This window comes from Plecotus auritus (assembly GCF_963455305.1).
Source record: "Plecotus auritus genome assembly, chromosome: 2".
In the NCBI taxonomy this organism is placed as follows: Eukaryota; Metazoa; Chordata; class Mammalia; order Chiroptera; family Vespertilionidae; genus Plecotus; species Plecotus auritus.
The window spans coordinates 225,157,876-225,407,513 of record NC_137771.1 but is presented as its reverse complement, the minus strand read 5'-3'; the positions used below and the strand labels follow the sequence as shown (position 1 = coordinate 225,407,513).

At 49.8% G+C, this 249,638-nt stretch overlaps 1 protein-coding gene across 1 annotated transcript; it reads right to left on the bottom strand.

Moving 5' to 3' along the window:
- Positions 1–19,080: 19,080 nt before the first annotated feature.
- Positions 19,081–199,331, bottom strand: KCNJ6 (potassium inwardly rectifying channel subfamily J member 6). Its single transcript, XM_080651881.1, has 4 exons — positions 198,801–199,331; positions 130,882–130,933; positions 58,115–59,035; positions 19,081–20,956 (listed from the first exon to the last, which is right to left on the bottom strand). The coding sequence occupies exons 2-4, from the start codon at positions 130,904–130,906 to the stop codon at positions 20,631–20,633; spliced, it is 1,272 nt and encodes a 423-aa protein (XP_080508007.1). The 5' UTR covers positions 130,907–130,933; positions 198,801–199,331; the 3' UTR covers positions 19,081–20,630.
- Between the last annotated feature and the right edge of the window lie 50,307 nt (positions 199,332–249,638).

Sequence of the window (249,638 nt, the reverse complement as noted above, 5' to 3'; positions counted from 1 at the left end):
CTGCCCTGTGCCAGGCCTCGGTGGAGTGGAGGAGGAGGGAAGGCGAAGGATGGCCCATACCAAGATGTAAAAGGCCCTGAGAGTTCTGGGTGCACCGGCCCTCCATGTAGTTGGAAGTGGCATCTTTATTGGGGGTCAGTAGGGTTACTGGCTATCAGGAGAGGGTGACTTCTTCAGGGATCCACATCGGGTTGCTTCTGATCAGATCGCTAAGCACAGCTACTCCCTGAGCATTTGCTGCTGGTGGTGGTGGGCCCCGAGCATGGATTTAATTTCCTTTGGACCATATGCTTCATGTAGATGATAACATTTCTTAAAATTTATGGAGGTGCTCTTGCTCCCTAATATACACTATTTTTGGAAGGGTGAGGAAGAGGGGTCAGATCTCTTCCTCAGATGACAAATGACCAGCACCCCTTCTGCAATGTCCACACTCCCAACTCGGGGATTTTCTTTCCCATCAGCGGTAGTCTGAGAAGATGACGATATGAGTCAAAAGCATGTTCAAACATCATAAGTTTATCCATATTAATAATAATGTTTAATGCTTATGTCACCTTGGGGTGCTTGGCCTCTTCAGAGCCACGCACAGGTGATTAGTTGAATTGTTTTGTGTTTTGGTTTAATCTGAGGCTCTTTCTCATTATTTTCTGAACATGGCTTTGCTCTGCTTCCTGGAATGGGAAACAAATGGTTCCGATGAAGCCTGAGAGAGGCGGGGTTTTGAAATCTTGCTCTCGGAAGACATGGCTGCTCAGGTACATTTGGCCAGTGGAGAGAGCTCTGGGATTACTGTTTACCCGGAATATGGCCGCATTGGCTGTGAGCATTCAGTAGGCTCATGGGGCCTCAGAACCCCATGAAAGGCAGAAGAGCGCCCTTCTAAGGCTTGGGGAATAGTGGGTTGGACACACGGGTGTTATAACTTCCTGAGTGATGTGCACCAAGTGGAGAGATCCCTCTGAGGTTTCTCTCCAGAGCCCCTCCTGGGAGCGGAGCCCCTTCCCCACGTTTATGTTCTCTTCCCTCTCCCCAGGAGCCCCGCACTTTAGTTTACCTTCTGTCTTACCAGGATCCAGGGGTTTAGTACAGTTCAAATATTAACGAGTCTAGAGATGATTTTTAATGTCAGAGAATTGCCAATGGTGGCATTTCCGGCATTTCCATGGAGTGTTTTAAATGGGAGGGGGCCTTGACTCACCTGTAGGTGGCTGAAGATGATTGGTTTGGCTCTACCAAGGTATCACGTTGGGCCTGAGATATATATTCATACTAGAGGCCCCGGGCATGAAATTCATGCACGGGTAGGGTCCCTAGGCCTGGCCGGTGATCAGGGCCAATCGGGGGCTTTCTGGCTGCTAGCTGGGGCCTCCCTTCCCCAGCTGCCGGCCACCGGCTGGGGCCTCCCTTCCTTCTGCGCCACCCCCTGGTGGTCACTGCATGTCATAGCGAGCGATTGAACTTCAGGTCTCCCAAACTCCCGAGGGGACAATTTGCATACAGGCAGTCCTCGGGTTACATCGGACTTATGTTGTTACGTCGCCATCTCCCATTTATTTGTAAAAATAAAGTTCCGTCATTTCAACGTATGTACATATGTGCTTTATGTTTTTTATTATTTATTTACCACAAGTAAAGGTCAGGAATTATCTTTCTACTGTTTCACTTCATTACTGCAGTGTATGTGCTCCATGTGGGTGACGTAGGTGCTTATGTAGGTGGGTTCCGACTTATGGTGAAAATCGCGTTACATCGCGCCATGGGAACGGATCATGAGTGACTGTAAGTTGGGACAATTGTAGTATCCTCTTAGGAGTTCTCTCAGAGAAGGGTACCTGAGGGGCCCATTTTTCACTCCTGCCCAGCTCCCTGGCTAAGAAGTGGCCCCTTCCCGGCCTGAGCATTGCACCCAGGCAAGGCACGGGGCTCCCCGGCCAGAGGCTGCAGGGACTCTGCTCTGGGGTTACCGCTGACAGCCTGTCTTCTCCTGCGGCCTGGAGGCTGGGTCTGGCGGCTGCCACCTCCGGGACAGAGGCAGCGAGTGGGTGTTCTGGTTGGAGATGCCACGTGGCTGAGACACCAAGTCCGGCTCCGTGCCACCTTGGGCAAGTTCCTCAAGTCCGCCTGCGCCTGCACCACGAAGGCTGCCCTGCGGGGTGGGACATCTGGGGTGGAGCTGGAGCCTTGGGACACACAAACGCGAGGTGCTCGCACCCATCTCGGCTGAGGTCGACCCCGGATTCCTGCTGGGACGTTCTCGCGCAGTTTCCGGTGGTGGCGGCAGAGGTGACACAGAAACAGGCCCCCATGCCGCCCGTTAACCCAGCCAGGCAAGCGCATGTCCAGGGCCTGGGGGCTCCAGGGCGGACTGGATGGGACGCCCGAGCCCCTGCTCCGCGGGCGCCTCCCGCACTCTCTGCTGCAGCCACCGCACTTCTCAGCTCTTCCCAGGACGCTGTCCTACGTGTCCTACGGAGCGGAGACGCTGGCTGGGCTGCTCTCGCGAGAAGACCCTCGCGGGCCGGAGCCAGCGGCCTTGAGCCGCGTAGGGCGGAGCTACAAGGCGGAGCGTGGAAGAGCCTGTCTGCGGCGGGCGGCCACGTGACCAGGCGTCCGCGGCCCCAATTGGCCAGACGCCCCAGGACCACGCCCCGAGGCGGTGCTGCGAACGGAGACGTGTCCTCACGCGCCCTTGAGGGGGCCGCCGGGGGCATCTTGGCGCCTGGCACCCAGTCGCGGTGCGCACCCCGTCCCTCGGTCCTCAGCAACGTGCGGGGAATGGACGTTCCCGAGAATGCCCGGCGAGGATGCGCCCGTGTCGTGGAGCCTGAGGCAGGCTCTCGCCGCTTGGGGGCACCTTTCCAGGAAGGTGCGTGCAGAGGCCCTCCTCCCCTGCCCGCAGTGTCCAGGCCCAGCCCCAACTTGCTTTTTACTCTGGGTCCCTCAGGACAACCCCGCCTCCCACTCGACCCCTCCCAACGCCGGGCTCCCCGTGGCGGATCTGCAGTGAAGCCTCGACAGTGACTCACAGCTGCAGACGGTTCTTTCCTGGCGGAAGGTGGCAGGCTGCTGCTGGCTCATTCCCGGGTCTGAAAAGTCAGAGTTGTGACTCCTGAGTGAATTCATAGGGCAGCCTGCTCAGGATCCCCACCAGCCCCGCCTGAATAGACGCCTTTCCTTCTTCCCCCTCCTCCAGCTCTCTGCAGCTCCCAGCACAGTGTGAGCACCGACTCAGAGATCTGCAGAACACAGGGAGCCCTGCCCACTGGGACTCACAGTCTAGAAGGGGAGAGAACAGGCCCTGCAGGTACCATAGTGCAGCGTGCACAGCTCCCACCAGCCAAGTGGCCTCAGGCGTGTGTGTGAGTGTGTGTGTGTGTGTGTGTGTGTGTGTGTGTCATACAGTGACCCTATGTGTTGGAAATTATCTCCATGTCACCCAGGAAGACTGGGACTCAAGGGGCTGTGAATTACGTGGGTCACACAGCTGGTATGTGGCAGAGCTGGGATTTGAATCCAGATCATCTGATCCCAGAATTCTTTCCCAGTCCAGTCTTCCCACTCTGCCCGATGAGCACAGGAACATGCTAGGGGCCAAAGCTCTTTACTTGGCCTGCAGGGCTCCAGCACGGCTTTGGGGGGCACCTGAGATGGTCTTTTAGCCAAAGCAGACTCGGGAGATGTGGAGGAGGGGAAAGGTATTTCAGGCAAGTGGAACAGCATCTGCAAAGGCACTCAGCACAGAAGAGTGAGGCGCATTCCGGTGGACGCTGAGACCCACGTGTTGTCCCAGTGTCCTTTCTGTGCTTGCCTCTCCCATTCCCAACCACGCTTGGAATCACTGGTGTTGTCCTGTGCGTCTAGCGCTCAGAATTTCCCAGGCTGCCACACCTGGCCTATCCTTCTGAGTGGGTCTCTCTAGTTAATGACCCCACCCCCCTCCATCCCCACAATCCAATATTCTTGCAAGAACCCAGGCTTCAAAGACCAGGCTGTCTTATGGAGCTCCTTCTCGCATCTATTGGTTTGCCAAACACGAGCAATTTCCAACCAGAGGGAGAAAAACAGCAAATGAGTTTTTTTTTTTTTTAATATATTTTATTGATTTTTTACAGAGAGGAAGGGAGAGGGAGAGAGAGTTAGAAACATCGATGAGAGAGAAACATCGATCAGCTGCCTCCTGCACACCTCCTACTGGGGATGTGCCCGCAACCAAGGTACATGCCCTTGACCGGAATCGAACCTGGGACCCTTGAGTCCGCAGGCCGACGCTCTATCCACTGAGCCAAACCGGTTAGGGCCAGCAAATGAGTTTTGATAACAATTTCAGGAGAGGAGCAGGAAGAATCCTCTCTATTTTGTCCTATTTATGGAAGAGTTGCAAAGGGTTTCTTTCCGTGAAAAACACAAAACCTTCCTAGGTCCTCTGCAATGTATGCCTCTCCTCTCTGAGCCAGTCTGACTCCTCTTAGAATGTGAGTCCCGTACCTGGGTCCCACCTTTCTCCTCTTGCCTCCAAAGCACCTTGCTCACACTTGCCCAGCACCAGCATCTATGACCCACCTGCTGGTGGCTTCCTGAATCTCTTCCATTGGTGCTTCTTTATTTCTCCCTTCATTTTGATCTGCGCCCTGTCGGTTGCAAGGGCTTCTTTGAAGCATGTCAGTCTCCTGTTCTGAATGCCATTTGGTAGTTCCTTCGTATGTTGTTGGGAAGCTCACTGAGATTCTTTCGTTTGGAAAACACACCCTGTTCCAAAGTATATTAACAAAGCATGCCTGAGCCCGGGTGCTGTCATGGATGTCAAACAGTGTTGTAGATTCACTCACTCACACGGATACAGGTGGTGGGCCACTGGCTTGGTCTCAGCAGTTCCATGCATCATTGAGTTAAATCCAACTTTGGGACATACTAGTGAGATATGGAGAGTGTAGGATGGTTTTGTGGGGAGACAGGAAATGACAAATTGTAAAACAAAATGGTACAAAAACTAGTATCTGGTCCCACTTCAGGACCCCTCCCAGAATCCTCCTCTCCACTCTCTGTCTGCCTCTTTCCTGAGCAGATCCTGATCGGTTGAAACCCTGTCTCGGGAGCAAGCTCTCCACCCCATCCTCCCCAGCTTGGGTGCTCAGCTGATCAAAGCTCCCAGTGCTCCTGGCTTCCGAAAAGGCTCGGTGATCACAAGTCACAGAGGGCTCTTTCCCTTGGTCAGCCACACATGTAGGATGTGAACGTCATGTGTACCCTGGGCTGAGAGTCTGAGCAGTTGACATCCTGTGATCCCAACTCTACCTGCTGAGTCACATGCGTTCTCTCTTCCCAGGAGTCCCGAGCCTCTCTGGAAATGGAGCTTGTGTCCACAATTCACCACCCCTTACCCACAGGCCTAAGACCCAGGAGGCTCTAAAAGCAGAAGGCAGCAGACTCGTTTGGCCCCAAGCCCTTGGCCTGAACCGAGGCTCTGAACTGAGGCTCTGTGTGGTCTCTCTTGGCCTGTGTGCTTGACCGCAGGTGCTGCTGTGGACTCCGCCAGGCCTGCTGTGCAATGCCAGGGCTGCGCACCGTCTTCTCTTTTGGAAACTGAGACATTCTGAGTTGCAAAGCATCCCAGGAGTTGGGGTAAGGGGTTTTGGACCATTCAACGTCTATGTCTGTGGATGCACGGAGCACAGCAACTGCTCAGTGTGAGACCAGCACTGTGCCTGAGTCCATACAGGTCCCCGTGGAGATCCCCCGAGTGACTGAATGGGGGTTTGTAAATCCACACAACTGCTCAGGTTTTCACGTGCCTAAATAACTTGCTCATCAGTTAAGACTGAGTTCCTAAATGTCCTTTGATCAGTTTAGCCCAGGGGTCGGCAAACTCGTTAGTCAACAGAGCCCAATATCAACAGGACAACGATGGAAATTTCCTTTGAGAGCCAAATTTTTTAAACTTAAACTTCTAACGCCACTTCTTCAACATAGACTCGCCCAGGCCGTGGTATTTTGTGGAAGAGCCACACTCAAGGGGCCAAAGAGCCGCATGGGGCTCGCGAGCCGCAGTTTGCCGACCACGGGTTTAGCCCATGCCCTGAGAATTCTGTTGTTATTGTGATGTTCTCAGATATTTTTGCCTGAGAGTTTTCCCATCTAAGGACCTTTCTTATCTGGAGGAGTGTCTTTTCGTTCTCTCTGTTGAAATTGCTCTCAAATCTTTTCTGACATGCCGACAACCCCCACGATCTGATGGGGATCCTCAGTGGGCGGGGAGGCGGCCTCCAGCCGCAGCGCGCCCTGCCGATTGCGGTTCCGTGTCAGAAACCCGGGTGGGCGGGTGTCTGACAGGATCCGCGGTGAGCTGAGGATGACTTCGCAGCTCTTTCACACATTTGCAGGTATTTTAAGATGCAAACTTCACAAATACAATATCGTGGGTCCTCCAATACGTATCGAGAGGAGAGCTCCATCACGTTTATACTGAACTTGGGGTGTGTTCTAGGGTCTCCCAGACCCCTGGCCCACCCACTTCTCAAGCTCTGGTCCTCAAACCCCACTCCCCTGGAACCGCTGAGGCAGATGACAGACTGGTGACCTTGGGCTTCACCTCCAGGACCCATTCCTCCCCCTGGGTCTTGGCCAGGGTCTTTCTTCTGCTGAGCCACCTCCTTTGCCTGCTGCTCATTGTGGGGTGGGGTGAGCCCCTGAGGACTCCACGCCCGGGCTTCCTCTTGGTGACGGTGCAGTGCTGCCCTGTCTTGAAGGATGGGCTTGGGGGGACACGAGGTACAGCTGGAATTTGCTCCCGGCACAGATCCGACACCAATGCTGGTTCCATGTTTCTCCCACCCACAGTTAGCCAGAAAACACACGCACAGCAACTTCTCTAGCAGCGCCGAGCACGGGCCTCTGCAGCGCGGCTGCGAGCTGCGGTCCCACCTAGTGGTCAGCGGGAGGTAGCCCATCTGGCGAGCTGCGGTCCCACCTAGTGGTCAGCGGGAGGTAGCCCATCTGGCGAGCTGCGGTCCCACCTAGTGGTCAGGTGGAGGTAGCCCATCTCAAAGGGAGGGGCGGGCACTTCCTGTTATCTCCTGCTGGGCAGAAGCCTGGGAATCTTACCTGGTCATCCCTTTTCCTAATTCGCAGAGGCCCGGGCAGTGTCAAGGCCAAGGTGTGAGACAGGCAGGGGACGTGGCATGTGCGTGGGGGGGTGCGTGTGCAGGGTGTGAGACGCTCGGGGCCGTGGCACGTGCGTGTGGGGGGTGTGAGACCCTTGGGGCCGTGGCACGTGTGTGGGGGTGTGTGAGACATGCGGGGGGCGTGGCACGTGTGTGGGGGGGTGCGTGTGCGGGGTGTGAGACCCTTGGGGCCGTGGCACGTGCGTGTGCGGGGTGTGAGACGCTCGGGGCCGTGGCACGTGCGTGGGGGTGTGTGAGACCCTTGGGGCCGTGGCACGTGCGTGTGCGGGGTGTGAGACGCTCGGGGCCGTGGCACGTGCGTGTGGGGGGGTGTGAGACCCTTGGGGCCGTGGCACGTGTGTGGGGGGGTGTGAGACACGCGGGGGGCGTGGCACGTGCGTGGGGGTGTGTGTGTGAGATGATCAGTGCCGTGGCACATGCGTGTGCCCGGGGCAGTGGTGGGGCTGAGAGAGGAGGAGACCCTTAGATCCCCACGCATACCTTGGAACGGTTTTCTTAAAATGCGGAGTAAGTATTTCAGGTACACGGAGAAGTTCCCCTCAAACTGAACGGGGCGCACGCAGCTCTGCTGAGCTCTCACCGGTGTCACACTTGCTTCCTGTTTCTTTAAGGAGCGAAACCACACCACGCTGGCAGAGCCCCGGTACCCTGGCACCAAGGTCAGCCTCTTTCCTTGCAGGTCCTTAGGGGGGTGCCACGCGGCGTTGCAAGGTGCCAGGGTGTGGAGGTTGGGGGCGTGCGTGGGGAGCCGTCACTCTTGTCCGTGCACAGCTGGGCCCAGTGCTCTGAGAACTCTCCAGAAGCTGAGGGTTGCTTATTTCCGTAAGCTTCTCAGTCCTTTTTAGCCTGATATGCATAAACTTCCAATTTTAGGGGCTGGATTAGCTAACGTGAGAGCGACTTTAGGGAGGAAATGGTGACTTTGAAAATGCCCAGAATATTCGCCTCGGTGATGATGGGCAGGAAGCTGCTAATGAAATAAGTGGAAGTGGCCGCTCCAAGTGTCCCCAGTCAATGCCGCGGACATTCTTAATTCGGGGTGACAGCTGGGCTCCCCAGGCATCTTGACAGGCAGACCTACCGGAAACAATTATTTTACAGCGAAACGATTTCCATGCAGGCCTTCAAAGCTTCCAGAAACTTCTGTTAGCTAACAGGCTCTGGGTGTACGGAAATCTTGGTTTCCGACATCTGAAGGGTCTGAACGCGTTTGGGGCGCGCAGCCAGGTTGCTCTGTGCAGACATTTGGTCAGAATGTGGACTAGAATGTTGGCTCCTCAGCTTGTTGGCTGGGGGGGGGTAGGGCAGCTTCTGAAGCTCCATGAGCCTCGGTGTCCTGGTCTCTAAAATGGGCGTAATGAGACCTAGCTCAGCAGGTGCCATGGGAGTGTTGATGTGATGAGGCTCTGTTTCTGTTGCTGTTTTTGGTGTGAACTATGGGGAGGAAGTCGAGGAGGGCCTCCGTGGGGGTTGCCCACCTGGAGAAAAGGCTGCCTTCTTTGAGCGCGCACACACACACACACACACACACACACACACAGAAGAAGCCAAAGGCATGTCACTTTTTTCATTGTTCCAGTCATAAAAAGGAGGAACACCTCAATATGTAAACAGTTTCCCTAACACAGCAAGTTCTTAAAGATACAGGTTGTATTCTAAACAACGGTGGCATTGTAATGATTTCTCCGTACATAGCGGTGCTTTCGCATGTAGCATGCTTTCCTCTCCTCGGCCGTGCACAGACGAGACGTACTAAGAGTTGAGCAAAGGGAGGTACAAAAGGACCGAAAGGTGGGTCAGGAGCCAAACCCGTACGGGAGCCCTGCCTGGCTTTCCTCCTCTAAGAGCGCGGTGGGAAGGGTGTTGGGAAGGGCAGCGGGAAGGGGGGCCGACTTCAGAGCAACCTCAGTCACCGCGCGAGAAGGAGGCCAGAGCCAGGGCCGGTGTGTGCACGCTCTCCCTCCTTCCTTTCGGCTCATCTCTAAAGGAGCACTGCCCCTCGGCTGAAGCTTTGTTTCGCCATCGTGTTGGTTAACATCTGTAAGTCTCCCCTGTGTGACCCTCGTTTTATGGTTTTGCTGGGCATGGTGTCTATACTACTCAATGCTGTAGAAATTCCACCGTTTTTCTCAGATTCGCCGAATCATTTCAACTTACTTGACAGTTTTGTCAAGGAGACTTGGCTCTCTTTCCACTGAAAGATTATTATTATTATTACTAGAGGCCCAGTGCACGAAATTTGTGCACAGGTAGGGTCCCTAGGCCTGGCCGGTGATCAGGGCTGATCTGTGGGGCGACTGGTGGGGCGATCGGGGGGCCCCAGCTGGCACCTGCCTTGGCTGGCCTGGGGCCTGCGGGCTGGGGGCAGCTCCTGCATTGAGCATCTGCCCCCTGGTGGTCAGTGCGCATCATAGCGACCAGTCATTCTGCCGTTTGGCCGATTTGCATATTAGGCTTTTATTACATCGGGTTATTTTTAAAGATCAGTCCTGAAGACCCATGAGCCTTTAAGCACTTGGGTGGGCTTGTGAATGCATCTGCTGTGCCTCTCCTGCCCGGCCGGTTCCTTAGCCCGGAGCCTGAGTCCCCTACAATCTCACACCAGTTTTCAAAATGCACATTTTATTGAATTCTCCGATTAGCCACCCCACCCCACCCCACCCAGGCTGGCCTCGGCACCACCCAGACTCGCTTTGTGTGTGTCTATCTTTGGACCCTCTCCCTGGCTGGCCCCTCAGACGGAAAGGAAGGCCCTCTGTCTTGGATCTCCATCCCCCAATCCCACCCAGCCTTGAGGAACATCAGGAAACACCCCTTCCTTCCCCAGGAAACCCTTCGTGATGGCTTATGTGGAGGCTGACCGGCTGTCTTTAAATTTCACAACAGTTGTCATGGCCTCTTAATTCGGTCGCCTTATTTCTGAGACTGGAGTCAGTTAACTTCCCCGGGACCCCTCAGGGTCTCCCTCGGAGTTTGCTCACAGGGCTTTGGTGTGGCTTGAGGCCCTCTGCACAGAGCTGCCACGTGGGGAGAGCTGGCAGCCAGGAGGCTGGCGAGGAAGATGCCACTGCTCCTTGGAGCCCTCCCAACAACCTGCCCAGGACATCAATGTGTGCAGGTGTGTGGGGACCAGCACGCAGCGCAGCCAGTGCAGGTGGAGAACAGTAAGCCAGGCATCAGCCAGCTCTCCGAGCGCTGAGTGGCGTTCTGTGCGCGTCTAGTTTTCCTGGCTGCTTGGATCCCCGAGAACAGAAGTACCAGTGCGCGCCTGCTCCCAGCTTTGGCGAGCTTCATGCTCCTTGAAAACAAAACATTTCACTTCTCTAGGCTGCGAGCATTTTATCAAAAACTCGAGTTCCTAGAAGAATTTCTGGGCACAGGGCGGAAGAGCAAGTGTGTGTGCCTTGTCTCTTTTTAGGAGATGTGCATGGGAATGGGCACGGGGATGGGGACACCAGCGCGCACCCCAGAGGCACCCGCTTGCTGAGCCAGGCCTGGGAGAGGCTTCAAAAGTTCCTGACGGTTCCGTGTGGTGGTGAGAAAGGAACTTCCAGGTCAATGGAAACATGAATGTCTACACACATGCAACCCTCAAACTAGATTCAGACTCATCTTCTTTAATGCAGACCCAGCATTAAAAAAGACGTTACAGCTGAAACCGGTTTGGCTCAGTGGAGAGAGCGTCGGCCTGCGGACTGAAGGGTCCCGGGATCGATTCCGGTCAAGGGCATGTACCTTGGTTGCAGGCACATCCCAGTGGGAGGTGTGCAGGAGGCAGCTGATCGATGTCTCTCTCTCATCGATGTTTCTAGCTCTCTATCCCTCTCCCTTCCTCTCTGTAAAATATCAATAAAATATACTAAAAAAAAAAAGACGTTACAGTTTAGGCATCCTGTGGACTTTAACCTAGGGGGTAACTTTTCAGAATAATTTTCATTCTGTCTCAGGAAACGGCTCACAGAACAACCTCGTATTTTACTTATGGTGCATAGTAAATATTTCAGCCTTAGTATTGTGCTAGTTTATTAGGAGAAATACAATGATTTGTCTTTCAGTTATGAGTGGAAAAGAGAGATATGGCTGAAAAACATTGAATTAAAGTGTTCCGATGGTTTAAGGTTTTGGCCTTCCTGGCTATGTTCTGCTTGGGTGAGTGTGACTTTGTTTCGCCTGGGGCCTAGAGGTTTGCTTAGGGAAGGTGGAGCTGGATTCGGGGGAAGGTGGAGCTGGATTCGGGGAAGGTGGAGCTGGATTGGGGGAAGGTGGAGCTGGATTCGGGGAAGGTGGAGCTGGATTGGGGGAAGGTGGAGCTGGATTGGGGGAAGGTGGAGCTGGATTCGGGGAAGGTGGAGCTGGATTGGGGGAAGGTGGAGCTGGATTGGGGGGGGAAGGTGGAGCTGGATTGGGGGGAAGGTGGAGCTGGATTCAGGGGAAGGTGGAGCTGGTTGGGGGAAGGTGGAGCTGGATTCGGGGAAGGTGGAGCTGGATTCGGGGAAGGTGGAGCTGGATTGGGGGAAGGTGGAGCTGGATTCGGGGAAGGTGGAGCTGGATTCGGGGAAGGTGGAGCTGGATTCGGGGGAAGGTGGAGCTGGATTGGGGGAAGGTGGAGCTGGATTCGGGGAAGGTGGAGCTGGATTCGGGGAAGGTGGAGCTGGTTGGGGGAAGGTGGAGCTGGATTCGGGGAAGGTGGAGCTGGATTCGGGGAAGGTGGAGCTGGATTCGGGGGAAGGTGGAGCTGGATTGGGGGAAGGTGGAGCTGGATTGGGGGGAAGGTGGAGCTAGATTCGGGGAAGGTGGAGCTGGATTCGGGGGAAGGTGGAGCTGGATTCGGGGAAGGTGGAGCTGGATTGGGGGAAGGTGGAGCTGGATTGGGGGAAGGTGGAGCTGGATTGGGGAAGGTGGAGCTGGATTGGGGGAAGGTGGAGCTGGATTCGGGGAAGGTGGAGCTGGATTCGGGGAAGGTGGAGCTGGATTGGGGGAAGGTGGAGCTGGTTGGGGGAAGGTGGAGCTGGATTCAGGGGAAGGTGGAGCTGGATTGGGGGAAGGTGGAGCTGGATTGGGGGAAGGTGGAGCTGGATTCGGGGGAAGGTGGAGCTGGATTCAGGGGAAGGTGGAGCTGGATTCAGGGGAAGGTGGAGTTGGATTCGGGGGAAAGGAGTTGCCAACCACCTGCTGGAGCTGACTGAGCTGTTCATGGTGGCCGGCGAGAGGTGGCCACAGCCTTGGCCGGAATCCTGGGAGGTGTGGGAGCTTACCGTTGTCCCTGGTGCTCTCTTAGATATGGACCCCCTGGATGAAGAAAGAAACTCAGGGCCATCTTCGGCAAGCCCCTCGCCTACTCTGATGTCTCAAGGGACAAGAAGATTCCTCTGCAGAAGTCCAGCTGGCCTTTGGCACAAGACCTCCCTGGCCCTCTGCTGAGCTATGGGCTGGCATCATCATGCCCAACCGTCACTCGTGGGCTCTCCGGGTGTCTCTGGGGCAGGAACAAACTCTTTTACATTTTTGATCTCGGGTGGTCAGACTGCGAACATAGTACATGCTCAGTTAAATCTGGCGGTGGACGAGAAAACGGCAAGAGATAGGAGTAGCCCCAGGAACAGGTTCTTGGCTGCTGCTCAAGGTTGGCATGGGCACTCAGAAGAAGGTGCCAGGAAAGACAACTCCTGGTGGTGAGCTGAGGGAGGGGGCTCAGAAGGAGGAGCTGGGCCTGCTTGGGGGACAACCTGCGGTGGGCTGAAGCGGTGGGCTCCTTGGGACACAACCAGCTGCGTCTCCAAGTGCGGCCGCCCAGAGCTCCTTGCAAATCCGGAGAGACTTGGCCTTGCTGTCCTAGTTGGGTGGCTGCCAGAGGAAAGGGAGGGGTGCGACATTGCTTGCCCAGGGCGGCACTCATTTTGGTGGTGGCGTGGGATTGAACAGATTGAGCCCCCGTTCTTAAAAGGAGCGAGTGGGGTCAGACCGCCTGGGGAGATGGCTGGGGTTGCCCAATGAGCCAGCTGAGTTTGTGCGCAGGGCATCATGAGACCCAAAAGTGGAGATTCCTAGAGTTTCAAGAATGAGACATGCGAAGGGGAGCAAAAGGCTACAAGAATCACTGATGGGAAAATGAGAACTTTTTTGGATTTTCTTGCCCTTACTCCATTTATGCGTCAGTGTTGTTTGACTCGAACTTAGTATGGGAGGGGCAGCCCTGTGCACAGGGGACTCAAAGGGTCTACTTTAGTTCCTTTAGAGAGAGGTGTCTCCCTGACCCAGGTGGGTGTTCTGTGGGGTCAAGAGTTCTGGCCAAGGTCAGCTTCAAAGACGCAGGGTTCCCGGAAGACATTTCTGGGGGGTGGCGGGGGGGTGGTGGTGTCATTGTTTAGAGGGGCAGGAACCAGGCCTGGAAGGAGAGGCTCACCCAGAGAAGTGGGCATGGCCAAGCTCTGGACGACCCAAGGCTGAGCCAAGGGAGGGCACTGTTCCTTCCCCGTCTCACGGGCAGCTGTGCCAGAGCTGATGGCAGAACGGCACCTGCTGGGCGCACCTGAGGACAGTGCTCCCCCTTCTCTGAGAATGCTGGCCCAGGACCGGAGGCTCTGCTCACGCACAGCGGGGGCGGCCCAGCTCTGGCTCCAGCTGACCCAGCTCTGTAGCTGTGTGTAGCGGTGAGACGCCCCACATGGACATTCTCCAAAGGGCTGTCAGTCAGACCTGGGTGTCGGTGGTGAACGAGGTCTGAGCTTAGGCTCCTGGGCCATCTTGTGCCTTTGGACGGATGTTTTATGATTTCTTAGAAATGACGACGAGTTCTACATCTCTTTCCCCAGTGTCTGCTCTCTACAGCCTTCCTATGTTTATGAAGAGTGGCTGGGTGATATCAGTATTCACGACCAGTGTGAGCACAGGGCTTTATTCTGAAAATGCTCCGTTCCATCTGTCAGTAGAAACATGTCATTCTCTGAAATCAAGACCTGTGGCCTATGTGGTCACACCTCTCTGGCCAGCCACAGAGCACGTTAGGATTCGGGCCTCTGGGGAGGGGTGGGGGAGCGTCTAAAAAGTCTGCAAGTCCCATGTGCACTGGTGCTCAGTCTCCGTCACTTAGTCACGTTGGGACCTCCGTGAACCCATCTGGTGTCTTAAAGTATTTTCTCCCCCTGCCCCAGGACTCTGAATTAGGTGGGTGCAGGAAGCTTCCTTTTACCAAGGCAATGAGGCCAAGTAAAAGTTTGACTCCTTTTGCATTGATCTGAGTTTCAGGGGGTGAACTCTGAGAGTTCCCCTCCCACTTAGTTCCGTGCGGCTCCATGCCGTTGCAGGCCTCCAACTTTCTGCGAGAGCCATCCTGCAGACGCATCCCCTGTTTCCCCCACCAGGATCAAGTCCATCTCCGTTTCCACCACATATGTCTTGGCAATACAGCATCTCAATGATTTGTTACAGATATTTCCTCTCTTACGTGATTTCTAGGAAAGCACTCACAAGGAAACTCGGTCTTTTTCAGTAGGACTGAAGAGGGAGGCCACCTGGCTTGGCTGACCCTTTGGCTTTGGAAATGCTTCTTAGAACCCCAGAGGTTCAGCTCAGTGGCCCTAAAGAGCACGTTTCCTCTTGACGCATCGCAAAGCCCCGCTGTCTGGCTCCCTTCCATCCAACACTCGGCCATCACCCATCTCTCCTGCCCGGACTCACCCCATAACCACCCTTTCCTGCTCCCGTTTCTCCTGCGGCGCTTTCCAAAGGACCTGGTGGGTTTCCAAGAGAAGCATGTACTTCCTTATCTGCACGTTAAGCTTTTTGCTGAGCTACTGGAGGGGCCAGAACTAGTGCGCGAAACCCCAGCAGTAGCTCAGGGTTCACCTATCACCTGGCCACTGCGGGGGGGAGGGGGGTGGGGGGGGGCTGGGGGGGGAGGGACACACCAGCAGGGACCCAGCAGCAGCTCAGGGGTGAGTGCTGTCCTCCTGCCAGAGAGCGGAAGAGAGAAGGCTGGCGGGGGGGTGGGGGGTGGGGGTGGCAGCTGGGGCTGCGTGCTCCCCTGCAAGCCCAGCTCACCCCGCTGAGCAGAGCTGGGGCCCAACCACACAGTAAAATGCCTGTGGGTCCCCGCGAAGCTCTGGCCCGGGAACTGCCATTTCTGTGCTCTTCAGTAATGGGTAGGCCGCTGGGTCCCCAACCTTGGCGGGGGGGGTGTCCCGAGAAGGAAGAAGTCTTTCTTTGAGACCTGACTGTGACTGGGCTACCACAGTCCTGTGAAGCAGGTGGCCTCTTTCCAAAAAATGTGTTATTTTCCCCTTTGAACAGACCTGTGGGTGATGTAACAGATTTGTCCTGGGCAAGAGCGTTATTGCTCTAAGCTGTCCAGGCATCTCTTAATCCTGCAGCATAATGCTTACTAACTAATAGTAGTTAATGGTACTAATAGCATTTAGTAGTATGTGCAGGGGCCAGCAAACTTTCCCTGTAAAGGGCCAGATACTACATATTGCAGCCTCTGGCCGCATGGCCTCAACTCTGCTAGCGTGTGTGAGTAATAATAATGGATAGGGTGCCCGTGTTCCGATAAAACTTTGTGACACTGAAGTGCGAATTTCATATAATTTTCACATGTCCCAAAATAGTCTTCTTTTGTTTACTTTCCCCCCAACAACTTAAACATGGAAAGTAATTCCTAGCTTGCAAGGCTCCCCAAAACAGGCAGCGGCCAGATGCTGGGAGCAGATTTGCTTTGGGGAACGTTTTTGTAGTAAAAAGAGCCCAGGGCTTAGGCCTTGGCACCTGGACTGGACCAGGGTGTGTGGTTTGCAGGCCTGGTGACCGGGGCGAGGCTGTGATTTGCCTACCTCCTGGATTTCCATTTGTGAGCTGGAAATTATAGCACGCAGCCCCCTGATGGGTTAGAACGAAATGGAGTAGTTTGAGTAAGTGCTCAGGCACCGAGCATAGTAGGGCATAATGTCGCTTGTTATTGCACACACTGTGCTTCGTCAACCTCTCCAGTGGCCTGAGCGAGCTCTACTTCTGGATGCCACGCTGCGTCTGCAGCTCTCCGAGACAGCAGGGCCAGAGATGGCAGGAAGAGGCGTGTGTTACTCCATTTTCATTAAAGGATAACATCTCCGTAAGTGTAGGTTGGCCATAAAGTCTAGAAACGAGATGATATTATCAAGGAATTGTCTGTGCTGCCTGTTTTCCGACTTCACAGCCATCCACCGAAAGGAACTCCTGGGAGAGAAGATCTGTTGTGTCTGCGGGACATTTTATTTCCAACTACCCTGGTGTGAGCCACAGAGCGCCGCCGGGCCAAGGAAAGGAAGACTGAAGACCTGTCTGCCTACCGGTGAGCTGTCTGGGAAGAGACTACGGATATTTAAAATTCCTAAAAAATCTTGAATTGCTGCCGAAACCGGTTTGGCTCAGTGGATAGAGCGTCAGACTGCGGACTGAAGGGTCCCAGGTTCGATTCCGGTCAAGGGCATGTACCTTGGTTGCAGGCACATCCCCAGTGGGAGGTGTGCAGGAGGCAGCTGATCGATGTTTCTCTCTCATCGATGTTTCTAACTCTCTATCCCTCTCCCTTCCTCTCTGTAAAAAATCAATAAAATATATTTAAAAAAAAATCTTGAATTGCTCAGCTAACAAATGATTTCACATTCTTGTGGCGAGTTCAAGTATAGTTTCTGACAGCATTTTTCTAGCCTTCTTCTCTGTCTACCCACCTTTCCAAATAGTTTCTGAACCCCCCTAAGATACTTGCTGAAATCTCAATTAAAAAAAAGCCAAGGGGGAGAACAGGAAGAAACCCGAAGTATAAGAAAGTGGAGGGAGGGAAAGCATTTGGAGACTTCAACATTTGGGCTTCATAGGAAGTCACAGATAATTTTGAAATTAGGGTGTCATGGAAAACAGACATTAGAGCCCTCACCTGGTGCAACCCAGAAGCGGAAACTGTGCTTGAAGGACAGGCTGACACTTCTAGGGACAGTGGCTGATTTCTGAGCGGAACATGAGTTACTGAACTGCGGGAACAGATCTGGAACGGGAGGAGAGAGCGCGGGAGAGGGATGGATGGAGGAGGGGGTGGGCAGGTGGGCACAGGGCACCTCCTCCTGGACCGGTGGCTGGAATGCCGTGTTTCCGAGGAACAGCGAAGCGATGACCTGGCATTGCCACAGATGTGCCCATGGCCCAGGGGATGCCAAGGACATCAACAGCTGTGGTAGCTACATGAAGCGGACATAGGTGAAGAGGCGCGCTGTCAGGGGGAAAGCCCGCTGGGGTGGGTGGGAGTGAGAATCTGAGGGACCCAGCGCCCTGGGGGTGCTGCTTGCAGGTGAATCTGCCCTTTTCTCCAGATGGGGGTCAACGGGAGCAAACAGCAACCTTCAGTGCAAAGTGCTTATCCAGCGAATGGACCCCACCGTGGTTTTAGGGAAAAGAGACTCCAATACACCAAGCAGACACCAAAAGACCAAGCTGAGAGTGATTCTCATTCGTCATGGGTGCTGTTGCATTAAAATAGGCTTATTTATTGTCATCGCACTTGGTTTGCTAACAAAGTGGCTGAGGGAAGGGGGTCTGGATACGGGCTGGGGGCTGGAAATCGTGGGGGCATCTTTGTGGAACTGTCTTAACGGGAAAACACCATTCAGTACTTGCTGCTTAGAAAATTCAGTCTTAATGAGCTTCTTTCCGTTCCAAATTTTAACAGTTGACACAAAATACACCGTTAAACTGTTATCAATAATTGTAGAAAAATAGACATGTGTGCGCGGGACATTCTAGTAAAAGGGTCTTCTGGAACATCCTCGTTGAAAGACTCAGAGGCTCACGTTACAAAAACGAGATTTGGTTCATGTCCTGTCTCCAACTACATGGACACCAAAGACAGTGGGAATAGGGGGGCCTCACCCCGGGTGCCCTGTCACCGCTACAGAACCGACCGCCATGTGCGTGACCAAGGGCTTCAGGCTCTATGTTCAGTTGTGCTAACGGGCCCCGAGCTGCTGTTCCCACCGGACAACAGGGCGTGTGTGGTCCTTTAAGCCTTAGTACATGCTTTGAAAAGGCCCCATGCGTCTTCAAGAGCTAAATTAGCAGACTTTTTGCAACCCCTGCTCGATTTCGCTTTGTGCTACCAGGCCATGCCCTGCAGCTCTGGGGATGCTGCAGGGTTAGCGCCCACGAGTCAAGAGCGCCCTGTATAAGGCTACATACGTATGTGGAGGAAAGGCCACAGTACCTCCCACAGCCTGGCAGGAAGTGTACGAGGCTCCCTCGTCCTCTTTGACTGCAACCTCCTCCTTAGAGTGTGGAATGAATAAACGATCCAACAGATATTCAACGCAGAGTGAGATGTTGGCAAACAGGTAGGGGCCATGGCCAACAGGTTTGTTCTCCAGAAAGTCAGTGCCAAGAAGCAGCTGTCCTGATGCAAAGTCTTGGAGGTGGGAGAAGAGAGGCCCCGTGTTAGACCGAGGAACCCCTTTCCTTATCCCCCACACAGGCTTTTTAGTAGACAAGGTCCCTCAACTACGGCGAAGGCCTGAGTGATCTGGTGCGGGAGAGCAAGGTCAACAGGGAGGGACAGCTAGTTTGAGTTCTTGGACCTCACGGTGGGTGCGGAGCCTCAAACTGAGCACAGCTGTGGGAGCTGACAATGAACTTGCATCCAGTCAGTGGATTTTGATGATGGGCGACTGCGTTAGGGAACAAACAGTTTAAAATAGTAAAATTAATGTGAAAGATCTTCACAGTGCAAAATTTCCACCTGCCCTTGACGTTTTCATATAAGATTCTCTTTTTTTTTATTTGAAAACATTTTTTATATTAAAATTTACATTTTCAGTACAAAATACCACCCTCCCTCTTGGCTCTCCCTCCATTCTTTCCTTCCTTCTCTTTTTTTTTTCTTCCTCTCTCTGTCTATATTTATCTTTGCAGATTTAAATGAATTAAGGCTGCAGTTTTTTTGTTTTCTTTTGATTGAGAGACACTTTGGATTTGATTTCTAACCTGTGGCATACTTTTGAGAGATTTCGTAGTCACCAAGATTGTTGGTGTAATATCTGAATGTTGAACTCTGGTCATTTCATAATAAGAGAATAGAATAAATAACAATGCAAGAAGCCGATGGATAAGCCCCCGGGTCAGGAAGAGTGCGGGATAAAGTCAGTGTGTGAGGTCAGTGACACTATGAGCCTTTATGAAGTTCATGACTCCAGACTCAACCATCTCCTGCTCACCTGCCATGTCTCCTTGTAATAGTCTGTAGTTTCTCGTGATTACGGAATGGGGACAGCTGGAGAATCAGCGTTTTTGCAGAAGAGTTTCCTGAACTACAAAGGGTGAGCGCTCATGTGAAAAGCATACACATGGCATTGGTGACAAGCTCGAGAATGTCCTCTTGGAATTCCTCCCCAGGCTAGTCAGTGAGGCCCTGCTTGTCTTAAACGAGAGGCCTCGGTTTGTAAACATTTCACAGTATATCAGTGTATTGGTGGTGCGTTTTGCCATCTGCTGGACCTCCCAACTCCTCCCAGACCTATGGCTTATTAGATTCAATGAAAGGATCAGCGAGGGAACAGTGAGGTACCTGAACGGGCTGCCAGTCTGGGACACAGAACAAAGGCCATGCACTAAAGGGCCAGCAGTCAATGGGGACAAAGCAATTCAGAAAACAAAGACATCAGAACGGAAATGCCTACTGTATAGTGAGAATCTTTTTTCTTTTACTTTTTTAAAAATCTTATTTCTAAAGTTATATATCTAAACCTACACTAGTTATATATCTATGTACATTATTTAGAAGTTGTGTTCTACAGTACTTTTGTACATGCTGGGTTTTATGAATAACTGACAAAGAAAATTATTACATAAGGCATATCTATGTACAGTGTTTTGTCTTTGCCTCACCTGGGTCCTACACCTGTGATGCCCATGGGGGCAAGCACCTGCCCTGGAGATGGAATGTGTGGGGATCTAGGGAAGTGAGGGCTACACTCTGTCTCACTGCAGGAATGAACAGGCACTGGACCTAATGTGCATCCAGGTCACGTGTTCGCCACACTCTTGTGAGTGATCTGGTCTTGGACAGCACATGCAGGTAAGTAGCTTAAATCTCTAGGAGTTGGGTGTGTGGAATTTAGGGAGGAGACAGGCTTGGGCCACCAATGAGGGCACCTTACACCTTAACCAAATCCGTGTCTACCTCTCCAATCTGAGTAACCGAGGAAGGGCAGGTAGAGATTTTACACCTTGAAGATTTGTTTTCTGGTAATGCCAAAATTAAATACAAATAAAGGAAGAACAAAGTAAGAGAGACAGAAAGCAGGAGGATGAGAGACAAGGAGAGGTAGGGGGGACAGGGGAAGGGGTGGCCTGGCCAGGGGAAAGGTTGGGGGGGACAGGAGAAGGGGTGACTGGCCTGGGGAAAGGTTGGGGAGTAGAGGCCCGGCCAGGGGACTACACTTTGGACTCGTTCTCGAGGTTGGCCACATCACCATTCCTTTCCGTCTGCTCCTCGAGGTTCTTTTCTTCCTCTTCGGTCTCCAGTTCCGCATGTTGGTTGAGTTTGCTGGACACAGACCAACTGAGGGGCAGCTCTGCCCTGCTGGCCAGCTCCGCCAGCTCTTTGGCACTGAGGGAGGGGGTGCTGGTCTCATAGGTCTCATGGAAGCTGTTGTAGTCGACTTCGTAGAACCCGTCCTCCAGCGTCAGGACCGGGGTGAACCGGTACCCCCACAGGATCTCGCTGGTGATGTAGGAGCTCCGAGCCTGGCACGTCATCCCTGCAGAGAGAAGAGCAGAGGCTTTAGTGTGAGTGTGGGCTTTCTGGCCCCAAGGGCCCTCTGTGAACTGGCGGGGCTGCTGCCTGCGGCTGTTCCGACTGGGACCTGCACAGGGTGTCACAGCTAAGGAGGTGCTGTCCATGTTGTAGACGTACGCTAGCATGCACGGGAGCATGTGCTGGGGAGTCCAAGCCTCCCAGGGGAGCTCAGGGGAGCAACGTGAGAATTCTGGCTCTCATCAAGCTAACCTTGCCCGCCAGGCCACGCGCACACACACTGGTCCAGGTGCCCGTGTGCAAGGGGCCCATGCACACATATGTTCATACACACAGAGGCCCATGCACACAGGTGTTCATACACACAGGGGCCCGTGCACACAGGTGTTCATACACACAGGGCCCATGCACACAGGTGTTCATACACACAGGGCCCATGCACACAGGTGTTCATACACACAGGGCCCATGCACACAGGTGTTCATACACACAGGGGCCATGCACACAGGTGTTCATACACAGGGCCCATGCACACAGGTGTTCATACACACAGGGCCCATGCACACAGGTGTTCATACACACAGGGGCCCGTGCACACAGGTGTTCACACACAGGGGCCATGCACACAGGTGTTCATACACACAGGGGCCATGCACACAAGTGTTCATACACACAGGGCCCATGCACACAGGTGTTTATACACACAGGGGCCATGCACACAGGTGTTCATACACACAAGGGCCCATGCACACAGGTGTTCACACACAGGGGCCATGCACACAGGTGTTTATACACACAGGGGCCCGTGCACACAGGTGTTCATACACACAGGGGCCAGCACACAGGTGTTCATACACACAGGGGCCCATGCACACAGGTGTTCATACACACAGGGGCCCGTGCACACAGGTGTTCATACACACAGGGCCCATGCACACAGGTGTTCATACACACAGGGCCCATGCACACAGGTGTTCATACACACAGGGCCCATGCACACAGGTGTTTATACACACAGGGCCCATGCACACAGGTGTTCATACACACAGGGGCCCGTGCACACAGGTGTTCATACACACAGGGGCCAGCACACAGGTGTTCATACACACAGGGGCCCGTGCACACTGGTGTTCATACACACAGGGGCCCGTGCACACAGGTGTTCATACACACAGGGGCCCGTGCACACAGGTGTTCATACACACAGGAGCCCGTGCACACAGGTGTTCATACACACAGGGGCCATGCACACAGGTGTTCATACACACAGGGGCCCGTGCACACAGGTGTTCATACACACAGGGGCCAGCACACAGGTGTTCATACACACAGGGGCCCATGCACACAGGTGTTCATACACACAGGAGCCATGCACACAGGTGTTCATACACAGGGGCCCATGCACACAGGTGTTCATACACACAGGGGCCCGTGCACACAGGTGTTCATACACACAGGGCCCATGCACACAGGTGTTCATACACACAAGGGCCCATGCACACAGGTGTTCATACATACAGGGGCCCGTGCACACAGGTGTTCATACACACAAGGGCCCATGCACACAGGTGTTCACACACAGGGCCCATGCACACAGGTGTTCATACATACAGGGGCCCATGCACACAGGTGTTCATACACAAGGGGCCCATGCACACAGGTGTTCATACACACAGGGCCCATGCACACAGGTGTTCATACACAAGGGGCCCATGCACACAGGTGTTCATACACACAAGGGCCCATGCACACAGGTGTTCATACACAGGGGCCCATGCACACAGGTGTTCATACACACAGGGGCCCGTGCACACAGGTGTTCATACACACAGGGCCCATGCACACAGGTGTTCATACACACAAGGGCCCATGCACACAGGTGTTCATACACACAAGGGCCCATGCACACAGGTGTTCATACATACAGGGGCCCGTGCACACAGGTGTTCATACACACAAGGGCCCATGCACACAGGTGTTCATACATACAGGGGCCCATGCACACAGGTGTTCATACACAAGGGGCCCATGCACACAGGTGTTCATACACACAGGGCCCATGCACACAGGTGTTCATACACACAGGGGCCTGTGCACACAGGTGTTCATACACAAGGGGCCCATGCACACAGGTGTTCATACACACAGGGGCCCATGTACACAGGTGTTCATACACACAGGGGCCCATGCACAGGTGTTCATACACACAGGGGCCCATGCACACAGGTGTTCATACACACAGGAGCCATGCACACAGGTGTTCATACACACAGGGGCCCATGCACACAGGTGTTCATACACACAGGGGCCCATGCACACAGGTGTTCATACACACAGGGGCCCATGCACACAGGTGCGCACTCCTGTGCTCTGGGAGAGCCCTGAGGTCATGACTCTGGCCTCCTTGACCCCCGCTGTGCCTAAGTCCTATTGGGACCTGAGCCAGGAGTAGCTTCCTTTTAAATGTGAAATGACAGATGGGGGAAACGCCAGCCGTCTCCCGAGAAAAGACTAGCCCACAGCTTGGTGTGGAAGACAGGGAATGCAGTGGGTGCGCTTTCCCCGCGACCTCTGCAAAGCTACTCGGGACACGGAGGCGTCCACCCGTCATTCCTTCCGGGCCGACTTCTCCATTAGCTGCACCAGCCCAGCTCCCACGGCCCCACCGGGAAGCCAGGAAAGCCCACGGAGGCAGCGAAGGGATCTGGAACAGGCACTGAGCGGCCTCGGGCCCGGCCTGCACCCCAGGGACTCAGCAGGCAGAGCCCACGTTTAGATTCACAGCAGCACATCAGATGGGAGACGTTTTGTGCCGAACACCAGCACCATGGACGCTTCCTCGGGAGAGCGTCCCCCTCCCCCTTGCAAAGGCCGGAGGAGTTGCTCAGCAGGTAGATAATGGATCAACATTTCCGAGAATCTGACTCCAGCAAAGTGGGGCCCTCCCCGCTTAGCGTCCTGTGAAATTAATCTGTTGCCAGTATTCAGACCCCTGGACTGCACTGGAGATGCTCTGGGCTTATTTTTTATTATTTTTTATTTTTATAATGTTTTTTTACTTTTAATTATTTACTTACTAGAGGCCCAGTGCACGAAATTCGTGCAAGAGTAGGCCTTCCTTCCCCCAGCTGCTGGCACTGGCTTCCCTCTGGTACCTGGGACCTGGGCTTCCCTCTGGCACCCGGGACCCGGACTTCCCTCATAGCCCTGGCTTCGTCCGGAAGGTCATCCAGAAGGCCATCTGGTCTAATTAGCATACTACGCTTTTGTTACTATAGATTTTTTTAGAGAGAGTAGAAGAGAGAGGGAAAGACAGAGAAACATTGATGTGAGAGAAACACATCGATTGGTTGCCTCCTGCACGAGCCCAACCAGGTCCCAGGCTGGGGAGGAGCCCTTGACCGGAGTGGAACCCGGGATGCTCTGGTCCGCAGGCCGATGCTCTACCCACCTAGCCACACCGGCCAGGGCGAGGGTTTTTACTTCAAACGCCAGGCTGCAGGATGCGACCCTCTCCTTCACTCTTCGTCCGCACGCTCAGGAAGAGCAGCCCTGGGCGAGCGGTTAGAAAGTGCCACGCACTGCTTAGGAGTCTCCGTGTGGGAGAACCCGGGGTGGCCCGCCACAGGGAGGGGCGGTGCTGCCATCTCTGCCCTCCTGGAAGGACGCTCCCCTCCAGCAGGTCAGTTCAGCCCGTGCTCCTCACTCACACCCAAGAGCCTCCTTGGGCGCAGGTTCATGATGCCTCGGTGAGCGCCGGCGCTCCTTCTGTGGCCCAGACACGGGCGGGCCAGTGGGACTCACCGCCAGCTTCGCAAGAGCAAGCTGAGATGTCTAAAAAAGGCATCCACATGCGAGCTCCTAATTCTCCTCTCACCAAGTAGAGGACGAATGCACAAATGAGGCATTGAATTGAGTCACAAACACCGTTTACTGAGTGTGCATTGTATGCCAGGTGCTAAGTGCTTTATGTGCCTCGGCCGCTGAATCCTTACAGCAGCCCTCTCTGGTGGTGCTGATGTATCCATTTACACAGGCCCAGAGAGGTTAGTTAACCATCCTGGGTCACACAGGGTTATGGACCGAGCTGTGTGCCTTCAACATTCATATGTTTAAGCCCCAACCCCCTAACGTGGCTGTATGTGCGAACAGGAACTTTGGGGAGGTAAGTAAGGTTAAATGAAGTCAGAGGGTGGAGCCCTAATCCAATAGGACCGGTGTCCTTGTAAGAGGAGGCGACACCGAGAGCTCTGTCCTGTGTGCACAGGTGAGGCCGGGCGAGGGCACAGCGAGAAGGCGGCTGTCGGCAAGCCAAGCAGAGAGGCCCCACCAGACACCAACCCTGCCGGCACCTTGACCTGGGAACCTCTGGCCTCAAGAACGGTGAGAAAATACATTTCTGTGGGTTAAGCCACCCAGGCTGTGGGACGTGATGCCAGCGCTTGCCGACTGACCCCAGCGAGAGTGGACCCAGGCTCCAGCGTGGGGAGTCGGGCTCCACCCTCAGCCGGGGCCCTCCATCAGCACACTCTTAGGTTTCCTTTGGAAGACAGGCACCGTGTGCCAATGATGAGCTTCATAACGCCTGTCAGTGCCTCCCACGTACATTCTACGAAATAAAACGGGGTGCGGACGAAGCAGCGTGGCCCAAGCAGCTGCCTCTGGCCTTGGATCTTTGCTGCCCACCACACCCTCCCACCATTGCCTAACCCCAGCCCCCCGCTCTCCCACCCGCCCTGAGTTTTTCTACCAGCTCTCCTTCTAAGCCTGTGCATTTTTTCTTGTCTTCTGCACAAGAGTGTTTATTCCTGACCAAATCCGGGGCACTGCTCTTTGGGAAGTTGCCTGGAGACACCAAGCCGCCTCCATCCCTTTTTTTAAAAAAATATATTTTATTGATTTTTTACAGAGAGGAAGGGAGAGGGATAGAGAGTCAGAAACATCGATGAGAGAGAAACATCCATCAGCTGCCTCCTGCACACCTCCTACTGGGGATGTGCCCGCAACCAAGGTACGTGCCCTTGACCGGAATCGAACCCGGGACCCTTCAGTCCGCAGGCCGACGCTCTATCCACTGAGCCAAACCGGTTTCGGCTGCCTCCATCCCTTTTCAGCGAAACCGCAGATAGTCTCAGATCCAATGGCAAGCCCCGGGACTCTTCTCGGCTCCCCACACCCCGTGGATGCATCGCTGGCTCTCCCCTGCAAGCACGCAAAACGGGTTGGGAATGACCACGTCCAATACTCCACTGGGGACTTGTTTATGCCAGACGGAGGCCTCACAGGAAGGGGCAGATGTTGCTTAGGCTGACACAGGGCAACCCATGTGACCCTCCCTAGCCCGGAAGGCCCGGAGCGGCCAGGACAGCGCGGACCAACCAGGGACTGTCAGATGCACTTGAGAGCCAATCAGGAAGCTCCCGCTTCCGAAAATTCTCTGACAGAACGCCCACCAGTCAAAGGCTGTCTGAGGATTTCTTCCTTTTGGTCCATAAAAGCCACTTTCCTTTGCAAGTCCTCTGAGTTTCTCCCGGGAGGAGAGCCACAGCGGCCGGCCCTCTGCTCTGATCTGCAGGAACCGCCTTTGACAGATCAGCCGCCGGCCTCTGAGGTCAAATCCAAAATGCCTGATCTTAGCACAGTCCCCGGAGGTGGGGTCCCCAGGGCCCCCGTCCAAGTTCCTTCACTCCTGTTCTTTCAAAGTGGCCGTGTTTCCTGTCCTATACCTAGCTAGGGTCATTGGCCCTGTTTGTATGTCCCTGGAGGGTTTAACGGTTCAAAGACGAAGTCAGCATAACCAGGCGCATCCAGGGAAGTCCCATCCCCACCTCTGCCCCTCCCGCCCCACTTCCGCCACCTCCTCTCTGGCCATCATCGCTCTGCTCGCTCCTTCACGGACACATTGCTGTGGGGACCTGGGCTCAGCGGTCTACACTGCAGACCCAGCTAGCTGATCTCACAGCGGCCACGCATGACCGACACCCGCATGTCAGGGATGAAGTGGAACATACAAGTGAGGCCAGAGCAGCGTGCACACATGGCAGGAGCCCCAGTGAGGGAGCAGGAGGAGCGGCGTGGGGCCCTGGAGACAAGCAGGGCACTGCTGTCAGTTTGGAGGAGAAAACCGCCATCTCCCGCAAACGCCTTCACACGTGGGCGGTCCCTGCGGGCTGTGCGGCCCCGACAGGGGCGCTGACCTCTGAGAAGAGCTCTCCATCTGCTAGGATGCGCAGGGGGAGGGGGAGGCGGCGAGAGATGTTTTTGCTTTGCCTGCAGAATGGATGGAAAGAGAAAACGCACTTGCCAAAACCGGTTTGGCTCAGTGGATAGAGCGTCAGCCTGTGGACTAAAAGGTCCCGGGTTCGATTCCGGTCAAGGGCATGTACTTTGGTTGTGGGCACATCCCCAGCAGGAGGTGTGCAGGAGGCAGCTGATGGATGTTTCTCTCTCATCGATGTTTCTAACTCTCTATCCCTCTTCCTTCCTCTCTGTAAAAAATCAATAAAATATATTAAAAAAAAAAAAGAAAAAAAAAAAGAAAACGCACACGAATACTGTGCTCATTCACGGGGCACCCCGGTGACGCGTGATGCGAACCTGAGATGCCGAGGCCAAAACATTCTCGCTGGCTCAGGATCCCGCCTCCTCGGGTGGCAGGGACTTCGGAGGCCACCCCTCCTGTTACAGGTGGGGAAACAGAGGCAGCGTCCGCCTGCCCAGACCGCCCACCAGCCAGCGAGGGCCCGAGGCTCAGGTAGACCCTGCGGTCCCCAGGCTGGCCCTCTCTCCCCGCTGCCCCCCAAAGCATTCCGTTCCTATCCAGAACTGTCGCTCCCACGCTTCAAACACCAAACTCCTCATTCTCGCGCCCCACATGAGTGAGCAGGGAATGCACCAAACTCACTTTTCCAATGAGTTGTGTTTCCCTGGAGGTCCCTGCTCCCCCCCCCCCCCCTTTCTGGGTTTACCTTGGCTGGAAGTCACCGACCTTCCCAGCCCCACTTGGGACAGGTCCTATGAGACCCCAAGTGCTGGCTAGCCGGGAGCCAATTCCAGCATGTCAGCAGGGCTGAATCATCTGGGAATGGCTAAAGGCATTTCCCCAAACCTGAAAGGGATGCATTAAATGATTGCTTGCTGCCAGACAGCTCAGGGCATCTTAATCTGCATGTTATTGCCTCCTCCTGGCCAAACACCTGAACAGCCAAAGGCAAATTCTTCCATTCTGACAATGGACTTTGTGTATATAAACCCTACCCTTTGATGTGGATATCTCCACCTTCCTTGCGTTAGGACAATTTGTGTTAATAAATAGCAAGGGGTCCTGAGACAAGGGGAACTTAGTTCCTTTAGCTATGTCTTCTCTGACTCCCATGATGCCTTTCAAAATTATGTTTCATCTCTGGACTCTTATTTAATTTATGCACAGCACCTTCTCCAGATTTCTGAACCCTTCTAGATGCCGGATCAAGACCACCGGCATTACTGGCGACGCTATAGTGGTGAACAGGTAGGAGTGTATGTGGCTGAGAAAGGGAAGCATGAGGAGGAGAAAGAGGCAGGAACAGGAGGGAAAGAGCGGAGGAGGGGCTGGGAATGCCGAAGCCTCAGTTTCCCCACTGTGACGGGACTCGCGTGAGCCAGCCTCCTCCAGCCTCCAGCACCAGGTGGCTCTGAGGAAGCCGCAGCTGAGGGCCCTGGGGACTGGCTCCAGGGGGATCAGAGCCCACATGCTGTGGCCGACCCCTGCGGAGGGGCGCTGGGCTCCAGCATCCTGAAAGCACAGTGAGCACCTCCTGTGAAGACCCCGAGGCCAGGATGTCACCACACATCCCGGTCCTCTCCCGCTGTTAACAGGACCCAGCGCCCAGTTTCCACCCCGGATCCACCGCTCACCAGTCACCCTTAGCGGCTGCCCATAAAGCCGCCCGAATCCCGGATCTGGGAGAAGGCCTGAGCCTGCCTCCTGTCTCCGTGCCAGGGACTCGCCAATGAAAGCCTTTTCTTTCCCTTTCATTTATTTTCTCTTCTCTTCCTCTTCTTTTTCCTTTTCTTTTCTTTCCTTTTCTTTCCTTTTCTTTCCTTTTCTTTTCTTTTCTTTTCTTTTCTCAAAAGCCAGTGCCAGGGTGCTGTCTCCATGCGCAGCGGGTGCCCTGACTGGGTAACAGGAGGGTGTTGAGCTGGCTGCCGCCTCCTCCTCCTCCCGCCCTGCTCCTTCCCAGGGCGCGGCTCCTGGAGCTCACCCATCCTCCCTCCCTTTCTCTCAGGCACAGGACTCCCCAGCCTCGGACACGAGGCGTTCCTCAGCTGCCCTCCGGCCCAGCGCCAGGGCCTGTGTGTCTGTGGTTGGTCCCACACACTCATGGCACACCTGCTGTGGGCTGGGTGCTGTTCTGGGCGCCGGGGCAGATGTGAGGACACAGACACGGATGTGCGTGGCACGGCAGCAGAGAGACGGCGTGTTTAGTGGTGGAGGCTGTTGAGGGCTAGAGAGGGCAGAGAGCAGGGAGGGGCCGCTGGGCGGAGTGATGCAGGAAAGACGGCAGGAAAGACGGGCGGGGCGCAGAAGGATGGATAGGCGTTTGCCAGGTGGTCAGGGGAGGCACGAAGAGGAAGAGGCTGTGCTGGGACCTGTCCCCGCTGCCCATGGAGGCTCCGGGGAAGCCTTGGGCGAGAAGGGGACGGAAGAGCAGGGCTTACCAGTCCCGCTCAGGGTGTGACTGCCAGCCTGCGGTTTCCCTCTGGTGATTATAACACATCCCACCCACGTGGTGGCTCCCTCCCTCCTCGCCAGGGGCCCCGGAGAACGTGAGAAGACAGGCCGTTCTGGAGCGTGGCCCAGGGGAGCCCACCAGCCCCTGTACCTGCCCAGGTGCGGCTGTGGGGCTCCCTGCCTCTGTCCCAACTCCGGCCCCGCCTGCGCAGCCCGCCTCCCCGCTGCGGTCCACAGGCTGACCGGCTCCTCCAAGCGGCCGGGGTTCAGTGCCAGGTTTGGGACGGAATGTCCCACCACACGGGGAACTCCTCGGTCCCAGGCACACCCGGACATAGGTCCTCCTAGTCCATATGTCAGCCAGATGATCCTTTAAAGCTGCACATCACAGCTCACCACTCCCTGCTTCACCCCCTCTGCAGCCCCCGCTCAGAGCAAAATCCGCCGTCCTTACAGAGGCCCAGAGCCTCAGGCAGCCTCCCCGCGGCTCAGACAGGCCGGCTGGGCGCTGCCAGGGCCCTGGGCTAACGCAGCCACACCCTTTCCGCCCCGTTCCGAGTGTCTCCCTTGCACTGAGCTCTTGACCAGGAGCTGCGGGCCACGTGCTGCGTCCCACAATAGTAGGTGCTCAGTCAACTTTTGAACTTCGGTCAGTGAAACCCCAAAGTCCCTTCCCTTTCCCTGACTTTCAGAGGTGCTGGCTAACCTGGAGACACAAATGCCACTCAGATGAAACCCCGGAACGGAGTAAAGTTGGGGGGTTTTGCAGTCAGTGACCACACTGGTTTAGAAACTGTCTGGCTCAGGCACCCCCAGTGCGCGGCCGGCTCGGGCGTGCTGTGTGGCCGCGGCACCACCAGGTGGCGCTCGCGCTCGCCTGGTTTCAGGGACCCGACCGCCCAGCGGCCTCCTGGTCGCTGCGGACCCCGCTGGGAAGAGCACAGGCGGTCACCCGGGATGTCCTCGCGAGCGAGCGGCTGGAGGAAAGGGGCCCTCAGTGGCGCCTCCGCTGCCTCGCGGGTCCTCGGTCCCGGCACCTCGGGGAGGGGCTGCTCCTCCTTTTTTTCCTGGGACCTGGATTTGGGAGCGGAGGCTGCCTGAGACCCCGGGAGAGGGTCTGGGGCAAGAGGGGACATCTCCCTGGCCACCGCTGGGGCTGCCACGGGGGCCTAGCCTTTGCTGATCCCCGAGGCAGTTACAAGCCAGGAAGCAGACACCCATGCGTTTGGGAAAGAGGATTTGGAGGTTTGCCCTAAAACAGTGTGTCACTGAGCCCGCAAACCCCAAATTCGTGTGCTAGTCATCCTCAGGGCGAATGTGCCAAGTACCATCTCTGTGGGAGGCTGGTGCATCTGTGTGTTCTCCCTAACCCTAACCTTAACGCTAACCCTAACCCAACCCTAACCCTAACCTTAACGCTAACCCTAACCCAACCCTAACCCTAACTCTAACCTTAACTCTAATACTAACCCTAACCCTAACCCTAACCCTAACTTTAACTCTAACCTTAACTCTAACCTTAACCCTAACCCTAACCCAACCCTAACCCTAACCTTAACTCTAACCCTAACCCAACCCTAACCCTAACCTTAACTCTAATACTAACTCTAATACTAACCCTAACCCAACCCTAACCCTAACCTTAACGCTAACCCTAACCCAACCCTAACCCTAACCTTAACTCTAATACTAACCCTAACCCTAACCCTAACCTTAATGCTAACCCTAACCCAACCCTAACCCTAACCTTAACTCTAATACTAACCCTAACCCTAACCCTAACTCTAACCTTAACTCTAACCTTAACCCTAATCCTAACTCTAACCCTAACCCTAACCTTAACTCTAACCTTAACCCTACCCCTAACGCTAACCTTAACCCTAACCTTAAACCTAACCTTAACCCTACCCCTAACGCTAACCTTAACCCTAACCTTAAACCTAACCCTTAACCCTATCACTAAGTCTAACCCTACCCCTAACCCTAATTCTAACCTTAACCCTAACCCTAACCTTAACCTGAACCCTAACCCTATTCCTAACTTTAACCCTATCACTAAGTCTAACCCTACCCCTACCCCTACCCCTAAATCTAAGTCTAACCCTATCCCTACCCCTAACCCTAACCCTAACCCTAACACTGACCCTAACCCTAACCCTAAACCTAACTCTAACCTTAACCCTAACCCTATCCCTACCCTTACCCCTACCCCTACCCCTAACCCTATCCCTACCCCTAATCCTATCCCTAACCCTAGTCCTAATCCATCACTAAGCATAACCCTAGCCCTAACCCTGCTCCTAATCCTAACCCTAACCCTAACCCTATCCCTACCCCTACCCCTAACCCTACCCCTACCCCTATCCCTAACCCTATCCCTACCCCTATCCCTACCCTTAATCCTATCCCTAACCCTAGTCCTAATCCATCACTAAGCATAACCCCAGCCCTAACCCTGCCCCTAATCCTAACCCTATCCCTAACCCTAACCCTATCCCTATCCCTAACCCTACCCCTAACCCTAACCCTATCCCTAACTCTGCACCCAGCGTGGTCCCCAGGCCAGCAGGGGCAGCCCCTGGAGCTGGTGGGAAATGCAGAACCTAGACTCCCCAAACCTGCATCCCCAGCGGAGCGTGGGCACCTGAAGACTTGGCAGGAGGGGTGGGGGCGCCCGGCCTGAGGGAGCAGCGAGGCTGATGGGGTCCACGCCCGGGAAACTGCCTGCGGGTCAGCAGCGGAGAAGTGCCCTGGGTCAGGTGTGTGTGCTGTGACTTTGGGGAGCACCCGGTCAAGTGGGCAAGGCGGGCGCTAGGCTCCGGAGGGCAGGCCCTGCGCGCTGCTCACCATCGTACCCTGAAGCCAGCCCATAGCGGCACCGATACATCATGTGGGATGAAGCCTGAGCGGGGACAGAGTGCGCCATGGAAGGCCACAGGGGGAGCACCCAGGGTTGTGGACACGTGCTGCGGGTGCTGGGGTCTGGGGGCGCTGGCACATTCAAAGGGGCTGAATGAACAAATAAGGCAAAGCAGAGAGGTGGACGCCCCTCCAGAGCAGGGGTCCTCCGTGGGGTAACTGTGCCCACCTGGCCACACTGGCCATGTCCGGTGACACTTTAGAGTGTCACAGCTGGGGCAGGAGGAGGGCGTTCCTGGCATCTAGAGGGCAGAGGCCAGAGATACCGCAGAACACTCTTCGCTGCCGAGGATGCCCCGCAACGAAGAAGCCGCGTGCCAGCTGTGCCCGGCGGAGCAGCGACAGAAAGCAGAGGGGCTCAGTGTTGTTGACTTCTGGTCTCTCAGTGGCTCTGCTGTGCCCCGTGCTGGGACCTGAGACCTCGGCTGGCTGTGGGGACAGGGCACCGGCCAGGCTGACGCTGTGCGGGGAGCCCTCACTGTCCGGGGGCAGACATCCATAACTGGTTCAAGTCCCTCTTCCCAGATGCCGGTGCCCACGGCCCTGCTGGCCTCGGCCTGTTGCCTCTGCCAGAGGACCCGTCCCTGTCCCTCCTGTGGCTGGAGGAGGTTCCCACTGGCTGCAGGAGGCAGCCTGGGGGCGGGGAGAGAGAGGGCTCCCGGAAACGCAGCTCAGAGACAATGGCCTTTCCATGGCAACAGCTCGCGCTGGGAGACCAGCTCCTGCCCACTCGTCCTATCCCTCCTGCTGCCACTGAGCATGTGCAGCCTCCGTGTCCCACCCAGAGAGCAAGTTGGCCAGGAGAGTTCGTTTCCAATCCTCGGGAGGGAAATCATGGGAAGCCATCCTAAAGAGCTCGGCTTTGCTCAAGCAAACCAACGCCTTGGGTTTGCAAGATACTGGTGCCTTTTCCTTTCTTCTCCGGTCTCTCCCTCCTTCCTGCTCCCCTGTTGTTGTTGTTGTATTAAAAATGTACGCTCTGTTTTTCATCTGGTTTTATCCCGATTAGGCTATTTTCCATAACCGTTTTCCTTAGTAAATTTCTCCAGAATATATAATCTTGTTTTTATTGGACTGTTGTAAGCTCCATGAGATCAGAAGCTGTGTCTCTCCATCTATCCATCCACCTACCTATATACCAACCCACCCAACCATTATCCATCCATCCATCCATCCAACTGTCTGTTCATATACTCACCCACCCACCTATTCATCAACCTATTCACCTACTTACTCATCCATCCATCCATTCACTCATCCAGCCAACAATCCATCCACGTCTCTGTCCATCCATCTACTCATCAGCAAACATTTGGAGTGCCTGCTGTCCACTTGGCCTGCAGGTCTTACTCTCAAAGAGACCTCCTTCTCGTGGGGACTAGACATTCACAATACAAAGTGTTAGAGGCAGGTTGAATGGTATGTACAAAGTCCTGTGGGACCAGAGAGAAGCTGCTGGCTAACTTGGGGGGTCGTCAGGAAGATCTCAAAGTGGAGGGGGCTCATCAAGAGAGCCTTGGGGGATAAGTGCAGGGCAGTGGGACCAGCATCTATCTAGAGGGAACAGCTGGTGAGGGGTTTATTGGGACTGAGACATGGGTTACTGAAGTGAAGTGGGGGCACAGGTGTGTGGGTCTGCATTGAGAAGGGCCTCCAGTGACGCCCTGGGAATGTGCATTGACTCTGTCAAGAACGGGGAGCTGCTGAAGAGCTGAGGGGGTGAATGATGTGGTCAGCACTGAGTTTATTTTAGTTAAATTCCCCTGGGAGCAGGAATAGGAGGCTGAGAACTGTGGCTTCTCCAACAGCAAAACCACAGACACGTGGCGATGCTCTCCTGAGTGTTTTAAAATTCTCCGTGAGGTTTAGAAACCTCTGTCTGGGGTCATGCACTTGTTGCACAATTCCCAGCAACACTCAGGAAGCCTCCGTGTAGGCAGGGTGGTGCGCTCGGCCCCCCTACTAGCTCTGGAGTTTTGCACACGTGGTTGAGAGACCCCTGTTATCCAGCAAGCTCATCCTGATGAAGCACGTGGCCTTCGGAGCCAGACTGAATGGTCCAAACCCCAGCTCCTCCATTTGCATGCTGGGATATCCACCCTTCAAGAGGTGGAGCCTAATTTGCCCCGCCCCTCACCCCCCTCCCCCTGGTGTGGACTGGCCTTAGTGACTTATTGTACTGAAGAAGCAGAAGCTTGTGTGGCTTCAGAGATGAGGTCATTAGAGGCCCCGTGGCTCTCTCTCTGTTTCTCCGATCACTTGCTTTGGGGAAAAGGATCTGCCATCTTGTGAGGACACTCAAGCAGCTGAGAGAGAGGCCCATGTGACAAGGAACCAAGGCCTCCAGCCAACAGTGAGGGGGCCACGTTGGAAGGGGCCCCTCCAGCCCCAGTCCAGCCCCAGCCTTCAGAAGCCCGCAGGCCTGGCTGTATCTGCAACCTGGTCAGAGGCCCTGAGCCGGAACCACCCAGCCAGCAGCGCCTGGTTTGTTTACAGCCACCAAAGTTGCGCTGCGATTGATAATTAACACAGAAGCTGTGTGCCTGGGGCCTGTCCTATCACCCACATCATCCGGGATAAGAACGTTACCGACATTGTGTAGAACCGATGTACGACGTTCTCTACGTCACGGAGGATCAGCAAGCATTGTGTGAGCTAATTCTCATAAAGTACTTGGTGCCTGGCGCAGGAAGTGCCGGCGACTGTTAGTTTTAAGGTTACTAGTGGGAAGTAGTTGAATTCGGGCAGAGGTAGAAGAGTGGGGAAGAGCTCTTGGTGAGTGAATGGAGGTGGAAACAACACTGCAAACTCAGCCAAGGAGTGGGCTGTTCACGGCCAACGAGGGAAGGGGGGAAGGACGGACCTGCACGGGCGGGGCGGGGGCGGGGGGAGGGGGGCAGCCCGTGCCCTGGAAGTGCCCTTGCCCAGCACCCCATGCCTCTCAGGAATTCTCATCCACTGTCCTGTTGGGTCCTTAACTCCACAAATATTGTTTAGATTGTCTCTAAATTACCACAGACCGCGTGGCCTCAAGCAACAGGAAGTTACTGTCTCACACATCTGAGAGTCAGAAGTGTGAACCAAGGTGTCTGAAGGCTCCAGGGAGGGTCCTTCCTGCCTCTTCCAGCTTCTGGCGGCTCCCAGCATTCCTTGGCTTGTGGCTGCATCACTCCATCGCTGCGTCCATCGTCACGTGGCCTTTTCCTCTGTCTTCTCTTCTGTCTCTTATGAGAACACTGGTTATAGGGTGTAGGGGCCTCTATAGCGATCTCAACTTGAAACTATGAATTATATCTGCAAAGACCCTTTTCCCAATAAGGTCACACTCAGAGGTACCGCATATTTTTGGGGGCCACCCATCCACCGCCTACAGATAGGCTGGTGCCAGAGCGGTGGCCGGCCTGCCGGGAAGGTGATGCGTTTCCAGGGCTGGGCGGTGGGGGTGGGGAGGCAGGGCTCCGGCATTTGCGTTCACCAGCTCTCTCTCGAGCCCCCAGCTCTCTCCGCTAGGGAAGCGTTCTCCGACTCACACCACCACCCTGATTTCCATCATAACCTCTCCAGCTGTGTATTCTCAGAGGAGGACGTCAGCCACAGAACGTCACCAGAATGCACACCGCAGCGCCCAGCCAGCCCCACAGAGAAGCCAGATGTGCAGGAAAAGGTGGAGCCGGGCTGCAAAGGTGGTTTCCCGGCGACAGAATGCCCGTGGATACCCAGGCGACGGGCGGTGGGTGGAGAAACCTCCCTTGTCAAGATTCCCATGTCTGAGTGCCCATTCCCCTCAATGAGGACAGCACCCCATTGGATGGCGCCCACCCACCACAGTGTCACTCGGCTAACCACATCTGAGGGACCCCTTTTCCAAACCAGGCCACATTCTTGGGTAGCGGGGCTTAGGACTTCACCATAAGAATCCAGGGGCCACAGGTCAACCATCATAAGCGTGACCACCGTGTGGCACCGGCGCTGAGGGTAGCGGAGGCCGATAGGGGGTGCCGTCTCCATCGCCCGGAGCTCAGGAGTGTTCATGGACTTTGGTTTTCTTTTGCAGAAGAGGGTGGGAGCGCAAAGCTGAAGACCATTCAAGTCAGAGGAGAGGAGTGGGTTAATGAGTGACCAGTGTCGGACAATCAGCCCGCCATTCAGAGCACAGTGCGGGCTCAGGCCGAGCCCAGCTGGACACAGACCTCGGGCTGGGAGTTCACTTGCTGGGGGTGGGACGGGGGCCAAGCGTATGGTGACGGGAGATGCCGTGACTGCGGGTGGTGGCACACAGTGCGATATACAGATCATGCATCCTAGAAACGCACACCTGGAACCTACATGATCTTTTTAACCATGTCACCCCAAAAGATTTAATACGAGAAGTTCGACTGTTAAAAGACATGTCCTTCATGTAAAACAAACCTTTCCAAATCGATATGGAAAAACTAAAACCCAGGAGCAAAAACGGGTCCAGGACGATGAGGGCCGGAAAAGCAACACCAGTAAAGATCTTACAAGGTGCTCTGCACTCTGGGTCGTCCGTGCCCCATGTGGACGCAAACGTGTTTCCGCAGGCGCCGCCCCCCCCCCGGGGGAGGATGGCACACCAACACAACCTGTGGGGGCAGCTGGCAACACCTGTATCAGCATAATATGCAGACCCACTTTTATCCCACGAATCTCACGTCCTAGGATCTGGCCGATGGAAATCAAATGCCTTGTAGTGCCTTTGGTTATAGCGAAAATGTAGGAGGCTATCTAAATATCCATCAATAGAATAAAGTACGTCCATAAAATGGAATATTATTTTGCAGTTTAAATATGTTCATGTGCTAAAAAGATTTATAGCATACGTTACATCTTTCAAAAAGCATTAGCCAGGGGCTAATAAAATGGAAATATGTATCCGTGCGTGTGGACATATGCTCGCCTGGGTCTGGAAGGCAGACAAGCGACCGTGCGTGGTGGTTCTCTCGGGGGAGGGACGGGGAGCAGGGGTGGGAGCGGATGTGCTTTTCACTATATGTTCTTTTTTTTTTCCTTTTATTTTTTTTATTAAGGTATTATATGTGTACATATCTTACCATTGCCCCCCCCACCCCACTCCCATACATGCCCTCACCCCCCAATGTTTTGCATCCATTGGTTACTCTTATATGCATGCATATAAGTCCTTCGGTTGATCTCTTATTCCCCCTCCCCCCAACCTTCCCGCTGTAATTTGACAGTCTGTTTGATGCTTTACTGCCTCTGTATCTATCTTTTTGTTCATCAGTTTATAATGTTTTTTATTATCCACAAATGAGTGAGATCATGTGGTATTTTTCATCATTGACTGGCTTATTTCACTTAGCATAATGCTCTCTAATTCCATCCAGGTTGCTACAAATGGTAAGAATTCCTTCTTTATTAAGGCAGCATAGTATTCCATTTTGTAGATGTACCATAGTTTTCTGATCCAGTCATCTGCTGATGGGCACGTAGGCTGTTTCCAAATCTTAGCTATTGTAAATTGTGCTGCTATGAACATAGGGGTGCATATATCCTTTCTGATTGGTGTTTCTGGTTTCTTAGGATATATTCCTAGGAGTGGGATTACTGGGTCAAATGGGAGTTCCATTTTCAGTTTTTTGAGGAAACTCCATACTGTTCTCCACAGTGGCTGCACCAGTCCGCATTCCCACCAGCAGTGCACGAGGGTTCCTTTTTCTCCGCATCCTCGCCAACACTTGTCGTTTGTTGATTTGTTGATGATAGCCATTCTGACAGGTGTGAGATGGTACTGCATTGTTGTTTTGATTTGCATCTCTCGGATAATTAGTGACTTTGAGCATGTTTTCATGTGTCTCTTGACCTTCCTCCTGTCTTCTTTCGAAAAGATTCTATTTAGGTCCGTTGCCCATTTTTATATTGGATCATTTATCTTCCTTTTATTAAGTTGTATAAGCTGCCTGTAGATGTTGGAGATTAAACCTTTATCAGTGATAACATTTGCAAATACGTTCTCCCATACAGTGGGCTTTCTTGTTGTTTTGTTGATGGTTTCTTTTGCTGTGAAAAAGCTTTTTATTTTGATGTAGTCCCATTTGTTTATTTTCTCTTTGGCTTCCATTGCCCTAGGGGCAGCATCAGTGAAGAAGTTCTTTCAGCATATGTCTGAGATTTTGCTGTCTGTGGATTCCTCTAGTTTATGCTTTTTGCATTTTCTACCGTGTGCAAGCGTTACTTTTAATGTCAAGGCATTAAAGTTACAATTAAAGAAATGAGGAACAAGAAGCTGATTCTCCCCAGCCATAAACAGGGTTTGCTCTGCGCTGCTCTGAGAAGCTCCCCATTAATACACAGTTGAGCTCGGCGGCCGGCAAAATCAGGGGTCCTCAAACTACGGCCCGCGGGCCACATGCGGCCCGCCGAGGACATGTATCCGGCCCGCCGGGTGCCGCTGCCTGTCCTGCTTAGCAGCCGACTCGTCCCGGGCCCGCAGTGCGCATAGGAATTTGTTCATAGTTTTTTTTTAAACTATAGTCCGGCCCTCCAGTGGTCTGAGGGACAGTGAACTGGCCCCCTGTTTAAAAAGTTTGAGGACCCCTGGGCAAAATTAACTGCTTTAGACGGAAGCGGAGAAAGCGGGATCCATCACCCAAGTCACACTGGCTCCGCAGTTGGCAGACGAGGGGGCTCTCATGTGGGAAGGCAAGAGCTGCCACGATTTAGAGAATATGCATCGGGTCTGGTGTTTGCAGCGTGCCACCTGCACACGCCCCCCTCGTTCGCTGCTCATCAGGACGCAAGTGCAGACAGGGGCCTTCGCACTTGACAAAGGCCGCAGCTGCCGTGCCCCCGGTGCCTGGCCACAGACTGGACGGGTCGGAGAGGGAGAGTGTGAAGTGAGAGCTGGGGCAGGCGGGGCCCAGCCCGGCGTGTGTGCCATCCCTAAAGGCGTGCGGGTCCAAGCTCCCCAGAAAGGCGCTGCCACAGAAGGTCCCTTCTGAGGGAAGGGGCCCAGGGGACTCATGGGGGTGCCATGCTGGCCGGTCAGGAGCTCCATCCTCCAGGCCACACTGGCCTCTCACTGAGCCCGCAGGAGCCGGGAGTGCTGGCGGCCAGTAGGACGGTCACTGCCCACTCACTCCGGGTGCCCGCACCCACGGGCCCTAGAAGGACAGGGTGCCAGGAGCACCCTTCCAGGACAGGGAGGCCCCGAGGGCTGAGGGATCTGGCACCCACACAGCCCCAGGCCCTGAGCGGTGGTCCCGGTGCTGGCTTGGTTAGCGTGGCAGGCGTGCCTGGCCTGGCACAGCCGGGCTGGGGCAATTGGCTGCCGGGAGCCGGGAAGGCTGAGTGGGCCCAGCCAGCAGCTCAGCCACGCGGGATCCTAGGCCACAGGACGGGTTTTCCAGGCGACCACGGCTTCCCCCTCAAACATCTATGTACACGAACGGCTTCCCAGGGAGGCCAGGCATCGAGCTAAACGGGGGGGGGGGGGGGGGGGCCGCCTCCTTCCTTCCCGGGAGCACACCGAGGGAGGGCCCTGCAGGGACCCGTGTGTCTCCACGCACCTCCGAAGCCCTCGGGGACCATCTGTGCGGGCCTCCGGAGATGGCACGGGGACCTGCACCGCTGCCCTCTCTCAGATGTGGTTCCAGACAGCCACGCGTTGGGCTTTTTGGCCTTTAAGTCACAGCTCCGGGCTTCTCCGCTCAGCGCCACACCCCTCTGTCGCAGCTTCCACACCAGCTTCCAGCAAAGCCATCTCCTCTGCCCATGGGCTGCTTCTAGTCTTCTCTGGGCTGGGAACCCAGTCAACCGGGCGCGCCGGGATCTCTTATTAGGAAGGAAAGAAGCAGGCTCTGCGGTCCTCACACGAGTCCGTTACCGGCTGGGATGCTCCACGCTGGATGAATGGACACGCGAGGTCTCCCGTGGTTGCACTTCTCTCCTCCCTGCTGGGGCCTCAGCCGTATTCTGGACTCTGGATGGAGCACGTTGCCAGATACACAAGTGCCAGATGAGCCAAAAGATTTTATGTCCTACTTATAGCATCTTCAACGATTCTGGATGATTTAAAATGTTTTTGTTCACTGAGTCCTACCAACCAAGATGGAAGGCGTCCCTCCTGCCTGACCTGTTTCAGGTATAAAACACCGGAGTGGGAAGTGGAACTTCTTCATGCTTTCGTATACCTGACTCTTGTAGGGGCTTGGGAGACAGGTGCTGCTTCCCTGGTGAAGATAATTTTAGAGCCAAAATGTTCCTGCTTGAATTACATGCGATGGGATTCCCAGCTCATCGTGTTGAGATTCAACCTGAGGGAGAGCTGCCAGCTGAGGGGAGGAGGAGCACCATTTGTAACGTGACATTCTTAGAAGTTCGAACCATCTGTCATTGCACAGGTGAGCAGAACTTCCGAGCACCGGGGATATACCAGTATTTTAAAAGCAGCCTTTGTGCCCTGATTGGTTTGGCTCAGTGGATAGAGCATCGGCCTGCGGACTGAAAGGTCAAGGTCAAGGGCATGTACCTTGGTTGCAGGCACATCCCCAGTAGGAGGTGTGCAAGAGGCAGCTGATTGATGTTTCTCTCCCATCAATGTTTCTAACCCTCTATCCCTCTCCCTTCCTCTCTGTAAAAAATCAATAAAATATCTAAAAATAAAATAAAAAAATAAAAGCAGCCTTTTTTTTTTTTTTTTTCCAGTCATCTACTACATTTCAGGATCTAAGCTATGTTCTTTTATTTATTTACTAGTGGCCCGGTGCATGAATTCATGCACATTGAAAGGAAATTAATTAGAAGAAATGTTTTAATATCGCTATTCAACCAAATTCACAATCAACAGTGACAGATCGAAACACACGCATGCGATTGGTGCCAGCGAGAGCTTTATATGTATCGTGCATGCACAAGTCAACTTAGCCTTTTATAGATATAGAATAAACTTGCTTAATTAGACCTGCTTTCTGATGTAGCTAAACTTTTTCCAGCCCAGTGAAGCACCCCAACTTCTCTTTCCGGTAATTGTCAGCAACACAGCAGTGATATCAACATGAAGCAGATTATTATTGTAGATCACGCAGGGAGAACAAGGGATAAAATATTTAACTGCAGCAGTGTTTGACTATATTCTGCGTAGTGAGAAAACCTGAAGTCATTTTCAAGGTCCACCATTTCTTACTTCTTTTCAGTCGGGTCAAGTTTCTAAGCTTTCTAAATCTCCATTTTCCAGCTAATGAAAAGAAAATGGGATTCCACCAAGTCTCCTATCTACCTACTCCAGGACTTCTGTGAGGATCAAATGAGATGAGGCACAGGAAAACGCTTCACAGACATTAGGTTACAGTGCTAAATGTTTCCACCTGGCTATAAAGCAAGTCATGTTCCTGGGCTGAAGAAACTGCAAGGAGGCTAGTTGCTAGGGAGAGGAAACTGGGCATTGCTATGTGATGTCATTACCCAGACTGTTGGACACTTAGCATATTAGCCATATATATATATTTTAAATTATATTTTTTGGAGAGGAAGGGAGACAGAGAGAAAGATAGAAACATCAATGATGAGAGAAAATTATTGATTGGCTGCTTCCTGCACACCCCCTACTGAGGATTGAGCCCACAACCTGGGCATATGCCCTGACAGGGAATCAAACCATGACCTCCTGGTTTATAGTTTGACACTCAACCATTGAGCCACAATGGCCAGGCTTATGCTACATTCTTTTATATCCTTCGTTGAATAATCACCCAAACCAAGCTGGGCAGGTACTATGCCTCCTCCTCTGGTAAAGGATCTGGGCTCCAGGTACACCAGATGTCTTGGTCAAGGACAAGGGCAGCAGGGTCAAGGCATGAACATGTCTTGTGATCCCAGGTCCAGAGCTTTCCCTGGCGAACCTCACACTCATTTCTCAGCCCAATGGAGCTGGTAACGTCACCCACTGCGGGTGACAAACCCTCTCCCTGACCCAACTTTAGTCAGCCCCCCTACGAGCCCTCTTCCCAACTAGTTCTTGACCTTCCATGTCTTTGCATCACCCAATTTTATCAAAAGTCCTGCTAAGTCGGTGCAGCCAGAACCCCACACCCTCAATATCACCATCAATACTTGATTGGGTTCCTCATCCTCCTCCATCCCCCAGATGATGGCGGGTCACCCCAGCCCACCTTCCCCAAGGATCCTACTAGGTCAGTTTAGGATAACACTTAATAAATCCCTCCAATCCCTGATGTTTCCTCTTAGTATTTTTTCATTCACTGGCACCCTCCACCGACAAGTGGGTTATAAGTCCCCGCTCGCCTGCGCCGTATTTGGAATTGAGCCCAGCTCTGTACTGAGCTATTGCAATAGTTCCTGATTAAAATCTGCTTTTACTGCTTTGACTACTGTCGGGCTCCGTTTTTCCCCTAACACTGGCAGGGTTTGCTCTGCGATGTTGAATTTTAATGGCCAGGAAGATGGGCAAGACTGAATGCGGTAGAGGAATGCGGTGTCAGATGAGATCCCTGACGTTATTCATGAAGAAGACCTGTCTGTGCAGATACTTGGCTGGAAACCAGATACTTGGTTGCCTAGTAAGTATTTTCTCTTCTAGTGTTTTAGAAAAGGTGTTTAATAAACACAGTGACATTAGGGATGGAAGTGTTGGCTAAAGTATCAGATCCAAAGAGAGCATCGTAGAGGTTGTGTGGAGAAGTCTTTGCATATACATTGAACTAATAGAATTCAACTGTAGTGAAGATATCATTAAATATGTGTCAAGGACATACACAAATGTGTATATTTGCATGTATATATGCATATAATGTCCATATATGCATGTATATGTACACATATATAATATGCTACTGTATCCTTAGGGAACTTAATTTTGGATGGATGCCTTGGAAAGATGAAAGACAGTCACTGCAATCAACGTGAGGTTGCCCTCATAAAAACCCTTTCCTTTGCAGTATAGTATTATGCAATGAAAATGGAGTTTAGTCAACATGTTATCCATTACTTTAAAATACCCATGTATATGAAAAAATTACCAATGACTGTGATTTTTTTGTCGTCATTATGAACTATTCCATGTCTAGAGGTTTATCATTTCCCATTAGGTTTTTTTTATATCAAGGCTTTCCCCTCTCCAGCAGGTCCCTGACCTTGGAAAAGCTGGCTCACTGATGAGTGGCTGCTCTGCTGACATCCTGAGGAAGTTCCCAGTGAAAACCCATTCTAGGGGAAGGGACGCTCATTAAGGAAAGTGCTGTGTGCCACTGTGACTGGAGAGTTTGTTACAATACCTCTGAGCCAGCGTCCCGGGGTGGGAAGAAGTACAGTCCGAGCACGTGCGGGCCTGTGGGAGGTCTTCCCACTAGCACATTGGGTGGGGGCAGTGCCTGGAAGGGTTGAGCACTGTCCCGTTGGGAACCGCGTGGACAGCAAGCTGCCTGAGGAGTCTGTAAGGACACCTTTCAGGGTAGACTGAATCCCATAACTGCCAGAGAGAGAGGCAGGTTGTGTTGTGTGCCTGTGTGATTTAGAGCCAGCCTCGAGTGTTCTCCCTCATGCTAATTACTGTGTGCTCTGCTCAGCCTCCTAAGGACAAGGGGTGAGGGTACTGGCAGAGGGCAGCTGGGACAAAGAAAGGCTATTTTGGGTTGGAACAGAGATTAGGATCCTCAACCTCCAAATGCATTGACCTAAGAATAAATATTGTTGGGAGAACAGTTGGGACCCTTTAAGTAGTGGGTGTACTTTTTACCCCAAGAACAACAGAGCGAGCAGAAAAGGACACGGGAGAGTCAGTGCCAACACTCGTGGAACAAAAATGTTCCCAGTCTTGTATTCTTTTCCCTTAAAACACGGAGTTAATAATAGTGCTGTTTACTGATGAATCTTTGCTTTGAACAGAAGTTCAATTTTAGCTCTTCTCAAAGGTCAGGAAACCTCTGCTCCCTATTATATTCTCATTGGGGAATTGCAAATGCAAAGTGCATGCAAATGCGAAGTGCATGCAAATGAGTTCATCTCTGGGTGGATAGGCGGCTCTCCCTGCAGGGAGGTGCCCCTTGCTGCGGTGGGCAATGATGATGTGGGGGCATCTAGCCCGGAGTAGAGAGGAGAGCTCGCACACCGCTGGCCCACCTCCCCATTTAACATGTTCCCTTCCTGTCCACTTTGCATTGGGTAGTAATTTGTTTTATGTCAGTCCCTTCCACTAGAGCTGGGGAGAGCTTAAAGCGCCTTTGACATTTTGAAATGGCTGGGGAAAACACGCCGAAGAAGAATAATGTTTTATGACACGTGAAAGTGATATGTGTCCAGAAGTAAAATTTTATCGGGACACAGCACGCTCATTTCTAAACGTTTGCCTCTGGCCACTTGAGCGCGATGCTGGCAGAGTTGAGTAGTTGTGACAGGGACGTCACCAAGTCTGAAATATTTACTACCTGGCCTCTTACAGAAAACATTTTGCCAACCCACTGCTCTAACATGTGGGTTCCTTAAGGGCAGGACTGTTTTTCTGACTTTGCACAATGCCAGGCACATGGAATGTTCTGGAAAATCCTTGCCTGCAGATGGAATACATTTCAGTCTAAGACGCCTTGCCTGTTGTTTTACCTGCAGAAAGGCCTGGAGCAGGCTGTTTGCCCTCATCCTTCGTTACGGCAGCGGGCGAGGTACAGTGAGAGCCCTTCTTTATGGGGTAGAAGCTTGGGTCAAGGGGTCACCCTTCAACTCTGAGCTTCTGCAAGCCTTGGCAGAGGGGAGAGGATTTGTGAGTGGAACCGACACCATCACCCATGCACGGAGTGCGGTGGAATGGAAGCCACAAGGGACACTCGCTCCGGAGTCCAGTCTCCTGGCCCCAAGTGCGTGCAGGGGACCAGATCCGTCTTAAAAAGGGGCGCAGGGACCCTTCTACTGGGCACAGCCTCTTGTGTGATTGGAGACCAAGTTCTGGGACAAGTTTTCCTTTAGGATCCCTGCTTGGAACCATCTGTACTTCTATGGGTGGTGTTATAAGAAGCATGGTGAAGCCCTGACCGGTTTGGCTCAGTGGCTAGAGCGTCGGCCTGCGGACTGAAGGGTCCCGGGTTCGATTCCGGTCAAGGGCACGTACCTTGGTTGCGGGCACATCCCCAGTGGGGAGTGTGCAGGAGGCGGCTGATGGATGTTTCTCTCTCATCGATGTTTCTGACTCTCTATCCCTCCCCCTTCCTCTCTGTAAAAAATCAATAAAATATATTAAAAAAAACAAAGGAAGCATGGTGAAGATTGGATGGGAAAGGATCCTGAAGCATAAACAGGCTTTTTCAATAAAATGTGTCATTAATTTTTAAATTTAATGATGGAACAGCCTCCCAGGGAAGGCAGATGTAGCCCTGGGCTCCTGGTGGAGTTGAGGTAACATGAATGCTTCGGAGTCAGCGACACACTTAGAAAGGCCAGACCCTGCCTTTCAAACAGTCTCTTATGTACTCATCCCTTTTATTGAGCACGTACCAAGGGCCAGATTGTGCTGTAGGCTCTGCTGGGGACGTCCAGCCATGTGGCCCATCACCCACAGCGCGGTGAGACGCCGTGGAGATTTGTAGACATGCAGGGGAAGCAGAGGGGGAGGACCCTGACTTTGCCAGGCGGCCGGGAAGGTTCCACAGCGGGCAGTATTTGCCAGGAGATGGGTGGGCGAGTAGGAGTCATGGGGAGGGTAGGTGGGGGAGGGTATGCCTGGTGGAGACAATATCATAGCCCACATGCAGGCCAGAGGCAAAGTCACCCAGGTGTGCTCAGGAGCTGCAGCAGCACACACATGTGGAGAACCTGACAAGGACCACCCCCCCCCCCCCCCCGGGCAGTGGCATGGCTGTCACCTGCGAAGGAGATTGGTCTTTGCCTTCAGCTACTCAGAAGCTACTGAGAATGTTGGAGTGAGGGGAGGGGCTGTGTAGGTGACAAAGTTTATTTTGACAGCTGCGAGGAGGGGACATTGAGAAAGGAGAGCCTGCAGTTAGGGAAGCTGGCATGGAAGCCGTGGGGTAGTCCGGGGGCAAGGACTGGGGGGGTGGGGGAGGGAGCTGGTGCTGTGGCCCAGACGCTGGAGGGGAGAGGTCGTGTGGATGCTGGAGACAGGCATGAGTTGGAGCGGACAGACCTGGCCAGGGCCGCCACACAGCTGCGCAGGTCGGACACTGCACACCTCGTGACGTCGAAGAGGGTGTGGATTTGTATATTTATTACGCAGGTTCCCAGCAGATGTCAGTCCAGTGCCTGACAAAGGAGCGATATGGGCAGGCAGCAGTCCAGGACTTGGGAAAATGGATGGGAGTGAGAAGCCCGTTTGGGGTGGGAAGTGGAAAAGTGGCAATGGAGGTGACAGACAATTCCTTCTAGAGGTGATGTGGAAAGGAGAGCTGAGAAATGGGACATTCCACGATCCCAAGAGAAGTATAGTTCTATTTTTGTTTGTTCTTAAAGATGACAGATCTCAGGGAATGTTTTTGTGTTCATGGAAATAAACAATTAAGAAAGGGATTGACGATGGAGGGAAGAAAGAAGAGGGTGCTGTCTCAGTCTTTGAGTCGGGCGAAGGGATGGGGTCCAGAGTTGGCCTTGGGTGGCACAGGGCTGTACGCAACAGGAGGGAAGACCGACAGTGCTTAAAGGCCCAGGCGGCGATGGCGGGTAAGGTCCCGTGAGGATGCCAATGTTCCAGTCTGATTTTTTCTATTTTCTCAACTAAGTGGGAAGCCAGGTTGTTATCTAAGAGGAAGTGGTTTTGGAGGAGTGAAGAGAGATGAGAAAGTGAAAATCATGATTTTGGTGGATGGGAAAAAACCCCAGACTAAGTATTTAAATTTAAATGCATGCTTCCTGGATTCACCTATGGATTTTTTTTTAAAAAATATTTTATTGATTTTTTACAGAGAGGAAGGGAGAGGGATAGAGAGTTAGAAACATCGATGAGAGAGAAACATCGATCAGCTGCCTCTTGCACACCCCCCACTGGGGATGTGCCCACAACCTAGTTACGTGCCCTTGACCGGAATCGAACCTGGGACCCTTCAGTCCGCAGGCTGACGCTCTATCCATTGAGCCAAACCGGTTTTGGCTCACCTATGGATTTTGTTTCATCACAAGAGGAGACCCTAGGGCAGGCCACGTGAGAAGAACTGAAGACAGCGGCGCGGTTTTGTCTAACACCGTCTCTGCCCCCTGCCCACTGGGCCACCGCCTTTCCCGTTATGGATGCTCATTGTTCATGAGATGCCTTCTTCTGGTTGGGCAGGCATCAGACTGAACTCAAGGAGAGAAATGTGACCGTGTTGTCCTACCCTTCAGTGTGACAACGGAGGACACTTGGCTTTGCCGGCATGGGAACGCCGAGTGCCTGCTGCTAGCCGCTTCAGTGTCAGGGGTGTGCATTTCCAGCCCCAGGTGAGGCTCCAAGCACAAGGAGTGACTCAGATGCCTCCGCAGCAGAGGCTGTGACGTTGTATTGGACACGTCCCTGCCCTTCTTTGCTCTTGGCCTGGTTTGTTGATGGCCTGTCAGGCTGCCTGCCTCCTCACATGTAGTCAGGACCCATCTGTGTTGGTTTAATGCACGGACTCCCTTTCTTCCCTTAGCCCTGGGGGCTGACAAGGGGTCTGCAGGCCACGCTGAATGTGTGGAGGCCCCTCTGGGTGAACACAGAGGAATCATGCTGGGAAGACCCAGAGTTTGGAATCTTTCTTGTCTCAAGTTGGACCTTGTGGATTCTCAAGAGTTTCTGCGAGAATCATGGACCAGCATCATTTTTGTTTTCCTTAGGTTGTTTTCCTTTTCCAACTTTGTTTGGAGAGACAGATGATATATATATATATATATATATATATATATATATATATATATATATATATATATATCCAAGTATCTAAAGCAAATACATGACAATACTTTATTTCTACTTTAGCTTTCTGAGTTGTAAAAATATAGTTAATTTTGGTCCAATGAGAACATAGCATTAACCCATTTTAGATTCAACCTTTGGTCTTGTCTCCTTGGTCCTCCCTACTGTGTGTTCTTATGTCATTATCCACCACTCCCTCCTTGACCCATTAACTTCCATAGGTTTCTACTAATATTCACCCTGCACAAAATATGCTTGAGAAAATAAAAAAGAAAATATATTTACTTAGCAAATGTCTAAGTAAAGTCTTCTAAGGATGGTCTCAGTGACTAAGGAAAAATGATGATGATCATCAAAAGCCCCCAGAATGTCTTGCTGGATGTATTGTAGATGGGCTGGCCAAAGCCGGAATATTTGTATTATAGCGCTTCCTAGCAGAGCCAAATGGATTCTTCCCTCCAAATGCTGAACTTTATCTTTTCCTCCCCTATGCGCTTGTGAGCGGGCTGCTTGGTTGTCCTTGGGGTTATGCTTGGCATGGCCCGTGCTGTTTGGGATGGCCCAGAGCATCAGCTGGCACAGTCACCTTATAACAGTGAATTGGGCAGAGTCTGAGAGCATGAGCCAGTGGGTGCCCTTTCAAGAGACTCAGTGCCAACTGTGATGCAAGAGCAGGTTGCCCCCGCCTTCCTCCTGCGGTCTGGTGAGGTGAGCCCGATGGGGGAGCCAAGGCCGGGAATAGAAAGAGAGTCTATCATGGAGTCCTGATCATCAGTGCATTAACAGACTTCAATCAACAACTACTGCTCTAAGTGTGCCTTTGTGTGCTGTCCTCCTCTGGGCTGGCGGATTGGGAAGGTGGGCAGCCCTCAGATGGAATCCTGGCTTTACCACCTCACCAGCTTGGGGACCTTGGGCAAGGTACTCTCTCCCCTGACTCCCCACTTGAGAGTCAACCTCTTTACTTGTTAAATGTGGATGATGCCTACCTTTCAGAATTTCGAGTATTGAAAAAAATCTATATCAAGCATCTAAAAAAGTACAAGGTATCCAGGAGGCACCTAATGAGTGGTGGGTGAGAATAGTATGGCTCACAGGATCATTGACTCACTCTCTAAATTTATTGAACACTCACTGTGTTCCGGGTCCAAGGATGTATGACTTGCATGTATTATCTCATGGAATTCTCTTGTAAGTACCATTCCTATTTTTTAAGTTTAATTTTTTTCAATTACAAGTTGACATTCAATATTATATTAGTTTCAAGTTTAAAACATAGTGGTTAGGCATTTCTATAACTTACTAAGTGGTCCCCTGGATAAGTCTAGCACCCACCTGGCACCATACGTAGTTATTACAATATTATTGACTGTATTCCCTTTGTTGTACTTTACATCCCTGTGTCCGTTTTGTAGCTACCAATGTGTACTTCTCAATCCCTTTACCATTTTAGCCCAGACCCCCAACCTCCCTCCCATCTGGCAGCCATCAGTTAGTTCTCCGTATGTTTCATTCCCATGTTTCGGAATGGAAGAAGAGGTTTGGTGATAGGAATGTGATATGTCCAGTCACGTGGATAGTCAAAGCGGGAGACAAAAATTGAATTCAGATCGTCTGACCTCAAAGTCTCAATGAGTGAAGATGGAATTTAAAGGAGGGAGGAATTCTCAAAACAGCTAGCCACAAATTCATTTCACAGCCAGTCGGAAGCGAATAGCAGTGTGTATCTTGTCAAAATGTTAGCGTGACGTTCTGTATCAGGCAACTTATGCTAGATTTTACTGTGGCAACAAACAACCCACATTTCAGTGGCTCAACCTAACACAGGGTTAGTTCTCAGTCATGTTACAAGACCCAGGTGACTTGGTGGGGGATCTACTATTCAAAGCCAGACAAGGATCCGGGATGATAGAGACCTGTGCTTCTGTGAGAACCATAAACGAGGGAAGGGAACATGTTATATGTCACCTTGTAATGTTTCCATGAGAGTGATAATCATGGCTATGCTTATAATGTTGGGGCAAATGTGAGTCACAAGACCATGGTCAAAAGGAACAGGAAAATGTGACCCTGACGAGTGCCTGGAAGGATGAAAGCCGGGCATATCTGGTGGACAACACTAATGGACACCCCATGTTTTAAACCCTAACTTGCACAGTGTTTTCAACTCAGTCTATTGGTTTTCAGAACCACGTGGGTGTCTGTGATTATATTATTTTTCTCAATTATTTATTTCCAGTCCCTGTGAAAGAATGGTATTTGCCCATGCCATGGACATCAGGCACTGCCATATGACTTGCTGTGACTAATAGATGGTGAGTAGAAGTGAGGTGTTTTGCCATTTCCCTTCTTGCCATGAGAACGGCATGTTCTACACAGGGCTGCTTTTTCGGTCTGCAACCTGGAGTCGGCAGGACGTGAACAGAGCGCCAGCTGACATGTGCTGTGAATGAGAGATAACCCTTTGCGTTTTAAGCCCTTGGAGTTGTTTGTTACTGCAGCATGACTCAGCCGAAGCAGATTGCTACAGTATATTTATCATCCTTCGTAAAGAGAGAACAATGAAGTTGGCCAGGTAGAAATTAACTTCTACTAGTACAGTCTGCTTTGCTGAAGTACATTTATACTTTTAAGCAGAAGTGTCTATAAGGGCTTATTATGGAAGTAAATATTACTTAGTTGAGTTGAGCTAGCAACACAGAAATACATTTTCCAAATTGAGGTTTCAACTGATATCTCAGAGTACTTTTTGAAAAATCTGGGAGGGGAATTGGGATGATAGAAATGTTGCTTTCAAATGCAGACTATTGGTCCTGTTCTCACTGAGCAGTTGCCTTAGAAGACCTGAGAATAATCTATATTCATGTCCACTTTAGGCAGAAATGATAACGATGAAATGTTACTATTTATAGGAATGCGGAGTCTCTTCTGAGCCCAGTGATCCTCATTAATTCAGATCCACTGATTTGTAATTCATATCAGGTAACTGGGGCAGAGGCCAGGCTGGCATCTACTCTCACGTGGTGAGTGTGCGTTTCTCGTGCTGGCTGTCCCCACAGGTTAACATTTGCCATTTGACCATTCGGAGGGCCTTCAGAGGGAGGTGCTGGCCATTCTGTGGAGGTACCAGCTGCAAGCTTCCTGCAAACAGTGGGGCGGCTCCCTGGGATTGGCCCTCCTGACGGCCTGGCTTCCCATCCTCATCAAGCTCTGCCCTCTACTGCCTGTGCAGTCTATGGGGGAAGAAGGGACCTGATAGAATTTGGGATGCTGAAAGGTCACCAGTGAGGTAGGTACCACTTTTGTTCCCATTTTAGAGTGGCAAAACTGAGGCATAAGAGAGGTTGAGTAAGCCTGTGAGTGTAGGAACCATGGTTTGAACCCACGATGGTTCAAACCCAACACACTAAACAATACAAAGAAGTACAGATTAGATTGAGCTATAGCTGAGATTACTTTAAAAAAAGAGGCGTACTACATAATTAATAGAACAAACAAGATTTGTAAGTAGGTTGGTGTAGGATGAGGAACAAGGGCATACTTAACTGGGGAAGAAGCACCCCCCCCCCAGCTGTTTAGGTGTGTGTGTGTGTGTGTGTGTGTGTGTGTGTAATTTATGTGTTTCCCCCCAATAATTCTCTTCCGGTCATTAGAAATCGCTGGGTAAAACTGCTTCACTGGCACATGCTGTCGATACTCATATTACTGAATGCCCTAGGGAATAATAAAGCTCTATTTATTTAAGGAGACACTAATTGGAGACTTCCCACTATTTGATTGTCCTCTCTTAATTTGAATGTGCATTTTCTTTCTAACATGAGTGTTGACTTTAGAGTTTGATTCAGAACTAATGTTTAGGTGCTAGTTCATCCCCCCCCCCCCAAGTCTCCTTGGGTTTGAATTCTAAATTGTTTATATTATGTGATTGTCACTGACTTCTACTGAACTTCCATTTTAGCAGCTCCTCATGGCCCATTTGGAGAACGAAGAACAATGAATTTTCTGGACCTGGTGTTTTAATAATGAAAGCTTTTATAATTAGCCAGTATTTTGGTCTTTTCAACCACAATAATATTTGGTAACCTTGATGCACTACCTGTTATGCGCCACCCAACGCCTTTTAAATGATAGGAAATGTTTCCCAGAGTCATAAAGCTTGGCAGAGTTGCAGTGTTCTTCCTTTTGGAGGGACGGTGGAAAACTTTAAAACTCCATGTGTGCCCTACAGCATCCAACCTCAGGTTGTTAGGACATTTGATGAACCAGAACACAGTGTCCCCAAACTGGGGAGGATCACAAAAAGTTCACCGTATCTGGGGAGCAGGAGTTATCAGTTTTCATCCAGCTAATGACACTACCCGGGTGTATTACACCGAGGTGGACATTTTGAAAGGAGGTCCTGAATAGATCACTTAAACCTAATGCCCAAAAAAGGGACTGTTGCATTTCTTGATGTTGATAAACGGTAGATTTCTACTTAGGAAAAATGCATTCACGTCTTTGAATGTTTAAAAACATTACTCCTCATAGAGATATACCAGGTGATTTTTACCCAAGTGCTTACCATTTCAGGTCTCATCAACGAAGTGTTTTCCCAAGCGAGGCAGGTAGTTGGGGTTATAAACTCTTAAGAGGAAAACAGTAAATCTGGAGAAAATGGCTTGCCACTTGAGGGATTAGCAGTAACTTATCGGAAGGAGGAAATAAGGGCTGTGGAAGGTAATGGCTATGAAACATCACTACTAGAAACAGCTTAAGGGGACTGAGATGCTAAGCCCCAACCGCCTTATCGAGCAACGCCACTTTCCAGCTCCCTGAGCGCAGGGTCTCCCCTATCACAGGAAGTGGCTTCTTGATTACAGAACAGGAAGATGGCACTCGGAAATCAGATCGGACAGAGCAAGTATTCTCCCAGGCGTATTTTTGTAGACATTGCGCACCTAATTTCAATTTCAGAACTTTCTTGGCAGCTTTATCTCTTTTTAATATACGGCTCTTAAAAACTCATGGGAACATATAAAAAATTTTAAAACGAATCAATAACCTGGGAGACCAACAGAGAAACCTTAAAGGAAAAGAGGAACTAAGGGTGGAGGCAAAGAGAAGAAAGCCTGTCTGCACATTAAACACCAGCTGTCTCTCTCGGGAGCGTTTCTCTACCGAGTCTTCATGAACCAGCAGCACTCGTGTTGCAAAAGGCACTAAACCCGGAGGCTGAGCCACCGTCTGGGGGCGTGGGTGTCCACTTCCGGCTGCCAGCGGCCATTTGGCCTTAGCCAAGCCTCCATTTCCTCAGCTTAGTAAGAATACACCAAGGACTCCTTCCATTTAAAAAATGCTATGACCTGTGAGGTGACTTTCTTCATGTGGATAGTTTTATTCTAGCAATGGAACTGAGCTTTCCTGTGGCGAAGAACTGTTTGCTGACACCCACTTCCTGTTTGCCACCACCAACTTCCGGTTCACTACCACCAACTTCCGGTTCACTATCACCTACTTCCACTTTGCCACCACCCACTTCCGGTTTGCCATCACCCACTTCCACTTCCCCCAGTTTTTCATGCGGTACTTAAATCTTCCAGAAGTTTTCTTCTTTGAGGAAAAAGTAAATGGATAAAAAAACAGCGATGGAAGGGGAAGTCATAGATTAAGAAGCTAAAAAGAGACGCAACCAACCAGTGTGTTAACTTCATTTGCATCCCGAGTCAAACAAGCAGATTAAAAAAATATTTTTAAAAGACATTTATGAGAAAATTGGAAATTGGAACACTTAGATATTAGATCTTAAGAGATGATCATTAATTATTTTTGGGGTCATAATGGTGTTATAGTTATGTTTTTATTTATTTTATTTATTTATTTTTAAATATATTTTATTGCTATTTTACAGAGAGGAAGGGAGAGGGATAGAGAGCTAGAAACATCGATGAGAGAGAAACATTGATCAGCTGCCTCCTGCACACCCCCCACTGGGGATGTGCCCGCAACCAAGGTACATGCCCTTGACCGGAATCGAACCCGGGACCCTTCAGTCCGCAGGCCAACGCACTGAGCCAAACCGGTTTCGGCTATAGTTATGTTTTTAAAAGGGTCCTTATCTTTTAAGATACATACTGAAATTTTTGCAGATAAAATACGATGCTGGGAGCAGTTAGTGAGTGATGATATAGATGGGACAAGTTTTGGCCATAAATTGACAATTATAGTAATTAAATGATGGGTACATGGGAGTGGATTATACTATTTGGCCTATTCTTGTATACGTTTTATAGTTTACATAATAAAAAGTGTAAAAAAACCAGATGGATGGGATTTATCTAAGGAGCACATTGGCAGAGGTGTTGGTAAGGGCTGCTTGTCATAGTTGCATAATCGCTGGGGGTAAATATGGAAGTTCATCAACCAGAAAGGCTATGGTGAGGAGCTGGCTGGCAACGGGCCCAGCTCTGTGTGGCTGTCATCTAGCCTCTAGGCCAATTTACCCTCCATAAATAACAGTCTATATGAATGCTTTACTATTTAAATGCACATTCGCGCAGCTGCTGAGCGTGTTTGTTTACGTAGCTACGAACCCTTCTGTAAACATCACTATCTCAAAATCGCCCATGTGTCAGGAACATAAAGGGCTCCCTTAAAAAATATATTTGTGGGATGAGACACGGCCAGTTCCCAGATGTCTGGGTGGGGGGGGGGGTGTCAGAATTTTGCAGGGTTTGATTCATTTCAAAAATAGAATCACATGACTGGAAGGTTCTTAGAGGTCACTGTACACATCTCTCCGAGTCTGGACAGAACTAGACTGAAGCCAACCACTGAGGATGTGGGTCTGTCTTTTGTGGATGCGATTCTGCCTTTTATGAGGCCAGAGAACTCACTGAGTGAAGGCCTGGGGCCTGGACCTGCAGGGCACCGGGGTTGGGCAATATGCACACCCTACCCTCAAGGATCTTACTTTCATTTTCTAAAAATGAGCCTGACTCTCAGTGCTGGGCAAAGGCTTGCTGCAGTGCTGCTGGCGTTGGCATCGTCTGCCAGATGTTCTGTGCTGAGCCTGAGACCCAGCTGACGGAAGGACCGGGTGGCCAGCCTCCCCAGGGCAGCTCAGCTCTCCAGAAATACCATGTCGCGGTCCACGTGTGCCCACACGTGGGTGACAGGAGGAGGGCACTGCATCAAGGTTGCAACGTGGGGCTTGTCCTTGAAATAGGCCCGCGAACTGAGATCACAGATAGTAGTTTAAGGTCAACTAAGACATTTTTGAAAGGAGAAATGAGTAGAGCGGAAGCCGTTTTGTGCCAGCTCGCTGTTGTCAAGGCTCTTGGTGTCCCATCCAGCCCTCCAATGAGTAATCAGGCCCTTGTGAATTTGTTTTTTCCCTCAGTGTGCATTTGGTCCACATTAATTTTTTCCTGTGACTTTGACTCATTGAAGCATTTCTTCCCCCAAGGGTCTGTTTAATGCTCACAAATACCAACTGTGTTTTTCATTCACAAAGAGAAGCATCCCTCTGAAGCTTAAGAGATCAGATGGGCTGTAAGCACTGAATTGTATGAATCCCACCAGGGAAGGAACAAGACATGTCCAGCTTCCAGACAAGCCCAGGACTTTCTAGAACACTCTTCCCTTCACTTTCCAGAAGTTAGAAAACATTTTTTGTTTAAATAGAAAATTAATAGGGGTTGCCTTTTTCCAGGAACAAAGGCAAGTGTTTTGAATCTTTTCTTTTTTGCTGGCACCTACCCCCTTTCCTCCAAGAAAGCAGTAGAAAGGCTGTGGATGCTCAGAGGCAAGCATCACTGTGAATTATCAAGAAGACGACGCCCCTCTCTTTAGAAAGGTTCAGTCATTACAAACTGTCCTCAGAAAGACAGGGCCAGCCCCAGGGAGAATGCCAACTCAGGGAAATCACAGGATAATTTGCTTATTCCGGATTCATGTATTTTTTTTGAGATTGAGCTTTGGGTGGAGTGAGCATGAAGCTCAGCTCCTACAGTTTGAAGCTCAGATGAACACCACTAACCAGAAAGTACATATTTCCAGTGGCGTTTGCTTCTTGAGTTCAGAGATGCAATGATAACAAGGCTTGTCCACTGCCCTCCCTCCGGTCCTATTGGGAGAGTTTATAGTGAGAAATCTAATATTAAAATTGCATCATGAGTGGTTGGTTTATGCTGCCAGAGGCTGTGTCTCAGGGGCCACCACTAGGGGGATCCAGAGTCCCTGCGCTCAGACCCGTGGGAGAAGTTTCTGGTCTGTGGGAAATGACTGGGCTCCCGGTTTAAATTGCTTCCTCCCCTCTCTCCTGCCGCTCCACTCCCCCAAACACACAACCATTGCTTCAGGAATACATCCAAAGTCAGGCTAAAGTAACAGATAGCCCTGTTCACATCTGTAGCAATCTTTTAGTAGTTCGCAATAGTTCTTTTGTTATTCTTTACAGCTGTTTTCGGATTAGGTCCATGTTCCTTTAGTTCTATAAACAGGAGCCCACTCAAATCACCAAGCTCCATGCAAAGCCCGCCACTCACATTTTCATTGCCGGTTGCATTTACACACTGATGGCAATGTTTCCACCAGGAGAGAAATTTGCTAGAGGTATGACCTTGCCTGCTGGGCACAGGCAGGCGGAGACACAGGACCAAGGACTTTCTTCTGAAGGGATGATGGAGATCAGCTTAGGGGTTGATGAAGAATCTGGGGCCAGTCTGTGGGCCATGTTTTCAGATGATATAAACCAACCCTGAGCCTCCAGTTGAAGACTTCAAAGCATAGAAGGGCAGATTGCATAACTAAACAGGATCCCAAGGCTGCTATCGATACTCAGAAGAACAGTAAAGAAATTGATGAATTAGGGTTCTGGTTTATATGTTTTCTGTGGGACACCATTGCTAGCTTAAGTCAGAGTTCACGGCTCTGCTTTGTGGACTGTGACAGATAAACATGGGCAGAACCGGTTTTGCTGTTGGGATGTATAACACGTGTAAAGTTCAGATACGGGTGAAGACTTCAATAAAAGCAGACCAGCGCTCTATTCTGAGAGCAGATGATCTTCCCTAAAGCGCACCAATGGAAGGTCAATGGGGTTACGACGAACGATCTTCGGCTTTTCGCTTTCCTGCTGGAGTTATTTACTGGGGCTGCAGGATTGTGGCTGCTGGGGGTTCAGCAGGTAGACTATGGAGATAGACACCAAGCACTCTCTCGACATAAAACAACACTATGGGCCTTGCAAATGGCTCTCAAAGAAGAGGGGAAATTGCATTTTTATTAAAGCAATTTGTCAGGCTTCCTCTGAACACCCTCCCGTCTTCCTCCTGGCGTGGCAATAAATAACCTCAAGTATTTAAATTGACCATGTTTCAGAGCCATGTAAAAGGTGCTTTAGCGAGAAATTTTAATTTACGTAAATATTTGGAAATTTAGCATCTGTTAAGCAGTGTTTTAAAAACACTTGTTTATTAATTTGTTTCCAAAGGCCTTTTAAAAAGCGAAGGCTAGCCTTCTGGGTGGGTAGACCGGAGGCGATAAGCTACGTGGACATACTACGCCATGAAGTGAGGGGGCGGTGTCACCAGTGAGTGAGGTGCAGCTTTCCCACAGATAAGAACATGAGACCCGGTCAGAAGGGGCGTGGGTCCCACAGAGACCCCGGGGGGAGCGCGCCTTACCTGTAGCTTCTACCATCCCTTCCAAGATGACCACGATCTCCAGCTCCTCTTTGGGCAGCTGGGCTTTGGAGATTTCCCAGAAAGGACTCTGTTGGTTGATTTCGTGGCTGATGATGAGAGGCGACACCAGAAACAGCCGGTCGTCCCCGGTGTAATACCCGACGTTGATGTCCGTCTGGTTCAAGGGGATGAACTCGCCCTCTGAGGTCTGTTTGGATTTGATCAGCTTGGCGCGGATGGAGGCCTCCACGATGTGGGAGTTCCTGAGGTCCCCGACGCGGAACATCAGGCACAGCTTCCCGTCCCGCATGGAGATCACCGCGTGGGTGGAGAACACCAGGGTCTCCGCCCTCTTCTTGGGCTGCGATATTTTTACAAACATGCATCCCACCATGAATGCATTGACAATGGACCCCAACACCGACTGGACTAAGAGGAGGATAATCCCCTCCGGGCACTTGTCCGTGATGACCCGGTAGCCATAACCGATGGTGGTTTCTGTCTCTATGGAGAATAAAAAAGCAGAGACGAACCCGTTGAGGTTGGTGACGCAGGGAGTCCACGATGGGTCCTCTATGTGGTCCATGTCTCCTCGAATATACGCTATTAGCCACCAGATCATCCCAAAAAAGAGCCACGTGACTGTGTAAACCATGACGAAGATCAACAGGTTGAACCTCCACTTGAGGTCGACTAAGGTGGTGAAGATGTCGGTCAGGTAGCGGTAGGTCTCCCTCACGTTGCCATGGTGCACGTTGCACTTTCCGTCCTTCCGCACGTACCTCTGGATTTTCCTTTTGGTCCGGTCTCGGCAGATGTGTCTCGGCAGGTCGTCCCTGGCCTGCTTAGGCAACTTTGGCTGGTGAATGGCCACGGGGCTCTCCACGTCCTGGTCCATGGAGTCGCCCTCCAGGACGTTAGCTGGTGGTTTGGAGAAAAGAAAAGAAAGACCAAATGAAATGCTGGCTCTTAGGGGATCATGGCAACCACACCGTGTGTGGGATATGAACATGAAACCAAACACCAGTTGTGTAGCTATGCGCAAAGCAGACAAAGTGAGTTTTATGTGGCATCGTCTGGACAGGCCCCGAGTTGACTTGGACTCCTGTGCTCTGCCGTCTGCCTTTGTGCAGGAGCGTCACCCCCTTCCCAGCAGACAGCTCCTGGCTGTGCAAGTGTCTCCTGGACAGCAAGTTCTGAGAGTCAGCGCTCAGCCAGGTGTCTCCTGCTCCACTTGAGACGCCATGGCAGGGAGCTGCACACTGCGGACAAAGAGATGTTAGGATTCAGACAGTCTCTGCTCTTCCACTTCGCAAATGTGGGCTCTTGGACATGCTATTTTTTATATCACTCCCCCGGCCCCCTCTCCCTGCCCCACAAATGTGGAGATGGGGCCTTTCAGGAGGTAAGTAAGGTGGAATGAGGTCATACGGTGGGTCCCTAGTTCTATAGGGGCTGGTGTCTCTATAAGAAGAGAAAGACACACCAGGATGTGTACCCAGAGGAAAGGACAGGTGAGGGCCGTGGGAAGGCGGCCACCTGTAAGCCAGGAGCAGAGGTCTCCCAGACCGACCAGAGTCACCAGAAAACAACCCTGCTTGTACCTCGATCTTCAATCTGCAGCCCTCAGAATCGTGAGAAAACAGATTTCTGTCATCTAAGCCTCCCAGTCTGTGGTACCCTGTTATGGAGCCCAGGTAGACTGACACACTGCCCGAATTCACCGCGCCTCAGTTTCCACACCTACAAAGTGGTGATCAAGATGCCCAATTCATGGGGTTGTCGTTGGATGAAACCACATACCTGCCTGGAACCGACATGTAATAGGTTTTCCTTTGTACTAAATTGTTCCTTTGCTACTTTCCTTAGGTTTAGGGCAAGATCTTTAAATGGTCACTCAGATTTCAGAGTTTAAGGAAAAGGTCTGTTTTTTGTTGGGGATTCAATGCCAAGGTTAAAAAGGTGTGGGGAAATCTCTCTTTGAGTGTTCACACATTTGCTTTGGTTTCTGCCTCCACGTTGGCTATGTGCAGTCCTGGCGTGTGGTTGTGTTTGCTGAAGGCCCTGGATGAGCGCATCGGCAGCATCGTCAGCTACTCCCGCGTTAGGAAACCTCTTCCAGAGTCTGCGTGCGAGGGGGAGTTTGGCCCTGCTGCGGGGACTACACACACAGAAACCGCGTGTGAAGCGGCTTGTTAGGCCAACACCTCCCAAGCTTCCTAAGGGGTTTCTCTCCTTCTGCGTCTGCTGACTCTGCCGTGCGTTCTGTCCACGGCAACCACGGCTTGTCCCCTTGGTCAAAGGAGAAAGGCAGCCGGTTGAGAAAATACGCATCTGGTTAAGGAAACAGCGGGGGATGGGACTCCAGTGGTACCCACTGGGCATCAGGGGCAAAAGTCTGCTCTTCTATTTCAGCCCCAGGAAGAAGCCGCATCTGGTCTGTGGGGCAGACTGTTGGGTTTGGCAACTTGGACTTTTAGATCCCGGCCCTCCATAGCCTTTCGTTTGTAAAGGAGACGCTTTCCTTCCTCCTCCTTCTCCTCTTATCCCCACTCTTCCCACTCTTCCTCCTCCTTCTCCTCCCTCTCCTCCTCCTCCTCTCCCTCTCCTCCTCTTCCTCCTTCTTGAAACAGATATCAGGACAGGAGTGAGAGGGGAGCAGCTGAGGCTGGGACAGGGTGGAGGAGAGTGGAGAATCTATTCTAGATGGATGTGAAGGTGACGTCCCTCTCCCTGCAACACCCCCCACAAGGCACGATGTTTACGGCCCCGAGTGGTCACAGCTGAGTTCTCACTGTTAATTTTGCCCCGAGTGGGAGTCTCAAAATACAGCTTCATGTGGGACAAGTTCTGGGCTCACTCCCTGGCAGGTGGCGGGGGTGGGGGGGGCCTTTGCTGGAGACCCGGCGAGTGTCTTGCTTTGACCCAGGTGCTAAGCTCCTGACGGTGCAAAGCCACCCGAGCCCTCGTCTCCCAGAGCCCTTCCGTGGAGAAGAGGGTTTGTCAGATTAGCTGCTTTTTAACAGCCTTCAGCGAGATCCAGACTTTAAATGTCAGGGAGGACGTCCACGCCCGCCCCCACCACCCAGGATGGAGCTGCTTTCCCCCTTTTCCTGGCTCGGCTGTCCCTTCAAGCTCCAGGAGGGCGTTCTGAGCTGGGGGACCTGTGTGAACAGTTAGAGCCAGTAGGGTGAGTGCCCTGGCCAGTCCTAGCTGCCAGTGATCCTCCAAACCTGTCCCCCGCTGCTAGCTCAGGACTGAGCCCATTTCCTGGCCTCCTCCGCATTGAGGGGTGGCCCCGGGCTGAATCCCCGCTTCTGCCCTTAAAGAGTGTATGTGCCCCTCCTGTGCCCCTGCCCTTCCACGGGGGGTGGAGGGGCCTGGGTCCCGTGCCCGCGGCAGAGCTGCCGTCCGACTAGAAACAAGAAGAAAAGTGAGTGTGTTTGTGCCATTTCCAGTTAGTGTCCGGTATGAACCTGAGCCTCAGCAGCACTGACCCCCGGACAGGCAGAGGGCACCGTGATGAGGGCGCTGCGTGGGAAGGAGCAGGGAGAGGGGACCGGAGGGGGACGGCGGTTTGCGTTTGGCATCTGTAACCAACCAGCCGGTGGGAAGTGTAAGTCATGTGGAACTTAAATACCTTTTAAAAGCAACCAAACGAAGAAAGCCAAAAGATTGTGGGAGCACGGTGGGAAGGTGGCCTCCGGGGTGGCCCGCGGCTGAGGCCAGGGTGCAGGCAAGGTGTGTCCCTGGGAAGATGGGGAAGGGGTTCAGAAGGTGCCACCCCAAACCTGCCGCTCGGCCTGCTGATTTTTTTGAATTAAAGGTACCCAAGAAGCAGCCGGTGCACGAACACAAACCCTCCCTCCCAAGAAGCAGCCGGTGCGAGAAGCACACGTGGACCCGCCTTGTCCTCCTGAAATCAGGAGCTAAGTCCCATGGCCGAGGCGGCCTCCCTGCTGTGGGAGAGACAGGGAAGGTAGGGCCGAGGAGGCTGCATAAACAAACCGCGTTAAACACACCCCTGCCGACCTGGTCACTCCTTCCCCACGCACAACCCGGAGCCCCAACCTCCCTGTCTTGCCAGTTCTTCCCCAATTTATTCTTTGACTAAGTAAGTGGCCTGAAGGCTTCCTGCTTCGTCACATCGTTGGGTCTCCTGTGAAGCTTCCCAGGTACATGGAAAAACTCAGTAACACGTGTCTGCTCTTCTCCTGCTAATCTGTCTTATGTTCCGTTTATTTCTTAGGCCCACGAGAGACCTGAGGGCCGAGGAGAATTTTGTTTGCTTTGCGATGGGGCGGGGAGGCCGGGCCTCTGGCCTGTAGGGGCTGGTGGGAAAACAGGCTCAGAGGCCAGAGAAACCAAAATTCTAGTGAGGTGGGGATATCCGGGGACTAGAAGAGGCTGAAGCAGGAGTGCAAGGGGCGGGGGCCAGGCCAGGGAGGGGTGTGGGGTGTGGAGGGGGGGCCCAGCTGGAGGCTGTGTCCAGGGCAATGGCAGGGGCCCTGGGCAGGGGAGAGAAGCCGCCTCAGTTCGGGGGTGCAGAGGCATACAGGGGGACCCAGAAGGGAATGCTCACCATGGCTCTCAACCTGTCTTTCTTCCCTGGAACCCCAGGGTGTGAATTGAGGGGTGATCTGAATTGCATTTGCAAGAGCGTTTGGAGCTGCTCAGCAGAGCGAGCTGCAGCTGCGGCTTGGAGAGCAGACATCCTCCCTGCATGCCTGCGCAGACCTGGGTGCCAACAACCGCTCACCACCTCGGCCGCAGCCCCCCATGGCCCCAGGGCCCCCTGGCTGTCCACGTAGACCCCCTCCCCCCTCCCTCAGCCTCTCCCCCGACCCGGCTGCATGTGCTCTAGCATCCTGCACGCAGGTTGAGCGGGGCTAACAGTGAAGTGTGCACAGGCACAAGAGGATCCGCGAGGGGCCCCGAGGGGCGGCCACGAGGCGCTTGGTGGTTCAGAAGTCGATGCTCAACCACTGAGCCACGCCGGCTGGGCCTTTGCTTATTTCTTATATCAAAACGAATTCCAAGTAAATTAAGGATTTAAATGCAAAGAAAAAAAAAAAAAACTACGGAGGGAGCGGAGATGTATTTTTATAATTCTGAAAGTTGGAAAAGCTGTTCTAACCATGATAGGAATCCAGAAATTATTTTAAAACACTGTTATTTTTGTCAATATGAAAATTTTAAATGTTTGTAAGGAAAGTAGGAGGACAAACCAGCAAACATATTGGCAACGCATAACGTATACATTCCCAATTTACAAACGCAGTCAGCGTCCCATAGAAAACTTGGCCACCGGAGACGGATAAGGGGCTTCGAAGAGAAGAAGCTCACCAAGATGCCAAGCACACGGAAAGACCGTCCAGCCACGGCAAAGTGAAAGCCGTGCACATACAACAACGCCCTCCCCCCAAAGGTAGCAAAATTAAAAAGAAACGCCAGATGGGGAGTGTGTGTGCTGGGAAGGCAGTGGACTTGGGAACTCAGATGTGTTTTTGTAGGTGTTGACTAGCAGTCTTCCTGAAGGGCAGGTGACAGGAAGTCTTATGATTTAGAAATGGTTAGATGGCTTGGATCAGGGGTTAGGCATTCCACCCAAGGGAATAATTACACAAATGGTCACCAGTTGCACACAGGGCTCTATTGCAGCCTCTCTGACAGCAGTGAAAAATTAGAAACGATCGAAGTATCTATCAACAGAGCACTGGTTAAACACATTTTTGCACTTATCATCAATGGCATACTATGCAGTCATGAAAAACGATTTTCCAGTGTTTGGGGCCTTCACCAAGATCACCTTCTTTTTTTTCTTTCTTTTTTTAAAAATATATTTTATTGATTTTTTTACAGAGAGGAAGGGAGAGAGATAGAGAGTTAGAAACATCGATCAGCTGCCTTCTGCACACCTCCCACTGGGGATGTGCCCGCAACCAAGGTACATGCCCTTGACCGGAATCGAACCTGGGACCCTTCAGTCTGCAGGCCGACGCTCTATCCACTGAGACACACCGGTCAGGGCCAAGATCACCTTCTTAATGGCCTCTTTAACCCCCTTTGGAACCAGAAATCTCAGCTGCCCGGTTCTCAGGAGCCCCTTCTGGACCTGCTGTGCAATTCTTCATAGCACTTGCTACCTTTCAGCCTGAGGGGTATTTACTCTTTTAATTTTCTGCTGCCTGTTGGCCCCTGTGGGAAGGGAAGTTCCCTGAGGGCAGGGATCTGTGTGTGTTTTATTCACAGATGAATCGCAGGCCCTGGAGCAAGTGCCCAGCACACAGCACCTATTATTGAATGAATGGGTATGTGTTCATTGACTTGGCTGGTTGCCCAGCCATAGCGCTAAGCGAAAAGGCAGAATAAGGAACATAGAATCCACTCTGCATATATCACCTTCTTGCAATAACGTGTGTGTGTTCATGACTGTGTGTGTGTGTGTGTGTGTGTGTGTGTATGTGTGTAGAAGAATGTTTTCCAAGATGTTCATTTTGATCCATCTCTGAGTTGTAAGTTTGTGGGTGTTTCTGCGTTCTCTTTGATTTTTCTATATTTAGCTTTCCCCTTAATGCACTTCTTTCACCTAAAGAATACGTAGGAAACATGAGGCCACTTCTGTGTTGAATAACTGGAACAGAAGCTGCAGAGACCCCTGGAAAATGTCCTTGGGCTTGGAAATTGGGACTCACTAGTGCACTGGGTTGAGTAGCGTCTCCCCACAGTCATGTCCACCCTGAACCTCAGATTGTAACCTTTTTTGGAAATAGGGTCTTTTCAGATGTAATGAATGAGGTCATACTGGACCCCAAATCCAATAGAGTAGTGGTCGGCAAACCGCGGCTCGCGAGCCACATGCGGCTCGTGAGCCGCGGTTTGCCGCTCTGTTGACTAATGAGTTTGCCGACCACTGCAATAGAGCATCCACATAAGAGACAGAAAAGAACATCCAGAGATACAGGGAGGGCACCTGAGCACAGAAGCAGGAGTTGGGGTGATGCTCTCAAACCAAAGATGCCTGGAGTCACCAGAAGCTGAGAGAGGCAGGAAGGACCCCCCCCCCCCAGAGCTGTCGGGAGGGAGGGGGACGAGCCTGCTGACACCTTGATTCTCTCCAGGACTGTGAGAGAATACACTTCCGTTGTCTTAAGCCACCACTTTGAGTTAGCTGTGGCAGCCACAGGAGACTAATACAACTGCTGACTCTGGTGAGAGTGGTGATGGCTGAGTGGTGGGTTGTACAGCCAGGATGCAGGTGGGGAGGGGTGATTGGTCTGGGAGAGGGTGTGAGAGAGGATTTGGAGAGGATGTGCTTAAAGACAGAGAGCTGGAAGGAGCTGACGGGGCCAGACTGTGTGCGTGTGTGTGAGTGTGTGTGTGTGTGTGTGTGTGTGTGAGTGTGTGCATGATGGGTGTTTATAGAGCACCTTTACATGCGGAGAGGAAGCCAAAGGGGAGAGGTTGCACTATAAGGAAGGGGCGGTGGCAGAGTGAGGTGTTGGAGGGAGTGGCAGTCAACAGGGAGCAGAGGTGGAGGGACAGGACATGTAGACGCAGGGATGAAACTTGCTCCCCAAGAGGCAGGCTGAGCTGGGGATGGATGCGGTGACGGCTGCACCACCGTGAGAATGTGCTCAATGCTACAGAAGCAAACACTTAAAGAAAGGTTAACATGGTAAAGGTTACGTTGTGTATATTTTACCACACTGAAAAGAAATTGTCTTAGGAAAAGGAAAGGCCAGACGGGAGTGGCAGGAAATATTCAAAGTGATGAATAGCAAGAACCTACAACCAAGAGTACTCTACCCAGCAAAGCTATCATTCAGAATGGAAGGGCAGATAAAGAGCTTCACAGATAAGAAAAAGCTAAAGGAGTTCCATATTTTCTAAATGAGGGAAGATTGGCTTCTAACCACTTTGGGGAAGGTGACCAGTGGCAGTGGATTCGGGCTACGATGCTGCAGACTGAGGGCAGGGCAGGGTTTTCCGAGATTGTCTTGTTGTGATGTGGACTCCCACATTACCCCTGAGACACTGAAGGACAACTCAGAGCTGTTGCTGCAAATGATGCCTGACGTGTGAAATTAGAAGTTTCCTTTTGGCCCTTTGCCCGATGCTTGTCTTCTTGTGTGAGTCCTTACCTGATGATTTTCCCTCCCTGGGGACCGGTGGGAACGTTTGTCATCTGTGTCCGATATGCCCTGGGGAGGTGAGCTGTTTTGTGCTGTGCTGAGCTGCTGGGACTATGAGAGGCGATCACAATCAGAAATCCAGGCAGACTGGAGGTGTAATGTCACAGACGTGAGGAGAACAGTGCCTCCACCCGCTGGGAACTCCTCACGGCTACGAAAGGGCCAAGGGTCCTATTAACATTAGCTGGGGGGCCTCACCCTGTGATCCTGAACTTAGAATGTCTAGGAGCCACTGTGAGGTCAGAGGACTAACATTGGCTGCTCCGTGTGTGGGAGATGGCTTCGTAAAATGTGCCGTTTCATTGCTTAACAGAGAGAGATGCCAGGTCACTGTGGGCTGGAGGAAGGAGGCTGACATTCTATATCCTGATTGCTCTTTTAAAGGTGATTTCAAGATTTAGAAACATCGACAGTTAGAACCATCAGAACCTTTTGGGACCACTGCCACAGCTGGGTGGGTTGTCAACTGCACAGCGGCGTTCCGATGAGGGCAGCGAGGGGGCTGTGCTCTGCCGGCCACACCACCCCCCTTTCCCAGGCCCGCGTCTGCTCAGAGGACAGGCCACCGGCTGGGATTTGCTCAAGGCGCTGCCTGGCTAGAGCAGTCCTGCAACCTCGGGCATCTTCAGTTCCTTGTCCTCCACTTTTTTTTTTAATTTAATAAATCTTTATTGTTCAGATTATTACAATTGTTCCTCTCCCCCCCCCCCATAGCTCCCCTCCACCCAGTTCCTACCCCACTCTCTGCCCTTACTCCCCCCCACTGTCCTCATCCATAGGTGTATGATTTTTATCCAGTCTCTTCCTGCACCCCTCACACCCTTTTCCCCCCAAGAGTTGTCAGTCCACTCCATTTCTATGCCCCTGATTCTATTATATTCACCAGTTTATTCTGTTCATCAGATTTTTTATTCACTTGATTTTTAGATTCACTTGTTGATAGATATGTATTTGTTGTTCATAATTTTTATCTTTACCTTTTTCTTCTTCTTACTCTTCTTAAAGAATACATTTCAGCATTTCATATAATACTGGTTTGGTGGTGATGAACTCCTATAGTTTTTTCTTATCTGTGAAGCTCTTTATCTGACCTTTAATTCTGAATGATAGCTTTGCTGGGTAGAGTAATCTTGATTGTAGGTTCTTGCTATTCATCACTTTGAATATTTCTTGCCACTCCCGTCTGGCCTGCATAGTTTCTGTTGAGAAATCAGCTGACAGTCATATGGGTGCTCCCTTGTAGGTAACTAACTGTTTTTCTCTTGCTGATTTTAATATTCTCTCTTTGTCTTTTGCTCTTGGCATTTTAATTATGATGTGTCTTGGTGTGGTCCTCTTTGGATTCCTTTTGTTTGGGGTTCTCTGCACTTCCTGGATTTGTTAAGTCTATTTCTTTCATCAGGTGGGGGAAGTTTTCTGTTATTATTTCTTCAAATAGGTTTTCAGTATCTTGCTCTCTCTCTTCTTCTGGCGCCCCCATAATTCTGATGTTGGTACGCTTGAAGTTGTCCCAGAGGCTCCTTACACTATCTTCATATTTTTGGATTCTTTTTTCTTTTTGCTTTTCTGGTTGAGTGTTTTTTGCTTCTTTGTAATTCAGATCTTTGACTTGATTCTTGAGATCCTCTAGTCTTCTGTTAGATCTCTGTATAATATTATTTATTTCAGTCATTGTATGCTTAATTTCTAGTTGGTCCTTTTTCATATCCTCGAGGGTCTTGCTAAATTTATCGGTCTTTTCTAGAAAATTCTTAAAAAACCTTATAACCATGGTTTTGAACTCTATATCCAGTCATTTGCTTTCCTCCATTTCTTTCATTTGTGACCTGTTTCTTTGTCTCCGCATTTTGGCTGCTTCCCTGAGTTGATAGAGTGACTTTGTGTGCTAGGTGTCTTATGGGGCCCAGTGGCTCAGCCTCCCCAGTTACCTGAGGTGGACACTATTGGTGCACACCTTTGTGGGCTGTGTGCGCAGTGTTGTTCTAGTTAAGCCTTGATTGTTGTTGGTATCACTGGGAGGAATTGACCTCCAGGCCAATTGGCTGTGAGGATCAGCTGTGTCTATGCTGGGAGAACTTCTGTGCTGGAGACACCCTTATGAGACAGGACTTGCAAAAACCTCTGTGCTCAGCTTGGATGGGGTGGAGTCTCAGGGTGGAGCAGACAGCATTGGTTTCCCGTCAACCCTGCCCTAATAGGCCCCTGTGTCTCAGTCTCTGTGGTAATCGCTGCAGAGAAAGCCACCTTCGAGTTTCGCCTGCTGCCAGACAGTCCAGTTTCTCCCCAAATGAGTCTGGGTCCCCAGAGTCTCGCCCAGAACTGGAGTTCAGTGCAGTCAGGAGCTTTTGTTTCCCTCCTGCTTGAGAAAGCCAGCCGCATACTCAGTTGCCCATCCTCTTTGCACACGCGCCTCGGTACCTCTACCTTCCACAGTTCCTCTGAGTTTCAGTGTGCTTTTCTCTTTCCTGACAGTCCAGTTTCACCCCGTATGAGTCTGGGTCCCCAGAGTCTCGCCCAGAACTGGAGTTCAGTGCAGTTGAGAGCGTTTGTCTCCCTCCCACTTGAGAAAGCCAGCCACGCACTCAGTTGCCAGTCCTCTCCGCACGCGCGTCTCAGTACCTCTGCCTCCTGCAGCTCCTCTGAGTCTCAGTGTGCTTTTCTCTTTCCACTCAGCCAGCCTTCCTGTGGTTCTGGATGATGTCCGTTTTGTCTTTTAGTCGTAGTTTTGAAATTGTTGTGCGAGGCAGCAGTTTAGGTGTTCACTATGCCGCCATCTTGGTTTCTCGTCTATAAAATAATATCTGTCCTCCACTTTTTATTGTGCACAAAGAAAGGGAGGCCCAAAGAAGCCAACTGACGTGGCAGGAGGCAGAGCCAGAGTGTTTCTGTCCCTCAGGAAACTTGGACTTGATGGTCTCCCTCTGGAGCAAGAATCCCTTCTGCTCCTGGTTACTGCAGGGTGGGCCTGGGGTCAGCCAGACAGGGTCCCTGCTCTGCTGCCCACTCAGTGGGTCCTTCATTGGCAAACTGGGTGAATGCTACCCTAACGGGCTCATGGGAGAATTAGGGACATAAGTCTTATTGGCAGGTAGCCTGGTGACAGGGCCATGTGCTTTGGCGGTGGGCGGGTCTGAGTTGGAACTCTGCTGTTCCATCTGCAATCTGTGTGCATTTGTTCCGGCCGCATCACGTCTAAGTCTCAGTTTCCTCAATTGTTAAATGAGAATAATAAGACCTACCTTGCAGGGTTACTGGGAGAAATAAATAAATCTTGCGAGCATCGCACCTGCTCCAGAGCAGACATTGAACAAATGGTAGCAATTATGATAGTGTCTGGGTTGAAGAAGGCACACGATTTGTAGCTATAATAATCCCTGTTTTTATAAACCCACCATTGTCCTGGAAACAGTGGGAAATTCAGAAGCGATCTAAGACACAGATGGGCAGACCCATCTGGAAGCTCAGAGCCTGCTTGCTAACACAAGACCTGCACAGTGTCCCATATCAATGTGCAGTTGCCTGCAACACTGTGGACACAAGACTAAGACCCGTCTAGCATGACAGAGGCAGAGGTCAGCGGTGGCTGGACGGATTAGCCAAGGGAAGGAGCTGGGGAATGACTGTGGCCCCGAAGTGGGAAAGGAAGAAAGCCAACTCTTACCGAACAGCTATGTGTCAAGTACTGGGCCGGGCACCATAGTCACAGGGGAAATGTTGGCCCATCTTACAGAAGAGGCGATGGAGGCCCATAGGGCTGAGTCACTTGCTGAAGCTTACACGTCTGACATGTGGTGGAACTAGGACTCTCCGTCAGGTTCTGAAGCTCATTTTCTTTCTCTTCTGCCATTGCCGACAGATGAGAGGAAGTGTGTGCATGTGTGTGTGTGTGTGTGTGTGTGTGTGTGTGTACAATGTGAGGATAAGAGTGGCAATGAGAAGGATCTTGCTTCACTCTTGTTCCATGAATTATCCCATGGAGTGGAAGAAGTGAAAATAAAGGAGCAATGGCTTTGAGTGTCATGCCTGGGGCAAAGGTCAACATCAGAGTGGGGATGGTGGACACAGAGGACCAGCGGTAAGGTCAAAAAAAGGATTTAATGTGTCAGAAAGAAGTCTGGTAAGAGGGAAAATTCTGGTGTCTTTTATAAAATCTTATATTGAGGAGGGGATGGCAGTTGGAGGGTGAGATAAACGTTTGTTGAACCCTACCATGTGCCTGCACTGAGCTGCGTGGCTTCTCTGACATTTCAGTTGATCCTCATCCTTCCGGACTCTGTGGCGGGTTGCATCACTGGTGTGAGGCAGGCGGGACACCGTGACGAAGGCCACACAGCCAGAGCCGGTCCAGGGAGTTGGACTCTGAGTGGACAGCTCTTTCCAGGAACCAAACAGGATAGACATGCAAACACCCCAGTCCAGCAGTGCTGCGAGGATGGAGGAACAGTCCCAGAGAACGGGGGTGTGGAGTGTGCTCTTCTTTCTTCTTGTGTTACTGAAGAATGAAGAGCACATGTACCCTAGGGACATCCACAGTGAAGGGCCAGGAGGAGCAGGAAGTGAGAGGGAGGGGCAGGAAGTGAGAGGGAGGGGCAGGAAGTGAGAGGGAGGGGCAGGAAGTGGCCCAGAGGAGGCACAGGGACAGGGTGGGTCCAGGTCCAGGAGGCCAAGGCAGTGCATTCAACAGAAGAGGGGCTGTTGGGTCTGGCAGCCAGGAGACCACTGGCAACTCTGAAGAGAGTGGTCAGGATGAAAGTCCGGCTGCAGGGGTAGGGGGTGACTGTGGGCTGAAGGGACATTTTATCTGTAGGTGAGGAGGGAGGTGCAGGTGGTCCTTCCACATGAGGGAGGGGAGGAGGCCATAAAAAAGGAGCAATATAAAATTCTGGAAGGAAGTGAGCATGGTCTCCCTCAGGTGTGGGGAAGAAATGAAATGCAAGGCTATGCATTGACCTCAGAAAGAAGGCCAGACCCTTCCTGTCTGCGATGGCACCATGCAAGGAACAGCAGGGGTGACAAGACCCTGCCCAGCTCAGAAGAGAGAGCCACTCGGTCCTTTCTTCTTCCTGTCTGTGGGCTGTGGTCGTCCACCCTGCAGAGCCCACAGGATGGAGTGGATTTCCAGAGGAGGGTAAGGGGCGCAGGGAGAGGATAGAAACTGGGCTCTTGGCTCCTAGCAGGACTGAGACAGATCCCAGACCCCCACGTGCAGGTTCTAGAACAGGGGTGGGCAAACTTTTTGACTCGAGGGCCACAATGGGTTCTTAAACTGGACCGGAGGGCCGGAACAAAAGCATGGGTGGAGTGTTTGTGTGAACTAATATAAATTCAAAGTAAAGGAGTGGAGGGGAGAGCAAGAGAACCGGATAGAACAGCCGGATCTGGCCTGCGGGCCGTAGTTGGTCCAAGGCTGTTCTAGAACCTGGGCCACCAAGCCTCCCGAGAAGGGTGGCTCAGCTCCGAGTGAGGGCTGGGGAAGCCCTTTCAGAGCAACCGGCCCCTCCCTGCCCGGTAGGCGGGACATTTCCTTGTGTTTTCTGTGGCAAGACCGGTTGGGACCCGCTCAGATCACACACACGGTGGGATTTCACGGTAGAGGAGAGAGCAGTCAATCCGCGCCTCCCAGTAGCCAGAGCTCCAATTTTAGAGAAAAGTTTCAGCGCACTTCCCACGAACCCCCTTCTGTGAAGAATTCTAGCAAGTGGGAAGCTGCATGTCACTTCCTCTGCTGTCTACCTCCTGGGGCGCCAGTAACTGGGTTTGAGAAGGAGAAGCATCCTGGGTAATTCGCTTGAGCAGTGACCACGTAATTGAGGGTTCAGGATAACTGCACCCCACAACCAAACACCTGTTGGGCGACATCACCTGATACCAGCACAAAAGGGGGTGGGAGGCTTGAGAGCAGGCGGTCAGGGCTTTTCTCTGCTCTAATGAGGGCTGAGGTATGTTTAATTTCACAAGAAAACAGCGATTTCCCCGCCTCATTTCCCACCCCGTCTCCACCTTTAACGCGCACTCCGCGGGCCTCGTGCTGTTCAATCCTGCACTTGCAGCTGAGCTGGCGTTTTAAACAGACCAGCGCGGCCCCCTCTCTCCCCATGAAGACTCGCATCCTCCGAATGTGTCCAGCGGTCGCGCTAATTCCCGCATCAATAAAACAGGAATACCTCTACTGAGACGTGGTTTAAATTCCTGGCGAAACCTGATCGGAATGCAAAAGGCTTACAATGTGCACTTCATTAAGTCTGAATTTTTCTGGAAGAATCTGCAGTTGGCATTTCAGGGTCTTTTGAAGAGAAATGAGCTCACCCCCGCAGTCATTGCCTTCCTCTCAAAACATGGGCATTTCCCTGTGTGGGGTTTTGCGGAAGGAAAGGCTTTGGATTTGGGTTCGGAAGACCCAAGTCTTCAGATAGATAATCACTTGGCCTACCTTCCCCACATCTCGTGTCTCCCCTCCAAGGACTATTGGATGACACCCTAGCAGGCGTCCTCAAACTACGGCCCGCGGGCCACATGCGGCCCACCGAGGACATTGACCTGGCCCGCCGGGTGCCGCTGCCTGTCCAGCTTAGCAGCCGACGCGTCCCGGGCCCGCAGTGCGCATAGGAATTTGTTCATATATATTTTTTTAAACTATAGTCCGGCCCTCCAACGGTTTGAGGGACAGTGAACTGGCCCCCTGTTTAAAAAGTTTGAGAACCCCTGCTCTATGGACTTTCACCCCGATAAATGGTCACTACCAACAATTTGCTTTAGAACGATCTATGTCCAATGAGTGAATTGCTTCTTATTTTCTCTGGAAAGCAAATGAACTATCTCTTAGCCTTACACTCTGAAAGGCTCTGGCAGGTTTCAGCGGGTGTGAGAGTCTCCTGTCCCCTGACATGGAGGATTATATTCCGAGAGGCAAACATTTCCCAGGTTCCAGCGGAGAAGTGACTCCCCCTGCATCACTGTGTCTATTTTCTGGGCACCTCGGTTTCCTATGAGCCTGCACCTGCATTCTGGGTTCTCTTCCGAGTGACAGTGCCCAGCCTCGGGGCTTCGTTTGCAGCAGTCTCTTGCGTGTTAAGTGTTTTTCTCGTTGGCTTGAGTCATGGTGCGCTGCCCACCGAGGCTGGAGCGCTGACAAGCAGGGTCTGAGTCTTCAGGATCCAGAGGCGTGAGTTTCTGGTTCTCCATTTTGCCAGGGTCCAGGAATATCATTTTCCTTCTCAAAATTATTTCACTGGCTGAGGAAACCTGATAAACACCCAAGATGGGCTGAGAGTGAGGGGACGATCTCGGGGTGTCCCTTGGGGAGGAGTTGAGTAGCATGTGGGTCCATGCATGTATCTCCCCTTTTCCAGTGGGAGTGAGACATTGCTGAGGCCTCCACGGTCTCTACGAAGGGGAGCCCAGGCCAAGGCTTCTATGGAGGAGAGAGCAAGAATCTCTGACCCCCCAAGTCCCCTCTAAGTCCAGGAGACTATAATTGGGCTAAGTCCAGTGGCCTGCTGTTGGAGCTGCGCTACAAAAAAATTAAAACAAACAAACAAAAGCCCTTTTGAGCATTTGCCAATTTCTGTGGTATAAAAACTTTCCCTATGGCTGATCTCCATCTCTCAATACTTGACCAGCTTTCCAAATCCCAAATATTTAACAATCACCTCTCATGAGCTGGTATTAACTTCATATCCTTCTGGGTCAAGTCCTACATTCTTTTTTTTTTTTTTTTAAGGTATTATATATGTACATATCTTACCATTGCCCCCCCCACCCCACTCCCATACATGCCCTCACCCCCCAATGTTTTGCATCCATTGGTTCTTGACGTGGGGGTGAAGAAACCCTGTTTTGCTGGGAGGTGGTGGGGGTGACAGTGAAGTGGAAGGGAAATAAAGGACTGATAAGTTTAGGAAATGCTGTCTACTCTGTCAGCTTCTTTGAGAGTTCTAGAGAAAGTTAGCATATTAAGGATTCTGATTTATATATATACACTAGTGGCCCGGTGCACGGATTCATGCACATTGAAAGGAAATTAATTAGAAGAAAGATTCATGTGGTAATTATGTTATTGCAAAAATTACATGTCAAAATAGTATATATAATATAGTATTATACAATTAAAACATGCATGCGATTGGCACCAGTGAGAGCTTTGTATGTATCATGCATCGCGAGTCAACATTTACTTTTAAATTGCCAGTATGCGTCATATGTACCAGCTGGTTGGTTAGTCAGACAGATGTATGGTCAGTCACTTAGCCTTTTATATATATAGATAATATGCTTAAATTTATTTTCCTCAGAATTTCTCAAGCTTATTGAAGCTCAAGACAACCTATGCACAGTGAGGATCTGTTGAACATGCATTTGACCTACACAGAGTACCCCCTTATCCATGGTTCTGCTTTCTGAAGTTTTAGTTACCCACAGTCAACTGTGGTCTGAAAATATTAAACAGAAAGTTCCAGAAACACACAATCCATAAGTTTTAAATAGCATGCATTTCCGTAGTGTGATGCAAGCTCGTGCCATCAGTTTTTCTGTTGTGCAAAAATAAGGAGCTCTGGATGGAAAAATGCAGACATCCAACGTCCAGAAGGTCGTGCTCCCCCTCTGCCTAGTTGCCTGAGAACCAGGGCTGTGCCGCCCGGGTAGCTGACGACACACATGTTGGCACGCCTGCCCAGGGCTGTTGCCCCCATGGGGAGATGGAGAGAGGTGAGGGCACCAGGCAGGGGGACACTCTCCCAACCTGTTCCTGTACCACCCACCTTCTCAGTCTGTGGGGCCAACAGTGGCCCTGAAGCCAGGCTCCCACATCTGGTGAGTCATTAATAACCCGGGACTGTGATGAATGGCTACGGGCGTCAGCTCACTGGAGCATTTCATGGCCACTGGCCTGGCGGTGCCAAGCTTCACAATATTCTCATGCAAATTAGACCCTAGTTGCCGCCCTGGGCTGCTGCCACGGGCTGCTGCCACCGAGCTTTTCTCCTGCCATCACCATCTTAACAAATTGCATGGGGTGCACCATGGCTTTGCTTTCTGCTGCCTCCTGACCTTCCCTCTCCGTCCTCAACATTCTCTTGCCATGTGGGCACGTCATGGGGTGGGGGGTGGGGTGGGGATTGCAGCTTCCTTAGAAAGCACAGCCGGTTCTCTCCCTGGGGACTTCCCTCCAGGTCAGGGCCTGAAGTCAAGACAAGACCCAGTTCCCTTGGCCTCACTCTGGGTGGGTTTGCTGGAGGGGGAAGTCTCACTTGGGGTCACCATGGCCAGAAGTCAGCTGGACAAGTGCCGGTCATTCATTGGCTCCTGGAGGCGAGTCCCTCCTTCCGCCTGAGGGACGTGGGGATGCTCACCAGGCATCGGAAATACCTCTTCCCCCTCTTCTCCTGGCTCAGGCGGGTTCTCTGCCAGTGCTTTCTGGTGTCATCTCGCTCAAAGGAAGAAAGTGTTCCCAGCATCACCTTGCCTGTGGGAGGAACTCTGGGCAGCCCCTGACCATAACTGATCTCCACCTGAGTCTTCCGTGCGGGAGGGGACGGGTCTGGAAAAGGGACTGTTGGTTCCCTCCTGTCCATTCGCAGCTCAGTGAGGGTGAGGCCTGAGTGGGCTCTGGGGACACGGTCCGAGCCCTAGCAAAGGCTCCGGGCTGGTTCTCTGTCCACCAGGCCACGTGCCCCAGACCATTTCTGCACAGAGAGGGGCAAAGGACTCCTCAGCAGACCCGTGTAGCCCTACACTGGCCCTGGTGGAGACCCAGGCCATTCTGGTCCTGGTCGTTCAAGTCTCTGTTTGAAGATGCTTGTGGGGCTGATGCAGGGATCTGCGGCTGAGCTGTTCTCGTGGGCGATGCCTTTGGCAGAAAGGGAGAGCCCCCCCCTTCAGCACGAGGAACTGCTGCCTGGGCTCAGCTCTCGGGGAAGCCTGGGTAGAAAGATGGTCCCAGGACAGGGGCTTCCAGGGCGTTCTGAGTGTATTTGTTCAATGTTCACATCACGTTCCTTTTTTAAAAAAAAATATATTTTATTGATTTTTTACAGAGAGGAAGGGAGAGGGATAGAGTGTTAGAAACATCGATGAGAGAGAAACATCAATCAGCTGCCTCCTGCACGCCCCCTACTGGGGACATGCCCACAACCAAGGTACATGCCCTTGACCGGAATCGAACCCGGGACCCTTGAGTCTGCAGGCTGACGCTCTATCCACTGAGCCACACTGGTCAGGGCCGCGCTCCTTTTTTGACGATGAGACTGTGAGCTCTTTCTGATTCTCTGCTCACAGGACAACTGGCCGGGGCCTGGTGACAGGTGGCCTGGGGCACCCGTGAGTCTCCACATGGCGCGCTGTGTCTCCTGGGGCTGACTTATTAATAGCCCCGAGAGGACACGGGGCCTGTGCTTCCCGGCCCCTGCGGTCTGTCTGCTGCAATGCTGTTTGGGATCCGGGCACTCGGGATGTGGTCCTGTTAAAATTACATTTTCTGCTGCTTCTGCGCTCCTCCCCCGGGGCCCGCTGGCACGGCTGTGTGCTGCGCTCAGCCTCCCACTGAAGCATTCTGGCCTCTCCATTCTCCGGCAAAGGCTGATTCGATTTCTTTAAAAGCACTTGATTGAATTCTCAACACAAGTACACACACTGAAGTAATTACATCGGCTCTGTTGTTTTAAAAAGGAAAACAAGAAATCTGGGCTCTTCTCTCGACGAGGCCTTGGTATCGGCGCCCAGCGTCTGCGGGTGATGCGGCCTGCGCGCACGTGGGCAGGGCTGCTACTGACACAGAGGCCATGGGCTGTGTGTCAGCTACCTCTCCAGCACCACCCAGAAACTTCCTGATCCCAGCAAGAATGGGACTGATGGGCTCACTGTAGCTGGGAAAAATGAGTGACTTTTGCTGGAGAGAATCCTGCCGTGGTCACCAGAGGAGGGACGGGAAGTTCCCTGGTGTCTGTGATCTGTGCTGCCTAATACGGCGGCCGCTGGCCATGTGTGGCCTTTGAGCTTGATGTGAGCCTGATCCGAATGGAGATACACTGCAAGTCTGCAGCAAACAGGGGGTTCTGAAGACATGATGTGAAAAGTAATAATGCAAAACATCCCATCAGTGGTTGTCATACTGATTGCATTGCATGAACACGTTCTGTTTATATTGGGTGAAATCAAATACATCATTACGTTACTATCGTTTCTTTTTACTTAAATGTGCAGACTAGGAGATTTAAGGTACTACACGTAACTGGTATTGCATTTCCTCTGGACAGGGAGGTTACAGAACATTCAGAACTCGGCCACGCCCACCCCTCCCAGTGGCTGCAAGTGGACTTGCCGTAGAGGAGCAGCCGACCAGCTGGCCTCAGGCAGAAAGAAAGGGTTGTCTATGGAAGCAGCTAAGTTAAGGGCCCTGTAATTGGGGACAAAATTAATAGGAGTTTGGAACTGAGCACAGCTCATTGACAAGGTTGGGAGATTGCTGACACAGGTGTGCAGACAAGTTTCCATCTTGGTTTGGAAGCTGGGGCCATTTAGCCAGATCATTCAAACACGTTCTCCCCAACAAGGACCTGCCCACTGCCTGGCTGGAGAAACTGGACATCAGAAGCATCTTGTGTTGGCGCGTGCACAGCGGGTGTGGACACAGCGCCAGGACACAGCGCCTGCCAAGGGGAACAGGCCGGGGGGGAGGAGGTAGTGTGTCCTCTGGTCCAGGCACTGTGTGTCCCCTCTATTTACTTTGAACTTCCTTGTCCTTCAAAAACTCCCCAGGATGAAAAGAAATAACCAGGCCTTGGCGTCTAGTGCTGAAGGAAGGAGTCACGGGTCCAGCTTCTGGTGACACCGCCTGTGCTGACACTCTGTCACACAGTCTGTCACCCCGCTCCATCCCGCCAAGTCAATTCCTCTAGAGCAGCGGTCCTCAAACTACGGCCTGCGGGCCACATGCGGCCCGCCGAGGACATTGATCCGGCCCGCCGGGTGCCGCTGCCTGTCCTGCTTAGCAGCCGACGCGTCCCGGGCCCGCAGAGCGCATAGGAATTTGTTCATAGTTTTTTTTTTTAAACTATAGTCCGGCCCTCCATTGGTCTGAGGGACAGTGAACTGGCCCCCTGTTTAAAAAGTTTGAGGACCCCTGCTCTAGAGCGACTTGCCCAGGGTGCTTGCTGGGACCACTTTGAAAAGCGCGTTCCAGTAAGTGCAAGGCTGTGACCACGAGAGACTCTTCGCCCGTTGCCCTTCCCCAGGTGCCCACAAAGACCAGGAGCTTCAAGTGCTAGTGATGCTGGGTTTGGGGCTATAGCTTTGGTTTCGACCTTTGCCTGATCTGCTGGGAGACCTCAGCATGCGACCGAACATCTGATGAACGCTCTGGTCTTGCCTCGAGGTCTGCGATCAATTCTCCTTCTTGGTGACCTTCCCTGACCGCCTCTCCTGCTTTGCCACCTCAGTGCTGGGACCCCCCGGGGTTTGTCCACAGCCTGCTTCTCTTCTCATCCCGCACACCAGTTTTTTTTAAAAAAATATATTTTATTGATTTTTTACAGAGAGGAAGGAAGAAGGATAGATAATCAGAAACATCGATGAGAGAGAAACATCGATCAGCTGCCTCTTGCACACCTCCTACTGGGGATGTGCCCGCAACCAAGTTACATGCCCTTGACCGGAATCGAACCCGGGACCTTTCAGTCCACAGGCCGACGCTCTATCCACTGAGCCAAACCGGTTTCGGCCCAGTTTTTTTTTTTAATTTTTTTATTAAAAAAAAAGATATGTGTACATATCTTACCATTGCCCCCCCACCCCACTCCCATACATGCCCTCACCCCCCCAATGTTTTGCATCCGTTGGTTACTCTTACATGCATGCATGTAAGTCCTTCGGTTGATCTCTTATTTCCCCCACCTCTCCCTAACCTTCCCGCTGTAATTTGACAGTCTTTTTGATGCTTTACTGCCTCCGTATCTATCTTTTTGTTCATCACTTTATACTGTTTTTCATTATCCCCAAATGAGTGAGATCCTGTGGTATTTTTCTTTCATTGACTGGCTTATTTCACTTAGCATAATGTTCTCTAATTCCATCCAGGTGCCTACAAATGGTAGTAATTCCTTCTTTTTTATGGCAGCGTAGTATTCCATTGTGTAGATGTACCATAGTTTTCTGATCCAGTCATCTGCTGACGGGCACCTAGGCTGTTTCCAAATCTTAGCTATTGTAAATTGTGCTGCTATGAACACAGGGGTGCATATATCCTTTCTGATTGGTGTTTCTGGTTTCTTAGGATACCGCACACCAGTTTTTATCTGGATTACTGCCTGGGTCTCCAAGTCTTTCCTACCCACCTCCTTTTTTCAGAGTTTCAGAGCGGGCTGTCTCCTGTTGCTTCCATCATGTCCCTGTCCTGCTTCAAATCATTCAGTGGTCCCAGTGATGCCCAAGGGCCTTATCACGGCTCCCCAGGCCACTGGTCCCGTGACCTTGGCTTCCCTCTGCCGGCAGCATCTCTCCTCTTCACACGGTGCAGCGCGCAGGGTTCTCTCAGGCACCGGCCCTTCATGCATATGTCCTTTCACATGACGCTTCCGTGCTCTGCCTCACCCCCCACAACTCACCTGAGTCCTCAGGACTCAGCTCACATCCCCCCCCCCCCCCAGAGAGCTCCCGACCTGGTTGGCTCCTGTCCCCACCACCCAGGGCCTGCCCCAAGGACAGCGCTCAGCACATCCTATGGCTGTGGCTGGCTTCCATGCTGGTCTGCCCTGGGAGACCTTGAACTCTCAAGGGAAGCCTGAATCCAGACAAATGGGATGCAACTCTTCTGAGGCTGCCCCCAGTGCATCGCATCTTACTGCTGAGCCCCACTACCCGATGGCGTCAAGAATGTGGGACCCGCGTCTCCATCCCGGTGTGAAAGAAGGGACGTAGTAAGATTCACATTACTTTGTCCTCACCCCAGAGAAATGCCAGGTGTGTGTCATGATTTGTGTGCCCAGATTGGCTTTCAAATCTACGAATGACAACACAGGATGGGGTAGGAGGGTCAAAGAGAGTAGAATTGTGGTCTGTAAGATCTGCAAGGGACCATGGAATCTTCTAGTTCAAATGCCACTCTTCACAGAGAAGGAAGCAAGCAGAGACGATTAGTGACCTACTTGGGGGAGAGGCTGCCCCCCCCGCCCCCCACTTTCCAGCCAAGAGGAGAAGGGTGGGGAGAGGGCAGGAAAGTTAGAAACGCAGATGAAAGAGATGGTGGTCAAAGGTTTGTTCTTCCTTTTCCTTTCCAAATCCTGAAGTTGCCTTTTAAAAAAACTCTAAGATGAGATTTTAAGTTTAATTTTCATGTTTCCACTAAAAGAGTGAAGTGGTTCGATTTCAGCTTACATTGGTGTTTGTATTTTTTGCACCAAACTTGTAAAAGGATCTGAACTTAGAGGGAGACGCAGAAGTCTGGAGGTCTGTGGAATCGTATGTGAGAACTGAAAACCTTTTTAGATATGTGGGCTTGCATGACAATTATATTTGCAAGGGACTTGGGTAGAATTTTTAAATTAAAATACCGTAGGTGGCTGTGTGTGGATTTTTTATTTTCAAGTGTCTGTATGAGTCATCGAGAGTTGTCTGACTTTTTCTTCTCAGCCATATGTCAGCCTGTGTGTCCTGCCTGAGCTGCCTGGTTAGTAGGGTTAATTCTTGGAGGCCCACTGCCCCGTCCGCCTCTCCCCCACCCCACCATGCAGGTCACGGTGACATGGCCGACGGAAACAACTACTGTGCGATGTGTCAAACAGGGACATCTCCATGTGGCGGGGCAGTCAGGGACACCTGGGAGATTCGGGGAACCTCTGAGGGACCATGTGCTTTTATTATGGCTGAATTCACACATTAATAATAACATATCAGGAAGACTTCTAAGTAGTTAGGAGTTACTGCACTTGTATCTCAAATTTCTGGCAGCCTCTCTTTTTTTTTTTTATATATTTTATTGATATTTTACAGAGAGGAAGGGAGAGGGATAGAGAGCTAGAAACATCGATGAGAGAGAAACATCGATCAGCTGCCTCCTGCACATCCCCCACTGGGGATGTGCCCACAACCAAGGTACATGCCCTTGACCGGAATCGAACCCAGGACCCTTGAGTCCGCAGGCTGACGCTCTATCCACTGAGCCAAACCGGTTTCAGCATCAGCCTCTCTTTTTTAAAAAATTTAAACAAATTAAAAAATTTTAATTTATTTTTTCCTTTATTGTTGTAAGTATTACAGGTGTCCCCTTTGTTTGATGTTTTTTTTTTTTTTTTCCCATTGACCCCCTCCACCCCGCACCTGTCCCTCCCAGGTCTTCACCACTCTATTGTCTGTGTCCATACATGCATCTAAGTTTCCCTGTTAATCACTCCCCAACACCATGCCCCACACCTCCGCCTTCCTCCTGAAATTCACTGGTCTGTTCGTGGTTCTATGTCTCTGGACCTATTTTGTTCATCAGTTTATTCTGTTCATTGGATTCCACATATGAGTGAGATCCTGTGATACTTGTCTTTCTGACTGGCTTATTTTGCTTAGCATTATACTCTCCAGGTCCATCCATGCTCTGACAAATGGTAAAAGCTTTTTCTTTTTTTACAGCTGCATAGTATTCCAGTGTGTAAATGTACCACAGCTTTTTTATCCACTCATCTGCTGATGGGCACTGGGGCTGTTTCCAAATCTTAGCTATTGTAAATTGCGCTGCTATGAACATAGGGATGCATACATTCTTTCTGATTGGTGTTTCTGGCTTCTTAGGATATATTCCTAGAAGTGGGATCACTGGGTCAAATGGGAGTTCCATTTTTAATTTTTTGAGGAAATGCCATGCTGTTTTCCATGATGGTTACACCAGTCTGCATTCCCACCAGCAGTGCACTAGGGTTCCCTTTTCCCCACATTCTCGCCAACACTTGCTCATTTGTTTATTTGTTGATGATAGCCATTCTGACAGGTGTGAGATGGTATCTCACTGTCATTTTAATTTGCATCTCTCGGATGATCTGAGCATTTTTTCATATGTCTCTTGGCCTTCTGTGTGTCCTCTTTGGAGAAGTGTTTATTTAGGTCTTTTGCCCATGTTTAAATTGGGTTGTCTTCCTTTTGTTAAGTTGTATGAGTTCCTTATATATTTTGGAAATTAACCCCTTATCGGATGTATCATTGGCAAATAGGTTCTCCCATGCAGTGGGCTCTCTTTTCATTTGGTTGATGGTTTCTTTTGCTGTGCAGAAGCTTTTTATTTTGATGTAGTTCCACTTCTTTATATTCTCCTTATTTTCATTTGGCCTAAGAGATGTATTGGTAAACATATTGCTATGAGAGATTTCCGAGATTTAGCTGCCTATAGCTTCTTCTAAGATTTTTAGGGTTTCACGATTTACATTTAAGTCTTCTATCCATTTTGAGTTTATTCTTGTGTATGGTATAAGTTGGTGGTCTAGAACTACTAGATTTAATAAATGAATTCAGCAACATAGCAGGATACAAAATGAACACCCAGAAATTGATATCATTTTTATACACCAATAATGAACTCTCAGAAAAAGAAATGGAAAAAAAAATCTAACCCCATTTACCATTGCAACAAAAAATTTAAGATACTTAGGAATAAACTTGGCCAAGGAGGTAAAAGACCTATACTTGGAAAACTACAGGACATTGAAAAAAGAGATAGAGGAAGATATACACAAATGGAAGAATATACCGTGCTCATGGACTGGTAGAATCAACATCATTAAAATGTCCATACTACCCAAAGCAATCTATAGATTCAATGCACTCCCTATCAAAATACCAATGGCGTATGTCCTAGACCTAGAATAAACACTCCAAAAATTTATATGTAACCAAAAAAGACCCAAAATAGCCACAGCAATCTTGAGAAAGAAGAACAAAGTTGAAGGAATCAAAATACCAGATATCAAGCTATACTACAAAGCCACTGCAATCAAAACTGCCTGATACTAGCATAAGAACAGGCATATAGAGCAATGGAACAGAACAGAGAACCCAGAAATTGACCCAAGCCATTGTCAATTAATATTTGACAAAGAGGGAAAGAGCATACAATGGAATCAAGAAAGTCTCTCTAATATATGGTGTTGGGAAAATTGGACAGATACATGCAAAATAATGAAACTAGACCATCAACTTACACCATACACAAGAATAAACTCAAAATGGCAGTCTCTTCTTCTTACCAAATTGTCAAGCGAAAGAAAAAAGTAAGGAAGAAGACAAATGGGAAACTGAGCAATCAAGATAAAACAGCTGAATCTACAAGAGGGAAGGTGGTGCTGGAGTTACATAATACACAGCACCATGAGCCCTCTCAATTTTCCTGCTATTTGGAAAAGAAGGGAACAAACTGTGATGTGCCATGGACACTGTGTTATGAATTTGCCCCTCTTGATTTATTTAATGTGTATATGCTTTTTAAAAAAATATTTTTATTTATTTCAGAGAGGAAGGGAGAGGGAGAGAGAGACAGAAACATCAATGATAAGAGAGAATCATTGATTAGCTGCCTCCTGCATGACCCCTACTGGGGATCGAGATTGAAACCCTGGCATATGCCCTGACTGGAAATTGAACTGTATGTAACCTTCTGATTCATAGGTCAATGCTCAAACCATTGAGTCATGCTGGCTGGACATAATTTGCATATCCTCTTGGATGTAGGTGTTATTATCTCCAATAAACCCTTGAGGTGACCGGCTCAGGGCGGGGGGTTGTTCCTGTGCTTCTGGTGTGAAGCTGGCCCGGAATTCACACATAGGACTTTCCTCTATGCTATTTAGTTCCTCTGCCTCTTAGGACAAGGTGGGTGACACAGGGACAGGGCAAAGCACAATCAAATGGCAAGGGCACTTATCTTTGAGTTGGTGTGGAAACACGTTTTGGGGAAGTCCAGCTATTAGGCTGAGGTTAAGCTGCGCTGATGCTGTCAGTTTGCACAGCCCTGCATGTCCAAGTCATTTCCCCTAAGAGCTTGTCGAGATTAGAAGAGATGAAAAATGAACTCTCTAATCTTCCTGAAAGTGGAGGGTCACAGGCAAAAGGTGCTAATGTGTCTCTGACCTGCTCACTCACTCAGGTGGGGTAGCGGGGGCAACAGGACATGCCTTCCACCATGAGTGTGAGAAATAAATTGGTGCAAGGAACTCCAACATCCTTAAAGACTTCAGTGCACTCTCTTTTCTGTAGGGCAGACATGATAGTGCTAGCTGCTACTTTTGAATTTAAATCCCCATGTGTAATGAGAATAATTGGATCCCAGGGGACAGAAGCCAAGTGTTGGCACATAGTTACAAAATGTAAGGTGGTCGTGATTACTCTAATGGACAGAGGAGGCAAAGCAGTAGCCATTATAGTCTGACTCACAGAGAACCACATCATTGGCTAGTGATCATGGTGTCTTTAGAAAAGAAACAGATGAACACTCTGCTGAGTTTCTATTTGATTCATATACATGGAAGAGTTCTAGATCTAGTCCAAAACAGAGTTATGGATCCTCAAATAATTCCCAGCGTTGGGCCAGTTTCCAGACTCAGAACCTCTTTAATGAAGGGTAGCCCAGGTCCCCTTGAAGAAGGACCCCAGCACATTACCTAACTTTTATACTGTTAGTCCTTCTCCAGAGGGACCTACAGCCTTTGCCAGGGTTGTCATGCACTGGGGAAAGGAAATACTTGGACATGTCAGAGTTTATTGGACATTGGGTCTGAACTGACCCCTTTCTAGGAGACCGCAAACATCACTGCGGTTCACCAGTCAGAGTAATATCGATTCCTGGAGGGATTGCAGAGATTAGTGCCACCATTAAGGTCTTGAAGGATGCAGGGGTGATGATTCCCAAGACACCCCATTCAACTTGCCTTTGTACAGAAGACAGAGGTGTCTGGAGAAGGGCAGTGGCTTACCATGAGCTCAGTCAGAAGGTGGTTTCCGTAGCAGCTACTGTTCCAGCTGTGGCTTTGCTGCTGAACAAATTAACACATTTCTTGGTACCTAGCATGCAGCTACTGATTTGGAAAATGCTTTTTTTCTCTAGACCTATTAATCAAGAACACCAAGGACAGTTTGCTTTCAATTAGCAAGGCCAGCAATACACCGTCACTGTCCTACCTCAGGGGCATATAGACTCTAATACAGTCTTCAGGGACCTTCTATAGGACAACACACTGGTTCATTACGTTGATGACATGCTGATTGGGCAAGAAGTAGCGCCTATTCTAGTATTTTGGTGAGCCATCTGCATGCCAGAGGTTGGGGAATAAATCCCACAAAGGTTTAGGGAACTTGTACCCTAATGAAATACCTTGTGTCCAGGGGGACAGACATGTTGAGATATCCTTCCTAAGGTGAAGGATAAGTTGTTGAGTGTGGCCCCACTTACAACCAGAAATGAGGCACAATGCCTAGGGCGCCTCGTTCGCTTTTAGAGGCAGTGCATTCCCCAGTTGGGTGCACAGCTCTGGCTTATTTGCTGAGTGACCTGAAAAGCTGCTGGTGCTGAGTGGAGCCCGGAACAAGAGAAGGCTCTGCAACAGGTCCGGGGTGCCAGTCAAGCTGTTCTGCCACTTGGACCATATGATCCAGCATATCTGAAGCCACATGCTTCAAGTGTCAGTGGCAGATAGAGATGCCGTTTGAAGCTGTTGGCAGGCTTCTATGCTTGAATCACAGTGCAGATCATTACCGTTTGGTAGCAGAACCCTGCCATCCTCTGTGGATAACTACTCTCCTTTTGAACTTCTTTCTCTTTTTAAAAAATATATATTTTATTGATTTTTTACAGAGAGGAGGGGAGAGGGATAGAGAGTTAGAAACATTGATGAGAGAGAAACATCGATCAGCTGCCTCCTGCACGCCCCCTACTGGGGATGTGCCCGCAACCAAGGTACATTCCCTTGACTGGAATCGAACCTGGGACCCTTCAATCCACAGACTGATGCTCTATCCAGTGAGCCAAACCGGTTAGGGCAACTACTCTCCCTTTGGGAAAAAAAAATCTTTTGGCCTCCAACTTAGGAGAGACCAAATACTTAACCATGGGCTGCTGAGTTACCATGTGCACTTAGAGGCCCATGATGAATTGGTTATTGTCTGATCCACCAAGCCATAGCGTTGGGCACACACAGCAGAACTTCATTAACAAATGGAGGTGATATATATGAGATGGTTGTCTACAAATGGTATACACTTCAATCAGCACGCCTGGTTGTTCATTTTGTCTGGAACGAGAAATGGCCATATGTATGAGGCTATATGTATTATGGGCTTGGCAATAGTGTGCATGGATAGATGGAAACTTGGAAGGAATGTGATTAGAAAATTGGTGACAAGGAGATCTGGGAAAAGGCATGTGGATAGATCTCTCTGCATGGACAAAGATGTGAAATGATTTATGTCCCATGTAAATGATCATCAACAGATGACCTCAGGGGAGGAAGATTTTAATAATCAGGTGGACAGGAGGATCTATTCTGTAGATACCAGTCAGCCTCTTTCCCCAGCCACTACTGTCATTGTCCAATGGGCTCAAGAATAAAGTGGCCCCGGTGGCAGGGACAGAGGTTGTGCACCAATCCGAAACTCACAAGACCGACCTGCCTACAACTATGGCTGAATGCCCAGTCTACATGAAGCAGATTGGGTCAATGCCGATTTCCCAATATGGCACCACCGCATGGAGGTGACCAGTCCACTACCTGTAGGCAGATGGATTACCTTGGATCACGTCCACCATGGAAGGGCTGGACTTTGTTCTTATATGAATAGATGCAGAGTCTGGATTTGCCTTCCCCGCAAGCAATGCTTCTGCCCAAGCTGCAACCCATGGAATTTAGAGAATCTCTCATCTGCTGTCATGATCTTCTACGGCATTGCTTCTGATCACGGAATTTACTTCATAACAAATGAAGTGTGGTAGTGGGCCATGCTCACGGAATTCACTAGTTTTACCGTTTCCCCACCTAATCCTGAAACAGGTGGTGGCCTGATAAGATGGTGGGCTGGCCTTCTAAAGAGTACACCAGGTAGAAATACCTTGCAGGGTCAGGGCAGCGTGCTCTGGGATGCGGTATACGGTGCGGATTCCCCCATAGCCAGGACTCACAGATTCACTCACTATGACCCCTAGTTAACCACTAGACAAATGTTTGCCTCCCATCTCTCAACCTGAGGTTCTGCTGGTCTAGAGGTCTCACTCCTAGAGGAAGTAATGCTTCCACCAGGAGACACAACAAATCCATTGCCCTGGAAGTTGTGACGGCTACTGGCCACTTTGGGCACCTCATGCCTCTGAATCAACAGGTAAAGGAAGGGGTTAATGTATCGATAGGGGGGAGATTGATCCTGATTACCAAGGGGAAATTGGATTGCTACTACGCCATGGAGGTAATAAAGAGTATGTTTGGAATACAGGAGATCTTCTCAAGCATCTCCTAGTACTATGTGCCCTGTGATTAAAGTCAATGGAAAGTTGTAAAACCCAATTCTCGCAGGACTGGTAATGGTCCAGACTCTTCAAGAATGAAGATTTGGCAAAGATGGTGATCTTTTACATCTATCAACATGGCTAAGATACAGCCCCCGTTACTTACTCAAATATTAATCTCAAAGTTACCATGAAAGTATTTTGTAGATGTAATTACATTTCATAATCAGTTGGCTTTAAGTAAAAAAGATTCACCTAGATCTGTGGTCGGCAAACTGAGGCTCGCGAGCCACATGCGGCTCTTTGGCCCCTTGAGTGTGGCTCTTCCACAAAATACCACGGCCTGGGCGAGTCTATTTTGAAGAAGTGGAGTTAGAAGAAGTTTAAGTTTAAAAAATTTGGCTCTCCAAAGAAATTTCAATCGTTGTCCTGTTGCTATTTGGCTCTGTGGACTAATGAGTTTGCTGACCACTAACCTAGATAATCTGGAGGAGTCTGATCCAATCAGTTGTCAGTCCTTAAAAGCAGAGCTGATACTTCATTCTGTGTGTGGACAGAGGCTGGAGCTCGAGCCTGAGAATTCGAGCTTATTGTTCCTGAGACACCCTGTGCATTTCAGACTCGCCTCTGCAATGACCTTCCCTAATTCCTCGCAGGAAATATCTGCTTCTCTGGAAAACCTTGACGGATGCACTTGATCTAAACTTCTGGTGGGTGTGAAATTGGTATCTTCTCATCAATCCCAGAAGAGGGGCTCAGGACCCAGGAGACTTTTCAGATGGTCAATTAAAAAATATTTTTATTGATTTCAAAGAGGGAGGGAGGGGGAGAGAGAGAGAGAGAGAGAGACATCAATGATGAGAGAGAACCATTGGTTGGCTGCCACCTACATGCCCTACACTGGGATTGAGCCTGCAACCCAGGCTTAGTTCCCTGACCGGGAATCGAACTGTGACCTCTTAGTTCATAGCTCGACGCTCACCCACTGAGCCATGCCGACTGGGCTCAGATGGTCAGTTTAGATGATAGTAATTAATGTTGTAATGACCACCTGTATTATAATTAATGTTTTTCTGATTGACGTAGGTATGGCTCTATATACAAATATGCTATTTTGCCTTCTCTGGCTAAATACATTTGAGAAATTATGCTAAAGTGATTTGTCTATTTTGGGAGTTCTCATAGCCTTTACAACGCTACTGGACCTGCGAGGTCTAAAAGTGAACATAATATGAGATGTATTTGAATATGTAACAATTATTTCCAACCCCCACACGTGGGTATTGCAACACTAGAATTGCATGAGAAATAGTTAGGAAACTCTTATCCACACAGCTCCAGTCCATAAATAAAATTCTGAATGGGAAGCATCTTATCCCATTAGTTTGCCTATTATTTCACCCATGGTAAGTTATAATTAGACGATGATCCTATTCTTAAAGATATTTTATAGTAAAAACAAATAATAAAAAACTAAAAAAAAGATCCAAAATCATATTTGAAAAAATAATTTTCATACCCTCATCTCCAAAGGATGCCCAGTGGAGACAGAGCAGGCTGAGAATTTATTGGTTGCAGATATTATTGTATTTACAGCCATTTGGTGAAGCAGAAACCTTCTAGTTTACACATTCAGGATTCCTTGGTAGAAACACACACACACACACACACACACCACATTTTACAGTAGAAATCCAACCAATTTACAGGTTACAGAAGATGGAAATTACCTGTTTTCATTTTTAAATTCAGGCACTTAGTACTTATTTTTAAATCATCATATCCTTAAATTCTATTCTCCGATCTTTCCAGCAGTGCAAAAAGAAACAAGCAATGTTGCAAAATTAAATATTCTAAATGGGTTTAATTTTAAAAGACTAAATTATAAATCTCCAGAGATTTGGGTGGAATGTCTGTGATTACGCTGCCACCTTAGTATTTTTCAATTTTCATCTGCAGAGCATATGTTTCTTTTGCTCTTTACTATCTTCCAGCCAAAACTTTCAGGGAGTTTATTTGGCTTTCTTATCATCTTTTACTTTTATGGTGTTTTTTTTACATCTTTTACTTTATATCATAAAAATTTGTATTCTTTACTAAATCTGATAAAGTACATTTAAAACAATATAAATGGATAATTTACATATTTCAGTAGTATAAAGACATCTGCCTTCGTTTCTTAATGTTATACTCTATATGCTGTATATATGCTAGGCCACAGCATTAGCTCAACAAGGATACTGCGAAATGATTGCATCTTCTGAGGAAAAATAATGAAAGTTCATTTGAAAGATCTTTTTCATCCAGAAAGAAAATCATAGTTAGTGAGGAAACCTATCTTTTCTGGTGCCCATCTGTTGCCCTGCAAAGCTACTGGCCACTCCAGGCAGTCTCAGGGCCTGTGGGTTTCTGAGTCCCTGGGCTGTTGTTACACAGTGGATTGTATACAGTAGGCGCTCAGTAACTATTTGTGGATGATGATCGCTCTCCTTCATCCTACCCCCTTCACCGTGCCCCTCCCTCTCCTGTTGACACAGGATGGTGCATCCACATGGAGTGGGTTCTTCCCCCACCCCAATTATTATTATTACTAGAGGCCCAGTGCACGAAATTCGTGCACAGGGGTGTGTGTCCCTCAGCCCAGCCTGCACCCTCTCCAATCTGGGACCCCTCGAGGGATGTCCGACTGCCCATTTAGGCCCGATCCCAGTCAAACATCCCTCTCACAATCCAGGACTGCTGGCTCCCAACTGCTCACCTGCCTGCCTTCCTGATTGCCCCTAACTGCTTCTGCCTGCCAGCCTGATCACCCCCTAACCACTCCCCTGCCAGCCTGATTGATGCCTAACTGCTCCCCTGCCAGCCTGTTTGCCCCTAACTGCCCTCCCCTGCAGGCCTGGTCACCCCTAACTGCTATCCCATGCAGGCCTGTTCACCCCTAACTGCCCTCCCCTGCAGGCCTGGCCCCCCGCAACTGCTCTCCCCTGCAGGCCTGGGTTCCTCTCAACTGCCTTTCCCTGCAGGCCTGGTTGCCCCCAACTTCCCTCCTCTGCCGGCTTGGTCACCCCTAACTGCCCTCCCCTGCAGGCTTGATCGCCCCCAACTTCCCTCCCTTGCAGGCCTGGTCCCTCCCAACTGCCCTCCCCTGCTGGCCATCTTGTGGTGGCCATCTTGTGTCCACATGGGGGCAGGATCTTTGACCACATGGGGGCAGCCATTTTGTGTGTTGGAGTGATGGTCAATCTGCATATTACTCTTTTATTAGATAGGATAGAGGCCTGGTGCATGGGTGGGGGCCAGCTGGTTTGCCCTGAAGGGTGTCCCGGATCAGGGTGGGGGTTCCCTTGGGGCGTCGGGCGGCCTGGGCGAGAGGCCTGTGGTGGTTTGCAGGCTGGCCACGCCCTCTGGCGACCCAAGCGGAGGCCCTGGTATCTGGGGTTTATTTATCTTCTACAATTGAAGCTTTGTAGCCTGGAGTGGAGCCAAGCCTTCTGCTCGCTCCGTGGCGGCAGCCTTTTTTTTGGGGATTTATGTATCTTCTATAATTGAAACTTTGTAGCCTTAAGCAAGGCCTGGGCTGGCCAGGGTGTGCGGAAAGCTTGGCTTCCTCCATCGCTGGGGGCAACCCTAGCCTCCTGCTCTTTCCAGCTCTGTGGCTGCCGCCATTTCTGTTTGGGTTTATTTATCTTCTATCATTGAAACTTTGTAGCCTTGAGTGGAGGCCTGGGCCAGCAAGGGCAGGCGGAAAGCTTGGCTTCCTCCATTGCTGGGGAAACCCAAGCCTCCCTCCTGCTTTCTGTGGCCGTAGCCATCTTGGTTGGGTTTATGTGCATATTGGCTCCTGATTGGCTGGTGGGCGTGGCTTGTGGGTGTAGCAGAGTGATGGTTAATTTGCATATTACTCTTTTATTAGATAGGATTTTTAATTGAGGTAACATTGGTTAATAACATTATATAAATTTCAGACGTACAACGTTATCATTCAGTATCTCAATGCTTTATTGCATGCTCACCACCAACCATCTCATGTAGTCCGATTCCCTTTTTTTCTCCGTCCACCCCTTTCCCTGTGGTAACCACCAAGCTGCTGTCTGTATCTATAAGTTTGTTTTTATTTTGTTATATCTGTTCATTTGTCTCTTTTTTTGTTTTCTATTTCACATGAGTGAAATCATACAGTTTCTGTCCCTTTCCATCTGACTTATTTCACTTAGCCTAACCCCTCAAGGTCCACCTGTGTCCGAATGGCAATATTTCAACTTTATTTTACGGCTGAGTAACCCCATGCTCATTGGAGCACAGTCTACAGTAGCTGAGATCTGGAAACAACCTAAGTGTCCCGCCACGGATGAATGGAGAGGACGTGGTAGATGCACACGCAATGGAGGTGGGTTCTTTGGAGGGGAGGGGGGATTGCTGACTTTTCTTTGAAACTGCATCCTTCACCTGGAACCTGGCATTTCACAGGCCGCACATTGTAGTCATTGTCTCCACTCCCCTCTGGCCACCCCATGTGGCACCAATGCCTGCATCAGGGGGAACAGCCCTGGACCATTGCCCCCTCATCATCCTGGGCTACTGTGCTCCCTCCCTCCCGCATTCCCTACGCTGGTCTTGGGGCTCTGAGCACCCTCTCTGTAGCTCCAGCCAGAAGCAGTCCCTGCAGACGGCCTTCTTTCCCCCAGCGTTACACCTGCTCTATTGCTCACTAGAGCTCCCCACTTCCCTGTCCCGTCTCCCACACGGTTCTGAGCTGTGTAGGTCACTCCTGTCTGTAGCGAACACTCTCCTCGCCTTCCCAGGTACCACGCTGAGGTGCCTGTTGATGAATTTACTCCAGGTGAAGCAATGTGAAGGGCAGAAGTTGGGTATTCAGCCACGAGGGGACCATGAACTTGTGAAAAGTCCCGTTATTGCCCCTGACCTGTCTGCTTGTAGACCCCACGGCACACGGGAGTGAATTTTCTCTGCTTCATAAGTTCAGCGCTTCTGTGATGGGAGCGTCCCGGAGGCTGTGTGGGAGAGAAGAATTGGTTGGAGAAAACACCCACTCAGGGGCCGGAGGAAGGTCAGAGAGGGGTGGGGTCCCTGGGGCTTCTGTCTCAGGCAGGAAGGCTCTCCTACAAGAAGCTGTTTCTGTAAAAGAACACGAGCCATTGATTCTCCGAAGACAGGAGTCTTTGAAGGTTTGCATGCGGCACTGAGATGAACACGTTGGAGTCACAAATAAAACCGTGCATATGTAGCATCTCCTCCTCTTGCAATAAACATGCAGCGTGTAAGCCTTTGAATGTGGTTCTGTTGGACTCTGTGATTCAGGCTGGCTCACAGCTGGATTCTTCACCTTCCAGGTTATGGAGACCTCTGGTGCCATCTCCCTGCACAGATGTGTGAGTGTGTGTGTGTGTGTGTATGTGTGTGTGTGTGTATATGTGCGTGCGTGCGCACACACACGCAGGGGGTTGGGTTAGGGAGGAATGGGGGCAGGGGTCCCTGACTACCTGCTGGTCCTCTGTTGGTCTGGGGTCATTCAGCCTGTTGAGGGTTGGAGATGGAGCTTGGATCAGAATCATTACCGAGAGAGAATAGGATAGAGCAGTGGTCGGCAAACTCATTAGTCAACAGAGCCAAATATCAACAGGACAACGATTGAAATTTCTTTGGAGAGCCAAATTTTTTAAACTTAAACTTCTTCTAACGCCACTTCTTCAAAATAGACTCACCCAGGCCGTGGTATTTTGTGGAAGAGCCACACTCAAGGGGCCAAAGAGTTGCATGTGGCTCGCGAGCCGCAGTTTGCCGACCACGGGGATAGAGAAACAATGTGAATGTCCCCAGGCAATGAATGAGCTCTCAAGCCACAGAAAGACACGGGGTAGACTTAAACGCCTGCTACTCAGTGGAAGAAGCCAATCTGGAAAGGCTACACACTGTGTGATTCCAAACAGGTGACCTGCTGGAAAAGGCGAAGCTATGGAGACAGGACAGAGATCAGCGGCTGCCGGGGCCGTTAGGGGCATGCGTAGGTGGCGCGCAGAGGAACGTTAGGGCAGTGCAGTTACTCATATGATCCAGCATGTTTTACACGTGGCGGACATGTCAGTACACATTCGTCAAAACCACGGAAGGTACACCACCAGGTGTGCACTTCGGTTGATAATCATGTATCAATATTGGTTCATCAATATTGCTCCCGTTGTAACAAATACACCGCTCTGATACAAGGTGTTAATAACAGGGAGACTGTGATGGGGAGGGGCTTGAGGGAATGACCTGTACTTTATGCTCCATGGAGATCTGAAAGTATTCTAAAAGATAAAGCCTCACAATTAAAAAGACAGACAGGAGGAGAGAAGCCGGTCTCACCTTCCAACAAAGGGCCTTCGCTCTGAAAACCGTTAGGGAGGGAAGTGTGGTGGGGAAGGGCTGAGGCACAGCTCCATCACGTGTGGGGTCTGTCATGTGGTGCACGTCACACGTTTGTTCCTGTCAACCAGGCTGAGAACAGCCCACTTCCCTTTTCCAACCCGCCACCCATCTTGCTCTTAGTCACACAGAGTTTTTGATACTGTGGGTTGTGACGGAAGCTTCTAGACGTGGCAAATGTTCCCCTGGGGCTGTCAGGTGTGATCTCTCTCATTTGTAGAGAAGCTGAGCTGCCTTGATTATGTGACAAACATGTTCACACATGAGTGTGATCCAAACCTTGGCAGCGGCTGGCGTGAGGAGGCAGGCGGGGCGGTGTTCCCGGAGCCCCCGGTGTGGAGTCCAGACAGAAGCGGTGCGCTCACATCCTGGGCACAGCAGCCCTGGAGCTTGGTCTCCCCGCCACGGTCAGACCCGAATGTACCGCTGAGAGAAAGAGGTGACTGACACTCACAGAGGGGTGCATGGCGCGCTAGCAAAAATGAGGGGGAACCTGAGCATCTGCCAGGCTTCCTGGGAGCCGGGCACCAGCTGGAGGACTGCTGTGTCTGCAGACTTCCCACCCTCCGCCAGACCCACCCCTCTGCCTCCGATGCCCCGGGAGTCTGGGCTTCACGTGGAGGGGAATGAGTAGTGCCCCCCAAATCCATGTCCACCCAAAACTTCAGAATGTGACCCTGTGGGGCAGGGTCTTTGCAGATATAATCATTTAAGGACCTTGAGATGAGCTCATGCTGGACTTAGTTAGGGTGGCCCCTAAGTTCTCCTTCTCAGAAGAGGAAGGAACACAGCGAGGGAAGAAGCCTCGTGGAGACAGAGGCGGAGATCGGATGATGGATGCGGCCACAAGCCAAGGAGCAGCAGGAGCCACCAGAGACTGGAAGAGGCGGGAGGAGCGCTCCCCCAGAGATCTAGGAGGGAGTGCGACCCTGTGGGCAGCTTCAGTTTAGAGTTCTGGCGTCCAGAACTGTGAGGGAGCACATTTCTCTTGTTTTGGGCCGCCTCGTCGGTGAGGTTTACTATGGAGCCCAGGACACTGGTCTTCCCTGTGGCACAGGTATTGGATTTCACACTTGCCCTAAAGGACTCCTCCTAGTTAGCACGGGGCCTCCCCAGCATCTCGACACCCAGTGAGCTTGCAGACTATTCCTGTGCTGTCCCGGATGTCCCGGGGCTGCTGTCTGTCACTCACTCTGCTGCCCGAGGTCGAGGGCTTGTTTCTCAGCCCGGAGTGTGGGCCTGCCAGGCTCCAGGATGTGTGGGTTTCTGGCAGACCCGGATGTTAAAATCCGCCCCCGCCAAGTTCCTCCACCTGCTTGTGTCTTAGAAATGCTCTCAGGATTCTCATAAAATGGTTCTTCTAGGCAATTTTCATATTTTCCTCTAGAAACTCCTCTATGTTTCTTAGCTCGTCTCAGTCCCAGCCATGGAGGGGATATGTGATTCTGAGCACAGTTTGGGGCTGTCTGGCAGCCGTGGGCAAACTACGGCCCGCGGGCCGGATCCGGCTGTTCTATCCGGTTCTCTTGCTCTCCCCTCCGCTCCTTTACTTTGAATTTATATTAGTTCACACAAACACTCCATCCATGCTTTTGTTCCGGCCCTCCGGTCCAGTTTAAGAACCCATGGTGGCCCTCGAGTCAAAAAGTTTGCCCGCCCCTGGTCTAGGGCCATATTGCCGAAGAGCCCACATGCTCCTGACTCCCCCGTTTTAGAGCAGGTGTTTTAGTGAAATTAGAGGAGCAAAGGAGGCGCCTCCTGAGACCTCAGAGCCCGCCTGAGTTCTCCATGGTCTCCAGGAGGGCCCGAGGGCACGGATGGAGGCTGTGATCCAGGAGGGCGACCTGCAGTGAGAAGTCAGGTTCTCACAGTTAACAACCGAGAGAGAAAGGGGACCAGGAAAACACAGGCCTAGAAATGCTCAAAATTCCCTTAAAAGGAGGTTTTAGACCCGCACAGTGCGGGCCACGGGAGACCACCCGGTTCATGTAAACCACTGTGCCGGAAACCAATCATTGTCTCACTAATAGAAAGAGGCTGGTCAACCCTGAAGCTCTGAAAGGTCAGAGCCAACCACTCCCTATCTAATTGAGACAATGGTAACTGAGGCAACTTCCCCATCTTGTAATCATGTAAATCCTTACTGATATGATAATCCGCTTATTACCTGCTTAAGGGCTATGGGTGTTTCCCAAAGCTGCTTAAGGGTAATGGGTGTATCCCACAGCCTCAATAAAAGGGATAGCAAGGCCAGAGCCTAGGGTAGTCTTCCCACTAGAGGTTGACTCCCGCTTGGCCCCCCATTTTCCCAAATTAACTCTTTTCTAGTCTCTCTCTCTTCATTTTAGTGTGCGGCCTCCTCCAGAAACCGGACCCTGAGTGGGCCCTGAACCACGCGGGTCGTGTTAAGGGATCCCACACCACTGCACTCCCATCGGCAACGGGCTTCCGCGTCAGCCTCCAGCACAGGGCCCAGCCCAGGGTCCTGGGCTTTCGCCGTCGTCACATTCAGTTTACATGTTGTTAACACAGGACACCGTGCGTTTGTCAGGACGCACCGCTACCCAATCGGAACGGCACCATCGCTGCTGAAGCTCACACAGAGAGCGGGAAGGCCAATGCCAAAGAGTGTCCAGCAAGGCATCTTCTCGCGGAGGAGATGGAGCCTGGCAGCCTTGGGAATTCCACGGGACATGGGCAAGAGGAAGGACATGGTGGGCTGGTCGGCCTTCGTGGGCTGGTCGGCCTTCCCCCCGCCAACACATGAACATATCTTGGGAACGTGCAGGGAATTTCAATGGATACAGTCATGCTGGGAATAAAACAGAAAAGGTGGTGCCGTCGCCCGTGGGCATCTGATACTGATCATTTTTGAAAGCATCAGGGGACTGGCCTACAAAAACAATCAGCAGAGTGTCTGGAATGGAATTAGAAAGCACGGGCAGGAGAGCTCGGAGGAATATTCCGCACAGTTACACGTGGGCTGCCTTCCTTGGGGTCACGAGTCTCTCAACAGTGACTTGAATTAAGAATCTCGGGGTTGGGCGACCTCTGCCCTCCCGGTGTCATCGCCATCCCATGTGGAGAGACCTCTTCTTTCGGGCCAGGGACAGAAAGCTGATGTGATTCCGGCCTGGCTCTCCCATTTCTCAAGCACGGATCGTGCGCAGACACGAGAAGACGAGAGCAAAGAGCCGTATGCTCCAGGCACCGACTCCTGCGATGGAGCCCAGCCAGTGCCTGCGGATCAATCACGTAATGAGGCTGCTCACGGATTCCCGGATTTTCTCCCAAGTCCTGGGTGAATTTAGACAAATACTGTTCATCAAAGTGCTTGCTGTCTTTGCTCTGATGAAAGGTGAATACACGGAGATTTAACAGAGCTGGGGCCGCTTCCAGGAGCCAGCCGTGCAAGATGGAGCTTCTCTTTGATCTTTTGTTAGAGTGCAGAAGGCTCACGTCAGCTCGCACAACTTTCATTAATGCCACTTGATAAAACACCGGTTTGGAACATCCCTGTTCTTCCTGCCTCCGCATTTGGTCAGCGTACTTCCCATAATATGACCAACGTACCTGCGGATGTAAATATGGCCCCACATCCATATACAGGGTTTCTGCGACATGACGGTGCCTCTTTGTCCAGTGAAAGGTGGTGTCTGCTTCCCAGCGCCTTGAACCTGGCTGACCTGTGTTGTTCGCTTTGGCCCATGCGATGCGCAGAGGACAAGGTGCCTGCTCTCTCCCTCACCAGGAACCTGCCCAGGTTCCGTGTGTGCATGCCCAGGCTGGTCAGGGAGGAGGAGAGACCACATGGAGCAGAGACAAGCCCTCTCAGCAGCCTCAGCCAACTGGACGGAGGACCTCGGTGCATGGGTGAGCCCCACCAAGACTAAAGGAGGAGCCAGCTCAGACTGCCACCCACTGAACTGCTATCATTGAGTGGTTTGTTATGCAGCAAACGTGTCTAAGAGGGGTGCTTCTGCCCATCTATCAAGGACCCCTTAAAGAAAAAATGACCTCCATTGCAGAGTCATCATCAAAACGATCAGAGCTTCTTCTGGAAGCTTTATCACTTCACTGCTCTCAGGAAAATCATGGCAAACAGCTACGTCAACCTGGGCATACTGCGGACACAGCCAATGCCAGCCCCGTCCTCCCCAGCCACCTCCCCCTCACTTTCCCGTCTGCCTTACAGCCAGGAATGACCATAGGACACATGGGAAAGTCAAGGAGTTATTTCCTGAAAAAGGGACATCTATTTTTTGCACTTCTTTTTTCCTACCAAAAAATGCAATGCCTGGATTACGGTAGCCACTTTCCCACCCTGCTATGGACTGAATTATCCCCCGCCCCCCTGCCCCCCAATTCAAATGTCAAACTTCAAACCCTATATGTGACTGTATTTGGAGATAGGGCTTCTCGGAGGTAGTTAAGTTTACATGACTCACAAGGGTGGGCTCCTAATTTCATAGGATTAGTGGCCTTACAAGAACAAGAAGAGAGGCAGCTCTCTCTCCATGAGCACTCACTGAAGAAAGGCCATGGAAACACACGGCCAGAAGGCGGCTGTCTGTAAGCTAGGAAGAGAGTCCTTGCCAGAACCCAACCCTGCTGGCACCCTGACCTCAGACTTCCAGCTTCCGGAAACGTGAGAAAATGCACTTCTGTTTAAGCCCTCAGTCCCTGGTAATGATGCTATGGCAGCTGGAGCCCCCAGCGAGGACAAGCTTGAGAATGAAAGATTAGCTTGCTGAGACCGACAGACATGAAAGAAAGAGTCTCTACTCTAGATAGAGTCAATGCTAATCACTCCTGCCACCAGTTTTATATGATGTGAGAAAAGTGTGCCGCTCCCCATGGTTTAGTCCACTGTCCATGAGCTTCTCTGTTATTTGTAGCCCAAAGCATCCCTAAGCGATGCCGGTAGACATAGCTCTCCTCTGGCTCAGATCTGTGGGGTCTGGGGGCCCTTGGGACACATACCCATTGGTTTGTGGTCTGAATGGAAGACCACCGGCTCTGAAACTTGCACAGCACTGGTGATCTCCACGGCCATGCCAGTCCAGGTGTGTGCGTGACGGGCCGGGGAAGGGCAGGGGGTCAATGCAGGGTGGGGAAGGACCATCTTGGGGTTCTGGTGAGCTTTTCATGGACTGCAGTCTAGTCTCAACAGTGAACAGCCATTGCTGATCACTACATTGAAATCAGTGTCCCTCTTCCTGGCTTCCGGGGGGAGGGGGGGGACAGGGTTGTGACTTCTTGACTTGTGACTGGCAGGCATGGCTCCCTCAGCTTTGCCTCAGGGAGAAGATACCAATTCCCGAGATGTTCTCACCAAAGGCAGACGGAGGGCAATGGGGAAGCAGCAGGGAGGGAGTGGTGCCTGTCTGCCATTTATTTATTTATTTATTTATTTATTTATTTATTTATTTATTTATAAAAATATATGTTGATTGATTTCAGAGAGGAAGGGAGAAGGACAGAGAGATAGAAACATTAATGATGAGATAGAATCATGGATCGGCTGCCTCCTGCACGCCCCACACTGGGGGTCGAGCCCGCAACCCAGTCATGTGCCCTGACCGGGAATTGAACCGTGACCTCCTGGTTCATAGGTCAACGCTCAACCAGTGAGCCACGCCATGGGCCCTGTTTGCCCTTTAATGCCCAGGAACTGGAAATCCAACAATTAGCACTGAGTTTTTTGCACCGCCACTGACGATTTTACACGAATTCTCCTATTTCGTTCTCACAGTGGCCGTCTGCTCCAGGCACAGGTGTCCCCCATTTCATCGAGGAGGAGCCTGAGGCTTAGAGAGATTAGGCACCTTGCCCAGGTTGTGCAGACCACGCCGGGAGAGTCGGGTTCAACAGGTCTGGCAGCTTCTCGCCCCACAGGTTTGTATGACGACACCAAATGATTTAGAACCAATGTGGATTTCCACTAACTGTAGGTGACCTACATGTGACTGAGGGGATTGTGGTTCCGTAGCCGTGGGCAAACTACGGGCCGGATCCAGCTGTTCTATCCGTTTCTCTTGCTCTCCCCTCCACTCCTTTACTTTGAATTTATATTAGTTCACACAAACACTCCATCCATGCTTTTGTTCCGGCCCTCCGGTCCAGTTTTAGAACCCATTGTGGCCCTCGAGTCAAAAAGTTTGCCCACCCCTGTTAGTGTCTTCAAAACTCAAGAGTCCTATTTTGCTGGAGAACTTCTCCCCGTCCTCCCTTTTGCAAGCATTTGGAGAAAACCTTGTAAACGGACTGAAAGGGTAAGGCTAATCAAGTCAAAGTCACCCCCGCCCCCTCGAAGGCTCACCACGGTGCTTGCTGACGCGGATCCTTTCTGCTCAAAGCTTAATACCTCATCCAAGGCCGCACAATTACATTTCCATTACGTCCCACTGTTCATCGCGGTTGGATTGCAAAAGCCAATTTACGTGGTGATTTCTCCTTCGCTGGGTCCCTGCTGCCTATTTTTAGATTCGTCTCTCAATCCAATTGGGCGCCTCATCACACAGTGCTGGCTTCACGGTGATGCTGGAGCACCTGAGGGGGCCGTATCCTCGGCCACTCGCGTCCTGGGGACCAGCCGCGAGGCCACAGGAGGACTCTGTCCTTGAACACATCCCTAGTCCTTTTCCACGCCTCCAGGGCAGAGTCGATGAACCTTACGTTAAAAAAAAGAAAAAATGGGACATTTGCTTGTGCATCCCCAAATGAAGAGAAATGATGGTGTCACTCCCAGACAGCGTGCCTCTGATCTGGGCTCTGAACCCGGACTTGGGCACGGCCAGCTGGCTATCCTCTGGACCGCTCTTGTGTCCACACCGGAGTGACCAGGGCACGGAGCTGGAGGCCAGGCTCGCTAGGGCTCTGGGTGGGGGATGGGAACAATCACATCGTAATTGGACAAGAAGGAAGACAGGTTTTGAGAATACCTTCTGCGTTGGGCAGGCAGCCTGGGCCAGCAGTATTTTTCTTGGCATAAATTGCTTCTAATAAAAGCAAGAACCAGGGTATACGGAAGAATATATAATTCTAGAACTTTTGACCGTAGCTGTGTGACATTTGAAGAGGTTTTTTCCTTGATGGGAGGTCTTATCGCCCACCTTTCTTTGTTTTTTTCTTTTTTGTTCTCCAAGGCGACAGGCCAGTAAACAGGCCGATCAGCATTGCTTTTCTAATCTGTTGGCAAAGACTGAAGTTTTTATTTTTAGTCTGCTTCAAAAATGTCCGTTTCCTCCCACCTGATTTTTCTGCATAGGAACCAGGCAGGGCTTTTTACTGATAGCAGGGAGATGTGACCTTATCGCTCAGTGGCTCAGTTCTCTCTTGGTCTGTCTAACTGCCTGTGACTCCACGGTGTGGATCCTGCTGGGCCAGCGGGCTGCTCAGAAGGCGAAATAAAAGAGAGCAAGTGAGCGACACTCCAGTCCATGATCTGCGACGCCGGTGCATCCGCTGCCACCCGAACTTGCTGCTCCGTGGCTGGTGGTCTCCGGCACAGAGCCGGGTCTCCAGCGACTCCAGCCCGCCCACTCCAGGTGGTGCTCTGGCTCGGTGGCCTCAGCTCACACCCTGGCTGAGCCACCAGCTGCCCAGAGCCACCGCCAAGTTAATTATGTTTGTTTCCCTGGAGCTCAAGCCCCCTCTCTGCGTCTATCCTTGGCGCCTACTGTGAAATGCACAACAGTGTCTGTGTTTGCCCATCTCTCTTATAAAAAAGTGTTTTTATTGATTCCTAGAGAGAGAGGAAGGATGAGGGAGCGAGAAACATTGATGAGAGAGGAACATCGACCTGCTGCCTCTTGCAGACCCCCTACTGGGGATCGAGCCCAGAACCCGGGCATGTGTCCTGACTGGGAATGAAACCGGTGACCTGTCTTTCATGGGTCGATGCTCAACTACTGAGCCATGCCGGCCGGCCTTCGCCCATCTCTTTGAAGAGCACAGTGTTAAAAATGTGCAAGCAGCAAAGCAAACTTGGATGCAATATCATGGAAAGAGAGCTGATTCTGGAGCCCAGCCGTGTGGGGAGAGAAAACCAGAGGGAGTAAGTGCCCACGATTTATCGAGCATCTCCTATGTGCTAAGGGTTTTGTGCCTGTTATCTCATTTAATCCTCACAATAGGGTTAGCTCTTATACGTTTTGCAGAGAAGGAATGTGAGCCCCCCAGGGCAAGTAATTTCCTGCAAGTTACACAAGGCCTCCAACAGCCCTGCTCGCACGACTCCTCCTGCACCCCTGCCATCTTCTTAGCCACGAGCAGCTGTCCCCGTTAATCAAGGGGCGTCTTCCCGTTGAGGTTACATGAGACAAGGTGCCCTCGGACGTGCTCTACGGAAGCCGGCTGCTTCTCCATGTACGTTCTCTTGGTTCCTGGTTGTCTGGCCACTTCAACAAAGCAGGCCCATCGGGCTCCTGTGATGGGTGAGGCCTGGCCACAGGCAAGGTCATGAGGCCATGAGCCACTTCTCTGTCGCACAAGGGAAGGGTGTCCTGTGGGGAAAGTGGCTTGCTCCTTTCTGGGCCGCTAGTCACAGGGGTGGGCAAACTTTTTGACTCGAGGGCCACAATGGGTTCTTAAACTGGACCGGAGGGCCGGAACAAAAGCATGGATGGAGTGTTTGTGTGAACTAATATAAATTCAAAGTAAAGCAGCGGAGGGGAGAGCAAGAGAACCCTCCGCTCTTTCGGCTCCGCGGGCCGGATAGAACAGCCGAACGGGCCGGATTCGGCCCGCGGGCCGTAGTTTGCCCATGGCTGGTTTAAGCTCAGGTTAATCTGATTCCAGAGCCTCAGGTCTTAAGCATGTCACCACTCAGCTCAGGCCAGGGCTGGTGCCTAATTTGCCATTTGATGTGGACATTTGTTAAAATAAATAAATACCACCCCCCTTATCATCAATGGGAGGCAGGAAATCATACATGTGTGATACAACAAAAGGGCAATCCTCCATCAGAGAGAAATGTTTTATAGTTGAGTAGTTGAAGTTGAGTGCATTGTTATTTGGACAATACTTCACAATAAGAAATTTATTTTTCATTGCGACTCTGTGGATACACTCACGTACACGTGTGTGCATGGGTGTGTAAAGTCTGTGTGGGGGTATATAGATCCACCTCAAAAGTGTCCTGTTCTACCATGTGCCCTGCACTGAGAGATTTTCTGTTCCTGCTGACTCTGTCATTTTTTTCAGTGCTAGTTAAGTTCGCTGCGCTTCTCGATTTGTAGGCCGTGACCCTCGTCACAGACCCTGGTTAACGGGGCTGTGTCTCTGGGATGGCCTCTGAGTTGGTCAGATCTTCTCCTTCTTGGCCGATGAATTTTGAGAACATTCCTTAACCCCCCACACCTCAGTTTCCTCTGAAGTCTATGAAGTGAACATAGCAAAATAATACTCACCTCAAAGAATTGTTACAGCAATTCGGTGAAATGATGCAAATGAAGTGTTAACCCAAAGACCTCATTAATGTTGTTGTCATTTCCCAATTACTAACAGTGACGTTTGGACCATTTATTTATTTTCCTAAGTGGGGCACCCATATCTGCTGTTCAATGACCTTTAAACAATTAAGGCAGTGGGCATCCATAAGACGGATGGGATTCTGTCTGCGGGTGAGGTGATTGGGGCAGGGATTGCATACACCCCTCTCCCCTTTCCAGAGCTCAGAAGCAGCCATGGCTGAGATGAAGCTGGAAACAGCAAAACTAAAATTCAAACATAACTCTCTGTCTTAAAGTATGTTCATAACACAGACAGGAACTCATAGAGAGGAGGTTCAATTATACGTGGTCTCAACTCTGCTCAAAAAAGGTGTGGAAACATGGCACAGCTTTTAGAAAATTCCCATCAAGATCTTAACATGCAACCCCAGGTCGGCACCGTGCAGGGGTAAATTCTATTCTTGGGGAGGCTGAGTCACGGGGAGACCTTTCCCACGACGCTGTGGGAAGACGGAAGGTCGATGTATGGAATTCTCCCGAGTCATAGTCTGCACAGCCCGAGGCGCCGGGGAGAAGGAAGCTAGCAGAAGAGGCCATGTTCACCCTCGGGCAGGTCCCCCTTGTTCAGGAAAAGGGGGTTTCTTTGGGTTAGGTCCCCGAGAAGGTGAGATCCCCACATGAAAGTCAGCCACAGTTTTCTGGGGATTGGAAAAAGAAAAGAAAGAAAACGACATAATTTCTTTGGGTCTTAAATAATCTCCTGGCGTGAGTATGCTCTCATTCTGTCCATTTTATAGATGAGGAAACTGAGGCATGAGGAGTTAAGCAATTTCCCCAAAGCATTGAGTTACATCCCAGGTATCAAATGCCTGGGATTTCTTCTGTTTTGATGCCATATGATATGATATGATATGAGGAAATGCCCCTTGCATTTAAGATGTAGAACAATTCTAGGTTCTAGGGGAGATTGAGGTGGAGGAACCACCTGTGAAGACTAACGTGGGGAAGAGCGGGAATCTGCTGTGACGGGCCGAACTGCGGTTGGCCGTGCTGATGCTTTGGGGCAGACAGTGGGGCTCATGTTTGCCTCCACCCAGGGCTGCATCTAGATTTTATTCACTTTTTTTTTTTTTATTCACCTTTGGAGGTGAAAAGGCTAAAATGCTGCCAAGACAAATGAGCAAAAGTGATGTCATTTGCTTTTAGCTGGATCAATGCCTTTCTTTACCCTTTTTGAGGAGGTTGGTGTGTTGGAAACGAAGCAGAATTAAAGTGATATTAAAATGAATTAATCCATTTAAATGGACTGAGCCTGTGAACTCCAGGAATGATTGGCGTCAGTGTCAAGGGGCAAAACGCTGGCTACTTTGGAAGTTCAAGGTGGCAGGCTCAAGGCCCAAAGCCTGACTCGAGCAGCCATGGACAGACGAGCTTCATGTCATTGGGAAGAATTGGGTCTATTTCACTTTCCAGATTTAGTTCTTTCCTATACAAAGGGAAGTGCTTGAATGAGATGGTCTCTGAGACCTCTCCTGGTTGAATTCTCAGCTAAAGTCTCAGAAGAAATCAGAATGGAGCCTTTACCAAGAGCAGAAGGAAACACGGCTGGAAGACAGGGTGCCCAGTTTTGTTGGAGTAGAGACTTCCTCAGGGCTCGCTGGGCAGGGCTAGCTGGGCAGAGAGTGAGCTGGCAGCAGCCAAGGCACCCACTCATCCCCCGCTGGCTGGTGGGCAGGGAGGGCAGGTGTGGGAAGCCTCATGAGGCTGGGGAGAGGCCATGGACGAATCCACTTCAGTAAAATGGGAACTAAAGCTTCATGCCGAACAGGAGAAAAAGTATCGCTGTTGGAACTTTATCCTGAAAACTGCGACAATAACTATGAGATAAATTTATCATCCCCTGAACGTGCTTTTGGTTATAATTACAGGTAGGCAGGAGTTCCGAGAGAAAACGCAGGAACTCAGTGCTTCTTTTCATCCGGGAGAATTTTCTGGCAACAGTGAACATCAGTACAAGCGGACAACGCTTAGGTCACCCACGGAGCTTATCAGGAAGGTCACAAGAGGGCCAGCTCTCCAAAAACACGCAGGGCTTTGTTTCCCAAGGCCTCTGACAGCCCCCCATGCTCACGTCACGCTCTTTGAAGGCACGTCCTGTGTGCTACCTTCCCCATCACTTCCTCCTCTTTGGTTGGCAGGGGCCATCTCTGCCAGGTCATCGTCAGCCAACAACTTCCCCCAAGATGGAGGGACCTCAACCCCATCACTGTCAGTGACCTCATGAAACTGATCTACTGCCGGTTCCAGGTTTCACTCCGCAATCCACCTGCAATCGATGACGAGGCAGCATCTGTGACTCAGAGGGAGACTGATCCCCAGAGGAGGGAATGCCTTGGTGTGGGGTGGGGGGGAAAGGGGTGGAGGAGTTATAGGGAGGGAGGGCTATGCTTACGGGAGGACCAAGTGTTACAAGAAGGCCGTTCTTTTGGGGAGGACTCTGGTTTATGACAACCCCTACTGCCTACTCCACCTTCCAACTCCTCAGACTCAGATAACCCGGATCCACCTGCGTAGTCAGAATAATGGAACCTCACTCATTCGGCCCCAGTCTCCTGGATATAATGGATCAAAGCACACCCCCTTTTGCTGGAGCCATCTTGCAAACAGTTCTAATTTTGTGCTTCATGGAGTGTCTGAAGTGCGATACCCAATGAACATTTTTTTGAGCACCCATGGCGTAAAAAATGTAAGACAATTAGGATTCTACAAAGGCCCCGCCCACGTGCTTCCTCCTGGACACCTTCTAGAGAAATCCATCCAGGGATACTCAAAGCCGCACGTGGGGTGGCTTAGCTGTTGGTCACCTGGCCTTCTTTGTAAACTGGCCCTTTTCACAGGGCGCCCTGGCTTCTGTGACTGCAGCGTTCTTATGTGCAAATGTCCCTCCAGCTCATGAAAGGCTCGTCTCCACCCTGGTTCCCTAACTCTTGTGATTCTCTCACCCCTGACGTGGGGCCTCTGCCCTCACCCTAACTCATAGGGCTGCGATCAGGACAGAGGAGTTAATGTCTGACAGCCTCCACGTATTTGGCATTTTATTTCTAAAAGCTCCTTCAACGTAAGTTATTTTGAAATTACGCTTCCTGTCACCCTTTGTGGTGGGTGTGAAAGATATTGTCCCCTAAATGAGTTAATGAAACAGTAGCTGCAGTGACTATGCTCAGAGAAGGTGTGGTTTGCCGCAAAGCAACGTCCATCCCGTTTTGCTGAGTATCTTGCTTGCCGAATGAGGCCGCCTGTGAGTGGGGAGGCTGGAGTCCTCGGTTCCTTTCACAGACACAGAGCCTTTGCGGCTCTGACATCACTGTGCCTGTGGCAGGCTGAGTAATGGCCCCTCCAATACACCTCCACGTCCTGATCCCTAGAACATGTGGCTGTGCTACCCTATGGGCAAAAGGAACCTTCCAGATGGGATTCAGTGAGGAATCTGAAGGTGGGAGACTGTCCTGGATTATCTGGATGGGCCCAAGGTAACCACAAGGGTCCTTACAACAGGGAGGCAAGAGGGTCAGGAAAGGAAAAGGTGATATGATGACAGAAGCTCAGAGACAGAGAGAGAGAGAGAGAGAGAGAGAGAGAGAGAGTGGAAGATGTCCCCTGATGGTTTTAAAGATGAAGAGTTGGGGCTACGAGCCAAGGAGTGTGGGCGGCTCTGGAAGCTCGAAAAGGCAAGAAAGTGGATTCTTCCCCGAGCCTGCACAAGGCACTCAGCCAGGCCAACCCATCTTAGAGTTCTAACCACAGGAGCTGTAAGACAGTAAGCCTTCACCAGCTCTGCGTTGCTGCTGTAGCACGGTACCACAAACCTAGTGGCCTAAAACCGCACGCAGGCAGGTGTTCTGTAGCCCCCCTCTGGAAAAGGGTGTTCTGAGTCCGTGGGACCTCACGGACCACTGGTTGGCGACCGCTGTCCTAGGCAATCACTTGGAGCAGGGGTCCTCAAACTTTTTAAACGGGGGGCCAGTTCACTGTCCCTCAGACCGTGGGAGGGCCAGACTATAGTTTAAAAAAAAAACTATGAACAAATTCCTATGTGCACTGCGGGCCTGGGACGCGTCGGCTGCTAAGCAGGACAGGCTGCGGCACCGGGCGGGCCGGATCAATGTCCTCGGCGGGCCGCATGTGGCCCGCGGGCCATAGTTTGAGGACTCCTGGTCTTGGAGGCTCCTGAGAACAGCGCGGGAGAGACTCAGGAGCAAGTGCTCAGGGCGGGGAGGGTGTGTGACAGTTTCAGGACCAACTCGACACAACATAATCTGCACGTGGACACCGGAACCTTCCACCCAGAGGCCAGCGGGAGCCTGCGCCCCCAGCACCCTCACTCCGACCGTCACCCTGGGCTCGTTTGACCCAGGGGTCTCTGCAGGCTTCCCATCCTGTCAGACTCGGCAGAAACGTTGCAAACCTTTGAAGGCGGTGAGTTTGGCAGATGTAGGCGATTTTCTCAGCCCACAGCACAGGGACCCAGGAAAGCCTCCAGCCTTTGACAGTCACACCGAACATGACCGTTCCCTCCCCAGGGCCAGCTGGAGGAGCAGGCATGCGATGGCGAGCAAAAGGAAAACCAGCCCGTCCTTCGGCCGCAGTGGCCAAAGCACCGAGCGGGCCACGAAGCTCCACTCCCGCTTTCGGGGTCTCCTCCGGGGCAGCTCCGGCTGACCGCCTGTGACCTCAAGTCCACACGTCCCATGACACAGCATCGGAATGATCTCGAATGTGCTTCATAGGACAAGACGGACTCCACCACAGCAGTAAGTCGGTGGGCGCCGGGGCCCCAGGTGAGCCATCAGTTCACGGGTTGCAGTCAGCCTGCCTGGGTCACAGGGACGGCAGGCACCTGACTCCGCCTCTGATGGGCTCGCGTCCCTTCCTAGGACAGTGCCGCCCGGGAGGGCATCGTGGGACTTGGCTTTTCGAGGTGAGTTTGCAGCGGGAGCACCCCTGGGCGCTGACTGCTCCCCCACCCCTGTGACTTCTGCGCTTCCTCACGCCAGACGACAGACCAGAGGCAGCAAGACAAGAAACCGGTCCCCGTTTGCTTCAGATGAAAAAGAACAGACGACCCCCTACTTTGCACCCAAAGAAATGACAATATTCTACCCACGTCTGCTGCTCTCATCGCACCTGTGCGGGCTCGCCTTTGGGTGAGCTGGCTTCTCCATCTAACGCCTGGCTCCCTGGCAGCCAGGGGCATGCAGCAGGCGGGTGAGGCCTCAGGGAGTGAGTGGGCATCCTTCCGGGGCCAACACTGGCGAACGCTCCTCACGGCTCCTGCTCCTCACTTCTTTCCAAACCTTCCTCTTTGGATTTTATTTGAGCTCCCAATCCGGGTGAACAAGAATGCTCTGCAGCCCGGTTGAAAAGTGGGCAAGAATCTGGACAGTCGTTTCTCCAAAGAAGGTGTCGGAGTTGCCCAGAAGCGCATGGAAAGCTGCTCCACATGGCCAGGCGCTGGGGAAACGCACAGCAGCGCCGCAGTGAGGCACCGCGGCACACCCGCAGCGCTGCCTGCCGCCCGCCAGACGGACGATGGAGGTGTCGCTGAGGATGTGGGGACATCTTCATTGTTTGTAAAACGGGGCAGCTGCTTTGGAAAACATTTTAGCAGCTCCTCAAAAAGTGAAACGTAGAGTTACCATGTGACCCAGCAAGTCCACTCCCTGAGGCCTCACCAAGTACTTATCCAAGAGAATTGAAAACATGGGTTCTCACAAAAATTACCGTATGTGATAGAAGCATTTCATCATAGCCCCAAAGTCAAGAGAATCAAATGCCCATCAGTTGGTGAGAATATAAATGGAGTGGTATATGCACATGATAGACTATTATCCAGCGATAAAGAAGAATGAACACGGATGAACCTTGAAAACATTATGCCAAGTAAAAGGAGCTAGCCAGCCATGGGCAAACTACGGCCCGAGGGCCGGATCCGGCCCGTTCGGCTGTTCTATCCGGCCTGCGGAGCCGAAAGAGCGGAGGGTTCTCTTGCTCTCCCCTCCGCTCCTTTACTTTGAATTTATATTAGTTCACACAAACACTCCATCCATGCTTTTGTTCCGGCCCTCCGGTCCAGTTTAAGAACCCATTGTGGCCCTCGAGTCAAAAAGTTTGCCCACCCCTGAGCTAGACATTAAAGGCCATGCATCATGCCATTCAGTTTATTTATTTTTATTTCTTAAAAATTTAAATATATTTTTATTGATTTTAAAGAGGGAGGGAGAGGGAGAAAGAGATAGAAGTATCAATGATGAGAGACATCACTGATCGGCTGCCTCCTGCATGCCCCACACTGGGAATTGAGCCCGCAACCCAGGCATGTGCCCTGACTGGGAATTGAACCGTGACCTCCTGGTTCATAGGTTGACCCTCAGCCACGGAGCCACACCAGCCGGGCTCATGAAATTACTTTATAGCACCACCTGTCACAGGAGCTCTACAGAGACAGAAGGTGGCCTGTGGCTGCCGGGGGAGGGCCATGTGGACTGATGGACACACGGTTTCTCTGTGGGGTGAGGGAATGTCCCAGATCAGCAGGGGTGATGGTGCCGCTGCTTTGTGAATATATTAAAACCCACTCAATAGTACGCATTAGAAGTGTGAATTTTAGGGCACGTGAATTGTATTTCAATAAAAAATCACATGAGCAGACAGCCACCTCTGAGGAGGGTTCAAGGTGGCCCTATCCTCCTGCTTGAGTGTTGAGGATTGTGTTATTTTGAGAGAGATGCTGATGACGGCAAAAGGAAAGGCATGCTTCGCCCACGTCAGGGGCCACCTCCTTCCCCTGCTGGCTTCAGTGTCATCCAGAGAGCAGGAGCCCAGGCGCTCTGCCCTCCGCCGGATCCGACCCAGGTGCTGTCGGAGCCTCTGACCTGGAGCCCCCCAACCCCCGGGGCCTCTGTGATGCGGCATCCCCCTCTGTAGTAGCTTACATTGCGTCCCCCCAAAGACGTATTCAAGCCCTACTCCCCAGTCTCTGTGATCCTACTAGAAAACAGGGTCTTCGCAGAGGGTGCGGGTGGGGGTAATCCAGTCCCGGTGCCCCGAGGAGAGGGGCATTTGGACAGACACGCACAGAGGGAAAACGACGTGGAACTCCCAGAGAGGATCACCGGCCTGCAGGCAGGCACGGGGGCACTTGGCTACAGGACAAAGCGCCAGGGAGTCACAGCCACCACCGCTGGACAGGCCAGGAAGAGCCCGCCCAGCAGGGGACACCTGGCCCTGAACCTCTGGCCTCCAGAACCGTGAGGACTAACGTTCCACGTGGTAAGCCTCCCAGTCTGTGCTAAGTCACACGATTCACATTCCCCTCAGTGCGGCGCCCGGCATGCGAGACCCAAGCACGTTTGCTGAGCGAATCAATCGTCTGCTTCCAGCGAAAGGCTGGTGGACAGCTGAAATGCCGGTCCCCGGTGTCCCGGGTGAGGGGTCCAGAGAGAGAAGAAGTGGTTTACCCCAAGGAGGGAGCACAGCGGGGACCTGGGGTTCCATTAGGGTCTTTCAACCTTTAGTGAGAGAAAGAAGATGGGAAGAGAAGTAAGCTTAATCAAGACCCTGAGTCAGGCATGCATCGTTCTCGCCACAGCCTGGGGAGACCAGTGTTCGCACCCACACTTCTGAAAATGAGGCAACGGACATGGACACAGAGGGCAGAACACATGTCCCAGGTCACTTAGTAAAAGGCAGAATTCGGCCCTGGGTCTTCTGATTTCAAGGTCTTACTCCCCTCTTATCAAGGAGGTCTGTTTATCAATCAGACCCAGGGGCCTCTCGGGTTGCTTTGACAAATGATCAGGATCTACTCACCTTATAAACTGAAGTTTTCAATGAAAAATTCAATATCCTCATTTTCTAATCACTGACTATAACAATTTTGATCTAAATTCACAAATATAAAAAGTTTCTCTGATCAGTAGAACAAAAGTACTATTTTAATGTCTGCAACATATTCTTGCCTTCTTTTAGGGTAATAAATTGCCAATATGAATATGATGTCCAATTAATAAAACATGGATAATGAAGCTTTAAATGTAACTAGGGAGTTTTTGCAAGTGAGGTAGCTGGCCCACATTTCCTAAAGACATATAAAATATTTGTAGGTTACACTGTTTTATGATTTGGGGGTAGTAAATAGAAATAATTTTAATCCTATATAATAAAAGCCTAATATGCTAAGTGTCTGGTCGGCCGTTCAACCAATCAAAGTGTAATATGCTAATGATATGCTAAGACCACTCAACCGCTTGCTATGACGTGCACTGACCAGCAGGGGGCAGATGCTCTGACTGAGTGAGATGGGCCAGACATGTCCTGGAGCCCTCCTGCGGTCTCTCCCTGGCTGGTCAAACTCCCGGCCCCGATTGTGCACCAGTGGGGTCCCTTGGCCTGGCCTGTGCCCTCTCGCAATCCAGGACCCCTTGGGGGATGTCAGAGAGCCGGTTTCGGCCCGATCCCGCATGGCCAGGCTGAGGAACCCCACTGGTGCACGAATTCATGCACCAGTGGCCTCTAGTAGGATATAAAAGATGTTTTCTTTTGCAGCACACTTTCTTTAACAACATTCTGTAACAACTTAGAAAGATTGTTTTCCCATTTCTGTCCCCATTTTCCCAGGAAATCTTTGTGAGAATGGTATTCTTTTGCACTTGCTAATCTATCTGTGCATTTGGGGACAGCCTTTAACTTCTAATGACCTACACTTCCCTGGATGCCAGGAGCCTTGAGTGCAGTTAAACTAATGTTTTACAATCTTTGGAAAAATTACTTTCATTAGAGGAACTGCTAGTGTTGTTGGGGCTTTGAGAAAAATAAACAGAAACCTACATGCCATAATTAAATTAAAACAGTAAAAGGAATGCAGCCATCTCGCCCTGGAAGGAGGCTCTCAAGCCCCAAAGTCACAAATATGTGACCCTAAAGGTCAGGAATTGTGGGGGGTTCAGTGGTATACCCAGCATGCTTTGGTTCTGCAGGTCCAGAGCCCCTGTGAAGAACTGGATACCTTGGCCCCTTTTTTTCTGGCTGAGAAGCAGATGGGGCAGCCCTGGTTAGCTGGCTTGATGTCTCTGCAGAGCCTCGAGGCCTCGGACTAGAGGAACCACACCTGCCTGTGCAACAGCCTGCATCCCCAGGCAGTGGTGAGTGGGAACTAGCCAGGCGCAAAGGGCTACAGCGGAGGCTGTGTCCTGGGATGCTGGCGGCCTCTTAGGGAGATTTGTGACTCTCCCTTCTGCCAAAATCTTTCTCTGTAGAGTTCTAAGTGGTCACACATTTGCTACATAATAAGATTAGTGTGAAATGCATGGATTCTCTTATGAATTAAATAACAAACAGCAACGAGGTAGTGAGATGTCCTCAGAATACATTTTAACGGTGTGTCTCCTGGAATCTGTGGAGCTGAGCTACTGCAGGGCATGGGTGCCTTTTGTGGAGAGCGTTGATATAACTCTGTGTGTGACCTCAGCTGGGCTGATGATTTCGGTCAGGGGTTATCAGGTTAGCTTAGCCAGGTTATTCTGAACATGGAGCGAAAGGATCACAGTCTGCCTTAAGCAGAGATCATGAGCAAGAATAACAACTCCAAGATGGACTGTTGATACTTGAATGCAATCTTACTAAGCTTTCCCAGTGCTCTGGCCCAGAAATACACAAATCATTCATTTTAGGAGATTATGTCTGGCCTTGTGTGCACTTTTAAATAGATAGCAGCTAATCCCTAAACAATGCAGTGACTTATCCTTGTGTTAAAAATCAGATTGAGTAATGTCACCCTCCCTCATGCCTTAGAGATCCAAGATGTCAGAACAGAAAGATGAGCTTTCAAGAGCTAAGATCTCTGCACGCACTTGTTGACTGATGTTGAAGGTGAGAGCACGCAGATGAAGAGGGCACATGATCCTTGGGATAGGAAAGGCAGGTACACAGGTACACAGGCTCTGTGTGACTTAGAGCCCATGGGGAGTGGGCCTAAGCCGTCAGTCAGACATCCCCCGAGGGCTCCCGGACTGCGAGAGGGCACAGGCCGGGCTGAAGGACTCCCCCACTCCTGCCCCCCGAGTGCACAAATTTCATGCACTGTGCCTCTAGTATATAATAATACAAGAATAAACTGTTTAGTGTATTCAGGTCTCTCTTTGTGGGTGATGCCTATGCAGGTGAGGTTGGGCGCATACGCACCCATGCAAATGCAAACAATTTTTCCCTAGTAGGATCAGACTACACACAATACATTTCACTCAGCTGTTTCAGGTGCAGATATTTCCACAGACTGTGTTCATGAGTATATCTCACCCTTAGAAAGGTGTCATGCCATTCCATCGAATAACTACATCACAAATCATCTTTTTTTTTTTAAAGTATATTTTGATTGATTTCAGAGGGGAAGGGAGAGGGAGAGAAAGAAACATCCATGATGAGAGAGAATCATTGATTGGCTGCCTCCTGCATGCCCCACGTTAGGGACTGAGCTCCCAACTTGGGCATATGCTCTGCCCGGGAATCAAACCATGACTTCCTGGTTCATAGGTCAACGCTCAACCACTGAACCATGCCAGCCGGGCACAAATCATCTTTCAATGATACAAATCTGGTCTGTTTCCCTTTTTCATTATCACAAGCAGCTTTGAGATGAACACCCCCATGTCTGCTTCCCTGTGCACTTGTCCAATTGTAGCTTCAGGATAAAGCGTCGGCAGGAGACAGCGAGACAGGTGTGAGCCACATTGCCAGGCTGTCTCCCAGACTCGAGATCATCCACCTGTCAAGGAGCAGGCAGTGACAAGCACCTGTTCTCCCCACTTCCTCCCACCTGGCGTCGCCTCACTTCAGAATCTTGGCCCCTAGAGCAAAGGAGGAGGTGATAGTGGTGATTTCCTTTGCCTCTGTTTTATTACTTTTCATATTGATCTTCTTCTCACAGGTCTATTGACCCTCGCTCAAATTTGTGGTTCCTCTTTTGTGAATGATCTCTTTGTATCTTTGGACAATTTTTCTATTGGTGGTGGTGGTGGTGGGGGGGTTGCCTTGTTTCTACTCATCTGCAGGAGCTTGTCCTTCGTTTTCCATATTTGTGTTTGTTTTGTTTCCTAACCAGTGAAATGTGCTTTGAAACTGACATGATAACTAAGCATTGAACTGACGTGATCTTTCGGGGGGGGGGGGTCCCAGCTTGCGGATGCTGCCAGAGCATCCTCCCAACCTCAGACTCTCAGGGAGCGGCTTCGTGGTTAACGCGCAACAGCCTCTGGGGAGGGCTGAGAGGCAATTACGCAACGAAACCCAGGGGAGACGGGAAACTGGCCAAGAGACAATACTGCTGAAACACTGTGCAAACAGAAAGAGGTCCCCGAAGGATAAGCTGCAACACTGCCAACGCCGCGAGCAATGAAGTGACCGGGCTATTGACGTGGCCCAGGTGGAGAGGTGGGGACCGCCTCACACACGGGGACAGCTGAGCCACTGAAGGGACACGGCCCGTGAAATTGGAAAGAACGTGCAATCAACTTCTGAATTATGAATAGAAATGCTTTGGCCGTACAAAACTTTCTGATGACATCCTAGCAGGGCTGGTCACTGGCAGCAGAGGGATCCCCGTGGCCCGGCACCCCCCTTCGGCTGAGCTGGGGAGTCCCTGCCCTGGGCGCCCCTGGGAGCTGGGAGTGGTGAGCAAGCAGGCCCCCCTGATCTCCGTGGGTCCAGCTAAGCCATTCAACCTGGCACCAGAGCTGAGAGTTCAGCGGAGGGCCTCTTCCTCGGCCACTAAAGAAACGAAGGTGACAGTCCCTCGAGGCTGGCTGGCTCCATGCGATGTGACCACGGATCTTGCCTTCGCCAGCCCCACAAGCCGTAGGGGGCAGCGGACCGGGCTGAGAGTCCAGAGCAGGGCTCTGGTGAGTGGGTCCTCCAGGGGAGCTCGTGGGAAGCAGGCGCTCCAGGGAAAGGTCTGGTCCAATCGGCTTTGCCAGGACAGGGGGCAGAGCAGCCCCAGGTTGGCCAACACAGCTGCTGAGCATCCATTCTGCTCCCCATCAGGTTGAGCCCGGGCGGATGGGGAGGGAGTGATGACAGGGCTTAGGTGGGCCTGGGTAAAGGTGGGCGTCTGGTGGAGCACACAGAACCCCTGGCTGTGTCGGGCACTTCTCTGAAGGGCACGCAGAGCCCAGACTGGGGAGCAGGGGTCTTTGTTTGCTTTTGACATCCTTTCAGGTCCTCCATCCTGGCTTCTCGGGAGCCTGTGGCGTGAGTTCAGATCCCAGTCCCCTAGCTGTGTGGCTTTGGGCAAGTTATTTTACCTGTCCGTGCCTCAGTTTCCTTATCTAAAAGTCTGTGACCACCAACTTCATAGAACTGTCAAGATTAAATACGCATATACACACACATATAGCAGTTACACCAATTTGTCTAACTGAAAAGTGTGCATGGGTGCGAGCGTGTGTGTGTTTGAGTGTGTATATGACTGTGTGTGTGTGCACGCGCGTGTGGGAGTTTCTCTCCCTTCTGTAGGGTATACCAGCAACGCTGCTAACCGTCTCCATGGAAACCAGCCTCTGGGTCCCTGTGGCTTCTGCAGAGTGGAGCGCATCGTCTGCACGGTGGGTGGGGTCTGATAAGCCAACCAAACAGCATCGAGCAGCTTAGAGCGCCATGTCCCTTCCTGGGGCCCCCTAACTCCCAGCGGCATCCGCATGGTGCCAGTCCCATGTTTGCACCCTGTGGAAGGGTTACTGGGTGCGCGTTTTGTTTGCCAAGCAGCGTGTAGTGGGTTTGCTGTTAAAAGTCTCTATAGGAACCTGAATAGCACATTGGAAGACAACACATCACAATAGAACGCCCCTCTGCCAACCCAGTTGCTTCTAGGTCTCCTGCGTGCTCAGCATGCGTTTTCTCCTGTTCTTTGGTCACCGTGTATTTTCAATCCACTGAGAAATGGAGGTAATTTTAAGAGGAGTAGTCAGATTTAAATTTTTTTTAATTTTAAAGATTTTTAGAGAGAGCGGAAGGGAGTTGAGAGAGAGAAACATTGATGTCAGAGTGAAACAGCAATCGACTGCCTCCTGCACGCCTCCTAGTGGGGATCCAGCCCAAAACCCATCATGTGCCCTGACCAGGAGTGGACTGGCAACCTTTCAGTGCACGGGACAACGCTCAACCAACTTAGCCACACCGACCAGGGCAACAGTCTGATTTTTTAAAAAAATCTCACTCTCTTGTACCTTTTCTCCATTAGGGGATGGGTACCAAGGCTCTCGACAATACATATTAAATCTTTTTGCAGCTTGGACAGGGAGCAAATAGTTGTAAATACTTATAGCAAAAGGCATGAACAGTTAGATATTAGACTTACGTTTTTTTATAAACTTACACATATTGACAGGTGGGACAAAGCAGGTATTTCATGAGCTAAAAACCGTGAGGTCACAGGTGTTTCTCATAAGGTGATACTGTGCCCCTCCGTTACTATGACAGCACCTTCACTGTCACTGTCACTGTCTGGATCTTTGGACAGTTTTCCAATTTATTGGGCCTCACCCACACTGGACCAACTGGACATTCGCCTTCAGTGGTTACTGTCTTACTCTTTGTTTATAGTTTCTTTTGTTGTTTAGAGTTTTGGGGCAGCAAATAGGGAAATATGCCAAATCTCTTTCAGTCTGATTGACCATTTTGCCTGGAAAGCGCTAGGAAAATAAGATGTAGGATCAGGTCACTTGAGAACAAATTGTGCTATGTTGGCTGCGATTTTAGAATTGAAATCAGAATGTCATTGCCTCAAAACCTAAGGTTGCCCTTCTGTTGCATCTTAGACTCCTTCACTCCTGACGTCTGAACACCCCATCGTTCCTTATTAATATTAGTGAACATGGCAAGAGATCACTGTTTGAGAGTGTTTGGAAACTGAAACTCCATTTGACACATCTGAAAGGAAATTACATATTTAAAGAAAAAGAACCATACTCCCTCTCAAATCACACACCACTTATACAATTAGGTGGTTATTCTTTTTTAGTAAATCTGTCAGTCTCTTTCTTAAGATTTGGCCTTTTGTTATATTGTTATGCGGCTGATTCTGATGTAAGTACAGGCTCCTAAGAGGATGCAGGTACGCCTTTCAAAATGCCAAAAATTGGTGCATTTATGTGTGATGTTTGGCTGTCAGGAAAGCTAAGGCACCAAGAAGTCATTAATTGAATTCCAAGTAATTTTCCCACCAGAAAAACCTGAAAAGCTTGATGAGAGGAAAGACAGACTGAAAAAACCCACCTACAGTTCTGATTTCCTGTGAACAGAGGTGATATTTCTCCTGCTTGGAAAAAAGATAAGCCACAAGGACAGCCCTTGGAATATACCAGCTATCATCATTCCGAATAAAAACAATTGCATAGTTAAGTGCTGAAGGAGGTTTCCCTGTTTTGGCTCCCGAAGTTAAACTGTCAGAATCTCACCTGGTTCAGGGTGTTACTCATTGCCTGGTGAGGGAGAAATGGAAATGTATCCATAGCATCTGTTTCCACCCTCACGGGGTGTGCTGCAGGGCAATGCTGACGGCACCCCCTGGCAATGCTCCAGACCCACAGGGGAAGGGCGCAGTTCTCCACAACCCTGCCCCTGCTGCAGACACCGGGGGCCCCCTCGGGGTCCCCAGCCACCTGCACCGCTGGTCTCTATTTCTGACCATATAAAGTTGAGGTTCCCATGACCCTTTCAGGTTGAATAATTTGCTAGAATGACTCACAGAATTCAAGGAAGTGCTATACTGGTGAGCCGTTTTATTATAAAGATACACATAAGGGAGGGTCGGGAGGGGGCACAGAGCTTCGTGCCCTCTGCCTGTGGCTTCAGGGACGTCAACGGCTCATCCACCGGAAGCTCCACTGAGCTTCCTGCCCAGTTTCACTGGGGCTTCTTTATCTGGGATGATTCATTAAATCACTGGCCACAGGACTGGACTCAACCTCCAGCCCCACCCTCCCCACAGAGGTCAGGCATGGTAGTTCCGGCGACCAGCTCCCATCCTGTAGCTTCCTGGAGGCCACGTGCATCACCTCAGAACAGAGCACAGACGCTGGTCACTCAGGAAACTCCACGGGGCTTGAAGCTCTGTGCCCGGACCCAGGACAAAGACCGGAGCCAGCCAGGAGGTCCTACTCCATGCAGAGTCTCTAGCCTCCACTCTACTCTGCAAAAGGCACACACACCCAATACACGGATGTAGTCTCCACGCTACCACAAGCCCATATAACGACAAGACAAGTCACGTACAGCGTCTGCTCTTACTGCCCCCGTCTCGAGTGCAGGCTGCTCAGGGCGCATCGTTGTCAAATGTCTCATGTCCCTCCCAGCTCTGTTGTTAAGTGTACAGCCTTTCCCTGGCTATGTGTCCTGACTTCTGCCAAACGACATCAACATATAGGACACGTGAGCTCTGCCCACCCTCCAAGTTGCAGTTCTAATCATTTTTATTCTTTTCTCCACTCCTCTCCACCCTGACTTGCATGTAAAATATTGTTCCCTCAACACAGAAATTTGGAGGCTTGTACTTCAAGCTGGCTTCTTGCTTTTCCTTTCTTTCCCCCCATCTTGGGCCAACTAACGAACCAGTGGTTTACTCCTGGTTAACCATCGCCCCTTCCCTTTCCCATAAGTGTCTTCTCAACAAAGTGAGATTTTTCTCTTAGCAAAGGAGCTGCGGTGCCTAGGAAATCAAGGATGCCACCGTCTTTCCGTTCTGAGGACTCCGTATTCACGGGAAAGGCTTCGAGCAACCCAGACTCCGAAGTGAATATGATAATGTAGAAGGTTGAAAGGGCCAATGGACTTTTCTGGAAGTACTTACGTTTTCTCAAATAGTTGGTTAGAGTAAAGGCTCCTGGTAGACAGTGATTTATTGGGTTATAAACTTTTCAGCTTTTCAGGTAGCGGACCACTGTTGCATAGTTTTGTGACTACATTTGTTCTGTCCTCGGGACATCATAATGAAAGTAATAATTTTTAAAAATTGAGGTTAAATTCACAGAACATAAAAAGTGAACGATGCAGTGGTATTTAATATGTTCCCAATATGTTGTATAACCGCCACCCTTGTCTACTAGTAATTCTAAAACATATTTATTACCTCAAAAGGAAACCCGTACTCATTAAGCAATTCAGAGGGTAATTATTTTTAAGCCAAATCTCTGTTTTCAGTCCTCCACTTACCAAATATTAGGCCTACTGTGTTAGGGATGCACGCCGAGTGCTTTCTTCCTTGCCAGTTCCCTAAATGGATTGTATCTGGTCATAGGAAGATTCTGCCCAGCGGGGTCTGGTTAGTCAACTAGGAGGGTCTACTCCACACAGAGTCTCTATCCTCCACTTCATTCAGCAAAAGGCAGACACACAGCTAATACACGGGAAATGCTGAGCGATGAGCTTTACTGTCACAGGGTTAGAATGTATATGGTCAAACAGCTGCATCATTTGAACACTTTCCTTAGGCAAGTGGAAGTTAGGAGCAACCGGAAATGTGGTTTTATATCTGAGTTTTGAGTACATGATAGGGGAATGTGGCTATGCTAAATGGCTTACATGCATGTAAGATATTAAGAATATCCTAGAAAAGGCCGATAAATATAACGAGACCCTCGAAGATACGAAAAAGGACCAACTAGAAATTAAACATACACTGACTGAAATAAAAAATATTATACAGAGACCCAGAAACAGAATAGAGGAACACAAGAATCAAGTCAAAGAATTGAAATACAAAGAAGCAAAAAACACTCAAACGAAAAAGCAAAAAGCAAAAAAAAAAATCCAAAAAGTTGAAGATAATGTAAGAAGACTCTGGGACAACTTCAAGCGTACCAACATCAGAATTATGGGGGTGCCAGAAGAAGAGAGAGAGCAAGATACTGAAAACCTATTTGAAGAAATAATGACCGAAAACTTCCCCCACCTGGTGAAAGAAATAGACTTACAAGTCCAGGAAGCCCACAGAACCCCAAACAAAAGGAATCCAAAGAGGACCACACCAAGACACATCATAATTAAAATGCCAAGAGCAAAAGACAAAGAGAGAATATTAAAAGCAGCAAGAGAAAAACAGTTAATTACCTACAAGGGAGCACCCATACGACTGTCAGCTGACTTCTCAACAGAAACTATGCAGGCCAGACGGGAGTGGCAAGAAATTTTCAATGTGATGAATAGCAAGAACCTACAACCAAGATTACTCTACCCAGCAAAGCTATCATTCAGAATTGAAGGTCAGATAAAGAGCTTCACAGATAAGAAAAAGCTGAAGGAGTTCATCACCACCAAACCAGTACTATATGAAATGCTGAAAGGTATTCTTAAAGAAGAGGAAGAAGAAAAAAGTAAAGAGAAAAAATTATGAACAACAAATACATATCTATCAACAAGCCAACCTAAAAATCAAGTGAATTAAAAACCTGAGGAGCAGAATAATCTGGTGAATATAATAGAATCAGGGGCATAGAAAGGGAGTGGGCTGATAATTCTCAGGGGGAAAGGGGTATGGGGGGGTTCATGAAGAGAATGGACAAAAATCATACACCTATGGATGAGGACAGTGGGGGGGAGGTAAGGGCAGAAGGTGGGGTGGGAAAGGGGTGGAGGGGAGCTATGGGGTGAAAAAGGAGAAATAATTGTAATAATCTGAATAAAGATTTATTTAAAAAAAAAAAAAAAAAAAAGGAAATGGAGCCCTTTGCAATGGAGCTGGAGCTGCCATGTCAGGAGGACGGCCTGGCACGTCTTATGGCCCAAGCCCTGGAGTGTTAGCACAGGGCAAACCCACCTTTGTGCTGGGCCCACGCAACCCCGTGCCCCAAAGAACTGTTTGCAAGGATAACAAGAAAGCAGACATGCGGACCACCAGACTGAAGACTGAAAACATCACTGAGAGTTAGCGTCACTCTGTTACGTCACCTGCACCGATAGCAATGCCCTCCTTCTGTGGATGTCAATGTCCCTTCCCTTTCCCATAAGCGCCCGTCGCTTCTGTCTCCTCATCAGAACAGTTTCGGCTTCTGCCTGAATCAGTGCCTCCCGCACAGCTATTCTCTGATCTCAAATAACTGCTTGCTGCCTCTCACGTCAAAAAGTGTTAGGTTATCATCCTATATAATAAAAGGGTAATATGCAAATTGACCCTAACATTGGGAATGACCAGTTGCTATGATGGGCACTGACCACCAGGGGGCAGACGCTCAATGCAGGAGCTGCCCCCTGGTGGTCAGTGCACTCCCACAGGGAGCGCTCCACTCAGCCACAAGCTGGGCTGATGGCTGTGAGTGGGTCTAAGCCGTCAATCAGACATCCCCCGAGGGCTCCCAGGCTGCCAGAGGGATGTCTGACTGCCAGCTTAGGCCAGATCCCCTGGGGTCCAGGACTGCAAGAGGGCACAGGCTGGGGTGAGGGACCCCCTCGAGTGCATGAATTTTCATGCACTGGGCCTCTGGTGATTATATATTAGCTTTCAATATAGAATATATATATTCAATACACATATGTTAGCCTTCAATGTACCTATTAGCTTATTCCTGCATAGCCATATGAAAATGCAATTATTTACACACATAAACACACCTGTTAGCGTGTAGGTACCTATGCATGAGCTGTGCGTACATTATTCAAACCCTGCCAGGGAGCTGCTATGCTCAGATGCAGAGACTCAGACAAGAGGGTAAAGTCATTTGCATGCAGGCTCCAGCTTGGGGGGGTGGCTGGGCGGCATCAGAGGGGCTCTGTGCTTCCACAGATCACCCCGAGGGGCAGGTAAGGCTGCCTCACTGCGCCATGGCTGTTGTGCTAACTGCGCAGAAACCTTCGTGAATGCACTTGTGGGCTGCAGCACTGTTCTCTGAGTCAATATTTAAACTCCGAGATGCCTCCCCCTTGTAACGCCTTTGAGCCTGAAATTTAATATCTTGTGAGGGAGATTACATCAAAGCAGAAAACACAAGAAATGTAGGTCGCGCTGTTTTCCCTGCTGAACGCCCCCCTCCGTGCGCGAAGCCACAGCTCCGGGAAGTCTGGGAGGCGACTTCCTCCCACCAGGTGACACCTACCTCTGCCCGATTTTAACCTCCCCCCAGGGCCCCCCTTGCGTGCTTCCCCTCCCTGCACTCTGGGAGGCCCGGAGCCGCTGCCACAGCTCACACACCTGCCTCTGGGAGGGAGCGGGAGGGCACAGTGCCCTGTGCCAGGGAAGCCGGGTGATGCTAATGCCCTGGAGGGAGGTGCTCTCGGGCATGTAACTGAGGCAGAGGGTGCTGCACCGGGCAAGGAGCACCCTCCCCCCGGGGTCCACAGGGGCGCAGGCCTAGAGCTCGCTGTGTGGGGTGTGGGCGGCCCTCCCGCCTGTGGCTGAGCTCCGGAGTGGGAGCCTCAGAATCCCGTGTTCCCTGCTCTCCCTCCACCATCTGCTCCCTCACAGCCCCACTGTGTTCTCTCAGGCTCGGTGCTTCCTAAACACGCACACGGACGTGTTCCCCTGCCCTGGGCTGGCCACACGTGCTTGCCCCATTGGCCATCTGTCTCCTACGCTCTGGCCTGTCTCACCGCCATCCCTCCAGGCAGGGGACCCTACTTGCTGCAAGCTGAGGGCGCAGAATAAAGCTGGAGACCCTAAGTGCCGGCCCCCCAGCCAGCACCGGGCCTTCCCCAGCCCTGGGGACATGTCCTCTCACCCCCTGTCTTCCTCTATGACACCTGTTGTTCCCAAGGCCTGGAGGGGACCATCCTGACAGGGTGGCAGGTGGTGGAGGGTGGAGCAGGCTCTGGGAGGCAGGCAGCAGCCCGTGGAAGGAGGGAGGGGAGGGCAGTGAGCCGGGTGGCAGTTGGAGGAAGGCAGGGAAGGCGCATGGAGGAAGTGGGAGGCAAGAGAGTTTGAAATGTGTTTGTTTACTTCTTTGCTTTGGGCCAGAGCAAAGGCAAGTGGCACTGGGCGTGCTTCCCGTCCCTATGGGCCTGGGCCCCCAGCGTGGAGAGCTGGCTCCTTGAGAAAGAGCCGTGGCTCCTCCATAGTCCTGGGTGTCACCTGAGCACCCCCTGGCATGGCAGAGGGCCCCAGGAGCATGGGGACGTGTGGGGTTGGAGACAGACAGATGTTGGGAAGCTCATAGCCCCAGTGATGGTGGGGCAGCCTGATTTAAGGCATTGCCTCTGACCTGCCAAGCTGGGCGGGGATCATGTAACTCATGCATTGAATGTCTGCATTGTGTGTGATTACTTTCTACAAAAGGGGGGAAATGAGGGAGGACCCAAGTGCCTATGACCCTGAAGGAGAGAGGGAGACACTTCAGTAAAGTGTCAATGGCACCTGTGCCCTTGAGATTGGGTCCGAGAGGACGTGGCTGACCCACACGTGGGCTTCACCGCACCAGTGGCTCGAAAAGGCAAAGTGAGCGAGAAACATTACTATTGAGCGAGCCGAGGGGCAGGTCCTAAAAACTGCTGTTGTGGAAAGAATGACCCTCCTACTGGCTTCTGGAAGAAACGGGGTCTCCGCCTCCTCTCTCCACCCACTCCCCACCTCCCTATTTCTGCCAGTCCCAAGAACTGCTGGGTATTTCCGAGTTTCCTCTTAAACATCATCACATTGGAAAAATGGCTTCATCTTTCCATTGCATCATCAGTAAAACAGAAACACCCATGGCTTGGTTGTCTCCAAAATCAGGCGGCCAGGTGGCCTCCAGGATAGGTTCAGGTGAACTGTTCCTGCACTAAGCTAATGGAGGCAGAGCGGCAGATGGACAGATATTGGAGATAGAAGCCTGGGGTGGGGTTGCCACCCATTGGCACCTCCCACCACGGCTGCAGAGGAAGAGGATTGGTGTCTGCTCAGCCTTCCTTCTCCTGCCTGGCGTTATCTAGAGCAGTGGTCCCAGCCTCCCGACAGGGCACACTTAGGAATGCCTGAAGACCTTTGGTTGTCACAAAGGTGAGCTGAGGTCAAGGCTCCCTTAAAAAATCCTGCAACGCAACCACGCAAGTCCACAGGGAAGACTTGCCCAGTTCCCAATGTCCATGGTGCCCGAGCTCAGAAACCCCGATGCAGCCCTTCCTGGTGCCAGGGAGGAGGTGTGGGTGTCAGAAATGAGCTTCTCACCAACCATGTCAGGGGCATTCATCAGGAGGTGAGGGTCCAGGTGATGGCCAAGACCTTAGAAGGAAGGGGAATGAGTTTGAGAAAACAGACCTTGTCTCATTCCTATTTGCTCCAAGACCAGTAATAACCTGTACAAATGCCAGAAACCCTAGGCTGAGATTTACTTACTGTAGTGCCGTTCTGAACATGGTTGTGTGTTTCTACCAGTAAAATCCCTTAAACTGCATGTTGGATCCCAAGTTGGCAGGGGAGGAGATTGAGTTCTTCGGAGCTGGCCATAGGGTGAGGGACTTTGGCAGTGAGCGCAGGGGACAGCAGAGGGGGGTGACAGAAGCACCTGGAGGGACATGGAGGGGGAGAAGAGAGGATGTTCGCTTCCATGGAGACGTGGCTCGGGCCATTAAATTGCACGAGGATTACAGTCCGTTTCAGGGCCTCTGACCTCAGAGCTGGGATCTCCGATTCCAACCGAACATACTCATACTCTCAACCAGGAGCAAGTGTCCTTGAACCTGAAAGATGCTTTCCAGGAAGGTCAGCACATGCCTGATGGTGGAGAAAGTATCTGCTTTTCAGAGGAGCTCAGCCGGGAGCCCCTCCTGCCCTCTCCTGCTTCTGATCAAAGGGTGCTTGTCTGCCTAACGGTGGGACTGAAACGATAGATTGTGTGGGGACCAAGGTCAAATACGGTTGTCTGCATAGATCTGCATCCTGGGGCTCCGGCAAGGTGGCCCCTCTCGGCACCCACTCTGGTGCCTCCCTGCCCTCATCCTGGGCACAGGACCCCAGGAAGGAACACACAGAGGAGACTGTGTCAGCCAGAGTAGAGAGGACGGAGCCAGTCTGGTGAGTGGTGTGAGTGTGAGTGGGCGGGTGACGGAGGGATGGGACACCAGGGTCCTGGGAGAGCGAGAGAACCTGCCTCCAGGCTGGGCTTCCAGAACCCGTTCCGGAAGCACACGGCGGAACTTCCGGGTAAGGGAAGAGCCACTGCTGTAATCGGTGCAATTAGCTAGTTATTAATATCAACAAAGGGAAGAAGCAAAGGGAAGCCAGCCACTGCGGGCCTGGTCCCCTGGGAAGCTCACACACACGATGCTCAGGGGGATTGCCCCTCCCTTCCCCATCCCGTATTGGACTGCTTCGGGGAGACGGGGGAGAGGGGCACATGCGCAGTGAAGTCAGGGTGATGTGGGGAAGTGCTGGCCTGTCAGGCTAGCCTGGGGAACACTAGATTGGCCGGGCGGCGGGCCCCATCAGAAGCGTGTGAAATCTTGGAAAGTTAAAATCCCCAAGAGCTCCCTCTCTCTTGCTTGCTCTTGCTCTTGCTCTTGCTCTCTCTTGCTCCAGGACCCACACTCGCCTGAGCGCTCACCTGTTCCCTCTCCATAGCCCCGTGGCCTTAAACGGCCGCATGGCCATGGCCATGAGGACCCCGCAGGCAATGGGCTGCAGCTGGGAGCACACGCTGAGCCGGCCAGACGCTGGGCTGGCCTGTGCTTTCACAGGGAGCAGCCACTGCGGGCAGGGCCTTCATTCTGGCCCCGCCGAGGACACGGCTGGACTTTGTCCCTGGCAGAGATGGGACCCTCGGCATTTTTCATCATCAATAAAGCTTTCCACGAACCCCCATCCTCCCGCGGAGGCCTCAGGAAATTCATGTGGCTCAGGCAGCCACCACACTGCAGACACGTGACTGATGCAGACAGGAGTGGAAGTGGGGCTCCAGGAGGGCCAGCAGAACACGGGGTCAGGGCATTCAAAGGCAAGGGGCCCTGCAGTCTGGGGAAGGCATGGCAGCCAAGCCTCCCTCCCAGTCCCACTCACCTGCTGCCACGCACAAGACCAGGTATGTGATTAAAACCCACATTGCCAATGCACCCACGTGGTGAGACCTCCTTTGCTGGAGCTGACATGTTCCCAGGAGCTCGGGGTGTGGGGGAGATACATCAGCCGGCCATGACCACGCAGCAAATTATTACTGAAGTTTATGTAAGAACCTGCAGACATGATTCCAGGCTGATTGCATGCCTCTGGACACCTCTGATCGTCACCGCCTGACTTAGCTCTCAGCACCCGGGACAGACCTGCCCGCTCCATGTCACCGCTGATGACAGCACGGAGCAGGACTGGTGTCCTTGGCAGGGTCCCTGTCTGCCTATAGAGGCAGGGCTGGGGTCTTTACGAGCTGTCGGCTTCACTGTGGTTAGCGGCTGGGTAAGAAAGTGCTGGTCACTGACCGCACATTCACAGCAATCTCCTCCAATCTGGGGGTTTCGGCTGCACTATTTGGAGCAAGTCTACATGTGAAAATATCCATTTCCAAGATGCAAACCGAGGTTAAAATGTCAAAGGGCAGTGGTAAGACATCAGTGGCCTTTGGAAGGTTGGAAGGCCACAGAGAGTGAGTAGCGGCTCACTGAGGACCCCCTGGGCGTCCCAGTCACACCCCTCCCGCTCCCTCCCTTGCCGCCGGCTGCTCTTGGCTCCTATGAGTTGCCTCTTTCCTCCTTCACAGCTCCTCTCTGGGTCCTTTTCACATGTATGTTTTTTCTGTGTTCTTTTGTCATGTGTAATTTTGCTGTCTCTCTATTTCTCCCTCCACATCTGTTTTTCTATTTTTCTCTGTGGGTTTTCTTCCTTATCAGGCCCCCTCTTCATGTCAACAATGCAACATAAAAATATTTATTAAACTTGATTTTAATGAAACATTTAAAAACTTGTTAATATTTATGTCCCTTGTTTGCCCTTTTATTTTTTTAAAATATACTTTTATTGATTTCAGAGAGGAAAGGAGAGGGGGAGAGAAATAGAAACATCAATGATGAGAGAGAATGATTGATGGGCTGTCTCCTGCATGCCCTATACTGGGGATTGAGCCCGCAACCCAGGCGTGTGCCCTGGCTGGGAATCAAACCATGACCTTCTGGTTCATAGGTTGATGCTCAACCACTGAGCCACACCAACTGGGCTTGTTTACCTTTTAAAAAAATGACTAAAGTTGATTAATGGCACATGAGAGAAAGGAACGTTTCCCGTTACTGTTCTAGCAGATGAAGAGGTCACCCACCCCATTCCCGGCCTTGCCCAGCCATCCACAGCAGTCCATCCCTATGGTGATGGAAGACTCGGGCTCTCCCCCCAGTTCTGGTTAAACATGGAGATGTTCTAGGAACCAGATGGCTTCTGTTCCGCAGTTGAACAAGCAAAGTGTTTCCTGGCTCGAGAAAGCCATTCTGTGCACTGTGTCCTGGGCATTTGTGGTTCTGTTTATGTCCCTTTCCTCTGGTGGCCTTGGGCTTTACGTTCCCATCAAATTCAGTGTGTGGCAATTGTATGTTAATCCTTTGACTGGTCTACTGGCAGGTTTCCCCTACATAACTATGTATTTATTTCCTTGTAGATTTCCTATGTTGAATAAATGTGGAGCTGTATATAACATTATTCATGAGTTTAACTTTGATGAAATATTTATCAGTACTGACTGCCTGATGAACTCTTATAGCGTGAGCCTAAAAGAGTTAGAGCATGTCTTATGTATTTTATAATGTTTTCTATCTTTATAAGGATCAGTGAACTGGGATGTTAAGTAGAATTCCAAGGTCTGTTCTCAAATTTTGAATTTCCTTGTGTATTGAACACATCTGTGTGATTTTTTTTCTTTTTTGTTTGTTTGTTAATCCTCATCTGAGGATATGTTTTCATTGATTTTTAGAGGTCCTGGAAGGGATGGGGAGAGACAGAGAGAGAAACATCATTGATGTGAGAGAGATACATCAATGGGTTGCCTCCCACACGCACTCGGACCAGTGTTGGTGATCAAGCCTGCAACCGAGATGCATACCCTTGACCTAAATCAAACCTAGGATCCTTCGGTCTTCGTGTGGGCCAACACTCTATCCACTGAGCCAAACCGGCCAGGGCTGTGTGATTTTTTCTCATAAAGACAAAGCAACTTAGAAGAACGACTGTACCCTTTCATCTACCCAAGGCTTTGGAATTCAGTTTTGACAGAATTCCCTTAAGCCAATGGATTTATAGATCAGTCATTACAGTCATTGCAGAGGCAAACCTGAGACCTAAGCCAACCAACCAGCAGTCCAATGAGGGGCTCTCATTTAAATGCATTTGGATCCAACAGAGATATAAAAATTAATGTACTGTTACTGAAGATCCCAGCAGATCCCTTAGAGTGCCTTCAACGTTTCACAGTGTAGTTGGGCGGGTTAAAGCTAACATTCACTGAGTTTCTAACACGAGCCTCATTGTGAACCCAGCATCACAACTCCTGGGCTACACTAGCTTGACCCCCTTACACACTCAAAACTCCCTGCACTGCCAGTGACACCGGGCTCCAAGCTAGCCATCTTTCCAGCATTCAGAGGCTCTGTGGGTCTTTTGTGTTGGTCCTTGGACTTGGAGATTAGAACTGAGTCTGCTGAAGTGCTAACACTGTGAATTAGTTGGTGCTGTCCGCGGTCCCCCTCCATATTTTGACAACACAGGCTCGTCAGCTTTGCAGTGGTATAGGTAACCTCACTACGCATTTCATTCAGGCAGGAGAAGAGCTTTAGGGTCCTTTCCCCTCCAGAGAACCAATCTGGGGGTCTTTAAACGTCGTGGCAAATCCTTTGCACGTGTTTCTGGTAGAAAGAAGGGTGGAGCAGAGAGGGCAGGGGGTGATACAGAAGAGAGAGTGGAAGAGAGGCGGTGAATACCGCGGGAAGTTGGTCTTCACCAGGCCCTTCCAGTCACTGTGTAAATGGTGGAATTAGTGTGTGTTCAAGACCCTATGAAACTGGCAGGGGTTTGGGGTGAGGAATGAAAGACATGCAGTGTGAAGAACTTCTTAACATGATCTTTTCTAGGTGCGGGGCGGACCTTTGGGGATAAGGGCTCATTGACCAGCTACAAAAGGACACTTGTATTTTAATAGTTCCATGAACTGAGGAGTGGTAGGAGAGGAAGCAGGTGCCCCGTTAAATGTGGCAAGATTAACAGTGACTTTTGCAGGCCAACTTGAATAAGGTGTTCATGGCCCTAATGATAATGGAGAAGTGTTTGCAAGCTTCCCTTGAAACTTTAGAGATGAAATCTAGCACCAGGGACAGTGTTTATTTTCAAACAGAAATAGTCTGCACTGTCTGCTTATTTCATAGCCACATGGTCTTTTTTTGTTATTAATCCTCACCCGAGGATATTTTTTGCATTAATTTTTAGAGAGAGTGGAAGGGAGAGGGAGAGACAGAAAGAGAGAGACAGACATCCATGTGAGAGAGACACATATATTGGTTACCTCCCACACACACTCTGACTTGGGCCAGGGAATGGGCCTGCAACCAAGGTACATGCCCTTGACTGGAATCGAACCCATGACCCTTCAGTCCATAGGCAGACACTATCCCCGGAGCCAAACTGGTTAGGGCATCACATGGTCTTTAATAGTTAAACTTCAACATATAGAATTGCATTTCTCATGTTGTGGGAGGATTTATTTTAATTCTTCTTTCTTCTTAAAAAATATGTATTGTATTTATTTGGCTTAAGAGCTTAGAGAATGATAGCACTGATCCACACCAAAGCTAAATCATTCCAAGCTACTTACACCTGAAGCACTCCATTTTTAATAGTTCTCTTTGAAGTTTTGAAACACCACCTGAGAGGTTTAGTGATCATAAATAAACCATCGTTTCCTCTCTTTCCATTCTCCAGCCGACGCAATATCTGCCCATAAAACTTCAGCTGACCTGGTCTAACCCTGCCAAAGGTCAGGTTTAAATAACTCTGGGTCTTGAGCCCCAATGCAGTGCTGCAAAAAAAATCCATTTTGATTCATTCATTCATTCAGTAACCACTTCAGCGCAGAACTTGACCCCATGCAAGATGGGTTTCTGAATAATGCATCGCGTACCATCGACACGAGGCGATGTGTGTCAAACAGACCTTGGCTGTCGCAACAGTGAAAGGCAAGTCAGATCGTCACAAGGGGATGTGGTTTGTGTGAGTTTGCGGTTTCCCATGCAAAACCAGAAATCAAGAATAAATTCCAAGTTACTCACTCATGGATTCTGTCAGCTTGGCCATTGCTGCAGGTGCGTCTTTGTGCTTTTCCTGGAGGGGAGAAGAAAAGACAACCATGTAGGAAACACGTCTCGGATACGCATGAACACAATGGGTCTGTCTCTCTCCCTCCTTTTCCTACGTTAAAATGTGCTCGCCAATGATGAAAGGAATGAAAACAATCCCATACTACAGTTATACGATCAGTTAGCCACAGAGAAGAGATTTGGGGGACATTAAAGAACGTGCTCTGCTGTTGGAAGTACGTTTCAGTCGCAGTGATCTTGGATAAATATAATTGGTGATGCACGGCCGGCTTCCGGAACCTCTCTCTCTGACACTGGAGTTCTGACATCCATATGCCAGTCCTTTGCTCTCCATTTTCTCCTGTGGTAGCTTTTTGGTATTTTTGGAGCTGGTATTTTTGTAGTCATTTGGTTTCTTTTTTTTCCATAACAGCTAAATAGATTTTATACAATTTTCTTTGTCTTACCTTTTGGACTTCCTGAAATATTTTTTAAAAGTCGTCACTTTTTAAAAAAAAAAATCTTTATTGATTTCAGAGAGGAAGGGAGAGGGAAAGAGAGATAGAAACATCAATGATGAGAGAGAATCATTGTTTGGCTGCCTCCTGCACCTCCCCCATTGGGGATCAAGCCTGCAACCCAGGCATGTGCCCTGACTGGAATCGAACCTGGGACCTCTCAATCCGCAGGCTGAAGCTCTATCCACTGAGCCAAACCAGCTAGGGCAAAAGCTATCACTTTGGATGAGTTTATAAACTTTTATCTATTTTGGGTTACAAACATTTTGTTTCAACTGGGATAGAGGTGGCAGCCCACTGAGTGTGAGGGCCAAGGATGCGTGCAGAAATGGAGCCTGCCCCAGTGAAGAAGTCACAGAGGCGAGATTAAGAATGATGGTCATCTCTACTAAACAGTTCCCTTCACTGTCTTCATGCTTCTTTCATTTCCTGGGCTTCCTGACATGGATCGCAGGTGAAATATTGGCCACTATTATTTTACTTTTTTGAAGCATTATTCCTTTTCTGATTTGAAACGAATGCATGCCCAGTATTTAAAAACACAGAAGATATTGAAAAAATGATAAATTATAGTCATCGCATAATACCACCTGCAGAGGAAACCACTATTATCATTTGGTGAACACATTTCTGTTTTCATTTCAATACCTGTGAATATGTACAGACAGGGCAACGTGATCCCAGTTCTATAAATATAAATATGCATATTCTGCACACAATGTTGTAAGTTGCTTTTTCACTTAATACCCCACCCTCCATCTTTCTATGGCAATACTGTTAGAATGCATCAGCATTGTTTAAATGACTGCGAAGCATCTGTCATGGGTTATCCCACAATTTCCTTAACCAAGTTCCAGTTTATTTGCATATAGTTTTTCACTGTTTTACACAAGGCTGTGATGAAGCATCCTTGAGCTCACATCTTGTTGCACTTGCGACCCTGCTAGCGGTTCTCAACCTGTGGGTCCCGACCCCACAGGTTGAGAACCGCTGCTGTAGAGCCTAAGACCATCAGAAAACACAGATATTTACATTACGATTCATAACAGTAGCAAAATTACAGTTATGAAGTAGCAACGAAAATAACTTTATGGTTGGGTGTCACCACAACATGAGGAACTGTATTAAAGGGTCACGGCATTAGAAAGGTTGAGAACCACTGCTTTAGGGGATAATAAATCTTAGGGCTAGATATGGCTTGGCCAAAAGGTCTGACTGACTATTAAGAATTCTGACAATTGTCCCCACAAAGTTCAGGTCTGATAATGTATATAAGTGTTTGTTTCTTTGCATTCCTGTCACTTGCCAATGGCATTACTACATCTCCCCTCCCCGACTCTTTGCCAAAGTGATAGTAAAAAAGTGGGATCTTGCTATTTTATCTTGTCCTTTTTCTCTCTCTGACCCTTTTTATGGACAACCAGGCATTCTGTCCCAGCTAGTCTGTACATCGCCGGCACTCAGCTTCCTAGTGTGGTGCCCCAGCCCCCGTGGCATCAATAACGATGTCTGAGAAGCCAAAGGAGGCAGCTATCTTTGCCCACGGCCATAGCGTAGTGCTGAGCACACCACAGCTGCCTGGCCAGCACCTGAGTGACGTGTCACAGCTTGAGTATAGAAGGACAGCTACCAACCTCATTATTCACGGTCTGGTGTTACTATTCCCTAACTCAGTGGTCAGCAAACTGCGGCTCGCGAGCCACATGTGGCTCTTTGGCCCCTTGAGTGTGGCTCTTCCACAAAATACCACGGCCTGGGTGAGTCTATTTTGAAGAAGTGGCGTTAGAAGAAGTTTAAGTTTAAAAAATTTGGCTCTCAAAAGAAATTTCAATCATTTTACTGTTGATATTGGGCTCTGTTGACTAATAAGTTTGCCGACCACTGCCCTAACTAAAGAGTCTGCTTTGAGTGTCAAGAAATGACAGTGAACATCACAAGTCAATGCTTGATTTTCACAAGCCCTGCATTCATAGCAGTGAAATCAGGGCACCACCATCTCTTACTTAAACTAATCATGGAGAACAGAAGGAGCTAAGGACCCGTCATCCACATCCTGCCCGCCACGTAGTTTATATCGAGATGCAGAGAAGTAGCCGCTGTTGGGGAGGCTAAGAGTGCCGTGTAGCAGAGACAAACAAGGCGGGAGCAAGGAGCCTGTCAGCCACGCGGGTCCACAGGAGCGCACAGACTTCCTCAAGACAGGTGGACCCAGTGGCTCGTGAGAATTCATGCATAGAAGCAACTCCATGGTGAGAGCTCAGCGGACCTCATCCTTGACCTCTGGGACTTGTCCTGTCTCTGCCTGCTCCGCCCTGGATTCTCCACTCCCCCTCCCAGCCCTGCTGTGGTTCCCTTTCTCCTGTGTCCTGCTCTGTGACCTGCCCCTCACCCCCATTCTCTGGCTCCGTGCCCCATAGTCCTCACTCTGGGTCACTGACCGGCTCAGCTTGGCCCTCCTCGATGGCCCCAATGGTGAGACTCCCGAAACCACAGGCTCCCAGGTCCCTTCCATCCCATCCGTTTAAAGCCCTGCCCAGTCTGCCTGTCCTCTGGTGGCCACACTTTGCCTCTGGTGACCTAGGACCCTGCCACCTTTTGAACCCCAGTCTTCTGCTGGGTGGTCCTTGCAGCTATGTTTTTAAAATATTTTTATTGATTTCAGAGAGGAAGGGAGAGGGAATCATTGATCAGCTGCCTCCTGTAGGCCTCCCACTGGGAATGGAGCTTGCAACCCCAGGCATGTGCCCTGACCAGGAATCAAACAAAACATGACCTCCTGGTTCATAGGTCAACCCTCAACCACTGAGTTATGCCGGCCAGGCAATGCATTTAGTTCTATTCAGGTGTGTTGGATAGCCTAGTCCTGAGAAATCAGACACCACTGAGATCGGCACATTTCTCTTCCCTGGAGTTAAACAGAAACCACAGACATGGATGGGGTAGGGGGGCCTTTAAAAATCCTAAATTTCGCTCTCTGTTTGACTCATCTATATCATAACTTATGGTGGAAATCATGACATATGTTTCTGGGTGAGTCGTTTAGTCATTCTATGGGGTGTCTTCAAACTCCGTATGTCCTTCCCTCATTATCGGGAAGTTGAGGTTCGCAAGTGCCTGGCACGTGTCCCCATAAGGCATTGACATTTCATTCTCAATCCGAGGCAGATTCTCCTCCTTTTTTACAGCCAAGAGTTTCCTCCAAAGTACATTTGCTGGGCTTACAGCACTGGGAAGAGGTCTGAAATGGGAGCATATTAAATGTGGAAAGGAGTGTTTTAGAGATTGTCAAGTCCAACCCATGGGTGATGCAATTGGCAGAACTGACGTTTATGCCGAGAAAAGAATTTACATCAGGCTGGTCTCTTCCCCTTATCAACCTCCACTGCCCCAGAGACCTCGAGGTCCACCACACACAGACACGATTCCGTCTACAACAGCCCCGGGGCTGTGTTCGCCTTCTCTGTGTCCTTTGTTCAAGCAGCCTCATTCTCCACAGTACCCCTGATTTCCACCAGTGGATGATGACTTCGCATTCATTTATCCAGCTCTGACCTCCCATTGAACTCTGGCTCCCTCACTGGACAGCCCCACCCAGATGCTCAGTGGATGTTCTAAACCAACACGGCCAAAGCTACTGTCTATTCCCCAACACTCTCCCGCAGCACCCCTGTCCCTCATGCTCTTCAGCCCTCCCACCCAGGCAAATGTGACCCAGGGACCCCTACTCGAAACCTTTCAGTTCTTTAGCATCTAAGGATGCACTCCTCGCCTTTTAGCCAGGATGCTGTCTGGATGTTTCTTTCTTTATTCTCTGCCTTTGGTTGATGGGATCACCACCCACCTTGTGCCTAAGCCAGAAATGTGGAACACCCCGTCTCTCTTTCTAGGATATGAAATCTGACCTTCCTTAACTGCTGTATCTGAAAGGGACTGTGACTGTGGCTCCCACCCGCCTCCAGTCTTGCCTGCAACACTGAGGGATTGTCCAGAAACTGCCCCCAGAGACCTATCTAAAATACAGGTGCGACCCAGGCCCGAAATCTTTCCATTCTTCTCTAGCATCTAAGGTGCACTTCTTGCCTTTCAGCCAGGGCGCTGCCTGGATGATTCTGTCTTCCACACTCACACTGTAGTTAGAGGTTCCTCCCTGCCTTGGCAATCCCTGCTTCCTCTGCCTAGAACCCTCAATTTCCTTTTCCTCCTGTGCTCCCCAAACACGTCCTACAAACTCCACTGGACACCATTAACCTCCAGTTTTCCCCTACTCTTCCTGACCATCTTTCCGAATTTTATTTCTAAAAGTGTTTGTGCTCCAATGTGGCCGTGTATCACATTGTGTAATGTGTTTTGAGGCTAGGGGATCCCAGCACCTTTGGAGAAGCCAAGTCTTGCCTCCCAACAGCCCTTTGGGGGCCCCCACCAGCACAGCCATGGCTGGGAGGCAGTGCGTGGTAGACCAGAAGTCTCCACCACTGAAAGGCTGCCTGCCCACCAGGAGTTTACTCATCATGAGTGTCAACAGCTGGTGACCATGCACCCTGCCTGCCCATTTCCAACCTCCTCCATCAAAATAGCACCTTCCAGAACCTGGACGAGCCTCTGGGAAGAGCTGGGTGGGTCCTTTTGTTCTAGGAGGCAGTCTACTTACAACAGTGTTGTCATACATTTAATGGAAAAGCAGAATCATTTGAAGTTTTGGGGACTCATGATGACATGTTTGAGCAAAACAGGCCCACAGATGTGGAAAAAAAATCCTAAGCGTCTTGTTAAAATCATATGAAACACCTCGGAAGAGTACTGACCCTAAGTATGTCATTTTCATTTTGTCTGACTATTCTCTCCACCACACCTGGAAATGGAAATACAAGTTCAGTGGTTTGCTTGGTGTGTGTGTGTGTGTGTGTGTGTGTGTGTGTGTGAGATATTTATACCCGCACTTCTGTTTCAGCTAAGAAGAGTATGGCTTTCTACTGGAACCATGCCAGATACATACTTCTCTCTCACTGCCTGAAACAATACAGGGGTTTTTAATGAGGGCAATTATAGCAGAGTCTGACTGTAGCTCAGAGCTAAGACTAATACTGTGTGTGTGTGTCAGAGAGAGAGAGAGAGAGAGAGAGAGAGAGAGAGAGAGAGAGAGTCATGAATCATAGCTTCTGGGGTGGGGGGTGCTTTCCTGTGGACGGTGCACGCGCACGAACACACACACACACACACACACACCCATATATACACACACACAGCAGGAGTCGGTGACCGGAGTGAGGGCTGTGTGTTGGGCAGAGCCAGTGCCCTGTTTTCTGCTTCCCAGAAGCAGGCCTTTAAGGACGAAGAGAAAAGTCATCATAGTTGATATATTTCAAACCAGTCAGACTTGCATCTCAGATATTTTTATCTCTCTAAAATGTGTGCTTATATTCATCAGAAAACTGATTTTTTTCAAGTCACAACCATTTAAAGAAACAGTTCTATGAAGTGGGGAATAACAATGCTCTTTCATGACCTGGTACCCTCATTTGCAGCTCACCTCCAGGTTCAAACAGGGCCCTCAAATCTCCCACCTTGTTCTTAGGGTTCCCTGCAGCTGTGCCAGCTATGGCCCACTTCCTCTCTCCTGACATGATGCCATAGCAGGTCGCCGAAGGACTTATGTAAAAGGAAGACATCACACCCTCATATAGCCAATCAAATAAGTGTTCTTATAATATGGCACCTTATATGTTTTCTGGAGCTGCTGCTGCAAAATATAGGCCAGAATATCTAAGAACTATGAATTAGCTTTTTGTCTATGAAAAACTAAAGGAAATAAGTGGTCAGCATGCAACTATGGTTTGGAACAACAAAAGTAGTAATCCCTAACATTTATTTCCCATTGATCGTGGCCTGGCACTATACGTGCATTACTAGACTATTTCATTTAATTCTCACAAGGACCCTATGAAATTGGTACTGTCATTCCCACTTAGCAGAGGGAGAAGTTGAGGCTCAGAGAAGTTGAGCAAATTTCCCCAGGTCACACAGCTGGAAAGGAGAAACGTGGGGTATCTAACTCATGGAACCAGAGCAGGCTTCACGGAGAAAGAGTGTCAACGTGGGAAGAAGGTAAAGAGAACAATGGGGGAAGGAGAGGAGCAAGTGGGAAGCACAGCATGCGATGGGAACCTTGGTGTCTGAGGAACAGCAGGTGACAGGTGAACTGAGGCCAAGCATGAGAAGAGCAGCAGGGAACTAGCTTAAGAAATTAGGGAGTAAACTGTGGTGGGCCATGGCGCCAGGCTGTCGCTCAGGAGGCAGATGGGGGCTGGAACTGGGGGAAGTTTGAAGCGGTGGGAGGAGGAAGGGGGCCAAGGCCTGCACCTGTGTGAGCACTGTGGGGAAACCCAGACAGCGTGCTCCCTCCTGGAAGCCAAGGGACATGGCGGTGTGAAGAATTAAAAATGTGTCTATCAGAAAGTGGTACAATTTTATCCTTGATTTACTCAGTAAGAGGCTTCTAAGGTGACTTAAAGTTTTCACGATTTGGGGTAAAAAAATATCTGAAGGGGCGTGTTGGGAGGAGAAGGTAAAATTCTAACTGGGCAGCCCTGTCGGTGTGGCTCAGAGGTTGAGTGTCCACCTGTGAACCAGGAGGTCATGGTTTGATTCCCATTCAGGGCACATGCCCGCCTTGTGGGCACAATTCCCCCAGTAAGGGACGTGCAGGAGGCAGCCAATCAATAATTCTCTTTCATCATTGATGTTTCTATCTCTCTCGCCCTATCCTTCTTCTCTGAAATCAATAAAAAATATTTAAAAAGAATTCTTACTGAGCAGGCCATGCAGAATGCTCTTGGTAATAGAACCTTCTGTGCAAAAAGGCTGAGAGCCCTGCCTCACCCGGACACCCTTCCTAAAGTCCCTTAGGTACAGGTCACCCTGCTGGGTTCCCTGTGACGCCATCACTCTGGCCATGTTGACCAGACTAGGGAGGGTCCCAATATGCTGAGGCATGTAGACGTCTTACAAAGAGAAATTAAACATGACTCAAGGCTGTGCTTGTACTGACATCACCTCAATTCATCTTGCTTCACAGGGAGTCTTAGTGGGAGGAAAGGGTTGGTAGCCTCACCCTTGGTATTTCTGTGGAAGCATGCTGAGCACATTAACTTATCCAGCCAAGAGGGACAGGTTGTAGGACTAAGAGAGAACTGCTGGACCACACAGTGGACAGAATTTCTCAGAACCCCTATGCTGCATGTGACCCGCCCAGCTTGATGCCCCCGTGGCCACACTCTAGACTGCATTAATCTTGAGGCACATTTCCTGAATGCCCAGGTGGTTGGTTTCTTGGAAGACTGATGAATGACTCATTCCTCCCTTCCTGGATCCTAGAAATATCATAAAATATAGGACAAGCATGATCACCAAAGTTACATCAAGAAGTTTCTTTTAAAGAGAACACTGAGCTAGACTGCAGGGAGATATTGAGGAGACCTGGGCAACTGAAACACCCAGAGCCCTTCCTGCTGACATCACCACCAGCGGACCATTTCCCAGGATGCATCTGCACTAGGTTTGCCACGTACTCCCCAGGATTCCATTGCAAAGTGCTGAATCTTAGAGGCAGCAGGGACGCCCCTCTTGGCCTCACTTCACTCAGTCCATTGCTTCTCTTCTGGTCCAGCAGCTCTCTGAGACTCTTGTCTTGCCTCCAGGGCTATTTTCTAGGAATCCTAAACTTCCAATGATTGATGCATCTCCCACCTACCTTCATGTGAGGCACAAGCTTTGCTACCCACCCGCCCCACCTGGTTCATAAGAAAGGGAGCGGGTGACATATTGTTTCCTTTCTTTTACCTACACTTTTCTAATTTGCTCATGATTCAAGTTCTGGACACATTGAGTCCTCCAATAGCTGCTCTGTATTCCAAGCTTTGCCCCATTCCATAGCAAGTTAGGACCCTTCCCTTCACGATCTGGCTTCCACCTCCCTCCCCAGGCTCATTCCCTATCACCCCTGGCTTCTAAACCATGGTCCATCCAAATGAACCCCTTTTGGTACCTGAAAACATTGCAATGCACCATCCCATCTTTCTTCTCCTGCAAAGTTAAGTCCTACTTGTCTTTGAGGACTGAGTTTAGATTTGACCTCTAGGTTGATATTGTCCCTGGCTACCCCTTTCCTAGTGACCATTCTCTTCGAACCTCAGCATCTGTGCACATGTCTGTTGTAACTTCCTAGAGCTGTGACTTCCAAAGTAATAGAGAAAGCCAGACGCAACAGTGAAGACAACTTCAGGATCAATTGGAAAACTAAAGAAGGATCAATCTCTTTGTTTCCAAAGAAGAAAACACAAAACTCCCAAACAAAACTGAAGAAGGAATAGAATGAATAGGGTTTCCTGGAGCCGTCATGAGTTTCCTGACATGGGATGCTGATGACAATTTGTACAGAAGGTTTCAGAAGGATTTTTGCTCCAGAAAATGGTGAAATGAAATGACTTGTAAGAATCCTTCTAAAATTGTTTTAGGGATGTGGTCATACTTCAAGGAAAAATTTCTGATTCCTTTATTTTTTTTTTTTATATGGAGCTGTTTCTTTTATTCAGTCAGAGATGAGTGGTGGGGCAGTGGTGGAGATGATGTGGGACTGATGACAGGGACAGACTGGTTAGTTGCTTTGACAGTTAAGGGATGTTTAGAAAAAAATCACCAGACCTAGCAGGTTGACCTTATTTTAAGGAGTCACTCAGGTCAATGGTGAGGTTAATATGGTCATTAGAATGCCTTATGTTTGCCTAATGATGCAATGTTGTATTAGGGATCCTTATGCAAAGGCACCGTGGTAGGTTATTGGTTACCCAGATAAATCAACTGTTCAACTGCTGTTTGACTGGTGCCTATAGTTTTCACTGGAGCCAGCTTTCTACCCTTGGGCTATGCTATGTGGTGTGACACAATTTGTCATGTTCTCCCTCAAGAACTGACTAGGTTGTAGTGAAGAGTAAAGGATTAAGTAATTAGCTAATTAATTAATTCATGGCTCGGCCTTGTGAGGCTATGACAATGCACAGCCTCTGGGAGGGCCATGATCAAGTTTTTTGTCAGGCGAATAATAGAATGCTGAAGTTTAAGACTGAGCTGCCCAATATTGGGTGACCCATGTGGAAATTCCCCAATCAGACGGAAACCCAGCGGAGCACAATAGCAATTCCGTCCCAAACTAGGCCATTCTTGGGCACTGTCAGTGTCCAGGGAAGTGCTTGTCCTCGAAACAGAACACCATTCCTACTGTATTGGGTCACCGGGAGCCAAAAGGGCATCTGAGAGCCCCGATTACTGAAGTCACCCAGGAAGTCAGCCTGTTACTTATGCATGCCAGAAATGGTGTAGGGAACAAGGAGATGTGATTCTTCAACCTGTCATCTGTGTCAATAGTGATAAAAGGTACTAAGCTGAAAGAATATTTTAAAAATATTACTTTGCAAAATTCAATTTCATAACCAAATGCGACATTTACTGGGCTAGAGAATGAGGAACATTTATTAAATCATATCATTTTCTTGTGCTTCTTGCCACATATTTCAAGCTTGAACTTCTGTTTGGGCAGAGGAGGGAAAGGAGAGAAATGTCACCCCTTCATTAGATACCCCACAACTGATTCTCAGCAGCACAGATCCTGAGAAGAAAACAGCACTCCCATCTTTTTTTTGTTCCTCTGTCTCTTCTTTCTCTATATTTATAATTCATTTCTTATTTCAGCTGAGAAGATAAGAGTAGATGTACTTTTCCCTTTTTCCCCAATAAGTACAACTACCCCCTTCACCCCTGATATTGTATATAAAACAAATATATAAAGTAGAGAGCAGAAGGCAAACCAGCCAGAGACCTTGGAGCCTGAGGAACAACATGGTCGTGAGGCTCTCTCTCTCTCTCTCTCTCTCTCTCTCTCTCTCTCTCTCTCTCTCTCTCCATGTTTCTTATATTCCAGACTGGACACTGCACTGGAGAAGCTGGCAACTTGGAAATGTCAATGGGTACAGACAAAAATGCCTCAAGAAAACTCTCCCTCTCTAGCCAAAAGACCAGGAAAGAGGCAGCCTAGGAAGATACAAATCTTGTAGATAATCACCACTCTACTCCAACCAAATACCACAGAAAACCTGCAAACCCATCCAGAACAGAGGAGGTGTGGGGAACTGAGATTCCCACTCTTTTGGAAAGTAACAAAGCACCCCAAACATCCTGCCCGGGTATGTCAGAGAAGACAGAGTGGGAAGCCCAGATTTTCAGATTTTTTCTCAGAGGGATTATGCGGCCCTCTGAGACCACATGGGAAGCCTGGAATTCTCTCCAAATTTACCAATAATTAGTCTTCTTCATCTCCACTGGGTAGTATTAGAAGAATCCTAGTGTAGAGTTAGGACTTCCCCTGCCACCCAGCAGCAACTCCCCCAAAGAGTAGTGGAGACCATGGTGGATGCATTAATGAGGTGCCCCTCTTGTTCCAGCCAGGCTCATATCCCTGGAGGTCTCGTGGAAAGCCTGAACTCTCTTCTCACCCAGCAGTAACAAGGATCTTTCCCTACACTGGTGTCGATGCAGATGGACATTGCACTAGGCAGTAATGAGCTGGAACCTCCACTCACTCCCCGGAGTAGTGTCAGAGGAGGCCTGCTGTAATATGAGATTTAAATAAGATCCAGAGTATTAAAAAATAACACCCAAAATGTCAAGTTTCAAGAAAAAATTCACTTGCCACAAAAAGAATTCAAAAAGACATTGAGTGGAATGAAAAAAGACAAACCACTGGCATTGACATGACACAGATGTTAGGATTATCTGAGGATTTTAAAGCAGCCATCATAAAAATGCTTCAACAAGCAATTACAAACATATTGAAACAATTTTTTTTTAGTCTCAACAAATAAATAGTAAACTTTAGCAAAAAATTAGGAAGTATAGAGAAGATCCAGTTGAAAATTTTAGAACAAAAATGTATAATAACTGAAATAAAAAATGAGTGGTCTTGGTAGAAGAGTAAAAAAGACGAAGGAAAGAGTTAGTGAACTTGAAGATAGAATAATAGAAATTATTCAATCTGAACAGTAGATAGGAAATAGACTAAAACAGAGTCTTAGGAACACATGGGGCTATAACAAAAGATCTAGCATTCATGTCATAGAGCATCAGGAGGAAAGAAGAAGGAGGGTGAGACTGAAAATGTGTTCAAAACAAGAATGGCTGAAAATTTCCCAAATTTACAAAACACCCCCCTCCAAAACAAAACAAAACAAAACAAAACAAAACAGCACCACAAATCCAAGAAGCTGAGTGAAACCCATACAGAATAAATCTAAAGAAATCAACAAAAAGACACATCACAATCAAACTTCTGAAAACTAGAAAAAAAAATCTTGAAAAAATCCAGAGAAATGACATTAACAACAGGGGAAAAATAATTCAAATGACAGTGGATTTCTCATCAGAAACAATGGAGGCCAGAAGGAAGTAGCACAGTTTATTTCAGTTACTGAAACAAAAGAACCATCAATCCAGAATTATATACCAGCAAAAAATATCCATCATAATCTAAGGGGAAATTAGGCATTGCCAGATGAAAGATAATTTGTCAGAGGAGACTTACCCCAAAAACATGGTGAAAGAAAGTTATTGAGCAAAAAGAAAATAATAAAAGAAGGATTTTTGGAGCATCATAAAGGAGAAAGGATATGAAAAGAGCAAATATATAGGTAAATACAGTAGACATTATATTTTCTATAATTGTATTGGTAGGTTGAAAGTAAAGAAATGGAAAAAGATATACCACACAAATAGTAATCAAAAGAAAGTGGATGTGGGTATATTATATAGAATAGACTTCAGAGCAAAAAATACCAATGATGGAGAGAAACATTACATAATTATAGAGTCAACCAATCAAGAATACATAGCAATCTTAAATATGTATGCACCAAACAACAAAAATGTAAAATATATAAAGCAAAAACTCCTTTAAAAGGAAAAATACACAAATACTCCAATATAGTTGAAAGCTTCAGTATGCTTCCCTCAACAATTGCTAGAACAACTGGATAGAAAATCAGCAAGGATATAACACCATTATAATTAACTAGTCTATACTAATAAAAGGGTAATATACTAAATAGACCAGATGTATTCCGCACATCCTTCTGATGTCCTTCCAGACAAAGCCACGTTGGTGGGGGCTGAGGCAGTTAGGGTTGATCAGGGCAGTTAGGGGCAACCAGGCCAGCAGGGGAGGGTGGTTAGGGGCGACCAGGCAGGCAGGCAGAGTGGTTAGGGGTGATCAGGCAGGCAGGGGAGCAGTTAGGGGCATCAGGCAGGCATGCAGAGTGGATAGGGGTGATCAGGCAGGCAGGCAGAGTGGTTAGGGGTGATCAGGCAGGCAGGCAGGTGAGCGGTTAGGAGCCAGCGGTCCTGGATTGTGAGAGGGATGTTCGACTGCCGGTTTAGGCTCGAATCCTGCAGGGATCTGGCCTAAACTGGAAGTTGGACATCCCCCGAAGGGTCCCAGATTGGAGAGGGTGCAGGCCGGGCTGAGGGAACCCCCCCTGCACAAATTTTGTGCACCAGGCCTCTAGTTATTAATAAGAGGAAACGAGCAAAAAAAAAAAAAAGGCCGGATATCATAGGCATGTCATTTTGGCAGCTTCACCAGGAAGTTGCAATTTCACACTCCCCAAGGAGAGAAGGGATCCCACAAAGACAAGACAGACACATGTCCGGTAAAGTTGGGATGACATAGGGAAGGTACAATCACACCTGGGGTCAGAGAGGGTCAGCCAGAATGGGCGCGGCCACTACAAATGTGCAGACATTTGGGAATACACAATCCTGTAAACAAAGGAATTTGCCCTCTTGTTGCTTTCTTGGGATTCTTGCACTCTTGTCTCACTCCACCCCTAATAGCAACTGGGGGAGATGAGCCTCTCTCCTCTCTGTTGACAGATAGAGGAACTAAGCAATACCACCAAGCATTTAGATTGAATCAACATTGTAGAACACTCCACCTAACCACAACAAACACACATTCTTCTCAGGTGTCCACAGGATGTATACCAATATAGTGGGCCATGAAACAAACCTCAACAAACTTAAAATAACGGAAATCACACAGATGAGGTTCTCTGACCACAATGAAATCAAACTAAAAAACCCAAGTTAATTTTCCCCCCTTTTATTGTTCCTTTCCCTCTTTTCTGCTTCATGCTGCCCTCTCCGCCTCCCCCTCCCCCCTGAAATGGGTTGCCTCATCGCAGTGCGGTGAGAATGCAGTTCCCGGGAAGTTTATGGAGTGGGATGTGGTTCGCGTGCCTCAGGGCTTTAGCGAAAAGAGAGGAATAGACTTCTCCTTCTCCTCAGCCTTTCTGCCGGAGCCCTCTCTCTCTTCTTGGAGACTGACCATGACCCCCACATTGCTCTGCTCTGACGGTCCCTGGGACCTTCTTAGGTACATCCAGAGGAGAGAGGAGGGTGGTTGAAACCTGAGTCCGTGTCCCTGAGAATGGACTTGCATCATTTGTGTAATTTCAGCAGCTTTGTGACAGAAAAATTAAATGGAGCAGAATAAATAGCTTTCTGTATGCTTTACGAGACTGAAAAACTCAACCGTAAATGCCCAATTCAAAGGGCAGAAGTGGAAATGATGGCATCTGCGGGGACCCTCTGCCCCGGGGACCAGGCATTGCATAAGCACGTGCTGCTCTCTCAGTGCTTCTAAGCCATGAGCCCAGTCTTGCTCACACGTGGCGAATCGCTTGGAACCATGTACCCCCAATAATGTGATGCTCACTGACGAGCGGACCCCTGTTGTTTGCTAATTATCAGTAGGAAAGGGAAAATGACTCTGGCCACCAGCAGTTACAAGGTGGGCCATTGGCCAAGCACGGCTGGGGGCCTTGGTCTCTGCCGGGCGGCAGCTGTTCGGGCTCCAGGTCCCGGAGGCCAGCAGAGGCAAGGGGGAGGGATGGAGGCCGCATCAGGGAGCTCCAGGCAAACAGTCTTTCCCGGGGCTGATCCTCCTGGGGCTGGGCACCGGGCAGATGGTGCTTGCTTTCTCCATCAGCAGGAGCCATGTCCAGAAGCATAGCGGGGGGGTGGGGGGTGGGGGGTGTCCAAACGGCATTTGTTGAAGCTCTTCAAGCTCCCTGCATTTTAAAAGCACGCAAGTCAGCTTTCTAAAGATCACAGAGGCAGTTCTCTGCAGTGCTCTAGGTTCTGGCACTTACTGGCCATGCTCCCACATGTGTGTGTGTGTGCACGCATGCGCGTGGGGGGGGGGAATGACTGCGCCCAAGCAGCAGGCAGCTTAAACCCTATCATTTCCTTCCTGTGCCTGGACCCTCTCCTCTGCAGACCCTACTATCATCTCTCTTGCTTTCTCTCTACTCCTGGCGCTTTGGGCCCACATGTGGGAAGCAGTTCAGGTACAGCCAGCCTCTCTGTCCCTGACCCTCTGTCTCCACCGAGATAAGTGAGTCAGGCGACTTCAAATCAGTGGTCAAATGAGAAAAGACACTGGTGAAAATATAACCAGGGATGCAGAGGACAGACTGGAGAAAATAGAGAAAAATAAAAAGAAAACAAACCAATGAACAAAAAAATAGTAAAAAAAAGATTGACAGCATATAACGGACATGAAAAACATGCAAAGATGACTTAACAGAATTTGTGTCTCTGGCAAAGAAAAGAGAATACATTAGCAGGAAAAATATTTGAATATATCATTTAAGAGAATTTTCAGGTAAAGCACAAATTTTAAAAAGAATTTTGAATGATTTTTAGAGAGAAAGGAAGGGAGAGAGAGAGAGAGAGGGAGAGATAGAGAGAGAGAGAGAGAGAGAGAGAGAAACATTGATGTCAGAGTGAAAAATCAATTGGCTGCCTCCTGCACACCCTTTACTGGGGATCGAGCTTGCAACCTGGGCATGTGCCCTGACTGGGAATCAAACCAGGAACCTCAAGAAACATAGTTCACCATGAACCTTTTCTGAAGCCATCATGAGGATATCAAACCTCAGCTGCCAAGAAAAAAAAAACGAAGAAATAATGACAAAACTTTGTGGTGAGGGATGAAACCATGGAGATCTAAAGATAAACCAGTCATGGAAATTGTGATTACAGAACAGAATAGAGAGTATAAACTATGGCAATGTTAACAATATAACTAAAGAATGCAGGTGGTGGAGAGGAAGACAGGATGAAGGTCGTGAAAGAGAGCTACATTCCTTACCTTACAGAGCAGGAGGATCAGCTATATGTACAGCTAAAATATCAAGTAGAGAACTATAAAAGCATTATTTAAGGGAATAAAAGTCAACACTAGATAAACTAGGAGTGCTAGCATCACCATTGAAAATTAGAAAGTAAAGGAGGAAGAGGTAAGGTGTGTGAAGATCAAAGAACCTGCATTTATAGTGGGGAGGCACTAGATCCTGCTTAAAGAACAGAGATGCGGTGTGGAAAAATGGTGGCGGAATAGACAGACATGTCCCGAGCCTTGTCCTGGAGCAGATAGAAAGAACAGCTGAGGGTCACACAGGGAGTGTCTGTTGGAGAGTTAAGGGACAGCTATACTCCAGGAGAAGGTGGGGGACTGCTGGACGGGGGTCCCCTGACTGGGCAACCCTCACTGCTGCTGGGTTCCCTCCTGGAGCCACCGGCTCAGATGCGGAGATAGCACCATCTTGAAGGGGAAAGTGGATGTTATCTGAAGCCTGAAAATCTACAACTGCGGCACCCACCGAACAGCTGCGAACCCCAGAGCACCAGTCCCCAATTGGCGCAAACACACGAATTCAGAGGAGCTCTACACTCCACCACGGAAAGGTCAGATTTTGCCTGGAATAAGGAGAGAGAGAACTACATAACCAGACACCCGGAGAAGAGAGACCATGGGGAGACAAAGAAACAGCCCACATATGAAAGAAAAGCAGGCATCACCAGAAAAGGAAGTAAATGAAATGGAGGCAAGCAACCTGCCAGAGATAGAATTCAGAGAAATGGTCATAAGGTGGCTGAAAAGAATGGATGACAAATTTGACAATATGAGTAAGACCAAGAGGAAATGAAGAAGAACCAAGAAGAAATGAAAAATGACATCGCTGCTGTAAAGAACTCAATAGAAAGCATCAAGAGTAGACTAGAAGAAGCAGAGGACCACATCAGTGAGCTAGAAGACAAGGTAGGAAAAATACCCAAGTATAACAGCTTCTAGAAAAAAAAAATTAAAAAGCAGGAGGAGAGCCTAAGGGAACTTTGGGACAACACGAAACAAAACAACATTGGCATTATAGGGGTGCCAGAAGGAGAGGAAACTGAGCAAGGTATAGAAAACCTGTTTGAAGAAATAATGACAGAAAAACTTCCCTGATATAGGAAAGGAAAAACTCACACAAATCCAAGAAGCTCACAGAGTCCCAAACAAAATGAACCCTAAAAGACCGATGCCAAGGCACATTATAATTAAATTGGCAAACACCAATGACAAAGTAAGAATCTTAAAAGCAGCCAGAGAGAGACAGAAAGTTACATACAAAGGAACCCCCATCAGACTAGCAACTGACTTCTCAAAAGAAACTCATCAAGCCAGAAGGGAATGGAATGAAATATACAAAGTCATGCAAAGGAAGGGTATGAATCCAAGAATACTGTACCCAGCAAGGCTATCAATCAAAATTGAAGGTGAAATCAGGAGCTTCACAGACAAAGAAGGACTAAGGGAATTTATTACCACCAAACCAGCAATGCAAGAAATGCTAAAGGGTCTGCTGTAAAAAAAAGAAATAGGAAGCAAAGAAGGAACACAGGGGTAAAGAATAAAAATGGCGACAAATAAGTACCTATCAATAATAACTTTAAATGTAAATGGATTAAATGCCCCAATCAAAAGACATAGGGTAATGGATTGGATAAGAAAACACGACTCATATATCTGCTGTCTACAAGAAACCCACCTCAGAAAAAAAAGACGCACACAGACTGAGGGTGAAGGGATGGAAAAAGGTTTTTCAGGCGAATGGAAATGAAAAAAAGAGGGGGTAGAAATACCTATATCTGACAAATTAGATCTCAAAGAATAGGACATAAAAAGAGATAAGGAAGGCCACTTCATAATACTAAAGGGAGCAAACCAACAAGAAGAAATAACTCTGGTAAACATATACGCACCCAATACAGGAGCACCCAAATACATAAAAAAACTCCTGAAGGATATCAAGGGAGAGATTGACAGCAATACAATCATAGTAGGAGACTTTAATACCCCACTATTACCATTGGACAAATCCTCTAAATAAAAAATCAACAAAGAAACATCAATCCTAAATGACTCACTAGACCAGATGGAATTAATTGACATCTTCAGAACATTTCACCCCAAAGCCACAGAATATACATTCTTCTCAAGTGCACATGGGTCATTTTCAAAGATAGACTATATGTTGGGTCATAGGCAAAGTCTTTTCAAATTCAAGAAGATAGAAATCATATCAAGCATCTTCTCAGATCACAGTGGCATAAAACTGGAAATCAACTACAATAAAAACAATCCAAATAAATCAAACATATGGAGACTAAACAGCATGCTATTAAACAATGACTGGGTTACCAGAGAGATCAAGGAAGAAATAAAAAACATCATGGCAACAAATGACAATGAAAACACTACAATCCAAAATCTATGGGACACAGCGAAAGCAGTCTTGAGAGGGAAGTTCATAGCTCTACAAGCCTACTGCAAAAAACAAGAAACAATGGTAATAAATTACCTAACCCTACAACTCAAAGAGTTAGAAAGAGAGCAACAAGAAAAGCCCAGTGTAAGCAGAAGGAAGGAAATAATAAAGATCAGAGTGGAGATAACACTGAGACCAAAAAAAAAAAAAAAAAAAAAAAAAAACAATACAAAAGATCAACAAAACCAAGAGCTGGTTCTTTGAAAGGATAAACAAGATTGATGAACCTCTGGCCAGGCTCACCAAGAAGCAGAGAGAGAGGACCCAAATAAACAAAATCAGAAATGAAAGAGGTGAAATAACAACAGACCCCACCGAAATACAAAGGATTGTTAAAAAATACTATGAACAACTCTATTCCAACAAACTGGACAACCTGGAAGAAATGGACATAGTCCTAGAAAAATATAACCTTCCAAAACTCAATCAGGAAGAATCTAAACATCTCAATAGGCCAATAACTATGGAAGAAATAGAAGCAGTCATCAAAAAGCTTCTGGCAAACAAAAGCCCGGGGCCAGACGACTTCACAGGGGAGTTTTACCAAACATTCAAGGAAGAACTAAAACCTATCCTCCTCAGACTATTCCAAAAAATTCAAGAGGAAGGAACACTTTCAAGCTCCTTCTATGAAGCCAGCATCACCCTAATACCAAAACCAGATAAAGAAAACACAGTGAAAGAGAATTACAGGCCAATATCCCTCATGAACATAGATGCCAAAATCCTCAACAAAATTCTAGCAAATCGGATCCAGCACTACATAAGAAAGATCATACACCATGGCCAAGTAGGATTTATCCCAGGAATGCAAGGATGGTACAATATCCGCAAATCAATAAATGTGATATATCACATAAACAAATTGAGAGATAAAAATCACATAGTCATATCAATTGATGCAGAAAAAGCATTTGACAAAATCCAACACCCTTTCTTGATAAAAACTCTCAACAAGGTGCGAATAGAAGGATCATACCTCAACATAATAAAAGCTATATATGATAAACCCACAGCTAACATCATACTCAATGGGCAAAAACTAAAACCATTTTCCCTAAGAACAGGAACAAGACAGGGATGGCCACTCTCAGCACTCCTGTTCGACATAGTACTGGAAGTATTAGCCATTGCAATAAGACAAGAAGAAGAAATAAAAGGCATCCAAATTCGAAAAGAAGAAGTAAAGCTGTCCTTATTGGCAGATGACATGATATTGTACATAAAAAAACCGAAAGACTTCATAAAAAAACTAATAGACTTAATAAATGAATTCAGCAATGTAGCAGGATACAAAATTAACGCCAAGAAATCTATGGCATTTCTATATGCCAATAGTGAACTTACAGAAAGAGACTAAAAAAGCAATCCTATTTACCATTGCACCAAAAAAATTAAGATATCTAGGAATAAACTTAACTAAGGAGGTAAAAGACCTATACGCAGAAAACAACAGGACACTGAAAAAAGAGATAGAGGAAGATGTAAACAGATGGAAGAACATACCATGTTCATGGATTGGTAGAATCAACATCATCAAAATGTCCATACTACCCAAAGCAATCTATAGATTCAATGCACTCCCCATTAAAATACCAACAGCATATTTCACAGACCTAGAAGGAACTCTCCAAAAATTCATCTGGAATAAAAAAAGACCCCAAATAGCCACAGCAATCCTGAGAAATAAGAACAAAGTAGGTGGGATCTCAATACCAGATTTCAAGCTGTATTACAAAGCCACTGTTCTCAAAACAGCCTGGTACTGGCACAAGAACAGACATATAGATCAATGGAATAGAATAGAGAACCCAGAAATCGACCCAAATCACTATGCTCAGTTAATATTTGACAAAGGAGGCATGAACATACAATGGAGTCAAGACAGTCTCTTCAATAAATGGTGTTGGGAAAATTGGACAGATACATGCAAAAAAATGAAACTAGACCACCAATTTACACCATACACAAAAATAAACTCAAAATGGATCAAGGACTTAAACATATGATGAGAAACCATAAAAATACTAGAGGAATCCATAGGCAGAAAAATCTCTGACATATGCCGAAACAATTTCTTCACTGATACTGCTCCTAGGGCAATGGAAACTAAAGAGAAAATAAGCAAATGGGACTACATCAAAATAAAAAGCTTTTGCACAGCAAAGGAGACGATCAATAAAACAATAAGAAAGCCTACTGCATGGGAGAACATATTTGCCAATGATATCAATGATAAGGGTTTAATCTCCAACATTTACAGGGAACTCATGCAGCTTAACAAAAAGAAGATAAACAACCCAATCAAAAAATGGGCAACTGATCTAAATAGACACTTTTCAAAAGAAGACAGAAGGAAGGCCAAGAGACATATGAAAACCTGCTCAAAGTCACTAATCATCAGAGAGATGCAAATTAAAACAACAATGCGGTACCATCTCACACCTGTCAGAATGGCTATTATCAACAAATCAACAAATGACAAGTGCTGGCGAGGATGCGGAGAAAAGGAACCCTCATGCACTGCTGGTGGGAATGCAGACTGGTGCAGCCACTGGGGAAAACAGTATGGAGTTTCCTCAAAAAACTAAAAATGGAACTCCCATTTGACCCAGTGATCCCACTTCTAGGAATATATCCCAAGAAACTAGAAACACGAATCAGTAAGGATATATGCCCCCCTATGTTCATAGCAGCACAATTTGCAATAGCTAAGATTTGGAAACAGCCTAAGTGCCCATCAGCCGATGAGTGGATTAAAAAACTGTGGTACATCTACACAATGGAATACTACGCTGCGGTAAAAAACGAGTTCTTACCATTTGCAACAACATGGATGGAGATGGAGAGCATTATGCTAAGTGAAATAAGCCAGGCAGAGAAAGATAAATATCACATGATCTCACTCATTTGTGGAATATAATGAACAACATAAACTGATGAACAAAAATAGATCCAGAGACAGAGAAACATCAATCAGAACGTCAAACCTCAGGGAAGGTAGGGGAGGGATGGGGGGAAGGGGGAGAGATCAACCAAAGGACTTATATGTATGCATGTAAGCCTAATCAATGGACACAGACAACAGGGGGGTGGGGGCATGAAAGGGAAGGGGGGTAATGGGGGAAGAAGGACACATATGTAATACCTTAATCAATAAAGAAATTTAAAAAAAAAGAACAGAGATGCAAGTACAGTGCAGGCTACAGAAGACTCCAATGCCACTATTGGGCTGCCAAACTTGCAAGACTGGAAATTGCAAAACCATCACATCAATACACATCAAAGGAAAGCAAACACAGAACGGAAAATGAAAGATAAAGAACAATAAACATATTTCTAAGATTTGAAGGCTTAATGTAAATAACAATTCTAATAAATGAAAGACCATACTGTAGCTCTTGGTAATTATTATGGACGAATCATCAAGATATACAGTTAAACAAAAAAGCTGTTTATAAAAGGGAGTGTATGGGTAGTCTTCCAATTGTGTTTAAGGAGGTACATACGTGTACTTTAAGTTTTATAGGCGCTATAACTAAGCACATGTACACACACATGCATACATATGTGTGAACCTATGAATCAGTCATTTCTGGAAGGATCCAGAGGAAACTGGTAACTGGTAGCAAGTGCAGAAGGAGAACTGGAGTCCAGGAGTATTTTCACTGTCTGCGATTTTGTATTTTGTATTTTAACTGTGGGTTCTTATGACTTTTTTCAAAATACATAGAATACTTCAAAAGCTCCACAGGTAATTCTGACCTGCACCGGGCCGAGCAGCCTGGATTTTCATGTGAGGGCTCCAGACAATCTAATGACTCTTTTACTGAGCCTCAGCGGTAGGATAAAGATGAGGATTGCTGTCCCTCTATGTCATGTGGGTTTGGCAGACCAGCAGCAGATGGTCTTATTGATTTACCTGAGTCTGAAGTTTCCTGGTTTCAACAGAAGGTTATAGTCAACTAAAAAATGGTAAAAACAGAATCTCAATTACGATGCTACAAAGTACTGGGGCTTTGGACTCTGTGTTACCGTGTCTATTTTGTCTTCATGTTAGAGTGTCTCCATTTCAACTTTCCTAAATGAATAGACTGCGTCTTAGCTTATCTCCTGGACTCTGGACTCTTTGTCCTTTAATGCTCACTCTTCCCCATATTTTACCCCGCCGATCCCTCCAACCAGGTCCCTGCAGGCACTCCATCAAACACACTCTGCTCTCTGGCTCTGGATGTCCGGGGTAACACGGTCCCAGTCTACCCATCGCACTGTCCGGTGGGCTGTTCGCCACATGCCTGCTATTTCCATCTTCGTTCCCATTGCCTCCCCAGTTTGGAATAACTCCACACCCACCTGGTGTTCATTCCTACATTGACTCCTTTCTCTTCGGAGTCCTTTTACACTCTCAGTTAACATCTTGCATGTTACCTCATCTGTGATTGTTTTTCTCCAACCCCGGTTTAGCTTCCGCAGGGAGGAAGACCATGGGGCTCTAGGATCTGGCCATTTCCCACCATCTTCACAGCCATGGCCCGAGTCCAAGGCACCATCACTTTTCTCCTGGTCTCTGCCTGGCTGGTCCCCTTGTGGTCCCGCCTGTGCCTCCTGTAGTTCATTCTCCGAGTGGCAGCTGGAGCCGTTGTTGGCTTTGAGCATAAGTGAGATCATCCCTCTCTCCGGCTTACTACCCATCAAGTGCTGTCCCACACAATAGTGACAAAATCTAAGCTGCAGGGGACTTCCCAGTCCCTGCAGGATATCTAAACACACTCCCCGCAACACACCCCCACGTGCTCATTCCCTCCTGGGGCCATTGCACTTCCTCCATGTCCTTGTGTGCCTCTGTCTGTCACCTCCTTCAGGTCATGGTTAACATGTCCCCTCCTCCGATGCCTTCCCTGACATCCTACCTAGGGTAGAGCTCCTCAATACACCCTCCTCACTTTCTAAACCTTCCCCTGCTTAATTTGTCTTCATAATGTTCATCTTCACTGTGTCTGAGAACGGAAACCTTAACCGGAGTCAGGCTGCCTGGGTTTAAATGTCAGTGCCATTACTGAAGCTGTGTGACATTGGCCAAGTCCTTGATTAACTTCCCTCTGCCTCATTTTCTTCATCCGTAAAATGGGTTTAGCATGATATGCAGCTTCTGGGACTGCCACAAGGAATGAAAAGCACTTAGGAGGGTGGCAGGCAGAAGATGAGGACTATATACGCCTTTCTCATTCTCATTATAAAACTGGTATTCATTCACGCATTATTGCTTGAGTCCCCACCTTAGACTATCAACACCGGCGGACCCATTTTCTAAGGCACCACAGACCGAGGGGCCTTAAAAACCAGAAATTCACGTTCTCACAGTTCTGGAAGCTACCAATCCAAGATCAAGGTGCCAGTAGGGTCGGTTTCCTCTGAGGCCTCTCTCCTTGGCCTGTAGGTGGCTGTCTTCTCCCTGAGTCCTCATATAGTCTTTCCTCTGTACCCGTCTCGTCTTCATTTTCTCTTCCCAGAAGGACACCATGCATACAGGATTAGGACCCACCCTAAGGACCTCATTTTAACTTATCACATTGCGGACGGATCACGAGAATTCTCGCTTCACATTACACAGTGTTTTACAAAATATCATACTTTAAAAAGATATTAGCTTGTAAGAACATATAAGAAATAACTTCAAAATGCAATGGGTATTTAATTTTAAAGCGTGCCTTTAACATTTATGTAAAACGTTTTTTTGTACTCATTCAATAGAAACTTATCTGGCCACCGGGTAAAGCTAGCAATAAAACCACTGGTCCGCAATGTGTTAGCCACCTCTTTTAAGACCTTATCTCCAACTATGGTCACATTCTGAGGCTGGTGGCTAGGTCTTCAGCGTATGAATTCTGGGGACACAGTTCAGCCATAACATCTGGAGGACAAGCATTCCAACCTGCTGAGCTCTAACTCCACACATTCCCGTTTCTCAGCAGCTCCCTCAGGGAAGCACGAGGGCGCCTCCTGTCGGTGTCTCTTGCTCTGTCCGTGTCCCCGAAGCAGCACAGGGCAGCGGACACGGACATGGAGTGGGGAACATGCCCAGTGCTAGAGAAGCACCAAGCTGGACTTCAAGGACCCCGTCACAGCCCGTGGCAAATAGGGGTCCCCCAGCCTCTCTGAGGAGCTGACGGGCTTTTTGTGACTGGGGACTGGGAAGGAAAGGAGGCCCTGAGCACTCGGCCGTCGGGAGCAGGGCGGCAGGCCAGCACCCAGTTAAGTGGGTGGTTCAAGCCCCACAGCAGGACAGATCTCCATTCTAACCAAACGGACCAGTGTCCCATCCATGGTGTTGCTCCCCGACACCTCGACGGAGGCCTGGAAGACGGCCCTTCTCAAACCGGCTTGCAACCATACATGAGGGGTCAGGATTCCAAGGGCTGGGGGAGCTATCTCCTGGGAGTGCTGCAGGAAAGGGCCATGTCTTACTTAACTACAGCAGGCAAACCTCACTCTGTACGGCACTTACATCCCACAAAGGTTGCCATGAAGTTCAAATCCAAGTCCACCTTAAATGCATAGTGAACAAGGAGGGAGAGGTCACAGTTAAAGTAAATGGACAGTGCAGTTTTGGCAAGCAAGGAATTTGGATTTATCTTTTCTATTTTGTAAAATAGAAATGTGACCTTTATACACGTACACACACACACACACACACACACACATACACACACACACACACATACACGCACATGGGCACACAGAGTTTTGCCTTGACCTCTGGAGGACCCCAGATCTAACTCAGATCTGAAAGGGGAAAGCTTTAGGAAGTAGCTCCAATTGCAGAGAAACTTATAATCCTAGTTCAAGCTAAAATATCATGAAAAGCCCAGAGACATCATCTGGCAGCTCTGGAGGGGACTGAGGTTACGGGGGAGGGCTTGTCAGAGAAATGAGAGGAAACCGGGTTCTTCCTCTGACACTGGAGCTGCCTGGCAGGCTGCTTTGGTTGAACCCATTTTGGTGTTTTATGAAACAGTACAATGCCCGAAAAATGTAGGCTGCTGAGTCATTCCCTTCAACAGCCTGGAGGTTTAATTGGAAAGAGCGAGGGCAGGCATCTTGACTGGCGGGTGACATTATTTGTTGTCACTGAAAAAGAAAAAAGAGTTGCAGCAAAGATGCAGGGGTCAGATTTACACAAGAATAACCACAGCTGGCGCTTTCCAGGTGGTCGAACAGAGACTCCTAAAAAGGCAAAAGGGATTTTGACAAGGTGACTAGGGCCGAGAGCGGAGCAAGTGCCCCGGGCCACAGCGATACTTGACACTAACAGGTGGGAAGAGACGGTTGCTGAAGGTCAATCCAGAAACTTGAGGGGTGATGCAAACATGCTTTGTATTCCTCTTCCTTTCCTTAAAACATTTTGCTTTATTTTGTATTATTTGATTCACTAGTATTTGAGGGAGCAATGCCTGATTTGTTCGTTGGTCTTTGTTTGACTTCGTGAGCACAAGAACTAATGCCTGGACTGTGCCTTCACAAGTAACCGAGACAGTGGCTGCGAGACAAGGAGAAACTGGCCAGCTCTCTGGCCGCATGCTGTACCCCCACCTTCTTCATCTCCATGGACACCTCGCAGGTACCAGGCTGGCCGTGGGTGCGGAGCTGGGAAAAGGCTGTCTCCTTCATGATTGTGTCGTTGGGAGCTGATTTTTCAGGAAGTACACCTGGTGCCAGACAGTCATATTTTTAATGTCTTAGACTCAATTTTCCTTTATTCACAGTGTGTGGGTGACATCTAAAATTGATTTTGCGCATAAGAAAATAACATTAAAATATTGTTAGAACAGGTTTGCACAGGGGCTTGGCTACACGTGACACAATGCATAATTAGCAGGAATTAAGAGCTAATGGGTTTGTAAGCCCATTATACATAAAAGTTTCACTGCTAAAATCATGTTCAGCTGCTACTTATAGGCATTGCTCTGACTTGTGTAAGAAAATAAATTATTCCATGATTTAAAAGTCGTATTGCCTTGTATTATCTCTTAAAGCAATTTGAAAGTGTGGAGGCTGTTATTTTTTTGGCAGGGTAGTGGGGAGGGGAGCTGACACACATATTGGCAGTTTGGAGGGTTGAGGTGGGTGTGAGAACAGCCTGCGTGGATGCATCCGTCTTTACCTGAAAGTCTGACACAGAAGCAGTAAATGAATGTCCAATTTTTAAATAGCTTTTCTTTTTTAAAATGCCAGCATTCAAATGAAATATTTGTTTGCGATTCTTCAATGCGTTGCAAAGCAAGCCAGGGAAGAGATGAAAGCTGACAGAGGTAAACAACAGCTTTCCCACGCTTGGCAGCCCTGTTGGGGATTAGGTATCTTACAAGACAAAGATGTGAGAAAATAACTGGGGCTGAGGGGTGGGAGGGAGTCAGTTCCTGATAGAAGTCAGCCCGCGGAGGTCACGTGACCAGATGGCCTTAATTTGAACTGTCACAGGAGTGGTCTCGCCAAAGACCACTAGCAAACATATGCCTGGCCAAGGCCCCCTCCTAGAATGGAGAGGACAATGCTTTGTCTTACTTTTATTGAAGCGAAGGGACCGAAGAGTGTACCCCTAGGATCCCATCAGCCTCCAGTCTCCCCCAAATAAGCAAACAGAAAAGGCGAGCAGGAAAACTGACGTTCTCCATGTCCACGAAGCTACCAGGATGCTGGTGTTCTTGCCTCCAGTGCTTAGGACTGGACCCGCGGTACCTCCCGGACAGAGCCTGGCCCAGCCCCAGACCTAACCTGTGCACCGAAGACCCCATGGAGTGTCAGGAAGGCTGGCGTCACCAGTGACCGTGATTTCCATAAAGTTTGAATTCTATCTCTCCTCCTAGTTCTGCTTCTCTGGTGGAACTGGACTGAAACACCAAGGGAGCAATTGTAATTAACAGGTGGACCTGACGTGCTGAGAGCGTGTCCTGAGGTTCCCATATACAGATGGAGAGTGAAAGCAAAGCTCTGGGAGGCCATGGGCCACGGTTCTTACTTCATGGACCCAGAGCCTGACCTTTCGTGTACTTTTGTGCAACTCATGTTGAAAGAGAGGACCTGGCTGGCCACGGGGGCCACAGTTGGATTTTAATGTGATGACTGATTGGACATTGATTCACTGCCTAACAGCCACTGCGCGGAAGGGGAAAACTGGGCCAGAGATGTGTAGGTCAGAAACTCAGTACAGAAAGCACATTTACCTCCACAAGGTCAATGTCAAGATGGGAGGTGGCAGGATGAACTGGAGCTAGCCAATGCCTCCCGGAGGGAGGACAGGGGGCACAGAACTGGAAGCTGAGTTTTGTGTGGAAATTTCAGAGTAACCAATGAAGATTACTGCATGTTTTCAGCGGAAAATTATGCATTATTTAGAGCACACCCTTGTGGGTTTTCTGATTCTAGCTGTTCATTGCCATGGAGCTGTTTTTCTAATTTGTAAATGGTGGAGAACCGATGGCAATGCAATGACAATTAGCAATGCAAAATAGTTCTTATGGATAGACCTGCATGTCCATTCTTCAGGTGGAGGTTAAATCCATCTCCCTCCCCAAAAGAAAACCATTTCAACATTGTTACTCCATATAAACTTGTGGTTCTTTGACTTCTTGGAACCTGTTGTGCTAGCGGTATGATTTCCTTATTTAATGAATAAGTTAAATAAAAATTTGGTATATGATTGTTTTACATATGTGTGACAGTCAAGATTTTACTTTTAAAAAAGTTATCCTCTAACAACACCTGAGGGCACACACAGGGGCATGCCACGGGCAGCATCGTCTTCAGAGGTCAGGGGCCAGATCTGCCCAGCGAGGACAGTGAGGGGCATCCACCCCCAGGGAGGCCCACACAGCATGCTTGCAGCAGGGACAGGAATAAAAGGAACTTTTTTTATTTCTATTTTTCAATTAATGTAAAATCCGGATCCTTCATCTTGCCCTTTGAGATGAATGTCGAGTTGCTTTTACAGTTGTTTTTTTGAAGAAGTGAGTTCAATGCATTCTCTGTCTCTCCTATTTATACAAACATTTGTTTGTGATTTATATTTTACCTGCTCTCAAAACCTACATTTGAAATGGACCAAATGGTAGCAGGAGAGAGACGAATGGTAAAAGGAGAGAGTATGACGTCAGACCTTGCAAAGAGCAATGTCATCAGCAGGACCACAGAGCAGAGGGTGAAAAACCATAGGATAAAAGCAACAGCAGGCTGATGGTAAACATCTTCAACCATAAGCAGGCAGCTAATGAGAGTGATGGATGGAAAGGAACCACGGGGTGCGGCCACCAGAGCTCTCCAGCTCGGAGATGCTGAGGCCACCTTGCATTTGGATTATGTGGCTACAGTCTCCAGAGATCCCAGGTGGTTTCGCTTTCATTACCACTTGGTCTTCCTGTTGGAAGGGGGTGGGGGCAGGCCGAGGCAGCAACATTGCTAACTCTCTTGTCTGAATGGAAACACTGGGGCAGGGATGGGGACGCTTCCCTGAGGTGCCCTAGGCTGCTGGGAGAAGGAAGATGGAAGCCCAGGTCTTCTGCCTCTGCCATGTCCTTCCTACCTGGCCATCTTGTCACTAGAGCCGTGGGGAGGGAGGGAATGGCCATGTCACTTTGTAAACAGTGCAAGAAATGGAGCTGAGGGGGGCACATGCTACTAGCAATATCTGCGGGAGAGGCCAGTGCCCCAAGTTCAGGGTGAGCTGGATGGACCTGTGATGACCGAGATTTGTACTGTCCAGAACAGAATTCTAAAAGATCTTATTAAAGCCCCCTTTAAGGAAAACATCACAGAATTTCGTTGAATGTGGATATACTCTATAAGAAACAGTGTGCCTACAGGAAGTATACCACACTTCTGTCAAGCAAAGCGTTTGGGAAACTCAGATAAAATAACAACTCTCTTATTATCCTGGGGCTGCTATGAAGAGAAGGATCTAGAAAGCTGAGCTCCAAAGGAGTCAGAATACCCCCATGGGATGAGTGGGGAATATACAAAGGAACTTGCAAAGTTCTGAGGCAGGAGCAGCCCTGTGGTTAGACAAAGGGGAGAAGGAGTTGGGCTTAACTGAGGAGTTTAGGGGACCAGCCTCAGAGCCCTGGGCATGGGGACCCACGGGGGAGCCATTGCTATGTGACTCAGAGCTCAAGATCAGTGCAGAGTCCTGAGCAAAATAACCAGCTGCCAATGTTCAAACGAAACAAAAATGTTCTTCAGCATTTGCAGTACAGAAAATTCTTGGAAGTTGTTTATGAGTGACAGTTTTAAAACATGGTCCTCAAGCTGTGTGTTTGGTGTCTGGCTCATATGTTAGAAGACAGAAAAATGTAAGGATCGATGACAAAGTGTACCTTGTGCGAGAATTCCCAGTGGCCCTAGGATGGGGGAGGAGGAAACCAGGCTTTGCGGATCGGGGCTGAGTATTATTTCTTGGGATTGTCAAACCAGCCTGAGTCAATTGCCTGGAGGATTCTGGAGTAAATAATGAATCACATACAGAAAAGAGATAGGAGTTCCTGCCTGTGATGAGCTACTGTTGATACAGGGCTGGTGCCAACATTTCCATGGACTCCAAGGCACATTCCTCAGAGGAGCGGCCCCTTTTCTAATTTTAATAATGGCCGATGTTTAGTGAGCACCCACTCTATGCCAGGCATTGCCTTCTATGTATTAATTCATGGAAATAATCCAAGAGGTGTTTTTATAGACTTGAGTGGAGAAACTCATCAGGTAAATTAGCTAGCTTGTGCTTTAACTGTATAACCACTTCCCCGAGTTGTCAGTCTCAGTCATTCTTGGATCTGGTTAAGCTGGTTTCGGATAGGAACATTTGCCTCGGATAGGCCTTCACATGTTTGTGTAATTGGGGTTTAGCACATTGCTTTATTTCAAACCCCATCAAGAGTTGGAACAATTTATACATCTGATGTAGGCGGTTGATGACCTGTAGTGATTTGAAATAGGTTTTATCTACCTTTTTGTAGCTCCTCTCACCCTTCAGGTAACACGGCACCTTAATCCTTCCATATGCTTTAAATTTACTGTGTCACTCATACTTGCAAAAAAGGCAGCAAAGTTCTATTTAGGACCCTTTAAGGGGTGAGCCTGGGAGAGCCTACTCATTGTTTTCAGTTGCATGTTGGTTGACCAGATGGCTGTGGCCCCTTTAGCAGCCACTAAGCAGTTTACATGAGGGACTGTGCTCTTCTAAGAGGCAGGCTTGAGGGGTGAGGTGCTCTGGGTAGTAGAGTTAAAAAGCAAAATCCGAGCACAAGCAGAGGCATGCCAGGACTGAGAATGGCACAGGCCCCTGGGAAGATGCGGGGAGGAAAAAGCAAGACCACAGTTCTCCAAAGTGGGCATCTTACGTAGTAACTTCTTACATCCTAGAAGAGTGGGAGGCAGGAGCCTTGGCTAGATGCCAAGTTGCCTCTTTTCTGTGGCTCATGTACTTGTTGCAGCAGCTAATAGGGCACACAATTGATGGCGTTTCTCTGGCCTGCTGAACCACAGATGGACGCACGGCATTGTACGTCTGATTAGATAAATTAAAGATTTGAAAGCAATAATGTCAGCAATAGACACCATTAAACAGAGATCTCAGGAGTGGAACAGACCTCTTAAGCATCTGTTTTACTCAAAGCCCAGTATTTATCTATTTGGCTCAGGCCCAAGTACCTCGCTGGCAAGGACCCAAACCCTTCCCCAGGCTTGTCTCTTGCCATCTCGAAGTCCAGTCGGCCAGAATGGAACATTGTCCTTCTGGGTTTCAGAGTGCTATTAGAGGAATCCTGAGATATCCCACGTGGTGCACTAAAAACACGGCAACAAGCCACCAATGTTTTGTTTTGTTTCAACATCAGATCGGGAAGGGATTTAAGTGATATGCCATCATTTCAGAGAAAACGTGCACACAAGAAATGCACGCCTGAATGTGCAGGTTTCTTTCCCATCAGCTTTTTATATTGTGAAGAGGTTTGCAAATTTGGGGGTGACTCTTCAAGGGGGATCTGACGAGGCCACCGTCCATCACGGTCTTTCCGTCCTCACATCCCGCAGCCCCTGATGGTCTGCTGGGTTCTGCTTCTGGCCCTGCAGCTGGGTCTGGACACTCATGAGAGCCCCGTAGTTGACCTGGGGGAATTCCCCGTCCATTTCACACACAAGCAGACACCAATCTCTAGTCTTAGGGATGCACCATTATCTCTGCTTCCCCAGATTTCTTTGTGGTACTTAGGGCTCCTTCCTACTTTGCCGAATCTTCTTTCCTTTTCATGACTTTTCATTTCCTACTTTCTTCTTCCCTCGCGATTGAGGACCCTGCTGACTGTGAGTGCATGACGGCCACTGACACATGCGTTTCACAGCAATGAAGGGACAGTCTTGAGTTGATGAGACCTAACACGGGAGTGACAGGGTAGGCAGAGCTAGTCCAGTGGTGGGTTGGGGGCCTGAAGACAGAGCTTGGGCGGTAGGGGGCATCACAGCTGCAGTTGACTTTGGATGTGAGTTTCGTCCACTCCTCCGATCCTGTTGCCCTGCACTGCCTTTCACCACAACCTCACGCTAATGAGCTAGAGCTCAGGTCAACGTCTGGGCTGAGTGTTCTGGGTGGATGGGAAGCGCAATGTGACATGTAAGCCTGATGTGGGCCCTATGCACCCCCCCCCCCCGCCCACCCTCCTAGCAGAGTGTTTGGGTGGAGGTTCCAGGGGAGAGAAGTCCAGATGAGGACCCAAGGCCAACGCTACCCCTAACAGGAGGACAGGAGCCGGGGCACAACCGCGCCCTGGGCTCTGGGACTCCTTCCTGAGTAACGGCAGGACCTGTACTCTTGGGCAATCTTCATGTGAGTCATGGCTCCCTCCTCCAATGTGGAAGAAGTCACTCAAAGAACAACGTGCTTTGTCAACAGATGAGTAAACGGGCAGACAGATGGGGGATCGCTGGGGAAGCAGCGACGGCGAGAGGTGAGTCTGTAGCGTGAAATGTGGCCAAAGCAACAGAAGCCCGGTGTTTGGATATGTTTCCCATTCGGAAAGCATAGCCACCTGTGTCTCCTTTTATTGTGAAGGGAAAGCTTTTTAAGAACCTATTAGGGAACATCAAAATGATTCCTAGGCATTAGGCAACTGTTAAAATGTTTTGATAGATTTAGAGTACAAAAAAGTTATAAACATATGGAGTTCCTTTAAAAAAACAAAATGCATGTATTTTTAAATAAAAGGCAATTCCCTATGAAAGATAGCTTAGCTTTTTTTGGGAAGGGGGAGGGGAGGAGTGGAGTTTAATTATTAAACAAAAAAAAATGTTTACACACAGGCCAAAATAAATGAATACGTGTAAGGCGTGAATGCCCTAAAGGCTGCTTTGATCAATCAGTACGGCAGAGACCTGAGGCCGCCTTTGGAGAGCTCAGCTGGCTAATTCATTCCCTAACATGTGAAATGTCATCCTCAGGGGTCATCAAGAAAGAGTATATCTCCCAGGACAGAGCAGCACAGATGTCACCACTGGTAAAGGCGTTCCTCTCTTGCTGACAGTCAGCGGCAGGTGACATACTTTATCACGCCCTCTTCCTGACACGTTGCCTTTACTTGGCTTCTCACTGCTTCTCTCTCTCTTTCCCTTCCTTCCTCTTTCTCTCTCTCTGCTCATTCCTCATTATTTGTGATGCCCCAGGGCTCAGACATTCTCACTCTGGTGTAAGTGCTGATGGCGGTCAAATTTATAACTTACATCTTATATCTCCAGCCCAGACTTCCCCTGATCTCCCGATTCATGCATCAGACAGCCATAGGTCCCACCCCACCACCTCCCTCCTGATCCCTTCTGCATCCATCATTGTCCCTGAAAATCTAGTCTCAACACTGCAGCCATGGTTGTCCTTTAAAAACATGTTGGGACCCGGCAATCTCCTGACCCAAACCCTCCTTCTGTTCCCCGACAATGCCAAGTCACCCTGAAGCCCAGCAGTCCCCTTCCAATGAACCCCAAGGTCCCGAAAGCAGTGACCTACCGGTGGGAGACAAGTGCTTTCATTGCCCTCAGCCCAGCCCCGGCCAGGGAATCTGTTCCGTCTTTATCACTGATTCTAGATGGGGTCAGCCCCTCCAACGTGAACCACAACTCTCGCCCGTGACAGTGTTACTTTTGTGAAGAGAAAAAGAACTAAAAGCAGAAGCCTGCCTCCCGAGGGCAGGACTGCAGCCTGCCACATTCATTCCGTGTCCCCAAGCCCAGCTCCCAGGGGGGAGGTCCCACCTTTCCTATGAATCCCAAATGCCAAGCCTCCCCCCCCCACACACATCCTGTTTCCTCTACTCCTCCCCCCCGTGCTTCTGTCTCCCACCCACCTGGAGAGCCAGGTGAGGGTGGGGGTGGATGGAATTGTAGAGGGACCAGGCTCTAATCCCCCTGCAGGCCAGGCCACTCCAGGCCCACGGTCTGCTCTGGCTTCCCTGGGTTTAATTGCCGGTGGTCCTATGCTCCTGAGGTTTGGGCTGGATATGTGGCAGCTAACAGTTCAATGTTTTGATTTTCCTCCCTACCAGTCTGACACTTCAGTGCTTACGTGAAAATTAAAGCTGAGTAATCTTCTCTTTGAATCAGGTTCAAAGGTCGAAGGATAGCCTTGACCTTTCCCAGAGCAGCCAGCTCAGGGCCAGCGCCTGCCAGCAGCTCATGCCCCATCTTCCCCAAAACGGAGCCCCCCATGTTTGCTCACAGGTGCTTCTGTGCTGGGGCACCTCCCGAGGGCCTCTCCGCCCCTCAGCTATGTTTTATTACTAGATGATTCAGAGCCCTAATGGTGTTGCTGGGTGGTAAGTGCAGTTACAGGGTAACGAATAATGATCCATGAGTTTCGACTGCGTGTTGAGCTTGGCAATAATGAAACACCAAGGGGAACGATCGATATGAACTAACATTTCTGGGCTCAGGTTACATAGTTTTCGGGGCACACTGCAAAATGAAAATGCAGGGCCCCTTGCTCAAAAATGTTTGGGAATCTCCAGATGATGCCAGCAGAGCGTTAGACCAGGGTGGGGTCCTCCCAGGCACCGGCCCGGGGCAAATGCTGGGAACGGTGGCCGAGACTGGGCACCGACCGCGTGAGGCTCTGAAGTGCACGCTTTACACACATGGTCTCATTTCATTCTCACCAAACACTTCGAGATGAGAGCTCTCCTTTTTTCCACTTTACAGGTGGGCAAACTGAGGCGTTCAGAGGTGACATCACTTGCCCAAAGTTATCCTACTAATAATCGGGAGTCAGGATTCAACCATCCTCAGAGACATCTTTCTGTAAATATATGAAATCTCAACACGCCAGTCGGGGATTTGCATCCCTGTGGGCTGATAACTGAACAAACACACAGTAGGAAGTATTCACGGCAGACCCGTGTGAACGCAATCTGGACAACCCAGCGGCAAACCAGCAAGTTGGCCAAGTCCAAGTTCAGAGCAGCGTTTTGGATCATTTAAGCCCTGAAATCACATATTTTGGAAAGATCAAACAAGAGCCCCAACATACCAGACTTGATGCCACCTCGCCTCAACTACCCAACACTGAATGCCAGTGCTTGAGCTCGACCAGTCTCCCTGGAAACCCTGTTGAGCCTCTTGTGTGGCTGTGGTCCTTTCAACAGGAGAGCTACACCTTACAGTGGCCAGTCCACAGCGGTGGGAGCACAGAGAAGGCGAACGAACCCATGCCCACTCTGAAAACCACGACCACTGATCCAGTTCTGATGATTAAACCAGGAGTCCCCTCAGCCTCTCTCCTTCCCAGGCCTCCCTCAACAGCTCCAAGTGTCTAAGGTGGGACTAGCCTGGCTTTCTGCCGTTGGCATTATCTGTAATTAGACATCAGTCAATGGCTGATAGGAGAGCTGACCACAGGTGAACATGCTATGATTTTTATCTAATGGCATCAAAGTGGCTCTTGGTAGGATGCATGTGGGAAAAACATCGCTGGTCTGTGAGTGCTTCCTCCCCCAACGTATAACATCCGATAAACGATTGGCTTTCCAAATGAAAGGAAAGAGCTGGGATATCCTGTTGGCTCATCACACCCAAGGTGGAATGAGTGGCATTAAATTCTGAGTAGGCTGTCAGGCCGCTTCGGTTTATTTATTTTTAAAATATATTTTTATTGACTTCAGAGAAGAAGGGAGAGGGAGAGAGAGAGAGAGACATCAATGATGAGAGAGAATCACCAATCGGCTGCCTCCTGCATGCCCCACATTGGGGATCGAGCCCTCCTACCCTCCACTCCCAACCCAGGCATGTGCCCTGACCAGGAATGGAACCATGACCTCTTGGTTCATGGGTCGACGCTCAATCATTGAGTGACACCCGCTGGGCAGGCTGCTGTGGTTTAAACTTGCTTGTCCTTGCAGGGATGGAACAGAAATGTTGCTGGACCCCATGTGTTCCCATCCACCCCCTGCCTGGCTGTCCAGAGCTGTGCCTGGAAGCTGCTCGCCTCCCTCCCGCTCCCTCCCCAGGGGCCTTCTTTCCCAGGACAGTGGATTGGGACACGTGGTTTTAGTGTGACCTTAACAGAGCACCAGGTGCTGAGCCAGTGTGGGACCATATTGTCTGCTCCTTTCCCCATGCACTTAGGTTGACATTTTGCAAGATAAACAAAAGTTGGAGAAGAAAAAATGAAAGAGAAGAGGGATCATGAGATTTTCTTAAAGAAAGTGTTTAAGTCAAAAAGTCCTCAATAGCCTGGTTGGCATGACTCAGTGGTTGAGCATCAGCCCTTGAACCAGGAGGTCATGGTTCAATTCCTGGTCAGGGCACATACCCGGGTTGCGGGCTCGATCCCCAGTGGGGGGTGTGCAGGAGGCAGCTGATCAATGATTCTCTGTCATCATTGATGTTTCTATCTCTCTCCCTCTCCCTTCCTCTCTCTAAAATAAATAACAATATCTGTTTTAAAAAATCCTCAATAGGCCTTAATGGCTACACGGTTTCCTTGAGGGGCTGATGTCTTTTTGCGGCTTCCTGTCCTCTGTCCATCTGCAGTGAGAGCAGTAAGCATTTGGCTCTGAATAGCCGAGACTCCAGGGAGAAAACTCAGCAAAATGCCAGTTTCAAACTCACGTGGAGATGTAATGTCACATCCCATTGTGACCATTGCTGCATTTATGTTCTTATTTTTAAAAAGAATTGGTTTCTGTAGAAAGGAACGGAGCTAATATTTCTTATAAATATGCTCATATTCTACCTTTTTCTTTCAGCGGTGACTTGGAATCCCCAGCAAATAGCTTTGTGGGATTGCAGTGCCTTACTGAGCAGCGCTCTGAGTTAGGTAAGTGGTGAAGCAGGTTCAGCCCCCACCTCCCTAGACATCCCGGAATGGGTCAGGCCACCCTCCAGTGAACTTGCTGGTCAACCAGCGCTCTCCTGAAGCACAACGCGGCCCTCCAGCAAGAAGCCAGGACTGGAGAGGATGGTGAAAGGTGTATTGGGCTCTTGCCACAGGCTGTGGCCAACACAGAAACCAGGGCACCTCTTTGTTCTAGTCACGTTTTCTTGTTTGTTGTTTGTTTATAGTTTTGCTTAGTTGAAATCCCATCAGAGACCCTAGTATATCTGGTAGACTATGCCCACGACTGAATCACAAAAGAAAAGATAAAGGTGGGGGAATGGGGGGATGGGGTAGAGAAAAAGGAAGATAAAGGTGGGGGAGGAGGGGGGATGGGGTAGAGAAAAAGGAAGATAAAGGTGGGAGAGGTGAGGGGATGGGGTAGAGAAAAAGGAAGATAAAGGTGGGGGAGGAGGAGGGATGGGGTAGAGAAAAAGGAAGATAAAGGTGGGGGAGGAGGGGGGATGGGGTAGAGAAAAAGGAAGATAAAGGTGGGGGAGGAGGGGGGATGGGGTAGAGAAAAAGGAAGATAAAGGTGGGGGAGGTGAGGGGATGGGGTAGAGAAAAAGGAAGATAAAGGTGGGGGAGGAGGGGGGATGGGGTAGAGAAAAAGGAAGATAAAGGTGGGGGAGGAGGAGGGATGGGGTAGAGAAAAAGGAAGATAAAGGTGGGGGAGGAGGGGGGATGGGGTAGAGAAAAAGGAAGATAAAGGTGGGGGAGGAGGGGGGATGGGGTAGAGAAAAAGGAAGATAAAGGTGGGGGAGGTGGGGGATGGGGTAGAGAAAAAGGAAGATAAAGGTGGGGGATGGGGTAGAGAAAAAGGAAGGAGCTGGCATGCTGGGAGGAGTCTAGGGAGCATGAAGGACCAGCACTGACCCCCTGGGCTGTCTGTCTTCTTTTTCACATGCCCCCTCTGAACATGGACATAGAACTTCCATGAAGCTCCTGATATGCTCACTTCTGTCTGCTCGCCACCTAGGTGTGTAATTGCGTATATGCCAAAATCAGTACCAAACTGTGAACTTTTTTGAGGGCCAGCACTGCATAGTAATCATCCGTTATGCTCACATATTGCTCTTCAAGAAGGTTTGTAGAAGGAATGATTGAGAGAGACTCAAGGAGTCTGATCGTCAACAGCAAGTCAATTCAACACACCAGAACGTCCTGCCAGGGGCCAAGTGCTGATCCTCGGCTGAGCACTGCGGGATGGGAAGTGAGCAAGAACAGGCCACTGTCCCTCCCCTCACACTGCTCCGTCAGGAAGCGCCCTGTAGGTAATGAGCAGCTCCACAGAAAGTGCGCAGTCGGGGTGTTGGCCGCAGGTGACCCTGAGGTCCCGGAGTTGGGGTGTCCTTGGTGCAGGGCTGGGTGGGTTGTTGGACTGCGAGAGCACGTATGTTCTCAAGGCTTCCTAGCGGGCTCTGTTTCATGCCAAGTTCTTAATCATGCGGCTCCCGGTGCTGGAATAAGGCAGCTTGTGGGCAGTGGGGAGGGTCAGCGACCACGAACACTGGCTGCTCCGAGGGCCTTCGCCCACAGTGACAGCCCCAGCTTCTCTTCTGACCCAGACTCTGTTTGCTTGTTAGCATAAGGAAGAGAAGTCCCAGAATTTGAAACAAATACCCAGCTGTTGGGGAAAAAAGCAACACCTGACTTGCAAAGACATGTGTTTGTGTGATTGCGTGCATGTGTGTGAGTGCGTGCATGCACGTGCTGTGAAGGGGGTGGGAGACAGACAGTAAGTGCCAGGCTGCAACAGACCATGTTGAAAGAAGAACTTCTAATTTCATTTAAATTCAATTAAAACTGTTGCACTGCAAACAAACAAACAAAGAAGAACTTTTTTTTTTTTTTAAATTCCTGCCTTTAAGGAGCTGACATTCTGGTTGGGGAGAGAGACAATAAAGAAAGATGTATTCACATGTCAGCTGGCAGGAAGTGCCAAAAAGACAAATAGGAGGGGACAAAGAGGAGGGTGGGTGGTTAGAATTGTCCATAGGCTTGCCCACTGAGAAGAGGATATTTGTGCAAAGACTTGAGGGGAACAGGGGAGCCAGCTGTGGAGGTAGGTGTCTGGGGGAAGGGTGTCCCAGCAAGTTTCTTTGCAAACTTTTTCTGAGAAGGCTGACCAGTATTTTCAGCTTTGTGGGCCAAATGGTGTCTGTTAATTCAACTTTGCCTTTGTAGCACTAATCAGCCTTAGACAACATGAAAATGAAAAATGTGTGGTTGTTCTAATAAAACTTTATAGACACACAGACATACACACACACACACACACACACACACACACACGAAGAACTTCTGTGAGGTTGGACTGGAAGGGGCCTGGGACTCTTTGTAGAGCCCAAAGCAGCAGCAGAACAGCCTGTACCCTGCCTGGGAATCGAACCCTGACCTCCTAGTTCATAGGTCGATGCTGACTGAGCCATGCCGGCTGGGAGGGTCATGCTTTTCATGGTGGACTAGGGCATGTGGCTGCTCCCTCACTTGCTGCAACAGCCGTGGTTCCCTGGGCCTGCCTGGTGCCATCCAAGCCCCGGGCACAGTCTCTAGGCTCCCCCTCTGCTGCTGACCAGCAGCTCTTCCCTGGGAGCAAGGGCAGAGGGTCAACAATAACGTGGGTTCGAGCAGAGCCCTGGACCTTCTCCAGCCCCTTGAAGAATCTCAGGTAATTAGAGCTCATGGGTCCCGGTTTCCCGTCCAATGGCAGCGTGATAAACATCCTCTGAAAACAGTCAGCGAGAGGCCCTTGCAAAGAGGCGCTGTGCACATAGGCTACTTTAAAAAATACACCTTTTTATTGATTTCAGAGAGGAAGGGAGAGGGAGAGAGAGATAGAAATATCAATGATGAAAGAGAATCACTGGTCAGCTGCCTCCTGCACCCTCCTGACTGGGAATCGAACCGTGACCTCCTAGTTCATAGGTCAACGCTCAAGCCACTGAGCCACGCCAGCCGGGTTAGGGGCCACTTTTAACAAGAACCCCTGGTTCAGTCTGCGACTGCCCACGAGGGAGCGGGATGGGGACCTCCCCGCAGAGCAGTGGCCCGTGCAGGGCTGTCCTCACCTCCCTGCGCTCCGGCCCGGCAGAGTCCAGCTCTCATGGGTGTCAGCCATGGTTAGACCCCCTCTTTGGCTCTCATGTCCATTGCGTGAGCATCTCCTAGCGCTTCCACGAATTGCCAGTCACTCCTCAAGCCCTCACCCTTAGCCTTGCCCCCTTTCAAGCCACAGGTTGAAGCTCCTTGGCCAGGGAAGGTGACACAGAAGAACAGCATAAGAAGGCAATGCTCTTGGCTGTGCCATCCCAATGGGCTCGGGCGCCAGGGCCCCGGAACGCGAGAGCGAGGCTGATGTCTAAGTTCCCGGGAGTCTGGCTGCAGATGGCAGGCTCAGAGCCGGGGGATGGAGGAACAGAAAGCGTGTGAGTCCCAGGTCTGGGGAGAAGATCCGACGATGGCAGCAGTTTCTCCCCAGTGGAGATAAGCTCCCTCCCTCGGGTGGGAGGAAGGCGAAGACTGGCGAGGTGAGTGAGTGTGGGCGCACCCAGCCGTCTCTCCTTGAGCTGAAAACTGGGGGGGCGGGAGGTAAACGTGGAGATGGCAACGCGGAGGAGGTTGGCACCTGGTTTGCTCAAGGCCGGCCCAGGGAAGCTGCAAACCTCAGAGAGAGCCTGGCCCTAGGCCGAGAGCAGCAGTGGGGGGTGGAGGGCCAGCAGAGAGTGCGCGGCTAGGACACAGGACACAGACCGGGGTGGGGAGCCTGGGGCGGGGACGGGGCAGCAGGTCATCCCTGCGCCAGCCTTGCCCAAGCCCGGGTGCGTCTGCAGGGGAGCACGGAGGGCTGAGCGGGCACCAGCCCAGCACACATGTGAGCCACAGTCCCTGGGCTGTGCCACTTGGGCAGGAGTTTTTTAGCTGCTTCCCAGAAAGTGGGGCTTGGGTGGGGTCCAGGCCGGGGGACGTGAAGTTTCGCCTCCGAACGCTGAGAGTTTTGCGATGATGGGATTCCTATTTGCAGTTCCTTACAGATTATTTCCACGGGCAGACAGCCTTCCACTTCACAACGAGAAACAAGGCTCGGGGTGCGCCCAGCTCGCTAGAACATCCGCGGGGGGTCCTGGGAGAAGGGGTTAGTGCAGAAGCAGGGGCCAGAGGGGCGGGCTGTGGGGATGACGGCTGCGCCCCATGCTGCTCAGGGCCAGCTGACCCCCCCCCCTCCCCAGAGGAAGGTTCTTGGGCAGGGCATCCATTTCCTAGGGGGCGCTGTCACAAAGGACCACAAACTGGCGGCTTAAAACCACAGAAATCTATTCTCTGACAGTTCTGGGGGCCCGAAGCCCCAAATCGAGGTGCTGGCAGAACCAACTGCGGGCCTGAAGGGGATCTGCTCCATGCCTCCCTCTTCGCTCCTGGCGCTGCCGGCAATTCTGGCGTCCCCTGGATTTTAGACACACCGCGCAGCCTCTCCCCTCCTCATCACCACAGTCTCCTCCCTCGTCTTACAAGGACACGTGGCGAATTGGATCAGGTCCAGGTAATGACCTCATCTTGACTTGGTGACATCTGCAACACTGTTTCCAAAGGAGGCCGCATCCAGGTACCCGGGTTAGGACTCCGCATATCTGTTGGGGGTCACTCCTAACGGCGAGCTGGCCCTAGCCGGCAGGTACACACTCGCCTTGCTTCCTGGTCTGGATGCGGTTCAGGGAAATCAGGCTGTGGCACTCACCATGTTCCTCTAAGTCAGTGGTTGGCAAACTGCGGCTCGCGAGCCACATGCGGCTCTTTGGCCTCTTGAGTGTGGCTCTTCCACAAAATACCACGTGCGGGCGCACACATACAGTGCAATTGAAACTTCGTGGCCCATGCGCAGAAGTCGGTTTTTGGCTCTCAAAAGAAATTTCAATTGTTGTACTGTTGATATTTGGCTCTGTTGACTAATGAGTTTGCCGACCACTGCTCTAAGTGTTTTGCAGCCAGGATGTGAGGCCTGTAGAGGTGTGCATTGACTCCCAGGTGGGGCCCATTTCTCCCAGAGAGCACCTCGCTGACAGCATCTGACACAGAGGCCTCTGCCTCCAGGCCCCCCTGCGGCTCTGGGCCACACAGCTTCAGGCCCCTGACCTGGCCGGCAGTGTGGGTCTGAACTGCACCCCCTCCTGCGACTGGACTCAGACCTCCCACACACCCTGAAATACACCCCAAGGCTTCTGACTCCTGGGGTAGAAAGAGCCATGGAAATGTAAAGCACACACAAAGAAGTAGAACTGGGAGTGGAGAATAGAATGTGTGTCCAAAGGTTTTGCTGCACGTCCCACAGGCACGCGATCCAGGAGAGAAGCGATTGTCACTCTACCCACCTGCCCCCATCCAAGCAAGACAGCAAACAGCCAGCCCACGGGAAGCTGCAACCTACTGCGTTTTCCCCCAAAAGCTTTCAAAATCAAATATAGCAAGATGGCATGTGGGGGCATCTATACAAATGTTTCCTGTAAAATAATGTGTATGGAAAGTCTGTTAGATTCTAGAAAGTTCTCCCTGAAATGAAACACAAGGAATTCTGAGGGCATACCCCGACCTCCCGAGTCTAAGTAAATAATGCTCAGCTACCCCAGAGAGGTGGTTACAGAGGGAACAAGAGGAACAAAGGCCCGAGCCGGGGTGTTGCTCCTGTTTGTTCTCACGGAGTCGTTCATGGCGGAGGCTCTCAGCAGTGCATGCTGCATTGATTAAAGGTGAGCACCTGATTACAAAAGCAAGTTGGCAAGTTAGGGCCCCCCTCTCTTTCTCTCTCTCTGCCCACCCTGCATAGTGTATCATTTTAGTAGTAGCAACAATGCCTTTTATACATTGATCAAAAGTGGCCTCACATCTACCAAGGATTCATACTAGCTGGAAAACCAAGGATTATTAAGCATTGCTTAGAAATGTGTCCCTAAAATGTCAACATAATAAACTTTAATACATATTTTAATTTTGTGTAAGGGGAGATTGATAGATTGACAACTTGTAGGCTGTTTGGATAAAAGGGACTAATTCCAGGGTTTCTTATACCCAGTTCAACCTTGTATTACCCGAAGGTGCCCAGGATGCATCTGTTTTAGCTCCCAGCTCCAAGTCCCCCAGGATGACCCCTTCCTATATAAATTTTAAAGGTTTGAATGCCCCAATACAAAAGTTGATAATTCAAAATAAGCACCTTAGCTCTGTATTTTACCTCTTTTAATTCTTGTTATTATTGTTGATGGTGCTGATAATGGTGTTGGTGATAGTGGAGGTGGTGATGGTGGTAGTGGTGGTGATGATAGTGGTGGTGGTGGTGATGGAGGTGGTGGTGGTGATTATAGTGGTGGTGGTGGTGGTGGTGGTGGTGGTGATGGTGGTGATGGTGGTGATAATAGTGGTGGTGGTGGTGATGATGGTGGTGGTGGTGGTGGTGACAGAGGTGATGGTGGTGGTGATGGTAGTGATGGTGGTGGTGACGGTGGTGGTAATAGTGATGATGGTGGTGGTGATGGTGGTGGTGGTGGTAGTGGTGGTGGTGGTGATGATGAAGGTGGTGGTCTTGGTGGTGGTGATGGTGTTGATGGTGGTGGTGGTGGTGGTGATGATAGTGGTGATGGTGGTGGTGATGGTAGTGGTAGTGAGAGAGGTGATGGTGGTGGTGATGGAGGTGGTGGTGGTGGTGATGATAGTGGTGATGGTGGTGGTGATGGTAGTGGTGGTGATAGAGGTGATGGTGGTGGTGATGGAGGTGGTGGTGGTGGTGGTGATGATAGTGGTGATGGTGGTGATAATAGTGGTGAGGGTGGTGGTGATGGTGATGATAGTGGTGATGGTGGTGGTGATGGAGGTGGTGGTGGTGGTGATGATAGTGGTGATGGTGGTGGTGGTGATGATAGTGGTGATGGTGGTGGTGATGGAGGTGGTGATGGAGGTGGAGGTGGCAGTGGTGGTGACAGAGGTGATGGTGGTGGTGATGATGGTGGTGGCGGTGGTGTTGATGATGGTGATAATAGTGGTGATGGTGGTGGTGATGGTGGTGGTGATGGTGGTGGTGATGGTGGTGGTGATGATGGTGATAATAGTGGTGATGATGGTGATAATAGTGTTGATGGTGGTGGTGATGGTATGGTGATGGTGGTGGTGGTGGTGATGATAGTGGTGATGGTGGTAGTCATAGAGGTGGTGGTGGAGGTGGTGGGATAGAGGTGATGGCGGTGATAATAGTGGTGATGGTGGTGGTGATGGTAGTGATGGTGGTGGTGGTGATAGTGGTGATGGTGAAGGTAGTGATGATGGTGGTGATGGTAATGATAGTGATGGTAGTGGTGGTGATAATGACAGTGATGGTGATAATGATGGTAATGGTCGTGTTGGTAGTGGTGCTCATGATGATGGTGGCAGTGGTGGTGGTAATGACAGTGATGGTGATAATGATGGTGTTGGTGATGGTGGTGGAGGAAATGGGGGTGTGTGGGTCAAGGGTGGTAGATGTGGGGTGGAGAGGGAATATAGGATGGTGGGGATGGGGATACACATCACATGACTTTCAAATAATCGTTGGCAATAAGATGAAATATGTTTATGTTGGAAGCTTAAATGTTTAAGAACTCGCAGGCTCCTTTTTAAAGCATCCTGATGATTGTTCTCTAAACCAACGGCTCTCAGCCCTGGCTGCCCACTGGACCCATGTGGGGAGCCTTTCAAACACACCAATGCAGAGGCTGCTCCTCGCTGTGATCCCGATTTAATTAGTTTGGGGGTGAGAAGCAGACATGGGTGTATTATAGAATCCCCCCAGGAGATGCTAATGTGCAGGCAGGGTGCGGAACCGCTGCAGGTCACATAGAGCTTCCCAATTAAGTGCAGGTAATGGTGAGAGGGAGACTCAGGCGGTGCCACCTCCTCGGAAGGGACAGCCTTGTCATCAATCTGGCTGATAATAAAGCCACCGACTTCATTTCTTAATAGTTCTTACAAAGCACAGCAAACATTCCGGGGAGGCCACAGAATACTCAAATACTCGAGCTCCCACTTCCAGAGTTAATGGACACTCTATTCCGCCACATTTCTTCTGTATCCATTTTGAAAATGTGGCTTTTTAAAAATAGATGGTAGATATGGATGGATTGGGAAATTTAGAGCGTATTTGGGCAGATGTGTTTAGAAGGCATGTTGCTCATTTAGACCTACTCGAGGTCAGTCACTCTTTAGTATAAGTGAGGGAACTGGGTGGAGGCAATGGGAGAAACTAAAGGCTGGGGAAAGTTGGGGAGACAAGTTGGGAAAAGGGGTGCAGAATGGGTGTGAGGCTTAGGATGGTTGAGGCAACCTCCTGCTTGTCTACTGCTGGCAAGGCAACGTGGTTCTAATAATTTTATTAAGGAGTGTGTAAGAATTTTATTAAGAAGAAGCCACGATTCGGGAAAGTGAGCAGTCCTGAGAATTTCAGCCCCATCTTGTTCCTCTGGCAGCTTTTCACGAAGTGCCTGGGCGTCCCTTTTAACGCTGCCCTCCCTTTTGTAGAAGGAGGTTGATGCCTTTTGTCAGAACCGACCCCCGAACACCCCATTTAAATGGCCGACTGTGCCGCCTGGCAGCGACGCAGGGGGGCCTTTCTCGGCTGACTGCCCTCCCTCAGTTGGAATGGCTGCTTTTTGACGTTTCTGCCCGACAGCACGGCCTGGCTTCTGAACTCGGGGCTGAGAGCTTATTGTTCCTGAGACAGCAGCCCAGACCTCCCTGGTCCTTCCACTCGAAGACGTTTATTTTAAAAAGATCGTAAAAGGTGGAATTTAATTCCAAAATACTTCAATAAATAACTTCTTCCAAGTTCCTGTAATTCACTTTGGCAGGAGACGCTATATCCATAACCCAGAGCCGTGTCAAAAATGGAAACAGACACCAACAAGCCGGGCTCCCTGCTGGCCTCGTGGCTTCCCCTCCTTCTCTCGGATCCCCCCAGCATCCTGCCCTCTGAAATCCTAACGCCATCTGTCCAGTTGTGACGTAATCAAGCCCCTGGCACCCTCCATCGCCTTTTCACTTCAGGAAGCCTTATCATTCCTGCTTAACCATTCAAAACATAAACATAGAGGAGATGCCTGGGAAGTTCAGATCTAAGGCTTATCTCTCTCTCCTCCCTCGATGTTTCTAAACCAGCCGTGGGCAAACTATGGCCTGCGGGCCGGATCCGGCCTGTTCGGCTGTTCTATCCGGCCCGCGGAGCCGAAAGAGCGGAGGGTTCTCTTGCTCTCCCTTCCGCTCCTTTACTTTGAATTTATATTAGTTCACACAAACACTCCATCCATGCTTTTGTTCCGGCCCTCCGGTCCAGTTTAAGAACCCATTGTGGCCCTCGAGTCAAAAAGTTTGCCCACCCCTGCTCTAAACTCACCCAGGGAGCAGATTCGACAAATAAGTGGATGTAACTTATGGTCTTGAAGCCCCACGTCACCAAGGAAACTCAGAATCCAGGCTCCACCCCCAGTTGAATCGGAATCTGTATTTTAATCAGAGCTCCCGAGGGTTCCTGCGCACAAACTTTGAGAAACACTAACTAGAGCACAAGATCAACACTTTTACCCCTCAGCTCCCACACGCAATATTCACGTACAGCCTGGAAAACTTGGCTCGCAACTTTGGGGACCACTCGCGGGTCCCCTGGATATGGTGTTCTTAGGGAAAAAAGCACCCATATATCCACATTTTCTCCAATATTTTTGTTTGCTTGTTAACATGGGAGTGGTGATTCCAAGTTCATGTGTTCCAAAGGCGCCTAGCGATGATCCCTTTATTGTAAGCTCTGCACACAGAGTCATGCTTCCTAATTTCTAACTGAGAACTCACGGCCAGGCGAGGAAGAGAAATACACGCAGCCTCCATGTGATGCCAGGCCGGCCTTCTCCTAAAATCCCAATAATGGTCCCGGCAGCAAGAGAGGAGCGAGAGAAAGACTTCTCTTAAGGGTTTCTGAGGCAAATGGCTTCGTCCTCAAAAGTCTACTGATCAAGACCCACCCAGTTCAGCTTCTGCAGAGTCGGTGGGGGGGGGGGATGTCACCTGCTGAGTGCTTCTGTGGGGGCCAGTGGTGGTGGTGGGGGGCTGTGAGGTGGAGACAAGGGCATCAGAGACCACCCCACCTGCAGCCTGACAGTGGCGTCCGGTCCAGTCCCCGTCCCGAAGGATGGAGAGGCAGGTGAAGCCTCAGTATAGCACCTGGTGGTCGCCAAGGTCTTCCCGGGTGAAATCACACTAGAAACAGGACTGTTTCTCCCAAAAGTCTGCTAAGCATCTCTCAGCCCATAACTGGCAGATGTTCCCAAAGCCCTTTGCCATGCCCAGCAATCTCATAACTTGTTCCATCTTATCTAATAAAAGAGTAATATGCAAATTAACCATCACTCCACTACACCCACCAGCCAATCAGGAGTGAGTATGCAAATTAACCCCGACCAAGATGTCTGCAGCCACAGATTGAGCAGGAGGCTTGGGTTTCCCCGGCGATGGAGGAAGCCAAGCTTTCCGCACACCCTGGCAGGCCCAGGCCTCCACTTAAGGCTACAAAGTTTCAATTACAGAAGATAAATAAATCCCAGATACTAGGGCCTCCACTTGGGTTGCCGGGGGGCGTGGCCAGCCTGCAAACCACCACAGGCCCCTCGCCCAGGCCGCCCCATGCCCCAAGGGAACCCCCACTCTGATCCGGGACACCCTTCAGGGTAAACCAGCTGGCCCCTACCCGTGCACCAGGCCTCTATCCTATCTAATAAGAGTAATATGCAAATTGACCGTCACTCCAACACACAAGATGGCTGCCACAAGATGGCCAGCAGGGGAGGGCAGTTGGGAGGGACCAGGCCTGCAAGGGAGGGCAGTTGTGGGCAATCAGGCCACCAGGGGAGAGCAGTTAGGAGGGACCAGGCCTGCAAGGGAGGGCAGTTGGGGGTGATGAAGCATCAGGGGAGGGCAGTTAGTGGTGACGAGGCTGGCAGAGGAGGGAAGTTGGGGGCGTCTGGGCCTGCAGGGAAGGGCAGATGTGGGGGGGACCCAGGCCTGCAGGGGAGAGCAGTTGGGGGGGACCAGGCCTGCAGGGGAGGGCAGTTAGGGGTGACCAGGCCTGCAGGGAAGGGCAGTTAGGGGCAAACAGGCTGGGAGGGGAGCAGTTAGGCATCAATCAGGCTGGCAGGGGAGTGGTTAGGGGGTGATCAGGCTGGCAGGCAGAAGCAGTTAGGCACAATCAGGAAGGCAGGCAGGCAGGCAGGCGAGCAGTTGGGAGCCAGCAGTCCTGGATTGTGAAAGGGATCCCAGATTGGAGAGGGTGCAGGCTGGGCTGAGGAACACACCCCCCTGCCCCGTGCACAAATTTTGTGCACCGGGCCTCTAGTTTGTAATAATAAGGTTGGTGTGGGGCCTGGGGCTTCTCATGCACTTGTTCGTGGGTTTGCTTGTGCCACAGCTGGGTGGTGCCGGGGCATCTGGGGATAGACAGGCATTTTCTTGGGGCTGTAAGGCACAGAGGCGACCTTCCTGGGGCCTCAGTGTGAACCTGGAGGCCACGGCATGGCTGGGTGGAGGCCCCTGCACTCCCAAGACCTGCAGGCAGCAGGTGGGCTCGGAGGTGAGCACGCTCATTTGAGGCCTGTGGGACCAAACATTCAGGATGTCTCCCTGGCAGGAGCTGGCATCTCTCAGGGGAACAGATGAGCTGACAGCCTTTGGAGAGAATGAACTGGGCCCCACGCGGCAGCCACCTCCCTGCCCAAAACAGGCGAGCGGAGACAGTGCCTGGAGCTTGGGGTTTGCCTCGGAGAATGCACTTGAACTTCAAAAAGGAAAAGAAGGACCTGTGTCTGCTGCTGGGGCCACTGGGAATTCATCTCGGGAGGCGGGCACCGCTGCTGGCTCTTGCCCAGGGAGGCCAGCAGCTGGGCTGGGTCGGAGCCAGGAAGGCATGGGCTGGTGCGGAAGCCGGAGGTTGCCGCAGGAACCAGCACGGGGGCCTCATCTTGCTGAGGGACTTCACAGAACATCTAAGCCCTGGGACTGACAATTTTTGGGAGAACCAGGCCCTCTGCACCCGGGGAGGCTGCTCCGGCTCCGCAGATCTGCTGAAGACAGCGCAAAAAGAGGCCCACACGGCTGTCACCTGCAGATAGGTGCCTGGTTGGGGTAGGCCCCCAGCCTGCCTCTGTGTTCAGCCCTGTCCAGGGTGCTGCCCAGCACGGAGGGTGAACAGGACCCCTGGGACACTAACCGGGTGAGGGCCAGGCCCACCAGGCGAGGCTGCGGGGATGGCGTGGGAGAAGCTCGACCAGTGCTGCCTGTGGCAGGAGGGATGGCCTGTCACACCTCACCTCGCGTGCTCCCACCTCAAACCACTGCTCGCAGTTCACTTACTCAGCCCCCACGAGGAGCCCTTAGAGGCCGCTCACAGAGAAACAGCTCCTGGGGGTGGCTTCAGCAGGGCTGGACCAGGGCTGGGCAGGGACTGGGGTGCCAAGGAAATGGTGGTTCTAAAATAACTCTCCCGTTCCTCACACCTGCCTATCTCACGGACAGAGTAAGTACCGTACCGCGACTGGCTTTGCCCCCTGAATCAACATGATTGTTTTCCTAGGAGCAGAGTTGTCCGTCCCACTGCCGTGTCGACAGTCTTGCTGGCTCCCCGGTGAGGTGAAACCAGAGGTGTTGGTCCTAGAGCACCGGGTCCGAGGTCCGCCCGGCCCCTCCTCACACTCGTTCCCTGGGCCACACCTCACTGTCACACTGCCCTCTGCTCCCTCATCCACCAGCCCCATCCTTCCCCAGGGTGACCTCGGATGCCCGTGTTCCCAGGGTGCACCTCTGCTTGTAACCCTTGGCTCCACCAAAGATCGGTGCAGGACCCATTGGGGACGCCCATCTCGGGGACAGCTGCAGTGTACCCATTGGGAACGCCCATCTCTGGGACAGCTGCAGTGTACCCATTGGGGACACCCATCTCGGGGACAGCTGCAGTGTACCCATTGGGGACGCCCATCTCGGGGACAGCTGCAGTGTACCCATTGGGAATGCCCATCTCGGGGACGGCTGCAGTGTACCCATTGGGAATGCCCATCTCGGGGACAGCTGCAGTGTACCCATTGGGAATGCCCATCTCGGGGACAGCTGCAGTGTACCCATTGGGAATGCCCATCTCGGGGACAGCTGCAGTGTGCCCATTGGGAATGCCCATCTCGGGGACAGCTGCAGTGTACCCATTGGGAATGCCCATCTCGGGGACAGCTGCAGTGTACCCATTGGGAATGCCCATCTCGGGGACAGCTGCAGTGTGCCCATTGGGGACGCCCATCTCGGGGACAGCTGCAGTGTGCCCATTGGGGACGCCCATCTTGGGGACAGTTGCAGTGTACCCATTCGGAATGCCCATCTTGGGGACAGTTGCAGTGTACCCATTGGGAAAGCCCATCTCGGGGACAGCTGCAGTGTGCCCATTGGGGACGCCCATCTTGGGGACAGTTGCAGTGTACCCATTCGGAATGCCCATCTTGGGGACAGCTGCAGTGTACCCATTGGGAATGCCCATCTCGGGGACAGCTGCAGTGTGCCCATTGGGGACGCCCATCTCGGGGACAGCTGCAGTGTACCCATTGGGAACGCCCATCTCGGGGACAGCTGCAGTGTACCCACTGGGAACGCCCATCTTGGGGACAGTTGCAGTGTACCCATTGGGAATGCCCATCTCGGGGACAGCTGCAGTGTACCCATTGGGAATGCCCATCTTGGGGACAGTTGCAGTGTACCCATTAGGAAAGCCCATCTCGGGGACAGCTGCAGTGTACCCATTGGGAATGCCCATCTCGGGGACAGCTTCAGCGCACAGCCACTGTGTTCTGCTCCACCCGCCAGGAAGACAAGCCTTGCTTATTGGTTTCTGGGCTCCCACAGTGCCTGGGACCCAGTAGGACCCAATCCCCATTTGCAGAGGGCGTGAAGACCGATGAGGTTAGATAGAATGCACCTCCTGAGGAAGTCGAAGGGAAGATTCTGCATGTTATCATTACAGCGAAGCTTGAACTCTGGGCTGCGGGCACTCGCTGTTGTGGGCTGTCCACGCTGGCTGCCCTTTCGAATCCCCTGGGAGGCTCCGAGGAAGCAGCAGTGTGTGTGTGTGAGTGTGAGTGCATGTATGAGTGTGAGTGCGTGTGTGTGTGTGTGCGTGTGTGTGTGAGTGTATGTGTGTGTGTGAGTGTATGTGAGTGTGAGTGTGTGAGTGTGAGTGCGTGTGAGTGCATGTGTGTGTGTATGTGAGTGTGAGTGTGTGAGTGTGAGTGTGTGTGTATATGAGTGCGTGTGTGAGTGTGTGTGAGTGTGTGTGTGAGTGTGTGTATATGAGTGCATGTGTGTGAGTGCATGTGTGAGTGTGTGTGTGAGTGTGTGTATATGAGTGTGTGTGTGTGAGTGTGTATGAGTGTGTGTATGAGTGTGTGAGTGTATGTGAGTGTGAGTGTGTGAGTGTGTGTGTGAGTGTGTGTATATGAGTGCGTGTGTGTGAGTGTGTGTATGTGAGTGTGTGTGTGAGTGTGTGTATGAGTGTGTGTGAGTGTGTATGAGTGTGTGTATGAGTGTGTGTGTGAGTGTGAGTGCATGAGTGTGTGTGTGTATGTGAGTGTATGTGTGTGTGTGTGAGTGTGTGTATGAGTGTGTGTGAGTGTGAGTGTGTGTGAGTGTGTGTGTGTGTGAGTGTGTGTGTGAGTATGAGTATGTGTGAGTGTGTGTTAGTGTGAGTGTGTATGAGTGTGTGTGTGAGTGTGTGTGTATGAGTGTGCCCTACCACAGACCTGTGACAGCTGTCCGGCCCGGGGGGCCCCCGTTGCCCTGGGACATTGCTTGTCTGAGCACCTTCAGTGCTGATTCTAGCCTGGCACCAGGGAGTCTTGTGTTTCATCGGAGTGGTCATCCGATTGGCTCCCGAGTCTGTGCTGGCCATGGAAAATTCCACTCCAGATGGGCCACCGCAAAGTGCCTTTCAAAGGTTATCCCGGTGGATTTCATTTCTTTTAAATTAAAAATAAATGCCAATAATGTGCTGCTGTTTTTGTTTTCTGCTCTAGAAAGGCTGGAGTTGCTGGAGAGAGTTACAGATTGGAATCCACAAACTTCATGCATTGCTGGGGGGTGGATGCTATTTCCTCCTAAGCCTCGGTCCTTCTGTCTGTCAAACATGGGTGACACCCAAGCACTGGGTGCCACAAGTACTGGGATAACTGACTCATTATAATATCTAGGCAACTGACCTTTTAAAATGAAAGTCATGGTCAGGGAAAGAGATTTCTTTTCCTGTTAGCTCATGCTAAGTTTACAGATGTGGACGATGGTTGCCATCTTGTAACTATTTCTCCATTGATGTTTGCAGATAAACCTGTTAAGTATCCTGCTTTGATAAGAAAGTATTTTTCAATGTTTTAAATAAGACAGGTAAAAATCTCACACAGTAAAAAAAAAAGATATTTTTCCTTTTGTTAAGAAGTAAAAACCTTCAACCCTCAAATGAGTGTACTTATGTTTTAAGGGGAAACCAGCTAATAAGGGAGAGATGACTGTCTATGGAGAGATGTTTTGCCGAGATGTGCCTGGGGAGGGGTGACTGCGGGTGGCAAGAGGTAGAGACTTTTACCTTTTGTGTGCCATCTCAGTACAAATCAGGGCATCTCTTTAATGATATTCTTGCGCATGTGGAACTAATAATAGTTTGTGAACTCAGGGAAAAACTGGTTTGGCCCTGAACTATGGCCAAGTAGACTACAAAGCTATTGTTAGCGAACTGCCCCTAGCTGGACTGGATTGTTTTCTCTCTCTCTCTCTCTCTCTCTGTCTCTCTCTGTCTCTCTCTCTTCCTCCCTCTTTTATCTCTCTCTCTCTCTCTTCCTCCTTCTCTCTCTTTTCCCCCAACTCCTTAGCCCTCAAGTCTAAAAGTCATGGTAGTATTTTAAGAAGCTAATATACTACCACAGTTTTACTGACTCTTTTCAAACCTCTTCTCCAGAACACATCTTGGCCACTCACAGATTGGGGGAATGTTGAAAGAGCAGAGGTGGGAAGAGTTCAAGGCCAAATGTTAGGACTTGTGACTGTGTACAGTCCTGGTTATCTTGCACGATGTACCTGTATAAACTTTGTCTTTGGTTCACAATCTACTGAATGGGACAATATCCCGTATTGAGTACCTACCCTGTGCCCTTCTTTATGGGGTTCTTGTGAGAATCAGTTGGCTTAATGACTGCGTCTTTATTTCTGAAAACTCATATTATATAAGTTCCACCATAGGAAAGTTTTTGCCCAATGTCTGATATTAATTTCTTCTTTATAATTGGTCTGGTCTGCGTGGCTGTGTGGCTCAAGTGGGCACAGATTCTCACAGCTGAGAAGGACCAGTTCAGTTTCTTTCTTTCTTTTTTTTTTGTTAATCATCAACTGAGGGCAAGAGATAGAGAGAGAGAAACATCAATTGGTTGCCTTCTACATGCACCAGCCGGATCCGGGATCGAGCCTCCAACCAAGGTACATGCCCTTGACCAGAATAGGACCTGGGACCCTTCAGTCCATGAGCCAAACTGGCCTGGTTCAGTTTCTTTAAACATCCTTGCATCTAGTTAGGTTGCTAATGCAGTCAGTGGATCAGTGGATCAGGGAGTGTCCTTTTGCTGGGTTCTGGTGGAAGGGAAATAGGTATAGCCCAGCCGTGGGCAAACTACGGCCCGCAGGCCGGATCCGGCCCGTTCGGCTGTTCTATCCGGCCCGCGGAGCTGAAAGAGCGGAGGGTTTTCTTGCTCTCCCCTCCCTCCTTCACCAGCAGCAGTGTTAACATGGCAACGTCGGGAAACACGGCCGCCCGCAGCTCCTTCTTCTGAGTGGGCCGATTTATATCCCCCATTCAGTAGAAGGAACAACCTCTCAATCTTCCAGAGGCTCCTTGTAATGCCCGCGGACGCGTCCCCCGACATCACCCTGGGAATGCGGAGACACCTTATCGTGGTGATGTAGGGAGACACGCCCCTGGAGAGCACAGTGTCAGAGCATTAGCTAAAAAGGAGACCAACAACACTGTTCCCACTGAAGTGGATGTTTTAAAGACCAAAAACCTTTCAACCCAGTCTACATTGCCATCTACATCTACGTCCCGGGCATAATTTGGAAGTTGCACTAAAGAAAATGTTTAATTTACTGTTTACACATTTTGTTCTTTCCTATTTGTTTTAGTTTTAAATTATTTTATTATATTTAAGTTTAATTTGAAAGGCTTCTGTACCTTTCCTTTGTTAGGCAATTTTATTTTGCCTTTGCCATCTTCAATATAAGGTATGTTATTGTGCTATGATTCCTCCATTTTTTGAAGTTTCAAATTATAATAATTAGTGTTTACATTCTTCTTGTTAAAATGTTTGAAATGAATAAAACTATTGAAATTAAAAAAAAAAAGACCGTACCCTTTTATGTAATGATGTTTACTTTGAATTTATATTAGTTCACACAAACACTCCATCCATGCTTTTGTTCCGGCCCACCGGTCCAGTTTAAGAACCCATTGTGGCCCTCGAGTCAAAAAGTTTGCCCACCCCTGGTATAGCCTCTCTGGAAGGCAATTTGGTGAAATGGAACAAGAGCTTTTACCCAGCCATTACCTTTATAATACTTCATACTAAAGAGACATTCCAATGTGGAGTGCATGGTCTGTGTAAGATGCTGATAATAGCACTGTTGACAACAACAAAGAAGGAAAACTACCCAGAGTCCAGAATGTTACAGATGCGCAGCAAACATGTTTTAGAACTTACAACGCAGCCATCACAATAATAGTCTACAGTTACTCATCAGTATGGAGTAGCTCCTACTGCTGGGCACTATTTGTGATGCTAGGGACTCACCAGTGCAATGGTTAATTTATGTCAGGTTGACGCCCTTCCTATACACCCAGGCTGAATATTTCTGGGTGTGTCTGTGAGGATGTTTAGGATGAAATCAGCATTTGAATTAGTAGACTCAGTAAAGCAGGTGCACCCTCCCCATATGGGTGGGCTTCATCCAATCCACAGAGGGCCTTAGTAGAACAGCAGGAGGAAAAAAAGGAGGTATTTACAACTCGCACCCCCCCCCCCCCCCCCCGCATATCTCCGTCTCACTGCTTGAGCTGGGGCATCTCCTTCTGCTTTCTCCTGTCCTCACACTGACATTGACATCATCAGATCCCCTGGCTCCCAGACCCACAGACCTGAGCTGAATGGCACCACTGGCTCCCTGGGGCTCCAGCTTGCAGATGGCAGATCCTGGGGCTTCTCAGCCTCCATAACTGCATGGGCCATTCCTTCTAATAAATCTCTTCATCTGTATCTACCTATGTCTATATTTCACTTATCCATACCTGGAACAAAAGGGAGCTATATACCTATATCTATACCGATATAGATAGAAATCTCCTTTTGGTTCTATTTCTCCAAAGAACCCTGACAAATACAACCAGTGAACAAAACAGACAAAATCTATACCCCGGAGGAGCTGACCTTCTATTGCAGGTGACGGGACAGCATGAAAATCAACATCTAATTTAGGCAGCACGTTAGCTGGTAGCAAACACCATGGGGACAGTAACTCAGGGAAGGCGGGCATGGCAGAGACGGTGGAGGGAGGTGCAATCACAGATTTACAGAGAGGAGCAATGGAACCCTCCCCGAGAGGGTGGCAAATCTAAGGATTTGAAGGAAGAAAGGGAAATCTGGGGGGAGAATGTTTCAGGCAAAAGAAACAGGGAGTGAAGAGGCCTTGAGGAAGCAAGTCCCTTTCCTGGTCCTGGAACCACCGAGGCCATCGGCAAGGGGCTGAAGTGTGGGGAGCGAGGCCACAGAAGAAGGAAGTGGAGCCAAAGAAACCTACAACCACCACATGACTGATCTGGAAAGAAGCTGATGATCTATTAGCCGGTTAAAAACAAACAGGCAACAGAATAGTGTCAGCCAGAGGATCTGGCTTTAGTTAAAACATATAAATACACCCAGATATTTACTGTCTGTGCTGCTCCCTCCCCACAGTCTTCCTCCTTCCTTCCTGAATTCTTTTAGCTCATTTGAATCTTTCCCTACCCTGCGTACAGCTTAATCGTGTAACAAATAAATGGGACACGCCCAGGGAAAGTAAACTGAATGGATTTCATTGTCTTTGGTCAAGCTGTACGAGTACAGGCTTCATTAATGTCAAAATTTACTAACTTTTCTGAAGTAGCGATGAACATTCCTGACTCTGTTGAAATGTTAAGAAGATGGGAGAGTGAAAATCGGATACTTACTTTAAAGGGAAGTGTGATCTCAGAGAAAGAGAAGATGGGTTTCCAGGAGGCAGGCTGCGCCCACGTACCCTCTCTTACATTCCGTGGGTGGAGGGGCCGGGGATGGGCCTTGTATGGGGACCACAGACATACACTGTGGTCAGACGGGTGTACGTACATTCGGAGGTCTCTCCCAGCCATCCTCACCAGCCCGTGCATATTATAAAGGTCATTTGTACCCACAGGATTCAGTATTGACTTTGCTATAAAACTTGGATGATTGAAACTGCTTCAGGAACGGGGTGTTCTGGTTTAATTGAGTTATTTGGATCATCTCTTCAACTCGGGAGTAAACAAAGTCACAACCTAGGATTTCCAATGCAGTTGTTAAAGATCTTTCTAAACCACAGGCTCATTTCCCTGTGTGCTGAGTGTGCCGTGCTAGACACAGGCCAGTCTTTGGTGATGTGGATGTCCTTGATGTACCTGAGTCATTATTCTACTCTTGAACTTGTTTCTTTCTTTTTTACAAAAATATTATTTATTGATTTCAGAGAGGAAGGGAGAGGGAGAGAGAGATAGAAACATCAGTGATGAGAGAGAATCATTGATTGGCTGCCTCCTGCACACCCCACACTGGGGATGGAGCTTGCAACCTGGGCATGTGCCCTGACGGGGAATCAAACCGTGACCTCCTGGTTCATAGGTCGATGCTCCACCACTGAGCCACACCATTTGGACTTGTTTCTTTCTTAAAGGCCTACAAGTCAAGCTCTAAGTAGCATCTGCCTCCGGACGTAACATGTATACTTGGCATTTTAAAACTGTAAGATCATTCAATTGCCGATTATAATTTCCCATGTCCTCTTAGAAGCAGAGGCTATAGAAAATGGCTTACTAATTCACTGACCTTGTTTTCTGGAATGATCCCTATTTATAGCTGGGAAACCTGGTATACACAGAAGTTAAAGAGCTTCTTTACCAGGGCTCAGCGTCTGTCAATGCTCTCTCCGCAGGACCACATGACTCAACGTGAACCCCAATCTCTCAGGGTTCGTGAAAGGAGCTGTGGTTACAGCTGGCGGTGCAGGCTTGGGTTTTGGGGATCTTTAGAGCAACCCAGAGGAAAATAGCAACGCAGGCCTGTCAGGAATCAATGACCTGGGAATGACTGAGCTCTGCTTTGACACGGCTCAGGGAAGCACGCACTACCTCCTCGTCCAATTGGAAACACACTTGATTCCTTCTCCTCCTCCGTTCAGGTACTGTACTTGAGTGACATTTAAATAGATGTTTTCACTGGTAAATGTCTGTAAGGGGGGAAAAAAAATCTCTTTTCCTCTTAAGTTTCCCTCTGATTCACAGCGTTTATGTGTTTTATTTCTTGTTCAGTGGGTCCTCTCTGAACTTCTAGAGATAGCTATCATCTGACTGCATGGCATATATAGCCTGTATTCATTTTCCACACAAAGCTTTTATAATTTAAAATAGTTTCTAACAGTTTGATGGGAATCAGAAGACATTAGACATTACAGAAATATTATTCAAACACCATACGTGGAATGGTTCTTTCGTGGAACTCCTAGGGAGAAACACAGAAGAGGAGCAGCGATGTCTAAGTCTACCCTGTGTTGGCAAGGGGTTTGAGCCTGGCACAGAGGTGAAGCGGGCAGGCACGCATCAGTCTGTGCAGTGGCTGCACCATGAGGCCCACGGAAGAGTGGCCACAGCGCGAGAGAAAGGTCAATCCTAAGAACACGACCTTGGATTTTGGTGACATTTTCAAATGTACCCCCATGGACATCTCATATTTAGCGACCTGGGCTTTTAACTCAAGGAGTCACCTAGCTTATCCTCTTGATTTTTCTGATATGCAGCAGAAAGGTTACCCTCCCTCCCCTTTAAACACAGCCCAGTGTGAGAAGCTCTGGTTTCACAGAGGTCCTCTTGCATATATCTTCTCTCTGCTTATTAAAAACTTGTGTCCTTCCTCTTCCCACTCTCTGAGATCCTTTGCTTGTGTTAAGGGCTCCAGGGCCCTCCCCAAGGTTTTTCCTCTCTTAGGCAACTCAATGGGAATGCTCTTGCTTTTTCTCATGGTATTGGTCGTTTATGAAACCTTGGGGGTGCTGTCAGGGCACAGAGTGGATTGATCTGTTCTGTGGTTAGATGACCCAACCAGCTTCCCTGTGTCTGGAACCGGCCTGGAAAAACGTCACGATGGGTAGGCGGGCTCATCGCTCAGCACTCTGTCTGTGGCTCTCCCTGGGCCAGTGCTGCTTCATTCCAGCTCATCTGGAAATTTAGCAAGGAAAGAAGTAATGTGGGTCCAGATTCCTTATGTGGAGAAAGGAGTGAACCAGAAAAATACTTGCACATGATAAGATCTTGGGCAGTCAGATGAGGATTCTGATTTCTCACAAGGACACCCAGGGTCCCTCCTCAGTGCCAACAGCCTCCTGATGCTACTTTTGCAATAAAAGGACAGTCTACTTTGGATCGGTTGGGGGAGGGTAACCAAAAAAGATCTAGTTATAATTTAACAATTGCTTGTTTAAAGGAAATCTTGTTAAGTCAGTGACAAAAATTGAGGGTTTATTTGAAAATATTTGGTGGCTTTTAATTGAATTATCCTCTCTCGAGTTTTGTGTGTCACTATGACCACAGTGTCGTCTTCTTCATCAGTTGCCCTAAAATCCAGGTTTTACACACATTATAGGTAGGCTACTATGGATGACTTTGGTATTGTTTTGGTGATTATGTATAACAAGGACTTTTCAGGCAAGGTATACTTCCTGACCCAATAACTCCACATCGTAATAGCCATTATTACCCAGAGCCCAGCATCACCTCGTTGTTCTCCTCACCAAAGCCATGACTCACCAAGGATTCAGCAATGCTGGTTAAAATAAACTCCACTTACGCACACAACAGGAAGAGAGAATCAAAATTCTTATCTCAATGATGCACGCCCAACAATTTCCCTGAAAAACAAAATCCAGGGCAAGGTATTTTTGCCCATTATTTTTGTGATTTTGAGGTCTTGTGAAAAAGATCTTCATTTATTTGGTAGTTCTGGAACTGACCTACCCCTCACATTGTGCTGAATGGCCATTGTGGTTTATTCCTGGACTAAGTGGGTGGAGGGCCATGTAATTTCATGTGTTTTCATTGGTGGCAGCTCAGTGGGAACTCTGAGAGGAGTCTCCCCGGGCTCCAGGTTTCTCGTGGCCTCATTCATGCTGTTCTGAGCCAGGCAAAACCCCCAGGGACCCCCCATGAACCCTTAAGTGATGGGCAGAGAGAATGCTTCTGTTTGACATGCATAACTCCGAACGACTGTGAGATGAATATCAAGCAACATCATTTCTTTGCAAACGAGATAACAGTTCTGTCTCCTCTCTGCTTCATATCCCAACATTAAACGGTCTTGTTATCTTCAGATTTAACAAATCTCTGCCCTCGCTGGTTTGGCTCAGTGGATAGAGCATCAGCCTGAGGACTGAAGGGTCCTGGGTTCCATTCCCTGTCAGGGCACATGCCCGGGTTACAGGCTCGATCCCCAGTGTGGGGAGTGCAGGAGGCAGCCAATCAATGATTCTCTCTCATCATTGATGTTTCTATCTCTCTCTCTCTCTTCCTTCCTCTCTGAAATCAATAAAAATATATTTGAAAAGAAAAGAATGAACAAATATCCCATTCGTAAGCCTGGGCATACCTGTCCCTACAGTGCCTGGGGAAGGATAAACCCCCAACGACATGCCCTCAGTTAGGGGTTCACAGTGAGCATGACAAGTCGCTGCTCTAACCTCAGTCTAACTCTTTGCGGCAGGGCTCACTCAGCCTTCTTCCCTCCGCGTTATTTATTCACTGGAATGACCTCAGCTCCACACCTGGACGGCGGCCACGTGCAATCCCTCTTGCTCCTGGGGTGCGATGGTAGAGCTTTCCTGGGCTGAGTCCATCATCAGCTGGTCTCTCCGCTCAGCAGTGATCTCCGATTTCAGCACCACTGGAGGCACTAAAGGGAGACCATTTTTCTGTTGCCAGTTTCCTGCTCGGAGCATGCTTTGTTCTTCCCTCCTGTCAGCATCCAGCTGTCTCAGGATCCCAGCATTTCCATGGCTGCCAAGTCAAAATCTCTGCGTATCTTTCCTCTTGTTCCTCTCAAAGCAGTTACTTCTCAGAGATCTACGACCTCAAGTTTCATGCTAATGCCTGGCTCTCGGTTTTCTCCGTCCCTCTGCGGATCCACCCTCATTGCCAATACTGCCTGGATGCAGGTGAATCTGTCATTTGGAAAGCCCTCCCTGCCACCTTTCCCCACTAAAACCCTACTCTTCTCCAAGACTCCTTACCTCCCCCCATATCTGCAGATGCTTCCTACCGACACCGGCCCTTATTAACGCCCCTCTCCCTTAGAGTCCAGCCCTGTCTTATTTCATGCATGTTTCTCTTTTTCTACATGATTATTCTATTGATGCTCTTATTTCCTTAAAGTCTAGTGCCTCTGAGGGCTGGTATCGGGACATTTCCTCTGTTTCCCCTTCTGTCTTCTTTACAGAGAAGATTCACTTAAAGATTTGTTGACTGACTGGTCCAAGGAGCCGTAACAATACAGGGTGTAGCTATTAAAGGTCAAATTCTGGAAATATGCCAAGCGTCAAAAGATATTTTAAGTAAAAGCGAACAATGGTATAACTGATTCTTCTTCACCTGACTGCACGAAGGTTTGCCACGATAAGCCCTCTATCTCACTTTTGTAATGTGGCTTTTCTCGAGAGTGCACCGTTCTTATCGCACCGATTGTGTCTTTTATTTAAAGACTAATAGATGAGACTCTTACATTAAAAACAGGAATCGAAAACTTCTGGGTGGTTCTGGCACCCAGGTTTGAGGCGTGGAAATGACATACAAGGAGCTGGCAGCATTATGAACCACCGTCATACTTCTTCTGGCTCTTTCTCTCACAGCTTTCTCCTATTTCCTTCTGACATTTCTCTTCCCTAGACTGTAAGCTTGTCATGAAAGCTTGTCTCTCCCTTCTAACGAAAAGGTATAGATTTAAGTTTCCAAGGGTACCTGCTCCTCTTGAGACAGGCAGGGGTTCTCAAAGACTACTTGCAAATTACACGGTCGACTTTCAGGAGGCACAGACGAATGTTCGGTTAATTCAGCATAGACTTAGAGCATGTATCTAACCTATAGATGTTTACGTGAAGCAAAACAAAAATGCAAATTGCTAGTCAACAGCGAGGACTGGGCACTGGGAGACGGTACCTAATTCTTCAGCATCTTTAGACTCAGTGTGCGAGTAGCTGTCAAGATCAGACATTGGATCCTGAGCATTGGGTGTGAAGTCACCTCTTCTTTGTAGTTAATGGTTCAGCTATCAGAAGTCAAACAATAGGCATTTGCATCTCTTTTGCAAGAATCCAGTACACCCACTCCAAGATCCCAACGAATTATTTGTAAAAAATGCACCACTGATGCATGATTCTAGGGCTCGACAATATACTACTTCCACCAGAAATCTTTTCAGCGTTGGCACAAATCGTCTGCTCTGCCTCACTCCATTCCTGACCCACATTAGCTGTAGTTCTTTGATGCCAGACATTTATATTAAACAAGTCAAATGGGCATGTTTAACATTTGGGTATATATGCCAAAGACCCAAGTGTATTCGCCCTACCAGTTTCCCTTCCTCCAGGACACAGAGCTAAACTACCATTTCCAGCTACCTTTGCAGTTGGGTATGACCACAGAACATGGGCAGAAGTGGTACAATTACTTTCGGGCCTGGGTCATCAAACAGCTCCTACATAATCATCTACTCCCCCTCTTTCCCTCAGGAGACTGTGGAAGCCAACGGTTAGAGACGAAAGCCTGGGTCCCCGAGGGCATCACCCACTTAGGTTTGCAGGAAGGAGAAATAGTCTTCCATTTGCTTACCTGATGAGATACAGGGAGCTTTCAGTTGCGGCAGCTATCTAATCAATATAGTTCACGTAGCCTCGTTGAGGACTAAACCTAATGACACATTGTAACAAGTGGAAAAGAGTACCTACAATCTATAAAGTGCCTGCTTTGTGCTGGACATTGTACTAGGGACCTTACATGATCACATGCACCCTCATTAACATTTCTGGGGTAGACGTTAATACTATTATTTTTTATCTTATGGACAAGCAAACCAAGAGCTTAAGTAAGGTTGATCAAAGCCACACAATTAGTGCAGTGGATTATATAATTGCCCCCAGTTGTTCACTCCCCTCTCTGCAAGATTAGGTCTCTACCTGTTGCCATATGACATGCAGCACCTCACGGTGGGAGAAATGTACAACTCCGTTTCACTGACCATTGGCATTGGAGTGACATGTATCTTGTCTTTGGTCAGTGGAATGGGAATGGATAACGTGTACCATATCTGAGCAGGACTTGCAAGAGCCATTGCTTCATTTGGCATTCTCCTTTCCCTCTGACACTGCAATGCCATGTCCCTGGTCAGACTGGGCACAAGGGGGCAGAGCCACAGCGGACCAGCGGAGGCCTGTAGCGTGAAGGAGAAATAACCCTTTGTTTTGTAAGCCACTGTGATGTTGGAATGGCCGTCGCCACCTTTAATCTAGTAAATGCTGATGGATAGATACACCTAGCGCTCGATGCTAATGCATTTGTGTAGACACCCGAGCCTGAGCTCTTAATCACCAGGCCGCACCGCCCGAGCTCATGTGCCACTTGTACACATTTCTGTTGGATGATATGAGAAACATATAAAACATCGTTTAAAAAATCAATTCCCATTCTGGGCAGGAAGAAAGTGGATGCTTGTAAGTTTAAAGAGGACACTGCTACAGCACCAGGATTTCTGTCTGAATTTCTAGATCTGTCTCTCACGTTGCACAGAACATGTTCTGATTTAGTCCCACGAAACAACGCTTGGCGAGAATGTGGGTCTTTTTATCTGTAGATTCACTTGCTGGCTCATAGCAGAAACCACATCCCTTTGACCGGGAGTATGACGGGTGAATACTAGTCAAAATCTAATCACTAAAAGAACTACCAATACGATATCGATGTACTGTAGGTCCCCGGTCCTAAGCATAGCCATGAGAGGAAATGTGAAATGTGAGACTGATCAAGGCTATAGTTTAGGGCAGTGGTCGGCAAACTCATTAGTCAACAGAGCCAAATATCAACAGTACAACGATTGAAATTTCTTTTGAGAGCCAAAATTTTTAAACTTAAACTTCTTCTAATGCCACTTCTTCAAAATAGACTCGCCCAGGCCGTGGTATTTTGTGGAAGAGCCACACTCAAGGGGCCAAAGAGCTGCATGTGGCTCGCGAGCCGCAGTTTGCCGACCACGGGTTTAGGGGATAATGAACATTCTTTTTAGGATGACATGGTCCTTCTTCATTTGAGGGAAATAACTTTGTGTTATTAAGTAGAGGTAGTCAAATGATATCAATACGTGGAGAGTATAGTGTTTTCTCAGACAAGGGGCAGAATACTAGTAGAGCATGGACTGCAATTATGATGACATCTTCTCTCCACAGGATCCTAATTCTTTCTAGAACTAAGTATTTAAAATACATTTAAAATGTATTTTTACCCCAAATGACTTCATTTTCTTTTTCTATCTCCCTAAACACTTTCACTACAACTAAAAATAAAGCCTTAATTCAACAAAAGTGTCTCGATGACTTTTGATCTTAACTACCAATTCCCCTTTTATGGATATTAATGAATAAAATGTAATAATTTTGTAAAAATCCAGATGAACCAATTCTCTTTGGGACCTAAATAACATTATTGAAAATAGAGGAAAGAAATAATAAACATCATCTTAACAAGCTATAAATCCAAATTTGTTCAATTTAAACATCTCAATTTCAACAACCTTCAAGTTCTGATACAATGAATTAAAGGAAAAAAAAGACCTGCTTTGAAAAATACCATCAGTTTAAATTGGGTAAAAATAAATAGCTGCTTCCCCTAACACCCTTCCTTCCCTTAGCCTGCCTCTTGCTGGTACATTTCCTTTATTAATCTACATGTAACTTACAGATCATCCGACGAAGGGAAAACTAGTGAAAAGACGAAGAGCTTCATCCGGCACACCTGCTCATTTTGATTAAAATGATAAAATGGGTTTATCTTGTTTTCATGAAGATCCACATGATCCACATTCTACTCTTGAGGAAAGCAATACTTTCTACCTTTGAAAATCAGTGAATGGGGTTAAGCTACCATAAGGTTATTTACATTTACTTATTTTTAATCTCCAACGATTTTTTATTCCTACTGATCATTAAACAGCTATTCTCATGTCTTATTTTCTTTTTGTCCTGAAAAGCAGAGATCGTTTGTGAGAAGACAGGGAGGAACATGAGAGCAAATTCAAGCATTTGTGTATATCCAAAGAAACAGCCTACGCAGGAAATAAAGACCTGGGCCATATGAACGGATATGTTACGTACTGGTGCTTATGAAATACCAGGGTGCAGTATTACATTTCTAAAAAAATAAAATAAATAAAATAAAAATTACAAAATGGCTCTGAGCACACGGGGATACATTTTAAGTTGCTCTCCGTAACAAATCTGACTGAAATGGGCAAACCAATGATTTTGGAGTGTGTGTTGACGGTCATAAGGACGCAATGACACTTTGCTCAGCCATTAACCGCCGAGGAAGAGAGCAAGTCGTAGTTTGGTAAATTAGCCCTGAGCACATGGGCCTGCACTCTACCAGCATGAGGGATTATTGATCGAGTGGTGTCGTATCCTAGATCACTTACATTCTTGTCTTTACCTTTCAATTCACCAGAGAAATTGAACGTTAGCACTCACCCATACACTGCGTGGTTTATTTAGTAATCCACACCCTCGCGTGGCCTCACCTTCCTAAGGGATCTCCACTTCCCTGCCGCTGACGGTATCAGATGGAACAGCGCCAGGGCTCAGCTGCTCTAAGTCATAACACTCTGCAGCACTTCTCTCGAGCAACACTTTCATACGTTAAACCAGAGACAAACTGGCCGATACCCGTCAGACACTGAAGTGGAAGAAGCAGCATAATAGCTCATCCTTCGCCCAGGTTTGCAGTAGATTGCTAGATTGCTTCTGCCTTCACTAGCGACCATGAAAAAAAAAAAAAAAAAAAGACCTTCCCTCCCCTCCAAAAGGCTAGAAGGTATAAACACGCGGCTTGAACCAAGTCCCCAGTGCGCTGCGTACATCATCTTCAGAAAGCAACGGCATGACCAGCAAGAAAAACCAGGATCTGTCTTGTTTACCTTCAAAAGCAACCAGCCAGAGGCAGCTGAACACCACACCGCATAGGGCACCCTCAGAAGAGGAAAGCAGCCAGGCGTGTGCTGGAGGCTTCATTAGCACTTCCCCACAGCTGCCCGACCCCGCCTGGGTCCCGCACTTCAAACCGTGCCCGTGACACCTCAACGCCACTTGTCACAACTTCCTACTCGAAACGCGGCTGTCACCTTCCCTACCTTTTTCCTCATCAGCATCCCTTTGGGGGGTGGGAGTACCAGGACCTACTACCAAAGACGAGGAGAGCGGGACAGAGACCAGCCTTGCCCAAGGCGAGGGCAGCATGCCAGAGGGACTTACCTGTGTTCCCGGGAGGAGTGTGGAAATGCACCTCGGGTGATAAGAACCTGCCCCCTCTTGCAGTTTCTTCCTTGTTTCTGTTAAGAAAAGGGAGTCCAGCCCTCTCTTTCCTAGGCCTGCAACCTCATACACTTAGCAACGCTGCTCACACACTGGCTTGAAGACAGTCACCTGGACGCATCTCACGAACACACCTTCCATCTCCTGGGGCTCACCAGCACTGCCCTGGAGCCCGCCAGGTCCCAGCTAAGAGTGAACTATGTCTCCACTCTCCTGCGGGGGTCCCAGGACCCCTAGACAGGACTTGGTTGGTGTCTCACAGACCAGGATGTTCCCACAAGCACCTTTCTACTATCTGCACCCCTCCGCACCCACCCTCCCCCGGGGAAAGTTAGGAAAGCGAGGGAGTGAAGGATGAATGGATGCTTTTGAAGCCAAAGGTTGAACCGAGAAAACTGTCCTCAGGGACCGATCTTTGGTGTGTGTGTGTGCGTGTGTGCGTGTGTCCCTTTTCTCCCTTAAGGACCGGATCTTTCTCCACTCTCAGTTCATCTCGGATCTCAAATCAGGGTTCTTGATTTTGAATAGCTACTCTGATGCACCGCCATGCGTGAAATGGATGGTTTGCAGCCTCTCTGTCCCACGCAGTTCCGTGGAGGATCAGCTCTTCTGATTCTGCCCGGGCAAGGCAATCAGTCCTTCCTTCGGAGAAAGGGACTGAAGGAGCTAACACTGCGCTGGCTGGGGCTGCAGACCGCGAGGTGGGAGCCGGGCGCTGTGCTCTGGCCTTGGTGCTGAAACCGGAACCGGGGCCCTAACAGCTCAGCCCCGGGGCAACTTAGGGAGGTTTGCTGGGCACCGGCTGGGTCCTAGGTGCCCCCTGAGGGTCGCCGGCCGGAAGTTGGGAAGAGCCGGGTGCCCTAGGACCCTTCACAGGGCACGCGGCTGGATTATTTCTTTGCCTGGAGCTGGGAAAGTTTTGTCCAATCTTTTTTTTTTTTTTTTTTTGGTAACTGGAGCTGCCTTCTCCCCTCCCACCTGAGTCGCCATGGAGACTCGAGCTTTCTCTCCAGGCAAAATGGGCGAAGCTTAGTTAGCTCAGCCTGGACTGTCGCAAGCGCCCCTCTCCTCTCAGCAGCTCCTGGGCACCCGGTCCCACGGGTTTCAGCAGGGGAAAGGCAGGCAGGTGATGGTGCGGGCAGGGATGTGGCTGGCATTGCATGCACCCTGTTTTGTGGGGGCTCCCTCGGACCGCCTGACTTTGGATCAAAGCAGGCAGGAGACACTCTAAACATATAATAAATCTCCAACTCCCCAACACGAGGTTCTCCCCACCCCTTCCTTTTATAGGAGTGGAGGCGGGATTCTTTGGAAAATTCTGGTATCCTGGTTCTCCACGAACCTCACCCCGTTTCTGTGTGGCTGTTCCTATTAAAATACACCTCCTCCCCGAGAGTCTGTCCATATTGAGCCTGATACCAGAGATATACCTGTGGATCGCCCCGAGGCTTATTGGGGTTTGGGAATACGAATGCTATGTCTGTCTAAACTAACCCAACCTCCATGTCTCCATGCAAATAAAAACATACCCAGGAGGAAGCAAGTCAGCGGATTCACCCAACTCCCTAAATGCCACAAAATCTCATTTGATCTGCAGTCACCCCCCCCCCCCAATAATTCATTGACTTTTAGAGAGAGCTTCTCCTCCACTGTTTGTAGCCATCACATCACACCTCGCTATGCTGATAGGAAACAGCTGGGAGGTATTGTTCCCATCCTCTGCCCGTTTCTCCCCCACCCCTCACTTCTCTCTCTCTCTCTCTCTCTCTCTCTCTCTCTCTCTCTCTCTCCCCTAAGCAAAGAAGAACAAGGATACAGCTTTCCACAAAGACAATGGGCTTTCCCCAACTGCACACGACGGCGCCCCTGCCCGTTAATCCGTGCCTTCCGTCTTGGCCCGGCTGTGGAAGGCTGTTGAAACGCCGACAGTAACTGACTGGGGTGCTCCGCGCCCGGGCATGCAGACCCCTCCTCTCCGCCCGCCCCTCCCGGTAGTTTCCAGTTGCTCATGAAAACCGTGTGAAGCAGATTTCCCTTCTGCTAGTTATGTAACGGCTTCTCCCTTCCCCTGACTTGGGCATCTCGTTTCTCCTCCTCGCGCGGAGGTGCCCGCAGCGGCAGCGGCGCCTGGGGAGGGGCAGAGGGGACCCCAGGGCACGGAGCGTCCTGCCCACATGGATGCCAGCGCCTCGCCTTCGAGCAAGTCCACGCACCGCTTACCTGGTTGCAGACAGGGTGGCTTCACTCAATCATGGTCTCCTCTCTCGGAACGGAGCGAGAGTCAGTCATTGACTGCACGATGGATGGCGAGGGGAGCAAATAAAAAGAAGAGCAGGAAAAAAAATCTGGAATCAGATGGTCAAAGGTCACAGCAGCCCCCGGAGGCTGTCAAGAGACTCCATCCTCCTCGCGGTGCATCCGGCTCTGGGTCTGGCTGCCCGGGTCCCGCGGATCCCGCCCGCCGCCCGCCGCCCGCCCTCTCCGGCCAGGTGCGGCCGTCTCGCTGGCTCCCTCCGGCCGCGAGCGGAGAGCAGGGCTGAGCGCGGGGGCGAGGGGAGGGGCGGGGGTGTGCGCTTGGGCAGAGGCGGGGGAGGGAGCCCGGGTGGAGGGAAGAGGGAAAAGGCAAGAGTGGCGGAAAAAAAATCCGCGGCGGGAGGAAAAGTGCCGGACCAGGCAGGGAGACGTCATGAAAGCCGCAGATTCGGGGGACGCTACTCAGTTCCAGCCTCCCGGCTGCGCCCCGCTGCCGGCGCAGGAACCGACGCGGCCGCGGGATGAAAGCGAGCGCAGCGCCACCTGCTGGAGAACCGCGGCCGCACAGGACCTCCCGGAGAGGCGGGGCGGGCCGGGGGCGGGGGAAGGGATGGAGCCTGAGACCCAGACGCCCTCCCGCCACCCATCCTCACCTTCAGGGTCGTTGGGAGGAGGTGGCACTACGCCGACCCCTCTCCAAACCCGAGCTGGCGCGGGAACCACCAGGCCAACCCCTCCACCCCCAAGAGGAAACTGGAAACGTGGGGGGACCTTTGGGTTTAGCCGCTCGGTCCCCACCTTTACCCCCATGTCACTAAGTCAGTCATTTCCAGGGAAGAGCCTGGAGAGCGGGGAAGAGCCGTAGCTCGGGGATCAGCTTTTCTCGCTGGTCGAAGGGGTTCCTTCCTCACGGTTTTGTGACCCCAGGAAAAGGAGGGTCTGGTCGCCGTCTCCCGGGGCTTGGTTGGTGGAGTCAGCCCCCCGAACGGGAGCTGGAGCGCGCGCTGTCCGCGTGGCCAGAAGGGGGCGCAGCGAGCGGCTGGCTGGGAGGGGAGCACCACGCCCAGGGCTTCAGGTGCACCCCAGGTCTCAGCCCGCTGCTCCACCCGCCCCGTCCTGACGTCTCTGGTGGCGTTGGAGACAAAGGCACTATGGCCTCTTTCACGAATAATCCAGATGGCCTTAAAAATTGACGTTGTCCAGTCTTGGACAAGGCCTCCTCCTCCCTCTAGTTAAATATATGTTTATATATTGACTTCAGCAAGGAAGGGAGACGGAGAGAGAAACATCAACGATGAGAGAGAATCGCTGGGAATCGAACCACGACCTCCTGGTTCATAGGTCGATGCTCAACCACAGAGTGACACCTGCTGGGCTTCCCTCCTTTTTTTTTTAAAAAAAATATATTTTATTAATTTTTTACAGAGAGGAAGGGAGAGGGATAGAGAGTTAGAAACATCGATCAGCTGCCTCCTGCACACTCCCCACTGGGTATGTGCCTGCAACCAAGGTACATGCCCTTGACCGGAATCGAACCTGGGACCCTTGAGTCTGCAGGCCGACACTCTATCCACTGAGCCAAACCGGTGAGGGCCCTCCTTTGGTTTTTAACTGGCCTTGCGTGGGTTTCCAGGAAGCACCTCACCGTGCTCCCTTCTGCACCCCCTCTTTTTCTTAGGGTCATCACAAACAATACCCCCACATTTCCAAAGCCCCTCCACAGCCGGCTTCTCCTCTGACAGTGCACTAATTTATGGGCTGCCGATGTCAGGGTCTGAGCACTGAGTGCCATTGGCCGGTAGCTTGGCCATGGCCCTTTCAATGACTGGCTGTTCCGGTGCCACTTTGTAAGGCGGCTTTCCCTCCACAAGACACAGAGTCTGCCTCTCCAAGAAGGCGGCCCCATTCCATGTGAAGGGCTGACGGAGACGGCTTATTTCCAAGATGGTTTTATCCGGCTTCCATGCATCCCAATCACACAGCCCCCGGCCCCTCCAGAGTGCCGCCTGCCCTATACTAGTAAGGATGGCTTTGGTGTGGAGAGGTGTGTCCCTCAGTCATCATCGTCAGCTGTGCACAGGTCAGCCACACCCACAGCCTGGCGCTCATGTTGTTGATTTCCCCCGAGGGGCTGTGCTCCCACTTGCTTCTACTTCTGACTCACATAGCACAGGCGCAGAGGAGAGCAGTGTGTGTGAGCTGTGACTTTTATGCTCCGTGGTGCTCGCTGGAGCTAGTGATGGTGTTGGAGATAAAGAGAAACCACGAACAACTACACTCCATGTGACTGAGGGATCCCAGAGGAAGGATGCAAGAGGCAAGATTTGGGGGGGGGGGGACAGCCCTTGAGCATTAAAGGAACAACCACACACCGGCTACTTGTCTAAAGAGCATCCCGTTTGATCTGTGACGCTGCTAAACATTTCCACGGAGTTTGATGACCTCAGTTCCTACCTGCAGAAGGATTTCACAGAGTTTCTTTGTCACAGCACATCAGACTGGGTACGCAAGCGAAGAAAGCGTAATAACCGACGTGTCTCCTTTGGACACTTGGAAAAGCCCCGAACTGGAAGCCGCTGCCAGGGTCTGTGGGTGCAGCTCCTCCTGGGTGCTGCAGGGGCTTGTGTTAAATGAGATGGATCGCATCAACGCGGCAGAGACAGGAGCAATCGGCTTAACGGAATCCATTCCGGACAGAGCTCAGACAGCGATGGGCCATGGCTGGAACCCGGCGTCGCCGTGACCTCCGAGAGGCAAGCGAGCCGGGCAAACAGATCCAGGTCCCTTGAGCTCCCTGGAGCCCTGTCTCTCAGGCCACACGGTGCTCAGCACGTCTGGCATCTGTTCATGACTTCAGACAAAGGCCAGGCCTGGGGGTGGGGGTCCCAAGCCTGTAGCGCCCCCCGTCTCTGGGTAGGTTAGTGCCCCAAAGCTGATACAGACGGTGGCTTTTAGGATTGATTGATCCTTTTATAGATGAAGCTGGATTTCCCCTCACACATCACACTGTAATGGAGGCTTATTAGTAGCACAATTGACAAACCGAATTACCTCCACTGGGTATCATTTGTTGTGGGTCATCTCATTTTTCTCCATCATTGATTGCGGCAATTTACAATGCAATCTATCTCCTCTGCCCACGTGCAGCTCGGGCCGGGCTGTGGGAAGGCCCACACGTGAGCTAAGGTGGGTGCCGGGTCTGGTCTCTGCCTCGCCTTTACTTCTGCCTCCTTATTTTACAGCGAAGACCGCAGGCTGCTGTGGAGACCAGCTCCTCTTCCATGTCACTGCCCCCACCCCCTCTCCCCACCAAAAATCAAAACCAAAAACCCAACACAGAAAACAACCTCTTGAAAACGCTGAGATGCTATCATTTTTAAATAATTTATTTTTAACGATAAAAGGACATATTTAAGAATATAAAGAAAGAGCCCAGCCGGTGTGGCTCAGTGGTTGAGCATCAACCTATGAACCAGGAGGTCACGGTTTGATTCCAAGTCAGGGCACATGCCCGGGTTTCAGGCTTGATCCCTAGTGTGGGGCGTGCAGGAGGCAGCCGATCAATGATTCTCTCTCATCATTGATGTTTCTATCTCTCTCTACCTCTCCTTTCCTCTCTGAAATCAGTAATAAAAAAAGAGATCAGGAAAGAGAAATATAAAAGTTATTCTATTCCACGGTTCCATGTCCCAAGGGCTGAATGGGTTTCATCCGTGTTTCATGTTTAGGGACTACCTATAAAAAGCTATTGTATTTCCTCTTTGGATTTTGATTACAAATTTGGAGAAACACTCTTAATAAATATCTCCAGGTATAAACAAGTAAATGCTGTTGCTAAGAAAGGTTCTTACCATGCTGGCCATTTTAGTGCCGGTCTTCCGCATTTTTATTCTCCAGTTACTCAGTTGTTGCTTCCTTTCTTTGACACCGTTTTATCTCCTACACGTTTTCCTTCCTTTGGGATTCCGTTCACTGTTCCTCCTAATCTTAAATTATATGCTAATTAACATTTTGAAATTATTCATTTTTATTTGTGGTCCATGACTTGGTAAATGAGTGCAATCGGAAGCCTCATTTGATAACGTTGTCTCAGAGAACGTTTTGTTCATTCATTGTTTAGTAGGCATCACCCGGTTGAATCAGAGCGACCCCTCAGGAGTCCTTTAAAATGCAATTAAAAAATCATAATTGTTCCAAATGCAATTTTTCAAAAGATCGCACCGGAGGTGATGATTGCAAACAATCGTGTGAATTAGCCTTCCTGTGTCTCTTACAGGAAATGATTTCAGTTAACATGAAGCGTGCGCGACGGAAACAGGGAAGGCCAGCTTGAAGGGGTTGCCCTTGGAAGACGCTCTCTCTGCAGTTGGCGAAGATGCCCAGGTGCTCTGTTTGTCACTGGCATCCTTAGCAGAGGCTTTGAGTTGGAGAGACTGAGATAAAGTTCCTCATGTGGCTACTGCCGCTGTCCGTGCGCCATCTCCTACCGTCACCTGCACACCAAGCAGTCGCCAACGGACTGGGCCTTGTTCACTTTCAGGCGAGGTGGAGCTCCTGCCCATCATTGCCAGGCTTCCTGGGCCCCCCTTGGGGTCTTACCAGCCTTCCTTCCTAGAGTCACAGTCCAGAGTCCAGTCCCAACGTCCAGATCAGCCTTGGTGGTCCTAGCAAGATTCCTATACTTTAGCCGTCTCTGCCCCCAGGACCCATGCCAAGTGGTGAGGTTAGCCAGGGGTCCCCTGCTTTATCATTTTATCTGTAACGTGGTGTTGCAGGGTTCATAGGGAAGCAGACACGGATATGGAGTTCACTGTGCTGGAGGTGTTGGAGGGACATTTCTAAGGGATGTTATATCCACGGGACCCACCTCTATGGAAGGGGAGGAAAGGCAAGTGTGAGTGGGTAGAGGGGGGCACAGGACTGACACCAATCTTGGCTGATCCCACGGGGAGCTCTGGAGCTAAGAGGAACCATTAGAGTTCTGTACTGAGTCAAAATAGCCTGCATTTGATGGCTAAAGGATGTCTACTTAGTCTTCCAGCAGCTAGGCCATACTCTTTCCTGAAGAGGGGTCTTGGGGACCCACCTCCCTGTCTACTGCAAATGGGGGTGATAACATTCTCTGTGCATTGGGTTCCTGTCGCCACGTCTGTGACATAGTTCATGTGCAAAGCAGGGCACAGGGTCTGACAGAGAATAACTGCTTCATAGATGCCAGCTCCTCATTAACGGATGACCCTTGTGATTCTTATGAATAAGCAAACCCAGGATTGTGTGTTTGCAAGCAGCTCCTCATTTTTATCAACCCAGTTCAAGCCCCTTTTCAAGTACTAATAACATGCGAAAATGCTTCTTCTTGTTTCTGATTGGTCAACAAGCCCCATCCCTGAATCAGTCACTGTGGCTGAGAGGATGCTATGCTAGACATGGTCTGTTGGTACCCAGCATCTATTTCCACCCATGTCTGGTACTCTGACTCGGGAACAGAGATGTCAGGAACCCAAGGCTCTGCATCCGCTGTTTCTCCTTCAGGCTGACAGGAGAGGGGTTGAGAGGACAGTGAGTGCTCAGTACATGTTATTAACCCTCTAATTGCAACACAAGACAGTTTGGTTCTCTCTTTGTTTTCAGTGAATATTCATCCACTCACAGGAGACTTGAGGAGCCATTGATAATGGGTCCATTTAATTTGCTATGGTGATTCTCAGCACTCAGTGATTTATTTAGGTAGCTCTTTCTTCCCATGTTCTCTTCATTTAGCACTAAAGTAGAAGAAATGAAAAATGGAGTCAGTAAAAGTTCCAGAGTCCACGCGGAAAGAAGCGTCGGTCTGGAAAGTTTAGCGATGCTGCAGTGGGACACAGGCATTCACGAAAGTAATAGCTCATGGCAAACAAAGCACAGGCCACACTGGCCACCGCAGTCCCCATGTTGTTGTCATGACTTGTATGTATCGGCTGACTCAAGACCCACCCAGCGGCAGGAAAGAGAACACTGGTAAAAAAGACAGTATCAAGATGATGGATCTGCAGGCTATAGAATTCGGAACTCATCTTAGAGATTAGCTTGTCCCTTTTCAATTTCCACGAGACTTTCTCTGACCCCTGTGAAGACCCCCAGGCTGCCTGTGTCACCTACTAGTAAACATGTTGATTCATTCCCACTTTCCAACTTTTGGGTTGGGAGCACTTTTTGACCAGGTCAAAGCCCTTGACCCCAACTCTTACATGTTTAGCTTATTTCTGACCTTTGCCTCCTCCCCGCAGAGTCATTTTTCCTCTCCTTGAAACTATGTTCTTGACTTGGACCCCCATGGGCTCGCTCCTTGTCCTATTTCCTATCTTCTCAGTCTGTCCCATCATGCATCAGACAGATTATTTATAGTCCTACAAATATGAAAGGCACAAACTTATTTCCCACAGAGTTATATGATGCTTTTCAAATGAATATAATTCAGGAGAGAAAAATGATACAAGATAATAAGATAATATCAGGATGGATTTCTTTTCCCCAAATGTTTAATGGGTGTAACAAGACAATACCACAGCCTTTAGAAAGTTAAGCAATCTTGGGCAAATTACTTAACTTTTTAAGCCATCTAAAAGAGGTGTGTGTTGATGACAAGAAGAGTGGTTTCAATGATCAGCATAGTCTTGGCCATTTGCTTGGGCAGATTTCTCATACTTTCCGGACCTGACAGGACCCATCATATATATATATATATACGTGCTGCACTGTTCCACCAATAGTCAGCCCCAGTGAATCCCAGCATGCCCGGTGAACCCAGGGAAAACCAGCAGAATCCATCAATTTGGATGATTCCCTGGATCAGATCACACCCAGTTAATGAGTAATGGTTTGAGTTGCATGGCTACTCGGTGACCCATGGTGGGCATCTGTCTTTACCGGAACCCCAATTGAGCAGGGAGTTGCTTTCCAGACGGAAAATTGCTGTGAGCAGAAGAGAGCATGCCTTCCTACCTCAAGCCTAGGAGTCTGTTCTGTGATTCTCCTACAGGAACTGCCCAGAGCTCCATGCACTTCCCTGTTTGATGTCTATGGCCACTCAGCAGAGTTCTTCCTCAAAGACCCGACCTCCACCTCCTCCATCATGGGGCTCTGGGTCTAGAGCTGACTCAGTCTGGGGACTGGACAAGAGGCTGTGACCCCCATGAAGGGATCTTGAGTTAGGATTAGACCCAGCCTCCAGATAAGAGTGTTTCTGATTTTATAGGCAGGACAATACCATCAGGAGGAAGCATTTATTTGATTCCCAGGATGCCATCACCAATCAGATCCCTGCAAGTCAAAACACCAATCATCACTCCATTCCTGAGGCTTATAATGGAACGGAAGTTCAGGTTCTGGCTTTCAATGTAGTTGTCTATGATTTATTTGCTTTATTTGGCTTCTTTGTTGTTAGTGAATTCTGGGAACTCTAGATAACCTGATTATTTCAGTAGGAACAGAAGGAATCTTGGACAAATCAATTCTTAATTATGAAATGACTCACTCAGTAGACAAAGAGAGTTACAAATACCAGGAGACACCAGGTAATGAATTCTATTAGAGCAATATTGGCAATGCTGAATGTTTGGGAACATTGAATTCATGCAGCTATAACAGCAGCTAGACCTTTTCTCATAATATGGCAGTCTTCAAAAATGTGCCTTGTTATTTGTTTGTTTATTTGTTTGTCAGCCCTTACACCTGAGAACAGAGAGCAATAGGGTACATCTCCTGGTTCTTTTATGTGAACCCAGTGCTTAACTCAGAGCGGGATGGACCCCAAAGGGTGTTCAAACTAGAACTATTAACACATAAATTTAGACAAATGGGAATTACTTAGAATAAAGAAAATAATTTTGGCCCTAACCAGTTTGGCTCAGTGGATAGAGCATTGGCCTGAGGACTCAAGGGTCCCAGGTTGGATTCCGGTCAAGAGCACATACCTTGGTTGTGGGCACATACCCAGTAGGGAGTGTGCAGGAGGCAGCTGATCAATGTTTCTCTCTCATTGATGTTTCTAACTCTCTATCCCTCTCCCTTCCTCTCTGTAAAAAATCAATAAAATTCTATCTAATAAAAGAGTAATATGCAAATTAACCACCACTCTGCTACACCCACAAGCCATGCCCACAAGCCAATCAGGAGCGAATATGCAAATAAACCCAACCAAGATGGCTACGGCCACAGAGAGCAAGAGGGAGGCTTGGGTTTCCCCGGCAATGGAGGAAGCCAAGCTTTCCGCCTGCTCTTGCTGGCCTAGGCCTCCACTCAAGGCTACAAAGTTTCAATTATAGAAGATACATAAAACCCAATAGAAATGGCTGCTACCACGGAGCAAGCAGAAGGCTTGGCTCTGCTCCAGGCTACAAAGTTTCAATTGTAGAAGATAAATAAATCCCAGATACGAGGGCCTCCACTTGGGTCGCCAGGGGGCATGGCTGGCCTGCAAACCACCACAGGCCCCTCGCCCAGGCCGCCCCACGCCCCAAGGGAACCCCCACCCTGATCCGGGACACCCTTCAGGGCAAACCAGCTGGCCCCCACCTGTGCACCAGGTCTCTATCCTATCTAATAAAAGAGTAATATGCAGATTGACCATCACTCCAACACACAAGATGGCTGTCTCCATGTGGTCAAAGATCCTGCCCCCATGTGGACACAAGATGGCCACCACAAGAAGGCCAATAAGGGAGGGCAGTTGTGAGTGATCAGGCCAGCAGGGGAGGGCAGTTGGGAGGGACCAGGCCTGCAAGGGAGGGCAGTTGGGGGTGACCAGGCCTGCAGGGAAAGGCAGTTAGGAGGGACCCAGGCCTGCAGGGGAGAGCAGTTGCGGGGGACCAGACCTGCAGGGGAGGGCAGTTAGAGGTGAACAGGCCTGCAGGGGAGGGCAGTTAGGGGTGACCAGGCCTGCAGGGGAGGGCAGTTAGGGGTGACCAGGCCTATAGGGGAGGGCAATTGGGGGGGAAAAGGCCTGCAGGGAAGGGCAGTTAGGGATGGCCAGGCCTGCAGGGGAGGGCAGTTAAGGGAAAACAGGCTGGCAGGGGAGCAGTTAGGCATCAGTCAGGCTGGCAGGGGAGTGGTTAGGGGGTGATCAGGCTGGCAGGCAGAAGTGGTTAGGGGCAATCAGGAAGGCAGGCAGGTGAGCAGTTGGGAGCCAGCAGTCCTGGATTGTGATAGGGATGTCTGACTGCCCGTTTAGGCCTGATTCCACCGGGATCGGGCTTAAACAGGCAGTCGGACATCCCTCGAGGGGTCCCAGATAGGAGAGGGTGCAGGCTGGGCTGAGGGACACACACCCCTGTGCATGAATTTCGTGCACTGGGCCTCTAGTATATATATAAAAAAGAAAATAATTTTGGAGCATATTGAATTGAGGGAAAGCGAGAAGGAAAGAGGAGCTCCACTTTTGTAGGTAACTGGCTCTGAGCCGAGTAGGATGTGAAATGAATTGGTACGGAGTGACGGCCCGGTGGACTCAGGCTCACTTCATTAGATGACTAGCTCATCCATGACTTGCAAGAACCCAGACTAGGACGAGGTCACAGGTGTGACTTGTTGCAATGGCACCAGAGTCAAAGACTCAGGCTCCAGATTGTCACTGTCATGGCGACACTGATCCTGACTGTCCAACTCCCGCAGGAAGCTAAAATGATCTCTCCACACTTGTATTTCTCTTCTGATTGATGACTTTTCCCTTCACGGCCAGGTTGCATGTTATGATTTGAAACAGTGCGAGCCATAAAACACTGGGTCGCCAGACATGGGGTATTTCCTTGAAATGAAACAACGTCCTTTACCTGTAATAATAAATTCTGTCAGAACAGCAAAGGGTTAGAGTTATTAATTGATCTACTAAAATATTCATAGGGTTTTAGGATGAAAAAAAATACTTGAAGGATGTGCTTTTAAGCAGTTCTGTTTTCCAGGTAATTATAAAAAGCAACACAGTTAAAAGACAGACACACACACAGATGTGTAAGAAAATTCCCACCCCAAGCAATTGACTGCAATCCATCAAGCAGTCTATGTGTTGTTATAATATTATATTTTTAACTGGAACCATAGGTCACACCATTTCTTTCCCTTTAATTATGACTATGGAGAACCAAGGTTCTTGGAAAAGAAGTTAATCAGCCATTATTAGGAAGGTCCTTTCAAAGGGTCTCTTGTCACTAAGGAAACAGGTGTTTACCATGGATGGGGAGCCATTTTTCCTTGGCAAAACCCACCTGGAAATCAACTTAGTGACCTCAGATAAGGGAATTTTTCAAATTGCAAGAGGGTTTCTCCCTGACTGTGTAATACATATGACTAAAATAACATGGGGTCACTGTTTAAGCCAATACACTTGCTCAAAGTTTCTATATTCTACTTGGAGTAAGTTAATATAAATTTGAAGAAGATTGTGATATGTTAAAGATGAATATTTTAATCAGGAGATTGACAACTGAAAAGAAAAAAGGCAAAGAAATATAACTAAGATGTCACTGGAAAAACTGTATACTAAGAAATATTTGTTTAACATAAAAGGAAGTAGTAAAAGAAGAACAGGGCAATAGAGAAAAAAACAAAAACTATTGGCATAGTGGCAGAACTGAATTTAACCATACAATAATCATTCAATATGAACGCACAAAACATTGTGATCAAAAGGTAGATATTTTCAAACTGAGTAAAAAAATCAAGGTCCAACTATGTGCTGCCAATAAAAGATGCACTTTAAATTCAAAGGTACAAATTGATTGCACATAAAAAAAGGAAAAGTATTCTATAAAACAGAAACGCAAGAGGGCTTGAGTGTGTGTATCAGGCAAAATAGACTTTAATATAAGAAGTATTTCTCGAGACAAAGAGGGACATTTATCATGATAAAAGGTTCAATACAGTGGGAAAATACAACTATCATAAATGCATCTGACAATGAGTTAAAAAAAACATGGTACAAATACTGACAGAATGGGAAGGAGAAATAGGCAAATGACAGTTATTGTTGAGAATTTCACGATTCCTCCATCAGTAACTGATGGGCCATGTAGACAGAAAATCAGTAGGATATTGACCACTTGAACAGCATTATAAACCTACTTAATCTTAGTGACAACTATGGAATGCTTCGCCAAACAAGAGCAGAATATACATTCTTTTAAGCACATAGCACATTCACCAGACTAGGCCATGTGCTCGTTCATAATACAAGCCCCAGCCCGAAATTTAAAAATATTTCAGTTATACAGGGTATATTCTTTGATCATCATGTAAATTAGAAATCAAGGAGAGACAGGGCGATCTAGGAAAGCCCCAAGTATGTGGAAATAATAATATAAGTGAATATCTAATAAAAGAGTAATATGCAAATTAATCATCACTCCATTATGCCCACAATCCACATCCACAATCCATGTCCACCAGCCAATCAGGAGCAAGTATGCAAATTAACCCAACCAAGATGGCTGCGGCCACGGAGAGAGCAAGAAGGAGGCTTGGGTTTCCTTGGCGATGGAGGAAGCCAAGCTTTCCACACACCCTGGCTGGCCCAGGCCTCCACTCCAGGCTACAAAGTTTCAATTATAGAAGATAAATAAATCCCAACAAAATGGCGGCAGCCACAGAGCTGGAGAGAGCAGGAGGCTAGGGTTGCCCCTGGCGATGGAGGAAGCCAAGCTGCAGCCCTGGCCTGCCTTGGCCTCCACTTAAGGCTACAAAGTTTCAATTATAGAAGATAAATAAATCCCAATAGAAATGGCTGCCGCCACGGAGCGAGCAGAAAGCTTGGCTCCTCTCCAGACTACAAAGTTTCAGTTGTAGAAGATAAATAAATCCCAGATACCAGGGCCTCGCTTGGGTCGCCGGGGGCATGGCCAGCCTGAAAACCACCACAGGCCCCTCGCCCAGGCCGCCCCACGCCCCAAGGGAACCCCCACCCTGATCTGGGACACTCTTCAGGCAAACCAGCTGGCCCCTACCCATGCACCAGGCAGGGGAGGGCAGTTAGGGGTGACCAGGCTGGCAGGGGAGCAGTTAGGCATCAATCAGGCTGCCAGGGGAGTGGTTAGTGGGTGATCAGGCTGGCAGGCAGAAGTGGTTAGGGGCAATCAGGAAGACAGGCAGACAAGCAGTTGGGAGCCAGCAGTCCTGTATTGAGAGGGATCCCAGATTAGAGAGGGTGCAGGCTGGGCTGAGGGACACCCCCCACCTGTTCACAAATTTTGTGCACCAGGCCTCTAGTCCTATCTAATAAAGAGGGAATATGCTAATTGACCACCACACACTCACAAAGATGGCAGTGCCCACAGCCAGTAAGGAGGGAATATGCTAATTGACTGCCACACCCTCACAGATGGCTGTGCCCACAGTCACAAGATGGTGGTGCCCAGTCCCCTCAGCCCCGCCGGGGTGGCAGGTGCACGGCACGGCTGGGCCAGCCCCCAGGCGGGTCCGGCCACTCCGCGCGCCTGCCTCCGGAGCCCTCCAGTTCCCTCAGTCTCCCAGCTGCCCAGGGCCGGCCCGAGGTGCAAGCAAGCCTTGGATGGTGGCTGCCCAGCCTCCCAGGGCTGCCCAAGGCTCAGGTAACCAGGGCCAGCTGAGGCTTGTGCTGCTGGCAGTGGCAGCAGCAGAGGTGTGATTGGGGGTGTCACCTCCCCTGATCTCCGGGTTGCCTCCCACCCCTGAGGGTTCACAGACTGTGAGAGGGGGCAGGCCAGGCTGGAGGCCTCTAGTGTAAACATAACATAACAAAATGTGTGGGCTGCAGCTCAAGTAGATCTTAGAGAGAAACTGTAGCTTTAGAAAAGAAGGTCCAAGCCCTGGCCAGGTGGCTCAGTTGGTTAGAGTGTTGTCCCATATACTGAAAGGTTTCAGGTTTGATCCCCTGTGAGAGACACCAATTGATGTTTCTTTTTCTCTCGCTCAAAATCAATAAAAACATATCCTCCAGTGAGGATTTAAAAAAAGATACAAAATGTGTGCTTGAAGTTTTCACCTTAAGAAGCTGGAAGAGGATGACCAAATTAAAAAAAAAAAATCTGAGCAGAAAAGAAAAAACATCAGAATGGATCAATGACATAGAAAATGAATAAACAGTAGAGAAAATCAATAATATCAAGGTTAGTTCTTTTTTTAAAAGTATTTTTAAATTGATTTTAGAGAGGAAGGGAGAGGGAAAGAGAGAGATAGAAACACCAATGATGAGAGAAACATTGATTGGCTGCGTCCTGCATGCCCCACACTGGGGATGGAGCCCGCAACCCGGGCATGTCCCTGACCATGAATTGAACCATTATCTCCTGGTTCATAGGTCAACACTCAACCACTGGGCCATACCGGTTGGGCTCAAAGCTAGTTCTTAAAAGATTAATCAGATAGAATAACCTTTAGCTCACTGATGAAGAAAAAAAGAGAAAATTCACATATTATCAGTACCTGAATGATACAGACCTCATAGACTTTAAAAGTATATTATGAACAATTGTATCTCAACAAATTTGACCACTTATATGAAATGGATAAATTCCTTTAAAAATATACACTATCTTGATATCTCAAGAAGAAAAACCACCAGATTATTTAAATATTTCTATATAAAACAAAATAATTGAATTAGTAATTTTAAATATCCCTACAAAAAATAATCAATGTGAGTTTGGTGGTGAGTTTTAGCAAACATTAAGGGGAAGGAAGGTTACCAGTTCTCTTTCAACAAAGAGAGGAGGAAAGAGTTAATTCTGTACTCATTTTATGGGGCCAGCATTACTCTGATACCAAAGCCAGACAAAGAAAACATAAGAAAACTAGAGATTAATATCCTTCATGAATATAGATGTAAAAGTTAAAAAATTTTTTTTTAGCCAGTTGAATCCAACAGTATATAAAAAATGATGATACACCATGGCTGACTGGATTTTATCTCAGGAATGCAAGGTAGGTTTAAAATCCCAAAATCATTTAATACAATACACTATATGTGTTAGGCAGAACAATGACCACCCCCAAAGATGACGCAAGAGAACTTTCTGGGGCATAAAAATGTTTTAACCATTGCCTGTAGTAATATCTGCGTGCGCGCGCGCACACACATATCTATCTATAATAATAAAAGCATAATATGCTAATTAGACCAGATGACCTTTCGGACAGAGCTGGGGCTGCGAGGGAGGCCTGGGTCCCGGGTGCCTGCTGGCGGCTAGAGGGAAGCCTGGGTCCCAGGTGCCAGAGGGAAGCTGGTGCCAGCAGCCGGGGGAAGGAAGGCCTACGCTTGCATGAATTTTGTGCATCAGGCCTCCAGTATATTAATAAAATCTCATCAACCTGTACACTTAAAATAGGTAACTTGTAAAATATCTTGAAAGTTCTCTTCACAAGGAAAAAAATGTAATTATGTGAAGGGATTATTATTCTATACCTTAAACTAACCTAATGTTATCTTTAAATTATCCTATACAATAAAAGGCTAATATGCAAATCGACCGAATGGTGGAATGACTGGTCGCTATGATGGGCACTGACCACCAGGGGGCATACACTCAGGTAGGAGCTGCCCCCTGGTGGTCAGTGCACTCCCATAGGGAGAGCACCGCTTAGCCAGAAGCCCTGAGCCGGGCTGACGGGGAGCGGGCCTAAGCCATCAGTCAGACATCCCCCAAGGGCTCCCCAACTGCTAGAGGGAGCAGGCCGGGCTGAGGGACCCCACCCCCTGAGTGCATGAATTTTGTGCACCGGGCCTCTAGTATCTCAATAAAACTGGAAAAAATTAAAATGGGTGGACTTTATTGTATGTAAATTATTCCTCGATAAAGCTGTTGAAAACATAAACATCTCTGTAAAAGTAAAGCAAATTGCAATACAGACAGTCCTTGGGTTACGTGGGACTTGACGTACGTCATTTTGTGGTTACGTCACCATCTCCCACTTATTTATAAAAAAAAGTTCTGTCATTTTGACGTATGTACATATATGCTTTATGTTTTTTATTATTCATTTACCACAAGTAAAGGTCAGGAATTGTAATCTTTCTTTTAATTTTTTTTTACTGTTTCACTTCATTACTGCTGTGTATGTGCTCCATGTGAGTGACGTAGGTGCTTATGTAGGTGGGTTCTGACTTAAGGTGAAAATTGCGTTATGTCGCGCTGTAGGAACGAATCTCCGACGTAACCCGAGGACCTACTGTATTTAGTACCGTGATAGTCTTCTGATGTGTCCAGCTGACTAGGTTAAGTTCCCACTTATTCAATCAAGACTAATCTAGGTGTTGTTGGGAAGATATTTTGCACATGTGATTAAGGTTTGTAATCAGCTGACTTTAAGCAAAGGAGATTTTTCTAGATGATCTTGGGTGGCCTGACTAAAAGACTGCAGGTGCAGAGCGGAGCCTTACCTGAAAGAAGAAGTTCTACCTGTGAACTCGGCTGCAGCCAGGGCCCAGGGCCCAGTTCCTGCCTGCCCTTCCTGCCCTCCACTCTGCAAGAATTTCAGCCTGCCTGCACAGTGGTCTAAACCAATTCCTGGCAATAAGCTCCAAATGTATAGTATTTTGTTCTGTGAAACTTACCAGAGTTGTAATTTTACTTTGATTTTTGATTATGTGACGGATGTCTGTCTTGAAGGGCAAGGGGTTGGTTTACTAATACTTTCTTCATCACTGCTCCCCATCTTGTGCCTGACCTATAGGACACACTCCATAAATATTTGCTGAATAAATGAAGTATTATCATGGGAATACTCTGATATTTCAGACCATATGTTTCAAATGTCAGCCTGGAAAATATTATCATGATTTAACATAAATCTGGAGTTGGAAACATTTTTCTTAAAGGGCTAGGTAGTAAATATTTTGGGCATTGTGGGCCCTATATTCTACTTCTGTTACTTCATAGGGCAAACATAATCATAGCTAATAGGTAAATCAATGAGTGTGTCTGTGTTCTAATAAAACTTTATTTATAAAAACAGGTGAGCAGCCCATGGAATATAGTTTGCCCACCGTGCATAAAGTTATGTTTATTTAGAGCAGTGGAGGGGTGTTGTGTTAATGAATCATCTGGTCAGCATGTAAATTATTACAAAACAAGGTAGGAGGTATCATAAGAGAAACTTATCATCATAATTGTACTGAATATGATAAATATAATTTATCTGAGGGTTCCTAGGTGTGCTAGCTTTGCCTCTTCCTCACATAAAATTTCTCATTGCAAACTACAATGAATATAGATGCAACAGATGCAAAGGTGTAGAGATCGATCCGAATGGACACCAAATTCAGGACAGTCTCTACACACTTGTTCTGTTTAATGCGAACCAGAAATTTCATTCTTTACAAGGTGTTGGCTTCTTATAAACACACGGGCATTGGGTCAGCGTTCCCATACTCCACAGTGAAGGGCCACCGACTTGCCTCAAGACTCAGTTTTGAGAATTAAAGAAACCACTGCACACAGAGCGTTATTATTATAGATATCTAGGTTATTGTTGTTGTTGTATTCCCTACATGTCATTTATTTGGTGCAAACATTTCTTCCATACACCTGGCTTTCTAGAACCCCAGCCTAAGTGCATAAATAAAGGCCTTTAATATGGAAAATAAAATTTCCAAAGCCTTGGGTGCTAATATAACACATTTTACTATGTATTCCTCGTTGACCTTTACTTCACACACAATCCTAACAAATGCGATTATTTAAACTTGTAGCCCAGAGCAAGTGCGAACAAGTGAGGTCTGGGGAGAATACCCACCACAGCAGAAATACTGCTGCTAGCAAAGCGCCATTGTGTTTGTTGAAGGTACTGTATTAAATAACCATGACCCATCAAGGAAATGTGAAATCATGCGCATTGTTCTCTTTTTAGAAAGAAGGAAACCATGCTGCGCTCTTTAGAATAATTTCCATTAAAAGAGTTCAATTATTTAAATTAATTCTGACGCTAGAGGAGGAAGTTTTGATTATCTGGAGATAACTCATATATAACAGCAGCTGATAATGTCAAATGACCAGGATATTAACACAGGGAATGTCCCTCTTTTTATCTTCTCCTCTGTAAACATTTTATTCATGCTCTTCAATTTCTCCGCATAACATATAGCTGCCTTTAGAGCCAAGATTCTGGGAAGTATTTTTTACAATGACAAGTGTCTTCTGCAGAGAGCCTCCTCACTCAGTAGATGGATTTTGACATGCAGGTGTTCATAGAAGACATTAATCATTGCTCCCGCTTACAAACCAGAGATGGGCTTTGGTTCAGGAAACAGAAGGGGACTCAGAAATGCCAATTGGCATCATCAGTCTAGATGTGATTAGACACTTTATCCCCCAAGGTCATGTGTGAGAGACAATTTGTCATTAGTCCTCATTACTCCGTGTTATAAACTGCAGGCTGGCGTGCTGGTGGGTTGAGAAAGGCAGCCAACCACACCTTTTCTGTTCTAGATCATTGACTTCAGTGGCACTCAGAGAGGTCAGAACCCTGGCCTTGGGCCAGACACCCCGGCGAAGACAGAGAAGGCCAGAGAGGTTCACGGTTCAGGCTGCCTGCATTTCTGCTGGGAACAGGGTCACTAAAGTGTATGGGAGGCCAGGAGGATAAACATCCAGGGCATGAAACCAGCTGGGTGGATTTCTAGACGTAATTCTGCAGCCAGGCTGTGTGTGGGCCCAGTGGGAAGTGAGCATTCACCTGGCCAACTCCTCTACAGTCTTTGAGGATGGAGAACTCCCATCTGCATGTGTATGAACCATCCCAACATGGTGACACTGAAGAGAGAGGCAGGGGCCTGATCAGACAGGGTAGATGCCATGCTTATTACGTTGGTCCTTAAATGGTTCACCTCCTTCCACAGGTGGTTAAAAACACAGATCTTACAATCAGATCCAAGCTTTACCACTGCAGTTGGGTGACTTTGGAAAGTGCACTCATATCTCTGATTCCAGTACACTCGAAGCATCCATCTTATATAAAAACTGCTGTTTGAAATTTTAACCCTGCTATTTGGCTTCTGTAGATGCTTGCTTGCTTAAATAATAAGGAAAATGAGACTACTCCCACTTCAGAGAGGCCATTAAACCTTCCCCGGACAAAATTATCATTGCTGGCACCAGGCCAGGCCTTTGGTTGAGGTCTCAAGGCCCCAGCACATAGGGGCTCTTTAAGAACTTGCAAAAGGGGCCGGAAACACCCCATATTTGGGAGACAAAGAAGGTAAAAACATATAAATAGGGAAAATTCCTCCATGTTGGGGCCCAGAATTTGAGAGACATTTTCCTCTGGACCCGCGCGTAATAAATGTAACTCCAAACTCTCCGAGCATTGCTTGATTTATTCCGGTTCTCTGTAACATTATGGTTCCCTGAGATTCCAGGAAAACCAACCCATGCTTGGCTTTTCAGCCTCTGGTGAGTGGACCGGGTTTGGGGCCCGGGGGAGCCGGATAGGCCTCCGGGAGGTGCCGCTCTGTTGATTTAGCAGAATTGAACCGGGGGACTCCGGGCGCTCCCGGACCTCAGCCCAGGACCAGGCCAGCATCTGGAGAGAGTGGACAGACACTTCTGGACCTGTCGACAGAATCAGTCAGGTAGGGGCCCCGTCAGTTCAGCCCACTCCAAGTGAGTGGAAGGGGGAGCTTGATCACCTCCATGGAAGCCATACGGCTTCCTCAGGCAAATTAATTAGGAATCAGGAATCAGGTGGACTGTTTAAACTCCGAGTAAATATCTGGTAGAAGTAAAAAACTTGGATTGTCTGGTGTATAAATGTAAGTGTGAGAGTCTGTGTGAAGCGAAAGCTACTTTGATTTATTCTGCATTTCTGTTGATTCATCTGGCTAAAATGTTTGACTTATTAACGGCTGAACCCGTGATGGTCTGCAAACGTCTTAAGCAGCGCTGCTGAGTTATTTTTCTCAGAGATGTTTGCTCTCTATCACAGTGGGAGGGAATCAGCCCATTTAGCTAATAAAAATTTCTGTCTATCGGTTGCTCTTCCCTGAGTTGTGAATTTGCTGCATTAAATTGAAATTTTGAAGTCCTAGGGTTAATTTAAAGGTATAAATTTGTGACATTTCAAAGAACAAAGAACTTTTATTTATGGCTTTCTTATCTCTTTTGGTGGTCAGAGACTTCCAGGGGCAGGGCTTACAGCTCCGCAGGATGGAGAGATTTACAAGCCCTGTCCCTGCCTGTGACATCATAGTCCAACGTGAGCCACCTGAGGTGGAACTAAGGCTGAAGTTATTATTAACTGTCTATGGACCCCATTAACCCTGGTTGTGTGTCTTGTGCAGTCTGTTATCTTGGTGGTTGTATGTTTTGTTTGACTTGCTGTTTTCAGTTATTAGGATCCTCATAGAGGACATAACCTGGTCTTTCCCTTCCTCTCTCATCCTGATTCTGATAGCATCTGTAACTGGATTAAAGATCTTTTCTTTCAGGAGGCCATCCAGGCTCTCAGTTCGCAAGAAATCTCCCTATACACCCTTATCCTCATCTGCTATCTTTCCAGGCTGACTAAGAGTCATTTTTTCTCCACAGCTCGGACCCCAGCCTCTGGGAGGGAGGATTACTACAGTGGTAGTCTGTAGTTTTCTCCGAAACCTCCACTGTTTCTATTTCTCCCTCTGTAGGAATTGTCTTCCTCTGACTCACAATCGGAAAGGGAGATAAGCAACTGGACCGGGGGACGGGACGGGGTTCAGGGTGGGGGGGTGGTCGGAGAAATCAAGAGTGGTAAAGGAGGAGGATTTAAGATCCTCTAGGGCTTAGAGTAAAAATCTATGAGGGAAAACAATGGTTACAGAAAGAAAAAATTATCCTTAAATGTAAAAAGCCTAAATATACAGGATCTCAGACCATTTGCCTTGTTTCAGGACAGAGTAAATGGTTAATGCAGAAAAAAGGGGCGGGGTGCGCGGTCAGCAGTTAATTATGAAGCAGGGAGGGATAGGTTTTTGTTGATTTTTACTGGCTGCAGACCGCTCTGCTGGCATAGGGGTCTGGTCCAGGTGTCTTATCAGAACTTCACTAGATTCAAGGTCGCAAGTTTTCTGCAAGCATAATTAATACATTAAAAAAACTAAACTCCCAGGAGCCAAGCGGAGGAGAAACGGAGCTGAAGTCTGCAGCTGCCCTGGTCATTTAAAACTGGTTGCCAGGCAGACTCAGCCCCCGAGAGCCAGGTGAAAGAAGGGGGTGAGGGGGGCTGGATGCCCGAGCTGCCTGCAGTGGCCCTAGAAGAAGCTGCAGCAGCGAGAAAAGCGGGGGACAGCAGACAATTACCTGACACTAGAGTTGCCCCGCTGCTGCCCAGTGAGTAATGAGTGTTTTACAACAAGCAATACAAGACTTAGGCCTTTGGCTTGCTGGCTGCAGCAGTTAAACCAGAAGCCAGTGACTGCTGCTAGTCTCCCTGCAGCCCCAGGAATAGAGCAGCAGGCCATGAATCTTAATTAATCCAGAAAGGAAATAGTGGCTGATATTGTTGTCTGGTCTACTTAATATGCAGCGGCATGGCTGGCCTTGAGGAGAAAGTGAGCCAAGGAGCTGTCTTGCCTCCCTTGTCATCCTCAGGGCAGTGATTCTTTCTCAAGGGTTCTCCCAATGATCAACATGATACGCCTCTGATGGTCATCAAGGGATAGGGATAGTATGACTGGTTATCTTGTAACCCAGTGGTTTTCACCTTTAATGGTCAGCAAAACTGCCTGAAAGGCTTGTGAAGACACCGATTGTGGGGGGCGGGGGGAGGGAGCACTCCCAGAGGTTTGGGTTTACTGGGTGTGGGGCCTTACGAGGGAAGAAAGGAAGCCCGGGATCTGCCACGTTTCCTGAGGCCACAGACTGACACAAGCTAGGACCATCTGTGGAACAATGTCTCCAATAGGTGAACCTGTGCTGGCCTCCGGCTTGGTAACCATGGTAACGGTGGGCTCTCTGTGCCCCTTTCATAAGAACACCATGAGAAAGAGCCTCAAGCCAAAGGAGTGGGAGGTGAACAGGGGTGGAGCCTGGCTGGGGGAATGGGCAGGGGTTGAGGGAGAGCCAGCAGAGAATGCAGAATGTGTGAGGCTGTAAATTAAAGACACGCTGATCGCCAAGGCTTGGTTTTCTTTGTTACTGTGGGCCCCTAGCACTAGGCCTCCTCTGAGTTCTTGGTGGCGGGGTGCCTCCAGCACGCGGAGGCAGCTAGGTCCCTTTCCCAGCATGGGGACTGCAGAGAGCTGGCTGGGGTTGTGAGCGGTTGCTACAGCCAGTCCCCTCTCTTGCCACCTCTGGCCCTTGCTCACACAGAGCGGGTGGAGCCACCCCAGAGGTTCGGTTAAGAAGGCAGGAGTCCCCAGAATGCCTTCCCGGGGCGAGGAGGCAGGTGCAAGGGCCATCGCTCAGCATCCTCTGGTCAGGCAGCTGCCACCGAGAAGGACCACACGCAGACCCTCAAATGAGCCACCGGGGCCCTGATGCTGTGCTTGGCTCGCTCCCTTACAGCACAGACACCGCCTGCTCCTGCTTCTTGGGCTGGGGACCAGCTTCCCGGTTCCCTTTCACGTGGTGATGTGAGCAATGCTCACCTGTCCGAATTCAAATAACAGACTTGGAGACAGAGGTATGGCGAAAATGAGACTTTTAATACATCCTCCGGAGTGGTTGCCTATCCGGTTGTGCAGGCACACCTGGGGGAGTGAACACAGCCTGTTTATTCAGTCCCTCCTCCAGTTCCTCATTGGCTGAGTACTATGGGGTCACCTGTTTCCTCATACGTCACCTAGGTCTTGCTGTCTCCCATTGGGCCATTTTAAAAAAATTGGGCTGAGGCCTTTTCTAGTGCCTCCACCTCCCCCTGTCTAGTTGAGGCAGGTGCTTCGGGGGTTTCCACCATGATGCCGGCCCACGCCCACAGTTTCTTGCTCTTACATCCTCTTCCCTCCTCCCTACATTCTGTTTGCCCTGGGGAAATTCAGCGACCATTTCCATCAAAAGCCAACCATGCTGGGAATGGGTCACAGAGGCCCATTTCCCCACAGTGAGGTGCTGACAATCTCTTGGGGAGATATTAGATCTTTGGTTCTAGAAAGAACTTATTCTATATATTCTTAAAGGGAAAATCCCTTTTACTCTGACAACAAAAGTCGTCCTGGGCCACTGCTTCAGAAGACCTGGAGTTCTTTCCCAGTTCATTCAGGAGACACTTAATGAGCATCTTCTGGAGACTGAATACTGGGTGGGAGAATCAATGAGAAGAGGAACCCAAAGAGGCCCACACCAAGGCACATCATCGTTAAAATGCCAAAGGTTAAAGACCCAGAGAGAATCTTAAAAGCAGCAAGAGAAAAGCAGTTAGTTACCTACAAGGGAGCACCCATTCGACTGTCAGCTGATTTCTCAGCAGAAACTTTGCAGAAACAATGAGAGCTGCTGATGGAACTAGTCCAATTGTCTGCTAGCAGGTGGCTTCAGTATCTTTAAATCTGGACTGGGAAATAAATAATTGCAGAGGCTGGGTGTGTGTGTATCGCTGGCTCTCTCTCTTGGTTATTCCCAATGGCAATGATTTCGGGGGAAAGGAGTAAAAATAGAGGGCAGGATTGCATACAAGGTTTAGGGGGATGGCTCAGAGTCTGGGGCAATGGGCTTAACCTCTCTACACCTTCTTTTTCCTTCTCTGTGAAAAGGTAGTAACAATAATACCTACCTGGTAAGGAGCTGTAGGGATGAATGATCGAGCCACGGAAAGTACTTAGCATAGGACCTAGTACATTAAAGCAAAGACTCAATGAAATTGTATTTCTGATCATTATTATTGAAGGCCATTTAGACACTTGAAGAACTGAACACAGAGAGCAGATCTTCCATGGAATTCTTGGTTTAGGTTTGAGCATTTCTGCCTGGCAGGGAAAATACAGGCTGCCCTGTTAAATTTAACCTTTAGATAAACAAGTCTTTTTTTTTTTTTTTAGTATCTTGTGCTGTATTTTGACCAGACTTATGCTAAATTTTTCATTGATACCTGAACCTTAAATTTAACTGGACGTCCTGTCATTTCCTTTGGTAAGTCTGGCAACTCTGCCACCTGGGTCAGAGCGACTGTTTCATCGGAAGAACTGGCTCCAGGTGCTGAGGAAGGACCCCCCACTCTGATTCTAGGTCTGCTTTTGGGGTGAGGGTTTCGGATGTGTTTCTGTTGCCTAGAAAGAGACTAGCACAAGGCTTTCCACTTTGATCTCCTTACACAGTACTCAGCCGCATGTTATGAAACAACAGAGAGAGAGAGAGAGAGAGAGAGAGAGAGAGAGAGAGAGAGAGAGAGAGAGAGAGAGAAAGAGAGATATCAAAAAGAACGGGGTGGTTAAGGAACCTGGTAAAAGTGACTACAATTTGCCTTACTTCTGCTGAAAAACAAAATCAAAGAAAGAGGCTGCTTTATTCTGGGAGATAAAAAAACACAAAACAAAAGAAACACCACCACACCACCACCAGAGCTAGCCCACAGACACGTTGAACCAGAATCCTCCGAAATGTCCTCATGCGGGCTATCTGCTCTGCTGTATACAGCTGTAATTATAAGGAACTTGTGTTGCAATGATGATAAAATTGCAGGCTCTTGCTGTGGGGATTCAATGGCAGTCATTGGAGAGAGAGCTACGGGTCCTACTTCGTTAACCCGAGGGCATGGCGTCTGTTGAAACCCACCGTTTCCAGGTACGCCCGTGTTCTGGGAACAGCAGAGCAGAATGTTCAAAGCCTGTAACTTATGGATGGCAGCTGGCAGTGCTCTGACAAGCAGTAAACTGGGCGAGGGGGTGCCGGGAAGTTGGGAAACGTTTCATGCAGGTGGGAGGAAATGCCCAGAGTAGAACGAGGGTTGTGGCAAGTTCTTTTCCAGAACTGTAGGAACCCGAGGAGAGAGACCTGTACCAGCTCTGTCCCCCTGTCCCGGGGGCCTTTCTCCATCTCCTGCCTTCACACCTCTAGGCTGTGCCCTGCTCTGGGCACAGGATGGGGGGAGATCAGCCGGGCTGAAGAGGTACATGGCTGTTTCCATGTCATGACCAACGTGAATAATGCTGCAATCAACATAGAGGTGCATGTGTCTTTATGAAGAAATGTTTTCAAATTTAAGATGTGGTACTTATGTTCAATGGACTACTACTCAGCCATAAGAGAAGACGACACACTGCCATTTGCCCCAACACAAATGAATCTTGAGAATATCACGCTAAGGGAAATAAGTCAGACGAAAAACATCAAGAACCATGTGATGTCACTCATATGTGGGACCTAAATCTGAAAGCAAAAACCAAAAATTCATAGACACATAAATGTATGGTGGTTACTAGAAGGAAGTGGGGTGGCGGAAGGTAGAAAATGGTAAAGGGGGTCAGATACATGAGGACGGAAGAAGATTTGACTTGGGGTGTTGAACACACAATGCAATATACAGATGATGTGTTACACAATTGTATACCCAGAACCTACATAATCTTATCAATCAATGTCACCCCAATAAATTTTTTTTAAAAATATATTTTATTGATTTTTTACAGAGAGGAAGGGAGAGGGATAGAGAGTTAGAAACATCGATGAGAGAGAAACATCGATCAGCTGCCTCCTGCACACCTCCTACTGGGGATGTGCCCCCAACCAAGGTACATGCCCTTGACCGGAATCGAACCTGGGACCTTTCAGTCCGCAGGCTGACGCTCTATTCACTGAGCCAAACCGGTTTTGGCACACCCCAATAAATTTAATAAAATTAAAAAAAAGACCTAAATGAGCATTTGAGCAGAGCCTTTGGGGCAAAAATGAAAACTCACAAAGGGAACCTTGAGCTTCACCCTCCTCTGTCCTCTTCCTTCTAGTCAAATGGGGATTCTGACTTCAGTGCCGAGTTCTTTCTTCCTCCCTGGAACTGTCTTATGTAACGTGGGCTGGTGGACCAGCTGAACTCACTGTGTCTGAATGAAAGGAAGCGTGCCTTTGTTTTATACAAAAGAGCGCACGCTCGCCATTTCTTATTTATGAGCACAATAAACCAGGCTCTCCGGGGAGGCCGGGGACGGCCCAGCAGACGCCCGGGAAAGGACACAGTGCCGACGGCATTGCAAGTGACATTAAAATGGGCGAGTTAAAGTGACCTTTCAGCAGCCGGGACATAGGTATTGCTCAAAAGCCCTAAGAGCACGCTGCAGTCTCTTCTTTGGAACGAGCTGCTTGGGAATGGCAGGGATTGGTGTGAAGGTTATGCACTATGATGACAGGAGGGCGTCCTGCCTCCCAGGAGGGCACTATGGTAACAGGAGGGCGTCCCTGCCTCCCAGGAGGGCACTATGATGACAGGAGGGCGTCCCTCCTCCCAGGAGGGCACTATGATGACAGGAGGGCGTCCTGCCTCCCAGGAGGGCACTATGGTAACAGGAGGGCGTCCCTGCCTCCCAGGAGGGCACTATGATGACAGGAGGGCGTCCCTCCTCCCAGGAGGGCACTATGATGACAGGAGGGCGTCCCTCCTCCCAGGAGGGCACTATGGTAACAGGAGGGTGTCCCTGCCTCCCAGGAGGGCACTATGGTAACAGGAGGGCGTCCTACCTCCCAGGAGGGCACTATGGTAACAGGAGGGTGTCCTGCCTCCCAGGAGGGCACTATGGTAACAGGAGGGTGTCCCTGCCTCCCAGGAGGGCACTATGATGACAGGAGGGCGTCCTGCCTCCCAGGAGGGCACTATGGTAACAGGAGGGCGTCCTGCCTCCCAGGAGGGCACTATGATGACCTGAGGGCGTCCTGCCTCCCAGGAGGGCACTGTGATAACAGGAGGGCGTCCTGCCTCCCAGGAGGGCACTGTGATAACAGGAGGGCGTCCTGCCTCCCAGGAGGGCACTGTGATAACAGGAGGGCGTCCTGCCTCCCAGGAGGGCACTGTGATAACAGGAGGGCGTCCTGCCTCCCAGGAGGGCACTATGATGACAGGAGGGCGTCCCTCCGGCCAGGAGGGCACTATGGTAACAGGAGGGCGTCCCTGCCTCCCAGGAGGGCACTATGATGACCTGAGGGCGTCCTGCCTCCCAGGAGGGCACTGTGATAACAGGAGGGCGTCCTGCCTCCCAGGAGGGCACTATGATGACAGGAGGGTGTCCCTGCCTCCCAGGACGGCACTATGGTAATAGGAGGGCGTCCTGCCTCCCAGGAGGGCACTATGGTAACAGGAGGGCGTCCCTCCTCCCAGGAGGGCACTATGGTAACAGGAGGGCGTCCCTGCCTCCCAGGAGGGCACTATGGTAACAGGAGGGCGTCCCTGCCTCCCAGGAGGGCACTATGGTAACAGGAGGGCGTCCCTGCCTCCCAGGAGGGCACTATGGTAACAGGAGGGCGTCCCTCCTCCCAGGAGGGCACTATGATGACAGGAGGGCGTCCCTCCTCCCAGGAGGGCACTATGGTAACAGGAGGGTGTCCCTGCCTCCCAGGAGGGCACTATGGTAACAGGAGGGTGTCCCTGCCTCCCAGGAGGGCACTATGGTAACAGGAGGGCATCCTACCTCCCAGGAGGGCACTATGGTAACAGGAGGGCGTCCTGCCTCCCAGGAGGGCACTATGGTAACAGGAGGGTGTCCCTGCCTCCCAGGAGGGCACTATGATGACAGGAGGGCGTCCTGCCTCCCAGGAGGGCACTATGGTAACAGGAGGGCGTCCTGCCTCCCAGGAGGGCACTATGATGACCTGAGGGCGTCCTGCCTCCCAGGAGGGCACTGTGATAACAGGAGGGCGTCCTGCCTCCCAGGAGGGCACTGTGATAACAGGAGGGCGTCCTGCCTCCCAGGAGGGCACTGTGATAACAGGAGGGCGTCCTGCCTCCCAGGAGGGCACTATGATGACAGGAGGGCGTCCCTCCGGCCAGGAGGGCACTATGGTAACAGGAGGGCGTCCTGCCTCCCAGGAGGGCACTATGATGACAGGAGGGCGTCCTGCCTCCCAGGAGGGCACTATGGTAACAGGAGGGCGTCCCTCCTCCCAGGAGGGCACTATGGTAACAGGAGGGCGTCCCTGCCTCCCAGGAGGGCACTATGATGACCTGAGGGCGTCCTGCCTCCCAGGAGGGCACTGTGATAACAGGAGGGCGTCCTGCCTCCCAGGAGGGCACTATGATGACAGGAGGGTGTCCCTGCCTCCCAGGACGGCACTATGGTAATAGGAGGGCGTCCTGCCTCCCAGGAGGGCACTATGGTAACAGGAGGGCGTCCCTCCTCCCAGGAGGGCACTATGGTAACAGGAGGGCGTCCCTGCCTCCCAGGAGGGCACTATGGTAACAGGAGGGCGTCCCTGCCTCCCAGGAGGGCACTATGATGACAGGAGGGCGTCCTGCCTCCCAGGAGGGCACTATGATGACAGGAGGGCGTCCCTGCCTCCCAGGAGAGGGCACTATGATGACAGGAGGGCGTCCTGCCTCCCAGGAGGGCACTATGGTAACAGGAGGGCGTCCCTCCTCCCAGGAGGGCACTATGGTAACAGGAGGGCGTCCCTGCCTCCCAGGAGGGCACTATGGTAACAGGAGGGCGTCCTGCCTCCCAGGAGGGCACTATGGTAACAGGAGGGCATCTTGCCTCCCAGGAGGGCACTATGATGACCTGAGGGCGTCCTGCCTCCCAGGAGGGCACTATGGTAAAAGGAGGGCGTCCCTCCTCCCAGGAGGGCACTATGGTAACAGGAGGGTGTCCCTGCCTCCCAGGAGGGCACTGTGATGACAGGAGCGCGTCCTGCCTCCCAGGAGGGCACTATGGTAACAGGAGGGCGTCCTGCCTCCCAGGAGGGCACTATGATGACAGGAGGGTGTCCCTGCCTCCCAGGAGGGCACTATGGTAACAGGAGGGCGTCCCTGCCCCCCAGGAGGGCACTATGGTAACAGGAGGGCGTCCCTGCCTCCCAGGAGGGCACTATGGTAACAGGAGGGCGTCCCTCCTCCCAGGAGGGCACTATGGTAACAGGAGGGTGTCCCTGCCTCCCAGGAGGGCACTATGGTAACAGGAGGGCGTCCTGCCTCCCAGGAGGGCACTATGGTAACAGGAGGGCGTCCTGCCTCCCAGGAGGGCACTATGGTAACAGGAGGGCGTCCCTCCTCCCAGGAGGGCACTATGGTAACAGGAGGGCGTCCTGCCTCCCAGGAGGGCACTATGGTAACAGGAGGGCGTCCTGCCTCCCAGGAGGGCACTATGATAACAGGAGGGCGTCCCTGCCTCCCAGGAGGGCACTATGGTAACAGGAGGGCGTCCCTCCTCCCAGGAGGGCACTATGGTAACAGGAGGGTGTCCCTGCCTCCCAGGAGGGCACTATGGTAACAGGAGGGCGTCCTGCCTCCCAGGAGGGCACTATGGTAACAGGAGGGCGTCCTGCCTCCCAGGAGGGCACTATGGTAACAGGAGGGCGTCCTGCCTCCCAGGAGGGCACTATGATAACAGGAGGGCGTCCCTGCCTCCCAGGAGGGCACTATGGTAACAGGAGGGCGTCCTGCCTCCCAGGAGGGCACTATGATGACAGGAGGGCGTCCCTCCTCCCAGGAGGGCACTATGGTAACAGGAGGGCGTCCTGCCTCCCAGGAGGGCACTATGGTAACAGGAGGGCGTCCTGCCTCCCAGGAGGGCACTATGATGACCTGAGGGCGTCCTGCCTCCCAGGAGGGCACTATGGTAACAGGAGGGCGTCCCTGCCTCCCAGGAGGGCACTGTGATAACAGGAGGGCGTCCTGCCTCCCAGGAGGGCACTATGGTAACAGGAGGGCGTCCCTCCTCCCAGGAGGGCACTATGGTAACAGGAGGGTGTCCCTGCCTCCCAGGAGGGCACTATGGTAACAGGAGGGCGTCCTGCCTCCCAGGAGGGCACTATGGTAACAGGAGGGCGTCCCTCCTCCCAGGAGGGCACTATGGTAACAGGAGGGCGTCCCTGCCTCCCAGGAGGGCACTATGATGACCTGAGGGCGTCCTGCCTCCCAGGAGGGCACTGTGATAACAGGAGGGCGTCCTGCCTCCCAGGAGGGCACTATGATGACAGGAGGGTGTCCCTGCCTCCCAGGAGGGCACTATGGTAACAGGAGGGCGTCCTGCCTCCCAGGAGGGCACTATGGTAACAGGAGGGCGTCCCTGCCTTCCAGGAGGGCACTATGGTAACAGGAGGGCGTCCCTGCCTCCCAGGAGGGCACTATGATGACAGGAGGGCGTCCTGCCTCCCAGGAGGGCACTATGATGACAGGAGGGCGTCCCTGCCTCCCAGGAGAGGGCACTATGATGACAGGAGGGCGTCCTGCCTCCCAGGAGGGCACTATGGTAACAGGAGGGCGTCCCTCCTCCCAGGAGGGCACTATGGTAACAGGAGGGCGTCCCTGCCTCCCAGGAGGGCACTATGGTAACAGGAGGGCGTCCCTCCTCCCAGGAGGGCACTATGGTAACAGGAGGGTGTCCCTGCCTCCCAGGAGGGCACTGTGATGACAGGAGGGCGTCCTGCCTCCCCGGAGGGCACTATGGTAACAGGAGGGCGTCCTGCCTCCCAGGAGGGCACTGTGATGACAGGAGGGCGTCCTGCCTCCCAGGAGGGCACTATGGTAACAGGAGGGCGTCCTGCCTCCCAGGAGGGCACTTTTATGACAGGAGGGTGTCCCTGCCTCCCAGGAGGGCACTATTATAACAGGAGGGCGTCCTGCCTCCCAGGAGGGCACTATGGTAACAGGAGGGCGTCCCTGCCTCCCAGGAGGGCACTATTATAACAGGAGGGCGTCCTGCCTCCCAGGAGGGCACTGTGATGACAGGAGGGCGTAAGGAAGCCTGAGCGAGGCTGGAGCCTGTCTCCCTCCGAGGGGCTGGCTGCGCTTGCTCCCTGTAGGAGCCCAGTGAGGATGGCGGGGACCGTGGGTGGCATGCTCATGTCCAGACTTCCTCAGCCCCTGGAATCAGGCTGCCCTCTGTGTGTGGCAGGGTGACGGACGGGCTCAAGTGCCCTGTTGGCACTTGTCACGCTGGTGGCTACGTGAGTGTCTCCTGGCTTCACTCCGCCTCTCCTGGCGGCTGTGGGACAGAGCCAGGACACTCCAGGACACCTGGGGTGGGCGTGTGCTCCTCGAGGCTGTCCTGGGCCGATGTTTACCCCTCCGGAGTGGGGGCCATCGCCTCTCGGCGAGAGGGTCTAAGTCTCCAGGCCAGTGCAGGTGGAGGGGACAAGCACAGCTCCGCCAAGCAGATGGGCTCCCCACACGTTCTCAAGTCATAATTTAAATTCCCTCCAGCAGGCGAGGCAGTGAAGGGCGGAGGGCCCAGCCCAGAGCAGAGGTGGGAGTGGATTGTGGACATCACAAGGGCGGGGGTTGGGCATGAGCCACAAGAGACTGCACCCCAGTCATTGCTTTCAAGAGAAGGAAGGGCAGCCTTCCTTCTATTAAAAGATGGCGCACAAAATACAGAGACACACGTGGCTTATGTTGACATGGGGCTCCCAACACCTCTCCGATGCTTCTGAGCCTTGGGTAGGGACTTAGACCACACCCCAGTGTCCTCACCTGAAATTTGGTGACTCTCAAAGGACCTTTGTCGTAGGATTGTTGAGGGGATTGAGTGAGATGATGCTTATAAAAACATGAGACTGGACCTACACTGAGTGTTCAGTGAGTCTAACCTGTAAACATGTACACATTTACACACACATATACCCAATATTTTTACACTTACATGCATATCTAACATATTTACATTTACATACACATATACCTAATATATTTCCATTTACATACATATGTATCAAATATATTTACATATACATGCATATCTAATATATTTACATTTACATACATATATATCTAATATATTGCACATGCATGTAAAATACACATTATATAATATATGTACATATCTAATATATTATACATGCATGTAAATAGTATACAACATATTTGATATGTACATGTGTATATATAATATATTAAGTATATTAAGTGTATGTGTGTATATGTTATATATAATATATTAAGTATATTAAGTGTATGTGTGTATATGTTATATATAATATATTATGTATATTATGTATATTAAGTGTATGTGTGTATATGTTATATATAATATATTATGTATATTATGTATATTAAGTGTATGTGTGTATATGTTATGTATAATATATTATGTACTAGAGGCCCAGTGCATGAATTCGTGCATGGTGTCCCCTCAACCTGGCCTGTGCCCTCTTGCAATCTGGGACCCCTCGGGTATTGTCAGACTTCTGGTTTTGGCCCAATCCCTGCAGGCCAGGCCGAGGGACCCCACCAGTGCACAAATCTGTGCACAAGGCCTCTAGTATGCATTTAAGATCTTTGGTTAAGCTCTTCCCACCCTCCCCTTCCCTCTCAGATTCATCAGTCTGTTCCATGTTTCCATGCCTGTGTGTTGAACATCTGCTCCCTGGTGGTCAGTGCGCATCATAGCTACTGGTTGAAGGGTCAAATGGTCGAATGGTCACTTAGGTTTTTATATATATAGATATTATGTATATTAAGTGTATGTGTGAATATGTTATGTATACTATATTGTGTATATTACGTATATTAAGCATATGTGTGTATATGTTATGTATAGTGTATTATGTATATTAAGTGTATGTGTGTATATGTTATATATAATATATTATGTACATTAAGTATATGTGTGTATATGTTATGTATAGTGTATTATGTATATTATGTATAGTAAGTGTATGTGTGCATATGTTATGTATAATATGTTGTGTATATTATGTATATTAAGTGTATGTGTATATATGTTATGTATAGTGTATTATGTATATTATGTATAGTAAGTGTATGTGTGTATATGTTACATATAGTGTATTATGTATATTATGTATAATAAGTGTCTGTGTGTATATGTTATGTATAGTGTATTATGTATATTATGTATAGTAAGTGTGTGTGTGTATATGTTATGTGTAGTGTATTGTGTATATATGTATAGTAAGTGTGTGTGTATATGTTATGTGTAGTGTATTGTGTATATTATGTATAGTAAGTGTGTGTGTGTATATGTTATGTGTAGTGTATTGTGTATATTATGTATAGTAAGTGTCTGTGTGTATATGTTATGTGTAGTGTATTGTGTATATTATGTGTATTAAGTATATGTGTGTATATGTTACATATAGTGTATTATGTATATTATGTATAGTAAGTGTCTGTGTGTATATGTTATGTATAGTATATTATGTATATTATGTATAGTAAGTGTATGTGTGTATATGTTACGTATAGTGTATTATGTATATTATGTATAATAAGTGTCTGTGTGTATATGTTATGTATAGTGTATTGTGTATATTATGTGTATTAAGTGTGTGTGTGTATATGTTATGTGTAGTATATTATGTATATTATGTATATTAAGTGTCTGTGTGTATATGTTACGTATAGTGTATTATGTATATTATGTATAATAAGTGTCTGTGTGTATATGTTATGTATAGTGTATTGTGTATATTATGTGTATTAAGTGTGTGTGTGTATATGTTATGTGTAGTATATTATGTATATTATGTATATTAAGTGTCTGTGTGTATATGTTACGTATAGTGTATTATGTATATTATGTATAATAAGTGTCTGTGTGTATATGCTATGTATAGTGTATTGTGTATATTATGTATATTAAGTGTGTGTGTGGTCAGAGTAGAGTGAATCTATTCTGCCTGCTGGACAGCAGAGCCCAATGCCATTGAAAAGGAGTTATACAGTGAAAGGTGACTTTGGCCAGCTGTGGGAATGGACTGTCTCCCTCCTCAGAGACACACTCCTCAAGTTAAACTGGCTCAAGGGGGAGCTAGAAGTGGACACTTGCCTAATGTCAGCAAGTGAGAAATGGAGGCTCGTCATAGTTTAAGTTGTTGACGTTGCATGCACACATGCACGCTTGTGTGCACACACACGAGCACACACAGGCACAGGCACACCCGAGCACACAGGAATCCTGGGCCGTGGGACTGGGGCCGTGGCTCTTCCCAAGGCCTCCCCTCCTCAGGCATCTCTGCTTCCCTCGTTTCTCTTCCTCCTCTTCATGTTCCTCCCACTTTCCCTTCTGCTCCCCCTTTTCTCGTGTTTACCCCTCATCACGTGCACACACATTTACTGGTTCTGGAGTCCACATGAAGGTAAGGAGAAAGCTAGCGTGGAACCTAAACGTCCTTCTTTACTGTGTGTTCAAAAATCCTCCTGCGGCCTGGTTCACGGAGACGGGGCAGGGCCTGGAGCCGTGTCCTGCTCAGCCCCTGCTGGCTGCTGCGGTCACTCAGTCCATCAGCTGCTGGAGGCGAGGGCGTCTCAGTGGGAGCACGGCCTGCCGCTCTCCACCCCAGCGGCTTTCTGGCCTGTTCCGAGGCCACAGCCTCCCGCGGGCCTGGGACGGGCTCGGCCCCTCTGCCTGAGCTGGGATGTCCCCCTCCCCTCGGTCCCACCACCCAGCTCCCCGGAGTTCGCTCCCACCTGCTCCGTGTGCTGAGAATTCTGAGCACTGAGATTTACTCGTGGTAAATTTATGGAGAACTTCATCACAGAGATAAGAAATGGAGCCCATTATACGCTGATATGACCGAAAATTGGAGACTTTGCTGCTTTGCAGAAAATGTTTGCAGATCTCCGTCAGAATGTTTTATGAGCTTGCGAGGCGGTGGGAGGATGGGCCCACGTGTGTTTTCACCTATTTTCTACAGCACGAGTTTGACATGAGATGTACTTAAATAAACCAGTGGATTTATCTGGAGGAAACATCCCACTTGCTAATTGAAAACAAAAACAACACACACACACACAAAGCTATGAAGATGAAAAATAGGAAGAAAGGAGAAATGATACTTTGCATTCCAGTAACTCCTATTTTGTACATAAAAAAGAACTGATGTTTATTATTTTCTTTTCTTCTTCTTTTATTCTTCTCAAACACTGATGAGAAAGAGGTAAATTTGATGGATTTTACTATAGTTCAGACGATGAAAGCTAATTTTCTTATTCCTTCTACGCGTTCTGCTGCTACCCATTTGTATTCGTGGCTGAAGAACTAATTTGGGAGTTGTCTGAATGTAACAGTTCAAAATGATAACTTGCGTGTCCATGATTTTCATTATTGCAGCGTGAAACCAGGGCGGACTCATCGGCTTGGCCACGGGCCCATCCCGAGGGGTCAGTGAGCAGGCAGACCCTGCCCTCCACACAGCCTGCCCTCTCCGGCGGGGGGCGGGGAAGGGGGATGCTTCGCCAGGAGCTAATGGCCTTTGTGTTTTCTTTGATGTTCAAAGTCAGCCGGGACTTTGTAGGAATGTGATGACGAGATTTACGTAGCCAGAAATGGACTTTAAGAAAAAAATATGTATTTTTATTGATTTCAGAGAGGAAGGGAGAGAGAGAGAGAGATAGAAACATCAATGATGAGAGAGAAGCATTGATTGGCTGCCTCCTGCATGCCCCACACTGGGGCTTGAGCCCACAACCCAGGCATGTGCCCTAGGTCAACACTCAACCACTGAACCACTCAGGCCAGGCAAGGAATTGACTTTTTAACGACATTGGCTTGCGATGGCTTTTTGGACTACAGCGTGTAACCCACCGATTGATTGTCTGCAGATACGTTGTCTTTGATGTGGGCAGTCTGTTGGGAGTGCGGTTCCTGCTGACTGTACTTCCTTTTCAGAACACACTTCATGTCCACAGCAGTTCTCATTCTCATGAACAGAAAGTCATGAGCTGGCTGTGTGCACAGTGCAGGGTGGGGGATGGTCACTGTGTGTGTGTGTGTATGTGGGTGTGTGTGCGCATGCATGCAGAGCAGGGTGGGGGATGGTCACTGTGTGTGTGTGTGTGCATTTCAGGGTGGGGGGTTGTCACTGTGTGTGCCGTGCAGGGTGGGGGATGGTCACTGTGTGTGTGTGTATGTGGGTGTGTGTGCGCATGCACACAGAGCAGGGTGGGGGATAGTCACTGTGTGTGTGTGTGTGCGTGTGTGTGCATTTCAGGGTGGGGGGTTGTCACTGTGTGTGCAGTGCAGGGTGGGGGATGGTCACTGTGTGTGTGTGTATGTGGGTGTGTGTGCGCATGCACACAGAGCAGGGTGGGGGATGGTCACTGTGTGTGTGCATTTCAGGGTGGGAGGTTGTCACTGTGTGTGCAGTGCAGGGTGGGGGATGGTCACTGTGTGTGTGCAGTGCAGGGTGGGGGATGGTCACTTTGCCTTTGCTGGTGTGTGTGGGGTTGGCCTGCTTTGCCCTCATGCCTTTTCCTGTGTTGGGCTGTGCGATCCAGCACCCTTGTTCTCGCCCAGAGCCACACAATAAATGGCAGAGGCAGGACTGGAACCCAGGACCACCTGACTCCCACATCCACACTTTGTTCTATGATTAAATGCAGCTTGTTTGGAAAGCCCAGCCCTTGTGCTAAGGGAGGTGCCTGGGTAACGCCATCATCCACCTGGCCACTCTGCAGGGCAGCCTGTTTCCCTCCGGCCTTCCTGTGAGCAAGGTGTCTGGAGGCCGGTCCTAAGGCTGGGTGAGAGCCGTGCAGAGAGACTGGCCAGAACAGGAGGCGGGTCTAACATGTGAGCTTCGTGTGACGAAGGTGGGGGCAGCAGACATGCAGCTTTGGATGCCCCTGACTGCTGCTTTCTCTGAGACTCGCTTCCTTTGTTCTGTTTCAGGGCAAAGGAGCCTGTTTTGGTTTGTTTTAGGTGAGGAGGGATGGAAGGAACTGAGGCTATGAGCAAGATTAAGAAGAATTCAAGAGGCTGACCAAATCTGAATTTAGGAAAAGTTGTTCTCTCCTTCCTGCTCAAAATGTTGTGTGTTGTGTGTGAGCAAATGCAAAAACAAAACAAAACAATGTAAAGTCACCAGTTCATCTCATATAATAAAAGCCTAATATGCAAATCGACCGAATGGCAGAACGACCGGCCGCTATGATGTGCACTGACCACCAGGGGCTAGACGCTCAATGCAGGAGCTGCCCCTTGGTGGTCAGTGCACTTCCACAGGGGGAGAGCCGCTCAGCCAGAAGCCAGATTCACAGCTGGTGAGCGCAGTGGTGGTGGCGGGAGCCTTTCCTGCCTCCGCAGCAGCGCTAAGGAGCAGCGAGCCAAGCTGTAAGGAGCAGCGAGCAGGCAGGCGGTAAGGAGCGAGGGGTCCCAGACTGCGAGAGGGCACAGGCCGGGCTGAGAGACCCCCCTGCCAGTGCATGAATTTTGTGCACTGGGCCTCTAGTGTTCATAATAACAGTTAATGCCCATGAGGCTCTAATAGTCCAGGCTCCTTTATTATTATGAACATCAAGTTAAGCCTCAAGGAGTCATTAGACTCACCCTCCTCTGCCATCACTGTTATGACAGGCACAGACGCCACCTTCCTCTGCTTGTAAATTCAGCTTTAAAAACTGAGTATCTGCAAGATACCGCCTAGTACACAATCCCATTACTCTGTGATCACTGGTCTTGCCAAGAAGATGAATGAATGAGACTGTGTCCTGGCCATTGCTACACGTGCCATGGGCTTCAGACAATTCCAATGAATGATTTGAATTGTGAGCCAGGGCTGGAAAGAAATAATTGTACTCAGAACTTCATTGCCAAGATTGTGAGGGACATCCTTCAGTTTATTCAGGATGTGCTGATAGCCCGATAAGGGACTTGGGGCGCCGGCTGTATTTCCCCACTTGACAGTGACCGATGCTTGACCGTTGGGCATTTTCTTGATCTGGTGGCAGAGGAGGTGCTGGTGTGCCCACAGGGCTAGTCAGGGAGGAATGCATTTACACCATTTTAATCTTGCCGGGGCCCTGCAGCTTGAAAAAGTCCTTCCATGTGACCTGGCCGGGAGTCTGACCGTCCTCCCCCTCAGCCCTCTGTCCCCAGAGCGTCCGCTCCTGTGTGGCCTGGTGACTTCAGACTCGCACATTAGGGGCTGGCCAAGGTTAGGGGCCACGGGCTTCTTCAGGCCACACCTGATGATGGTGAAGCCTGAGATTTTCGGCACCTTGGTAGAATGTGCAGGCCACAAGAGTCCTGGCCACCATGAGAATGGTTCTATGTCACCTTTGTCCCCCACTCCCATTACTTGACCTTCAGATGGTGCTGCACGGATTTCAGCTTCTGCTCGACGGAGTGTGTTTTCGAGTGGTCGGTTGGAGGTGGGTGGCCCTTCTAGAGTTTCCAGGCGGTGGATGCAGATGGTTGAGGCCTCGAGTGGGTGACTATTTCAGTGGGAGATGTCCTGATCCTGTTTTGTTTTTTTCAATCCTCACCTGAAGATATTTTTCCATCGATTTTTAGAGAGTGGAAGCGAGAGGGAAAGACAGAGCAATATCGATGTGAGAGAAACACATCGATTGGCTGCCTCCTGACCAGGGCTCGGGCCAGGGAGGAGCCTGCAACCGTGATACGTGCCCTTGACCGGAATGGAACCCAGGACTCTTTGGTCCGCAGGCCGACACTCTATCCACTGAGCCAAACCGGCCAGGGCCCGATCCTGTTTGTGACCTACCTTTGGCCTGAGGTGTTGGCCCAGGTCCTATAGCTGCACATCCCCCGCGAGCTGGCTCCACTGCCCGGCCCCGTGTGGGCTGCGGGATGCACGGCAGCAAGCAGGGAAAACCTCACCCTTTGGGTAGGCAGCATCCAGCATCGGGGCATTTAGCGCTTTTTCTGTGGCGGGGCGTGGAAGCTGTCTTCTCAGAGAGAACTCGCCTCGCTCGGGGGCAGGTAAGTACGATGCTGACAGTGTGCTGGCCACAGCAGCTCCCAACGGGAGGGGAAGGGCGGCCATCGCTGACTGCGCAGCTCCGAGGAGGGGGCTCTGGAACCGTAAAGGGAATTGGAGCGTGGATCCCGGCACACCAACCAAGTCATATATTGTCCGCATCCCCGAGCTGCCTGTGGCAGGGTGAGATGAAATGTGTGTGGTTTTATTACGGGGGCTCCTGTGTGAGAGAACACGGAACCCGAACCCGGCCGGGCTGGGAGGGTGCCTGTGGCCGGCCAGGCTGCAGTCTCTCCACGGTTCTGCAGGGCTGTTGGGGCGTGTATCTCCCAGGGTAAGCCTGCCAGGGCCACTGGCTGCCAGCCTCCGGGGGCGGGGAGGTGGGGGTGGAGGGGTGTGCCCCAACCAATATCTAATAAGCAAGCTCAGTGTAGATCTAAGAGCAAGGACAGTTAGTGCATTTAGTGCAGTGGTCGGCAAACTGTGGCTCGCGAGCCACATGCGGCTCTTTGACCCCTTGAGTTTTTAGCAAAGGTCAGCTTAGGAGTACCCTAATTAAGTTAATAACAATGTACCTACCTATATAGTTTTAAGTTTAAAAAATTTAGCTCTCAAAAGAAATTTCAATCGTTGTACTGTTGATATTTGGCTCTGTTGACTAATGAGTTTGCCGACCACTGATTTAGTGTATTTATTTATTTTTTTTTAAAAAATATATTTTATTGATTTCTTACAGAGAGGAAGGGAGAGGTATAGAGAGTTAGAAACATCGATGAGAGAGAAACATCGATCAGCCGCCTCTTGCACACCCCCTACTGGGGATGTGCCTGCAACCAAGGTACATGCCCTTGACCGGGAATCGAACCTGGGAACCCTCAGTCCGCAGGCCGATGCTCCATCCACTGAGCCAAACCGGTCAGGGCTATTTATTTATTTTTTAAAAGTATATTTTATTGATTTCAGAGAGGAAGAGAGAGGGAGAGCAAGATAGAAATATCAATGATGAGAGAGAATCATCTATCAGCTGCTTCCCGCATGCCTCACACTGGAGACCAAGCCCGCAACCCGGGCTTGTGCCCTGACCTGGAATCGAACTGTGACCTCCTGGTTCATAGGTCGACGCTCACACACCGAGCCACGCCAGCTGGGCCATGTAGTGTATTTAAAAGAGTGCCCTGAGGATTCGCAAATGGATGGGCCACTGTTCCAGAGCCTTGTGCGCGTCACTTTCTAAGGAATACTGTCTCCCCTGCCCAGGCTTCCCCGCTGTCCAAGGCCTCATCACCTGGCCCGTCGGGTGGCAGGCGGCCGGCACGTCTGGCCTCCTGACTCAGCTCGCAGATGTCACCAATATCCTCTCCCTGGGATGGGAAGACTCTCTAATTACACGCTGACTGCTGGGTCCATTCCAGGCTTGTGACTTTCCAAATTATCTGCGTCAGAACACAGCCTGCAAGAGCCATTTCCAGGTAGATGGCTCCATAAAACATAAGCTAAATGAGCTCGCGCACAGCTCCAGGCCCGGGAGCCGAATATCTGCTCGCTAATATTTGCACAAGTCATTACTCCCCGTTCCGTGCGTTTAGACAGCGGATCGCTCATTTCTCCCATAATCAGCAATTTATTTCTGCGCGGTCCTAACTCTGCTTTCTGGTACAGCCCCTCCGGCAGGGGCATGGGGCGGCCTCTGACTGCGTACTTGTTTTGGGGGCGAGTGACTTGCCCATGGCTGCCTTCCGGGTTGCCTAAGGCACTGACGGTGTATTCTGGAAGAAGTCATAGCTCGCAGATTTTTTTTCCTGTAAGACTCTCTCCCTGCTTGGGAAAAGAGTAAGCTGGTCCTCTTCCCAACGTTTTCATAGTCTGCCCAGCGCTCCCGGGAGGGATGCTACATGAACACATAGCTTTCAAGCTCTCTCTGCTGAGCCCAGACTATAGGCCAGGGGTCAGGAGTGGGCAAACTTTTTGACTCGAGGGCCACAATGGGTTCTTAAACTGGACCGGAGGGCCGGAACAAAAGCATGGATGGAGTGTTTGTGTGAACTAATATAAATTCAAAGTAAAGGAGCGGAGGGGAGAGCAAGAGAACCCTCTGCTCTTTCGGCTCTGCGGGCCAGATAGAACAGCCGAACGGGCCGGATCCGGCCCGAGGGCTGTAGTTTGCCCACAGCTGCTATAGGCTGTATGTCCCCACTCTCGTTCAAGTGCATCGTTTCTGGAGAAGCCGTGGGGTGGGATACACGCACAGTAAAGTGATGACTACGCCAAAGCCTACATTGTCACCAAAGCATATTTGTGACAAGGTATTTCCTGTGGCACCCCGTTTGGCATAGTTATGAGTTTGCTAGGCCTGCCGTGAGAAGCTATCAGAGATCCTGCTACCCAACAGAAATGTATGTTACCCCAGTTGTAGAGGGTAGAAGTCCAAGGTCAGAGTGTCTTCATGAAGCAGGAGAATCAGATCTATAGCCAGCTGGCTAATGACCACTGGTAGATAAAGGGATAAAGAAGATGTGACATGTATATACAGCGGAATATTATTCAGCCCTAAAAAGAAGGAAATCCTTTCATATGCCACAATATGGATGAGCCCCAAGGACATTATGCTAAGTGAAGTAAGCCAGTCACAGGCGGACGAATACTGCCTGATTCTACATACATGGGGCATCTGACGTGGCCTCATTCATAGAAACAGGGTAGGATGGCGGGTGCCAGGGCCTGGGGCGGAGGCAATGCGGAGTTATTACTCAACAGGCAAAAACACTTTAGTTATGCAAAACGAAAGCGTACCCTTTAGTTGACAATGCGGTGTCCTACACTAAACATTTGTTAAGAGGGCGGATCTCATACCAAGCGCTCCTGCCAAAATCAAAAAGAAGAAGAAGGGAACAGAGTATTTCTCGCATTCCGGAAGCCGCCGCCCTGCCCCTCGTCGTCAGTGTCCCCCCTGCCCTGCAATCACACATGAACTCTTTGCGAACTGCCCTTCGCATGCACAGACTGCCAGCATGCAGTCTGCTATGGCTTCACATGCTGTCCTCAGCGGAACTCCTGTGAGGCCGTCCCCCTGCACGCTCCTCCGTGCTCGGTGCCGTCTAGCATCCCTCTGTGTAAACACGGCCGACCTCACCAGCCTGCTGTTCACGGGTATTGATCTGTTCCCAGCTTTCGGCCACTGGAAGTAGTGCCATGATTGTTCTGTAAGCATATGTGACACTTCTGAGGAAAAACAAAACAAAGATGAAAAAACCCCAGAAGGATATTAAAACGTTTCTTGATCCCGCAAAGGTTGAAATGGCGACAGCCCCAGTGGGAGCCGAGGTTAAGCCCTGCCCAGGTGCACACTGGCCGCTCCTCATGCTCAGCCCCCTGAGCTCCCTGGCTCCCAGGAGGGGGTTTTCTTTATACCCCAAGAGCCTGGGGTAAGGGGCAATCTTTAAGGAGGGGAGCTGCCTCCTTTCCTCCAAAGCAAAGCAATGTAATCTCTCTCTGCCCCTTGTCTGTGGGGTACCAGGGCCCCCGTACAGGAGAAATCCCACCGCCCTTGGGCTGCCTCCTGGGTAAGCGCTGGGCAAGGGGCTGGACACATTCTTTACTACAAGGTATTTAATGAGAACTCCGAGTCCAACCCAGACCCTCCTATGGGCACATTTAGGTTAAAATAAATAACAATGAATATTAAAAACCCAACCGTACGCTCGTCTCTCCTCCATTCTATTCTCTCTCCTCACGGAGGAAATCCTTTTCTAGTAACTTCTGTAGAATTTCCCTTGGCTCCCACAGGCCAGAGTGACTGGATTGCAGCCCTGATCCCGCTGAGAAGGTGAACCTCCGGCATCTGTAGACTCTATGTGGGAGGCGGGTAGACCAGAAAGGGAAGGCGCAGAGGGTCGGCTGTGCAGGCCATCAACATCATTGCCACGTGCTGTTGGCCTTGACAGTGACAGGTGTGGTCTTTCAGTGAAGTCTATGTGTTTAGCCAGTTTTGGAAAAATCATTACTTTTCATTCTTGGCTCAAGAATATTAAATTTTATAACCTGTTCCAATTTAATTTGTATTACATTGGAAATCACACGAGGAAAAGTTACTCTCACAGAAGAATGTGCTATTGATGGGGATGGCGACACACACTTCTGAACAAGATCTAGGCTGGTGGCAGTCCCTCTGGGCTCTGAGCTTGCAAACCCAAGCCAAGGATGCCCTTGCCCTCATGGCCACTGAGCTCTGCAGGCAGCCACGGTCAGTTCCCTAACCCAAAGGCGACTTCCAGCAATTACAGTACCATTACTGCATCAGTGAGACGTATGATTCTCTGTCAAAATAAAACAATTCACCCAATATATGACTCATGTCAGAAGGACCTCACATGGTGCACGGAGTTAAGGGTCTCCCAGAGTTGCCTGGCTCCTTGATTGTGATCAGAAGTGGAAGCAAATCAGTGGCTATGTATGGTCCTTGGCAATGTCTGGGAAGACTGGAGAAGGTTTCACATCTTCTCTGAGGTACAAAGACACTGGTAACCCAGGAAACACACACACACTCTCTCACACACACTCATACTCTCACATGCACACACCCTTACACACTTACACAGTCTCTCTTTCTCTCTCTCCCTCTCTATATATCTACTAGTGGCCTGGTGCATGAAATTCATGCACATTAAAAGGGGGACCCAGAATCAAGTTCCCACCCACCCACATGCACCTCAAAATCACGTGAGACCCAGACCCGGCCCCCCCCCCCTCGCCCCCCACATTGGGCTAGATCCAGACCTGGCCAGTTCCACCCTTGTCAAGCCCCGCCAGGCAGGGGGCTAGCCTTAGGTCCCCTGGCCAGGTGCCAGGACAGGGGGGCGTGGCCTGAGGTCCCCCAGATGGGGCGGGGGGGGGGTGCCTTGAGTTTTCCCGTCAAGCCCCGCCAGGTGGGGACATGGCCTGAGAGCCCCTGTCAAGCCCCGCTGGGTGGGGGACATGACCTGAGGTCCCCCATCAAACCCCGCCAGGCAGGGGGGAGAAGCCTCAGGTCCCCTGGCCTGGCACTGGGCGGGGGGTACAGCCTCAGGTCCTCCGTCAAGCCCCACTGGCAGGGGGGCGCAGCCTCAGGTCCCCTGTCAAGCCCCGGTGGGCAGGGGGTGTGGCCTGAGTTCCCCCAACCCAGCACTGGGGGTGCACCTTGAGGACCCCGTCAAGCCCCGCTGGATGGGGAGCACAGCCTGAGGTCCCCTGTCAAGCCCCACCAGGCAGGGGGGCACAGCTTCAGGTCCCCTGGCCTGGTGCTGGGGCAGGGGGTGTGGCCTGAAGTCCCCTGTCAAGCTCCACCTGGTGGGGGGTGCGGCCTGAGGTCCCCTGGCCTGGTGCTAAGGCAGGAGGCATGGCCTGAGGTCCCCCAGCCTGATGCCAGGGCAGGTGGCATGGCCTGAGGTCCCCTGTCAAGCCCCACGGGGACGGGGGAGGGCGTAGCCTCAGGTCCCTGCTGATTGCTCATTAAAGCTCCTTAAGGGACCTTGGCCTCAGCTGTGGGTGCAGCCATCTTTGTGACAGAGTGATGGTCAATTAACATATTCCCTCTTTATTAGATAGGATGTCTATGTCTATGTCTATCTCTATCTAATCTACAACTATCCAATCTATATCTATATCTAATCTACAACTATCTAATCTATATCTATATTCCCAGCCATTAAAGAGAAGGGTAGTGCTGCAGCCTGATGTATTCAGTTTGACTATATTCTATTTTTTTTCCAGATTCTTCTTCCCTCATTATTCAGATCTGAATATAGTCCACCAACTGTAATTTGGACAGATTTAAAGAGAACAGAATATCATCCCCCTGTCCTTAAAAACATAATTTAAAATTTACTGTTGGATGCTTCAAACTTTGTCCATGATCTCCTAAGACCTTTAGGTTTTGGTTCTCAGTCCTCATTGCTATTGTTAAGCCTTGTCTCCCAAATGACATTCAGGTAGGTAGTTGGGTTTTGGATTTCTCTCTCTCTCTCTCTCTTCCCTTTCCCTCTTTAGCTGACTTCTCCTTGGTCTCTCTCTTATGCTCCAGACTCAGGTTCCCCTGCTAAACCAACGGCTAGCAACTTCCTTTGCAGTTCTAATTGGTATCTGCACTACATTTTGTAATTATTGCTCACGACTGTCCACGTGCTCACTTAGACAGAGCTCCTGACCAACATGCTGAGGATGAAGTAATGGAAGTCAGTCCCAGGCCAAAGCTTCTCGGAGCTGGTGTCTGACCCTCCTGCTCTCCCTCCCAAGGTGACCTGGGATGCCCTGCTTCCCAGAAGGTGCAGAAGGTTTGAGTCCTGTTATGCAATTACATGTCCCATCATTTGAACAGTCTTATGTGTGTCTATAATTCAGTATACCACAGTGCTTTATATTGAGCCTAACTGCTAATTATCATATATCTCCCTAGTCTTTGAATAGTTATAGAATGTGATTTATTTTTAGCAGAATATTTTGAATTAATGTTGATATTTAAAGCCAAAGGACATTTTCTTCTCAGTATTGAAGACATTTCTGGTATAAGAGTTGGATAAATACATTAAGCAGTAAATGATTTCTTTTTGGATTTCCTCCATTATTGTTAGAATTGGCTGTCTTTATGGTCATGAATTATAAGAGCTTAAGTGTTAGCCCCTTCAGTTGCTATTATGATTCATTGGTAAAATGCTTTAGAGTAATATTTTCTGGGTTAAATTAACATCACATGAAAGACCATATTAGGTTTTGGTCACCTATGATTGGGCAACAGGTGACCATCTCCAGTCTTCTCAAATCATTGCTTCATATCCTTTCACCTCTGTGACCCGAGGAAAAACCAGGAAGAAAAGAAACTCAATAATTAGCTCATTACCCAATGTTCCATCATCAGATTTATTTGTGGGCTCTCTCTACAAAGGTCTCTTTTTTCTACCCAGTCTATTAAAGATGATAGGACTGAATTTGCTGTATTGATTGGATAGATGAAATATGAGAAAAATAAACCATGACTTTTATTGATTGTCTTTGAATATCTTCATTGGGCTATTGCATTATGGCTGAAAAGTTGTTAGGAACAGTGTTTTGGAAGATTAAACTCTGTAAGGCAGCTAATAGAGTATTATATTTCCACTGCGTTGTGTTAAAGAAATTAATAACCTTATTGGATAAAAGGAAGGAAAGCAAACACTGATTGGGTGTTTAATTACACTTCAGTAGGAACCCACTTGGCTCTGCAGCCCGCTCAGGCCTGCATTGGGGATTCTTGCTCCAATTCTTTCCCGCGCTACACCCGCCCTTCACGAGTCATCTGTGGTGCTTTCCTGCTACAATGGCAGAGTGGAGTTGTTGCTGCAGAGACCCTAAGGCTTGCCAATCCTACCGTATTTACTATCGAGTCCTCACAGAAAAGGCCTGCTCACCCCTGGTTTAGGTAAACTTCAGGCGTCTAGAAGGAAAATGGATATTATTAAAGTCACTCTGTCTTAGTTTTTATGAGGTGACGAAAAGACACCCACCTCCATCACCTTCCATTTCTATAAATCGCCACCCAAAGCAATAATGCTCCTCACCTTGGAGCACGTTGTTTCCAGTTCATTCAACCAGGGGCGCTACTTCAACCCTGGAATTACCCTGGACCTGTGGATACTGCTGCTCTTTCCTCATCTGTGAAATGGGCGCAAGAGAGGCGTCCCCCTCATGGGCTTTCGTGCAGGCAAATGAGTTACACACACGGGCTGTGAGAGCATCACTCAACGCACAGTACGTACTTATTGTTGTGGGCGTTGTTATCATGTGGAAAATAGGTTCCTCACATACACACATATTCTTATGTAAAGGATTCCTACCCATGTTTCTTTCATTCCATTTGTTTCCTATTCATATTGCCAAAGTAATAAATTAGAAAGCACAAGTGTTAAATAAGCCAGGCATAAGCACTGGTTCTGTTTTATTTTACCCTTTAAGAAATGCACACCCATTTATGGTTTTTATAATGTTGGGATCATAGGACTGTTTCGCATGCCCGTTCTAAAATTCAGTACTAAGTGCTGAACCATTTTCTAGGTCATTCAATGTCCTTTGATAATAGCATGATTTGAAAGACACACAGGGAGAGCGCCCTGTGGTGATGAAGGCAGACACTGGGCTGATGCGTCTTGGCTGTAGACTCCACAGCCAAGGAACGTCAAAGATCGCCAGCAGCCGCCAGAAGCTGGGGGAGAGACCTGGAACGTACCATCCCTCACAGCCTCCGAAGGAACTAGTCCTGCCAATACCTCCATCTTGGATGTGTAGCCTCCAGAACTATTTTGATTCCAGGATGATAGAACATCACCAGAGCACTTGAACTCCATCATGATTGGGCTTGCTAAGGCTGAATGGATGGAGCATCACATTCATCTTATATGTCAATGGCTTTGGCTGTTATCTATAACACATGCACTTCCCAGCACACTCCAGCCAAGAAGGTAGCTAGCACATCCTTTATCTTCTGTCTTCCAGTCGATGCAGACAGGTTTTATAACTAGAGGATCAAACAACCGAACATAACAACGAGCAAACAAACAAAACCATGAATCGCCCGAGGTTTGGAAGACGGCATCTGGGTGGTTTGGAGAACCGTGATAAGAGAAGGACTTTTGGGGCAGCGCCCAGTGCATTTATTCTTTCATGGTGGGATTCCTATATTTCAAATTCCCTCCTCTCCCTCCTCTGCCTATTCCATCCTCTCCCTCATCCGCCTATTCCATCCTCTCCCTCCTCCCCCTATTCCCTCCTCTCCCTCCTCCGCCTATTCCCTCCTCTCCCTCCTCCGCCTATTCCCTCCTGTCCCTCCTCTGCCTATTCCCTCCTCTCCCTCCTCCCCCTATTCCCTCCTGTCCCTCCTCTGCCCATTCCCTCCTCTCCCTCCTCCGCCTATTCCCTCCTCTCCCTCCTCCGCCTATTCCCTCCTGTCCCTCCTCCGCCTATTCCCACCTCTCCCTCCTCCGCCTATTCCCTCCTCTCCCTCCTCCGCCTATTCCCTCCTCTCCCTCCTCCGCCTATTCCCTCCTCTCCCTCCTCCGCCTATTCCCTCCTCTGCCTCCTCCCCCTATTCCCTCCTCTCCCTCCTCCGCCTATTCCCTCCTCTCCCTCCTCCGCCTATTCCCTCCTCTCCCTCCTCCGCCTATTCCCTCCTCTCCCTCCTCCGCCTATTCCCTCCTCTCCCTCCTCCGCCTATTCCCTCCTCTCCCTCCTCTGCCTATTCCCTCCTCTCCCTCCTCCGCCTATTCCCTCCTCTCCCTCCTCCGCCTATTCCCTCCTCTGCCTCCTCCCCCTATTCCCTCCTCTCCCTCCTCCGCCTATTCCCTCCTCTCCCTCCTCCGCCTATTCCCTCCTGTCCCTCCTCTGCCTATTCCCTCCTCTCCCTCCTCCCCCTATTCCCTCCTCTCCCTCCTCTGCCTATTCCCTCCTCTGCCTCCTCTGCCTATTCCCTCCTCTCCCTCCTCTGCCTATTCCCTCCTCTCCCTCCTCCCCCTTTCCCTCCTCACCCTCCTCCCCCTATTCCCTCCTCTCCCTCCTCCGCCTATTACCTCTTCTCCCTCCTCCACCTATTCCCTCCTCTCCCTCCTCCGGCTATTCCCTCCTCTCCCTCCTCTGCCTATTCCCTCCTCTCCCTCCTCCCCCTATTCCCTCCTCTCCCTCCTCCGCCTATTCCCTCCTCTCCCTCCTCCGCCTATTCCCTCCTCTCCCTCCTCCGCCTATTCCCTCCTCTCCCTCCTCCGCCTATTCCCTCCTCTCCCTCCTCCGCCTATTCCCTCCTCTCCCTCCTCCGCCTATTCCCTCCTCTCCCTCCTCCGCCTATTCCCTCCTCTCCCTCCTCCGCCTATTCCCTCCTCTGCCTCCTCCCCCTATTCCCTCCTCTCCCTCCTCCGCCTATTCCCTCCTCTCCCTCCTCCGCCTATTCCCTCCTGTCCCTCCTCTGCCTATTCCCTCCTCTCCCTCCTCCCCCTATTCCCTCCTCTCCCTCCTCTGCCTATTCCCTCCTCTGCCTCCTCTGCCTATTCCCTCCTCTCCCTCCTCTGCCTATTCCCTCCTCTCCCTCCTCCCCCTTTCCCTCCTCTCCCTCCTCCCCCTATTCCCTCCTCTCCCTCCTCCGCCTATTACCTCCTCTCCCTCCTCCACCTATTCCCTCCTCTCCCTCCTCCGGCTATTCCCTCCTCTCCCTCCTCTGCCTATTCCCTCCTCTCCCTCCTCCCCCTATTCCCTCCTCTCCCTCCTCCGCCTATTCCCTCCTCTCCCTCCTCCGGCTATTCCCTCCTCTCCCTCCTCCCCCTATTCCCTCCTCTCCTTCCTCCGCCTATTCCCTCCTCTCCCTCCTCCCCCTATTCCCTCCTCTCCCTCCTCTGCCCATTCCCTCCTCTCCCTCCTCTGCCTATTCCCTCCTCTCCCTCCTCCCCCTATTCCCTCCTCTCCCTCCTCCGCCTATTCCCTCCTCTCCCTCCTCCGGCTATTCCCTCCTCTCCCTCCTCCCCCTATTCCCTCCTCTCCTTCCTCCGCCTATTCCCTCCTCTCCCTCCTCCCCCTATTCCCTCCTCTCCCTCCTCTGCCCATTCCCTCCTCTCCCTCCTCTGCCTATTCCCTCCTCTGCCTCCTCCGCCTATTCCCTCCTCTCCCTCCTCCGCCTATTCCCTCCTCTCCCTCCTCCCCCTATTCCCTCCTCTCCCTCCTCCGCCTATTCCCTCCTCTCCCTCCTCCGCCTATTCCCTCCTCTCCCTCCTCCGCCTATTCCCTCCTCTCCCTCCTCCGCCTATTCCCTCCTCTCCCTCCTCCACCTATTCCCTCCTCTCCCTCCTCCGCCTATTCCCTCCTCTCCCTCCTCCGCCTATTCCCTCCTCTGCCTCCTCCCCCTATTCCCTCCTCTCCCTCCTCCGCCTATTCCCTCCTCTCCCTCCTCCGCCTATTCCCTCCTGTCCCTCCTCCGCCTATTCCCTCCTCTCCCTCCTCCGCCTATTCCCTCCTCTCCCTCCTCCGCCTATTCCCTCCTCTCCCTCCTCCGCCTATTCCCTCCTCTCCCTCCTCCGCCTATTCCCTCCTCTGCCTCCTCCCCCTATTCCCTCCTCTCCCTCCTCCGCCTATTCCCTCCTCTCCCTCCTCCGCCTATTCCCTCCTCTCCCTCCTCCGCCTATTCCCTCCTCTCCCTCCTCCGCCTATTCCCTCCTCTCCCTCCTCCGCCTATTCCCTCCTCTCCCTCCTCCGCCTATTCCCTCCTCTCCCTCCTCCGCCTATTCCCTCCTCTCCCTCCTCCGCCCATTCCCTCCTCTCCCGCCTCCGCCTATTCCCTCCTCTGCCTCCTCCCCCTATTCCCTCCTCTCCCTCCTCCGCCTATTCCCTCCTCTCCCTCCTCCGCCTATTCCCTCCTGTCCCTCCTCTGCCTATTCCCTCCTCTCCCTCCTCCCCCTATTCCCTCCTCTCCCTCCTCTGCCTATTCCCTCCTCTGCCTCCTCTGCCTATTCCCTCCTCTCCCTCCTCTGCCTATTCCCTCCTCTCCCTCCTCCCCCTTTCCCTCCTCTCCCTCCTCCCCCTATTCCCTCCTCTCCCTCCTCCGCCTATTACCTCCTCTCCCTCCTCCACCTATTCCCTCCTCTCCCTCCTCCGGCTATTCCCTCCTCTCCCTCCTCTGCCTATTCCCTCCTCTCCCTCCTCCCCCTATTCCCTCCTCTCCCTCCTCCGCCTATTCCCTCCTCTCCCTCCTCCGGCTATTCCCTCCTCTCCCTCCTCCCCCTATTCCCTCCTCTCCCTCCTCCCCCTATTCCCTCCTCTCCCTCCTCCCCCTATTCCCTCCTCTCCCTCCTCCGCCTATTCCCTCCTCTCCCTCCTCCCCCTATTCCCTCCTCTCCCTCCTCTGCCCATTCCCTCCTCTCCCTCCTCCGCCTATTCCCTCCTCTGCCTCCTCCCCCTATTCCCTCCTCTCCCTCCTCCGCCTATTCCCTCCTCTCCCTCCTCCGCCTATTCCCTCCTGTCCCTCCTCCGCCTATTCCCTCCTGTCCCTCCTCCGCCTATTCCCTCCTCTCCCTCCTCCCCCTATTCCCTCCTCTCCCTCCTCCGCCTATTCCCTCCTCTCCCTCCTCCCCCTATTCCCTCCTCTCCCTCCTCTGCCCATTCCCTCCTCTCCCTCCTCTGCCTATTCCCTCCTCTGCCTCCTCCCCCTATTCCCTCCTCTCCCTCCTCCGCCTATTCCCTCCTCTCCCTCCTCCGCCTATTCCCTCCTCTCCCTCCTCCGCCTATTCCCTCCTCTCCCTCCTCCGCCTATTCCCTCCTCTCCCTCCTCCGCCTATTCCCTCCTCCGCCTATTCCCTCCTCTCCCTCCTCCGCCTATTCCCTCCTCTCCCTCCTCTGCCTATTCCCTCCTCTCCCTCCTCCGCCTATTCCCTCCTCTCCCTCCTCCGCCTATTCCCTCCTGTCCCTCCTCTGCCTATTCCCTCCTCTCCCTCCTCCCCCTATTCCCTCCTCTCCCTCCTCCCCCTATTCCCTCCTCTCCCTCCTCCCCCTATTCCATCCTCTCCCTCCTCCCCCTATTCCCTCCTCTCCCTCCTCCCCCTATTCCCTCCTCTCCCTCCTCCGCCTATTCCCTCCTCTCCCTCCTCCGCCTATTCCCTCCTGTCCCTCCTCCGCCTATTCCCTCCTCTCCCTCCTCCCCCTATTCCCTCCTCTCCCTCCTCTGCCCATTCCCTCCTCTCCCTCCTCTGCCTATTCCCTCCTCTGCCTCCTCCCCCTATTCCCTCCTCTCCCTCCTCCGCCTATTCCCTCCTCTCCCTCCTCCGCCTATTCCCTCCTGTCCCTCCTCCGCCTATTCCCTCCTCTCCCTCCTCCCCCTATTCCCTCCTCTCCCTCCTCTGCCTATTCCCTCCTCTCCCTCCTCTGCCTATTCCCTCCTCTCCCTCCTCCGCCTATTCCCTCCTGTCCCTCCTCCGCCTATTCCCTCCTGTCCCTCCTCCGCCTATTCCCTCCTCTCCCTCCTCCCCCTATTCCCTCCTCTCCCTCCTCTGCCTATTCCCTCCTCTCCCTCCTCTGCCTATTCCCTCCTCTCCCTCCTCTGCCCATTCCC

Excerpts from the sequence above, each read along its gene's own strand:
- KCNJ6 (XM_080651881.1), bottom strand. The coding sequence starts at position 130,906 with ATGGCCAAGCTGACAGAATCCATGA. Across the intron at positions 59,036-130,881 it reads CAAGCTGACAGAATCCATGA|CTAACGTCCTGGAGGGCGAC; the intron begins GTGAGTAACTTG and ends CCAAACCACCAG. Across the intron at positions 20,957-58,114 it reads AGGGATGGTAGAAGCTACAG|GGATGACGTGCCAGGCTCGG; the intron begins GTAAGGCGCGCT and ends TTCTCTCTGCAG.